Source organism: Rissa tridactyla, chromosome 2 (assembly GCF_028500815.1).
Source record: "Rissa tridactyla isolate bRisTri1 chromosome 2, bRisTri1.patW.cur.20221130, whole genome shotgun sequence".
In the NCBI taxonomy this organism is placed as follows: Eukaryota; Metazoa; Chordata; class Aves; order Charadriiformes; family Laridae; genus Rissa; species Rissa tridactyla.
Window position 1 is genome coordinate 163008113 of NC_071467.1, and position 288358 is coordinate 163296470.

The window sequence follows — 288358 nt, forward strand, 5'->3', positions numbered from 1 at the left end:
TTAATGTACAGAAATATACATTATTAAATGTAACAGATGCATTTGAAACTAACATCAGGAAACCACAGTATGATTTCCATATAAATACCTGAAAACTTCCACCCTACTGTCCTCTGGAAAAAGCAGTTGAAGCATCATGGCCTTGACATCAGACAAGATGTGTGTCCTGTGATAACAAGTACACCCTTTGCTAGATTTTTACCACTATCGAAGTTAAAAAAAAAAATCTCTGGAGGAGGCGTTGAGTTCCCAAAGCATGAAGAAGTTATGCCACATAATACAGGAGGGGAGAAGGATGGAAGGCAAACCTTGGCTTTCACAAAAACCTTGTGGGATCTTGGCATTATGATAAGGCAGAAAACGGTTCGCTTTGGCAGGTTTTGTCTGCAAGTTCCCCAGACACCGAACGCAACAGGAGCCAATTGACAGCTTCAGCTGGTTGCCAGGCTGCGTCTATCCTGGCAGTGACGTTTGCAGAGAGGGTCAATCATTCAGCATGAATGAGCCAGGGCACACTGAGCCAGCAGTGTGCCCAGGTGGCCAAGAAGGCCAACAGCATTCTGGCTTGTATCAGGAATAGCGTGGCCAGCAGGAGCAGGAAAGTGATCGTGCCTCTGTACTCGGCACTGGTGAGGCCTCAGCTCGAGTACTGTGTTCAGTTCTGGGCCCCTCTGTACAAAAGGGACATTGAGGTGCTGGACCGTGTCCAGAGGAGAGCTACCAGGCTGGTGAGGGGTCTGGAGACCAGGTCATATGAGGAGAGGCTGAGGGAGCTGGGCCTGTTTAGCTTGGAGAAGAGGAGGCTGAGGGGAGACCTCATTGCCCTCCACAACTCCCTGAAAGGAGGTTGGAGAGAGGTGGGTGTTGGCCTCTTCTCCCAGGTGAATAATGACAGGACCAGAGGAAATGGTCTGAAGTTGCAGCAGGGGAGGTTTAGGTTAGACATTAGGAAGAATTACTTTACTGAAAGAGTGGTCAGGCCCTGGAACAGCCTGCCCAGGGAGGGGGTTGAGTCACCATCCCTAGAGGTGTTTAAGAAACGTCTAGATGTGGCACTTCAGGGCATGCCCTAGTGGCAGAGATTGTAGGTTGTTTGGTTGGACTAGATGATCTCAAAGGTCCTTTCCAACCATGAAGATTCTGTGATTCCAGCTCACAACATACGGAAAGAGTTGAAAGAGTGAATGCATCTGAAATATGGAGATATTTGCTATTGTACGCAGGTTGTAAGAGTCTCCAGTTAAAAGTGTACGTGCTGTTTGCCGCAGCAAGCAGCCCAATTTATAATTAATATTAGAAGAAACTATTTAATGTGGTGATTTCTTAGGGATCTATTTCATTTGGGAAACAATTTTCTCTGAGTCAGAAAAAAAAAAAGGTAGTGAGTATAATTTTAGAACTAGTTGCCTAAAGGGAAAGTTAAGATAACACTCATGTAGGAGAACAGCAAAACATTAACCAGCTGCTTTCAGAGAAGATTCTCATATTTTGCCTTAAAAGTTCATTCACATTTCAAGGGATGGATCATTGAAGAAATTCTGGCAGGACTTAGGAGCTGAATTTAGAGGAAAGGGGCAGGGTTCCAGACACACTTTTCCTGTGATTCCTGGTGAGCGGTGACTCCCAAACCAGCGCCCTGGGTCTTGAGGAGTGCTTTTCCATCTCATGTTTGTCCCTGGTGTTTCCCTGTTTGTGGCCTCCTACCTCTGCACTAGGGAGCACTCAAACGCTCGAGCTTTCTGCACAGACAATGGAGACCTTGTTTATGTCTCTGAAACGCTCTCTGTTGGCAGTGACCTCTCCAGAATGGAGGAGGACTCAGTGCTTCATGGTATGTGTCCAGCTCACCTGTCTGGGCCAACATCAGTTATGTGAGGATGGAGACGCTTAAGGCAGGTGCCTAAAATGAGATGTCAGGGTGGGAATGAAATATTTCCAGAACACACATGTGAATATTCTTACAGTGGCTCCCCTCAAACTTTTCTAGGGTGCAATTCATCTCACCTGAGGGTAGTCTTCAAAAAAAAAAAAAAAGGACACGTGCTCTACAAATGCCCAGATATCTCCATGGCACAGCAAAGGGGAGTCTGGACAAGTCACTCAGTGCTCGAACACACACCACAGTTGTCCATAATTCGATGAAACAAATTCTTTTTGGTGCCTGACTCTGAAAAAGTCTGTTCTTTTGCTGGCCAGTGGTGATCCCACGCCATGGGGAATCAGCAATAGTGTTCCACCAGACCCTTTACAGTAGTGGCTTGGCAGTATGTGAGAAACTATTGGGTTTCCAACGGTTCCGGAGGAAGGGAGAATTTCAAATTTTTGGTTTTGGCAGCGTGCTGTTTCACAGGTTTTCTTCCATTTATGAGTACTTCTTATTCTTACATTAAACAACTGTCACAATAATAGCTGCCTGATAGTAGGAGGGAAAAATTGTTAGGATGAAAACAGACTAAGCTTCTTTAAAAACAGTGGTACATCACTTGATATATTTTTACATACGAATGAGATCCACTGCTATAGAATTAACCCAGATGTGACAGCTGTGGTTTTAGGTAAATGGAAGGTTTTGATGAAAAATGGAGATATTTAGAAGTGATAAAGATGAGGACGGGGGGTGGAATTAATTGGGGAAGGTTTCTGCATTATCCTTTGAGGGGTCTGTGTGCTCACATGATGCGTTAGACTTCTGTGCCTTTCTAGCATGTTTTTATTATTTGTAGTGTTAGAACATTTATAACTTCCAACTGAGAGGTGGGAGCACCACGGTAAGGGACACAGACTTCAGCGAGGCACAGTCGTTCTCCTCTGAGGAAGCCCAGCTCACCTGGGAAGGGAGGGAAGCAAATTACCGGAGAAGAGAAGGACCCACCAACATAATGCTGAAGGCCAGGAAGAGCCAGGAGGGGAGCTCCAGTCCCTTGCTGATATGTTCTCCTTCCCTTATACCTCCACTTTATGGTGGGGAGCTCAGAGTGTGTTCTAAAGCATCCTATTGAATCCCCTTTTCCATTACCTTGACTTGGTGCTAGCGTTCAGCTTACTTCTGGGGCACCTGCTCCATGTAGATGCAGCATGGGTTGGATGAAACCCAGGTCTTCTTAGCCAAGAAATACTCAGTCTTTGATCCAAGGCATTTATTAACCCTTCTCTTGGGAAGCTCAGAAGGGTTTGTCTAAATCATTCACAATAGCTGGCAAAGGAAAATGCAATTTTCATGTAGCTAGAGACAATCCCTCATAAGTTGCTATTGCCTGGACTAGACTTTTGGAAGAAGATCTCTCTCATCATCAGAAAATTCATCAGATCAATCAGAAAATTCATGCTCTAGAAGAGCCCATTTCTCTCTGATGACTACAAATGGGGCCCGGAGGTGTCTGACTCGGCTGAAGCTGTCTGTACAGCACATGTCACAGCTTGTGGGAGTAATGAAGAAATTTCAAAGGCAAAATGCAATTTATTCATGAATTAGCTGCCTGAATGCCTGTGATAGTTCCTGGGGTCCAAGGGCTTGATTCAGTCACCTTAATGAAGGAATCTGGTGTTGCTGGAGATTACTAAGGGTTTCAGAAACATTCATATGAGCTGGCAGAGATGACATCTGCCCCTGGGAGCCCTGTGACCTCTGAATCATCAGCCAAACAGGATGCTCTAGGTCACCTCAAATGTTTAGGGAGGTGGATGGTAGGACTCCATATGCTAGGAAGGTGAGCCATGGACATTTAGTCCTCTGCACTCGGGTGAGGTGAATCCACCTCTAAGGCAATGTTGGTTATGAGCCGCTCTGTTACCTTACTCTTTAGACAATCACAGTCTTGAACTTAAATCTTCCAGAGAAGGTACCATGAACGCTCCAGTTGTATACATCCATATGCTGGAGGTCTCCAGTTCAGTCATCGCTGTGCTGATTGAAATTGTGGTCACTAAACATAAACAATGAAAGTAAAATTCACCAGCTTTCATACGCACTTCTGCAGTGAGCTGAACGTCCCCCAGCACGCCATTTCATTTGAAGAAATGGCACCTGAGTGTTTCTTCTTTGCTCTCTCCCCAGCATCCCACCTTTGAAATCACACTCTGTCTTGTCAGCTTGCTCCTCTCCTGGGCTTCCAAGCAGCTGGTCATGCCAGAAGAGTAAAGTTTAATTGCTTTGACCTTGACAAAAGTATAAATGCACAGGAAGAAAGGCAAGGAAAAAGGAGCCGTGCTCTTCAGTTGTTAATATCTTTGAATAGAATAGACTATTCATAATAGTTAAAATGAACCAAGTAATATGATTACTTCTAAAAAGAGATGATTTTTTTTTAATAATCTCTCTCAGTGGAAGTCTAAATGGATATATCTTTTTTGTTTGTTTATTTTTTTTTTTAAGGTTGGCATAGCAGAGTATCATTATTTTCCTTCCCAAACAAAAAGCCTTATTGTGCAAAAAACCCTGACTCGTAGAATACACCTATTGTTACATGTCATGGCAGGTATTATTTTATGATTAAAATTCTCTGTGTTTAAAAGATATGGTTTGATTGGAAAAAAAAAAAAAAAAACAAAAAAAAAAAAAACCCAAAACCCTCAACTCCTAACTTAACTCTTTCCTGAGCCAAAGATCTTCCACATCTCTGATGAAAGGCATGAACATCATCTTGATGCAGCCAGTACACGTGCATGGTGTGGACAGATTTTTTTTTTTTTTTTTTTTTGGTTTCTGCTGGCGCCCAGCCAAAGGTTTACTTCCTCAAACACTAATTCTGACTGCTGCAATAGCAGGGAATTTTATAAAAAAATATAGCGTTTGAATTACTTCTCACGATTCACCATTACTGGATATACTCAGGGAACGCTTTTGATTTGCTGCCGTCCTCTGTGCACTCACATATTTTTAAGGTAAACCTTTACTCTTGGTTAGGGTTCCTGTTTGGAAGACAATGTCCACAGGAGTCAGACTATCAAAGAATAAAACCCACTTCTCTAACTGCTGAGAAAGTCGTCCCGTTAGTCATGTCACTTTCTAGTTACTTAACTAACCAGCAATTCAGGGTGTAATATCACCTTCTATCAACTCCCCAAACCTTCTCACCAGCTTCTTAACATCATACTTTGTGGGAAGAACAAGCGGGAATGGCTTCAAGCTGCAGCAGGGTAGGTTTAGGCTGCACATTGGGAAAAAATTCTTTACAGAAAGAGTGGTCAGACACTGGAATAGGCTGCCCAGGGAGGTGGTGGAGTCACCATCCCTGGATGTGTTTAAGACTCGTTTGGATGTGGTGTAGGGGAGAACTTCGTAGAGTGGGGTTGATGGTTTGTACTCGATGATCCCAAGGGTCTCTTCCAACCTAAATGATTCTATGATTCTAAGACATTAATTCAGTCTAATCTGGGAAATGTAGAGTGCATTGTGCCCTTGGGGGAGGTGAACTACCTCCTTCTCACGCAGCTGGACAATGACATTCCACGGTTAGTGTCCCTGACACTGGACTAGCAAATTAAAGAGGCTAGAGGCTACTCTCCAGCTTTGAAACTCTTCATTTTTCCTCTCCTGAAGAGGATGACTGTGTGCAGACTACCTACTGGGGTTGTGTCCCACCTTGTGCTGACCTCCAAATGGTGTCCAGGAGTGTGGGAAAGAGCAAGCTGCCCTGACCCACGCTTACTGCATAGTTTGGGGAGGTTGAGCTTGAAGTTTTCCAGTGTGTTTTACCCAGACTTCACTCCTCCGACACTTTCCCAGCCAGTGCAGCTTCTCAGCAAAGGCTCACAGGAGTTGTGTGTGGTTTGCTAGAGCTGACAGAGATTTACCCAAACGTGGTTGGCTATTTTTACAGAGAATATTTCTATTGAAATATTTCTGTCTCTACTAACACGCTCTCAGCAATTTACTCCAGTCTGTTATTTTCTTAAAAGTGTCTTTCCACGTAGATTTAATTGTGACAGCAGGAGGGGAATCCCAGAGCTGGCTTGTCTTCTCTTCCCATCAAGTCCAGGCAATTTTATCCTAAATAGCATCATTATTAGATTCACCCTTGCTTTCGGCACGGGCAGCCTATGAAAAGCATTTCAAAGAGTAAGATGTGTGCCGTCAATATTCTGTAAGATGACTCAGAAAAGTACATGACTTGTCACAGAGCTGGAAGTGGCTACTGCCAAGCAAGATGCCTGCCACCTCTGCCAGTGCCAGTAGTGGTGCCCATAGGTCCTTGGATCAGAGTTTGTTTGGGGTGTGTTGATATGACTGGGGTGTGATGAGTGTATATAATATGAAAAAAAGCCCAAACACAAAATATATAGTGTTGTATGTTCTGAACAGGTGTAAAAGACTCTATATATGTATATGAGGTGTTCAAGAACTAGAGATCCAAACTGACACTGACCTTTCCATAAAACAACCAGTAGTGATGAACGCTTCGTCGTATCCCTCCTCTTGGATGAGATACACTACAGGTGCGTACGGTATCTGCTGCCTTCTCTGAATCAGAGGCATCAGAGTTTGGACCAGGTGGCTTCCCAGGAACCCCAGTCCCCTGATCTCTATGCTCCCGAGAGTGGAGAGTCTGTGCAAGCTGCATCCCTCACCTGCTCTCTTCTCCTTTTGAGCATGTCCTCACGATACAGAAAGGTGGATACTGGCCAAACTCCCTTCCACAAGAGCCTTAAAGATGCCCTGTGTAACGGAGTGAAATTCTCTCCAGTTCTCTAAAGCAGGTCTGGAAATGAGGAGAGATCAGTTCCGCAGGGAGTCTACCAGAAACTTTCCTAAAAGATACTGAACCCAGATCCAAAACCCTGTTGGTGTGATGACCCGAGAGACAGCGCTTACATTGCTGACCTCCTGCAATGTTTTGTTTTTTTTTTTTTTTTTCCTGGAGAAGTTTTATATCCTGAAGTGCAGTGAATTTTCCCATCCGACCTCATTTATCCACCTATTGCACCTTATCAGATGCTGCCTTGTGATCTCCCTGCCTCGGGGCTCTCCTTGTTCTCTCGTGGTTAGAGTTGCAAGGGATCTTAAAGACCATCCAGTTCCAAGTCCCCTGCCATGGGCAGGGACACCTCCCACTAGACCAGGCTGCTCAAAGCTTCTCTGGGCAACCTGTGCCAGTGTCTCACCACCCTCACAGTAAAGAACGTCTTTCTGTGACGCTTGGCACAGCACAGCTCTGACCCCACCACCGTCTCACCATCTGACTGTGCGATAGAAATAAACAAATCTGTGTCATTATTTGGAGCCCTCTCTAGTCCTGCGATGCTGTGGCCATGTGCGTTGTTCTCACATGCTTTCACATCAGAGATAAAGACGATGGAAACACCAGATAGAAGGGCTGCATGCACAGTCACAGCTCTGAAAAATCATCACGGAAACTAATGAACACATTAGGTTGTACTGGGATCACTGGAATTGAGTCACTTGAAGCAATAAGCTCGTGAGAGGAAGTACAACTGCATTTTTAATGCAGATATCTCTAATTACCATATAGAAATGAGTTCCCTCCACTGGAGACTAACCTTTATCACTCCCTGTATCTGATTAAGATGAAGCCTGGTAGATGGAAGTGGAACTGGGAGGTCTGACCCAGGTAGCTGATAAGCCTGCTTTAGCCTAATTGCAGATGAAGTGATTAATTGAAGAATTACATTAGGGATTAAATTTTACCCTTGGACTTTTGTTTGCCTGCCAAGGAGATGTCTCCAGGCCTTATACAGGCAGGAGAACATGGATTTCTTTTTCCCTGGGGCTTCGTGGGAGGGGAAATCTGTTGAAGTCTGGAAGGTGGCAGAACAGCCCTGAAAACTTTGTGTCTCCAGGGAAGAAAAGAGAGAGAGAAGCGAGGTCTGAATAAGTGAGCTTGGGTCCCAGGAGCAATATGGACTCAGTGTTTCCCAGGTTGATTTATGATTTATCCTTCTTCATGGCTCTGTCTTTCTGGGCCTGGAGATGGGGTACACTGATGCTTTGGAGCAAAGGATTGTGTCCCTTGCATGGATCTCAACGTAATGAACCAAGGTCTTCTCAGGGCTCTACAAACATGTAGGCTGGGCTAAGCTGTCCCATTGTGGGCTTTTTACCCCCATCATTGGTCTGGGTATGTCTAAGCAGTTCAGAGTTGTGCAGAGCTGTATGGACATTGCTTATAAAACTCCGTAGGGAGCTTTTTCTCTGTCTTTTCTCCTTTGGTGGCTCCAAAGCTGATGGAAGATCTCTTAAGGAAGCCTTTCAAGCTAAGAGCTTGTGGGAGACTTCACAGTGGAACAAAGTTCAGTCTAAAAATGTCTTCAATCTAGGAATGAAGTATTTAATCTAGGTTTCAATGAACTTTCCCTAAGGTCTTAAATTCAAGCCTTAGGTGCTGGAAGCTGTGAGTTTCCCAGCCCCATGCTGCTTTGCAGACAAGGGCCCAAGGGCATTGGGCCCTCACAACCTCTGAGTGACTAACGAGACCAACGAGCATGCCAGCTTTCCTCAACACGTACGGGCAATCCAGGCCACCAGAAACCCTGGGTTTCTTTTTGTTTGTTTGCCTAAGTTTGTATTGACTTCCTTCTGAGTCAACACTGACCCCAGATAAAAATAAACATGAAACATTTTGCTTTTTCCCTGTCACTCCAACACATCACACTCACAGACATATCTACTCCTTTCCCTGGCAAGCATCCTGAATTTCATATGAACTTGGGAAAACAAGGAAGCCCTGTTTTTTTTCTGCCAGATTTAGCAATTGGTTGCAATCTGTGCGATTGCTCAAAATCATGTTCAGTTTTGAAGGCTGAATAGCAGGTTGAAGGCATCTGTTTCAGGAAGAAGCAGGCTGTGTACCCAACAGCTTGTCTGCCTTCTCTACATGCGCCAGTTAGTTTAATAAAAGTTATTGTTTCTACTCACAACTCTTCCCTGGCCTGTGAACTTTATTCATGACAGTCCTTCTGTGGTTCCCAGTGCTAATATTAGACAATGTTTGCCTGTGAAGTACAAGCTGTCCTAACGGAGGTTCAGCCTAGTTCAGGGACCTCTTTGCAGCATCTTAAAGCCAATCTAGGGTTTGTGGGAAGCTTATTGCCTGTCCTAGCAGGGTGTGCAAAACCACAGCTTACAGTCCAGGCAATTTGACTTACACACACTTTGTAGCTCAGCACGTGTTTAAAAGATTTTTTTTGGCCAGGGAGATTTGTTCCTTTATATTCTCACTGGCTAAAGAGCCTATGGCTGCTGGCTTTGCACTGGGGATAAAAAAAAAAAAAAGGATGGGGTGCACAGATGCTTGGTTTCACCTCATAGGCTTTGCGCATCGATCCCAAGAACCAGCGCTGAACCGTGCTGGAGCAGGTTTGTGTAGTGTAATGTAATGGATACAGGGGAAGGAAAAGCAGAAGCAGGCGGGAATGGAAGAGGGAGGAATTTTATGTGGTTCATTACCTGATAGGATGAGCAAGATGGAAATGGCTTCAGGAATTTACCAGACACTTATTTGTGGTCTGGTAAAGGGAAAATCCTTGGGGTTTCTTATAGACTCCAGTATTTCCAGCAATACAGATAGGATGCTAAGAGGCTCCTCGGAAGCATGGATGCTGTGCATGAACAACGGAGGGGCAGAGGGGCAACAGAGCAGATGTTGGCACCGAGCCATGGAGCTCAGGTGAGGGAAGAGAGAGCTGATTGGGGTGTGGGCTGCACAGCCGATGATGGAGCCATTCTTCAGTGAAGCTGTGTCAGATGCACCAACTTCTGCCTCACCATGAGGATTCTGGGGTGGGATTATCTTATTGAAAGCTTTAAGAGCCTCTCCTGCGCAGCTGAAGGACATGAGTTTCCTCCAGAGGTCAAGCAGGGAATCCCAGGGATAGCTTTTATCATTACAGGTGAGTGGATATTTGCCTTTTCCCAGGACACTTGGTTTTTGGAAGAGACCGGGGGACCTGGGTGACAGACCAGCCATTTCTAACATCCCATCTCAAGCCTGAGTACGTTTTCCCAGGATGAAAATACAGATGGACACATGTTCTGCATTAGGCATCCAATTGTGCTGGCATTATGCTAAAATTTGAGATATATTTAGAGGATGGAGGACTGAATACAAAGACACTGCTGAGATTTCTGAGAATTATATTTGAAAGTACTACCACCAGGCTGCAGGATTTTGGTTTTTTAGTGTGTTAGTCTGTTATGAGAGCAGCTCCAAGGCACATATCTCTCTTGATCGCACTTCTCAAGAACATTATATTGCTGTCTGTGGAGTCGGCATGGATCTTGCATGCAACCGAGGACTGCCAGAGCAAGGATGTGCCCTCTAGGTCTTGCTCAGAAACGTGACAACAGAGAGCATCTTGGATAAGACCCAGGTTTGCTAACGAGTCAGAAATGTGCCGGCAGCCACGGAGGTGAGACATATGGTCCCCCTTTCTTCCTTGTCTTCCCCAGTGTCAATTGGCTTCCCTGCATATTGCGAAAGGCTCATTGCAATTACAAGGTCAGAGATGGGCTTCTTATCAGCCTCCCTTCCTCTCCTAATGTTACTTTTTTTGTCCAAGGCGCTCTGTGCTGAAAAGTCCAGGGAAGGATGGACAATAATTCTCAGTGGCATTTGTTTTGGCATGGAGTTGCTCAGTAGTACTGCTGCTGCTGGAACGGTGCAAAGGGTGAGAAAGCAATGGCCCAGCAGGAGATTATTAGCTGGGTTCAGCTCTGTAGGTGTGAGGTTTCACTTCGCTACCAACCGCCATCAGGCCCTGAAGACTGGGAAGACAATTTTAGAAATGTTGCTTCGTTGCTGCTGACTACTCAACTGATTGCTTAGTTGTATAGGGCAAGCTGAACTGTCAATATGCTTAAACAGTCTAAAATAACTTGATGAAAAGAGTTATGAGCAGCATGAGATTCTGTAAAGCAATGAGATATTTTTGTGCATCGTTTTCTGAGGTGGCTTGACATTTTTAGTGGGGAAACTGGCTTCTGATTGGACAAGACGTGGGTGAAAGCTACTGCAGGGATGAGACAATACGCTGCACAGCTCGTCAAATTCCCTGCTGATGCTTGCTTTGAGTCAGGATGGGGTGAGCACAGGGCTTAGTGCTTGGCTGGGCTTGTTTGCAAACACCTACTCGCGCACTCTGTAATGCAATGAGAAAGAGTTGAAAGAATTTTTGGGGTCTGAGAATCCACTGTGAGGCTTCGTGTCTCTCAGACAGAATGGTGGGAAATTACTCAGAGGGACACGGCGGCGCCTGTGCGCTCGTTCTTGGGAAAGCTGCAGATAACTGATTTATGAGTGTGTTTTGACATTGCAAACTCCTTGGAGAACTCCTCAGGAGGCCTTAGAGGATGTGAAGAAGGAAATAGTTCACTAGAAAGAGGAAAAGCTGGAGCCAGCTTGACCTGCAGAAGGTCTTAGGTTAAGAGGAGGGCTTGCAAATGCAGTGGGAGATGTCAGGGTTCAGGGGTCCTGGAGCCGGGGCAGTCGGCAGAGACATTGCAAACGTGCTGGAAGTAGATCAGGGGATAACCCACTGAGCTAAGGGAGAGACAGGCCCTCCTTCCCCATAACCAGCAGTAGCAGTTCCTAAACTGCACAGCAAGTTTTCCAACACTGGTGCGTGGGTAACTCAAGAGGGCAGCAGATGTTTCATGAGGTTATTTGGTCTGCAGAGAGGAAGACTGTCCTGGGAGCTGTGGCATTTTCTCTTTGGTGGTTTCTCAGGAATCTGAACCTTTGGGTCCCTTCAAGAGCTTTTCAAGGTGTTTTGGGGAGTTACCACCTAAGATTACCTGTAAAAAGGCCTTGCAGCTGTCTATTTGGACAGGCTGCATAGGGAGATGTGGAATGGGTCAGCAACAGGAAAGCCAATGCTCACTTGAACTACATTGCAGAACTTTGGTTTCCATGTCTGCAAGGAAACAGGGATAGAACAGAAGAACAGAAGACTCCAATCCCCACCAGTCCCATGCAGCTGATGGCCCCTTGAGCACAGACCCTGCAGTACGTTAAATCCCACAAGGATTTCAAACTCAATGATATGGAGAGTGGAACGGCCTTCTCAAAGTTTTCATGGTGTGAACCTACCCGAGGTAGGATGGACCTTCTCTCAGCTTTGCATTTCCCAGCTTCTTATAGCAAGCTACTGTCTCCCAGACCATGTAAGTGGAGGATCAGAAGGAGACAAAGCTGTAGCACTTTGGGATGAAACCAGGCTGACCCTGGAATCCGTGATTGTCCTGCTTTCCTCTGGGGATGTCACAGGGACAATACACAGCTTCTGAATGGTAAGGAGCCAAGACCGTGACAAGTGAAGCTTGGGAAAGGGGTGTTTACAGACAATGTTCTACTGACACTGAGGCTTTTCTGATGGGATGGAGGAGGGCAGAGGAATGGCTGGTTTCTGTACGCATTTGTAATTTGTGTTTAGCATTTTGGAGATTTCACTTAGTGTTTAGCAGTTTAATGCATTAATTTTTGTCCTTTAACCTTAATTCCTTTTAGAGACTCACCAGACTAATTTATGTTCCATTCTGATGTTTTAGTACTTGCTCCAGACAGCTAAATGGATGACTTGTCAATTTATCGGCTGCATAAACCAGCCAGTTTCCCTCTGAAACTCCTGTTGTCTCTTAGTAACTAAACATCAAGAAAAGTTCAGTCCTTAACCTTAATAGGTGACTTCGTCATTTCCCTGGTTGCTACCTGCTTTTCTTGGGATTGGCTTCCTGTGAGGAAGCTGAGTGTAAATATGTGTGAATATACCTGCAAGAGGAATCTTGACTCACCCTTCCTTTGCAGTTTCCAGGAATCACAGAATGGTTCGGGTTGGAAGGGACACTAAAGTTCATCTAGTTCCAACCCCCCTGCCATGGGCAGGGACACCTCCCACTAGACCAGGTTGCTCAAAGCCCCATCCAGCCTGGCCTTGAACACCTCCAGGGAAGGGGCAGCCACAGCTTCCCTGGGCAACCTGTGCCAGTGCCTCACCACCCTCCTAGTGAAAAATTTCTTCCTAATATCTAATCTAAATCTTCCCTCTTCCAGTTGAAAATCATTACCCGTTGTCCTATCACTACGCTCCCTGATAAAGGGATGGAAACATCCACGTTCTTGCTGTGGCTTCACAGTCAGGCTAGCTGGTGTCCCAACGGGGCTGTTTGAAGGGCTAAAGGAGAGCACAACCCCTCCGTAATTTCCTTGCCCAGTCTCTGTTTCCTATACTGTTCCCACTCATACAGAAAGACAATGGATAGTTACACGATGTATTTTTATACATCAGAAGAAGGTGTTAGAGGTAGCTGCAAGCTACGCAAAAGTTACTTTACTCCAAAACCTTATTATGGCATACAAGTATCTAAAGGGTGGGTTGAAGGAGGATGGTGCCAGACTCTTTTCAATGGTTCCCAGCGACAGGACGAGGGGCAACAGGCACAAGTTGGAACATAGGAATTTCCGTTCAAATACACAGAAAAACTTCTTTACGGTGAGGGTGACAGGGCACTGGAACAGGCTGCCCAGGGAGGCTGTGGAGTCCCCTCCTCTGGAGACTTTCAAGACCTGCCTGGATGCGGTCCTGAGTAATGTGCTCTGGGCAATGCTGCTTTAGCAGGGGAGTTGGACTAGATGATCTCTAGAGGTCCCTTCCAGCTCTGAAGATTCTGTGATTCAGTGAAAACCACACTCACAGCTTGGGCACCACTGTGAATGGGGAGTGAGTTTGCTGATTTTGTCAAGCTCCAGTTAGAGTTGCTTGTGGAAACCAAAATGTTTCTGCTGGGATTGACAGGGGCTTGCCCTGCAAACCGTAGGGCTGTTTGATCTCAGGACTGGTGTACATGGGAGTGCCTTGAGTTACATTTAGGCATTTCCACAAAGCCAATTCTCCTGATTCCTCCTCCACACAGAAAATGTCATGGAAAACGCAAACCTCAGACGTTGCTAGTGTGAGAAGCTGCCATTGCTCTGTAGATCTCCCTGGACTGGATGTTGGGGGCAAATAGCTCATTTCAGACATGTTGGCTCTGGCTTCATCAGCTACCAGGGAAACATCTCATTCACTTGCATTGAACAGGATTATATTGTCAAAGCTGTTTATCTCTTATTTTTGAGAAGTGAGTCAGGGAACAGTCTCGGAGGATATGTGTGTGTGTGTGTTTATATTGTGCGTTTACTTTTCTCTCTGAAACACAAAGATTAGGCCAGTGCCTATCCCAGAGCACAAGAACATAGATCCAAAATAGACTCCGGCATGACCGTTCCCCTGTTCTTCCGTCCCCAGATGGCTAGCAGACAGAAAGGTTGTTGAACGCTGGAGTTAGGGAAATTTCTCTCAGTTTGATTCAGATAACAATCTCATATTAAATTCAGACTGGCAATTTGAACATAGATCAAAGCATTATGACAGCTGCCAGCCTTTGATACAAACTTTTAGTTGGAAAAAGTGGTAGAAACAGCACAGCTTATATACTGGCGGATAATGGATTTTAAATTGCACATACTGTCACACCTAAAGAGGTTGGGATTTTTGCTGAGAACTCTCGCTCTCTTTCTTTAGACCACATTATGTTGATGCTTCAGGGAAAATGGGTTTTCAGAACCAGTTTCCTGGCTGCATTGAAGCCCCGCTGGACTGAAAATATTTAACAAGACCATGAACTGACAAAAAGAAGCTTTCAAGACTACTTTTCCCCCTTTACTGTAGCGTGAAGTCAGCAAAGCATTTCAATACAAGCAAATTGCTGCTACTTACAGTTTTCTGGCATGGGCTACTTGTGTGTTACAGCTATGCGGTTTTAGGTTAGGCCGTGTGGTGGTGGTGGTCGCTGCTGTTCTCACAGATTTGTTGTCCATAAGTGTCTTGGCTCCCCAGCTGTGTGTGGAGCAGGTCTTGCGCGGGCTGTTCACAACCACATCAAAAAGGCAGACGAGGCGTGATTTATCTAAGCTCAGCTAGACGGCTGAAGCTGGGCCAGCCCCCCTCCGCTCCCTTTATTGCCAACAGAGAGAAACAGACACTTACAGAGGCCTAAAAATCTTGTTTGGATGCCTCTTTTAAGACAAGTCATGCTCTGGACTCCTGATGATGTTAGCTAGCTCTCTGTTGACCACAGGAGGAGCACAGGGCAATTAGCTAACTGACTTTGCTACCCAAGATAGGTGCCGTGAGCTGCATGCTGTGGATGGTCGCTCGGTATTCCATTGCCAAAAGTACCTTGTGTCCAGAGTGGTAGAAATGACTGACTTTTGACAGAAGCAGGTTTTCCAGTTAAACCATTCAAGCGACACCTGATCACAAAAAAAATCCCCGTTGCTAGCGAATGAGTCAGCTGTGGCCGTTACACACGCCGCCGCAGAGCAGAGCTGTCTGTCGGCTGCGATTACGGGGGTGAACGTGGGGATCCAGCAGCAAGGTTCAGCTGATGGATGGGTAACCTTGTGCTCTTACTCTTGACCCGCCTGACCTGCAGGTGAAAACCTGTGTTTGACCAGGCTCGCGCCTCGTGGGAAAGGGTGGGAGAGAGGTGAGGCCAGCAGTGACAGCTCTGCTGATTTGTGTGACCAGAACGTACAAAAGCTGTGATCCCATCCTCTGCTCGCCATGGTTTGGTCTGTCTTGTCTTCAGGAATGTATTATTATCTCAATGGTTTTTAGTTTTTTTTTGGTGTGGGTTTTTTTCCTCCTTTTTTTTTTTTTTTTTTTCTGGTTTGCTCTCAATTAGCACTACTCCAGATAACGAGCACTTCAGTGTCACCTCACCTCTCCTATGTCCTTCTCAAATAGGCAAATAATTTCTCTCTGGGAGAGCAGGGAATGGTATGTGCAGTAGCTGCAGTGTAGCAGGCGCTCCTAAGTTGCTAAACCACAGTTTTAAATTGCATGGGCAAAAATACAGTGGTGAAAGCGGAGAAAAGTGACTCTGCAGAAGATCACCATTGTTTGAATTTGTATGTCAGTATTTCCAAATCAAATGCCCTCCGTCCTCAGGGAATGCAGTTCTTTTCTAACTCGGGTGGTCATGGTCTTCGTGATGTATGCAGGATCTCTGGTGCTGGAGGAGGATCCTTCCAGCTAGGATGGAGCGGATTCAGTCATAGCCAGAGTAGTTCTATCAGCCTGGGCTGGATCGCTGGCATCTCCCAGGGCCAAAGGTTCTCAAAGGGGTATTGCAGCAGCTCCGTACAACTTCTCGTCTCTGTTGCACACGTTTCTGCAGGGCCAGCTCAGTGTGACATCTCCTAGGACCGGCCTCTCATGCAGGGTGCCCTCACGGTACGTGCACATCGACCATCCTCTCTGCCATGGTGCCGCAATGGTGAGGGCAGTCTCACAACCGTGTGTGAGGAGGGGGCTTCCCTTGCCTTGGCACAGGGAGGTCATCTGAAGCGGGCTTGGGCCATTCGCACTGCTGAAGGACCCCCCGAGGTTATAAGAGGGAAAATCCCAACTGTCCTGAGGCAATGTGGCTTGTGGTGCTGCTCAGCTGTGCCTCTGCAGGTGAAAAGGGAACATCCTAATGAAAACGCTCCCATTCTACTTAGTCAAACCACACAGCCATAATGCTGTTCTCCATTGCCTGGTTAGCAAAGGAAGGGGTAGCTCTGATTAGGATTTGGGAGATGTGGCTTCAGTTTGTTTCCTTGTCACAGACTTCCCACATGATTTAGAGTAAGCAACTATGATATTCAAAGGCACTGAGGTGCCTAATCCAGTCAGAAATAGGTTCCTGAAGTGCTCTGAGCTCTTCTGTGTCTCCATGTCATCTACAACACTTAGAAAACAGCACAACTTTTGTTTCCTGGGTGAAACATGTTGAAGGCGGTGAGGTGCTTGGGAACAATGACAGTTCCTGATCCTAACAGATCCTGGCTCTATGGGGCTAACATAAAAAGAAAAATACCACATGGAGGAGACTGAGAAGGCAGTATGCTACACAGACACAGGAGTCTTGATTCAGTTGCCCAAACGTAGCATCTCCTGCTGCTGGAGATGCCCTAGGGTATCCCACCTGGGTCATTGCAGAATCATAGAATCATTGAATCATTTTGATTGGAAGCGACCTTTAAGATCATCGAGTCCAACAGTTAACCTAGCTCTGCCAAGTTATCACTGAACCACGCCCCTCAGCAACACATCTGCTTGTCTTTCAAATACATCTGGGGATGGTGACTCAATCACTTCCCTGGGAAGCCTGTTCCAGTCCTAGCTGGCTGTTATCTGTCATACTTCCCAGCTCCATGTGGAGGTCTCCAATACCCTGGGGTATTTCAAATGATGGTGGCTCCCCAGTTCCAGGTACATGAATTAAGCTGAGGATAAGACACAGTCATCTACAATAAGATGTCTCCATGCCTCTTTTACAGTCAGTGGAGATGGAGCCAATGCGTAGGGTAGGATCTAGGCTTCAACTCATCCTGAAGCAGTCATCTAAACCAAGGCAGATCACATGTGTCTACAAGCAGCTACTTCTGTTCAGGGCACTCCCAGGTAACCCTTTCTGCTGTGTGCAGGACAATGTCTGCTGTGAGACCTTGTTGCAGAAGAGATTCACGAAGAGGTTATTCCTACAAGCACCTTCGTCCTGCTGGGATCCAAGTTCCAAGCCTACACGCCGATTTCTTGGATCTGGGTATTTTACCAAGTAGCTGAGATACTGTGAGACCTCAAGCCGATAACAACATCTGGACTACTCATTAAAAAGGATGTCATCTCAGATCTCTCCACAGAGGTTGCTTCCCTCCAGCCAAACAGCAGTGATCTCAGTGTCCTGGGATGAGGTAGGACACAGCTCTAAAATCTCAATGTACTTTCTCTTCCATGACCTCTGTTCCTGTAGAAGTTGCTCTGAGGTTAACCTGTCCAAGACATAAACTATTGGGAAATTTTATTTCTGCATTTTTTAATAGTTTTTTTAAAACAGCCTTGAACACAGAGTACCTTAAACACAAAATACAGTCTTTAGTGGTGTTATTAAACAATAAATAACCTACATTAATCAGAAGTGAAATACAAGGTCCCCTCTTTGTTCTGATTAACTTTTCTTCTTTAATTCGGCTTCACTCCAAACGCTGTTCCTTCTTTCTTGAAAAAAACAAAAAACCTGCTGGAGTTTCTATGGTGCTCAGTCGTGTTATGCTTTGTCTCCCCAAATGCAGAAGAAGGCACTGTGCAGAGAGGACTTTCTGCAGCAGGACCGTTTTGTGTTTAGTCTCAACATATTGCTGTGATGTTCAGAGCAGGATTACACGGGGGTAGTGTTGTGCAACTTGTATACTTTGATCAGGCTTTACGCTGGCAAAGACAGTACCACCATCTCCACATCTTCCCTCTATCCACACACCACAAGTGTATGCTTGCATGAGTTGCCAATTAGTCAGGCCACCAGGAAAATTTACATTTTCTTATGGCAGACTCTCACCCTGCCCATCCCCTGTAGAGGATGCCTACGCGCACTGTGCTTCTTTGGTGCCTCAGGTAGATGGATACTTAGACATGTAGATAAGGAGGAGGCACCTCATCAAAAGAATACAATATTGCTTTGTATTACTGAAGCATGGGGTTGAAGTACAGAAAAAGGGCAGGGTGAGCATTATTTGCGCTAGATCTTATTCTAGTCCCATATATTCTTTAAAATAGAGCTAATTCCACAACCAAATTCACCTGCGATTCACAGCAGTATAATTTGGAAATAATCCTATGGGTGTTCAGGTAGTGTTTTGAGTGTAGACTGATATAAATCAGAGCAGGACGATTCGTTGAGGTTATAATGAAGTAAAACTGTATGAGAAGAGTAGAAGGTCAGAGTGACATTTGCCTCTAGTGGGGACTTCCAGCTCCCGTTATAGTCTGTGCAGCGCTATTTCACACTGTGAGTGGTACCAAGAACTGTTCAAATCTAAAAGCTTCATTCACTTGCTAGCATGTAGGCATCCCCTGCCATGAAGTACCTCCTAAGATATTCCTCGTGGCCTCTGGCTGCTTCCCCAGAAAGACCACGTAGAAGTTACGTGTCGTATCAGCGAGCCAGGAGTATGTCTCTGATACTCTGGGGTATCTCATATGGCAGGAAACACCTGTATTTTGGCAAGAAGAGACAGAGGCAACTGTGTATTTACAGGAAAGAACAACACTCCTGCTGTCAGCTTTTGTAGAAATGGCATGAAAAAGAGACAGTAAATAATGAGGTGTTTGAGTATCTGGGATTTATCTTTTTAGTTAGAAGTTGTTTTACTCCTACTCTTTCCTTTGAGGATAGCTTTTTTTTTTTTCTGTGAACTTTTGTCCATGTAGAATTTCAGTAATACAGTTGGTAACGTTCAACTTTGCAAAATAAATTTGTAGTGACAGCCTGATTCAGGAGATGTTTTCCTCTGGAAGGATAATGATATCATCAGTAGTTTTCTCCTCCCACTTATGCCACTCTGGAGCAAAAGGAGCTCCATAGAGAACAATAGATGTGATTCATCATTACATTATACTAATAGAAAAGCGAAGTGATGCACCAACAAAATAATACCAGTGGATTTAAGCAGGTTCAGAATATGGGTCATTTCTGTGCTGAGGCATAAAGGGCGAATTCATCTCACTAGCCACTGAGGCTTCCTTTACAGTAAACAGAGAAGTCAATGGTACAGTTAATGGAGTCCACCCGTGCCTAAGGAAGGACTCTGTAAGAGGACAGGTGAGTCATGGCCTCAGAGTGCCCATTCCTCTCCACTGCGTTGAATGAGCAGCCCAAAGGCAGATTTCTACATCAGGGACATCCCACATGAGCTGAGATGAAGCCTTCTGTCCGACACCTTTGCTTCCAATATCTGCAGGATACTTGACCTCATTATACCTGCAGTAACTATTGGAGTCTGTGGTTCACAGGGCACGATCACATCCTAAAACACAACAAAATTGGGTTAAAGTTACTGATAGAGGGTGCCGGATGTCTGGAACAGGCTGCCCAGAGTCTCCTTCTCTGGAGACATTCAAAACCCACCTGGACGCGTTCCTATCCAGCCTGCTCTGGGTGAACCTGCTTTGGCAGAGGGGTTGGACTAGATGATCTCCGAAGGTCCTTTCCAACCCCTGCCATTCTGTGATTCTGTGATTTTAGTTAACCCTACCCCTAAGGGCCAAAAATAAAGGAGAACTCAAGGTACTAGGCCCTTGAGGGGCACTAAGACTTTTTGCATGAAGACTGTAAGATCTGCAGCATAAGTTCAAGGTTTCTCCCTGTCTTCCTGGGCTCTGGGAAGATGTCACCATGTTTTGTTTTAATTGTTGTGCATTTACCTTGAAACATGCTACTCGTCCTCAGAAAGCACAAAATATTTTCCGCCTGCCAAATCTTTAGGAAAGCATTTTGTGAGACGGCAGCAATTGCTGGAGGAATATTTGAGGGAGGTTTAATAAAGGTGAACTTACTGTGCAGCCTTTGCTTTAGCTGAGATACAAGTAAGGATGAACTCCTCTCCACTTGGATACCCACATAAAGGCACTTACCCCAAAACAGGTCTTCCCACTGAAAACCAACCAACAAACTAGAAAAAAATAAAAATCCACACCAAGAAAATCCAAGCTATGGTGGGATTGTTGACTGATTAAATCTTAACAAGCCCAGCAACTTGGTGGCAGCAGAACATAGAGACGGAACTGAGTTTGAGCTTAGAGAGGGTCTGCTTTTTACATTATTTCAGCCCCAATATTAGTGCGCATTAATTCCCGATTCTTATCCCAGAACAGTAGTAAGAGCTGAATATTTAAAGCATCTGATATGCAATGGGGAAGATGTTCCCACAAGACCAAGAGTGTATGGTACAGTCTCAGGAAAGCACTTGTTGCCATCTTCCACTCCTTCCTCACTTCCTATTTTTATCTGTGGAAGAAGAAAGAAGGTGACAAGAAGAATGGGCTCAGGAAAGGTGAATTGAGGGGAGTGCTATGGGTGCACATATTGCCCATGTTAGGGTTAGGACCCCAGATGAGAGCATTTGTAGGAGCTGCATGCTCACGTCTATATGGCTCTGAGAGACTTCAGAGACAGTGCTGTGCCTCTGCGTAGAGTTTTCTCAAGCATCCACTGGTGTGTATAGAATCACAGAAAGGTTCGGGTTGGAAGGGACCTTAAAGATCATCTTGTCCCACTCCCTGCCCTGGGCAGGGACAACTCCCACTAGACCAGGCTGCTCAAAGCTCCATCCAACCTGGCCTTGAACACCTCCAGGGATGGGGCATCCACAGCTTCCCTGGGCAACCTGGGCCGGTGTCTCACCACCCTCCTAGTGAAAAATTTCTTCCTAATATCTGATCTCAATCTATAGCCGGAAATAGACCATCCTGGTTCAGACGGACCTTCGTTCGACCCAGTATGGCACTCACGTTTTTTTGTCCGCTCTTTACTTACAGCCGTGGGGTCCTGCAACACCGGAAAATTATTTTGGCATGTGCATGTACAAATATACTGTGGTCACATCCCTCCCCCCGGCTTCCCAGACTCCCCCTGCTCCCTGAAGCCTCTCACACAAAAACGTTTTAGAGCACTGAAGATGGGCTTGCGCTGTGGATTGTCCCCTGAAATAGCCACCTTTGCTATCCAACTAGTTAAGGATCATAACAAATAGCATTGTGTCTTGGGTTGAGTGAGTAATACAGATTTATTTAGGGTTTTATTTCAATGTGAACCATAGTCTTCTGGCAAAACCTTAAGTTAAGAAAGGGCTAAATCACGCAGTAACCATGGATTAAAAAGGAGACCACGAATTTTCTGATCAACGTATTGGTCTCTAGAAAGTAACAAGTGATCGAAAGAAGAGCTGATTGTTGGAAGTCATTAGTTTTGAAGATTCTCAGGGGATAAACCCTATTAATAGCAAAAGATAATTTAGCATGACATTACTGACATTGCACATTTTTGCGTGATTTTTTTTCCTCTTGAAAATCATTCTTAGTTCAGAAGTCTGAATTAATATTCATTAAAAACAATAGTTTTAGAAGGCTAAAATCAATACGAAATTTCTTTTTCCAATAAGTTCATCAACATTTGGCAAAATCAATGTTTTGTTCCACTTTTTTTCTCTAGTCAAGTTCATTTGCATTGTGAAGTAATGACAGATTTCCTGTGAAATCTTCACAGGCAGATCTGCTGTAGCCACGGAGAGTGAAAGGATTTTAGTTTTTCCTTTCTCCCTAAAGAAAAGCCACCCTGTGTACTAGCACAAACGATTCTGCCATCAACCTGCTGAAGGCTTACAGCTTCCCTAGAGCCGTAACAGAAAATAGCCACTTTTGTCTTAGTATTTCTCTTAGGCTGGGTTTTCATGGGTTTTATTGGAGAGCTCAGAGAATTATGAAATGAAATTACATCCCTGTGGCTCTTCAGTCTCAGAGAGGGTCGGATTATATGTCTACGGAGGGCATGATCCTTGCCAGCCTTTAGCTTAAAACCAAATGTAAAATTCGCCCTGGCTTGGTTTGCCTTCCTGCTACTAAAGACTATGGTTAGAAAAATAGTGGAATGAGCTCACGATCTGGCAACTGAAAACAGTAAATACTTTCCTAAGGGTTATCTCCTAGTTACACGTTCAAGATATAGCTTATACCAAATCTTCTGTTGGGTATTCAATACTGAAACTTGACAGCTCAGTTGTTTTTCATGTACTAAGAGCAAAAGGCAGCAAAAAGAAGCTCTCTCTATATATATATAAAATACCACCCATATGTATATATATATACATATAAAACACCGTCCAGATAACCTCCTCAGGTTCTATGCACCTTTCCAATGTTTCTCAGTTAAGGCCTTTTCATTCTCTTTTTCACACCAGCCTCATCCTCTTCTCCAACGGCGGGCAGGGGGTTTGGGCAAAGGGAGGAGGAGATGCTTATTCAAGGTGTGGGTCAGGAGGTTTCTTACTCTGAAAGGGCTTAGAGCAGTGTCTGCTCCACCTCTGAACATTATGGTCCACCTGTACATCTGCCGATAGTGCCTTAAACAATTATTTTCTTATCCTAGCCTCCAGACAATTTTACCCTGATCCTCATGGAGAAACCTGGGCTGGACTCCACAGAGCCACAGACCCTTTGGACCTAGAGGAAGTTTATGTCAGCTATTCAGGCCAGGGAGGAAAATCTTCAGAAAAAATACAGGTAAATACTTACGGAGAGTAAGCCAATATAACAAACTCAAAGAACTGTCATCATAGAACACACAACTACAGCTGCTCAGTGGAATGCCAGCCTGGATGTTGAGTCTGCTCATTGTAGTTGGAGGAAGACAGTAAAGGAAGAGTTGATCATGACTTAGAGAAAAATTTGCTAGCAAAAGATTTCTGATACATATAGTACATAGGGCTCTCCAGGAAAGTAGACAGAGCAAAGGCAGATCTGTGGCCTGGGAGCTGAAGCGAAATCAGCTCAAACTAGAAAATCAGTATAACAGCAAGGTCATTATTATTAGTGACAATGCCATTATTTTCAGTAACTGGAAACAATGTGGCAAATGCTACTTCATTTTAACTCTAAATTGCTGGCGTTTTGTCTAGTTCAATCACAGAGACAGGGTAAAGATCTGCAAAAACCTGTCTTAGAAGGTTAGTAGTATTTATCTGGGCTTCAAAGAGTCTATTTTTCTTATGTCTCCCATGTGATATGAAGAAGGACCAGAGGAAAACACCCAAGACCTTATCCAATGGTTAACTTTTGACAAAAGAGAACCTTCCATAATAAGAGTACAGTTTTCTCGAATAGCAAACATTGCTGGAAGCTAGTTTAAAGCTCTGGGATGAACTTCCTGCAGGAAATAATGGCCTCCACAAGCCTCACCACCTTCTGCCCTTCTGATTTATAGGTTACTTAAAAACAATCCCCTGTTACCTGCATACATACACACACCCTCTGCCAGGAACAGCAAAAAGAAAAAAAAAAAGTGAAAGACGTTATTCCAATTAATGCCTGTTTCATTACTAGTTATTATAGTCATGGTCAAGAAAAAAGTTGAAATACTGAATTCAAAGCAAATATCACTGTGCCCTTGGAAGCTGGTGGTCATTTCCCGTAACGATAAGCCAGAACTTGTACTTTACTAGGTCCAATCTCACGTGTCTTTTCCTCATTTCAATTTGGAGATTCAAATCTGTCTATGTCATGGTGAGATGGCAGATTACGGACAGCTGAGGAATGGAGTCTCTATCGATCCCTTGCTCTGATCAACTCCACCAAAGCAGGTGAAGATGTTTTAGCTCTCACAGAGTTACTGGAGCAACGAATAGACAAAAAAAAATTGAAGAGGCGGAAAAGTGCACCTGCTGCCATCTGTCATCACCTGCAAAACCTGGCGATGGATCAATTGTATACAGATATATAATAATACATTCCTGATCAGGAGAGAAGGGACAAAAAATATCTGGAAAAAGCTGTAGTACTGAGACGTGAGGATCCTGGATCTTTTCCATCTGATAGCTGGGCACTCGCTGGAGGGTCCTGACTGCATTGTTATGAAATTAGACAAGTAGTTTCCAGCAAGATGGTATGGCCAAGAGCCAGTTAAACTGACTGATTTCTCCACAGAGCGACAGATATCTGGCAGCAATAGGGAGGGGAAAATATGCATATGTGAAAAAGACAGAAGAGGGTTTTTTTTAACGTTCCCGTGTCTGACTCTAAACCGCCACTCTCTGTGCTTTTACTAATTTGTATCAAACCTTGAATAATCCCCTTTCAACTTTCAGCTGAACGCTAATTTGACCAGCTAATTTTTCTTTACTTAAAGTGAATTTGTGCTGGAATAACGTCAGCCCGTAATGACTCCTGATCCAGGCTGTGCTTGCATCAGCTAATAAACGCACAAGAGAAGACTGTAGATAAATCCTATCTTAGGCATGAAGTGAAACTCTGCTTTGTTTACCTTCTCGTACATGAAACAAGCAGAGAAATTCCCTGAAAACTGAATTGTATGGAGAATGTCTTGAGACAGCTGTGGGCTTCTTGCTGTAACGAGACGAGCTGGCTTGAGCATCACTTAACAGGCGGGCAGCGTACGGAGAGGCGGTGGCGGCAAAGCAGAATAATTGTGAAGTAATGAAAGGGTGGGCAAAGGGCAGCTCGCTGTCCGCGGATGAGACCTGACTTTTAAGCTTTCCACACAAGCAGAGCCTGTTAGTCGCTTGTTGCTGCAGCCTGGACTCCACGGGCTCCACGGACCAGCGTTGGGTTTGCCTAGCTCAAATACTATCCAGGCTGTAAGCATCTGCATTCAGGTGAATCCCCCCGTTTATTTAGGGAGCGAGCTCGCTAGACTAGAGGTTTCTGTAACTTAGCTGAGTCATAAGCAGTTTTATTTTTCCGCTAATGGGGCTAAGCATTGAAATATTTTACCCGAGCACAAGGAAGATTCCAGCAGTATCCAAGCCCATAGTTAGGTGGAGAGGTGGCAAATCTGCAAAACCTGTTTTCTGCAACACGGGGAAAAAATGGTAAGTATTCACTGGTAACCCAGGGGATCTCGTATGTAAAAGGTATTATGTGTGTGCAGCCTCTATGCAAGTAAATAAAGCATTATATCATCGTATTCAAAGTGCTTGCAGCATGGTCTGGAACTATAATTTAGGGACTGGGAGATAATGAACACGACAAGAGGTCTGATGGGAAGGGTGTTGCTTCCCAGTGGCAGTGTCCTGCTCCTGACGTTGTTCTTCCCTCCGAACTGTGAATGAGGGACAGTAATGATGCCACCGATAAAATATTCCTTACTGGCTCCTGAGCGATAAGGGCAGCAGGGCAGAGTCCTGCACCCTGGAGAGGGGCCGTCAGGATAGTAACAGGTGAAGTGCAGGGAATGAGGACCCCAAGGAACACGCAGGTGTAGGGGAAATGGGAACATCACGGGGGATATATCTGGGATGATAAATTGCATGGTGATACACGTCAAACTCCTTTTCCCACATAAGAATGGTGGGATCGAGTACAAAGGGTCACCCAAGAAGAAATGTCCGTGATGCCCCTGTTGCTATCCCCAAAGGAGGCTTTATGCAAGCTCTGCCAGTTTCCCAGGCTGGGCAGATGGGAGCCACGTCCCACCTGCACGATGCTTGAACCCACCAGGGTGACGTGCCCTAGGGCTGCTGGAGATGACGCCATCGGCTTCTCTCATCTCCATCTTCACAGAAGACACTACTTTCTAACTTGCCTACCAGGCGTGTGTCTGCTCCAGAGCTAATGACACATCTCAGCCCAAAAGCTGAGTCAGAACAGGCTCAGCGTTGCTTTTGACGGAGTTTTCTTACTTCAGTTCTCCAGCCAAAGCCAGCAGTTTTACAATGGAAATCTGCACTGTAACTTCGGAATGTTTTCCTTGGCATTGTGTATAAGTTATAACCATTTTATAGCTTTCATTCTATTTTTTTTTCTCTCTCTCTCTTTTTTTTTTTTTTTCCCCCTCTCAGCATAATCATGTTAGAAAAGCAGGGGGCACAGAAAGCAAACATGAAAAAAAAAACCCACTCAAGTCTTCACCACCCTCTGGCTCTCTCTAAAGAAACACACATATTATTTTCCATTCCTGAGAAGCAATTTGGTGATGGCAGATGCCAGGCAGTGCCATTCTGTTATCCTTGCAATCGCTCCTTAGGGCTGAGATCCCAGTGTGTGGCACCTGCTTGTACTACAGAAGACACAACAGCGAGCCCCTCTTTGCCCGTCCCCTCATCACCTCGCAATCGTTGCTCTTTGCTGCCGTCTCTTCTCCTTACACCGCCAGCCGGTGAGACGACGCTCAAGCCAGCTCATTTTGTTATAGCACCGGGACTACACCCGTCTCGGTTTGCGAGCGTTCTGGTCTCCGCTGCAGAGAGAGACACAACCTGGTGGTCTTTCTCGCTCTTTTCCCTAGTGCTGGCCAATGCTGTGATAAAAGAACAAAATAAATAAAAGTCTTCATTTGAAAAAATGACAAAGAGAAGAAGAGCGGGTGACTAACGCAGGATAATCAGAGCACTTCAACTGCAAACGAGGAGCAGGAGGTGCAGGAGAGGTTAAGTAAATACGAAGCGGTTTTCTTTGGCTTGGTATGAGATGATAATGTGATGCGGTATTTGTGATACAGAAGAGCCCCACAGAAGTGATTCATCTGCTGGTGTCTGGCACCTTTGGAGCCCTCCCTGGTTTGGTGTCTCACCCTGCCACCCCATGTGAATGTCTGAGACACCCTGGGCCATCTCAGGTGGCACTTATCAGGGATGTTTAGACAGGTCAGTTGACCAGGTTCTGAGGTTTAGCTCAGGAGATACCTCTTTTTAACCCACAGGCACCTGAGCCAGCCACCAAGCTCCTCTCATAGCCAGTGGGAATAGTGTCCATACAGCCTGTGGGAGCTGTTGGGGTCACCCAAAGGTAAACCTCTGCGTGTGGAGAGGATGAACAACTCTCTGGGCTGTGCTCACTGCACGGGTGAGACCTGCACTGCCTACCACGAGGATGGAGACTCCAGATCCTCGGGCTCAGGTGTCCTTCTCAGCGAGGTGGATCCCGATGGAGAGGCGTGAGCTTGACCTGCCCTTGGAGAGGGGCAGGAACCGGTGCTGGGTATGCTGCTCCTGCAGTGGATTTGAGATGTCTCCTTAGGTTGGGACACAGGTGAGCCAGGAAGCCTGCTGCATTGTCTTGCAGCAAAAAGGTACTCGGGAAATCACTACCTTTTGGAAAGCCCATTTTGAATCCCATGCGACGAATGCCCTCGGTGTGACAACAGCCACACACATTTGGCATGATCTCTGCGGGGTTTAAGGTGAGTCTTTCACATGATTCTGGAGACAAATGTTAATCTGGCCCTGGCAAACCAAAGATTCTCATTTCACCGTGGGCAGAGATGGGAGATATATATATATATATAGCATACTCGAGGGGCACACAGACACCGTCACGTCAAAAAAATGGTCTGTAAACAGTAAAATGACTGAGCTGAGACAGTGTGATTGTTTGGGTTGTTGATTCAGATAGGAACAACCAATAAGTAACACCACTCAAAATGATGCTGATGAGTAACTGATAGGGAAAAACATGTGATCCTTCCTCGCTGAAACAGGGACCAGGAGGTCTGATGTATTTGTTTTTTAATTGACTTTGACTGCACAGTCTTTCGGTTTCATGCTGCAGATGGGACTGCTTGTTATAATTTCGCAAGGAGCCTGTCCCGTATGAATCATAAATGTCTTGTGGCTAGAAGCTAATATCATTTCAGAACGTGTGGGAAGGGCTGATTTATTGAGGGAGTCACACGATGAGTTTTAGGTCTGCAGAAGCTTGAGGCTTTCCTTTCAATCCTCAGGCACACGGCGAGATGGAGGGGGTGGCAGATTGGATGTGTTTCATTTTACGTCTCTCCCTCCATGAGTTCAGCAGGAGGGGTAACGACACGCATCCTAGGAGATTTATGATGTTGGCGACTTGGATGAAACATTTTTATACAACTTTTTCTTTTTATTGCTTTGCAAGCAACTTCCCGCTACTTGTCAATGCTGACCAAACTAAAAATGCTTTGAAAGCCTGTGTGCACCAAGCGGGGGAAAAGAATGAAGATGAGCAAGCCAGCTGTTGTTGACAAGGTGAAGGTTGGCCTGGAGAACAGCACAAATGTGGACACATACTGCTAATCACAGATGCTTATCAGTGCAAAGTGAGCAACTCTAGTAAAACCAGCAACGCTGAAACAACGCCTTCAAGCAGCCTCATTGATTACAGCGTTGGATGCTTGTGTCTTTGGTGTGTGCTATTTCCCCCAGGCCATGAACTTTGCATGCACAGGATGGAGCTCAGGACCAGTGTAAGAACATCACTTTCCTGATCCAACCCCTTGACTATTTTCCGTGCAGACTCCTATGCCTTCAAACCATTTAGTCTTTGCAGCAGGTACCGATGGCAGCAGGCCGTCTACGCTGTTTCTACATCCAGCCTTTGTCCTGGTCTCAACAAGCCTTTCCTCAGCAACCATCCCTCCCCTCCTCTGGGCAGGTTGTTCACTAAATCATCTTGCCCAGTAGGTTGGTCCTTGTTGCTCCAGCTGGTGAATTCACCGCTCCCTGGAAACCGCTGCAAGTTCAGTCACGATTTCTCCACATACCCCTCTCTCTGGCACTCAGTTTCTTCACATCCCTGAAGAACATCCTTCTGGCAGCATCGTATCCAGTTGGGTTCATATTCTTTACACTCCCAAAATAATCCTCACACCCTTGTGATGGGCACATTCCTGTGACCAGCTGGAGGAGGCATCTCAGAGCTGCTGTAGGGTTGGCAAAGGAAGTCTTAGCTGTCTCTGTTCTGGAGCTAGGCACGTGAGAAATGAAGACTACAATGCTACACAAGGATCAACAAATAAGCGTAAAGTTTCTGGAAAAACAGAAATTGAGGATAGTGAGTTGATGATGAATTGGCTGGAATTCAGAGGCTCCTAGCAGAACTCACGGCAGTATTATCACCACACGCAGGGGGGAAAAGGCATCCGAGTTTCTCCCAAGAGGTTCAGCCATAACCTCAAGTCAAACTGAGGCCAAAAGCAGCCACCAAAATGCATGGAAATAACTTGACCAAAGTGAATTATGGTTGTGAGGCCTGTAAGGGATGCTTTTGGAAGAAAGAGGGTTTTAGAGAAATTCAATGGAATGGTCAGCTGCTAAATGGCCGCCATCCATTCAGCCAATCCTTCCGGTTCTCTGGGCATTCCCTCGCCTCTGATGGTGTTTTTTGCTTTCAAAGTTTCAGTGAACACCAGTGCAATGCGGCTTGGGGAGGACGTGCTCTTAGCATCCTCCTCATTTTCTGATGGGGGAAGAAGCTACTGTCAGTTCTTCAGATGACAACTGACTGCAAAACCCAGGAGAAAATACCTTGAATGTTTTAAAGGGAAAGCGTGGTACATAGCAGGTAGGTATGTAGCACACACAGGTATGTATATGGCACACAGAGGTATGTATGTAGCTACACATATGTAGCTACATACCAGGCAGGAGATGGGAGCAGAGAGATTTTTTTAAAAAGTTAAATGCCATTTTTTCTAAAGAAACTTAGTTGTCAGACAAATAAAACTTTGCTTTATTGCGTGGGAAGAAGAGGGACTTATGTGCCCAAAGCTCATTTACATTTTCCAGTAGCATGAATGGGTCTAATAAAAGATACTGTCCTTAGTAGGAAGCTGTACAAGCCAGGCAAGCATCTTCATGCCAATATGTCCAAAGTTGATGCAGATTTTGAAGCCTGAAATAAGCCTGTGTTTTGCTATATGCTGTCTGAGCAAGTTGGAGGGGAAACATAAGAAGTGTGGTCACGGAAGTGATAGACAGACATTTGCTTCATGGGCTGCCAGTCTTGTGTAAAGAAAGCCACCGAGAAGAGTCCTGGTGGGAGCTGGCAGTGCGTGGCAGTCAGATGGACTGGCAGATGCGTTAAGCAACTTTCATCTGTGATGTCTAAGGGAGAAAAGGACAACCAGTAGGAATCTCCCATTTTTACAAGCCCATCTTCACAAGGCATTCGTGGTTGGACTAGAGTTTGTAGACATCTGCAGAAACCATCTCAGCCTCCTCCGCTGACCCACAAATGCTGGAGAAATCGGGAAAAACAGAAGCAAGCACCAGGGAAAAACTTCCTCTAATTTGACGTAGGAGTTATTTTTAAAATAATTTAAAAAAAAAAAAAAAAAGAATGTGGTCAATTTAAAAAAAAAGGATCACTTTTTAAAATTTGAAATGCCATTCTTAGTCATCAGCAACAGCATTTTGAACAACCTGTTTTCCTTCAGTCAAAATTATTGCCTCATTTAACCTAGTTTTGCAAATAGCTTCAGTTCCTGTGAAACTCCCTTTTGGGAAAGAGACATGAATTTGCTATCTATTGGAAAAATGTCATGCTGTTCTGGTTCAGTGACCTAAACTGATTTGGCGATGGAGCTGGATATATATAAATGGTACCACTTGAACATACTTACTCCCAAAAAATGGAAACACTGCCTACAAAAAACATCTGAAGGAAGAAAAAAATACACATTCACCTAAATTAAATAGAGCAAGTGCCAAATAACAGAGATTTTTCCTCTTTGTATTTTCACGTACAACACCATCAAAGAAACCCAAAATGGCTTCAGGACAAAGAGCAATGCTGTTCCTCTCACTTGGTCTTTGCCCAGGGTGTATGATATTGGGTTCAAAAGCTTGATCTGTGTCTTCAGAGCTCCCGGCAGCTCAGATTTAATATTATTAAAACAGAAAAGAAACCAGTTGGTGGCTGTGATTAATCCTTTTGCATCAATGAAGCCATGGAGCTTTCTGCAGCGCGTGGGTGACTCAGCACCAGTGGCTGCACTCAGCAGCTGGTCACTTCTGGCCATTGTGGCTTCTTTTGTTCGCTGGGACACAGACGTGTCCAGCCAAAGCCTGCTGAGGTCCAGGAGAACCTTCCCAACCAGTTCAAGGGATATTTGCAGAAGACCTGTCAGACATGTTTCAAAAAAGCAAGTGTACACTGAAAAATACACCGAAAAATACACCAGCACCTATAAAGGTATTTACAAAGTCAATTAACTCTGACTGCACTCAACTCCCCCGGAATTAAGTACTCAGGCTATACAGGAATGTTTGAAAATCCTAAGTGCCTATCTGCAAGCTTAGAACCCAATACACGTTTGGCCAATAGCATGGAAAAATGTACATTATTTTTGGATGACGGTGTGTTTGTCAGCCAGCTGCCTCTAACAGGGGCTTATTGTTAGTACAACATACACAACTCCCACCTCTGATGTCTGTGCTAAATCACAGATGGACAATATTGATGCAGTATTGTACTCTAAGTTTCAGATGCGGACTGAACTGCACACCTCTCAGATTATTAGGGTTTTTTTTTTTGTATTTTGATATTGTCCATTGAAAAAAGAGTCCACACTGTGTTAGGTGCTAGATGCTGTGTGAATGCCCACTGAGAGAAGCCTGTACCCCAAAGAGCTTCCAGTGCACGCGCTCAAGCTAGGCAAATGCAAGGAGAAACTAATACAAGCGGATGAGAAAAGAAACGTCCTTGGAGGGACACCAGCAGTTCCACAGGAGAGGTGGAAAGAGAACGTAGGGGTCCTATTCCCAATCCAGCACTTGATTTAGTTGCCGAGTGTTTCTTGGTCTGTAAGTCACTCTTTATCCAGAAGACATCTTCTCAAGTAAACAGAGGGATCAAAAAACTATATGTGTTCCTATACATACCTGGAAACGAGTTGAAGCCTACTAAAAGCCATCACTAGTTATTCAAAGGGAACTCCAGCTTTCACTTCAGTGTTGTTATTGTGGCAAAACAGCGTATGATGCCTAGATTTGTGTTTCATTTTTGTTTTCTTTTTCTTTCCCCCAAAAGGTGATGCAGTCCTTTTGCTAAAGAAAGGCTGCTCTAGCCTTGATGACTTACCTGAAATACCTGCAGACATTTACATAATTGAGGCTAATCCCCGCCTGGTTGCTGGGCGAGGAGACTGGCAGGGAGATATAAAACCATGGCAATCGCCAGAGCTCACAAACAAGAAGCTGGGCTGACCTTGTGGCCTGCGTTACTTTGGTCGCATACTGCTCCCGAGTCGGCTTAGATGTTGCCTCACCCTTGCACCAGGAAGAAGCAATCTCTGTTTCAGCCATCGGACGTGATCTGTTAATGTGTCAGGATCCACCGGTTGGCACGGCAGCTGATCAGTTAACTTCTGACTGAACTGCTGAGCTGTAAGTCAGCAATCAGTGAGCGTCCCCAAGGTCAAAATGAGTCAACTACTAAGTCACAGGGCAGCCAGCTGAAGGACGTTCAGAATTTCTGCCGTATAAATGTGCTTTCAGGCTGGATGTGGCTGGCCAGGATTGGGATGAGCCAGGTTAACCACCATTCCCTGCTCAGCCTGGATGGGGCAGCTCATTAGCCACCGTGCCAATAATCAACACAATACTGCTAGACCCCGAGGAAAGCGTCCCTGTAGGGTGCCGGTGCTGTTTCTTATGACCTTGCCAGCAGCTTCATAATTTGTCATTTTTCCACCTCAGAAGACTGAATCACTCGTTTGACATACGCCAGTATCCAGGGTGCAATTAATTGGTTCAGCCTTTGACATGATCCCTTGCAGCCTGGGAGCGCAGAGGAAGGACGTGTCAAAAGGGTCAGAGGGTTCATTTCACAGCCTTTGGAGACTGCTGAGCACAGATACTCTTCATGGAGCCTGGCTTGCTCGTTAGCATCTGCGAAACTCATCAAAGTTTTATGAGTTCTTTTTTAAAGCTTTGGCTTTTCATAGCTTAAGGTCACTATAGTATAGCTCTATCGTAAGTATACTAATCAGAAATATTTCCTTTCTACTACACTAATCAGCAAGTGGAGAAACTTAAGAAGCCAATGTAGAATCCAACAAGACTACCCAGATGATGCATGCTTTTATTTTAAATACACATTTTTCCATCAGTCCACAATTCATAGGTATGCTCTATTTCTTTTCCAAAAGTTTCTCCTGAGATGCTTGTTATCTTCCAGCTCTGTGGCATTAAATGAGAAAGGGAATAAAATGAACTATTCTATGAAAATTTGAAGGGTTTACATGAAACCTTCACTCTCGTGAACTTACAATATCCTTTCCACATAGGGAAATACCATTTTCTGGGTGGGGAACTCAGAGGACTGTAATCCCTGAAGCACTTTCTTTCTCTCCATGGACCAAAGGGAAGCCTGTGGTGGCTGTCTGCAGAAGCAGGTAGCTACACTGCAGTTGGAGTGATGCTGACCAAAGACCAGGGCGGTCAGAAGCTGGCAACATCCCTGGGCGACTCCTCTCTGCCCAGCCTCCTGCTCCACACTGTCCTGAGCAACTCAGCCCCAGCATCAAAACACGTTTTCGTCCCAAGACCCATTCACTTGCGCATGTCATCTCGCATTGCAGAGCATGCTACCAACAGTGTGACATATAGCCAAGGTCTTGAGCACCGCTGTAAGTCGTAGCTATGTGCTACATACCATGGGTTCAGGGCTGTGCTGTTCTTGCCCTCCAGCTCAGACCTCATGCAGTGCAAACCCTTCTTTCCTTCAAGGTGCCACGCACATCTTCCTCTCGGTGCACACTGCAGCCAAACGCTCAGTGCTGGGGACAGCAAAGTTGTCTAAGGAAAGCTTTCTGCAAGCCAAGGGGCAGCCAGGAGAACGGCACCATTTGCCTCAGCCCAAATCAACTGATGATCTGTCCCCAAAACACCCTGCTGCAAGACTTATCTATTAGGCGGGCGACACTTAGAAAATCTTCCAAGGCATTGCCCTGTTAGTCAGTGCTAAGATGTTCATAGTGGAAAAGAGTTTAAGAGGGATTTGCTTCCGGCCCCTTCAGGCTTGGCAGGAATGGGGAAGATCTGGAGAGATGTGGGACCTTCAATGAGCTCAGTTTCTGTTCATGTGTGAGGCTTTAAAAGGACATCCAAAATCTTCTTTCCCCTACTTGCTCATCTCATGGTGTTATTGAAGAAGTTAGTAAGAAGTGACCCCAGTCTGAGAAGCCTTGGCATAGCCTTTCCTTGGTGTCCCTTGAGCTTTTCCCCAGACTGGGAAGAGTTCTCCAGTGGACACTGCCTATTTGCTGTGTTCAGCCTTGTGAGCCTCACCTGAAACTGGACCTCCGCCTGACCGTGGAGTCAGGTTCCCTTTGTCTCCCTCTGGTCCTTAAGCCATACTGACCTCTATGCCCTGGAGGCACATCCTCCCTCTTCCAGCGTACGGCTGCTCTAGGGCTTGTGTCTCACTCATTTTCTCATCCTCCGAGACTGCTGCCAGGTTTGCAAGGTGACTGTTAAGAGTGGAAAAATCTTCATTGTGTTCTTTCCTTGTGCCATTTTAGCCTTGAAAACAGTGCTGCTGTGGTCCGGTGGCCAGCACTGTCCACGTGTGCTCCACTGGAATGGCTGATACTTTATGTCAGATGCAGGAGATTTTTACTGGTATCTCCTGGGGGTTGGACCTCTGCTTGTAAGCAAAAGATGACAGAGGAGGTTATGAAACCATGCATTTAAAATGGAATTTTCCATCTGATACAAGTCTCCATAGCGATTCCTCAGTATCAAACCCAATCCCCGAGCTGATATCCCTGCCTCCAAGGAGCTGCAGTGCAGCATCGCTGAATCCCACAGGGAATAGGCGGGATGAGGCAATGTGTTGTCTTCACTGCAAGCTGGGACTGAGGATTTATTGCAAAGGAGGAGGGTGGAAAGACTTAAATAGTGTCAGAAGGAAGCAATTAGTCCAGATCCAAAGTAAGCTTACACTTGCTCTCACATGCCAGTTGGCACATGCATTATCTGCAACACTCAGCACTGCAAGCATTTTCCTGGAAGAGCTCTTGTGATTTTTGTTTCAAGTACTTAAGTTTTCATGGATGTTCATTTCCATAATGATTCACTGAAAACGAGAATCCTTGTTTTCTTCGTACATAATCCGCTAAAACCCAAAAGGAACTTGACCAGTTTTCTTCACGCGCGCAGACGCACGCTCACACATACACACCTGCAATGGGACATGCACGTACATGGGCATACACTGGTACATAAACACGCACACGCAGAGGTTGTCAGTCCATCGCATCCACAGCCCTTTTCCTGGCACAGCTGAGACTTTTCCTGCTGACCCAAAACCTACATCTGAATCATCCCAGATCTGTGCTGCGAATGATTATTTGGTTAAAAGGGACACAGGGCTTTAAAAGGCACCACAATGCAAAGGAGATAGTTTTCCCTGAAGAGATGTGACTTTACTCATCTTTGCACCCCTGCCAGGAGAAAACGAAGGAAGAAGCTTCTTTTGAAGATGGGGGGGGCATAAGCGTTATTTCCAAGACCCCTGAGGTGCACCTGAAAAAAATACAGCAGCCAAAACTTGCTCAAGTTCATTCCTTCCTAATGTTTGTGGAATGACTGACAACATTACTACTGGCATGACAGGATAATTCAGGTCGTAAGGGACCTCCAGAGGTCTCTGGTTCAAACCTCCTACTCACAGCAGGCTCAGCTGTGATGGCAGAGCAGGTCGCTCAGGGCTTTATCCAGGTGGGTATTGAAAAATCTCTGGAGATGGAGATTGCATGCCCTCACTGGGCGACCTGTCCCATTGCGTGACTGTCTTCCTGAGGAAAAACTTTCTCCTTTTATCTGGCCCTTTCTTGTTCCAGCTTATGGCGGTGGTCTCTTGTTCTCCTGCCACGCGCTATTGCGAAAGGCCTGGGTCTGTCATCTCAGTAACCTCTTGGTGGGTACTGTCAGGCTGTTACTAAGTCCACCTACTGTCTCCTCTCCCCCACGCTGAACCAGCTCCTCTAGCCTCTCTGCACACGTAAAGTGCTCCAGACCTGAGCATCTTGGTGTCCTGCAGCTGACCTTGCTCTAGTTTATCAATGTCTTCTAGTACTGGAGGGGCCCGAACTGAGCACAGCATCTAGATGTGGTCTAATGAGTGCAAAGTGGCGGGGAATAATCACTTCCCTCAAAACAGCCCAGACTGCTGTCAGCCACCTTTGCTGCCAAGCCACATGGCTGGCTTGGGTTCATTTCAGCAGCCACCAAGGTCCCTGTGTGCTTTTCCACAGGGTTGCTCCTCAGCCAGTTGGTCTCACCTTCCTGAGAGGGCACATGTGGCCAAGGGACTCCCCTTTGCCGTCCAGGACATCAGTGGATCATCTCAGTAGCTCCGCTCACAGGTATTTTGAATAATCATCAAATCATTAAGTCACTCTTAAAAGACAGCATGAAAATCACTCACAGCCACCCTGGACCCTGGAAACGGACCTTTGGCCATTGGAGGCCAAACACCACTGGGGGACATGGCTGGTGTGGAAGGCAGGGAGGAGACAACTCTCTCTGAGATGACTCCAATATGTGAAGGTGTAGCTGAAAATGAGATAAAAAAATGGTTTGACTGGCAAATTTACTATCAGAGGTGGGAGCTCCTCCCTGCAGAAACCCAGGGACCTTGGCTCAGAAGCACACCTAGGCCAGTGCTTCCCCATACGCTCCTGTTCCTGCCTTCCTGTCCTGGCAGAGTTTTGGTGTCTGAGCTGGGATGGTCCCTGCAGGGTGCCCTCGGTGCCCAGGCAGCCATAGGCTTACTTGCGTGTGCCAATGCAAGTTTGGAAATGCTTGTCTTCTTGAGATGAGGCTGTGTGGCTAAACTCCAGCTCAGCTGGCATTTTTACCAAAGGCTACCCAGGGCAAACGGAAGCTCTTGTTTGCTCCCAGGTATTTTTCTCCTGGGATGATTTCCAAACAGTTTAATTCATATTAATTCAGTTCTGAGCAGCCCCATGACTTGATCCCATGCCATGTCTTGGGATGGCATCGGCAGCTACTTTGGCAGGTGTTTTGAGTAATGGGGAGCATTTTGTCATCCCAGCTTGGATGTGCCAAATGTTGTTGATGACAGAAGTCATCTCTCCACCAGTGGGACTATACAGTGCAGCAGAGACCAGAGTATCGCCGTTGCTATCAGTCAAGTGAACTGGGAATTTCTTCCAAACTCCTCTGGGTGAGAACTTGCAGAGTTGAAAAGGTTATTGTTATCTTCTTCAAATTGTTTGCACTAATAAAGAGCATCATATTTTTACCCTCGAACCATGCCTAATAGCAGAGAAAGCAGAGCCCCTTGTAGCCTCATTTCTTTAGGCAGTGCAAATCTTCCCGGCTTCAGTGCACTTCGCATTGAACTCATTGCTGGAAGAAAAAAACCCACCACGGTCCCTCCTGGCTTCCTTGGCTAACTAGGTCTCCCTACACTCTGTCTACAGAGAATAGAGGCTCATTTGCTGGATCCCGGATTAGCTGACTTGACCCTGTCCAATTCGATTTCTCCCTAGAGGAAGATCAGAGAAGTAGCTGAGTAAGTGCACAAGACATTCATAAATGTATATTTCCATCCAAAAGAACATAGAGGAGGTGGGACATCTACGCAGGCCATACAGCTGCTTTTCTGGACGGACAACTAGAAGGCAACTGGGATTCCTGGGGCATCTGAAATGATACTAGAAGACTGTATTTAGGCAACTGAATCAAGCCCTCAGCAAGGCCAAGAGCTCCTCCTGAAGCAGAGGCCTCCTGAAGGCCAGCTAAGAATCTCTGAAGACTTCACTGCACAATTTGCTTAGGTATTCACCAAGCGTAAGGAGAGATCAGACACCTGACTCACTGAGACAGGACCAAACTTAGATGTCTTCATCCATTTATTGATCTTAAATGTTTAGTGAATATTCATGGTGAGTGAAAACAGGGCATCCCAGAAATAGCCCTGAAAACACTGGTACAAGGTCGGTGCCCTGGCATTGATATATTCCAGCGGCATACTGTGAGGTCAATGACCCCAAGCTCCAAAGGACCTTGCGAAAGCCAACCCTGCGGTCGAACGTCTATTGCCAGAGACATTAGTTCACTTCTTCAGCTGCCAAATTTCTTTTCTATTCAGACCTGCAGGATGTCTGGATTTGATCTGAATGATATAGATTTGAGGTCAGGTATATGGATTACACCGCAGTCCTTCAAAGTTTGGTTCAGATAAAACTAGCTTATTTCTGCAGCTGCACCATGGAACTAGAAAGATGCATGGCTAACAGCATCTAGATCAGGGCTGGACAAATCTGGCAATTCTTCAATTCCCATTCTGGCACCTGGACTCCTTAGTTCTTTTGAAGAGCACAAAAAGGACTTTTTACCACCCTGTTATTGCTTACGAGCTACGGTATCCCAGTCCATGTCATTGGTGTGGAATGCAGGCACTGTGTCTGTCTCTACATAAGCCAGTAACTCAGTTGACATTTATGGTCAAGGGACAAATGGGTTGTTGGGTGCAATTTCCCTGCCCTGTCATCTACTTTAGGATCAGATGATTCGTGCCTTGGACTCCATTGACTGTGCAGAGCAGTTCTCCAAAGATCACAGAAGGAGCTAGCTCCACCTGAGACTTGTGAAGAGCTACATGAAGCCAAGTGAGTCCCACTAGAATGGTCTTTGGAAGAATAGTATCCTGTGCCTAGACTGTACTTTTGCTCCATTAACAGCACAAGTCTCCCCTTCCAGTGACAGCCACCCTGGTTATTTATTTATGTTGCCCCTGAGACTCTTGTTGTGTCTGAGAACACGACTAAGATGATTCCTTCCCTATGATAGTAACGAAGCCTTGTCCGAAAAAGGGCGAACTTCACAGCACAAGGATGACAGTGAGTCACTCTGGCTAAGCACGCCAAGGGCAGATGCAGCTGTGCCCACAAAGTTGGGTTTTGTGTCTATTAAGAAAAAGTAAATACCCCACTATAGGGGAAAGAAACCAGTCCAGTGAAATTATTGCTGCATTGCACTTGCACTTCAGAGCTGGGTGCATGTCCACAGCAGTGAGGAAAACTCAGGATGAAGCCTAGCTCTTCAACACCAAGATGGGAAGGGCAGGTTGGTTTCACAGCTAACATGGGCTGTACTGACTCATAGTTATGGTACTGGGTAGGATCTTACTGCACCTAATAAAACCAAACGAAGGATACGGGCAGACAGGTGAACTTAAGGAAGCAATAAGATGATATTGATCAACCAACAGATTGGGGGAAAGAGAAACAGCCTTCAAAGCACTATTTCCATGGAGACTACTTTCCACACCCTGTTTCTATGGCAGCTTTCACCAGGAGATCTCCATAGCCCTGTGGTCTGCCTGGTCCTTGATGTGGGGGAGAGAAAGGGAAAGACAGGAATTGCCTCTTTATTGGGAACCAGAAAGGGATACTGAGAGGGCAAATGCGAGCCTGACATCAAGCATACTGACACCAGTAAGAGTCCTTCCAGAGACTTGAAATGTATACCTAGAAAACAGACTGACGGTGACCACCTTGCAGAGGCAGAGAGCCCGCAGATTGTGTGCCTTAGCTTGTGGTTCCAGAGGAACCAGAACACGAGCTCCAGGGCAGATATTCCATTTCATTGCCGACCTGGAGGGTTTGGTGCCCACTGAAAGGTTAGGCAGCCCACAAACTAGTCATAGGTTGTCCACAGGGCAGCCACGTGCAGAAAAGCTAGAGCTCACTGTATATAATGTGAAGAGCTTTGGATTGAGCCCCATGTATCCAATCTCAGATAAGCAACCCTCATCTGGTGTAAATGATGTGCCTTCCGCTAGAAGAAAGGACAAAGCAGTCACCCCCTAGAACTTTGTCTGATATAACCTAGACTCTGCCTTTTTTTCTCAAATAAACCCCCCCAAACATGCTATGTTCAGAGTTACACACCTGTCTATTGCCATTGTTCTCCCTTGCTCTGCAGTCTCTGAGAAGACCAAAAAAAAAAAAAAGAAAAGCCACCCTCAAAGTAATTTTTTATTGCTCTTCCAGGGTAGGCTGATGGTAGAAATTCAAGTTTGATTTTCATCACAGTGCTCTAGAGAAAATGGGCTGTACCTGTCAGTTCCTCAGGCATGACAGACTTCAGAAAGTCTCCATGGCAAAACAAGTAGAGGTAGTGTACGTGTTAGCATGGTAATCACTTCAAAATTAACATGAGCAGTATCCCATTAATGGTTTATGTCCACCATGTTGGCTGGAAACAGGGTCCAGTGCTGGAAGGACCAAAAATCTCTGCTTTGGACATACACTAATTAGAAAAAGGATTATTATTTCTTTTTTTTTTTTGTGAAAATACACTCCTGGTAGCAACAATAACCTGCAATTTCTGACAGTATCTGCTGCATCGCAAATCCCTTTTTCATCTCATCCCAGGCTGGCCTAGAGACAGGGCAAACCCAGAGGTACTCAGTGCACGCATTTCTAACCTCTAGGTATATCTGTCCCTTCAAACACAAAATGCCAGGAGGCCGTGCATCGCTATTGTGATGCAGGCACCGAATAAAAGCACAGTTCTCTTTCATCAGACACTTCTGTTTCCCAGCTACCACAAAGAGGGTTTGGGTCCCTTTGCAGAACTCAGGGCACTGGCAGCTGGGAGTGGCACGGGGAGGCACGTTTCCAGTCTTATTTGTATCTCTGCCGCGCTGGGATCTATCATGCTAGTTGTCACGCCACAGGGAAGGCTACGCGAAGACTCTTCCCTGCTCTTCTTCTTTGGCAGAGATGACCAAGACCAGGCTGGATGGGGCTTTGAGCAGCCTGGTCTAGTGGGAGGTGTCCCTGCCCATGGCAGGGGGGTGGAACTAGGTGATCTTTAAGGTCCCTTCCAACCCGAACCATTCTATGATTCTATGATAGGTCTAACTAGACAGAATCTCAAATCTCCCTTCTACCTCCTCCCTCTGTTGTCTCATTGAGGTACACGAATCCAAATAAGAGTTAGGAGGGGGAAAAGTTAAAAAATTTTAATTTGTTAATTTAAATTTGCTCTGCATTGCCAATCAGCTCAAAGCTGAATGTGATCGAGCTGTTAGGACAGGATGCCTCCAAAAGCAGGGGATTAACATCAGTGTCCTCCAAGATACTTTCCAGCTCTGCTTAGTCCTGAAAACTAGAGAGACCACTTTAAATCTGGAGATATAAATCCAGCTTGTGCTGGAAAGTCCTCTAAAACATAGGAAGAAAATTCAGAATAAGCACGCTGAAGTGGAAAGAGCAAATTACTCCAGCACTGGTGAGATACAGGTGATGGAGAATATATTACACAACTTCCTTTTTACTTTCTGCTGTTGCAAAGCCCAACAGAGGCAAAAAGAGCTCAGAGGGAAAGGGATCCAGTGTAACACCATGAGCTGAGAAGGGAGACGGTTCAACTTTGCATTTAAATTCTCTTTTGCTCAGATTTTATCATGAGATTGTTCTTCTTATTGGCTCGTTATCAAACAGGATTTCTTGCTCTGATCTTAAATACAAAAACACGCTCAAGATAGGCGTCCTCTTCCTTTCCAGAGTAAAGAAAATGATGCCTGGTTTTATTGAAACCAACCCAGAGTAGTGTTTATTATTGAAAATATACAGTATTTTTGAACATCACATAAAAAGCCTAGTAGATACAACTGCTCTAGTTCAAAATGCTCAATAGATAATCTTTGTGCAGCACATAGCACTATCCTCATGATGCAAACATCCTCTTCTCATTATTATTTTTACAGTGCTTCCCTTTTATATTTTTTAAACCCAGAAAACATGTTCTGTTGTACTTCCCCACCCCAATCCTCTTAGCTGAAAAAAAACCACAGACTTTCCAAAGACTACTTACATTGTGTCGAAAGCGTGGGGCTAAGAGGAATAGGGATATTTTATAGAGCTATCTAGAGATACTGCTGTCCTTTTCCGAATTTTGTGTACGACCAGGACATGGCTCTTGCAAGGTGCCCTCTGTTAAACAGTCCAGTGATGTCCTGGCAAACTCCCAGTCTATCAAAGGGAGAAATGGGGAAGGCAGATACATTCGGATTTTTCACACCACCTTTCAGATGCTCTTTTTCTTGCTGCCACATGTTCTCAAATGACAGTTCTGCAGAGAGGAAATTTTTACAAAGAAACAAGAAAGAGACGGGCTATCTATACATCAAACTCTTGAAATCATCGGGAATCAATGTACAGGGTGAGATGGGCAGTATGTTAAAAAAAGTCTTTGCTCACCACAATACAGAATGGAAAAACAAAAAAAAAGACAGGAGAAAAAAAATCGATTGTTCCTGCCAGTGTGCTGTTTTTGACTTTGTATCGTGAACTTCCACAAGGTGCAGTCAGTGTTGAATCTCTTTCTTCTTTGAATCTGTTTCACCAGTGCCTACTTGAAGAGCTTTTGCCTTAAAGCAGCATCACAAATATGGGAGATGAGAGTCCACAAAAATATGATGGGCACCTCATTGCGATAGAGAGCAGTGCAGAATAAAGGAAGGAAGTCTGAAGAAAGGGTCTCGGGAGAATGAAGAAAGAACCCTGAAGGCCACCATGTGGTGCGTGTTATGTGTGGGTCATATCACACAGCTGCGGTCTGTTTGATGCTGTGGAAGCTGATTCGTGTCGGAGACGTAGGAATAGACATGGCACGTGCCACACGCACTCGGAGAGAGTGATGGTCTTGCCAGCGGTGCCATCTTTTCCTGGCAGCAGAACGGACCTGGTAAAAAAAAAAAAGGAAAGAACATGAACACTTAGAATACCCAGGTGTCCTCTGTAAAGGGACACTAGACAGCTCTGAGACAAACGATGATACGTGTCAAGCCAGTGAAACAGCCAGGGCTTGATTCAGCTGCCTAAACATGGGCATCTAGTTTGCTTGGTATTGTCCTGGGTACTGGACTCTGGGAAAAGCATGGATTTCACATATCTCATGTCTTATATCTGATGTCTTAAAATACCCCAGAGCATTTCAAATGGCAATAAATGCCTAAGCTTATGCGATTGAATCAAGCTTTCAAGATGGATGCACCTGACAGAGGTCTTAGAGGGACCTATCACAGGGCCTGTAGTTGCTCCTGCTTCCATTGTATATGAAGGGGAATCATAGATCATCTGACTAAACATTGGTGTCTACAATGCAAACACACCTCACCTAATCCCTGTGAGCATCTGGTATGGGCAGTGGGGAGCTACTCTACGATCAACAGAAGGTCATTCTCAAGCAGATTCTTCCAAATAGGCCAGATGAATCTTGAACTTTAAGTGTATATTTTCTTGCCTGAACCAAAGAGAGAGTCCAGGAGCTCTAGCTCAAATATAACGTATATAAGCAAGAGAAAGACAGGTGGTAGGAACTCTGTCCTCAAACACACTTGGAAGGAAAGCTTGAGATACTCCTAACATAGACTATAATCAATTCTTGCCAAATCATTGGCACAGAATACTCAAAGTCAGAAGCTGAAATGAAATATTTAGACCAATTGCTGGATATTCTTGTTGATCTCCCCTTACTGTAGAGATGAGCGCAATTCAGACCTCTAGCCTAGGCAGCTAGATAGGCCTACAAAATCAGGTGAGATGAATCTGGGCCCAGCTTCTTGGACAATCAATGGGTAATCGTGCTCATGACACTTGGAAAAGATGTTGACATGAAATCCAGCCAACTTTGAAATAAGACCATTTTTACATACAAGCTCTATATCAAGCCATGGCTTCCTTTGCCAAAACCACATTTGTTTAGAAGATGGGGTTATAAATAATAGAATGTAGGCATTACACCTCAGCTACTGACCCACAGTTCTCTTCCTGACCAAGAGAGAAGCAGTCAGTATGGTCAAAGGGTATGATTCATCCCCATCCTAAAGCAGATATCCAAACTAGGACAGATACTGTGGTCAGATGAAAAATACCTATTTCCTTTCATTATTTATAAAGTGAGCCCAGACAATCAGCTCTGCTTTAGATGATTTGATTATAAATTTAGCTAAATTTAGAAAATATTGATATCTTACCCTGAATGTTTTTCAGTCTTTAATGTACTTATTTTCACTGCATCCCTCAAAAGTAAAGGAGTGCTCTTCTCCCCATTTTACCACCGGCAGGCTAAAGCTTGGGTATTAATAGCAGTGATGTTGTTGTAGAGTAGACCTCAACATGGATCAGCTACCATGGCAACCGTACAAGACCTGGGATGAGCTTGCACAATCTGTGTGAAACCCATGCTGACACAGCTTCTCAGCTATCAGCACTTGAGGTAGGTGAAAACCATCCCGGGTCTATCTGTAATCACCACTGGGATTGAAAGGAAGATGGTGTTGAAACAAATTGTCCAAAGGTGCACAGCCACTGCTTTTCTCCATTTCTTTTAAAACTTGGGGCCTGTCTTCAGGTGCCGTTTGAAGTCTACTTAAAACATGAGGAACACACACTCCCCAACCACACTTCAGACCAGCTCCAACATGCTAACAGGTGCTTAAATGAGCTGATGAGCTCTAGCAGCAGAGATATTTCCCACCCAAACCATACACTGTCAGTATAAGGTGTCCTAGATGAACAGGAGTGATGGACTGATAGTTAAAATATACAACAGTTCATAAGGAGGACACGGAAAGGGCGGATCTGCACTCCTTCTCTCAGATGGTTTCAATCTTCCCATTTCTTGACGGGCCTTCGGGGACTTAGACAGACCCATAGTCTGTAGCACTACTACTTAGAAACTCTGCACTGTTGTGGTGTGGCACTTGCAATCCCTTCTCGCCGCCAGCTTTGTCACTGGCGAGAGGTTTGTGAGTATCAACTTGGAGAACAGTTTCTCAATTGCCCTCTTTGGTGCCTTGTCAGGGGAATCCTGAAGCTGGAAATCTGTCCTCCCCTTCCAGAAGGCGCAGATTGGGCAAAACAGACCTGAGGATCTCTTTCTCTGGATGTTTTCTTGACTGTGTGTGATCGGTGCTGTTTGATATGACACTTAAGCAGATGCAGATGTTTATAGTAAGGTGAGAAGAGTGCCACACTGGATTTCTTTCTTTTGATTTTGAATCAATGATTTGTTTCAACCTAAAATAATGTCGTTTACACTTAATAGGTGGGACAGACCCTAGAAAAATAAAAACTATGAGGGGACAGGATTGCTTGCATGGAGAAGAGTGACCATCGAAGTGAAAGAAGTATTGAAGACAGCACTGCCAGGAGGAGCATGACCATTGACCATCATGAATGAATTTGTGATGAGAATGAGAATAATATGGTAATTAATCCCAACAGTGCAGAGTGTTTCTGGAAGAGCCTCTCATTATGCAGCAGTAGGTACAACATGCCTTTGCTAGTTTCGAGATGGGGTTTGGTCAGTTTACAAAGTGAGTTAAATGAGATACTTATATGAGATAGCCAGAGTCATGATGGGCTGACTCAGCCATATGCTACTAGAGTAGAAGCCAGCCTGGACTGCTGACTTTGACTGCATCATCAAACTGACCTCACTGGCTCACTGAATCCTCCTGTTAAAGCACGAGAAACAGTGGAAAGAAGATCTGTCCTAGTGTTGCACTTTCCTAGATGCCCAATGCTTGCAAACCTATCACGATTCTACTTGGAGTGGCCAAGGGATAGTAATTTCTGATTCTGGATTTAAGGGTGCATATAATACACACCCGAAGGCAAATATACATGTGACAGAGTACATACAAGGAGGGGGATGCATCTCATCTGACAGCTTGATACCTACTCCTGGCCAATTATTTATGCTTTCAATATAGACAATGGAGAAAAGCAGATGATCTCCCTAAGGAGGTGACTTAGATATGTGGAATGAATAAGTCCTTGCTCCATCTTGCTCCTCTGAGTACAAAATCAGCTTAGCCAAGTGTTGGGCACCTAAGGCAAATGGTATAAGTAACATGTAACTTGTCAGAGGGGTAACCAGTGTCGTGAAATTGTCCCATGAAGAACATGGGACTTGCTCTGCGGAGGGATGTTGCTTCTCGAATGCTTATTTCTCCCCAGATGTCACCAGATGCTGAGATATTGTTAGAAAAAGTTCTTTCCTCCTTTCTGCTGCAGTGAAATTCACCCTTGTACAGGGAGGCTGTGATTCACTTAAGTCTTTCAAAGAGGTGAATTTCTTCATCTCAGGTGCAAAAGCAGAGAATAAATCTCTGTGTACGGCACAGTCTTGCTAAAGATGTTAACAGCAGACTGGCAGTGGTGTGATTTCAAATGTCCCAGGTGCCTCTACAGCAGCATTTCATTGGGTCATGAAAAGGGGTTGTCACCTGGTGGGCTTTTTGTGTTTCTGAGCAACTTGTGCGAACAGATACTTACTCAGCCAGTGAAGCCAGATTAGATTTATCATTTGTGCTTCAAACCAATCAAGTCAAAAAGAGTCACCTGGAGATAAAGACGTGAGTCTAAACAAGCAGTTGTCCGAATGGCTTTTATGATATGGTTTGCTTACAAGCTTTGAGAGAGGATAAAAAAGTAGTAACAAAAGTGCTGGCTTCTTGTACATCTGGAGCCATTCCTAATGGACTGGGCACATGGAAATAGACTCTGCACTTACAGGGGTGAGCGTAAAGCATTTCTTAATGACAGAATAATTTACTGCAATTAGGATGTGACCAGAGCACAAGCAGAAAAGGTTAAGCTCAAATTTCTCTCTTACAATTGAACTCAGAAACAAATGCTAGCTTAACTTTAGGTCAGGAAATAAAAAAGAGCACCAGCTGACTGCTATAATAACATGATAAAAAAGACACCATAAAAGCTATTATACAGCAAAAATGTAATAGAAAAAGCCAAAGCAAAATCGCAACTTCAAACCTGGTTGTTAATCTCCATGAGAGCAACTACACTTATCCCTTAAGCATTTGTAGCGTCAGTACCACGGCCTAGAGTCAGCATTAGCACATCTATGACCTGAAATTAACACCACTTGCCTGTAATAGCCCAAAGATGGGTACAGGCTATCATCAGTGGTTAAAGCTTAACAAGGAGTCTGGGGAATACAAACTATCAGCTTCACGTCTATGTAATGTTAGTTGCTTGAGATGACAAAGTTTATCCATGCTGCTGAGCAGAGAGCTCAGTTCTCTGTGTTGAGCCTTAGTCTGTCTTTTTCTTGCAAACAGTTACTTTCCCAAAATTACCCTTTTCAGCTCTTTGCACTTTGCGTACTGTGAATAATCACAGTTTCTGAACATGGGGTCAGATCAGATTTACCAACATATTTGTGCCTACAGAGTGTGGGCAGTGCCCTCAGCAGGACTGCGTTAGAGCAGTCAAGAGAAAGAATTCAGGTGATGGGATGGAGAAAAGTCAGTGGGTAGAAGTTTTTCTTTCCTGATTGCATCACCTAACCGAGGAGCTCTCAGTCTTTTGGATCACATCTGACAATCACTAGAAACCACTTCTGATCATAAAAATTGTTAAAAAGCTCTCCTCAGAAGAAAAAGAACAACTAAAAGAATGGAAGAGATGGAGAGAAGGATGGAAACATGCAGAGAAGGTTTGCTTTGGATAAAATAGACATGAACTTCGTATTGCTATTACTTATGCTAGGCCAACTTCTTGCAGCCATCAATTAGAAATGACCTGAAGAAAGAGCCTTTAGCAACAATAAAAATCAGGTTTTGGAAGCAATGTCATGTCCTATTAACAGAGAGGAAGAATGCTTGATCCGTTCACACAGTGCTTAGAACAAAAGGGCTCATTCACTTGGGGTTTCTTGATGTAATACTAAAATATAATAGTAGTAATGTAGGTAAAAAGGAAGGGTCTGATAAGAAGAGTAGGATTAAATGAGCTGTCATGGTAATGGAAGCTGGAAGTAGACTATCAGGACACTGCTGTACTCTGTCCCCAGAGAACGGCTCTCACATGAAAGTGGTAAAAGTGAGGGGCAGAGGGACAACAGGTACTCTCTGTCTATAGAATAATCATGGTGTTCAGCAGTATGTGCCTACATAACCCTAATTAAGTTCTTGCATTGCTCATGTGCAACTTTTTAGTCCCAGAAAACCTTAACCAAAGGCAAATGAAATAAATAAAAAAGGTCTATATAGATCTCAATGGCCTTTGAGACAGACCGATTTTTGCTCCATGAAAACAGGTTTCAGTGACGAATTCATCAAGCTCCACCTACACTTAAGCACCTTTGTGGCATGTTTCAGATCCTTGTACTGCAGTTGGAGGTAACTGGAGAACAAGTCTGGACTTTAAACATCTTTGGTTAGGAACGGCAGTGCAAATTGTGGAAAAGTTGATGAAGATAAATTCAATCTTATTGTAAGCTACAGATGAACAAGAGGGACTTTCAAGCAAAGCCCAGATCAGCAAAAGGGAACTGGCTATGCAGACTTTAAATTTCAAGACACTGGTCTCACTGTGTCTGCCTGCAGTGTAAGCCACTTCCATGAAGCTTCTGAAGCCCTGGCCTCTCTCCGTACCAAGCAGGACGTAGGAAAGGCCATAAGGTATTGGCAACAGTTCATCAAAAAGAGACAACTAAAATAGGTCAGTTGAAATCTATCCTCAATTGCGTGAATCGTTGCCTATAAATGAAGTTGACGGCGATCAGCTCAACTGCATATGTGTATGTATTAGATGTCTAATGTTAGGGGGATAAGTCCCATCCATTACATAGCAGAACTTAAACTAACATAAGGCGATGCCTTACATGATTCCTTGAAAGTTTTCCAAAGAGTTAGAATGTCCCTCAATGGAGGAGGGGCAGGAATTGCTGGATTTAATAGTAAATGCTGTGAAGAAGCCTATGGGTCAAGGATCCACATCCGTGCAGTGCATCCTGAGTGGAAGCAAAGAAATAGAACAGCCTAGGCACAGAGGCCGTTAGACTGACAGACCTGGGGATCTGCAGATGAGGAATGCCAACACTCTCAGAGAGATAGGACTGAGCCTTTATCTACTTTTTGTAAATAAAGTACATCTCTGAGCAGCTACACGTATGTCCTACAGCCACCTCTCACCCTATCGGTATGGCTTTACATGGCTCCCAGTACAGACAAACTCTCAGGCCAAAGATGCTCAAATTACCGTTAGACAAAAAATTGAACCAAACATCTCTATAAATATGCTATTATCAGTGGTTAATCCTCCAAAGGTACGGAAGGGATTTAGCCAAAACGATCCACAAGGCTCAAAGGAAACAAAAACGAAGCTCAGGTGGAACTTCTTTCTTTTTTTTTTTTCCCAAATAGCCTACATCACACCACTATTTTATGTAACATTGTTAAGTTTCTTTTTCTCCCTAAAAAAATTAGCCTGCTTACCTCGTCTGCGATTCATTTTTTTTTTGCCAGAGTCTTTGGCAGCAATTCCGTACAACCTGGTAGCAAGTGGATAGTTTTGCAGCACCTGCCAGACTGGGATGTTGCAGTTTTATTTCTAAGATCACAACAGCACAATTTTGCTATCATTATATAACTGTTCTAGAAGCTGGAGTTCTGACTAGTTATAAAGATTTGCCACACATTTTAAGGAGGAAGCAAATGACACTCCTTTCTTCTGGGCCACAAAGGACCAGAACTAACCACTAGACAGGGAGTCCATGAATACAATTAGCCCACCTCAAGCCTCTGTGATTTTGTTGTGGAGTGCTCTGGAGTCACGCTCACAACAGCAGTGGTGTAGTGAACAGGAAGATGGAGTGGGGAAGGACCCTCAAACCAGCTCCTACCTTTTACCATGCCTGGACTTCTCATTTTTCTCTCTCTGGCAGGACACCAGTCTGAAGAAACCTACTGGAGTCACAGCAATGAAGGTGACTTTCTACCAGAACACATCTTGGTGTGGAAGATGGGTACTGAGAGAAGACTGCAGTCCTTTAATGAACTGCTGCCTGGTGGTCCCAAAGGGAAGGTTTGATCCCTTTGGTTGGCTCTATATTGACCAGGCATCCTCCATCCATTGACCAGGGGCATTTAGGAATAGAACTCATACTCACACCGTTGGGCACCTTTGCTCAGAAAGCAATCATTGTGAGAGATAGAATTAAACTTCAGCCCTCTAGTCCAACCCCATATTCGTATTTATTCAGTGATTTGAAGGAATGCTTAATGCACGCCCTTTGGGCTCAGAATGATTAATGTGAAGTCTGCTTAGATTGATGGGCAGGTGGATGACTAACCATTTAGAAGGTGATTCATAGCTGGCAATTATAATGAATAGCCTCCTAAGATGATCAGATCAAAGTAAGCCACTTTGAGCTTAATAGATTTTGAGAGACAGACAGAGCCCGGGTACAGGGTCAACACACAAAAAAGTAAACATATTTATCCTTGCCTTGCACCTAGTTGTGAGAGTAATTTACAGTGCCATCTAACCAAGTAACTTGCTCTATTCCTCTCTGGTTATGGTTTCTCTCTAGGTCAGCTAATTGCTTTCCATTTTAAATGCTCATTCATAGCTGATTATCCATATTGACCAGACAATAATAGAATATGAGGCCTGCTTGAGCTGAGAATTCATGCTTTGCAGGATGAATTCAGGCATAGGCCTTGCTATCTATGTACGCCTCCAGGACACGGTTAGAAATGAAGGATGGCCACCTTACTATGGACGTAGGATTCATGAATTATAGAATAATTAAGGTTGGAAGGGACCTCAGAAGGCCTCTAGCCCAATGCCATATTCAAAGCAAGTCCAGCATAGAAATTTTATCCAGCTTTGAAATTTTGTCAAGGTCTTATCCAGTCATTTTGATTACATCCAAGGACAGAGATCTTTCTAGCACTTAAACATCCTCACTATGATTTTTTTCACCATGTTCAATCAGCATTTCCCTTGTTTCCTTCACTCAGTTTGATAGTGGAGACTGCTCTTCTCTGTCTAGCCCTTCAAGCACTATCACTTCATAAATCTGGGTAATTCTCACACACAGTCAACCTTCATTCACAAGCACCCCGTTAAGGTACAGCTGTGTTATTTTCTCCCATTATGGTTGGTAAGGTTTCCAAGGTCCACAGAACTCTGAGGGGTCAGCACTGGTGGTTATTGGAAATGACATGAAGCACCTAATAACAAGGATAAGTGTTCTCTGGAGGCAGGCATCCTTCCTCCATTATCCTTGTTTCCGTCGTGTCTTTGTTGAGGTAGCAGGAGTCAAGCCAGCCACTTCCACCAGTGAAGTTCTCATTCCTCTGGAGGTTTACCAGCAGTTGGCTGGAAATAGTTTATTTCCTTTTCTGGGAGATGCTGCAGCATCTTAGATCTGATGTCCTCCCCTCCAGACTCCAACAAACAGCAGCCATAAGACCAAAGGTAACACAACCATACAGGACGATATATTTGCAGTATGAAACACTATAAACACATTCTTTCCCTCTCTCTCTGAAATACTTTGTTTCCTTTGAGAAGAAAACCATCACTAGCAAGACGGTCCAGCTGAGGAGGGTGGTACCACACTAGAAAGGGACCTCGAGGGAAGATCCATCTTTGGAAGATGCTTTATCTGGAATCATTCAAAGAGAGGACAGAAATGCTGGGAGTGCTGTACCCATCTGCCTGTGAGCAGAAGGTGCGTACTAAAGAACTGAAAGAAGTCCCTAGAGATAAAAGTATGAAGAACCCTTAAGAGAGCTGTGAGCTTAGAGATCGACAAAGAGTGATTATCATGGTAGTGAGTGTCACTGCTGCCTTCTGTTGTCTTCCCTTGATGCTCTCCTATGAAAACCCAAAGGTGATAATTGTCTTCAGTGAGCCTCTTTTGGTACTGAAACTGTAATGAATATTTTTCCTGGGTTTCATATCACGTAAACAATTATAAGGCTACTCTACATATGCCTAAAGACTACAACCTTCACTGAGCCTTTTTTCAGTTTCGGGTCTGGCTGTGACCTGGATAGGATAGCGATATTTTTATCCAGCATTCAGTTCTCAAGATCGTTATCAGAAAAATCAGAGGTACCACGTGAGATGAACCCCACACCAGACACCCTTTTGAAAGACAGGCTTTAGTTAAACACATGCTATCAAGTTCAGTTCCTGGATGGAATCCGTCACCTTGTACTACAGAGGCTGAAGAGACAATTTAGTGGTTTCTGTGGATCTATACTCTCATCCAAGCTTACATAAGGATGAGATACCATGAAAGCATATCCCTGATTATACATTATTATCTTGTTATAAGCAAACTGATCTAGGTAGAATAAATTTCATCCACCAAAAAAACCTAAAGATTTTTTAGTGAGCTGCAATAAAAATTGTCCAACAGGAGTTTTGGGGAAATGCGTTCTCTTCGTCACAGTTTCAAGCCATTGTATATATCCTTGTTCCAAAAAACTCCATCTTAAAGTTTGGGTTTTTTTTAATCGAGTTTTATATGAAACTAAATTCAGTCTTGTGATCTGAGCTGACAGAAAATATTTTGAAGAGCATCTTGATTTTTGCAGTCATTGAAAACGAAGTTCACAATCTGCATTCGTTCTTTTTAAGTGGTATTTAATGTAAATGCATACATATTTTTCATTATGCCATTTTTATTAACATTTAAAATTCTCAGAACCCTCTCATCCTCAATTTACGTGGAAGTCCAGAGATGCTCTTTACCACTCAGATTAAATGAAATTTGCATATTTCTGCCCTCTAGTGCAAGCAGATTTTCTCTTTGTCCAAAAAATACAACTTTTTCTCCATAAAGTCTCTAGACAAATCAATATGAGTCAAGTGTCAATGGCCTCTCATGCCTATCCATGGCACACACAGTTTGTTCAAAACAGCTTCAGAACTTTTCAGAAGCAATAAAACATAAAAACCCGACATCTTTGTTTTTATTAAACCTCCTTAGGTTCACTGGAATAACTTGTGTATCATATTTTGGCTTGGAAAGACATCCATATTCAAAATCTGAAGGATTGTATCTCTAGTAAAAGGGCTCGAATGATACACACTCTCTCAAAACCTAGCCCATTGGATTAATTCTCACTGCAGCCAACAAAGCTAGTCCAACATCTGGGTGAAAAACTGTTTGTTGTGGAAATGAGGGAAAGGGAGATGTTTATATTCCCAGGTCAAATGCCTGCTCCAAAGCATAAGGAAATAAATTTGTCCCATCAGCTCATTTTATGAGTATTTATGAGTATTATGAGCTTTATGAGTAGGTGGAGATCTAGGGATAAGCACTATCACAAAAAAGAGCTTTTATATACTATAAGATGGATTTTTTTTTCTGGACAATGTGATTACAAATGCAGAAAGCTCTGAAAATTCCCTGAATTGGCTACTTGTTTCTAAGCTGTGAAGAGCTGAAGCTAGAGCAGAGTAGGAAATTCCATGCTTTAAACCTTTATGATACTTTAAAAACATTCCCACAGTACTTTAAGATGAGTCCAAAGCCCTTTCACAGTTTTGAAGTAGACAATGCTGCAATATCTGGGCGGTTTAGACATATGTAACATCTCAAAGACGTAGTTAGGGAGTTCCATGGTTTAGCCAGTCAAGTGGAAGTCGCACATCAGATGTAAACATATAGCTACAGGGAAGATTTCATTCACAAATTCAGCTATTTGTAGGTATCTACATGTCAACGGAGTGCCTAGGCATGCATTATAGTCAGTGGAGAGATAGTCCATACTGTCAGGGAAGACTAGAGTTGTTCAGGTGAGCAAATGGAGGTGCCTATCGTAGGCTAAGCTGATAAAAAAATGATTGCATTGACTGGCTTGAATTAGTGACATAGAGAGCTTGTGCCATTTGAGAAGCCCCACTGTATCCTTCTTGGCTTCCCACTTCCCAGTCGGAAGGTGTGAATCTTCTGTAGATCCCGTATCATATCTGGTAGACCCATGTGGATACCTCAGATACTCTGTAGCCTCTCAAGTGGCACTAGATATCTATGTTTAGGGAAATGAGTAAAGATCACCTAGATCACCCAAGTTGGTGTTTTAACCTTGAAATGCCCATTCAAACTGTAACAGCAGTGTGATATAGCTGGGAAAATCAGTTATGGAAATCATTCCAGATCTGCTAGTAGATTGTTATCAAGACACGGAAGAAGCACATGAGGTGAAGTGTCCTGCCTTTCAAGAAGCCTAATTATGTCTTAACTCATTTAAGTTACAGGAGATGGGAATTTGGCTCATGGCCTTGGACAGAGAACTTCAGACCGCTGTAGTGAAGGAGATATTTCTTGTGCTACAAGACAGCTGAAAGAATGCCAGAACCGCCAAAAAAGTGAAAGCCTGGTATGAAAAGCCAACAGGCCCTAGCCCAAGTGCACAAAATGGAAGTGCACTAGGGGGATACAAAGTCCTGACCAACCATGAAATCATGTGGCCCAGGTTCAAGCCCCTGATGTTCACTGTGGCACCAGTGAAAAGAAAAAAAAAAAAAAAAAAAAAAAGAGGGAAAAAAAGGCAGGAAAAAAGCCTGCTGTCTACAGGAAGATTTTCCTTCTGCATTAACAGCGTTAAACTGATGAACATGATGAGTACTACTGAAGGGACATGCCAGACTTCTGGTGCCTTTAACCTCATCAGATTGTGCAGCACAGTGGCCCACAAAAACAAAGTATGGTCACAAGCAACTCAGATACATGGCAAGGTTTTGAGGTAACTGTAGTCCCACAGTTAAGGTGCCTGTACTTTTTGGGGAAGGCTTGACCTCCCTACTTATTGAGAGGCAAACGGAGTGGCCAGAATTTATTGAAGGAAAGTTGGAAAGAGAACTGAGAACACTCTGCTGCCAGTATGTAGAAGTGGCACGTTCCTACCCTGAGAAAGCAGTGTTGCTTCTTGTTAACAACACCTCAGATTAATGAGGAAGAGAGGAAATGAAGAAAAGCAATAAAATAAAATAAAATAAAATAAAATAAAATAAAATAAAATAAAATAGGGGTGCTTCATTGGCTGAAGCATAGAAAATGTTGCAGAGCAGCTGAGTGAGAAGACACGTCCATTCTTTCTCATGGTGCCACACAGGGAGCCCCACAATGAAATTAAGAAGCAGCGCATACAAAATATAAATCAATACAGCAGGAATAATTAAGACATGGAATTAATTTCTGCAGTAACCCAAATTTTAACTGGACAAAGATGACATGCTGCAATGCTGGTAAATGAGACACTGGCAGTACAAGCAGTAGAAATGATATAAATCTTTATGCACTTTGGGGTGTAAGCCGAACACCAAGGGATATTAGTGAAACATTTCTTGCTTGAGTAACAGTACCTAAAATTTATTCTGAGGAGCAAAACCAACCCTGTCCCCAGCCCTCTTTTCTGAATGCCATAGGTATTGATCACTCAGAGATAAATATCCACACAGAAACGCTAACTCACCCAACTCAGCAGGGCAATCCCGTTATAAAAATGGGTCACCTGCAGCACACCCTTAATGAGAGCCCAGCTCAGAAGTAATGTTCGTGTATGCCCAGAAATCATATTTTAAATTAATGAGACACTTCAAAGAAGTCTTAAACTAAAGAACAAAAAAAATTATAATCTGATAAGACTTCTTTTCCTCTGCCCTGACCTCCCAGGGAATAACCTGAATTTGATAAAGCTTTGTGAACAAAGGACACCCAAAAATGAGGTCTGGGAAACTCAGAGGCACATTAACAGAGGCACATTCTGCAAGAGCAACAGACTGATGGGACTGTGACCTCTTGTAAAAACACCTCATGTCTCTGTAATCAGGCATTCAAGTAGGTTCAACCTCCCAAGAATTAATTACACTGACAGCAGGGGACACTACTTACCTCACCATTCAAGAAGCAGTAAAATACTGACACAAAGAAACCCTGGAAAGAATAGAAAGCAGTCAATTATTAGGTAAGTATTTTACCACGCAAAATCGGGGATGGAGCTTTATCCTGGGCTCATCCTGAGCAAAGCCACAATCTTGTTGAGATCATCCACTTCTAGACAGATGAAATCTTTACCCTACAACTTTATGAGTGTCTTGCAGCTCACAGGTGAGATATGAGAGCTAGAATCTAGACAGCCCTTCCACTGATAGAGGGGATTGCCACTTCAGTTGTCCTAAACCATGTCTAGAGCTTCCAGCTGCCTCCCCAGAATGGCACAGACCCCTCACAGGTGCTATGTCATGCCTGCCGGCTCTTTGAGGATGTCGCAGACACTTCCAGGGCGCTGTGAAATGGCTTGAGATGGTCTTGTGTGGGCAAGTATGTCATCAGGTTGCTTACATTCATCTGAGCTGAATTGCCCTGTGGCATCTATTGACAGCAGTGACTAGACCCCTGTAATGACTGCAAAGATTGTAATGACCATAATGGAAGCTCAGACGACAACATGATGACACTTTCATCTCTAGCCCTGTGAGTGGAAGCCTACCCATTCTGCTTCCAGCAATGGACTGTAATTACTGTCACCATACAGGAGAGATTCCCTGTGCTTGCTTTCTTACATATGCCTTCATAACACTAACAATAAAATAAGCAGTGTAGCAGTTTTTGAGACACTGAGCATCAGCAGATAAAAAATACAATTAATTTTAGGGAATTAATAATGTGGATTGTTTCACTGGTAAAGGCTAAAGGTTCTTTGTTCACAGATTAAAAGGGATATTTTTCATTTTGGATATTCAGTTGTGATTTCTGGTGGGATGCTCGGTGTTTCAAATCTAAATATGCAATCAGTAAAAACAGTAATCCAAAGATCAAAACTTTTGTAAACCATAACCCCAGATTTGGCTTGACAGAATGCGTGCTGTATATTTGTATTGATATCCTGCCTATCAGAGTGCTTGTTCCTGCAGATATCAGAGGTAAAACATTAATGCCAAACATAGTTCCACCCTAGTTCAAGAAGGCTTTTAAGCAGAGGTAAAGCTGTTGGACACACCTAAGCAGAAATGTGTGGCTAAACACCATTCAAGGTCTTCAGTCACTTTTGGTTTTGTGTGAAATCCAGAAAGATGGGGCAATTAATCATGTCCCACTACCTTCTACATCCTGGCAGAACTCCTATTAAATTCAGGAGAGAGAGGAGATAGGTAGGAGTTCTCAGTTGGTACGGTCCAGTGGCTGAGTGCAGGCACCATTGCACGAGAGCTGGAGCGGGAGGCCGGGGAATATAGCTAACGTCTTAATCAAGCGAGCCCAACAGGTAGAAGTCACTTCCCTTTGTTTGGGCAACATCTTGTCTAAGTCTCAGCTCACTGTCTGCTCTGTGAAGACAGAGGTGCCTTGGGAGAGTGATTCATCATCCTCTCTCAGGCAGTTTAGGATAGAATGAAACATCATTTCTGTCTCCTTTGACTTTAGACGGAGCCCCAGTGAGGAGCTGTAGCTATAGACTGAATGTAGTGCTGATGTTAAGGGAGATGAATCCCCCCAGTACACACCTGAGAGGAGATCTCCACTCCATAAGACATGCTTATATATCTATTACATAAGCACGACCAAAGCTGAGCTATTTTCAACTAATATTTCTATCATGGACTTCATTGCCGTAAGTTTCATAGCTGCAAAGCACTAAGAATCCTTTCAACAGTACCTGACACCAGCTGTAAACTTGCTCGCTTACCTGAAAAGACTGCAGGAAGGAATTGAAATAGATGAAGACGATCTGGGAAATGTCATCTTCACCAGGGTTGACAAAGAAAAGCATATAGGTGATGCCTAGCAGAGGCAGAAGAACTAACGTGGCCTTGACTGCCTTCCTGTGGGCAGGAAACAGAAAACACGCGTGAACACAAGAAAGAACAACTGCGTTATCTGTACCGCTGTAGGCTGCCGCTCTCGAGGCATGCTGCTAGAGCACGTGCTGGGGACAGCAGGGGAAGCCTATACTCGCACAATGACCAAATAATTTAAGCTTTTTCTCAGGAGGACATCCAGATTTTAGACACTTCTAGCCTGCCTGCACAGGAACAGTCCCAGGGTTCGTGACCAGCTTATTCTGTAACCCCAGGCGGAAGCTCCTGGTGTCCTCAGGCAATGAAGAACTCAGTTTTCTCGGGGCTCAGGAAAGGATATTTAAGGGAGCCTGACCACAAGTCCGAAAGGCTGGTTAGAGTTTAGCACGGGAGCAAGGAAAGAATGACAGCCTCCACTTTGGGTTGAGAAGGCACAGGTGAGTTTGCTAGTTAAGACTTTCTCACCAGTGTCTGACCACTTGGAGAAACATGTTCTGGGAAAGCCTTTGCCTTTGATTCCTGTTATTTGTCCCCACACCCCGAACTCCAGGGTACAAATGGGAACCTTTTTTATATCCTTCCCTTTCTCTCACTTCTTCCTCCAGACACTTTTCTGTCCTATTAGTGAGACTTGCATTAATCTGAAGGCTTGAGACTCTCTGCAGGTTTGGTGAGTGATTTCTTATACCTCAGGGTGATGTGGTAAGCACACAACTTAGCTGCTGACCAGGGCAGGAATGCTGTGCCCATGAGACCTGCTCTATGCCCATCTTTTGATTATGTCCGGAGTGTAAATGCTTTCTCTCTCTCTGCAACACCTACACACCCAACTCAATTGCTCAGGGCTGTCTTATAAATAATAAACAAGCAGGTGGTGCACAAGGAACCACAAGTGATTATTAACAGAATTATTAGGGGCTAATCTTTATTGTTGGTGCCATAATAGTGTCTTGGGATGTCAACTGCAGAACAGCACCTTAGATACTGTGCAAACACAGAAGGCTGCAATTTTGCTAAGTCTGTATAAATCTCTGTATAATGCCGTAAAAGGCAGATAAAGACAGGTAGGTAGGCAGGCAGGGGAGCACAAAAACATTGCCGGTGTCAGGATAGAGTGACATTCTTAACAAAGTGGCTGCCACTTCATTTAATACTTGCTTAAGAAACGTTTGGAGTACTCAGCTTTAGACCAGTAAGGCTTGCCACAGGCTCTCCTGCAATTATATGGCTTTCTATTTAGGCTGTGAAAAAGAAGATTCCCACCCAGAGCTTGTAGCGAGGATAAGATCACCGTCATCTGTTCAAGGATGAGGCAGTTACTTTAGATTGCTTCAGAATCTAATATTTCTAATGCTCCCTGCAAACTGCAGAAGGGATAAAAATGTACCGAGATTTGAATCAGGGCTTTTTCATTCTAGTTTTAGTTTAATGGCATGAGGTTTGAGCATGAAAAAAGGGGTGTTTTTCTCCTTCATTTCTCAGGAAATGTGCAAAGAGTCTGAAGAAGAAAACACTGCATTAACTTTACATTTGTCCCCAAACCTCAGACAGGAGTAAAAGGAAGGAATCAGGCAAAACAACAAAACGCCATGACTGCGGCAAAACTGCCTCCAAACGTAAGAGCAGGCTGATTTGAGGACATCAAGATTCAAGCCTGAGCTTGATACGCTGAGATTTTATCTAGAAATGATTTAGAGGATCGTGACCCATCTTACTCCACAAAAACTGTGCTGTTTCCCAGTGTGAGGTCCTGTCTGTCCATAAATGCTCCAAACACTTTGCAAGATACTGCAAATGGTGAGAGAATAAGGGCAGTCAGCATCTCCTGATCCCTAAGAATTTGCTTTTGGAGTGTTTAGGCTGATGCATACCAGAACGGACCAGGCCACCTTCCTTCTACTGTCCTGGGATAAACATTCCTGTTTTCTCCTTTCTGCTATACTAGTGCTGGTGAGGTTGCACAGTCAGGCAGCTCAGGAAGCTGATCCACTTGAGAAGCTGGCCCCTATAAAGGTAATTATTAGTTAAGGATCAGTTCTGTGATGCAACCCACTGAGTGGTTGCAGGAATGCTGGTACCAGCTGAAGGGAGAGGGCACAAGTGCTCCTCATTCCCACCCCCTACACTTTAGAAAGAACATTGAACCCTACTGGAAATACCTGTATGCGCACAGTAATCATTAGTAAAGATACACCTATTGATTACAGACACTATATGAATGTTTTGGCCCAGGCTCTGTTCTTCTTTTACTTCTGATTCTGCTAGGATATTAGCATGAACAAGGACCTTCATATGCATATGATTAATAGGGAAGTCTTGATATTGTATTGTTCTGCATCTACAAAGCTGGAGACTGGGACAGAGAAGCAATCTAGTGTGGGGACTGAACAGTTCATAGAATCATAGAATCATAGAAACTTCATGGTTGGAAAGGACCTTTGAGATCATCGAGTCCAACCATACACACACCAAAAAAAAACCCCCCAAAAACCCCAAAACCACACAAACCACAAACAAACAACCTACAATTTCAGCCACTAGAGCATGCCCTGAAGTGCCAAATCTAGATGTTTCTTAAATACCTCTAGGGATGGTGACTCAACCCCCTCCCTGGGCAGGCTGTTCCAGTGCCTGACCACTCTTTCAGTAAAGTAATTCTTCCTAATATCTAATCTAAACCTCCCCTGCTGCAACTTCAGACCATTTCCTCTGGTCCTGTCATTATTCACCTGGGAGAAGAGGTCAACACCCACCTCTCTCCAACCTCCTTTCAGGGAGTTGTGGAGGGCAATGAGGTCTCCCCTCAGCCTCCTCTTCTCCAAGCTAAACATGCCCAGCTCCCTCAGCCTCTCCTCATATGACCTGGTCTCCAGACCCCTCACCAGCCTGGTAGCTCTCCTCTGGACATGCTGCAGCACTTCAATGTCCCTCTTGTACAGAGGGGCCCAGAACTGAACACAGCACTCGAGGTGAGGCCTCACCAGTGCCGAGTACAGAGGCACCATCACTTCCCTACTCCTGCTGGCCACGCCATTCCTGATACAAGCCTTGTATCCAGCTGCTGAAGCCAGTTCTGCACTGGTTCTCCAGATTAGTTGAATGAATGGTCTAGTCATCGGTGAAAGGAGTTATGATATGTTTATAGATTATAATACATATGCTTGAGTACATATGAAAATTGACAGAATTCCTGTCCTCGCTTGAAATCGAAGCCTTCAGATTTCAGTGGAAGGGGGAAATTTCAGGTGTGTGTTGGGGCGTGTGGAAGCCTGAAGGAGGTACAGAGGCTGGTGTAAACGTCTCTGTGCCTGTACGCCTGGGCTGTTGGCATTGTTGGACACTGAAACGGAGTGGACAGAAAAAATGCTGGCACGCTTTAAGAGGTAGCCTACAAAAATAAATACTGTGTTCCTAACTGTGTGATCTCAAGGGGCAGGAAAGACACTCTCTGAGATAACAGCAGCATCTGGAAAGACGAAGATGGGACCAGAACAGGGCAGGAAAAGCAGCTCTTTAACACCACAAACAGCAAGAAGCACCAGCTGACTTACCTGTACTGTATTGTTTCTGAAGTGGTTGAAGCTCTCAGCTTCGTCATTAAAATCCTAACTATGTTAAATAGAAATACAAAATTTATCTGGAAAAGAAGGAAGAGAGAGGGAAAAAAAATAACACCAGTCAGTCAAACAGTGCTTGAAGGATGTGATTACACCTCAAAAGGCACATTTTGCAATTACAACCTGATTGAGAACAGCCTCTTGGCTTTACTATTGATTGCAACAGACTCAAAAGTTTACTAGAAATATCAGATTATGCAGCAAATACCCAACAGCTATTAATGTTTTCAAAGCAGCAATGAAAATGGAGTGAAAAATTAATGGCCCCAGCAAGGAACTTATTTTTACTCCCTTTTACTCCTTTCATGGGTGCCACAAGGAACAACTAAGGGTGGGATTTATTTGATTTTTTGGCTCTGTCTCTGGCTCAGCTCATCGAGGCTCCCTGCGTGGAGTATTTGGCAGCACTGCGCTGCGTTGATCTGGCAGGCGTTTGAAACCATCCTCCCATTCCACAGCGGGCGGTAATGGTTAGGTAGGGCCCCCTGGCCCCACAGTACAAAACTGCATTGCAGAGATCTGAATGTGAGCTAGTCACACTGGTCCCCCTTTGTATTCAGTGGAGGCAATAGATTACACTCTGCAAGAGACATTTAAAATACAGCAGATGAATCATACCTGAAAAATGCCTATTTTTTGCACTTTCTTTAAAGGTGAGATGGTGGATTTGCCACTTCCCTCTTTAATCTGCTGTGCTAGATAATTATTTCTGTTACTATCTCACCGCTGAGAATTGAGGTTTGCTCTAATTACTGTTGTTGTAGCATCTGCTAGCGAGCTTTTTACATAAGTTTTCTCTCAGTGTAAACAGGAAAGGAAAAAAAAAAAAACCACCTGAAAAGAAGATTCTGATTTGTGAGCAGCAGAAGGATTTGGCACCTAGGAGCAAGTTTTGGGTTGCTTTCAACACATAAAGTAGGGTAGCTTACAACATACTGATCTGTCTCAAAATCCTTCGCGATGTATACGGTCAGAAATACAGAATTGTTATCTCGGGATTGCTGAGGTCACAACCTAAGCTTGTGAGAAGATATTTATCTCACACCCATCTCCAGAGTCCCAGGGCTCTTGGCATTTTGCAGTCTATTAATGGAATAATTCTGTGATTGACTTCCAACTATTTATGAACCCTGTAGCAGAGCTGCCAATTAAAAAGCGTTCTCAAAATATGCTCTTTTTTTTTTTTTTCCCCATGCAATGTGCTATATTTCAATGATTACAGTATCTTGGCATCCATCATACCATTCTCTACGGTTACTGTAACATGGCTCATAACAAATGGTGCAATAAGCACCTGAATAGGCACTGGCAGCGTTGGGAATTATGTACATTAAACACTTATTATGTGAGATACAAAAATGCTGCTCTAGGAGTCAACGTGACATTTTTTGAAATGATTTTCTTAGCAGAGCAGGGCTTTAGGGAGTGTAAGAAATAAATAAAACAGTGCAGTTTGTATACTTGCTCTTGCTAGAATTTTCTTTGTCATATTTAAGATCTTGAGGTCAAACAGGTCTCACTTTATTTATCAGAGACAAAAACTGCTTCATATCACTGGTTTGACTTGAATCTTAAACTCCTCACTTTGGTGGTTGCACCGTTCCTCAATACCAGAAAGAGAAATGTTCAGGCAGTGTCTACTGAGGGGGGTGGGGGTGATCTTCACCCATAGAAAGAAAACATCTGCCTCAAATTCTGCTACCAAATCTTGAGGTTCCTCATCAGCTCAGGATCAGGTTTGGGTTACTTCTATTAAGGATGCAAAAAAGGCACCAATCCAAAACTAGCCACTTTTGCAATCATAATGGAAGGTGCCCGATGGAATTATAGACTCTTAGGCAAGGGCAAGTTCCAAAAAACTAATCACATGGGATTAACATGATGAACGGGATAGGAGAAAGCATTTCAAGTTTCTGAGTCCTACTTTGATGTGACAGCAGGGAACTTGAAATTCACATTGCCACAGGCTGCATCAGAAAAATTAGGGATCTTCTCTGAAATTAAATTGCAGAAGTGTGATTCATCAATCCAGAAGGAGAATTGGTAGCTGAAAAGTTTGGGAGTTACTTCATTAGAAATACTCTTATTCTATATAAATCAGTTTTTCATTCTCCCACTCTTTTGCCTGGGCTCCCCCCTCCAAGGGTTGCAGCAAGAAAACAATGATGATACACACAAAGGATGTACTAATACTTCTCACCTAGGTTTTCATGTATATTTGCACTGATCCCCGGTGACAGCTGGCTTGCTCATCTGGTTGGCAGCATTAATACTGATTGTCTCAGTTGAAGCTCAGTATGTGCTGCGTACCACCCCAGAATCACAGAATGGCAGGGGTTGGAAGGGACCTTTCGAGATCATCTAGTCCAATCCCCCGGCCAACGCAGGGTCACCCAGAGCAGGTGGCACAGGAACACGTCCAGGTGGGTTTTGAATATCTCCAGAGAAGGAGACTCTACCACCTCTCTGGGCAGCCTGTTCCAGTGCTCTGGAACAAAGTAAAGAAGTTTTTCCTTCAAGTAAAGAAGTTTTTCCTCATGTTCAGATGGGATCTCCTGTGTTCCACTTTGTGCCTTGTCCCATTGCTGGGCACCACTGAAGAGTCTGGCTCCATCTTCTTGACACCTGCCCTTTAGATATCGATAAGCATCGATGAGATCCCCTCTCAGTCTTCTCTTCTAAATGGACCCAGGTCTCAGCCTCTCCTAAGAAGAGAGATGCTCCAGTCCCCTGATCATTTTTGTAGCCCTCCACTGGACTCTCTCCAGTAGTTCCTTGTCTTCCTTGAACCCGGGAGCCCAGAACTGGACACAGCACTCCAGGTGCAGCCTCACCAAGGCGGAGTAGAGAGGGAGGATGACCTCCCTCAACCTGCTGACTACACTCTTTTTAATGCACCCCAGGACACCATTGGCCTTCTTGGCCACCAGGGCACATTGCTGGCTCATGGGCAACTTGTTGTCCACCAGGACTCCCAGGTCTCTTTCCACCGAGCTGCTTTCCAGCAGGTCACCCCCAACCTGTACTGGTGCATGGGGTTATTCCTTCCTAGGTGCAGCACCCTACACTTGCCCTTGTTGAACTTCATTAGGTTCCTCTCTGCCCAACTTTCCAGCCTGTCTAGGTCTCGGCAGCACAGCCTTCTGGTGTATGAGCCACCAAAAGCTGAGCATCCCAACAGAGACCACATTCAGGAAGACAATTCAGCTACTGAAGCACAGACCACAGTACCATTTGGGACATTTTTGCATAGCTAAGGCCTGTGAGTGGCACTGGTACACGTGACACAGGGCTGGTCAGAGACCACATCTGTCTACAGCAGCTCAGCAAGGCAGATACATTGGTGGTCACTTTTAACAAGCTACCCAGGTGTCAGAGGAAAGCCTGCCAGGGACATTATTTCTATAATATTTTCTAGGAGAGAGGAACACTGAAGCCAGAACAGGTGTATTGGCCACTCAGCCTGAGTCCTCTTCCTAGCTCTTGCATTGAATATGCTGCATATCCTCAGTCACGTGGGCAGTGTTCAAGCCTGTGGGTCTGAAGAAAGACACTAAAATCCACCTGAAGACATACTCAGTAATCTCGTGTCTGCATTTCAGAGTGACTGTCACCCTGCCTCTTCCATTAGTGTTTGTTGTGATGTACTTGTCAAAAAGGTGGATGGTCTCACAAACATCTTATTGCTATACTGTTTTCCTTCTATCTTTCTCCCAAAGTTCTCCTTTGCTGGGCAATCTTTCAAACGCTGGAGAGGATGCTTTAGGTATCATGCCTGCAATAAAACTGAGTAGTCTGGTAGACAGCCCTAAGGCTAACCCCGAACCCCTGAGTTATTTTCCACCAGCTCGTTTAATAACCGATGGAGAAAAATAGCTACTTTTACATTATAGGTCCTCCTGTCTATTTGAGATGTTTGCTTCAGCATGAGATGACTCTTCCCACTTTGAAGTGCCCCTTTATGTGACTTGCACAGACAGACCTGTCGGGAGGGCATATATTATAGGGCTGTATTACAGGGTTGCATTTAGTTGCCTAAACACAGTGACTGAGAGCCATTTTGGGTGCCGTGGTGTATCCTGCCTGACCTCAAACTACTACTTCGGACAGCATGGGCTTCCTAGAGGAGCTGTATCCTCTCTGCCAGACCCACGTGGGGCTTATAGAGCACCTGAAAAGATACTGTGCACCTATGTTTAGAAAAGATCTCTCATCTGAGTTAGATTGAATAAAGCCTATCTTGATATTCTTAACGTTTCCCAATGGAATGGCTGTGAATACAAAGTCATGCTGATTTTTGGAAAAGCATGAAGGAAAAGAAGAAGACTTCTTTGGCTAATGGTTGGCTGCCTGAACCCATTTGGCACTTTGGTGCTACAGTAATAACTTTCGTTTACAGAAAATCTGTCCCACTGCTCACCCAGGGCTCCAGAATCAGCGATCCCAAATTCCACCTTACCTAACTGCAGAAACAACCTCAGACCTGGGAATTTTATTGCCTGTCCTGACCCTCATAAATGGCTGCTCTGTAAAGAGCAAACCTGGATTCAAACTCCTCTGGATTCTTAGGGAGGGTCCCAAATTTAAACTGCTCTGAACTCCAGACCTAACGTTTACTCACACAATTACACTTTGCTAACATTTAATATACGAATTTAAAACGCCCGTCAAAGCCCTGGTAGTCACCTCAGGACAGATGTCACACCCAGTTGTCTGATCACCATGCATACCCTGATGTGTAAAGAAAGAGTGTGAGGACAAATATTCAATGACACTGCCCAAGTACAGAGTCCAGCTTTCAGCAACAGGCAACTCTGAGGACTTTTTGAGACAGGCATTAGAGACTCATCTCCGTCCCTCGATGAGCTTTTCCTCCCTGAATGGGTCTAATCCATTAACTCAATTTCCTCTTGGTTTCATCTTTACAACACGGAATGTCAGTGAGTACTACACTTGAACAGATCATGAGGAGGAGGAACGAAAGTTAGAAAAGAAAATAAATTTGCCTGAAAAGCAAAGAGAAACCCGTTCCAAGAGAAGGAGGACGGAAAAAAGTAACATAAAATTTGGCCTGTCTTTCCCTGCAAACCAGAGTCTTGTTTTTTTTTGAAAGGGCTGGTAAATGGGACAAGAGGAAGTAGAGAATCCTGGGCTGGCTGGAAGGTACTGGAAAAACAAGCCATACGTATCAGCCCAAGAGATAATGGCTGTGACACAAAGAGGAACATCAAGTCTGGAGAATCCTATGGCCCTTTTTATGCATAAAGTAAGGTTAGAAAGATCATTTACATCTCCTTCTGGCTTTAGAATCTATGAATAATGTATGCAGCTCTTTCAAGGTTATGTTTTCCACTTTCTCACAGGGCTACTTTCCGCAGCTGTCACTGCACCGGGACAGGACACGAGTGCAGCCTTTGGCTTGTTACACACAAAGCTCCTGTTACTGGCTTCATCCCACAGGCTTCTTCAGGAAACAGAATAACTAATTCTTCCCCATTCTAGATTAGTTATCTAAGAGAGAAAATTGAAGTGACTTGGCCTTGCCTATAAAGCCATTCCATCACACGAGGATACGAAGAGTAAAAGCATAAGGAGCTGAGTTGGATTGGCATAATTTCATTTTAGATTACTTCTAGGCAGCTGGTTATCCCAGGTTCTATTTATATTCAGTGGAGAGAAACAGGCACTTCTCAACAGTGGTTCACTTGTCATATTTAAAATGAGTGTTTTTGGAAAAATTGTGCTTGGACTTGAACCGGTTGCCCACACAAACCCTCCAGTGATCTTCAGATTGTTGAGGGGTATCCCACCTGAGCTTCAACTGAATGAATGTGGCTGTCTCTACTGAGGATCTGTGATATTATACTACATGAAAGATTAAAAAATGTTTTGAGGTACCACATCAAAAGTTCCCTTTTGTCTCTATTAAGGCTTCTCTGGGAGATCTTTATGACTCTCAAAGGCAGAGCTTAGCAAGCAAAGAATTCCAAGGCAAAAGATGCAAAGGTGGTAACATCAAAATACTTGTTTCTGGTTTTGCCTACTAGAAACTCATTTCAGTGTGTTCAACATTAATGATTTTTTTAAAAAGAACACTCAATTTCAGAAAGACATTTGGCTCAGTAGGACCTTTTAGTAGCACTCAAAGAGGTCTAACCTGAAGATCGTTTTTCACCGCATAATCAGATGGATTTTTATTGTCCGTTTGTCCACATTGGGCTGATACCGCAGCTCATAGGGATGATACCTTGAGTTCATTCAGGACAGAAGACACAATCTGGGAATCAAACAGGGAACAGGCTGCTGCACACAGCCTGCAAAAGCTGAAGTCTGAAATGAAAATGGAGCTCTTCTCTCAGCTGGAGAGAACCCATACAGTTCTAGTGACTACCAGATGGATTCTGATATACAAAGAAAGCAGATGAAGCCTCTAGAGTTTATTCCTTATATATATATATATATATATATACACACACATATATATAGTAGCATTTCAAAGGAAGAAAGATCTTACTACTGCAAAGTGAGTTTTCCTAGAAAAGAGCCTCTGTACTGTATCTAGCAAAGTACACAATGATTTGCCAAGGACTTTCTTGTTATTATTGGAGCTGTGTGTCAACAAATTAATTTCTCTAAGAACCGGACAGCTCTAACAAAACCCACACATCAGTTCCATAAATGGAGACTGATGAATGGACATTTAAGAGAAGTAATGATGACAGGCAGTGCATCCTTTTTATTTGTTTTTAATCTCACTTGATATTTTTATTCATTTCTGTTTATACATGTTTTCTGCATCATAATGGAAAATAGAACTAAGGACTTTTCCCTTCATATTTATTGATAGATAAAATGAGTCCAAAGATGAGGACTTGAAGACAGAATAAAACAGCTTATTTCCAACTACAGATGGGAAAGAAGTAGTTTTTATATCTTGCCAGGGCTTTGGAAGTTTAGCGTTTCCATTTCTAAATTGAGAAGAAAATTTAAAGCCCAAAATGGAGTTATAAATCAGTGATCCAAAAAAGCATTTGGACCACCTGTTTTGGCAGTGATGAATTATAATCTGAACATCCAAACCCAGAAGCTCTTTTGAACCAAAAGAAACTTTCCAATAAAGGATTTCAGCCATAAAAATTTTCTGTCATTAAACCCAAGTTCCATTTGAAAGGAAATTTATCTCCCGTAGTGAGATGAAATAGCCAAAATATTCCAAGATGCCCAAAAGAGGGAATGCTGACTGTGAAAGCTTCTTTGCAGTTTTCCTTAAGGGAAACTCAAGCGTTTAAATGGGAAGTCATTAAGCTCTTCTCTTTGGAGAGTTTAATGGGCAACTAGCATTTATTTTGCTCATTTCTGCTGGGCTTCCTATTTAATGCTTCACAGAAAGCTTGTACTTCTGTGCTTCCCAGAATGCTTGCTCCTCTTCGCTCCCAGGAAATGTAAATATTATTTTATTTAGATTTTGTATTTTTATGCAGTGTGGTAAAATCCACCCCAGGATTAAGCAACACAAATTGGCAACAGAGCAGTCATTTTAGCTGGAGTATTATATACTGTCATCCTGACCTCAAATGAATAGTCTGCCAGTTTATTAATGCCTTGTTTTAATTGTTCTGTCATACTGTCCATGATTTTCAGACGGGGCCTTTTATCATGAAAGTTTCCCTTTCAGAGGTCAGAGGCATCACAGTGACTCCTTTTGGCATACAGCAAAGTGCTGGAAAATGCTATCTGATTGGGAGTAGTGAAATGCAATTAAGAAGAGTGAGGCATAATGTGGCGGATGGTCGTGATCAGGGAGACTGTGCAAGAGAGTCCCTAGAGCAGCGGTGAGCGACCAACTCTTCAGGCAAGCAGAGCAGGACTACCCACAACCTGAAGATTTATGGGATGGAGTCGCGTTTTGGTGGAGAAGGGAGAGAATGGTAAATGAACGGACACCTTCTTTACCTGGTGTCTGTGTTACACATCAGCACACCAACCCTTGCCTTTCCCCACACTGTCACCTAAACCCAGTCCTCATTGGGATCACACTATTTCCTCACTAGAGCCCTGCATCGTGCATGAGCACGTCCACAGCCTCTTTCCCCACCTGTGATCCTCTTACTACTGTGCTGGTGCTTCCGTCTCTCCTGAAACATCCTGTATTCAAAAAGCTGTGTTAAAGAAACACACCACAGCTCACTGAAATGACCGCTCAAGTCAACTGGCATGGCATGTCTAGTCACATGTGACTCAACAGGGCTTCACGGAATCACGGAATTTTTCAGAGCTGGAAGGGACCTCTAGAGATCATCTAGTCCCACTCCCCTGCTAAAGCAGCATTGCCCAGTGCACATTACTCAGGACTGCATCCAAGTGAGTCTTGAAAATCTCCAGAGGAGGGGACTCCACAGCCTCCCTGGGCAGCGTGTTCCAGTGCCCTGTCACCCTCACCGTAAAGAAGTTTTTTCTCTCCAACTGTTTCTCCTGACAAGCAAGGAATACACTGAATGTTGCAACACCAGTAAACACATACCCTTGCAAAAATAACAATGGCATACAGAGAGTTCTTGCCTGGACAAGAACTGGTTCTAGCCCCCGACAACCAACTCATCACATCATCACACTGAAAATGACCAAGATGACATGACAGCCTAAAACATGGGCGTACTGCTGTGAGTACTTCACCGGGCAGTTCCCCAGGACGGGCAGGTTCAAGTTGCTATGTGCTGACAGTAAGAACCACAAGAGAAGACTCAAGAGAGAGTCTTCCTCCAAAGAGGAACCATCCAGCAACTCACTGATGAATTGTGATTTCCTATCTGGAAAGTAGTCTGCGTAAGACTTGACAGAATGAATTTTGCAGAAAGTTTGCTGGGCAACTGCTGCTGGTCATATGAGTTTCTTATTGGCTGTGGAACTCCTCACAAACGGAATTAGAACTTATCGAAAGAAAGAGGCATTGCAGGAGTGTACATGGGATTGGACACCTTGTTTGACAGTATTGACTGCACAGCTACAAAATGTAAACAACAACAAGACAGTAACAGCAACGATGGCAAAATTGGAGATAAATTCTGGATGGATTGTAATCAAATTAACATATTAACTTTATCCTGTGTGTAACTATGACAGCATGCTTGCAAATCAGTGAAAATTATGATAATTATCTTCTAAGAAAAATTCAGGGATGTCAACAGTTTGCAGGTCATGAACTACAACCGTGGTAGCAGTGGAAGAACTGGGAAAGAAATTTAAAAAAATCAATAGGAAAACTAAATTAATCAGCAATCCAGTGGTTGAGAAAAAACATAAGCCAGTCAGACAGGAAGGAGAAGGGAAAATGAAAAAGATATATAAATAATAATTTAAAAAATAATCTCAGTCTCTGAACAGAACAATGCAGAAATGGAAGCATACGTGTGAAAAGAGTCAGCAGAAACTAAGAAATTATTCAGAGAAGCAATTATATCAACAAGGAAGATGCTTGCACAGAAGTAGGGAATGCCTTTCAGAAAATAACAAAAATGAAATACATACAGAGATATATATAGGTGCAATGCTTCTATATATAAAATGGGAAGTGAACAAACCTGTATGACTTTTTTAGAAGATTAAAAGAAAGGAACTGTAGCAATGTGGGCTGCAACTTTTGAGTGGAGTGTTACAGTCACTCAAAAGGAAGTGAAGATCAAGATTAAGATCTTACCAGATTTTATTTATTGGATGATATCAGAAAGGAATGGATTCCATAAATATTGGTTAAGTTGCTTAATAAACCTATTTCCCCTACCTGTCATACTTTTAAAGACATATTGGAAAAAGGTGTATGTAACAGGATGGCAGAAAGACAGCTCTGCTCTTCAGAAGTGTAAGGAAAAAAAAGGAAAAAAAAAGGAAAAAAAAAGTGTGAACACTGTACAGTATCATTACAGTGATGAATTAGGACCCAGAATGGGAAGAATTATTGAGTCAAGTCTTATAGCTGTTGTAATCAGTTGTATTGAAACATCCTTTGCACATGTGGGCAATATTAAATAATTTGTTACTATTCCTTTATTCTACAGGAAGACAGCTAATGAAGCCTACTTCTATGAAGTCCTGTTAATTTAGCTTAAACATATTAATGGTCACTTATGACAGTTTCATTTTTGTCAATATTACTGATAAGCTTAAGCACCTCCACTCTCCTCTGGGACATACCTGTAAAAAACACCGTACCTTTCCACAGCCTTGGTTCTGAAAAACTAAACAAACTCAGATATTTACTGAAACTTTCTCCATGACATGGTCTTCCAGAACATCAGCCAGTGATGGGTATATATAAGATATTGCTATATCCCACAACCTGAAGCCGAGCTGGAGCTGGACAAATTCTTTGCAAGCACTGTGAAAAAGAGCGTTTGTAGAAATAAGGTGTAAAGGGGAAGAACTGCATGGTTTGTGAAGTGCTCCGAAAGAGTCAGCAGGGGGACAAGGGACATCCAGCGAATAGTCTACTCAGGTTTCTGAAAGGAATCAGAATTTGTTTCTCCAAAGGCCCTTGTAGAAATTTGGCTGTTAGAGGTTTGGAGGGAAGAGCATTGTATAGAAATACAAGACAGAAATGATAGGAATACATTTTTATATATATATATGTGGTCTGCTTTCTCAATGGAGAGAGGCTACTGGTAGATCTGTGTTGTTTTACGTAGACCTTAGTGGTCTATAAAAGGGAATGAAGAGCAGGATGACGGATTTTTAGTGACACTAAGCTACCCAGGATAGCAAAAATAAAAGCTGATTGCCAAGAGGTGTATAGGGACTCACAACACTAAGTGACCAGGCAAAAACACTGCACATGAGATCACATAATATAAAGGTAACACAACGGGGAAGTAAAGCAATCTTAACTTTACATGAAGAGTTATGAGCTCTGGGTATTTTCATTCACAAAAGAAATGTTGGAATTACACTGACTAGCTCCCTGAAAACTTCATCTCGGTTCCCAGTGGTACTCAAGAAAGGAAACAAAAATGTGTGGAATTACTGAGAAACAAAAAGAAAATAAAACGGAGAATAGGATGCTGCTATAAAATTACATTTGTGCGGTCACACCTTGAGTAGTGGGGCAAGCTTTGATCTTGCCACCACAAAAATCCTGCATCGTTACTGATTAGCACGTCATAAAGACCACGTCGGTACACGTGTCAGCTGTGTCCTGAGCAAAATTCCACACTGCAGTAAGGATGAGCCTATCTTCAGAAGGACACTTAACTCTTCTACAGCACTTGTCATCCAGGAATCTCAAAGCTTTTTACAAAGGAAGATAAGTATCATTAAGCTTGCTTTATAGCTGGGGAAACTGAGAACTAGAGCAGCAATCTAAATTGTTCAAAAGTAAATAACTGATGAAGGCAGAGGCAGAAGTGAACTCCAAGTCTCCCTATCAGCTCATATACCCACTTATGCCAGCAGTTAATTGATTGTGGTGAATTATTTTCAACGAGACCCAAAAAGCAGAGGTTAGAAAACTGTTCAGTTCTCAAGCCCAAGGGAAAAAAAAAATCTATTAAAGCTGAACGTAAGGTTTGAAAAAACCTGAATATTTAATCTGCCTGTTTGAAAAACTGAAAATTTAATAAAATTTTAGCTCTTAAAAATATCGCAGAGCAGTTCATATCTGGGGTCAGTTCGTAACAGTAGTCACTGAGAAAAAAAGCAGCTCAGTTGACTGCCTCCAGTGCCTATTTTCTGAGGTTCGTCCTCTGATCTTGCTGTGTTTTCACGGTTCACCAGTTCTTTGACAGGGATTACATTTAAAATTGCACATAAGAAATGTAGATCTCTTAATAAAATCAGCCTGAAATTCAGTTCCCTGGCATGTATTTCTAACCCTTTGCCCCTTCTTTACCTTCAGAGAGGGATGTATGATTTAAACTTGGTTATGCCACTCTGAGGGAAGATACCAGAAATTAAAAAAAAAAAAACAAAAACAAACTAATTTGAAGAGAAAACATCAAACAGAATTTATTTTTCTAGTGCTATCAGAAATTGAATTTTGAAGCATCTGACATATTGGATGGTTAGGTCTCTCCTGGGATATGTTCAAGCCAAAATCCATTCAGGAATGAAACAAAGAAGGATGATTACCTAAATTTTCTCCCTCACATTTTTTGTCAATAATCATAGAGGCTTCTCACCCAATACTCAGGATCGACATTTATACCCAATTTCCTTTACCTCTGAAATTGTGTCTAAAATTGTTTTCCTGTTTTCAGCCCAAGACAATGTTCAAGTTTTTTCTAAAGACAAGTGGGAAAGCAATCAAACAAATCTCTCTACCGCATTGTTTGAAGTTTTTGTACCCTCAGATATAACATGAGAATAATATGGTTTAAGGAAGGACTTGAGGACTGCTACCACGATCAAAGACCTTTATTTTTGGCCAATCTGCTTTTCCCAGTGAAGCTCAGAACTTCTGCATGACCTGTTTCTTGGTGTTATGCTACCTTGTGCTGCAGCAGTTCAATGCATAGAGGCAAGGAAATGAAAAATCAAAACCAGTGGAAATAATTTTTGACAGACAAAATCCTCATTTCTTTTAAAGAGACTTGGCATCTTTAGAAGCAGGTTTTAGCCCTCTGGAACTAAGAATATTTACCAACTTGAATCGCGTTGCCCCTGGCTGGCATAATGATGCCTCTTGGACGCGTATTGATGCTACTTTTGTCTAACAGGTAAACAGAACTCATCTGAGCTGTACGCCAGGCACTTGGCTCTTAACTAACTGAAGTGGGTGGAACCAATTTTAACTGCCACAGGCTGAGTGCTGGCATGTGAACAGGAACTGTAATTTGATGGAGTTTTTAGACTTTTAGCTTTCAGTGTAAGCCCTCTTTTGGAAGTAACTAAATTCTTCTAGTATCATTCATATCTCTTTATGTTTGCAGCAGTACACAGGGATAGTTCTCTCACAGAATTGTCCTATAAAGCATTCCTAAAAAAATTGTCATTTCATAAAACATGAACTTCAGCTGAACATTTCAATTCTTCATTAGTTCAAATCTAACTCATTAGCTGTGACCGAAAGAGGTCACAGAGTTGTACTATTTTTGAAATCTCTGTGTCTTCCTTTTCTGGTGACCATTGTTCACTGGAGGGATGGAGAAAGCAGCAGTTTGTCTTCATTTTTACACGTTTCTATAAATACATTAGCAACAAAAGGAGGGCTAAGAAGAATCTCCATCCTTTTTGGATGCAGGGGGAAACATAGTGACTAAGGCTGAGGAAAAGGCTGAGGTACCTAATGCTTTCTTTGCCTCGGTCTTTAACAGTAAGACCAGTTGTTCTCTGGGTACTCAGCCCCCTGAGCTGGACAACAGGGACAGGGAGCAGAATGAAACCCCCACAATCCAAGGAGAAATGGCTATCAACCTGCTACACCACTTAGACACACACAAGTCTATGGCGCCGGATGGGATCCACCCAAGGGTACCAAGAGAGCTGGCAGAAGTGCTCACCAAGCCACTTTCCATCTTTTATCAGCAGACCTGGCTAACTGGGGAGGTCCCAGTTGACTGGAAGATAACAAATGTGACGCCCATCTACAGGTTATAGAGCAGATCATCCTGAGTGCCATTACACAGCACATGCAGGACAACCAGGTGATTAGGTCCAGTCAACATGGGTTCATGAAAGGCAGGTCCTGCTTGACAAACCTGATCTCCTTCTATGATAATGTGTCTCGCTTAGTGGATGAGGGAAAGGCTGTGGATGTTGTCTACCTAGACTTTAGCAAAGCCTTTGACACCGTTTCTCACAGCATTCTCCTGGAGAAACTGTCTACTCAAGGCTTGGATGGGCATACTCTTTGCTGGGTTAAAAACTGGCAAAGAGCGGTGGTGAACAGAGTTCAATTCAGTTGGCATCTGGTCCCAAGTGGTGTTCTCCAGGGCTCAGTATCAGGGCCAGTTCTATTTAATTTCTTTATTAATGATCTAGAAAAAGGGATCGAGTGCACACTCAGTAAGTTTGCAGACAACACCAAGTTGGGCAGGAATGTGGTTCTGCTTGAGGGTAGGAAGGCTCTACAGAGGGATCTGGACAGGCTGGATTGATGGAACAAGGCCAATTGTATGAGGTCTAATAAGGCCAAATGCCGGGTCCTGCACTTGGGTCATAACAACCCCATGCAGTGTTATGGGCTTGGGGAAGAGTGTCTAGAGAGCTGCCTGGCAGAAAAGGACCTGGGTGTGTTTGTCAACAGCCAGCTGAATATGAGCCAGCAGTGTGCTCAGGTGGCCAAGAAGGCCAACAGCATCCTGGACTGTATCAGGAATAGTGTGGCCAGCAGGACTAGGGAAGTGATTGTCCCCTTGTACTCGGCACTGGTGAGGCCACACCTCGTGTACTGGCTCCAGTTTTGGGGCCCTCACCACAAAGAAGACACTGAGGTGCTGGAGCGGGTCCAGAGAAGGGCAACGGAGCGGGTGAGGGGTCTGGAGAATAAGTCTTATGAGAAGCAGCTGAGGAAGCTGGGGTTTTTCAGCCTGGAGAAAAGGAGGCTGAGGGGAGACCTTATCGCTCTGTACAACTGCCTGAAAGGAGGTAGAGGTCGGTCTCTTCTCCCAAGTGACAGGTGATAGGACAAGAGGAAACGGCCTCAAGCTGTGCCAGGGGAGGTTTAGACTGGATATGAGGAAAAATTTCCCGGAAAGTGTTGTCCAAGCATTGGAACAGGCTGCCCAGGGAAGTGGTTGAGTCACCATCCCTGAAGTATTTAAAAGACGTGTAGATGTGATGCTGAGGGACATGGTTTAATGGTAACTTGTCAGTGCTAGGTTGATGGTTGGACTTGATGACCTTAAAGGTCTTTTCCAACCTAAACAATTCTATGATTCTATTCTATGATCTATGTTAAGGCAGAGGCACACTGACATACGGGGTGGGGGAGGGCGACGTTTGCCTGTGTTGCCCTGAGTACATGGCGGACGTCAAACTTCAGTGCTCTGAATCCAGCATTTCTCATGGCACCCTTGAAAGGGTCAGGGACCCCAATAATAATAAGAGATGCTTGAGTCATTATATATGACTTGATTTTATTTGCGTAAGGATCAAAAAATGAGCCTGTCAAGTTGCTTTAACACATTGTGAAGTTGTGTGTTTTAATTATAAACACAGGACTCAACTGTCTGTTTAAAAAAACCAAAAAGATGGGGGCACAATTTATCAATCAATCAGGAGTGTTTTGTAACAGGAGTTTTCAGATTTGCCTTTTAAACTGTATTTCCAGAGAGCTGTTTTCCTCACCCAGCAGTGCTTTCTGATGGGAGCAACCTTAAGGAGAGGGAAGGAAGGGCTTGCCCTTATGTTACTTCTCTAAAATATATCAGCTGCTTTCCAGCCCACAGTGCAATTACTGTTGTTATCTCATTAATGCTTTAATTAGAGCTCAAGTGCAGGCCAACGTAGAAAGGTTCAATACACAATGTCAGTTCAGGGCAGCATAGTTACTGGCCCAGTTTAGAGGGGTCTCAAGGCTGCTCTAAATCAGAGGCAGGTATAATGCCCTCAGCCTTCAACTGTACCTCCATTTTCTGTGCCTCTTTGGGGTCTTTAAATAGAAATTACCATTCTGGAGAAAACAAAGCTGTTTTTATGACTCTAAGGTACCTATGGTATCTGCCAGAGATGCTGCCAAGGACTTTACAGATCTTGTTGACTAAAGGGGTTATGGTAGATTCACAGATTCACAGACTTCTAGGCAATGATGTGAAGACTAAATGCTCCAAGTATTGCAAACTTGCTACCTTATTTTGTCTAAATAGGATTTGCTTGTGAGTTAGTCTCTCACAATTTACTGTGAGGCTTTATGTGTTTTTGGGGTGGCTCCCTTGATGACACACAAGTATATTGTGTGTATCACACTGATTTTATTTCCCTTCTTACAATATAAAGAAAAGACTTTTTACATAAAACCAGACACCTACTACCCTTTTTTCTCTTTTCAACTACACACGATACGATCTGTTTGCTGCATCTTAACAATTAACACAGAAATTAACTCTCATGATTTCAGGTTAGGAAACGTTCAGTTTAGTAGCTGGCTTCCTAGGCAACAGAGAAGCTTTTTTCAGGCTAAATCACGTGAAAGGCACAGCACTGACAAGGTGAGAGCGCAAAGCTTCTTAGCCTTGAAAAAGCTGTCAGCGGCTGCCTATTGTGGAGCATTTGCACCTTCTCCATAGGTGTGGGAGTGGCTTAAGGGACGGCTCTTGGTTCCGTGAGACAGGGGACCCCACTGTGCCCTGTGAATTCTCTTTTAGGGCATCTGCCTTCTTCCTAGGTGGCTTTTAGTGCAAAGGAGTGGAAGAGTAGAATGGGGTTTTTCAGCATTGTCCTTTCTAATAGCATTGATCGTTTCCAACCACACCCAATATTTTTTGGGAAGGCATCACTGTGCTTTAGTTGAAGGTTCAAAATGGTTTATGAATGAGCTTCCTTCTACTGTTGGTTGGCACAGGAGACAGAGTCTTGGGTAAACAGATAAACAGCCCGTTAACTGTAGGCGGCACTGAAAAGGAAACTTAACAACAGAAAAGCTAACAAACAAACACGCAGTAATGATGGGGATGAAGAAGACGTAGATGACTACAAGGACATGCAATTCCTTACCACGATCGCTACACTTTTCTAATCAATATGCATGACGAAATTGCCCTAGTTCTCAAGAGCCTCAAGTGGATGAGCAGATATTGTAACGTACCTCCTGGTTTTGAACATTTTTCCTTCCCACACCTCAAAACATTGTACAAAGGAAGGCAAACAGCATTACAGAGGGAGAAAGAAAGAATGGCCTAAGGTCAAGGAAACAGCCAAAACCAGATCACTGCATTTCTGACTTGCACTGTTAGCTACTGTGGCAACTTCAGAGAACAGCTGAAGAAGTTTAACCTTGTTTGTTTTATTTTACATAAAAGTAGATATGGATGATCACAGATGCCTATCAAATTATGCCTCAATGGGAGATGGCAGTGTCCTTCCACCCACGTATGTGCTTACCAGAAGAACAAGAATCACTGGCCCTTGATATATGTAGTCGATATATTTCCCTGGCTCTTTTCCAAACCAGCATCTGTAAGAAACAAAACAAACAGGAAAATAATTTATAAAGGAGAATGCACTTCTTTTAGATTTTAATTTCAAAGACACCATAGAGAGATATTCCCTTATTCCATGAGTTGTTTAATCATGAAAATAATTGGCAAGTGATTGAGTTTTCTGCTACTAAGCCACTTTTTGTTTGGACACAGATCTGAGCCCCATTTTCCCCTCCCATTAGACCATTCATTTTCCCACGGTTTTTGTTTTGTTTTTGTTGTTGTTTTGTTTTGTTTTTATATTGCCTATGTAAATATTTCCAGGAAATGTGAGAACCTGCTGTAAGGAGGATGCAAAAGTGTCTTGCTGGCTCTCAAAAATGCTTGAAAGAAATATTCTTTGTAAGGAAAAAAACCCTGTTATCTATTGCAGTGTCCAGCAACACTTCAATTTCCTAAAGTATGGACCATTATGAGCAAATATGTCTCAAGCTGCATGGAAATGCTGTCTAAATAGATACTGGATGAATAAGGAGTTCAGCCCATTGGCTTTGAACCAAGCTGGTGACCATCAAATCCAGCATACAGTACAGGGACAACATTTGAAGCTAGTAAATACCTGCTCCAACATCACCAAAAGGAAATCAGCTCAGGTTAAGTGAAAGCACAGGTAAACTGAAGGGCCTCAAACCAGCAGAGAGCCTGGATGTGTCAGGTGTCACTGACTGATGGCTTGACTTTCACTTACACTAATCACAAGTGTTTTTCTCCCTGCCATATTATACAACAGACTAAGCCTCTGATTTCACAGTGACCCACCACTGATGTTCACTTCATTCTCTCTGCTGTGAGTAATAAATCCGTTGTATTTATGTCAGTAAACGAATAAGAAACTGGGATTAGGCCTGGACTCAATCATTTACGCTATTACATTTTCCTTGTTGCACTTTTGGCCTGGGCCAAACAATAGCCAACTCCCAAACTATTCCTGGGGAACAAATCTGGAGCTAGCATGAGCCAGGGGACATTCCCAATAGTCTGCAAACTGCACCTACCCTGATTTGGAAGCCAAGAGAGTTTAATAATATGGATGTGAACTTTTCCGTGATATTTGGACTCCAGCCCCAGAAGCGATTCCAGGTGCAGCTAATTTAACAGTACAGATACAGCCACACGGTCTGGATCCTGGTTCCACCAAGTAGAGGCAACTTTGCTATCATAATGCCTTAAAGTTTAGGTCATTGGCACTCCAGATACCTTATGAAGTAGATTTTGGAGTTCAAAGGTCTGAGAGGTTTTTTTCCCCTTTGTGGATACCACATAAACAGTCCACAGAGCAAAAAATAGGTCTTCCCTGTCCCTTGTGACAAAAGACAAGCTTAGTGCCACTGCAGACTTGAAAACAACGGTAATTCCTGAGCCAAGGAGGCCACGGAGACAGGTGCAGATTTGCACCTTTACAAGCATTCAAGAAATAGTAGCTGTTGCCTCAAAGAGGTTGCGGTCTGTAAGACACAACCGCACAAATTCAAGGCAAATAAATTGAGATAAGGAAAGCTATGGTTCAGACGGAATTATTTTGAATAACATAATGGCCCCCAAATATTTCTCCAAAATGTGTTGCTTGCTAAACCAGAAGGAGCTGTTTGCCCATTGCAAAATCCTCTTACTGAACTGAATGTTCGGAAATATTGAGATACGCAGCAGATATCTAGGAACACAGTTCAGCATCACACAATTGTTTGCCTTTTCTTGATTCAATTTCTACATCTTTTAAGTTCCAAATAAATGAGAGCTTTGAATATTTTATAAATATAAAACATGTCTGTTATTCCCTGGTGCAGTGACTGCAAATTAATGTAAATTGATAATTTTGCAACTAATCTTCCAAAATTTGTTGATGAGAGCAAGACTTGGAATAAGGTACTTCCTGCAACTGAGTTATCATCCAAGAAGAATCCCCAAGGCAGCCTTAAATGAAGGAAACGGCTTTTTGGGTGGGTTTTTTTTGTTATGGAGATGGAAAGATATGAAGAAAAATGAATCACAAGATATGCCAAAGCAGAAGACACAACTCTCCAGAACTTGCAAGACCTACATTTGACAGAGGTTTTTGAAGGGCATTTTGGGAGACCTATTACATATTGCCTGAAACTCAGAGAACGAAGAGCTATTAGACGAGTTGTTTCTGGGAAGCTGGCTGTTCTAGCAGAGGAATCTAGCAAAGGGACTAATAAGGAACAGACTGAGGCACGTGGCAGAACTTAGTGGGCTAGAAAAAGTCAGCAAAGAATTTGGAACAGAGCTGGTAGAGCACAAATGAGGTTCCAGGGCAAAGGCTGCTCACTGCTCTTTGGAATTGGAATACTGCTCAACTGTAAGACCATATTCATAGAATCACAGAACCATAGGGTTGGAAGTGACCTCTGGAGATCATCTAGTCCAACCCCCCTGCCAGAGCAGGGTCACCTAGAGCAGGTTGCACAGGAACGTATCCAGGTGGGTTTGGAATGTCTCCAGAGGTGGAGACTCCACCACCTCTCTGGGCAGCCTGTGCCAGGGCTCTGCCGCCCTCAAAGTAAAGAAGTTCCTCCTCATGTTTAGGTGGAACTTCCTATGCTCAAGTTTGTGCCCATTACCTCTTGTCCTGTTGCTGGGCACCACTGAAAAGAGCCTGGCCCCATCCTCCTGACACCCACCCTTTAAGTATTTATAAGTGTTGATAAGGTCCCCCCTCAGTCGTCTTTTTTCCAGACTGGAGAGACCCAAATCCTTCAGCCTTTCTTCATAAGAGAGATGTTCCTGTCCCCTGATCATCTTGGTAGCCCTTTGCTGTCCCCTCTCCTGCAGTTCCCTGTCCTCCTTGAACCGGGGAGCCCAGAACTGGACACAGCACTCCAGGTGCGGCCTCACCGAGGCAGAGTAGAGGGGGAGGATGACCTCCCTCGACCTGCTGGCCACACTCTTCTTGATGCACCCCAGGATGCCATTGGCCTTCTTGGCCACGAGGGCACATTGCTGGCTCATGGCCATCCTGTTGTCCACCAGGACTCCCAGGTCTCCCAGGTCTCTTTCCACTGAGCTGCTCTCCAGCAGGTCACCCCCAACCTGTACTGTTGAAGAGTAAAACACTGACATTTATTATCTGAAGTCCAGTGTTAGACCAAATTTGCATTGACTGATGCATCATGTGTGTATACACACTTTCACACAATTTGAGGGAACAAGGTTGTGGCCAAAGGTAGACTTCTACAACGCAGGCATCTCCATGGGAGCTCAATTCTTCAGGAGTTAATGGAGGAAAAAAAAAGCAGCTTTTTTAGGAAGGTGTTAATCTCATTAGGCTATAAAACAGAACTGTTACATTGTAATCTAAATATTTCTAATATGCCCATTAAATCAGGTGAGTGAGGGTGAAAGGACAGATATGCCAGTGACATTACATATATTTGCATTTGATTAGCTGTATTTCACATTTACAGTCTAACTGTTCAAACTAGGACCTTAGCTGAGATATTGCAAACTTTTCTGCCTGTCATCTTAACTCTTACTTTAAATCCAACACAAGCCATTATTTCTGCAATAAAATCAGCGCTGCACATTTCTTTCAAACCAGAAAAAGAAACCTAAACCACTGAAAATTAATTGGTGCATCAGAAGATTAATTCCATCTGTGTGAAATAAAAGCCATTTTCCATTCTTCCTTTTCTTTTTTATTTTTACCTCCAAAAGAATAAACATGCACTCCCTGAATATTGAAGAGGACAATTGAGAAAGACAGTTCTGATTAGACTCATATATGTAAACACACTTCTACTGAATAGCACTAATTAATAATCTTCATGGTTCTCTGATAGTTCTTTACATAACAAAACCCAACATTGGTTTTATCGTTACTGTTAATTAGATCTTACAAATGTTCTTCCCCTTACCAACTGTCCATCAATGAAATTACAGTAACTCTTAATCATTTGTGTGCTTTTTTTATTGAGACTTAACAGCACTTTTTTCAGAGTTGTCAGATTTTGCTGAAGAATTACTAAACACCAGACAGGATATTTGCCACAGTACCAATTATATTTGTCTCAATTTGCAGAACCTGGTCCCTAGTAAGAACAAAAATGACAAAAATTAGGAAGCTGGTTGAAGCATTTTCTCAACGTTCTTCCTGTGTGCTATTTTGAGCTCTTAAACTATTATGAGCTACATAATTTGAACTACAGTTCGACCTCCAAACAAATTAAGTTACAGTTCAAACGTGTACTCAGATGAAGAAGAGAAGTTTACCATTTTGTTCTGAATTTTGGGCTGTCCACTGGAATATCCAAACAGTCTTGGAAGCTGCAGGAAAGTACGTGTCGTCTGCCTGTGTCCAGTTTGCTAGGTCTAGCCTCGTGGGGGGATAACACACGATTTCTCCAGTGGTCAAGATAAATGGAGCATAACCGCTAGGCTGACTGGGGAGATCAGCCTGCTTTCACAGAACAGCTGAGGTTGGCGGGGACCTCTGGAGATCATCTACTCCACCCCCCTGCTCAAAGCAGAGTCAGCTGAAGGAAGTTGCTCAGAGCTATGCCCAGCTGGCGTTTGGGTAGCTCCAAGCATAAAGACTCCATAACTTCCTGGGGCAACTGCTTCTAGCATCCACCCTCACAGTAAAAAGGTGTTTCCTGATTTTCAGATGGAATTTCACGTGTTTCAGTTTGTGCCACTGCCTCTTGACCTGTCACTGGGCACCACTGAGAAGCGTCTGGCTCCACCTTCTTCATACCCTCGTGTAAGATATTTATAAGCATTGATAAGATCCCCCTGAGCCTTCTGTCCAGGCTACAGACTCCCAGGCAGACTTGCCTTGAATGAGAGATGCTCCAGCATCCTGACAGCAATTATTTGTCAAAGCCAGGGATTAGTTTTATCTCATCTGTGTATATTTGCACATGCTTATGGAAATCGAATTAAAGGCATGATTTCTACACTATCCCAGGACAGAGAAAGGATTTCGTAAATGCCACAAAGTTTAGTCTAAACTATCCCAATGGGTGATGGACTGGAGAAGGGAATAAACGATAAGTTAAATGCACGCATGTGCACATCTCACACACATGTACTAGAGGTGCGTTCCTACACGTGCTTCAGTTTGACTATTCGGCAGGACCTGCTCCTTTCCTCAGGCCGGGAGGCAGTGAGCAGGGGCTATCTGAAGTATCGCCTGCTTTAATGCTTGAAAAGATGACTGAATATTTATGACAATTGACAGGCCCTCAGCAGGTTATTTATGTCTTGTTTTGCTTCGGTTCATTTACTTTACTGAGTCTCCTCTGCATCACTACAAATACAAAAAGCAGATTTCATGTAATAGCCTTTGCCTTACAGCTTAATGCCTTTATCAGCTCTTCATTTAGAAGAGCTCTGCCTGTCTGCCTGGGTGCGTGTGCTAGATGAAAGGAATTGCTCTATTGAAGCATCCACTCTCGATTTCTCAAGCAGAGTAAAGTACATGAATCTTGGTCCCACTGCTGACAATAAGCGAGCACAACACTGAGGCTCCGGGCCATTACACCTCACACTATGGTGGGCAGAAGCCAAATTCTGCACTTTCTCAACACATAACACGTTTGGAGTAGCTATGGTGCGCAGTGAGGATGTATGTGAATGTTTCACTCCAAGGCAAACACCAGCATTAAAGACAAAAAGGTGAAAATGCCACAAGACATTAGGTTTAATAGTCTGGGTCGACCAAGAGTAACCTGGTGCCTCTCTTATCAGTGAGCATGTGAGGCAAATGATGTATATGAGTACAGGTTTGTCGATGACATGGATTTAAAAGCACAAGCTCCATTTGATAATCCACCCAAGGCAGAGAGCCTGAGCCTTCTAGGCTCAGGCTCTACAGCAACAGCCTGGATATTCTGCATACCAAATAGGATCACTTTGCCTTTCTTGCCCTGCTGACTGTATTGTGTATCTCCCTTTCTTTTGTTGTGCAGGATCTGGGTCAGTCACACCTTCGCTGGTGAAAGGTGGCACTCATACCTATGTAAGCATATGTCTTTCTTCATGTCCATGACACATCATGGGGATATTCTTTCACACTTTGTGGGTATGTAATGATGGTAAAAGGAGGTAGTGGTACAGATGATGCAGTGGTTTCTTCACCTGTGCACCTTGTGTGCAGTGCAATCCCAGTTGTTGTGGTATGTTTCTATCAGAGGTCCTACTTCCCACTATTTCTTCTGGGAGTGATGAGCAGTCTTTCAAAATGAGGTGTTCAAACCTTGGTGTTGAACTCACTCACAACAGGAATGTTTAATGTGCATCGCCATTATTAAAACATGTGGTATTTTGCCTCTCCAGGTTTCAAGACACAAAATTTGGTTGCGTTGTTTTGTGTTGTTTAAGCTGACTAGTTCCTCCAGCCCTAGTTCTAGCCCTACTTCAGCACAATGAGGCAGCTGCCATGCAAGGTAACAACTACAAGGAACATGACCATGAAGCAGACCCAGAATGTTGTGATCCTTGACCCACTCAGAAATAAGGTCTGTGAACACAGAAATTACAGAAATCTGCTGATCCGAGGTTACCGCCCAGGGCTGATTGACTTGGGCACCCAAGGAATAGGTTCCAACAGAAGTTTCTCTTGCCATTTTGAGACTACAGTATGAATTCTCCTGTATGATTATTATAGGCAGCGATAGAATCACACAAAACTCCCCCAGTGAAAGGGTGTCTGTCTGCTTGCCAGTAAGTGTAACTCCTGGGAATTAGATTATCACCTTCAAAGTCATCATTAAAGCTACAGAAGAGAGATTGGTCACGGGTTCAAAAGTTTGTGTGGAGCAGAGAAGAGGACCTTAGTAGCGCATAACAGAATTCCTCCCATGCCTACAGCATGGATGCCCAAAGCTCAGCCAGTCATCCTGTCCATCTCCCTTATAGTCTGGAGAAATAGTGCATGTAAGTCTCATTCATCCAACCTACTTTGGACATCTCCTTCCAGATGTGATGAAATGCACATTTACTGTTTTGACTGATCACCGCTGATCATAAGAGACCACAGATTAGTGCACAGGCAGACACCTACAAGGTAGACACTCACATTTAATCAGACGTGCTACAGACAGACAAACAGTATGGTCATATGAAAAAGAGATTTCATGGAGAAAAGCATTTTTTTAAGGTTAGGGAACGGAGTTGTAACAGACAATAGACATTGATCCAAACACTAGTTGAAAAGTACGAGCTGAGCTATATCTGAGCAGTATCGATGTTCGAGGGAAAAATTCCCCAAACACAGACGCCTCTTTATCTCCCATATTTTTCAATTTCATGCACTAACTGCTTCCAATTGGAAAAGCCAGAAACAGAAATGCAAAAATTCCACCCATAAAACTATTCTTGGCAGACTGTCAACTGAATTCTGCACACCCAGATGGCTAAATCCTTTAGCACTCAACTGTTGTTTTTACCAAGGTCTTACTCAAGCAAAACTCCCATTGAAGGAGATTACCCTGACTGTAAATCATATATAAAGCTATCAAATGAGAGCTTCAGGGCTTGGCCAAGGATATTTGGGAAGAGTATTTTTGGAAGCTGATTCAAGTAGCGCTCTGAAATTTGAGATGGTCTGGATTTGGATGGAGGTGGTGTGACCTTTCCTCTTTCCTATCAATCAGGATTATTTCTAAATTACCAGTTCAGCCTGCAGGAATTTCAAAATTTATTGAGAGAGCTACATAAACACAAATGTTAACATCACTTACTGTTCATTTTCATAATATAGTTTGCCAATGGCCCAGGCAATGATGATTGGGCAAGGAATACCTGCAACAGCAAAAAAATCAGAAGTTAATCACATGGTGGATGATACCGATGTAGATTCAGATTTGTGTGAGGAAAGTCTTGGTTAATGAACTGGAAGACTCTAAATACAAGTGGTCCTATCTTGGTATACTTGGGACATCACAATTGATAAGACCTCTTCATTTATGAACATAAAAAATATAATCTCAAAAAGAGAAAACTCTACTGCCAGTAAGAAAAGTTAACAAAATTTTTAACAAACACACATAAATACCTCTATTTCTATATAAACGATCAGAACAATTTTGCCTGGCTTAAAGGCAATTTTGGTCCCTTTTAATTTTCCTGCAGTTGATATGGCAAAACCTTAGAGACATCACTTGGAGGTGGCTGTCTAGATTTTTATTTCCCAGACTGCAAGAAGATTGTAAACTCTATCCAAACTCTTTGGATTAAGTCCATTTTCAAAACTTTCAACGATTTTTTTAGTTGAGTCTTCCCTGTGAAATGGGATTATGAGAAAGAGTCCCTTGATATCTTCCAAAGTCAGAATTCATTCATTGTTTGCCCTTTCTAAAGGATCCAGCTACTCTTAACTTTATATATTTATCATTCTACCTGTGATGTGCAGTGTGCTCTGTGTCTGCATGTGAGTTCTTATCAAGGCCATGCACTTTGCTTTACGGGACTTGCTTTCTCAGTTATATCCAGAAGGTGCTACAGAAGTGCTCCTTGAGCGTGTGACCTCATTGCAGTAGATGAGGTGTATTTCTACACTTAATGTCCCAGCAGTGCCATACCCTCTGCTTTCCAATTCTGTTGTTATACTAGTCTCATGTCCAGAGCCTTGCCCTCGTTCTTGTTTTCTGTTAGGCCTTCAGAGTCCAGCTGGTTTGAAGGGGATTTGATGGAGGAGGAAACTGGAAGTGAGGAGCCGGCCTTTTGACACAGACCTCCTGGGGGAAACAGGAACTTTTTCACCCAGGCATTCCCCAGGCAAAGACTGGATTGATGTCAAAATTGGCGGAGAAGAGTTTCCCCTCTCCATTTCCCCTTTACCTTTAACCTGCCACCTCAGGCAAAACCAAACAACAAGGCAAACTTCTATCTCCATCTCCCATTCCAATCTCCAGGTTCACATCCCCCTGAAATCACTGCTACTCTAAGGTGAATTCATGAGTCGACAGAACTTAAACCCTCAGGTTGGAGTCAGCACGGCCTTTTAACCTCCCATTTGTTGCCTTTTCTGTGGAAAATGGAGGCTTTAAAGAGATGAAGCAGAGTGGAACGAACCACAACACAGTAGGGAAGGGACTGAATTGCTAAGGGGGCCACAAAGATGATCAGATGGCTGGAGCACCTCTCCTATGAAGACAGGCTGAGAGAGTTGGGGTTGTTCAGCCTGGAGAAGGCTCCAGGGAGACCTTCTAGCGGCCTTCCAGTGACCGAAGGGGGCTACAGGAAAGATGTGGAGGGACTCTTTATCAGGGACTGTAGCAATAGGACGAGGGGTAACAGTTTAAAACTGAAAGAGGGCAGATTTAGATTGGATATCAGAGAGAAATTCTTTACTGTGAGGGTGGCGAGACACTGGAACAGGTTGCCCAGAGAAGCTGTGGCTGCCCCATCCCTGGAGGTGTTCAAGGCCAGGCTGGACGGGGCTTTGAGCAACCTGGTCTAGTGGGAGGTGTCCCTGCCCAGGGCAGGGGAGTGGAACTAGGTGATCTTCAAGGTCCCTTCCAACCTGAACTATTCTATGATTCCATGATTCTATGATCTTCAACCTCAGCAAGTGCAGCTCTGATCCCCTGCACCACCACCCCTGGTGGCTCTTGTACCCTGCAAGTGATAGTGTTGTCTTACATCTTGTTCACCATTAACTCACAGGGTCTGCTGCACTTGTTTCCCCCATGTTCTTGCTAGGCACGAACAGACAAAATGTGGCCATGACCTTTTTCCTAGAGGAAGACATTTTACTTTTCCTTGTGAAGCAAAGAACAGGTATTTGAGAATGAGGATGGTAAATGATTGTGTGTGGGAAGGCAAAGTAGAGCCAGAAAGCACCCAAAAAGGTGAGAGGAAAGATATATTCAGCTCACACCACTCCTATGTTAGTAATCAGAGACCCAGAGGGCTCTGAGATAGGTAGAGAGGGAAAATACTAGGGACCAAACCAGTCAGGGGGTCTGTGAGAGCTGTGTGAGCAGCTGATTTTCCAGTTTGGTGACAGAACTGAAAAATATTGAAAAAAAATTGAATCAATTCCCCACATAAACATTTTCTTTCTTCTACAACTCCTCTTTCCTCCCATTTGATTTTGGATTGAATGACATATTTTGTTTTAAAGGCTGTTTCTGCCTTCAGAACTGCAATTCAATTACTTCTGTTCAATTCTGAGAGGAAGAGGCATTTCTGAACAAAATGTCATTCTACTTCCAGAAAATAAAATATCTGAACCTTTCTTCCACCTTTCTTCTTTCAACAGAGAACTGTCAAATCCACAAGTTCTGCTTCACCTGAGATTTTGCATTCAAGCAAACGAGCTGTCCACATGGGGTTTGTCTTGCCAAACCTCTCCTGGCCAAGTTCAAATCATGGATATATTGGTTGGAAAGGACCTCTGAAGGTCTTCAGTCCAATCTCCTGCTCAAAGCAGAACTATCAACACTAGTTCACCTCAGCCAAGGCTTAGCCTTGCTGAATTTTCAACACCCCCAGGTTCAGTGATTCCACGGCTTCTACATCATCTATTCAGTATTGCACTATGTTTTGGGTAAATTTTCTGTTTTCTTAACGTCCAACTGGAACTTCACAGTTTGCAATTTACGGTCAATGTCCCTTCTTATAACATCTGCTGTTACCAAGAAGAATTTGGCTCCATCATCTTTGTAATCATCCTTCAAATCATTCTTGGTACCTAACAGATCCCTCCTTAGCTTCCTCTTTGCCAGATTAAACCAGCTCAGCTCCTTCAGCCTCACTTCACAGGTCACATCCTCTAAATCCCTGGGTAATCTCATTTTTTTTCACGTCCCCTTTGACCTAAGAGACCCCAAACTGATCACAGTATTCCAAACACAGCCTTACCAAAGCTGAGTAGAAAGTATTAGTGACTTCCCTCAATCTTCCGGCCACAGAGCATGTGTTTTAGCTTATTCATGATGTGAAGGCACTGATGGCTCATACTCAGCCTGCATCCATGGCAAGCCCTGCATCCTTTTCAGCAGGACTGCTGCTCTGACAGTCGGTTCCCAGCCTGTACTGAGGGACCAGCTTATGTTGATGCAGCTAGGGAAAAGGAGCAGCCTTTGCTCTGGCCCAGGCTGACACAGTAGAAGGGAGGTAATGGCATTCAGTGAGCTATTTTTCCATCTTTGAGTAGCCACAATACAGAGGTGATGTGTGACTCTATCAAGGGCTCTTTTCTAGGAACAAACCCCTCAGCAGTCCAAAAGACATCTGTAAGGTTGGACTGGCAGATAATTAAGCTTCTCTTCTAGTTAGCTCCTCACTTAGAAGTGTCTTATCTGTCTCTGGAGACTGAGTGGTCCACAGGGCATGAACAGTGCCTTTTCTGTTCCATGCCACGTGGAGCAGCGGTGTATAAGGGGCTGTGATCACTGCTTTGCTGATCAAAGTGAAAGGGGCATGGTATGAGCTGCTGCATTCCCAAAATGCTGAGCCTGGGAGTTCTCTTTCTTTCCTTAACACCAGCTGCCTGAGGATCTAAATGAAGAAGATAAATCCAGCAATAACCTATTAACTTTATGTCATCACCGCAGCGAAGAACTAAACCCGATCTCATGCTGTTCTGGCAAAGCTAACTTTGAATGTCAGATTTCACCACAGTGGGATTTTTAAAGTTTATTCTTGCTGCTCTTGTCTTTATCATTTTAATGCCAGGTACCACGTAACACCATTTTAAACACACAAGGCACTTACACCATCCTATGAAGAGAAAGACCCATTTCCGCAGCTTATCTGTGGAATAAGTCATCACTATAGCGGTGTGTAAGTAGCAGCCTTCCACAAACATCCAGAAGAAGTTGGTCACCACAAAATAATTGTAGACAGTGGTAATACATCGACACCAGGGCTGAGAAGGAAAGAGAAAAGAATATTTTAAAATCGTGGTGAGAACATTTAAAAAATTCTATATGTTGTTTTTCCCTTAAAAATCAAGAGTAGGCTTCAGTTATGGGATGCAGATTTATACCCGTGACTTGGAATCTGAATATCTTATGTGCTGTCGGCAACTCACAGCTATGTCTGTGACTTTCTGCTAAGGCTTGGCTTCGACCACAACGTGCAGGATCTCCTGTACCTGAGCACGTCTGGAAAGTCAACGTGCCACAAGGCACGTCCACACCAGCAGACCACAAGCAGCTTAAGAAGCAGCCATGTGGAAAGAAGACAAGAGGAGGCAGGCCGCCTGACTACAGATGATCTTTCAGAGAGGTACAGCCATAGCCTAGGGTCGTATCCAAAGACGACACAAGAGTCTACGCATATCTTAGGCAGTGTAACCCACCTGCTGAGCAATTCAAAGAAAATACAAGCTAGATGTTAATGTCACAGTCTTGCTTCATTTCCACTGAAGGAAAGAAGCACCACCGACATGTAGAAAAAAGACATTTTACTTTAAAGATAAGTTTTTATCAGCCACTTCATCCCCTCTATTCTTTCCATTAGTGCTTCCGTGTGTAAGTCACATCACTGCACACATCACCTCTGAATTTTGCCATAATTTCAACGGGAATTTTGTACCAGTAAAGGCACCTTCTCCTAATGGCTGTGCAGTGAGAGCACAGCTGTGGAATACACAATGAGCTGCAGAGAGGCAGATGGTATCTCATCAATAAATCACAAGTAACTGCTGATGGTAATTTCCACACAGAAGTCTGGGAAAATTTCTTTCTGACCAAGCAGACATTCAGGTTATTCCCTGAAGCATGACATTAATTACCTATGTTAGCTGGTATCATTGATGTCATTTTGGTCTCACCATTCTCCAGCCTTTTAATTAACTCTACTAAAGTATTTGAAACTTTTGACCCTCAGTTAATTTTATTTCAGACTTCATATGCACGAGGTACTGATGATCTCTAGGCAGTCAACAGAGCAGCAGATGAACTATCAAACCCAGCAAAATTCTGTGGACTAAGAATTTATTGGACAAGAAACACAGTTACAAAATGATAGCCCATTCACAAGTTGTGATCACTTCTCTTTATCGAGCTGAAATAAACAGAAGAAATCTTTCGGATGTGTTAAAGCTTTCATTTCTGTATTATTTCATTAGATTTGAAATTTAGTTTGGCTCCATCTGTAAAATGAGATTAAAAAACAGAGCAAATGAGAAGAAGATGAAACATTTTGTTTTCAAAGTTTTGTTTAAACCATATGAAATTTTCTTTTTTTTTCTCCTCTTGGCCTGAGCAAAGGAAAACAAAACCGCAAACAAAAAAAACCCCTATTTTTGGCTAACAAATATTTTGACTCCATTCCTGACTGAGCCCCAAACTAGTAAGACCAAGTTTCCAAAGACTCCAAGTCTCACATTTGATTTTTCAAAGGTATGAGCATGAATTAAATCTTTTCCTGTGGCCTCAATCTCATGTAAATTCTCTGATATAATGCCTAGACTTTTGTTCCACTCCTTTCCTCAGCTGCAACACCTACACAGTTTTTGTCCTCTCCACAGCTGCCCATTTTCACAAGAATTGTAAAAAATAATTGTATCTGAGCCTGTTGTTCCTGTGTCACAACTAAGTGGAATTGGCCAGTGGGTTGGGAAGGTACTGGGGCAGATACAGACAAATACACATGATGGTGGTGAGCTCTCCCTCTGCGTCGTTTCCATAGGAAAGCAGAATAAAATGAATTTTGAACAATTCCTTTTGGAACTGTGGATTTATTTTTATTAAATAATAAGCCCAATTAGTAGAACTCATTAATTTATACCTTTTCATTTATTTGACTGAGGATTCTTGATCCCCCCACATATCCACCATTAGGCTCCAGATATCTTCAGCAATTCCCCTTCTTGATTTATTAACATAAGCACTATAACTCCATGCAAAATGTTCCCACACTGAATCCGTGATGCTTCTGTAACTGCATTATTTAATCTCTACTGATCAGCACAGAAGAGATCGCATCATTAGCTGGCATAAATGATGTTGCTCCCATTGATTTCAGTGGTGTTATTTTGACTCTGATTTACACCACAATAAGAACATAAGTTACCACTAAGCTTGTATAAAGCCCATTCCCAAAGAGACTGCGTGTTCTGCAGAGAAAAGATGAGCTAATGAAAACTGATGCATGTGAGGATTTGTCCTTATATTTACAGGTTTATATTCTCCTTGGTGCATCGTGGTCACAAAGGCATTTGAGTGCCTGACTCTAACTGGTTTTTCCTAAATAACTGCAAAAATTTGTATTATGATTTACAGTATTTTCATGAAAGTAAATAATTCAGCATAAAATTGTCAACACTAAAGCTCATATACCCCCATCTTCTGTAGCCTGAAAATGTCAGAAACACAAAGCAAACAGTGAGTTAACAGAAGCTACAGCTTCTCAAAGGAGCATCTGATTGAATAATAATACAGAGTTATGAATAGATGACCCAAAAACCTTAGAATCTTAGACTTCTTTGTCTACGTACTAATGACACTTCTATTTGTTTTCCCAAAGCATGGGATTAAAGTTCAGATGTCAAATCTTACATTTGAAAAGATAACCAAGGATGATGAGTGTCCAACTGACATTAAAACGAATGGATATCCAGGCTCCTGAGGTGGTTTTCAACTTCTACAGGACCAGTTCCTACGTGAGTGGAGCCACATTGACTGATATCACCTATGGATCCAGCTCATAATCTAGAGGCACTTTAGTCCACCTGCTTTCCAAACAGAAAATGCATGAAGGGGGTGTGTGTATGTGTATGTGTGCGTATGTGTGCTTGTAGCACACTGCTTTTTCTTGATTAAGGAGGTAAATATTAGAGGACGACCCTAAAAAAAAATATTCCACTGTAAGAATATTACAATGGGAATGATAACGGTAAAAACTTCTGCCGAGGGACTATCAAAAAGAACCATTCCCCAAGAAAATCAAGAAAAATGCTTTTTCTTTTGGAGTGGATGCTTTTAATCCACTCCAAAATCCTCGTATTATTTGGGCTGCTGTGTGACTAAACAGGGGGAGGCACTACAGTACTTACAGAGGGACTGATTCAATGCCCTCACTCAGACAAGCATCTGCAGTTGGGGGTTACTTGAGTGAACAAGAAATAACATGGAGAGTCAGTGAAATGGGAGGATTGTGACATAGTGTATTCCTCAAGAGCGCTCAGTGCCGCGCAAAGATGATGCCTCACTTCTCGCTCCCTTCAGCCTTCCCATTTTCTATTGTGTGCGTCTGCCCGGTCCCTTGAACTGGCTCTGACTCTCAATCACCCATCAGAAAGTTGACTTTGATCACCACACCAAGAGAAAATTCTTCCTTGATTTTTTGTTGGCTAGGTCAGTTTTCCACCAATTTAGTGAGTTCAGTCTCCAAGGGTTCAGACCTCCCCAAAGGATCAAGCAAAGGAAGAGAGCTAGTGCAAAATAAGCAGCAGGAGTTGGAGAGAAGCGTTTGGGTCCCTGAGGGAAGGAGCCATCCCTTTCAGTGTCAGGGAGCTGCTGCTGGATGCAGCCCATATCACAGAGCTTCATCCTCAAGGCCAGCATGGTGAAGAAGAAATTGCCAGAAAAAAACGATTTTTTCCACAAAGATATGAAGAAGCAAAAATTGCACTGTTTCAGGCCCTATTTCTTATTTTCTTGGGAGTCCCACCGGCTCTGGACAGCAACGTGCCCACTTTGTGCCCACACAAAGTAGCTGACTCAGAGCCCCAACGGCCGAATCAATTACTTCTGTATCCTCTTGATGGAGGTGTTGCCCTCTGGAATGAATGCTTTTCCTACGCAAGTGCACATCACTGCAAGGTGCTCTGACATAAATGTTCAAGAAACACCAAATTTAGTGTCTTGCACAATACCGTGTCTCACAGTATATAAATTTGGAAAGTATCTATGGTCAATGAAGATAAGAGAGAAGCTTTTGGGTGGGATTTTTACTTTAAACACCCCTTTGATGTTCAGTAATGAGGAAATAAATGAAAATTCAGCAAATCTAAACTCATTTTCTTCATCTTATTGAAATTACATGAAAGTCACTCTGAGCATGTGGATAGGTGCCCTTTGTAACATTTCTAACAAATTCAGCATCCCTGCCTGTCCCCAAACTACGTGACAGAGACATGCCACCTCCAAGCACTTACTTCATTGCTTTCATGTATGTTGTGATCTATCATTTGAAGCAGAAACCACATCACATTCCTCAGGATGAACGTGGTGATCAGGTTCCAGTGGATAATATTCCGCAGGCATCTGATACTCCTAAACAGGGAAATACATCTTAATCGTCATATATAGTGAATATATACACATACACATTGACGACTATATAAAATAAACAAGCTAATTCTGTTCACTTGCAGAATTCCTCATGGTTTATCCCCCTCCATTACCTCTCTTGCACTATGAAACAGGAGCTTCGTCTGTCCAATGGGTCAGCAATAACAGTCTCTGAGGCTCTCCGTAGCTTATATCTTTACCTGCAAACATATCTGGGTCTGGTCCCGTTCTCTGGCTCCCAGGGTAAACTGCACAGCCAGTGCCAAAGCCAAAGCTTGGATTTGTGTGTAGTCACAACACAAATAAATGACATAAATATAAAACAGCAATGGGAGGATGGGAAAATCTGTGCTTCTTTCCCTTGCTATACACCTTTCTTCCAGAAATGACCACGTAACTTTTGCAAAGCCACATACAACAATTTGTTTTGATAACATGAGGAGCTCCCTTCGACAAGAATCAACTCAAGCAAGTGAAACAGGATTTGCTGGAAGGACTCCAATATTCAAATGGTCATTTCACTCTTGTTTATAATTTTTGCTCCCCTCCACTCCATCCCATCAGCTCCATTATAACGTCAACTAGAATTGATAAGCCCCTAAACAACCAGGCTGCACTGGAGTCTGCTGCGTTGTTCATAGAAGGAGATTTGGTGACAAATAGCTGTGCTGCAGTGGCAAAAATTGAATAGTTTACGTTCAGTTAGCCTCTTGAACAGGCTCACTTGGGTAAGGCTTAAAGGTTTCAGACCCATTGATGCAATAGGAAAGCATGGACTGCCTGGTTTTCAGTCCTAGGCTTAGCTGGCTGTACCAAGCTTTCCTAAACAAGGCAGAGCTGCATATTCTCCTTCACCAGAAAATATTTGTGTCTGGTTTTAGACCTCCCCCAGCCCCCATTCAGATGCAATGTAAAATATGAGCTCCAATAAGTTGGGACGCAGCACCACAAAACAAAAGAGGGGACATCTTAAATAGCGCTCGCTGCTGAAAACGGCTCCAGGAGGCAGCCGGTGCAGGGTGCTGATGCCAGCAACCGACGTAACACGGAAGGTAGGCAGAATGTTACTCATTGCAGATTCAGTCATCTACGACAAGATCATTTCTCTTTTCATTCTTTGTGAAACAGTAAAGGAAGACGAGTGCCAAATTGCAGTTTTGCAGTTACAGAGTCTTCAATCAAATGATCTTTTCTCTACTAAATGCAAAACGCTCCAGTTATTAAAATCACTTCCACAGGGGTTCAATCAGCCGGTGCATTTCCCGGGATAACAGGATTAGGATTCTACATTTGCTGTATCAGTCTCCCTGATTGCAAAGAAAGGTACCAAATAACATGGGACAAACACAGAAAGTGGTGTTCTCAAACCTGCCCAACTGTCCCTGACTGTACCTTATCCCAGTGACAGCAAGAAGAGGAGGCACAATCCAGTAACCAACTTTGCTGTAGCCTCAGGTCTTTTGCATGACAAAAAAGGCAGCCTTCTTAATAACAAACTCTATTTTGCTATCATAAAACACTTATTGCACTTTTCCTAGGACTCGATTAGTGAGTCTTGGGGCCAGAAGCAATTCTGTTATGTCCTTCAGCCTCACAAATCCTTCAAAGATTTCACAGAAATCCAGCAAAAAAACAAAGAGAAGACCTCCCACGTATGAGATACTGCAACTTACAGAAGGACGCTCAGAGGTATAACCCTACTAAGTCAATGCTAAAACAGCTTCTGAGTTTAACAACTCAGGCTCCAGGTATGAAATTGGTATTTGGTTTTGAGAGCCTCGGTGACTCATGACTGGAGTCAATTTGGAAAACAAATCTCCATCTGCTCAGACCCATTCACTTTTATGTAGGCTACAAAACCCCAAAGCGTTGCTCTCGGTGTAACCTCTGCTCTCAGGGAACATGTCAGAGACAAGTCTCACTTTTTGAAAATTTCATTTCTTAACAAAAGGCAGAGGTTCACAGTTAGACTTTCAAAGAAATTAGGCAACCAACACCTACGGACTTTCATGCTGAACCCCAGAAACGCACCTGGCTCGGGACAGACTTTGAAACATGCTATTAAGGTCTGTTCTCTCTTTATCCTTCTGCACATAAATGTCCTGCGGCTGCTGTTCATCTAGATGTTTTATTCACTCCCTTCAGGTTAAGGCTTAGCAGATTAAGGAAGGAGTTTGAAATACTGCTTCTAGGGGGAGAGGGAGGCAGGGGACTAGAAACTGAGGAAATTCAGGTCAAACTGTAGAGTTACTGGCATGAAATTAATTGCTTTTGAGAGCTCTAACAACAAAACAGATCCAGCACGCTTGCCACCTGAATGTATTTCTTGACAGAGAGAAGATAAAGGAGTGTGGGAAAAAAAAATAAAATTCTTGCTGCATGCCTCCATTTAGATGTAGTTTAATCATCCCATATGCTGAAACATCACTAAACCTGGCTGGAAGAAACCTTAATCCCACAAGATTTACAGCGGGACTTGGACTGGCTGCAGAGGCAAACAAATAGTTGTAGACTTTTTTGGTTCAGTTCCTAAAAAGAGCTTTCCCCCTCAGTAGGATCCTCGTCATCAAAATCACATTCTCTTCTGTGGCTCAGAATATAAAGACAACCTCAGCATCTACTGGCTGCATGATCTCTGCCCTCCATACTACTTCTTGGTCATGCTGCTTTGTCTTCTTTGCCCATGAGTCTGCATCTACCCATTGACTTTTGTTTGGATTGTAAAACGCTTGGGACAGAGGCAGATTTTTAGGGGCACGCGTTCAGGATCCAGAGCAAGAGAGCCTGGTCCGCCTTGGGAACTCCCAGGCTCTACAGACAATTATGATCACAACTCTCCTTGTTTTCAAAAAGCCACATGTGCTGAGGGAAGATGTGTTCCTGGCGTAAAATTAAGTAAAGTATAAATGTAGCCAGCTGCTGGAATTTATCAAAATGGTGCCTGAAGCCTTGTCAAATAATGCTTTGGACATGAAACAGGGACGGTTGGCTCCCACGTCCCCCTGCCTTTAGCAAAAGCCATACTTTGGGTATCAGCAACCTTGTAGCATGGCCTCATTCCCTTTCCGAGACACTCTGTGCAGCACGGATGGTAAGCACGTGCTTTCACCTGCTAAAAAGCTTCACATCTTTGGGGCTAACAGAGGAATGAAGAAGCTGTAAAGCAAACATTCTGGTTTTCTGGATGCACCCCCTCCCCAGTCACATTCCCCACCACATTGCTACCTTGGGAAAGCAGCACAAACAGGTGAGGGGCAGGGTTTGCTTTTGTGATGTCTGGGCCACCACTCTACTGGTGTTAGTGGTAATTAGGGTTTTAATGGAAACACCAGTATAGTAAGGCTGAGAAACACGCAGCCGCAGAGTTTCTCAATGGCTCGGGCAGTGATGTGACTCCAGGCACTTTTTCCCTTTTTTTTTTTTTTTTTTTTTTTTTTTTGTTTTTCCCTTTCTTTTTCAGGAGTCCTGACTGGAGACTCAAAGTTTGGTTTTGTTTGTAAAGAGCCCAGAGCACATGGTTTCTGTTTGTTTCTGTCTCCTAACTACTACTAGCGGAGAAATCACTGTGGCAGTAATGCGATTCATAGCCAAGGGCAGGAAAAGCTTGAGAAATGACTGTGTCAGGTTCATACTGGAGAGGGAGAAACAGCAGGGTTAATACAGTGTGCGGAGGCTGCAGGGCACCGAAGTGGAGGACTGCAGCGAGGTCAATGGATGTCACAAAGGAAAGATCTCTTGCCAGCCACCTGAGAAAGCTGCTCTCATTTACAGGCACAGCTGGTGAATGTTATTATTGCAATTTAGTATGGGTAAAGCATTTAGAGGGATACTGACCGAGATGAGGGTTCCCTCATTTCAGGCACTATTCACAGGAGACTGCTCTGCTGGGCTCAGGAGCTTACCCTGTGCATAAGGTGTATCTGCGTAGCCAGACTGGAGTCTGAGGTGGACACTGAATGAAAGACAGGTCCCAAATCGGGCAAGAAAGCTAGTGAGTAACAGGAGGCCTGCAGCACAGTTAATGTTTGGTGAAAGGGCAAAGCTGACCTTGTCATACTCACGCATCTCAAAGCCTGAGGAAGAAACTCATAATACTCATAGGGGTAATTTACCCTCCACAGCTCTTTTCCTGGCTCTTGGTAGATGGAAGCTAGCTTAAATTTGTAAGCCTTAATTTAAATTTCAATATTCCTGCTATTTATGAAAATGACCTGTCCCTTTTTGAAAACTTGTTAAACAGTCATAACAGTCTTCTAGGACAATGAGCCCCACAGTTCCTTTCTCCTTGATTAATTGTTGCCTTCATTGTGTGTAGGAAAAAAAGAAGCAAGTCTGTGCTCCAGAAACAGCAATAACTGCCCTCACAGGCAGCACTAAAAACAAATTCATATCCCATTGTAAGTGGCAGGAGGTGGAATTTGAAACACGTTGAGCTGTATTATAAGTTAGTGAACTGAGCTTTCCTAGAGTCAGAGTGATTGGCATGAATGCATTCCCTCCCAACTCAGAAGCTAAGAAATACGGAGTTATTCTTACCACAGCAGGGAGTCACAATTTGGAGAGTGTGGCAGTGACAACATCAGGGAACCAAGAGCGTAGACAGCAGAGAGCTACCTTCTCAAGAGGGCAAAGAGTCACGGAGGAGAGGGGAGCAGTGGGAGATGAGAGGACTGGGTGCTGAACTGCTGCTTCAGACACAATTACAGCATCACTAGGAAGAAACTGCAAGTTTCAGGGGCATTTAAAGTCCCCTAGCCTAAAAGATCAGATGATAGAAGGTTTCATATTCATCTTCATGTTGGGTAATATTGTTTATGCCATTTCCACTTGTTTTACAGCCCTTGATGTGGATTGAATGGTGCAAGTGTAGCCCAACTTCCAAGAAGAGCAGCACAAGCCACCATCCCAGAGAGCCTGAAGGCTAGTACATCACAAGACACCATGGACGGAGGCTATGGGCTTCCATTAAAGAGCCTTTTCCTGTATTTGTTTCCTGCCCTGATCCTTTTCAGACAAAAGTGTTGGTCAAGGCCTTGGCTGGACTCTTCTGCTAACTCTTCCTTGGTGCTTGGGTCCGAGGACGGAAGGGATAAGAAAAGAGGTTGTAGCAGTTCAGTTAGAACAGACTTAAAGATTCAGACCATAACATAAAGACGTAAGAACTTCCATATTCAGTCAGACCAATAAGCCATGGAGGCTGTGACTCAGTTCCCAGTGGTGATCAGTAAAAGAGAGTTTGGGAAACAGGATGGGAAATGGGAGGTAGACTGTTCCTTGTTCCTTGTGCTTACCTCCTTGCTTCTGGCAGTCAGAGGTTTTAAGATATTCCTGATTCAAATACCACATTTAATCACATTAAATCAACCTGTTGGGGCTCCAGCTCCTCACAGGAGTCACTGAACTCTTTCTGTCGTTTATGTTCACTGGCGTCAGGCCATGGCTTATTCTACTAACACGATGGAATGAAGAGCTCATAAGCTGTTATTCACTGTGGAATATGTTTGTCTGTGTTGGTTCCTCTTCTCTGCTGGCCTGTCCCCTCCCAGGGTCTGCATGATTAGGCATTTCCTCACAACTACATTCCCTCCTGTCCTTTGGGAAGTGGAGGGAGGAGGGATCGAAAGAGCCTGGAACCGAACAACAGGGAACTCCCTAGTCCTGTGGGCTGAGGGAGCCAGCTGGGAGGAGTCGTTGGTAGTATCTCCAACATGTGCTCCTGAAGTAGCACAGTTCATGCATCCATTTAACTTTGGGCTGTGCCTGACAGCAGATTTTGGTCCTGAAATATCCCCCTGAAATACGGACAGGGACATGCCTGTGTGTTACACTGAGTGAAGGAGCAAGCAGAAGGAAAAGAATTTCCTTGAAAATGAGATAAAAGAAGGACTTAGAGTTTCTGACTTGGAGGGAGAAAAGATACTGCCACTGGAAGCATCTTGGTTCTGTACGTGAAAGGGTTTATTGGTTCCTCCTGATTTCTTAAGAACCAGTGTTTTGCCTGCTATTGAGTGATCTCCAGACGAGTGTTTCTGACAAGGCAAGAGTTTCCACTGAGGCCCTGCTGCACAAGAGTCCTGCTGCTGCGCCATCCCTCCTGCCGGCACAGGCAGAGGTGTCCCCATGCCACGCAGGAGGGACTTTTTACCAGAAGTCACTGTTCAGAATACAGCCACTTGCCTCCGGGCTAATGATGTGGATAGAAGAGTGTAGTAAGCGACAGCGTATTTTCAGGAGAGTCTGAGTTGTGAAGTACCCTGTTTTATATTTACAGGCATTTTGGGGACAATGGTACAGGAAAATGTGTGTGTTCCATTGAGTCGAGAGTCCCAGAGCATGTCTCTGGCTGAAACCAGATAAGATGATGCGGGAGCACACGCCTCCCAGTGACTGCACACACAGAGAGCCCCCTAAAAGCATTAGCTTCAGCTCTGCAGCAGGTTAGACACAGAGAAGCAATTAAGGTGAAAGCAAACATACTTCTCTTTGGCCTGCCTAATTAGCAAATAAAAAGCCAGGTATATGGTGGGAAATTACATATAATGACCTCTCTATTTGATTTGAGAACAGACCACGTTTCAAGCCCCAATGTCATTCCCTGACTCGATATCATACCACCGGCATCCTGAACTGCTTGATGCGCAGGGCGTCGTAACCGGTCTTCCACATTAGGAACAATAGCAGTAAACGAAAATAAAAGCAAAATTCTCCATCAGTTCACTGCAGTCTGTGTCAAAAGTAGGCAGAAAGAGTTTCGGATTGTTGGTAGAGAAACTACACACTGCTAATTATTTCTGGGAAATGACCTTAATCGTGTGGTTGGATATAGAAAGCAGAGAATTAGAAAATCCATTCTTTTGACTTGGGAAATGCTGAGATCTGAAAAGGCAGAAAATCTGATCAACTCTCTCTGTACAGGTGCCCTCACTGATGCAGAAATGCAGAACTATAAAAGCGTTTCTAAAGTAGCACTGGTAAAACTCAAAGTAGCCTTCCTGTTGATTCATGTTTTGTTTTTTTTCCTCACTCTATCCATACAGTGGTATTTTTCCTCTGGGATGTGCAGAGCTACTCTTTCCTGATTCAAAGCATGGCACAAACCATTAACGTTAACAATCATAATAATGTGCCAGCATGGTTGAAAGCTAGCTTAATTAGTAGAATCATCTGCATGGAAATAATTGCAAATGATAACTTTATTAAAGAAGCTTCGATATCATCTATTAATTCATGTAGTACTCCATTAATAATGATGTTTAATTAAGACAGCTGTACCAAAGTCTGTCTGAAAACAGTTGGCAGGAGAAATCTGAGACTACTTTGCTGGAGTGTCCTTCCCATTCCATGACTGCTGAACAAGCAGGAAGGAGAATCATGGACAATACTTAAAAAAATATTTTTCCCCTTTTCTAGGGCAGGCAAAGCTCATGGACAAGCCATAAATGGCATGGAGTGGGAAGAATACCTAACAGCGAGTTATTTCCCAGGCTCTGTGCCTGTCACGGCCTATTTGCTTTCATCCACATGGAGGCCTCCCCTGAGGTCCTCATGGTTTCCCCTGCGTGCTCATGTTCAATCACTGCATATATTCTGGTACTAACGCTTACAGATGGGAAAAGCAGCTGGAGAGGTTGGCAGGGAAAATGAGCTTCTTGGTGGCAGTTGCCTGGGGGAATATAAATAATCCCACAGGAAATGCAAGGGTCAGTTGCAAGGGAAGAACGAAAGCCTGGAAGAAAATAACAGCTTTATTATGAGGACGGGGATGAAATGCTCAGGTGAAGAGCAGAAGCAGCAGCTTCCACTAGTGTTTAGGATGTGCATAGACCCTAAAAATAAACCCATTGTGGAACCATCTGGGCCCCGCTAAGCCTTTTCCAAAGTTGCTTTCTCCTGCCTTCAAGCCAATTTTTAATCACGGGACATGGGGCATTCTGCCTGCTTTGGACACAAAGGCTTAAAGCACTGATGTTCCTAGGGTTGGGAGGATGCAGCCAACACAAGACAGAACAGGACCAGAGGCAGGACAGGACCAGAACCACTGTGCGCACTGTCAGCCTTTGTGCCCAGCGCTGTCTGGCTGCGTAGCACGGTGGACAGGGGTCAAAACCATCCGTGAGCATGCTGACAATGAAGAGTGTGGATAACTATAGGACACTACATCGGCCTCTGCTTTGCTCCCAGTCAGTGCACGAAGAGAAATGTCGCCCCTGAGAACTACGTGGTTAAATATGGGCTAATTGAAACCCAGCCACTGGATACTCCAGTCTAAGAGTATGGCTCCAATCTTGACTGTGCAATCAGCTCTTCCACCGGAGAAAATTCCTCTGTTATTTTCACAGGGATGACACTGTCAGATACAGATGACTTCACTTACTACAGCATGTGCTGGTGGTTTAGCTGCTTGAAAAAAAGATTTAGGAATCTGCTCTAATTTGCTTTGCTAAATGGAGGTCAGATATCAGTCATTTTTGAATCAAACGGGAAACAGGGCTGTAAAGTATCTTTTTAGCAGGAGCTACCTCACAGCTCAGGTTTTAGTACCCCATAACAAACTAGTTTTAGAGTAGCAGGGGTACAGTACGTGGCTGCAGCCCTCTGGGGTTTGTCTAAGCCATTGCCCTGTTGACACGGGCTGTAGTCATCAGTTCGGACGGTGGAAAGGTGAATGTTTTCTACGAAGAGTGACCACTGCAGCTGGATTGCACAAATGAAGGGTTAGGACTTCAGAAGCCAGACACTGAGAGCTGATAGGGGTTGATCTGGCTTACAGCTACTGCTTGGGAAACTGGAAGAGTGCACAGCGTGTCCTCATTCATAATCCCCTTGTGGGAACATGCAAAAAAAAAAAAATATCTGAAAGAAAATTAATTTAAATGACCAGCTAGGGAATTCAGGGGTTATGATATTTTTACTTTTAATACAATTACACAATTAGCAATGCTTTTTATACCATCTACCTTTGCAGACACTGTGTGGATAAGCCAAGGAGGAAAGTCTGAAGCACTGATGCTGCTGTTCACACTCTCCTTAGCCTCTCCACCAAAACATGGTGTGAAATATTTCATTATTTTTGAGTATTTGGCCAGGAATTCAGGAAAAACCATATAAGATCATTTGTAGCTTTCCTTCCAAATATTCATTCCTGTGCTTGGTCTAAATTTGTTAGCCTCATGGTGCTCACTGCACGTGTGGAAATGCTTCTGGTGGTTCAACGTGGGCACCTCCCCCAGGAAGCTGCTGTTTCCATGACATGCAGAGACAGTCCACGTGCTAGGTAGAAAGGCTTTGCAGAAGGATGTGGACAGGCTGGATCAATGGGCCGAGGCCAGTGGTATGAGGTTCAACAAGGCCAAGTGCTGGGTCCTGCACTTGGGTCACAGCAACCCGATGCAACACTACAGGCTTGGGGAAGAGTGGCTGGATTGTTCAGCCTGGAGAAAAGGAGGCTGAGGGGTGACCTTATTGCTCTCTACAACTACCTGAAAGGAGAGTGTAGCCACGTGGGGGTAGGTCTCTTCTCCCAAGTAACAGGCAATAGGACAAGAGGAAACGTCCTCAAGTTGCACCAGGGGAGGTTTAGACTGGATATTAGGAAAAATTTTTACACTGAAAGGGTTATCAAGCATTGGAACAGGCTGCCCAAGGAAGCAGCTGAGGCACCATCCCTGGAGGTATTTAAAAGATGGGTAGACATAGTGCTTAGAGATATAGTTTAGTGATGGTTTTTGTCAGTTAGGCTAATGTTTGGACTAGATGGTCTGAAAGGTCCCTTCCCACCTAGGCGATTCTATGATTCTACGAAAAAGGAGAACAGAGCACAGACAAATTTCAGCTAGTCATTCAATATAGATCTAATCTTGCACAGGCAGTTCTATTACCAGAATTGAAACAAGTTAGTGTCTGTCTCCAAAAACACTGCCTCATGGCTGAAATCTTGCAATGACAGAAATACACCACTAGGAACATACGTCAAGCACAGGACAGGAAGTGGCCTCCTGATCTTCCAAAGCCCAGGTCAAGAAAGTCATTGAGTAAAAGTCCTTCATAAATTCCTGAAGCTCTAGTTTAACTACTAGTTAAATTCTTCCTCCCTTACCTTGCTCCTGGACCCCTCTGCTCTGCGGGCTGGAAATCATCCTCTAATATCCGCTCACAAGACTCTCTGTAGAGCACCTATACCCATTTCTTCTTGCACTGACATTGTCCTTGACTGTAAGTAGCTCTTCAGTTTCTGATTTTATCCAACAGTGATGTATTTATAGGCAGCAATAATACACCTTTCCCGCCTTCATATTGCTAGGCTACAATACCACCATTTCAGATGCAGCTTATGAGACCTTCCACATTTTAAGAATATAGCTCTCTGGGCACACTTTTAATTATGGGTATTATTCCAGGTCTTCAGGAGGGCTTTGTTGTCCTCTGTGGTTTTTGCTCTAGGTAGGGTCTATACAAAGAGCCTAAAGAAGAAGTCATACAGATAAGAGATGAGCGGGGGTGGGTAAAGGCATTGGGAAGCAAAGACGTCAGCCTAAGGTTTATCATCTGTCCTTCATCTGAGTTGGTGAGATGAGACACTTCAAGTAATTCACTGTAGGAGAAGACCAGGTTCTGGATCATCTAAGGAACCTGAAAGTGCATAAGTCCATGTGACTCGATGACACGCATCCAGGGGTCCTGAGAGAAATGGTGGATGAAGTTCCTAAGCCGCTATCCATCATATTTGAGAAGTTGTGGCAGTCTGGTGAAGTTCCCACTGACTGGAAAAGGGGAAACATAATGCACATTTTTAAAAAGGGAAAAAAGGAAGACCTGGGAAAGTACAGGCCAGTCAGTCTCACCTCTGTGCCTGGCAAGATCACAGAGCAGATCCTCCTGGAAACTCTGCTGAGGCACATGGAAAATAAGGAGGTGACTGGTGACAGTCAATATGGCTTCACTAAGGGCAAGTCATGCCTGACAAATTTGGTGACCTTCTACGACGGCGTTACAGCATTGGTGGATAAGGGAAGAGCAACTGACGTCATCTACCTGCACTTGTGCAAAGCATTTGACATTGTCCCACACGGGATCCTGTCTCTAAATTGGAGAGACATCATAGATTTGACTGATGGACCACTCGGTGGATAAGGAATTGGCTGGACCAAGAGTTGCCGTCAACAGCTCAATATCTAACTGGCAAGCAGTGACGAGTGGTGTTCCTCAGGGACTCAGTACTGGGACTGGTGCTGTTTAACAACTTTGTTGGTGACATGGACAGTGGGATTGAGTGCACCCTCAGCAAGCTTGCTGACGACACCAAGCTGAGTGGTGCGGTCAACAAGCTGGAGGGAAGGGATGCCATCCAGAGGGACCTGGACAGCCTTGAGAGGTGAGCCTGTGCGAACCTCATGAAGTTCAACAAGGCCAAGTGCAAGGTCCTGTATGTGGGTTGGGGCAATCCCAAGCACAAATACAGGCTGGGCAGAGAATGGATTGAGAGCAGCCCTGAGGAGAAGGACTTGGGGATGTTGGTTGATGAGAAGCTGGATGTAAGCCGACAATGTGCACTCGCAGCCCAGAAAGCCAAGAGCATCCTGGGCTGCATCAAAAGAAGTATGGCCAGCAGGATGAGGGAGGTGATTCTGCCCCTCTACTCTGCTCTGGTGAGACCCCACCTGGAGTACTGCATCCAGTACCGAAAGGGGCTACAGGAAAGATACGGAGGGACTCTTTATCAGGAAGTACAGCGATAGGACAAGGGGCAATGGTTTTAAACTGAAAGAGAGTAGATTTAGATTAGATATCAGGAAGACATTCTTTGCTGTGAGGGTGGTGAGACACTGGCACAGGTTGCCCAGGGAAGCTGTGGGTGCTCCATCCCTGGAAGCGTTCAAGGCCAGGCTGGATGGGGCTTTGAGCAGCCTGGTCTAGTGGGAGGTGTCCCTGCCCAGGGCAGGGGGGTTGGAACTAGATATCTATAAGGTCCCTTCCAAATCTAACTATTCTATGATTCTATGACTTTTATAATGCAAACCAGTACTAACTGTGCAGATAACCTATCCACTTGATATAACCTCAGTATTTAGGCTCTGACAGGTGTCAGATCACATTGCTCTATGAAACTTGCTCTACATTTCCTCTGACAGGTTTCTACAAATCATTTAATCAAACTCTTGCATTCTTACTAACAGAGGCCTGCAGCAGCAGTCTCACCAGCTGCACACCAGACTCTTCAGAGGCAGTTCAAAGGAGTTTGGAACAGGGGGGAGATAAAGGAAAGTAGCTCTTCCTCTCCTAAATGCTAGGAAATGGTTAAGGGGAAAAAAGAAAAAAAAAAAAAGTGGCTATGTTATTTCAAGAAAGATATGTTTCAGTCTTTTGAGAGAAAAAAATATCTGAGATTTAGGAAATCTGTTTGTAATCCTGAGAAAGCAAGGGGACGCTGCCTCAGGCCTATAAGAAAAAAAAATATCTGATGTTTTAAAGGGGAACTAGAAAGAGGTAAATTTAGGGCAAAGTCTCTCTCAAATCCTCAATTTGCTTTTGTTACCACCATATTAATGACAGAAGTTGTTATACCAATGTTTGTGCGTTTGTTTTTTTTTTACAGCTGCCTTTATCCAGCAACCTGTGCAGAAGGACATGGCATTTTTAATCTCCAGCCTGTCGTCCTTTCAGCACCACCCTTCTTTATTGGATTCATAATTCAGGAGGGACTTAGATGTTTCCCAGAACAAATACCTGTCTTCCCATACTACTTCTTTGGTCACTACTGCACAAATAAAACATCTTCTGATTGAATCTAGTCAGGTCACTGCTGGCCATTGCCAGCAGACCTCAGGGGCTGGTGTAACAGCGCACTAACAAGGAAAAAGCCAAGACAAAGAAATTTGGGCTTCTGCATTATCAGCAACAGTAAAGAAAAAATATGATTCAAAAGAACAACAGAAGTGTTCTAATACTTTTTTTTTCTTTTTTTTTTTTTCTTCAACTTGATTGGTATTACTGATAGCAGGATTCCTCCTATTGAAAATTTCTGCTTTACTATTGTGAGAATGTGATTACTTGGGACGATGAGAGCCGTGTCAGCGGGAACTGCCTGTGGGCACCTGAGGGATGGATCAAACCTTTACTATTAATGAGAACACACAGACAATGAGATTCACAGCAGCGCGGATACATTTAACAATGCCCTGTGAAGTGCCCTGAGCAAATCTCTCCAGATCCTGCGCTGGAGATCAATGCAGCTCTACAGCACATTTGGTTTATGCACAAATTTCTCATTTTTCCTTCTCAGCATATTTCTTTTTGTTTGAGTGCTTGTTTTGTTTTGTGTTGTAAAGACAGCACGGCTTTTAAGACCACCTACATTTAGACCTTGAGGAATCAGCCTTGACTTGGATCTTTAGGAGCTGTCTCAATGACTCATTGCTATTCAGTCAGCAGGCCAACAAAAATCAGGTCCAACAAAAAGTGAAGTTGGGCTTCACTTTTTATTATTTAGGTGCTAAATGAAATGTTTACTGGCTTATTTTTCATTGCACAGCCAAGAAAATAAGATTGGTTCCGATGAGACAGAAGTGGAGAAAACAAGGCTGGAATAGGTCTTCACAGCAAAAGGGAGCTCCTGGCTGAGTTCTCCCTTCTCAGTTGTGCTGGGGTCTCCTCGCAACACAAACACAGATGGCAGATGCTTTCATTACTTGCTGCTACATCTGAGCTTTCTGACCCTCAAAATATCTTTTGGTGTAGGGTTCCTCAGCTTTTAGGACAGTAGAACATTTCTACTGGCATAGAGGGTGGGTTTTGAATGGAGGGCAGAGAGTTTCATAAGGAACTGAGGAAGACGGGAGCTGCGGACAGGATCACATTGGACACGTTTGGAAGAATAGGGACTAGACCCAGTTCTTTCCCCTTCCCACCTGAGCACAACTGAGGACTAAGCTTCCCGTCACTGCAGCAGCTACCTGGCCTGGGGCAGCAACAGCAATGGTGAGGCTCATGTCCAAAAGCAGAACACCCACCTCACGAGTTCCTCACCAAAGCAATACTCTTTAACATGCCTACCAGATATTTCACCTGCTCCTAAAACCTCCAGTGTAAGAGATCCCATAGCCTTCCTAGCAGTTATGTTCCAATACAGCAGGTGTGCTCCAGTCTTTTCCTTCATACAGAACTGCCTTTGACACTCCATTGGCACCGACGGACCAAAGGAAAATGAACCAGGTGATGGGTGAGAAGCATAAAAATACAGAGCAGTAATAGAACTTGAGCATTCCCAGAGGTCTCCTCTATCTTCACCCTCAGCAGGCACTCATGGAGTGAGGTAGATGGGAGGAATGGGGCAGGAATAAGGAATTGATAGATTTCTGCTTTGAGTGTGGGATGTGGGACTATCAAACCAAGCCTTCAGAGTCTTCTACTGTTTCTTTACTCAGGAATTATCTAAATTCTCCCATTTCGCCCAATTAGTAGGTGCCTTCTTCCATTGAAACTAAAACAGGAAAAAAGCCCCAAATAATAGGACTGAATTATCAAAACTGGGACACTTGTCTCTTGGGACACTATGAAGAGGTAAGCGTGATGAAGATGTGCATGATCTAGAATTTGTGTAGGGGAAATCTGTAATGCAACATGAATCTAGACTGCCTTCACCGGACCATTTTTAGAACTTCTGAAAACAGGTGTAACTCTACAGACACTGAGGGAGCTCACGTTGGTTAATGCTGGCTGGATGCTAGACTTTTTTTGCATGATACAGTGGGAATTTGAAGAGATGGACTATCTTAACTCACAGCATGTACAGGGAAGTACTGAACTGCTGCAGTCCTTTTTAACGCTGAAGCTGATTGCAAAATTTAAATCTTTAAGTCAAAGTTTAAATACCAGAAGAACAATTTAAAAGAGATCAGCTAGGCAACTCCTGTGTTAGAAGCTGGATACATTTATACCATATTGTCTAATTGGTTTTGCGTTGTTTACTTGAGCACTTATAAAAGATTTAGCATCGAAGCAGAGAATATAGTTACAATGAATAATTTTCATTCTTTATTCAGTGTAAATGAATTCAGGTCTCCAAGCACTGTGGGAATTAGCATTATGCACACAGTAAAAAGGTTGAAATGCAAGTTTAAACTGATGCACCATAAAAGTTTTAAACTTTATTTTCTTCCCATTAGCATAGATTATTCTGTTTATAGATGCTGGGGTGAAAGAAGATTCCTGTTGTTAAGAAGAAAGACCTTTTCATTAGGAATGCTCAGGAGGAATAATTAGCATAAGACTTCATAGGGATGCTCCACTCTAGGAAAGCAGTAACTCGTTTCACTTAGGTGACTGTCAATCATCATGTTGTAATCCTGGGGGGGGCGTCCTCCACCTGTTTCTCCTGTGCTACTGATATAAGATTTTTCTCAAGGATTGTCATTGCACAGCACTTAGTGCAGTTGGTTCTAAGTTCAGGTTGAACCCCTCTAGACAAGATAGCACAAATAGTACAGAAACACCCGTCAGGTAATCCAACAAATAACGCAGAAATATCCAACCAGTACACTCCTATCAAAATACATTCCTGTGACTCAGGCTATTTACATACAATACATATGATGACTGATGCACTTCTACCTACTACTTTCCACTAAGTTTCCTTCCCTCCTGCCCTTTCTCTTCTCCCTGTAGCCCTAATTCTTCTTCACAGACTTTCTTTCACCGACTTATCCATTTGACCTGACAAACTCCCTAACGTAGCACTGAACCAGGGAACTTTCTATGCAGTTTCATTGATTTGCATTCATCATTTCATGAGCACTGGTGGGGATAAAGCTCCTCTAAAGGTGTTTCTCTTGTTATTTCTTAAAACTTCGAAGTTCTTTAATGCAAGAAAAATGGAAATTAACCCAAAGCAGAATGGAAAGATTTTATTCTACCTCCTTTGGTCTAAATCTAGGCATTATTTGTCAGGGAATGCAAAATGGTTTATGTTATTGTGCACTGCCTTATAAAAAAGAAAACTTGCCCCCAAAACTTGCAACTCAACACTCAAATCCCAGCTTCCCTTAATGAAGCACTCTGTGCTCACTGAATTTTTTGCTGCATCAATAAATCATGTACAGTTCTCTTCCTGAATACAAATAGGCTGTAGGTCCTACACACTGAAGCCACCATTACAGCTCACCAAACGCATCAGTCAATAAAACCACGCACATGCTTGGGAGTGGAAAAGCCATGACCATTTTTCAAGAGCATACATGACCTGGACAGAGTTATTAGAGGGCTTGATTAACCCGGTAAGTGTCACACACCCAACCAAGTTAGAAGCATGCAAACAGATTACTCACCTCAAGCACAAGAAAAGCATAAAGGCAACTATAAGGGCCCCTACTGATATACAGTGCCCCAGGTAGTTTATGATGAGAGCAATCTTGTAATGGAGCGCATACTTCCTCTGGAGGTAAAGAGATAACATGATTAAATCAGTATGACTCTCTAAGCACTGACATTAAGGAACAGTTAATCAGTTTAGGAAACAGTAACTACTTTTCTTGACTTTAAAATGATATAATAGCCCCAGGGCTGATGCCTATGTATAAGCCAAACATGCTGCCCGGGCTCAAAAGTACAAGTTTGGTTTCATTTCAGTTTGGGATTTGTCCACAGTTTCTCACAAATCTCATCAAAAAGTTATTTTTTCACCCTTTTTTTTCTTCAATTTCCTCAGGATTTCTTATTTTCGTTATTACGATATTTTAAAACTTTGTTGGTTTAGGGTGGCAAAGCTACCAAAGACACGTCTTCTCACAGTTTCAGAAGTTACAAAACATTATTTTGTTAGGAAACTGCATGGTCTTAATGAGCCAGGGTATGCTACTTTCCTACTCAAATGGTTTGGTTTTCATACAAAAATGAATCAGTTGTCAGTAAGAAAAAATAATAATCCCTTTGTGTACAGGCAGGTTTTTCTCTGAGGTATATTCTTTGCAAGCTACGATCCTTATCTTTCAAATTGAGGGCAGAACCAATGCAGACTGAAAGAGACGGAATCTGGTGATGTCCTTTCAGTTTTGAGAGAGCCTCATGAACCAGAGCCTGTTGTTTTTAGGAGCAACCCAAGTATGTAGCGAAACTTAATGTATTAGTGTGTATTCCCTAGGATGCTGGGGAGATTATTGGTAGGTTCTTGATCCTGTAAACGAAAACTTAAGCACAAAAGTGCTCCCACCTAAATCAGTGAAGTTAGTGATGTGACCAAAATTTGACCTTGAAGTGACTGGAACATTCTTTATTGGTGGGGTGCTCCTGGCTTCAGAGAAAAGAGAAGCAACTCCTTTCTTTGCCTGATGGATAGGAAGAAGTAGAAAAACACTATTCAGAGAAATACCGAAGCTGGTTCAAAATTGACAGAGGCTTGCAACTTAAGTATAAACGCCTCTGAAAAAAAATATTTATTTATTTATTAGTTTTGGCATTTGTTTCTTTTCAGCTTAAGCAGATCTTTCCCCAGTTTGGGACTTGTCCTCCTTCAGAAGACTGAGACCTTTGAAAAGTAACCACCTAAATTTCCTCATTTGTGATAAAAATATAACAGTAGAATCCTACCAATGGCATCAGTTTTCTAATTTTGGTTGAACTTCCTTTGTTTCATTTTTTCTAACAATTTCCCTTAACATTTTATTCCAGTCAAAGGAATTTGTCAGTGAATGAATGTTTGGATGAAACCACAACCAGCAGCTGTAGTTAATCTGTTCCATTGTTCTGTGAAGATAGCATCTTCCAGCACTTCGCCAGAGAGCAAGCAAGCGCTCTTGGAATCATTTTTTGTGATGAAACCTGCTTATATCTTCAGCACATGGAGTAATGTGCTGTTTCTGGACAGAACTCAACCATGTAAGGTATTTATAAGTCTGTTATAAAATCCCCTAAAATAAACTTCCCCATACACAGGCCCATTTTCTGAATAGCCTTGAGGAGAAAAAAAACACCCAAACCTGAAAGATATGAATTCCACACTGACTTTTATTTATCCTTTAGTCACAGGGACACCTAAAGGGGAAGAAAACACACTTGACCTGATGTGCCTACCTGAAATGCAAAGTTGTACTGTGCAGCTACTAACTGCCTTGCTTATTTACTTTCCCGCTTAATTCATAAAATCATAGAATATCTCAAGTTGGAAAGACCCATAAGGATTATCGAGTCCAACTCCCTGCTTCTCAGAGGACTACCTAAAACTAAACCATATGACTAAGAGTGTCATCCAGAATTGCTTGTGTAGTGCTAGAAATCTTCTCTAAGATGACAAGGTTTCTCCCAGGCCAAGGATCCCGCTCTTTGAATCTGACCCTTCAGCTCCCTCCTTTGGCTCCTAACGACTGTTTCAACTTCACTCAAGTTTTAAGAAGGTATGGTTCAAAACACGAGAAAATTAATCAGGGAAAAAAAAATATAATTAAGCCCCTCTTTGATGCACTGATGCTGAAGGAAAAACAGGCATGACTTATTTTTTCTGTTGCTGACACTAACAAGGTTTCCTGAAGGCGAATTCAGATATCATGGAAACAAGAACTGCCTCAGTGCCTATGAAAAACTAAGCTGACAGGGTGGCAAGATCACTTACCACCAGCCTACATGCAATCTGCATCTCTGGTAGAATTGGAGACAGCACCTTCAGGGCTTAAAAACACGTGCCCAGAATGAGCCATGTGTTGGCCAAAGCTCAGTTCATGTAAAATACTTGCATAAGTCTTTCCTGTCTCACCCTCTTGAAGACTGATACCTTTAAAATGGTAATAACCTCCTACTGTTACCCAATATTTTTCTGCTTCCAGAAAGATATTTCACTTCTCTAAAATGCAGATATAAATCTTGTTCAGGCTTAGGAGGAAGGTCGTTATGTTAGAAAGGAGATAGAAAAGGAGAGGGTCTGGACACTGTTAGCTTTGCTCTCCGGACAACAGCAGGTCACATCACTGGAGCTCTCTTCCATGCCGTACCTTATACATGACAAGCATGTTACATCAGACAGTGCGGTTATCTTGCAGCCAGCTTCTACCAGGAAAACTGAGTAAGCACAACTTTGTGTCTTTACTTGCACCAGCTTTGCAAATTTAAGGCATGCTGGGCTCCCTGCAGCCAGGTTTCAGGCTAATGATGGAGTTATTCTGTCTAGAAAACTTTTTCCTTTCCTTTAGCTAGGATGTGACTGCTAACCTGTCCAAATTGGCTAATGATTTGAACTAATAAACACCTAATGATAGCAGACTCAGCTCTCCAGATGACAAGGATCTTTCTCCCTCTAACAGAACTTCCTGACAGGTCCTACCAGTGTTTACAGCACGTGTCTTCCTGCAAGGCTCTGCAGGACCCTCTGCAAGGCTCCATTCCCAGTCAGTTTAGATTTCTTCCTGTTGCCAGGATGATCTCATCACCAGTACAGTTTAAAGATACCATATCTCCTCTCCAAAGACTTTCAGAAGCAACCGGGAAGTATTTTTGTCATCCAAGATGCCTCTGAGTTCATTGCTTTCCTGTTCTGAGCCAGCTGGAAGCTGGGCAGCTGTGGCTAATATGTGCTCCTAAGCAGGATTCATTAACCTTAGCCCAGCACAGTGCTAACTCAGCTACATAGCTTAAAGCCACCCCAAAACATTCGCAGAACCAAATTCATGTCCAGCTGCCATAGGCCACATAGAAAAGACCAAAGTCCCTAATTTATAGTTCTTTTTGGAGGCTAAGATGTATTTTTTGCTGCCCGAGACTCTTGTTTGTCCTCTAACAAGAGCATAGATTTGTACCAGATACAGCAAAGGTCCCTTTGACCCAGGAGCTTGTAGGTGGAATGCAGGGGGTTGGACTAGATGATCTCCAGAGGTCCCTTCCAACCCCTGTCGCTCTGCGATTCTGTGAAGCTTTCCATTTGTCACACATTATGCCAGCAAACAGACAGTTGGATCAAAATGATTTCTGTACCTGATTCCTGTGCCTGGAGAAGGAGCTAACTGATTGTTCAGAGGAAGGATTCAGTCTGACGTCAGGACACCTACATTTGGGTGTCTACCCAACATCTGAACCAATACCTGAAGGAAGGGCTAGGAAAAGTTAGGCACACCCAGGCATCTAGTTTGAGGTGCACTCAGGAGACTCTGGGCTTCCTAGTTGGTCCTGGTGACAGACCTTCTGCTGGTGCTACTGAAGGACACAGGTATTTCAGAAGGCCTGTGTCACACCTGCCAGGTGCATAGAAACACACTGGGGCATTTTAAACTACACCGTGTGACTACACACAGGCAACTAGAGCCCAGCCAAAGTGGGAATCTAGGAGCAAAGTCCCAGAGCACACTTTTGCCAGCTACTGTCACAGGTCTCGACCACAAGTAAAGCAATGATGTATTAATGTAATCCGGTGAATGTGTGTTACAGGAACATATACCCCTAAGACTGACCCACAGTTGAAAAAACTAAAATTTCCCTTACTACCTTACCAACGTTCTGTCATAAAGCACGTAGCACTGGACACGGGGTTTATCTTGAAAAGTTCTGTTCCTGTCCCATATATCAATCACTGCATTTGAAGTCAAACCATGCAATTCTTTAGCACTCTGGCTGTGAGTGGCCAAGCTTGAAAGTAGTGTTGTTTTCGGTATTAAAAATAAACATGAAACACAGGCCGTACCTCCTGGCTGATGCTTAGCATCTGCTAGGATCAGTCAATAAATAACAGTAGACCAACATGTGTGCTTGCATCTCACCTTTAATCAAAATGGAGGATTATGGAAATCTGTGGTGATTTTTTATTTTTTTTTAGATGGCAAAGCAACCCAAGTATTCATCTGTAACACTGAGCATTATGTAGAGATTTCAAAAATATTCACAAATATTAATATTTGCAAAGCTTGTCGCAAATCTTTAAAGATCTAATAAATGAGTTTTTAAGCTTTTGCAAACAAGGGTGGGGGAACATCTGCACTTTCATCTGTTTAAGGAACATGCTATTTAAGACGTTTTAAGCTATCACCATAGCTGCAAAGTTTTTAAAAGCAAAAACAGAGTAAAGGAAATAATCCTGTCCTCTAGTCACAACACTTCTCCAGCCTCTTCAAATAAAACTCCTCTGTATTTGCTTGTGTAGAGATAGGAACCGTCATGCAGAAAAACACATAAAGAGTGTCATTAAAATACAGCAGCATTTTCCCGAGCTGGTGGAGCAGACTGCTACTATCAGCTCAGGTTTCCCATACCAGCTAAAGCACATCAAAGATTTTGAGTCTTTGCCCAGCTCTGTTCCCCATTCTCTAAATGAGAACTGGCTGCTACACACACCCTCCTCTTGCTCATTTTTAAGAGGGTGGTTTCATAAAAGTGCAAATCCATTTCATTCAGAGATGGTCTGCTACCATGGTCCGCTGTCCCCACCAACCCCAGCCACGCTTTCACTCCCCTTGCTTGTGCCGGCCCCAGCACTCCTGCAGTAATGCAATAAGATGGTTTAGGGAACTGATTCATCCAAAAAATGAGCCAGCAAAAAGTTAGTTTTTCATTTTAAGTGGGCAAGAAATGTAAGGAGGGGCTGCACTGGGGTGGTCCCAACTTAGATCAGCTTAAGGGATAAGCCATGGGAGCCTCTCCACTATTCTAGACCACCTTGAATGTGTATCAGTCTTTCTGGGTGGCAGTCATGCACTGGTACATTTTTTCTTACTTTCTAGAAGCCTCTAGCAAATGGAGGTGGTGGGGGTGGGTGGGCTACCACCAAATTACCTAGCCAGTGGGTAAGAGTAGGCACTCCTGAGCAGCTGCTGTGTAGTTAGCTGTTTTCTGATTCACTTGTCAAAGCCCACATTCAGCAACAACATGGATCTTACTGGATGGATGCTGGGCCACAGCCAAAGCACATCACGACTGTTTTGGGTAGATCACCAGCCCAGATAGTTCCCGAGTACTAAATCTGGACTAGCTCTGCAAGCAGCCCTCAGCAGGTGAGATCTTGTCTTCCTCCTCTCTGTTCCCAACTGGCATGGCACGACTCCAATGACAGAATGAGTGGAATGAACCCCAAAACATAAACAGGCCTGAGCTGCTGGGCTCCACCCTGGTTCTTAGAGGGGAAAGTCAACCCTGGCAGAGAGAAAGCACAAAGCCTATGTGTGCTACGTACCACAGCACTCAAAATACGAGGAAGAGAAAGAGAACATGGCGTGAAAGGCTTGAAGGTTTAAGCTGTGTGAGGATGAATGTCCATGATGCCTCCAAGAAAAGCTGAGGCATTTGACATGAAAAGGACTTTGCATAATTGCTTGCAGACTTTCTGAAGGAGCTTAACCCTATATGCTAATTTCATTCTGTAAACTCCTATATAATGCAAGACTGGCTTAATCTTTTAAAGACAGCTGGGACCCAAGTCTGCTTTTTACGTATTTTTCTGTTGCTGCCCCTTTACATATTTGCTGAAGGGAAAAAGACACTGAGATCTGGAAAGGCCAATTGTTGAGGAGACCTCAGAACTGATAGGTACAAGGTGGAATCAGCTGGTGAAAGCTTATTTTTCAGTGTCAAAGAAGCTTTTGGTCTTATTGTTATTATTCCTAACATTTACCGGAGCAGCTGTATGCTCTGAACAAAGCTAGGAAGGATCTGCATAAACATACATCATCAGGGACAGAGTGCAATAAAGCATCCTTTTTTAAAAACCATGTGAGTAGGGGATATGGAGAGCGGATAAGTGATTTGCCTGAATTCACAGGGAGGATTTGTTGCAGAGACAGAAATGGAATCTGTCTCAGAAGTCCCAAATTAGTATGTTAACCTTAAGCTTCGCTTTGCATTCATGTATGCTGAGAAATGTCATTGAGAAGAACGAAGGGAAAAATACAGACCTTGTCGTCCAGAATAGGCTCGCACTGAGAGTAGTTTATCTTGGAAGCCCATGTCCCATTGCCCAGGCATTCTCTGTAGGCATTTCCTGGTACGGATCAAAATAAAAAAGAGATGAACACTCCGTGTTGGACTTCAAACAGCCTAGCAATTTCACAAATTAAAAAAAAGGTTAACAGAACAGATTATTCACAAAGCAAATCAATCTATCCCACCTCTGTGAGTACTAGAACAGCCTGCTGAGGAGAAAAGAGGAGAAAAAAAGGACAAACACATCTAGAGACAACAAGTATTTAAAGATACTTATTGATAATATTTTCTTACAGCATATGGGTTCAGAAGGCAGCAAAGGTATGAGAAGAATGTTGCAAGAGAAAGCTTAATGTTAGTTTGGTCTTTTAAAAAAAAAGTTAAATAATGTATTCAAAAATGAGCAGAAAGGTTTAGGTCTTTAGTGCTCCACCTAAGAGCATGGTATGTGTATGGGAAACCTATTGTTCCCGTTTATCCCACTGTAAACTAGAAGAAACATTCCTGGAGACAGTGATTCTCTAGAGTCTTCCTATGCAACACCATTATTAGTAAAACTTCTGCAAAGAACCTGAAAAAGGTGCAAGATGATACCCCCACCTCCCAAGCCTGGGGCAGGGGGGCTGGGGAGGCCACACGAGGATGTCTCTGACCAGACTTCAGAAATGTATACCCCTAGGTGAGGGGGTGTTCACCAATCCTCTGTGAAAAAGAAACCCCTTCTGAGCTTTTCCCAAGGTGCCAATTCTGCCAGAATGTAAGTGAAAACCAGGAATTACTTTACTGAAGCAGAGAGATTTCATGTCCAATTGCAATATCACCCCGAGGAGCCCTGGGAACTGTGTGTAGTAATACTGGGGGCGAGGAGGTGAGTTCAGTTTCTGGCAAGGACTCTTCACCTCAAGGAACTCAGAGAGAAAACCATGCAGTTTTGCTGTACAAAATACCTTCCTCTGTCCATCAAATGCACATCCAATCCCAAGCAATAGGTTTTTTCCATGCTTATTTTGAACTGCGTCTTAGAAACCAGAAAATTAAAATAAAACAGGAAATTCAGAAGGATTCCCGAAGGACACGTAGAGACAACTTCGTAATGAACTCGTCATGATGTTATTGCTGCTCTTTATCCAATTTCTTCTTGGGCCTTTGCCATGGTCATTCAGTGCTAGTTCAGCATCCAGCCATCAAGAAAATAAGATATCAAATAAAGGCATCAGATTGAACATTTCTAAAAGTGCTGTTGACAACAGCCATTGAAAAAGGTAGAAAGACTTTTGCAAAGGTGCTTTTTCCTAAAGAGATGGAAAGTCCACATGGAAAGCAACAAGGAACAGTTCATCTAGATGTTCCAGATTACACCATATCCATATGGAACACTGAATTTCATATTGCTATTGTCTATTTGCACTTTTTCTTCCTTCTTGAAGTGACAAGGACAAAATAAAGTAAAATAACTGGTAACATTTGCGTCAACTACAGAAACTTGTGCTAAAAGTTAAGAACCTCAGTTTCCATTTCTGCCACTAGTTTACAGACAAATTCACACACTTCCCTCTCTCTTTTACTGGAGAATCAGGTACAGGCTGCCATTGTCTGCACAATTTTTTTGTGCAATTTTTTCCTGAAGGCTAAACAGGTGATTAGCCTTCTTTCCTCACTGCTCTGTTTACTATTATTCAACATCTCAAGCTAAATGTGTCTCAGGGCATCTTTCACCTCCTTCCTCTGTGACCAGGTGGGATTCAGGTGGATGGATCCCAATTACATCCCTGAAAGCCCTTGTATTTGCCCCCTCCTTTTGGCCAGTCCTGAAGCTCTCCGTGCAGAATGGTTGCTGATTTTGAGCCTCTGTAGCAAACATCTGACTCTCCAGACACTGTGTGGGGAGCTTTGGTGCATAGTTGGATATTGAATCCCACTTCCAGGATAGCTCTCATAAGAAATCCTTGTTTTATTCATTTTGATTCTTCCTTTCCCTCACCATATCTTTCCAGCTAGGGTGTGGAGACTGCAAACACAATCAACACTATGAGACACTTAGAATGGCCAACTGCGTCTACATAAGCACCTGAGAGGAAAAGAGGCAATTGAATCAAGGGGTTATTTATCCACGTAGAAGGAAAACCGCTCTTCTTTTTCTGACTTCCCTCTAGATGAGAAACTGACAGAAAGCAAAAATAGCTTGAAGTTGAGTGAAAGAGAGGGGGAGTGCCAAAACTAGGGAAGGAAGGGTCCCTTCGAATATTTCTCTTAGTTGAAAAAGAAAGCAAATATTAGGACTGCTTTCCCCATCCACACTAACTTCTTCCTCTGCTCTTCTCATTTCCATTTTACAGATACAGAAACAGAAGCAAAACGTGAGTTCTTGACTTCCTGAAAATGACCTGGCAGGACCGTGGCAGAGTTGTGAACCATCACAAACCATTTTTTCTACCTTAGCAGGCTATCGTGTCTCTGTCTCCTGCACTACACCTTCCCTGCTCATTAAAACCTTCTTTTCAGAAAGATAAATGTGTGTCTCATGTTTCTTGTCCAGAAGAATTATTAGAGAACAGGTCGTGATCAGCAAAGCAAGACTAAGTGTAATGAATGCTATCCATTTCCACCTCCATTTTGATGTGTAACCCCTCCACTTAGAATATCAGGAGTCATAAAATGTGCCTCTGAGCTCTCTTTCAGTGTAATGCAGGAATCCTGTACAACACGTACATCAAAGCAGTTATTTGAGAAACAGCGGTCTGGGTTTATGAGCTGTCACACCAGGCTCTTAAATGGCGAGTATGTGAACAAGACCAGGATAAAAATGAAACTCTGAATTTCTCTAGTCCAAAATCTCCTCCAGTATCAGCTGCTTCTCGGAAACAAAAGCAGCAAGGAGATCTGACTTCTGGGAATGCCTCATTCCATACTCTAGTAGTCATAAGTAATTTATACCCCAAAGCAAAGGTCTACTTGCTTTCTTCCAAATGCCTTACAGCATTAGTTCCAACAGCCACATGGAAACAAATTTCCGATCATCCTGAATGTATTTTCATATATCTATTTTAATAACATAATACAGATCTTTTACCCAGTGCTTTAAAGGAGAAATGTCCGATTCAGTGAGTGAGGTAATACCAGAGAGTAAGAGCCTCACTGCAGGCATCTGGAAGAAGCAGCTCTTTGTGCGCAGATGAATCCCATGGCATACAGTAAGTGAGTCTAGAGTTTCTTCGGGACATTGGACCAGTCACATACGCACTGGACAGGGGCTCACTGCGTTCACAGGCACATCTGGCGTGTGCTGAACACCCTGTGTGTGCTTGGATATCTCTGCACAGAAGACCCAGGATAAAGTAATAACAATTTCAAATAATCATCTTAAGCTTTTTCACAACAGCACACAGTTGCTTCATAGCATCCCTGCTCACTGTCAAAAACAGCACAGAGAAGAAGAAGAAATAATTGACACTGGACTCAATGACAGGCTGAGTCACTGGGACATGCAGGGTTGTAGCAGTGATCACGGCAGCAAAGAGATGCCGAAAAGATGACAGATACATTGGTTCTACAAAAGACAGCAATGGAAGATATGTGTCCCCCAGCTTCAGAGTATGTGAAGGAAGAGAATAAGGAAACCAACAGTCAGTGATCCTACCAAGAGACTTCTGTGATCTCTTTGGTGATTGAACTTCCCGAAGAATATTCCTTCTCACCTGGTTTTCCAATGAGAACTAGGATTAATGTGCTTTGTGCTAGAAGCATTCTTGCTCTTTGCTTTAAAGCACTGTGTACAGAAAGAGACTGGATTAAGTTGTTTTTCTTAACGATTGTCATGAAAAATAAGGAGAAAATGGAAGAGTCATGACGGAGAACTCCATTGTAGAAACAAATAATGAACACCCAGGAAGAAAAGAACAGTTACATGATCTTTCTAGGGCAACAATAGTTAATGAGAGCTATCAGCACTATTTCTTTTATTCTTAGTTTAAAAACAAATTGTGCCAATTTTCATTTCCTTAGACAAATGACATACAGTATCCTTTCTCTTCATATAATTTCTCCTTCCTTACTGACTTTTTTCTAAAGAACAGATACACAAAATAAAGAGATTTTTGGTGCTTATAACTTGTGGTTATTTGTGCTCTGTGTGCACTTGCGTTCATATAATACAACTGGACAAGCAGATTTAATCTTCATGCAGACGAATAATGAGCAGTAGGTGACTCATGATGACACAGGCAACACACAGCCATTATACACATAGCTTTTGACATATCATCCAATATTCATTTCTACACTTCAGCCTACAGCCTCTTCTTCGACTTTGAAAAATGTTGATTTCCTTTTGTTGTAGATTATTAGCAACATTTGTGGCACTTGATTGCTTCTGCTTAACCATCAGGCCAGGGGACCAGCAAGGAGGTGAAAGGGAACTCCCTGAATAGACAGAAATACCCAGCAGCGCTCAGACTGTCACTCCGGTTGCTAACTTCCAGCAAATGTATTTCATCCCTTGCAGGCAAGCCAGTAACATATGCATTTTAGTATTTCCTCTAACGGCTGATTCAGTCATGCTGATCATAGTCATATTTTATCATTAAAGCCAATGACAGCAATGGCAGTATTCCCAGAGTCAAACGCAGCAATCAGAGCCCCTCAGACCATGCTGCGATACCTTCCACTGCTCCTCCTGCTCTGTAGAGGTGGCTGCTGTTTTGACGGCCCAATGCCAGCCCTTGATTCCACACACCAGCCAACATTTCGGCTCCATACACAATATAGATGCACGTACACAAAGGCAGTAGAAGTACCAATATCTGCAGTTCTCATGGGCTCTAAGGTGATGTAAAAGGGATCTCCATGTAAAAGGCACCTCCATGTAAACAGGACCTTGACAGGCTGGAGAAATGGGCTGACAGGAACCTCATGAAGTTCAGCAGAAAGGGAAGTGCAAAGTCCCGCACCTGGGAAAGAACAACCCCATGCACCAGTACACGTTGGGGGCCACCCAGCTGGAAAGCAGCTTGGCAGAAAAGGACCTGGGGGTCCTGGTGGACACCAGGTTGAACATGAGCCAGACGTGTGGCCTTCACAAAGCAGGTGAAAGTTATCCTGGGCTGCATTAGGCAAAGCATGGCCAGCAGGATGAGGGATGTGATCCTTCCCCTCCACTTAGCACTGGTGAGGCCATGTCTGGAGTACTGGGTCCAGCTCTGAGCTCCCCAGCACAAGAGACACACAGATGTACTGGAGAGAACTCAATGGAGGGCCACAAGGATGACGAAGGGACTGAAGCACCTCACATATGAGGAAAGGCTGAGACAGCTGAGACGGTTTGGCCTGGAAAAGAGAAGGCTTAGAGGGGATCTTATCAACGCATATAAATACCCAAAGGAAGGGTTCAAAGAGGACGGAGCCAGGGTGTTTTCAGTGGTGCCCAGTGACAGGACCAGAAGCCATGGGCACAAACTAAAACACAGGAGGTTCCTTCAGGAAACACTTTTCTACTGTGAGGGTGACCAAGCACAGGAATAGGTCGTCCAGGGAGGTTGTGGAGTTGTGGAGTCTCCCTCTTTGGAGATATTTAAAATCTGAGTGGACGTGGTCCTGGGCAAATGGCTCTAGGTGGTTGGACTAGGTAACACCCAGCGGTCCCTTCCAACCTCCACCATCCTGTGATTCTGTGATTAACAGGACACTATTATGCTCTGGAACAACTTTAAAACACAGTTTAGGTTCAGTATTTTACATCAGTTTGAGAGGTAAAACATTGACCTTAATTTCATTTCTAACAGCAGCTGATATTGCATTTCCGAACAGAATATGCAAAGAAGAGTAATAATTTTTATTTTTTTTTGACCCTGTTGAAGAACATAAAGCCTTTTAAGTAGTGGTAACTCAATCTGTATAGATTGGCCTGGTGGCAGGCTTGTATTTAGTCAGGAAAAGTCCATTAAAAGCATGAAATAAACAAGAGACAGGAGCACAGGGTAAAGGTAAGTGGATGTAATTCTCAGCAGGAAGTTAACCACATCCTTCCAGTCATTAGCAGGTGAAAGACAATTCCAGACCCTGCACGCATGCAAGCACTACTGTATTGGATCTTGTCCTTCACAACTGGAACTAAGCTGGTTTTGAAAAAGATTTTAGTCGTCTTGCTGTGTCTCACGTAGATGACTTTCTGACAAGGTTTATATTTCCAGTCATCATTAAAATGGAAATCTGGCTTCTCCAACTACTTACGCCTTTCATCCTGGATCCCACGAATACAGAGTGGCCCTCTAATCATGAGATAAGGTCATCTGCTACTGGAGTTAAGGGAATAAATCGGCAAATGAATAAATAAATAAAACACAGTCTGTTAAGTTCTGAGCTGTGCACAGCTAAGGGTATCTGACTGCTCTGACAGATTGCTGATCCACGTTAGCTGTCAGCCAAGCTGAAATGAAGGGTCTATCAACCAGAAAACCAGAACGCCCACTGAACAAAATCCCTAGAAAGTACAAAGTTTTGGAAAGTGGAGTTAGCAGTGACTATGGCGATCACAGATACAGCAAACAACGGAAAGAGCACAGTGGGTCATGTCATCCATCTCCCTGCCAACCGGATTTGTTCAGTCCAGATTAAAAAGCATAAGCCCCAAGAATTTCTAGTAATTGCTTTGTAAAACTATTTCAGACAGTCTGTTAAATCTCTCCACTGGGAATGTTTTTGCTGATATCCTAAATAACTCCCTTGACCCTTCCTTTTTAAGACAATTATTAAACTCTTTTTGCCTCTGTATTGCCCTCTGACCAAGTTGATAACTTGCCTTCTTTTTCGGGGTAGGTTAGGCCTACATATTTACCACAGGCAGAGTTCAACCTTATAATTTTGGAATATCATCTTGCAACTAGCCTTCTTCAGCGCATCTGAGCAGTCCCTTCCTACACTGGCTTCAAGGCATGGCAAAGCAGGCTGTATAGAACCCAGACAATGGTGCCCCCAACATGGAGGTATTTATGCTAAGTTTGCCAATGGAAAGCAAGCACAAATAAGTGAGTGTTTTTTCCTTTAATGCAACATTAAAATACATCCTGTAAAATAGAGGGCTCTAAAATCAGAAGAGATAGTGGAGAAAATCTGTCTTGTCTCAGTGCCAGGCCTAAAGCTGGGTACCGTTTTCTGAGCTGAATAAATGATTTTTGAAATACACAGTTTTGGGGCAATGAGAATCACTTGCTAAGTCTGGACCCAGGTTTTACCACCAAAAAGAAAAAAAATTAGAAAAATTCAAAGAACACAGGAGTAAACCAAACTAAACCAAAAAATCCCAGCGTTGAACATGGAGTCCATAAGTTACAACATGGAGGACTTTGACTCTGGTCCTTCCACTGCTGGACTTCGAGACGACCTTGAATCCTTCAAGAATCCAATGGATTCCTCCCTTTCAGAGTGTCCTAATCCCTGGGATATCGCATGATTCTCCCAGTGTTTCCTCCAAATAATTTTTATTCATGTTCAAAACAAGACATTTTCCTAGGTATTAAGCAAAAATTCTTCTCTTGGGTACTTATCCATCATGATCCCAAGGAAATCCAACAGGAACTGCATGATATAAATTCCTTGGATTGGCTGCTCAGATTTCATAGGATTCAGATCAAATGAGACAGAAGAAACCTGTGTTGCATAAAGGATATATCACTTCATGTGTACACTATTTTTATCCCTTTTTCAAAGCCTCAGAAAAACAGCAAGTGTCTAAAAATAGGGACTGAATCATGGGGCTATAAATTATTTATTCATGTGCCATCTTTCCTCTTTGGTGGGTTTCTTCTGATTGTTGCAGTGACAAGCTAGAGCCAGGTAGGATTCACAACACACCAGTACACTGAGTGCTATTTCTAGAAATCGTAAGTGACAGTGGTATAATTGTAACAGCAGTCAGACGGCCATGAGATTGAAAAGAAAAATATCTCTCCACATACTTTATTTGTGAATGAGGGATACTCAGACAAAAATAAGAAGAGGAAAGAACAGTTATCCAACCAATGCTTATTACTTTGTACATCAGCCAACATCAACCTGAAAGCCAAGCTTTGTGCAAAGAGAGGTCTTCGTAGCTGTCACGATTGGGTTTTTTTTGACATTCGTGTAGAATTATAATGCACTTATAGGAGAGTCTTGGAAGGCAGATAAATAATACTTCAGGCAAGAAACGTTCCCCTAGAAAAACATTTCTGACCTCAGCTCTGTCTAGCTCACCAACCTGATGTTTCTTCAGGCTTTCAAGCACATAAGAAACTTTGCTCAGCTTTCTGTTGTTTTCCTTTGCCAAGAAGTCCTAAAATGCTTTATGAGAAGCTCAAGCAGTCTAATTATGCTCACTTTCTGCATCGATTTCCTATCTGCTAAAAAGCTCAAGTGATTCATCCAGGTCATATAACACATCAAATGCAAAGGCAAGAACAGAACCTTTTAGAAGTTTAGACGTCCTCCAGACTTCTTCAGTTTAGAAAAAAACATTTCTGTGGATTTCTAGCCCAAGCCCTACTCCATTAGGCATATTGATAGATTATAGTCTTGCCAGCATCTTTGTGCCCACTCTTACACAGATCCTCTCACTCCTGTATACAGCACTTCTGAACACAACTTTCCTTAGACAAACTGAGCAGGTTTCATGCTGCTGGTCTAAAGAAGCATAAAAGGCTGTCCAAGGTATACAGTTCTGGTTGTCTGGACCTCTTTCTCCACCTCCTATTTTTCACCTAAGTGCTGAGGTCCAAGAATCAACCTTTATTAAATCTTCTCCAGGCAACATTTGGCTGCTTGCTAGGCAGGCTGGCTGGGAACCTACTTGGTGTGCTGCCCTGTTCACTACAAACCCTACCGAGACCTGGATCCCATGTGCATCTCCTTCCTGGGCCAGCCAGCTGTTCCCTTGCTTCTCATTTCTGAGAGGCACCACGCTGCTGGGCTGTAGTTAGATCTAAGGGCTACGCTTTCACCTTCTTGACAACAGTTGATCCCAGGACCCACAGCCTGGCCTCTTTGTCCACACTCCCATTACTGACCTAAGTAGGTCCCAACCCAGAGTTTCTGATTCTGATGTATCATCTCCACTGTGCTCAGCAGGTCACTCTTGCCCTGTCCTAGGCTGGGGCTGCCTGGCAGCAAGCATTGCCGTTTTAGCACCTTAAGAAAGATCCCATAGACTGAACTTTGCAACACTGTCAGAAAAGTGTCTTTTTTTAACTTTCTTTAATGAAATAGCTGTTAAAACTCTACACAAAAGAAAGTACACGTTCTTTTTGACTTTCCAATCCGTTGCAAGTCAAGCCCACACAGATCTCTTCAGGAAATAAAATGACAATTTCTTGCAATATTTTTCATTCTTCTAGGGTTAACAAAAACTGTTCCATAAAATACAGCTCTTTGACACTGCATATTCTGTTTCTTTACAACTTCATTTTGATCTGTTTCAGGATTGAGGTGTGGACAGTGGCAGGGAATCCCCAATTGGTTGCCTTTTTCCAGAATGATCATGGCATGATCAAGGATGATTGCAGAATTATCCTGGAAGCTGCTTTCTTTGTCACATCTCCTTACAGCTCCTGTTGTAACCCTTCTATTAATCATTCAACAGAACAGAATTATTATTCATGTCTAGAATTATTATTCCTATAAACTATTAATTTACTTAGGAAATTATTTCATGGTTTGTGGTTAAGAAAACTCTTGTTTTGAAAAGCCAGGACCACGCTGTTACAGAAACAACTGAGGGAACACCAAGAAGACAGGGAGGCAGAGACAAGCGAACAAGCTCACTAGTATTTGGTAAATGCTCAGTTAATCCGGCTTTCACAAACATGCAAATGCACGGTTTTTTTCCTCATACTGATTGACATGACAGAGTTTGGGCCACGTGTCCAAAGCACTAAGGAAGGGCAAACAGGAAAATAATTCCTCCTGAGTCAAAAAGTGCTGCAGTGCCTGAAATTAGAAGCATAGTCTGTGACAGCTTGCAAAGTTAATTATTTTGGAACAAATGGAGGTTACTTTCTTCTGTATTGTGTTAGTGTGCTGAGCTTGACATGAAGACGCAGGGCGAGTCTGCAACCTGCAAAGGCTGTTTGCACTTTACAGCTAATTCCCTGAGACAGCACATGCAGAAACATGAAGACACATAGACCCAGTGGTCTTCAACTCAGACCTGCACGTATCTTTAAGCAGAAAAGATAAAAGAAGGAGATTATGAAGGAATCTGTATTGAACTACTCCTTAGGTTATCACCTTTTCCCTTCACCTGGTTGTCTGCACAAGGGGGAAAAAAAAAAAGCAAAAAGAAAAAGCAAAAAAATCACAAACCTCTTCCTTCTAGCTGAACAGAAACCAGAATTTACTTGACTATCAAAAAACCTGTTGCGAAATAAAACTTTGAAATTCATGCTGGGTTCAACATTTCCACACACACCTATTCAAATTAATCTTTGCTGAAAGGCCAGGTATCACACAAAAGACCAGACATTTGTCACTCATTTAACATGCACAGGCATCACTTCCAGTTCAGCAAGTCACAGAAACTTGGATTGCTGGAAACTAAAACAGCACCCAAGAGCAGTCTCTCTTCATGCTTGCCCTATTTTTATACTCCTCCCTACAGATGAAACCGAGCTCAAGATTAAGACATATTAGATGTAGATGCTTATATGTAAGTGAAGGTTATAATGTACATGCTGCTAGATAGACATCTAGTACTATTTGAGATGGCCCACGGTGTCCATGCCATCCATTCAATCTAGGACATCCAGATAGCGCTAGATTCTTAAGTTTAAGCAACTGAATTGACCCCTAGTGATTGCAGCCAGCACAGTCTAGACTAAGATTCAGCTGATCAGTGGCCGTTTACTTTAAGGAGCTGAATTCTTCCATTGACTACATCTCTATTGACAATAGGGGAAACTCGACCGCATAGAGCACATATAAGCACCTTCACACAGACAGCTAAATTTAGGTGTCTGGGCAAAACAAAATATTGGCCTGTAATTTGATGTGGAACAACCACTCCTATCTCTGTTTAAGCACTTCCCTCACTTGAGTCTGGACAATGTAATTGTTTTAAGAAACATAGGCTACCATCCAACTCGTGTTCATAGGAATCATGCACAAATTGCCAGGAAAACTTCTGTGGCCCAGAACACGTGGGAACAGTCACCTACACAGATACCTGAAAAACATGAGTGAGAAAGGTGTAGTCTAAGAAGAGTTTCTCACTGCTGGTTAGTCCAACGGGTCATTAATTCTGCCATTGTTGTGTGGTGGCAGGGAGTTTCTGGGAAGCACTAAGGCTGGAGGAGGAAAGTCGTTACCCAGGGCTGCAGCACAGTTTGTTTCTCAGCCTGACAGACAAGGAGAGCACGGAGCTATGAAGCTCCCTGCCTAACCCCCTTCTGGAAGGCTGTCAGGGCACCAGCTGATAATGATGTTTGATCTTTATAGTAATTGCCTCTTAGTTGAAATTCAGAATTCAATTAGTCACTTGCCATAATTACTGAACGCATAGAGATGGCAATGACAATGAGAGGTGTAACTGTACTTTATTACCCGTAGTAAAGCACAGTGGAATTGAGAAGCACTATGATCTGATTAACACAATAGTGGGAATGAGGGGAAAGGAGCCTGAGGCTGGAGTTCTCCTGGGAGAGCTGACTCGAGAAGACAATTTGTACAGTCTGTTGAGGTAAATGAGTCCCAGTGTGCAGCCTCCCTCTAGTTTAATTTCTGCTGAGGTAGGTGGGAATGTGGGGACCAATGTTCTTCTCACGGAGCCTTCACTGCCTGGAATTTATTCAGGAATTTGGTGGCATTATGAGATCTGAGTTGCAATCACGTAAGCAAAGCACAGCAGCTGTATGAATGGTTCATGATGAAGCATAGAGTCAACGTTCACCAGGAACTCTGACCTGGTCCCAGTTAAGAGTTCTGCAAAATCAATGAGACACATGGTTGAGAAAAGGAGGAGATGGTGGCTGGGGACAGGACTGGATTCCCAAATGCACCCATTCATGTGATATTTGCTTGGAAGATTCAAGTACCTTTTGACATGGAATTCAGATGAAACCTCCAGTCCAACAGCAGAGGCTGCAAGAGGAAAGCAGCCCACAGGAGAGACAAGGGCCCTGAAAAAATAAGCGCAACCCAGGAACACAAGGAAAGATATCGCACATGACACAGGGAATGAGTCTTACTAAAAGGTCAAGAGGATCTACAAAACCTGATTGTCAAGGGTCAGCACTGGCATTTTTTGTCTATACCACAGTAATGTCCATCAGGAACCAGAACAGTTGTTTGGATTTACAGGAAATTTTTTTGTTTGTTGGTTTTTTTCCACGTCAAACTCTTGCCCAGATCACAGATCCAGCATTTTATAAGAATCATTGTCTTTTAGAAAATTGCAGTCTTCCAGGATGATTCAGACAGATCTTGTCACACTTGCACGTCTTAGGATGTCTGGACAAAACCACAACATACGATTCTGTCAGCTTATGCTGTGTTCGGTTGCCAGGAAGCACCGTGTCTTCCTTAAACCTAAATATCCAGCAGGGGATGCAAGGAAGAAACAGACTATCTACAAGATAAAAAGGAAGACTGCAAGCACGAGACAGATGACCATTTGCCAAAGTCATGCCTGCCAGCTTTCATAATTAAGCCTGACATAAGAGCATAAAAATTCCAGATTCTTCTTGGCAGACATGAGCCCATTTTGCTGAGCCACAATTCTCCTTCTAAAAATGTAACTTCAAAAAGGGGATAAGAATGGGCAAGTTCTCCCAGTTTCTGTGAAGTCAATTTGATTCTTCTTAATACAAAATCCCCCATAATCATACTATTTTACAGGATGAGCAGGATATTCATCAACACCAAGAGCCTGAATTTTGATTGTAGAGATGACTGCTGATGTGGCAGGTTATAAATAGCTGCTTTAAGTCATCACAGATCAGGTTTGTTTGAGATGAGAAAGTAAAGTCCCTGCAGATAGAGGGAAATACAACAGCAATTCTAAGTCTTAAAGTCCTATTACAGCTAATAATAGCGCTACACTTTCTGTTGATTGTTTCTCCCTATAAATACCCTTCTTCTCCCGCTGGGGAGCAGAATAAGGTTTAAAAACAACTGCATGAAAACACTTGCCAGGAGAAAAGCAACGCTGAGCTCAGATATTCTTTCTTACACAGCCACAAAGAGGAATGGGAAACATTCATTAAAGAAATTACCTTAAAGAGCACTGGGCTTGAGCTTCAGGTTTGCCTCCCTGTCTGTCGGAGTTTTTTTATTTCCATCCTTGAAAGTAGTGCTGAATGGTTTATTGAATAAACAACGTAAACCAGGCACAGCACTGCTAAGGGAACACTGTGTCCAAAGATGTTCTATCTGGTAAGAAGGGTGGTAGGCATTAGTTGACTTTATAGATATGCTGTGTGTTATATTGATAATGTACCTACTTGTTACAGCATGAATTTGAAAGTCCACCAACTGCTAAACCACCCAGGGCTCCCCTTCCTACGCTTTATATTACTGCTTCCATTGCTGTAAACACTGCTGCATTTGCATGCTCTCCCAAGATGTAGCATGAATCATGAATCATGTGCCAATCCTCTCCTCTAGGATGGCATGTGTCAAAACTTTGAGATCAGACACCTGAGAAAAACAATGTTTCATCTAATATATGCTAGTACTGGACAGATACCAGGAAATTTGGTTTGCAAGTGATATCAAAAAGGAAGTGAAAAAGTACGAGATTAATTTTGAGAGGGAACTGTGAAAGACCATATTGTTCTGCAAGGGTTGTTTTCATGCACACACCACCTTATGAATCAGAAAAGGCAGATCAAAGATATGCATTTGGCACGCTGAGTGCAAGATGGGACTGTCCGAGGGGCTCCTTGGTCTCTGTTTCAGCCCAGCTTTCCAAGACATCTCCCAACTTGCACACAAATGATCTTTCTCCTGCCAAGAAAGCCTCCTGTGCACAAGGAATTGAGGAAGGCCATGAATAATCTGCAAAAGGTCAGGCAGGCGGAAAAGAGGAAAAGAGGCTGTTCCCCTGACATAACCTTATTAATACGATGCATCACTCATTTGGAAAACCTGCTGTTACGTGGGAAGGTGCTTTCTTATCACCTGATAATTATTGTCTCTCTGGGGGTTTGAAATGGCATGGGAGGGAGAAAAGGGATTTTAAAATCTCTTCTAATTTTATAGCGTATAATGGGTGCTGTCAGCACATGCTGTGACAGTCTAAGAAAAGCATTTCACCAGCTTCATTTCTTGGCTAAGCTCTCTGATGAATCTTAAGAGCCAGAGCTCATTTCAACCAGGAATGACTAGTAGACCATCTCCGAACCTCCCACATGGTTTCAGGTTCACCACAGCCCGGCAAACGTGGTGTGGCAGCTTCAACATCATTGTACACATCTTTTTAAGACTCAGATACATGCAATCTCATTGCTGTCTGTAATACTGTTTGTAGCAGCCCTACCATGAAAAATATCAGGATTTTAAATCAGTCCTGAAGCCATCCTCATGGTATAGTGCGCGCAGTCCCCTGAATGCAAACTACTTTCTGGTGGAAGCCCGCCCAAGGGAAAGATCATGGCTACCCTATAGAGAAGATGTCCTTGTATTTCTCTCCCAGGACCAGTGTCAAGGTAATACAGGAGCACCTGGGCAGTCTTTTAGTGCCAAAAGGCAACAGAGACTCCATGGCACTGGAAGTTTTGGGAACTGCTGCCGTAAACAGGGGCATGGATTTGTGTACAGCGAGAACAGAAATTGTGATCCCAAACCTGGGGTGGAAGAGAAGATGCTCCCTAAACAGGTGCTGCTGTGGGTCCTTGATCACCGTTGGAATTAGCTCATTCACTCAGCAGAAGAGAACTATATAATAGGTACTACTTCTCAGAGTCAGTTATGTGTCACCTGCAGGTACAGAAGTGTCTAAAAAGTGAAGGCTGGAGATTCTCTGTGTCCAAACTTGGTGCTACCGAAGTTGGCAGAGAACACTATTCCCTTCGATTAATACGCCACACAGTTCCATGACTACAAGGAAGTAGACGGAAAGACTAAGTCGTTTCATGCTCACACAAAACATTGCACACCTTGCAAATGCTGCACACCCAGTTCTCAACAGCTACATTCACCCCTTTGCATATGGGACATTAATCTTATGCTGGTGATATAACTCTCTTCCCAGTACAAAAAAAGGACTGAACAGCCCCCATAATATTCTAGACACTTCTCAAAGCACTAAAAATGACACTTCTTATTGTTTCAGCTTAGCTCAGTTTTTTCCTCACCATTCATTCATTTCCAAGCAAGTTCCTCTCACTCTGTACCAATCTGGAATGACGTTATTTAGTTTGCTCTAGTGTCATACTGTTGATACCTTTAATTCTTCACTTTCAGGCCATCTTTTAAATTTTATTTCTGGTTAAAATTATTATTCTTTAATTTCTCCAGTCCTGCAAGAGACCGGACGGTGTATACTATAAATGAGTACTACAGCCCAGGCTCGTCTGTGCTTGTTTCCAAGCCATCAGACCCTTGTCCCAGAAAGCTAGAACTCCTCTTCCCCTTCTGTGATTGCTGAGAAGGAGCGTATTCTAACCAAGAAGGAAAGATGCTTATGTTAATGATAAAGAAAACCTTTCCCTACATTTAACTTTTTTTTTTTCCCTTTTTCTGAGGCTGACTATGAAGGTCTTCTCTTTAGTTCTAGAATTGAAGCTTTCAGAACCCAGATCTGTTGGTTTCATCAGCCACAGGGAAAACTGGGGAAAACACTGGCTCCAGAGATTCTGAAGAAACACTATCAACTGGATCCAGACTGAAAATAACGAATAAAAATGGGGCATGTGTATGCTTAGGGTTTTTTCCTTTTTTGCTGTTGTTGTTTTTATTTATTTTTATTTTTTTAAAAATCCAGATCCATCTGCAGAGCCTAGTGTGGTTCCCAAAGGACAATATAAGCATGAATGAGGCACTGGGGAAACAAAAGATGGGAAGAGGGAGGTAAGAGGAAAGCAAGTCAGTCTTCTTACCCTAGCACCATCCCTAAACAAATGATGCATCCAGCAAGGACATCATCCAAGAACTTCAGGCGGAGGAAAATTCTCTAGGTGTTTCAAAGAGGATAAAAGAGTCGGTGATGCTTCAGCACACGTGAGATTTACAGTTTAATACAGATAACTGCAGAAAAGACCGTAAGGCAGGACGCTGTAGAAAGCTCCTGTCATTTAGTAGCTGAATTAGCTTGCTCTTCAAATAGTTGCAGATTTCCTGTCATGCTGACATGGAAGATAGGCACTAAGACTGGTTGTTTACAGTAAGAATGCAAGAAGAGGAGAAGAGAAACAGAAGGAAAAAAAAGGTGTCGTTAAAGAGATTACCATTTCCTTTCAACAAAGAGAGCAATAACATCAAGTAAAATATGCCTGAAAGTGCTCATTCACCTAGGAGAACTGTTTAGTGCTCGTCTTCACTTCCATTTAGGTGAGACTCTCCCATTTAGATACTTACTAACTTCTTTGGTAACAGTTTTTCTCTTATGAAAAGAAAAACATTACTGGGAACTCATACATTACATTTCTTACACTGAGGCAGATTTATCCACAGTGCCATTTCTGTTTCAACCACAGAATTAACCCCCTGAGAGCAAGTTGAGCGTGCACTATTTAACCATTGGGTATGCAAGTGAGGATGGCTTAATTCGTGTTCTACTTGGTACCAAACCATAGCATCTTAAATCCCAAGTTTGCCAGGAACAACTGTGTTGTAGAAGGAAAAAAAAAACAAAAAAAAACAGAGATGTGTGAATGAGCAGACAAACTACATTGGACTTCAAAGAATCGAAAGTGCATGAAAAGGTGTCTCAAATTTATAACACTTTTCAAGCAACACAGCTTTGACTTCATCTGCCAAATAACAGTGAGCTACCCGCTTATATATCAAGTGTGGAAAAGGTGATATTAGGCTTGTTTTCCTTGATAGATGAATTAAAAGGTAACTTCTATGCATTTTTCTTTTAAGTTAGGGTGGAACTTTGATTGCCTTCACAAAACAGTGAATTACATTTTATGGCAATACAACCTTCATCTGCACGTTATGATTGAGGTACAGAAAAGCTACATAATATTGTTGAAAAGTATGTTAGCTTGACAGCTTGGACCTACTTTTAATTAAATGTCAACACAAAAAAAACTGCAGTGCAACATAAAACCTCTGCACAAATGAGCATCTAAGTCCTGAAGCCTTTTCTGTAAGAAAAATAAGCAGCCACTTACAGTTTCCACTGGAAATGTTCATTTTGGCCCAGTGCCTCAAGAGACTAAGTAAGTGCTGTTCTATTCAGTTCTAACACTGTTTGTTTCCATTTTCACTCTACAAATTTTATTTTAAAATACTGCAATAGGGAGACCCAGTCTATCTCCAACTGCTCTATCATCTCCCTTTCACCGAGTAATGCAAAATGGCAAAGGCCTTCTGGAAGTCCTGCAGTTTTTCCTTCAGGAATGCATTTGCCACCCCTGAAGGCATATAATTCCATATGCAGGTCACCCTTTATCTCTAGACAAGATAGGAGAGGAATAAAGAAAAGAAACAAAGTTTTTTAAAAAGTAACAAAATGACGTACAAAGATCCACACTGCTGAGTTCTAATTAGCTGTTGTAGCATCTCAGCCAGTCTGGCAAGGCTAATTAGCTGTCACAAACTACACCTAAAGACTTCTTTGAGCTCCCTCTTTTGCTTGCATTGCAATGATGACTCTAAATGCCCGCTCGAGTAGTCTTTCCATCTTCAAGACAAGGTAAAACAAGCTTTCCTCGTGTACTTCCTTTTAATCACAGAAGCAGTGCAGATGTGGAATCTTCTCGGGTTATTACAAAAGACGGGCATGCCCAGAGGGTGATTTTGTCTATGCGTCTTTCTCTGTTGACCAGAAACGGAATTGAGAATACAGGCTTAGATTAGTCACCATTCAGAGATGGCTAAAATTCAGTGAGATAAATCCCACCTTATGTATACGGGCCAAACAAGAATTTATTTTGAGGTTCAGCAACTTCAATGCTACAATTTTCCAGCATGGAGCCGAGAATAGTTCTACAGTAAAAAAAACTAAGTGAAACTGTACATTCTTTCATGAAGGGCGTGACGTGGCAGGGTCACCTAAGGTGCAAACGGAACACGACGCAAGCCATAGCTACCGAAGAGAAGTTAATACTCCTTGAATCTGGACTTTGATCCCTCTATGGTTTTAGCAGGAGTGGTGATGGATTAATACTCACAAAAGAACATTTTGAGTCTTCTGAATTAGATTCTTTCTTCTGAAGTGACATCGGGAGGTTTTGTACAGCACTGCCTTGAGTTACAGTAGCAAAAACCTCAGAGACCCAGGCCCTCATTCGTGCTCTAAATATACTCACATGAAATAGAGAACATCACCTTTCCTAATTTTCTATGGGGTAAGGATATGAAGAAACAGCATAATAAGAAGAAACTGGAGGTAGGACGCAGGATCCAAGCCAGACAGTGAGAAGACTGCAAATAGCATAACGAAAAAAACAGTCACAGATCACAGTTAATAACGAACACAGTTGTTCCAGGACAGAGTTGCCATCAGCCTCCATCGAACCCACACAGCACGGAACCAACCTGCATTCCCAAAGAAGCGATGATCACAGCGAGCGCACCAAGGGAAGGACGGCTTTACGTAAGTGCTCCCGACACTTGTATAAAAGACAGGCTCAACCCAGCCATCATAAAAAAAGCAGATTATGAAGTTCACAGCTGAACCTTCATTTCACCTGCTGTAACTGACAAGGAAAGATTTGCTGCATAACACTTCCTAAATGAAACGGTAGTGAGTAAAAGACAACTTTACTGTCACTTACACAGTTACAACATCCTGGAGTAGTTCCCGTTAAAGATTTTTTAAAGGAAATCATTACCAAGAATTATTTTCTTTTCAGCTATCTGATCTTAATTATATCATGTAAAATGAGATCATTCGATGCACTACCCTTTAACTCTTCTCCTCTTAAAATAGAATCTAAATCTTTACGTAGATAGAAGATTCTTTTTGTAATTACACATGAAGTGTTTAGGATAAAATGCCTTTTCCTTTCCTGTGCACAAGAATTTATCTTTGGATCAATCAACAGAAGAAGGTTAGCAGACTTTCTAACGAGAGCATGATGTTAACTCAAATTCATTCTCATTATTTTTGAAACATGAAGGAGATGCAACATACATCATGTAACAGCTTCTTCTGGTCATCATCTGTGAAATTCAGTTAATCACTATAATTAGCTGTTACATGATTGTGCATCCAGAATATGATAGGAAGAAACATTCAGTTTCAGAGAATTACTGGGGAATTAATTTAGTCTAAGAGAAGAATATAGCTCATTATCTCTGTTTAAATAATTTACAGTGCAGTACAGATATACCAGTTATTTCAAGTGTCTCTGTTACCTTCGCATTGAAAATAATTTATGAAAACTATTCACAGGATGCTTCAGACTGCAGAGAATGCTACTTGATTACATGCAACCAGTTTACAAATCCTCCTTTAAATCTTCCTCCCCTCTCCCTTTCTGCCACTTACCTCCTACTTATGCATTTTTCCATCCTGAAATACTGTTGTTCATGATCAGTCAAAATAACCGATCCCAGAACTTAAACACTGAGTTACACACACATTTGTAGAAGGATTCTGTGAGTCATAAGAGTAGCACTAATACATCCTTAGCTGTTGCAACTTTCTAAACACATCTTCATTCTGTAACCAGACAAAACGTCTGTACCGACAGAAGTAAGCAGTTTGCGCAGTTAAACATTAGTGCCAGTTCCTTCAGTGACATTCCAAGTGCCTTTGGGAGAGTCCTACTTAGTTAAATGGAAAAAAAATATGCTGAAAAGCAAGAGCTTCACCATCTGCCCTTTCTAAAATCCTGTGAAACAGCAGGAAAAAGACAACTTCCCTTGTGATAGCTGTGAGGAAAATGGATTCACAAACCCTACTGAAACTGTGGAAACTGAATTCCCCCAAGATCTGTTGAACGGAGAGCAGTTAGTGAAGGAAAGCCTGGAGGTGTCACGGTATAGTTCCTTGACATTCGGCTGATGGCACCAGATTGTCTGAAAATTGAGCTCTTCATCTTTGGAGCTAAGGTAGAAACATGCATTCAGCTTTCACAGCTCTGTGCAATTTTAAGGACCATATTAAATAGGACACGATATCAGAAATTCCAGGAAAGTGTAAAGATATTTGTAAGGCATGAAGACAATTACTACGGAACAGTGAGTGTTTCAACGAAAGAAGATCGATTTTGAAATCCTTTGAAGACAGACAACCAACCTAGAACTTCAGGTAAAAATAACAAGTCAGTTTAGTCTGGTGTCTATTTTGGGAAAGGATATGTGCTGCAGGCAGAGAGAACTTCTCCATATGACTTCACTAAGCTGTTAAGAGATAAAAATGTTTTTCAGTCTGCACACTGAATCCTCATTGTTTTCTGCGATCAAAAACCAGTTAGCGCATTTAGCTATAGACCATGTGTTGAATTTAAAACATTTACACTTGTCTTAAAATACAGCCAGAGATCAACAAAACAGCTATATGAGAATCATGACTGTAGGGAGTATTTACAGAGAAGTCATGGGAACACAAGCAATCCGAACTGGGCAGCGAGACTGCAGTAGCACACCCAAGCATTGACATCTCCACCTTTGGCTAGAGCATCAGAAACCAGTGGTTGTGCCGTTACAGGTTTGATGTTATTAGTACTAAGTCAAGCTACACCAGGTGCCTCCGTTACAGTCAACAGTTTAAATCACACCTCTGCAGAGCAGACCTATCCCTTGGCACAGCTCTTCGGGGAAATCACTCATCTCCTTCCATATTCCAGGCAGGATATGCCACTAGAAATTAAGTCAACTTGGGTAGACTTCATAGAAATTTCCATCTGCAAATTCCATTCAAATGCCCCAGTTTATCTTTCTGGAAGCACTTCCCTAGGACCACAGCATCTGCTCTGTAGCATTCAGTCCCCATAGCCATATTTCCAAGCTTTAAGAATTTTGAAAAAAAAAAAAAAAAAAAAAGTCAGAATTTATTTCATATCCTTCTGTGGTGAGTTGACCTTGGCTGGCTGCTGGGTGCCCACCAGACCGCTCACGCTCTGCCTTTCCTCATCAGGAGAGGGGGATAAAATAACATTAAAAATGCGTGGGTTGAAATAAAGACAGTTTAATTAAAAAGAGCTGAAACTGGCTCTGCGCAACATGGGGGTAGCCCCTGAACTCTTCTCACAGAAGCCACTCCTGCAGCCCCTTTGCTATCAAAACCTTGCCATGTAAACCCAATACATCTCCTCTCTTTCCTCTCTCACACTTTGTGGCCTTCTAGAGACTCCTAGTAGTTGCCTGGGGCAGCACGTATTTTCCAAAGTTTGTTTAGAGCCTACCAAAACAAAATAACCTGGTCCCAATGCACCACAACAACACAAGCCAAATGAAGGTAACCGTTACTATCAAAAATCATCATCCGTAATCTGGCCCATACAGGAAGAAGCAAACAGGAAAATACTGCAACAAAGAAACAACATCACAACAACAAACAGCAATATCACAAACAAACAAAAAAATGTTTTGCTTGATCTTGCAAAAACCCCAAATCTTCTAAAGCTGCAAAGAATCATCTACATTTGCATGCATTCACGGGATTCATCTAAGCATTCAGGACATTGCTTAATACTGGAGCTGAAACCAACTTATTAAAAAAACATTTTTGTGGCTATATTAGCACTTACTTCCAAAAGAACATAGAAGTGTCTCAAAATCTTTTTTCCCTATCAATGATTTGACTCTTATTTAACTCTTTCACGCAAAGTTTCTCTTGCAAAGCTTCCTGCCAGACCCTTGTAGTCAAAGGCAGGTTTATGTGAAATGTTACTACATAGCACTACTCCTTCATTACAAAATTATATGTATTATGTACAGCAAAATTGCATAATCTGTGTAATTAACTCATCTCAGTCATTGCTGGCAATGGAAATAGCTGCGAAGGTTGAACAGAGGGGAAAGTTAATGACATCCATTCGCGGATAAGGACTGTAACTGTAAACCTGGCTGGCTCCAGCTGGCTGTCTTGTCCCAGAGCACAGAAAGCTGAGATGACCATTAAGCAGAGGCACTCAAAAGACACTGATTTATAGCAAATGCCTGTTGTAAACTGCAGCAAACCAGAAGCTGACTCGTAAACAGATTAATGTCTGTGAGCATGGGGTGAACATTTAGCCCAATACAGAAGGTGAGGATAGTCTCTGTGTCAGCCCCACTGATGCGTCAAAGCCCCACAATGCACAGTAAAACCTCTAATCCTCTCCCATTCCTAGTTTTCCTTAATTTTCTCTTCTTGTACCCCTTGTCCTGACAATAGCTTTGTATCTCCTTCTACTACTTACCTCAGTATAGGTCCTGATTCTGCACTTTCTTTAACTGAGAGTTAAGCTACTGTGTTCAATACCACATCATTTCTTACGCCCGTGGGCTGCCCAGACCCTAGTGACACTGCATCACACACCTGCACTGCTCACAGTTGCACCGCATTCATGGGGCGGATATTAAACAGAATTATTTCTGTTCGCCTTCAGAGAATCAATATACCGTTTCTTTGGTTTTAGCACGAAAAGGCAATGCAGAGCCTGATCAAAGGCTGTTTTCTTCTAACATATTGTCTTTCTCACGTCGTTGCCTGAGAGTTTGAATTCCTCTTCTTCCTTTGTGCTACAATGTTGTATGTTGTATTTGAAGTGTATTTGCAGAAAAAAAAATTTGAAAAACTAAACTCAGCTTATGGAAAATGAAGACAATCTCCACTGACAAAGCAGGACAGTTCAATAATTTATCTTCACTGGATCAAGAAATAAGGCAAAATCCACCGGATGGAATATCTGACAACAGAATATGTATTATACTAGCAAATGTAGCCTAGGAAACAACTCTGCATTGCAGAGAAGAGCACCGAATAGCTGAATAAATGTAATTTTGATAACTAAGCATTTCCTTTGGCACATAGAAAAATTGCAGGTGCTACAGACCAGCAGATCTGCACCAAGACAATAAGGCATGAAAATAAAGAGATAAAGATGAGCTGTGAAAATATATGGTTAAACACAGAAATATATTGGTAACTGTAGCTATCACTTACACAGATTAAATGTCCAAGCTCATGGATATTTTTGAGACTCTGAAGATGTTAATTACTTCAGTTTTCCCAGACCACTCAAAGGGATGCTTTCCATTCAGTTCATGTTTTCATTTTGAGAACAAAAGATTATTATTGCTGAAAGAGAGTCCTGGAGACCACGGTATTAAGATATTGAAATCCAACCACCTGCTTAGCACTTTGTACTTCTGAAAGTCTTTGTATGAAATCTCTTATAAAGGACTGCAAAACACAGATTCTGTCCTCAAAACTGTCCTGCTCAGCCCCAAAGAAATGAATGATACTGAGAAATAGAGGTGATATATTAGCAGGGAACTTCTTGCGCTCTAAACCAAAAAAGCAGGAGAGAAGTCTTTATGGAGTTGGAAGGCTTCAGAGTTCCTGATTTATTGGAGTTACATTACAAAGGCCATGACTGAAGGACAGGAGACTGAAGCAGCTTGTCTGAGGTCAGTTGCAGGGTATGAAATAGGTCTCATTTACTGTCTGTTCTGACAGTTAAAAGCTGCATTCAGCATGAAAATACCCTATTCCTATCCCTTTCAAACTGGCACAACCACAAACGCTGTCTCTTGACTGTAGCAGGGTACCAGAACAACCCCACACGTGATGGATTAGGGCATGCCATGGTCAGGCAAATCTTTGCAGTAACGCTGAAAGCTGCCCTGTCAAGGCAACGCAGTCAGAAACAAAGTGGTTCTAATGTGAGGTTGCGATCCTGTCACCCACCTGCACACCAACTCCGGGGACAAGAAAGCCAGAGGACAGACAGAAAGAAAAGATCATGAATGAAACTAGTCTATGAACATCTCGTCCCACAGGAGCATGGAAAGAGAGCAAGTACTTAGGCCAAACATGCTGGAAATCAAGCTGCACATTGCCTTTTCATTTACAAGACAGAAACGTTGGCTTTGACATTTTCTTCTGTTGAGTTTTAATTTGCTCAGAGACTCTGGTGGCACTGCTGTCAGTAATTGCGCCTGTTATTCTATCCTGCCTGCCTTGGATGCAGTACAGCACGTATCACGCTTATTCTTTATATCTGGCATTTAACCAACAATTCCCTTCTCCCACCTGCTGTTCTTTGGGATATTTTTGCTTGTTGTCTTACAGCTGGCAGCCGGCTGGCATGGCAATACAGTTCTTCCCCAGAAACACCTTCTGTGTGTCACCTAACGCTTGCCCCCTCCCTCCATCAGGGTTCGTGGACTGCGTTCTTTGGCAGCACTAATATTTGAGCCATTCCTCACTTGTGTTCTGTTATGCCACCTTTTCATCTCCTCACCTGTGTTCAGTTACACCACCTTTCCGTCTAACCTCACAACACTTTGTCCTTAATTGTCTAGGAGCTGGTTTCTGCTTCTCACCTCTGCGCTACCTTCCACGCGACACTGCCAACTCTTACTCCTGCACAATGGCATTTCTGCATTTTAAATCACTTAACCCATTCACTAAAGCCTTCTGCAGGAGCTCCACCCTCACACATTCCCATAGCGACTCTCCAGGCTTCTCCATTCTTCTCCAGGCACAAGGTCTCTGTCTCCCTGCTCACTTTCACCTCACTAACCTCCCCTTCCATTCCCAGTCTGCTTGGTTGATGCTCTGCTCTGCTCTGCTCTGCCTCTATCCTTTTTTCCCTCATACTTAACTCTTCCTGCAACCTTCTGTAATTCCTTCCCTTTTGTAGAAGTGAAATAAATCAACAGTGGAAGTGAGTCAGTCCTAGGGAGATGAAAAATCTTTTAATTCTGAGAACTGTTGTACGTATTTCCCAGCTGGCCTCAGAAAGTGTCACCTCCCAGGTGTGGCAGAGCTCCTGCATCAGACATTTAACTCGCTGCTTGGATGCAAGCCCCAGGTTTGTCTGAAGGATGTCTGAACCAAGTCACTGGTGCTCTCTTCTGAGAGTTGAACAGGTTTATTCCTCTTACCCCAAGGTAGAAGAGGATATGGACACCAAAGTCAGAGCTCAAGTTTCCAGCAAACAGCATGCAACACCTAGGCATTTGAAACTTCCAGCACTTAAACTGCTTAACTTCACTTCAAGAAAGCTATTTTTATCTGGTCCTTCTACCTTGAGTATCTGCTTTTCTGAATGAGCCATCAATGAGTCATCAACGTTTCAGGATTAAATTGAAGCAATTAGCCCTGCCTTTTCCAGCTGATTTTCATTAAGGTAACATGGCAACTAGACAAAGGTCAGTGCCCTGTGAGACTCACTTGATTGCTCTAAAAGCAAGCAAAGGATGAACTAAAACAAGTAAAATGGTGCAGAAAAATTACATGTTATACATCAATAGGTACATGGAATCCAAACAAGAGAATGAGACTACTCTTGCTCTGTTACACATCATGTAATACAAATTCTTCATATTCTGCTTATGGCTCAAGTGTCCTAGAAACTAGAAAACACCACCACTAAGTGCCATGTCACAGGTGTCCATGCAGAACAAAACACTGATGATAGAGACCACTGAAGGATCCATTTGAAATCTGCAGGGATATCACAAAACCATAGAAACTCTGGTTAGAAGGAGCAGCGCAGTTCATGTAGTCCAACTTGCAATATGGCATGTTGCCACACTATGTTTATTTTCACCAAGCAAAGCCAGGATATCCTCAGCTCAGTGCCAAAAATCACTAGAAACTCTTCATTTCCAGGAGTAACTGGTAAAATCAGAGTAAAGTTTTCAAAGCTACTCATGAAACTAAGGACTTGGACGCATAACAAACTTACCACGGGGAAATCAATTTTATTTCCCTGAGATTTCAGAAGGTGAATTTTAGCTCAGGTGTACCAGAAGCTGAATGCACGCACAGTCGATTTCCATATGGTCACAGAGCATCACTGACTCATTCATGTGTCTACCCCATTCACGGTTCTTTCTGTGCCAGTCAGGTTACTGCAGGGAATGGGGAACCGAGTCTGGGGTGTCGACAGAAAGCCTGGAAGAGGTAATGCATTAAAGGCAGACAGGAGGAGTGCAGTTACCCAACCAGGTGAAGAAGTGATGAAAAAAATAACAACACAAATTCTCTCCAGGCCCTGTCCCTGTAACTGGAACGAGCGTGGTCAGGTGTTCCACCTCTGCTTGTCCGTGTGCGGACGTAATCACAGCAACTCAGTCATGGATCCGCATCTGAGATCTAACAGAGAATCAGTAAACCAGGAATTTCTACTTTACACCCATTCACTGAAAAATCAAACTATTATTAATCATATTTCTAGTTACAGGAGAGCATTTTACATATGCCCATGACATTATAAACTGAAACACACTACTATGACGCCTGTGCTCTTCTGACACACTCACCTCTGATTCAGCTCACAGACCCTTTTATTCCCCTCAGCATTCACTGAAGGAATAAAACAAAGTGCTTGTGTGAGAATAAAACCGCTATTATTATTGCTGCCGGAATTTATTTTACAGGAGAAACATGCAATGAATACAGGAGAGATGAAGGGATTAAGAACAGATTAGGATGAGAAAGACAAGACCAGGCTGAGAATGGGTTTGTAGGTGGATGGGGATGACTTAACTACAAGATAAGACCTCGGCAGTGATCTTTTAGTTCTCCCCCAAGGAAGAATAAGAACAGCAGCAAAACTCAGCATTTACTCTGCTACAGCTTCTCTCCCTTGGGCTGGGCAATGCAATGCACCACCATAGCTGCATTTGGATCCATCCCTGTCCTTTTTGAGACCTGGGCTTTGAAACAGAAGGCAGATCCAAACAGTACTTTGTTCCCTCACTTCTCAAACAAAACAAGCCAAAAGCCTTCTTATTTTAGTGCTGCAAAGAAGGCTTCCTTAGTCACAGTCAGCTTTGTCACAATGCTTCCAGCTGACAGGTAGAAATGTTCATTTTTAGAGAGGCCTAACGAGAGGGAGACATTTGTCAAATACTGGCGCAGTAACGGGGCAACTGGTTTATATGTGCGGTTTATGTGAAGTGGGAAATTACGAAGATCAGATTTGATGGCCAAAATGAACCAAATGTGGATCTGTGGGAACCTGGCTTTCTTCAGTACAAAGTGTTGACACGGAAGAAATAAAGGAGTTTACTCTACAGAAGTCTTGTGATGTGGCGGCGGTGTTACCTGCCTCCCACGCAGTCCCACACCACTCACAGGGCAGGTGCACCTCTGCGCAAATCCCTGCAGCTTCCCACCATCCACATCCTGAAGCAGGGAGCGCTCAGAACAGGCCCAGTTTTGGGCCCCTCACCACAAAAAAGACATTGAGGTGCTGGAGCGAGTCCAGAGAAGGGCAACAAAGCTGGTGAGGGGTCTGGAGAATAAGTCTTATGAGGAGCGGCTGAGGGAGCTGGGGTTCTTTAGCCTGGAGAAGAGGAGGCTGAGGGGAGACCTTCTCGCTCTGTACAACTACCTGAAAGGAGGGTGTAGCCACGTGGGGGTCGGTCTCTTCTCCCAAGTAACAGGCGATAGGACAAGAGGAAATGGCCTCAAGTTGTGCCAGGGGAGGTTTAGACTGGATATTGGGAAAAATTTTTACACTGAAAGGGTTATCAAGCATTGGAACAGGCTGCCCAGGGAAGTGGTTGAGGCACCATCCCTGGAGGTTTTAAAAAGATGGGTAGACGTAGTGCTCAGAGAGATGGTTTAGTGATGTTTGTTGTCAGAGTTAGGTTGATGGTTGGACTAGATGGTCTGAAAGGTCCCTTCCAACCTAGGCGATTCTATGATTCTATAAGCCCTTGAAGAAAAGGGCTTTCCAAGGCAAGGGTCTCGCCACCTCCCTCCAGAGCACCTGGGACAGAAGAAAGTCCTTCCAGACAGGAACCTGTTAGGCACTTTCTCTATGGAAGCCTAACACTAGGAGGACTCTATGAAGTGCCCCTGCTTTTCATCACCCCCATCATCCACTGCCTTTTATTCCGTTGTCTTGGAAAGGAATAGGGTGTCCCTAGTTTACGATACCTAGAAATCCACTTCCAGCAACTGAACACCTGCTGTCCCCATTGGTTTCCAAGTACAGCTAAGAGCATTTGGTTGGTCAAGTGTACTAAGATCAGCACAGAAACTAGGATCCTTGAAAATATCCTCTGCTTCCAAACTCTGCCTTAGCTGCTCTAGTTGAAAAGCAGCAATCAATGCGGCAAGCCTGGAGATTCTGCAAAAAGTAATGAGCAGTCATTACTGCTCATTATGTACTTTGAAATACACAAATGCTGATGTTTCAGGTATTACTGGCATAATTCAGCAATAATTAAGTTAAATTAAAATTCTTAGCAGTGAGAAAAAGAATCACTAGGAGTTCACATCTAAGTTTAGTTAAAATGGTGATGATGCACCAGCAAAGTAATTTCCTATTTTCTTTGTTTGTCTCATTTCCATAAAACATTTTCTGTTTTCCAAATCTCTACTTGCTCCCTGGCTGACTCAGGAGGATAAGGAACTTCATTAAGTCTTGTGTCACTGTGTGGTCAGTGCTTTCCAACCACCAGGGGTTTTAGACAATGCAACTGCATTGAGAATGGTTCATTCTTCTTCCATTTTCCCAGGAAAACTCTTCATGAGATCTGGAGAGGTTTTTTCTGGCTTTTTTAAAAAAAACGAACACAAAACATTGAGTTTCTGTTCTTATCATTTGCTTCAGTGGATTGCTTCTCACTGCACAAGTCTCATATGGAGCAGCATCTGGCCCTCAGTTATTCCCAGCACAGCAGAGAAAGAATTCAGCATAAACCAATCTGAGTTTTATTGATTTTGGTAATTTGTCCCAAAAGCTACCAATTACTAACTCCGTAAGTAACATCTGAGGGGAATGAGAGTGCACTGAAAAAGGAAAATACCGACTAAAAATCCATTCCCCTCCAATTTCCATGGAAAATCATACTTCTCATCGCCTTCTCAAGCTACTAAAAATGGCTATCCTAATCTGGATGTGAAGTCGCAAGCAATGTTGGGGTCCAAAACTGAGTAAGAGTTTTCCTTTCACAGGACAACAGACCATGAGTAAAGTCTTACATGACTTTTGGAGTCTGAGAACTTTACTGGGACCAGGACACAGCTTAAAGTACTGTTCTTCCAAGCCACAGAAGTCACAAAGATTCACCATTACATGAACAGCAAAGATACTTCCATGCCGCTGAAGAACACAGAGGAAAATACGAAGAACCTAAATCCAGTCAATGGACTTACTGATCTGCAGAACACCCTCCCCATGAGCAACAGGCAAGTTAAAGAGTCACAGCTGAGGAAGTTATTGTCCCACTTGTAATATACCTATTTGTTACTTGTGTTATGTGTGAGCACTTAGAGCATCTGTCAAATACCTGAGGGTCCACAGGGAGAATCTAACAGTCCCTGCCAGGGGACAGCAATCAGGCAGGAGAGATCAGGTTGATGAATTAGGAAGCACTACAGCAATGAACATGGTGTGTCCAGCAAGGAAGAATCCCTGTGTCATCCAAATGCAGGTTCTTGTTGACTGCTTAAACTTCTTTGGTGGAGTTGCTTCACCCCTGAACGGCTACATTATGCTTTGCAGAGCTCCACATCTAACATAGCACACACCTGCTTGGGAACAGAGCTTCACATTTCCCTTCCCCTAGCCTTTCAGAGCAGCCCTGGTGAAACCACCACAACGCACTTACCTTCAGCCAGTGACCTGCTCTCAAGCAAGCGCTCCACAATGACAGGGACAGCAGGATTCCTTCCAGAACCTCCTCCACCTCCTCCTCCTCTGTGTCCTTGTCCCCAGTTCACTTCCGTGAGTCTCTCTTAACACCCAGCAGGATGGGGAAGCTGCAGAGGCAGCACTGTCGGTAATTAGAGCAGGACAAAGTCCAGGACCACTATTCACACCAGTTTTCTGTCACCCCATCCATCATTTCCACCCCCAAGTGACTCAGTGCAGATGCCAGTGGACACTTACTTTACCTGCACTTTAAGTGACACCCTGTGGCTGAGAGGGGGAACTACGGGTGACCATTCCTTCAGTGACACTCTCCCTAAGGTTTTGTGACAATAAACACAGCGGCTGAAACCCAGTGAGCCGCAGTCAGTCTCAAGTGTTCAGCGACTGGAGAGAACAGGCTGATTTCACCTTCCCCAGCAGGGTTTCAGACCTCATCCTCCCACAGCTTGTCTGGATGGAAAATGGGTCATAAAGCAGAATAAAACAAGAAATCCCACATCCACAAGAGAGTCCCCACACTAGGTGTAGCTGAGGGGATTTCTCCTCTCATTTTGACATTGTGAGATGAGGATTTCCTGCTTTGTGTCCCTTTGTAACGTATTCAATTATTTCCCTTCCCCATACGTTCCTGAGCCATTCCCTCTCCCACTCCTCCCATGGCCACAGAAGCACACGATTTTGCAAGTATCGTCTAATTCCTAACTTGTGGGAAGAAACTGAACCTCAGTCCATCTGTTTGCCAGCTGGTAGTTGCTGTCAGCTTAGACAACAGCTCGCTATCTCCTGCAAGTGACGGATGGCTGGATGGGGCAGCTTCCTTAGAGAGAGGGTCAGGGAAGCCTCCAAAACTAATGCGGGCAACCCTGTGTTTGCTGGCTCTCCTGGAGGCCACAAGGCTCAAAGCCCTCTCAGAGACCTGTCATCGCTTTCTTGCTGCAACAAGTCACTTTCCCCAGACATCCCGGGTGATGAGGTGACCCCTCTGCCACAAGTTCAGGGTCTGCACCCTGAGGGGCAAAGCAAAGGACCAGGCCTCCTGCTACCGCTGTCAGCTCTGACTGACTTTGGCAGAGGATCAGATGGGCTTGATGCAGAATGGCAGCAGCAGGTCCTGGCTCTGGGAAATGTGTGAAGTCTACTTCAAAAGTCAAGCCTAAATTTAAGAGAATCCCAATATCAGACACAATAGGCTCATAGCAAAGCCACCTCATAACTTACTAGTGAAGAACAAAAATACTAATCATTGTCTAATTAGCTGGAGGAAAGGTCCCTGAACAGGACTGAAGTAACAGTAACGACCTTCTTATTTTACTATATGCAATTATTCTGTGCTCAATGAAGAAATCACATTTCACAGGATGATAGTAGCGGGAGAAAGAAAGATGGGTTATTTTCATTTCTCCTTTTAAGTATTGTTTTCAGTACTCTTCTTCCAAACTGCAAAATCAGACTGATCTCTTACCACAAATTATGCTTTACAATGGAAAGAAAAAAAAAACACCAAAAAACTTGAGGGAAAAAAAAAAAGTAAAGCCTCTCCCATCTGTGCATGCACTGAAATCAAGAGCCTCCCACTGATGTATTTGTGGAAGAATTCAACCTAAGCTAGCAAAAGAAGTGAACAAAGATGGTTGAAATCTTGATCTGGATACAAAGCTATTGGATTCAAGCTGACCTAATCAACTGCAGATTTGGTCTCCTCAGAGAGAAGCTTTACAAGCCTAAAAATCATGTTTTATTCCCTCCCCCGGAATTCCTATTCCAGCCTTCTTTTCCCTCTGTCATGTTTGTTTGGTTTCTCATCTGTGTCCTTCCTTTAACTTTCACGTACTCTTGACTCCCTAGCCGAAAATATTGTGTTCATCACCCCAGGATGGCTAAAACATGGTTTCTGCAAGACTGCGGACTCTTTTTTTTTTTAACAGCCTTTTTCTAGTGAGTCCATAATTAAAATTGGCACAAAACATCTCTCCTTACCCCAAATCTCCTTCTGTCATTGAGCATTCCACTGGAATAAAACCCTTCTGGACATCTAACAAGGTTACAGAAGAGGCATGAGGTGCGAGTAGTTTTAAGGCTTCGTAGTACTTTTCTGAGCCTGAAAACACACACGCATTGCATAGCAAAAAGAGAAAGTTGTGCAATTGACCTTTGAAACTCTTATTTCAGACATGTGTTTTAAATAGAGAGCCCTTCAATCCAAATGGCAGTGCATCAGAACTGCTTAGCACCTGTCGCCTCAGGCTGGGATGCTTCCTCTCACCTTGTCCTTTTCCCCAGTCCACGCCTCAGCTGCATCTCCTCGCTGCATCCAGCTGTACCTCTAGAAATCGTGCTTACAAGGCCGTGTTGATGGAGTTTTTATTTCTCTCTCTCCAATAAAGATGAAAGGCCACCAGAGCATAGAGGGCCCCTGGCTTTTACAAAGGGACTTAGCTTCCAAAAATGCACCCTTTGGAAATCAAACCACAATAACCTTTGAGGAAAAAGTCGTGCTAACGTGATCAATAGCAGCGCTCAAGACACTAAAATACACAAGATAAAACACAAGTGAAAATGTTAATTGAACCTCTAGGCCAGCCACTCGTAAAAGTGCACATTTCTCTAATTATCGGGACAGGTCTTACCCAGATAGTATGAACAAGACTCTGTGACAACAATTTCCAAGCAAGGCTCATGTTTTCTTTGCAAGCTGAAGCCACCACTCCCGAAGAACTTTGAACAATAATTAATCAGAAAGAAAAGTGGCAGAGGTTAAATCTCGATGAAAGAATGGCTGTTTAACCTATGAAAATTAGCTCTTTTACTCTTTAAAAAATTAAATAATCTCTTTAACCCCTTTCAAAAGAGAGAGGATGCAAAACAGAAGAGCTATTAATTCATTTGATGAGACAACAAAGAACTCCAGAAATTTTTCTTTCAATGTGGAATAAGCCATGTCAATAGGGACAACCGTGATACCTGTGCCAATGGCTCTTTCTCCCATGTCCATCCACGTGAACAACAGTCCAGTTGCTAAGTCACCAACGCTATTCAAATAATGTTCAACAAGGCAGCCGGTTAGAGGGCCACCAAGGAATCGCAGAATCATAGAATATCTCAAGTTGGAAGGGATCCATAAGGATCATTGAGTCCAAGTCCCTGCTCATCACAGAACTACCTAAAACTAAACCATGTGACTAAGAGCGTCGTCCAGATGCTCCTTGAACTCTAATAGGCTTGGTGCGGTGACCACTTTTCTGGGGAGCCTATTCCAGTGACTGACCACCCTCTCAGTGAAGAACTTTTCCTGATGTCCAGTCTGAACTTCCCCTGATGCAGCTTCATTCTGTTTCTTTGTGTCCTGTCGCTGGTCACTGGAAAGAGGAGATCAGCACCGTCCCCTCCGCGGCCCCCCTTGAGGATGTTATAGACTGCGATGAGGTCACCCCTCAGCCTTGTCTTCTCCGAGCTGAACAAGCCAAGTAACTTCAGCTGCTTTGTTTAAGTCTTGTCCTCAATGCCTTTCACTATCTGGGTCTCCCTCCTCTGGACACACTCTAATAGTTTGATGTTCTTCTTATATTGAGGTGCCCAAAACTGCACACAGGACTCAAGGTGGGGCCACAGCAGTGCATTGTAGAGTTGAACACTCGTCTTCCTTGACCAGCTAGCTATGCCGTGCTTGATGCACCCCAAGACACAGTGTGTGTACACTGTGATGTGCGTACCCTTAGAACAAGGAGTAGGCAAGGAGGGACCAAAACCCCATCTGTTAGGGGTAGCTTAGCAATACTTATGTGCCTGTTTTCAGCAGCATAGCCCCTGAAGAAGATGAGGATGCTTTTTGTAGTACCCAAAACACTCATTTGAAGTGGCTATCTCAATGAAACAGCTTTCCTATACTGACAGACAGAGGGAGGATTTGCAGAGAGAGAGTTAGAGCTATAGAGACCTTTTGTTCCTGTTGATCACAAAAGCAGTCTGGACTCCTAATGTCAATCCCCAGCTCTGGATTCAGTTCAGCTCGACAGACACCCAGGTGCCCAAACACAGGCATCGTGTCATTTGTCTTAGAGTATCTGCAGCACCTATGCGGCCTAGAAGATAACCACAAGATATTTACCTGGAAGATAAACCTACACAAGGCCTGGGCCCTCTGAAACAGGAACTAGGTACCAGGCAAGATACCCCTGGCCACATCAAATGACACTAACACTTCTGCAAGGGCTCCTGAACTGATCTGTACATTTAGGTTGAGCTGAGTAACTCTCTAGGCTTCATCTTCTGTATCAGAGTTCCACTAACTTGTATTACAGCTTAGATACTTAAATTAGCTGTTGATACCTACGTGGAAACACCTAGATTTGTGTGTCTTAATCTGCAAGCCAGAGGTCTTCCAATGCCTCCACCTGCCTGCAGCCAGCACAAACGAAGCTGACCAGCCCCGGCCGGACAGGTCTCCCATGGAATCCCCCTCCGCTGCGCTGGCTGGTGTCGACAAACTCGAATCAGACAGCGAAGGCTACAAGAGTCAACACTTACTGTCCAGCAGATGAACATCTAATCCTGGATTTCCCCACTGCACAGGGCAATTTGTAGGGAAAGGAAAGAGCTAAAGTAGATATACTTTAGCCTGTAACATGCTGTAAGTACTTGCATGTACGACCACATTTTTGCAAGCAGCAAAAAGCGTCTCATTACTGCCCATTTGCTGAATTAATCAAGCTCCAGAATGTCCTAGTAAGTGAATTAATCTGTTTCCTAAAACAAGAATAAAAGCTTCACGCTGTCAAAGCATAAACAAATCTAGAGGGCAGCAATGATATTGTCATCTTTAGCTAAATATAGATCCTGAGCAGAGACAAGTGCACAGCCACACACTGCACCAACACATACATTCCCCCCCCCGCCTTTTTTTTTTCCTTTGAGAATAATACATAAGCTTTACTGCACAATTGCAAAGTTGTAAGTGGATGGCATCATTTTCAGACCATTGGTCAAAAAACGTTTTGCCTATATTTACAAATCACACCACAGGGTAGCCAGATCTTGGTTTGTCAGCATGACTTTATTTCCCAAATAGAGAGAAAAAAAATCACCAAAATAACAAAGTGTTGGAGATGAAAAATACTCTCAGGCTGACAGACTTTGTTTTACGATTCCAGCTGAAACTTATCTGAGTCACTCAGCAGTTCCCAAGAGAGACACAGAAACACAGACACACACAGAAAATCACCAGGGGACTTTTTTTGCTGTTAGGATGGAAATATTTTATGCAAACAGTTTATCCTATAGTGGCAAACAGGAGGGGATTTTTTTTTTTTTTATGCACCAGTTCTTGTTCTTAATTTTTTTGACTGAAATACTCTTTCATTAAATTTTGCTGGCACGTTGCAGGGTCTGATAGCATTCCCCACCCAAGCACTCAGGGGTTCTCAGTTAGAGCAACAATCAAAGTGTGACAGTTGACGAGATGGATACCAAGCCAGGGCAGCTCCATCCAAAGCCTTTGATGCGCTGATCTGTGGTGATGGGAACTACTGGTTGCATTTTGTGTTTAATTCCGTACACTACCTGCGCAGAGACTACAATAACGCACAGAAATAGCCCCAGGAGTACCAGAACTTGGGCAGCCTGGATTGCCAGTCTTGTGCTTGACTGAGTCTGGTACAAGTTTTTCATAGAGTTCGGGCACTTCCAAGTCTGGATTTTCTAGTGTCTACAATGCAAATGCTTTCATTTATGGGAAATGCTACTGGGTTCATTCCCTCCAGCCGATGAGCTACTTTTATGAAACTGGTAGGAACTTGGCATCTTTGAAAGCTTAATTTCTAAAAACGACAAAAAAAATCTCTTAATCCAAAAGTTTTACACACATTACAATGGGAAATATACTCACAGACATACAAAACCAAACTAAAGGTACACTATAGTTCCGTAAAGGTGGCAGCTCGCAAACACGGGATGCATGACTATAATAAATAGCTGAGTTACAACCTAGAACTGGATAAGTCCTTAGTAGAAGAAAGACATTGCACAGTGGTTTTTCTAGACTTGGCTGATTTTGCTCTTAAAAACAATTCAGTACAATATTACACACCACCATTACTCCCTTTGCCTCACCAAAATGCAAAACAAAACAGGACAAACCTACACCACATGTCCTAGGCAGAAATCTCACGTTGATCCAAGCCATCTCCTGTTCAAACCTTCACTTTGCAGATGGTTTATTCACTTCTGAAATCTGTAAGATCCATTTCCCGTTTTTTATCAGTTGTCTGTGCTTATTTTATTATCTGCACGAGGTGCACAGTCTAGGTTTTAAGAACCTTGGGGTTCATTTCAAATGGCCCTCTAGTCAGCTCACGAACTGAGGTGGTGAAATAATGCAAGTCAAAGTAGTCACACCATGTCAGTATTTGGTGTTCCCAAACTGTGGACATATTCTGCACGTACTAATTGCTGCGTCTTTCAAATTACAAAAGAGATTGCACCTCCGTATTCGAATCTTAACCTGCCTTCCCAAGCCTTAATCACCAACTATTATCACCCAGGAAGCTACCAACTTTACAAGTTGACTCAAATAGCACAGTCCTTCCCTTTTCTGCGCCACGGCTTGGAGGAGCTACACAGATGGAAGAGTTTAAGATCAAGTGAAAGCCACTTACGGTGGCTTCGGTGTGCTTTGGTTTTCTATTCCAAGCTACACACACAGCAGTAGGCGTTACCAATCAGTCCTGCAGGCATGCACATTCTCAATGTGACTACTCACATTTTATGTCGAAAGGAGAAAAATGTCCATTTCCCCAGACTATGACAAAATAATGCTTCAGTGTTTCAATAATATATTTTCATCAGTCTTTAATTAGCATGCCATTGTTTTAAGAGCAGCGAATTTAAGAAAATTTATTAGCTCTATAATACAAGCATTAGCCACCATTGAGAAGGAGTGGAGAGGGGAAGAACTTTAAATCAGGTCATTGATGAACTACTGAAAGCACTAACAGAGCTTATAAAAATAAAATGGAGTATTTGAGATTTTTTCCTTCCATGCACAGGAAAAATATTTAAATTGTCTCCATTGTGTTTATGATATAAATAAGGAATCATCCATAATGCATTTTTTTTTTCCTCCTCCTTTCTTTCCTTCTAGAGAAACAAAAATAAGGCAGTGGAAATACTGACCCACCAAAAAAAGGAAATGGAAAAAAAAAGTCATACTCCTTTGAGGTACGCTTTCCTATGGCTGCTCTTTTAGGATCTGACCAACTTGCTGAGCTGTCCTTAATTCTCAGAAATTTTCTTCTGATCTTGACTGAAATTGTAAGGTCCTGGAGACTACCTGCTATAATCAAAGAGAGCATAACCCAGCCCTTTGCATGTTCCCACCTGTTTTATTGCAAAGAGCACGGGTCAGAGAACCCATTTGAGGGTTTGGGGATGATCTTGCAGTTCTCTGAGGTAACCTCTTTACTCTGCTCAAAGTCAAGGAGTCAAAAGCTGGACCTTAAGAACAAATCTGGAAAAGGGTTTTGTTTCGCGTAGCAAATACACAGAACTTTTGTCTAGTTATCTGACCCTTGACACCTAGAGCTGGGGAAAGAATATATTCATTGTCACAAGTTAAAAAATACAGTCTAAGATGACAGGGTCATTTTTTTACAGGACTTATTGAGAACGCTAGCCCCATAAAATTAACGCTACCTGAAAATTAGACTGCTAACACCCGAGCAACAGTTCAGAGTGAAACATGGAATGAAATGCTCCCCACAGTCAAAAGCAGACCGAGTAGTCTTAAAAAATGAGTGATAAACAAGTGAGTACACATATTTGGAACTAATATGTTAAAAACTCTTAATGAAAGGTTTGAACAGTATTGACAGATAAGGAAAAGGAAATGAGTGCCTGGGTCCGACAGCCTGAATAACAAATTTTTAGTGAGTCATCGTGATTGTTTACCTCTAAGACTAAAGCATCAGTTCCAAGAGATTTCTAAGGAGCCCCCATACTCTCTTGCTTTGAATATTATTCGCCTCTTGATATCCTCTACTGTTTCCCTTGCAGTAAGGATGCAGCCACGCCAGCCTCATAAGCCAACCGCTGATGAAGTTACTAAACAGATTCCAGACCTCAGCCTTATGTTTGTTGGGTACGACTTCCAGCCCAGTTTGTCCCCCTGTTCACACAGACAGATCTCAAAGGGAGATCTTTTCAAAATACAGCTCTTAGGCGTTAAGACTAAGTACTTCACAACTCAAAGGTTCTTTAATTATCCAACTGGCTGAAGCACTGCTACAAATACTTTCAGCTACACATACCTACACATGAACAAACACACAAAGCACAGTATACCGTCCTTAGATTGCAGAGGGTATCTTTCCCCAGATCTACCTAAATACACTGCAGTAAAGAGGAATCAATGTCCAAAAGTCTCTGCTTTTGAGAAATCTGCATCATTCCAGGCAGGAATTTTAAATATACAGGCTGGAATGTAGAGGAAATGTTGATTCCCAGGCTAACACTTTTTTTCTTTTTTTTTTTTTTTTTTAATGGAAAATATATTTGGGTCTCCCCAGGCGCTTTCTCAACACCAGACCTGAGGGAGAAGGAAAGGAGTTTGTACTTACTTGTGGTGTTGTATTTGATCCCATTGAAGAACTCCGGGCAGGGTCTCTCTACTAGTTCCCCCGCAGAGGTTCTGGGCCAGCAGGTCCCGATCTGATCAGTGGTGGCATTGCAGTACGGACCTTTTGCGTTAAAAAAGGAGACAGAAAGGGAAAAAGAAGCAGTTGAGAAAGCACAAAAGCGACACACTTTGCATCACAAAGCAAACGGAATCTTAGCTTTTCCGAGCCCCTCGCTAGGTAATGTTTCCTACCATCAAAGCCCAGGAAAGGGATAGAGGAACTCTCTAAAAAAGTCTCTTGTAAACGATCCAGGAGGCTGCAGTTGACATCAAATTCTTCTAAGATGAACTGAGATATGGTCACATCCATTATTCCCCTCGGGACTGCTGGACTGGATCAGACTCCTTCCCCCTTTTCTGTTGTGGTTTGGGTTTTTTTGTTTGGTTTTTTTTTTTTTTTTTTTTTTGTTCACTCTCCGTTCTTCCTTCCTGGAAACAAACGAACATCAAGCTGCGGACACCCTGCAATCTCGTGCGTGTGTGAGCTTCTCTTCCTCCCAGCGTGCTGACAACTTGGCTGAGTGTCTGCGTCTGGCTGTGCAGTTCAATCCTCCAGGCTCTTCTTTGCTTTAAAACAGCGGCTCGGGAACCAATGGGATCACGCTGAGCCCAGAGTAAGGGGTTTGCGTCTCTTCGCCAGCTTCCCTGGTCTAGCAGCTCTCCAATGCCGCCTCACATTGCCAGACTGTTGTATTGCTTTCTCTCCCTCCCTCTTCTCTCTCTCTCTCTCACACACACACACACGCACAGTTTTATTGTTAGCTTCGGGGATGAGCACTTTTGCAAAAATACTCACCGCAAATTAGAGCCAGGGAGGAAAAGAAAAACCATCAGACGAACATAACTCCTCTGGCTTTTTTGTGAAGCAAAGCAATTCCTGCCGTTACTGTGTGGAACTGAGGATTAGCAGAGATGCTTGGAGAGGGAGGGGGAAGAAGGGACCCAGTCCTGTAGATGCAGTGCTGCATCAGGCCTCAAGAAAGAAGAGAGATAATAAAAGCTGGGATGAGGGAAATGATCTGAGAGAAAGGAGGCATCAGAACAAAGGAATCTAGAATAATGAGCCAGAGGAGAGGCAAAGTGGGGAGACTGAGATCAGGGTTGAGAAAAGAGAGATCGGCCTGGGAAAAGTAAGGCACAGAGAAAACATGTCTTTCAGCCCCTCTTGCAGGTGGGATGGGATGGACAGTTTAGTAGGACAAGGCACCGAGAGCGGAGTAGAGCTTTGGAGAGAAGGACGGATCATTCTGGGGACGAGGAAGAAAAGAGACGCCATGGTCTTATTTTCCAGTGGTAGGAGGAAGCAAGCATTTCAGAAAGGATGAGCACCCAGACTGATCCAGGAAGCAGGAGGAGAAGCCTCTAAGCAAGGAAACCATGACATGGGGAGAGAGGGAAAAGCAAAGGGTTTGACAAACTGAGATTCTTGTGGAACAGGATGAGAAGGCTCTGGACAAGGGTGAAGATGAGAAGATTGGAGCGAGCTGCCCCAGATGTTAGGTCACCTTTTGGGAAATCAAAGTTCAGTAAAATGGGAACTAGGTGAAATTCTGCACTTTGGGACAAGCTGGAGAGCAGCTTAGACCAAAACAGCCTTGCTGACTTGCTACATCAGGATATGAGTAAATCTTTATGAAAAAGTGGCAAAAACTTGGTAAGGAGGATCATGGATCCAGAAGGATCTTAGGAAGCAAATAGAAAACTGACTTGTAAGGGAGAAAAGCAAGACAAGTACGCATGCTAGTAGCAGAGATGAATGCAGAAACAGAAGGTAAGGACAACACAGAAGCTTTGAAAGAAAAAAAGGGATCCATAAATTAACTCCTGTTTACAGTCTGTGTTCACAGCTTTAGATCAGACATGGTGCTTACACCGAGTTCAATGCCATGTTACAGGACTTCTGATAACATCTGTCTCCCACCCTGCAATGGCCTGGACTTTCCCTTTACTCGTATTTAAGATTGAAGGGCTTCATTCTTTACTCTTCAAGGACCAAAAGCGGTGTGTTATCCAAAGAAAGGAAAAAGAAAAAAAAATCACTGGGTTAGAAAGGCAAATAAATTAACAACATGCAGTGATGAGAGAATTAGCCAGAAAGCTATTTTGCCATCTGGGAATCTGGAGATTTTTTAAGATTTTCAGATTGCAATGGGGGGGGAGAGGGGAGGAAGTGTCATCGTGGTTTTGGGATGAGCATTTTTGTTTTAAATATGTAAAAACTCACAAAAATAACAAGTGTCCTAACTCTCTAGGCAGCATGATATCCTGAGGCAAATGAATGCAACTCTCTGTTTCTCTTTCTGGGGCGATGATCTCCTTCCCAAGTTAATGTTCCCAAAATTGCAACCCTTCTTGAGAAATCCGCATTTCAACAAATCGACCCTTGTCAACACCACCAGATCTCTTTGTCCCACACATGTCTAATCCCAAAAAGCAGGAGACAAAATTTCTTTAGCATCATTCACACAATATGACCACGACCAACATACTGGTTGCCTTTAAACAGGGCTCTCAAGTGGTAATGTGAACTTTTCATTTCAAAACTGTTCTTTGTAGTGGTTAACATTAAGTCGTTAAGATTCCCTCTGTCTGGATCTAGTCAATTCCTGACCATAACAATTTGACTCATTTGATATGAAAATGTTGCGTTTTATAAAAGAAGAAAATCCAATTAAACAACAGATTGACAGAAATATTGTAGCTGCTGACACTGCAGATTGTCTGCTGATGCAGTACCCCTCCATGATGCATTTGGTACAGGTAACTACTAGATCTTGCCAGGCAGCAGGGAGCAGAGATGGGCCTCAGGAATCACCAAGCACCCAAAGAAAGCTAGTAATTGCACTTGCCATGAAAAAAAGCTTTGCCACCTTGAAAGTGGGCTTGTTCCTATGTGGTGGTATTCCTTGTTTTTTTCGGGTGCATATGCAAGACGTGCACAACCAATCTATGTAAGAACATCTGAATATGCAAGGTTATGGAAGTGAAGAAGACAGACAAATAAACAAAGAAAAAAATGAGAGGTCACAGTCTCATCTTCCACTGGTAGGAGGGAGCAAGCATTTCAGAAAGGATGAGCACCCAGACTGATCCAGGAAGCAGGAGGAGAAGCCTCTAAGCAAGGAAACCATGACACGGCTTAGTAAGCTTCTTATGCAGAAGAGATACTGGAAAGTGACCTGCAGCTCTTCTAGTAAGGGAATGAGCTCTGCTCATAAATGGGGTACGATATTCCCGGTAATGGAAATCTTTGTATGCCAGCCCTTGCACCACTGTTACACAGTTTGTTTTCTCAATCTCCAACCCAACCCACTCCACAGTTGGTAGAATTAGCCAGAGGGTATCTGGCCAATTAGTTTGCCCTACTAATAGTGACTAACAAGGATGACATTGTGCTGTTCAACCAGCAACACCAAAACTCAGCTCTATTCAGACTCAGGCAGCCAACATACGTGTTTGTGTGGGGTGGCAATACCTCCAGGACCAGCTGACTGCTCCTTGGTCATGTCTGCCAGAGCCACCTCTTCTTCTCAGACACTTGACCTCTACAAAATCAAGAGACCGCTCAAGATGGGTATTGGGAAAAAAACAAAAAAAAAGGAAAAAGGAAAAAAAAAAGAAAGAAAACACACCAGTTCTCTCCTCATTTCCCTTCCTCAGAGAAAGAAAAGACCACTATACCTCATCCAGCCTTCTTTTCCCACTACAGTGACTGTTTTATCGCCCAGGTTCCCTACCCATTGCTGTGAAGAGCTCATGCCCTCCAGGCACAATAGCCACCCATCTCTTCTGGTACGCAACACAAAGCTTAGGACAAGAAATGCACATCATTCATCAAACAACCTGGTTACATGGATACCCTTCTTACTTCAGTGCCATTGGCTTTCAGGAATTTACATCACCAATATGGAAGTATCACACAGAGTCATGGTCCCAGTATTGGCTCTTTAGGTCTCTTTCTTTTAACCAAAGTAAAACCACATCGATGCTCATCATCTAAAATTACAAATTGGTCTGTTAACACAGCCATGGGTCTGTGTTTGGAGCGTGAGACAAGCAAGAGAGCTACATACCCAAACAACAGATTCGATAGGGCACTGTGGTCTGCAGAGCAAGTAGAGTGCCTTCTGGTTGAACCTCACTTCTGTCTGGCACTTATGGAGTTAACGTAGGTTCATGTGAACTGCCATAAACACTTTGTGGTGTTTACTACATCCTCACTGAGGCAGAGACTCAGGTAAATTCCAAAGAAAGGATTCCCTACCCTGCTTTCAATGGAAAAATGGCAGAGAGAAAGATGAAGGAGAAGGAAGAGGAGGAGAAAGAAACACCTCTCTCATTTGTAGAAATAAAGTCTTTAAATCCCTAACGGACAATCAATGGGCAGAATTAAGCTTGATGGCAGAAATACAGGGTTATCAACTAATTGCTCATACAGGCAGCTGCTCTAGTTTGGAGTTTAGCATCAACCTCTGCATTTGTCTACCTCTACCTTTTTGTTACCTTTCAATATGAGGCAGGAGGGTTTCAAATAGCACAATAAGCTTTTTCTCATCTCTCCTTTTTGTTGTTTGAAAAATGTCCCCCAGTAATCGTTAATTATTGCAATGACCTTTCAGCATCTGACTTTAAAGTTAGTGGGACTATTCAGCTAGGTAAGGAATGCAAGACCATACGCTTTAAGGAAGGTACTAATCTACCAGAGTGGCTGCTGGACCATAAACCTGAAGTCCCTCCTTCTCAACATGCACTGCAAAACTGATTTGACTCCATTTTCAATGCAGTGACAACATGACCATTACCTGGTAAAACATTTACCTTTCCTTCTCGTTCCAGGTATGGCAGCAATTTTCAGAGTGGAACAGGACAGATTCATACCATATGGAGCAAGACAGTTCAAGCGGCAAAAGAGATTGATGACAGCTTCACAGACAGTACACCTCTAGAACTACCACAGGGATGTCATATATGGCTGTCTTCTGTGCCACACCATGCCACGGCTTCTCACAATGAATTATACTCTGCTACATGAACGGACTGTTAAAGAAAACCACTTCTCAAATTTCGTACTACACTTCTAATCAAAATCTGGTCCTTACTGCATGGACTTGAGATCTACACAGAATGCGCCGAGTTGCAAATCGTTGTATGTGGAGAGGAATATCAGACACAGACAAATACAGATCTTTGTTTCAGTTGATAGACTCATTTGTTAGAAACAAGAGACATCCTTTATTGCCACAAATGAAGTATGACTGTAGTGAGCAAAGATAAAATTCAAAAATTCAGGTCTGTGGTGATGAATCTTTGCAGCTTCATTGATGTTAGAAAATATTTACTGTGGGTGTAAAAAGATTCAGCAGCATAAATAATAAATGGCTCGTAGTTACACATTAATATATTTCTTTCAGCACATTAATACACTTGTCATTCTTTACAGCTATAAAACCTGTACAAGTGAATCACGTTACATGAAATAAATGATGAGACACTGCAGGGACATTATAAGACCACACAAAAGAACCAACCTTGACACATTCATAAAGTGCCAATGTTATTTTTTTAAAGTGAGGTGTTTTGGATGAATGTGCAGAACACCATCTACCATATGAGAGCACAGAAACATTCACTCCAGAATAACAGTGATTTTATACACAGCCAAACTCAGAGTCAGTGCTTCACAGACATACAAGAACAGAAAGGACCAATTTTATACATTTATTTATGCCTGGCAAAGGCCTGGTCCTCTGTTTACAGCATAAGCAAATAAAATAAATTTTAAAAAAGGGTATTAGGTCACATCTGAACAAATGATGACCATGACAATGTGTCTCATTAGTCCCACTTTCTTCCTCTTATGTACAATGGGACCGTTGCCAAATATGATGTATAGAATCAGAGGTCTTGCCCTGCTCTCCTCCTTACAACACAAGATTTCTTGTGGCTTAATTCAGGCCATGCCAGTCGAGCTTTTGCTCTCCCTGCCTCCCACTCTGCTTCATTGTGCTGACTGTCAGTGCACACTGGGAAGATCCGAGTAGTCATCTCATATTGTCTTAAGCTGGGAGGATGCACAGAAAGCAAAGGTAGAGGGTAATAAAATGTTCAGAAGTAAATCCCCCATTTCCTCTGAAAACACACAGACACTCTTCATGATAACTGACTTTGAAACATCCTACAGCCCAGAAAACAGAGAACAAGATAGAAATAACATATGATCATAGAATCATAGAATGGTTAGAGTTGGAAGGGACCTTAAAGATCATCTAGTTCCAAAACCTCTGCCATGAGCAGGGACACCTTCAGCTAGACCAGGTTGCTCAGATCATGTTGCCCAGTATCCCATCTCTGACAATGACCAAAATCAGATGCTTCAAAAAACGATTTAGCCCACCAACAAAACCAGCCTGCTCCAAATTGCCATGTTCTAATTACTAGGGCATCCTAAACAACCTTAACGCATGCAGTAAGAGAATTAATTCTTTGGATTATGGGTCTTGCCTTCATTGTGCAGCATACAGCACTGTAGCTACAGTATTGTAACTCATAGTTTTAAACCATCCAGCTCATATCTGCTTGTGTTTTTCAGAAGCATCAGTGGCCTGGCTTTGAGATTGTGGGCTAGTGGCTTATGTACTCCTTTGGGCATCTCTGCCCAACCCAGGTGCAAAATCTGGGACTCATAACACTGCAGAGCTGCCAGCTCTCAGGCTGAGATTCCTTTGACTCTCTGCTTTTCATGAGGTATCTAAGCTGCCATTATAGCCAAGGAGGATCTAGATTTTAGTTCAGCTGCCCAAAAATACACGTCCAGCACGATCTGAGACACTCTAGCATATCTGAGGCTTGCACATGAGGCTGGCAGATAACCACTAGTCCTAGGGAAGAACTACCCCTTCTAAAGCAGCAGATGGAGGCCGAGTATTTTGTCTTCAAGCATCTCAAATGTTCTGGGACACCTGTATCTAAGCAACCAAATAGAGACTTAGATATCTATTGATTCTAAGGGCTGACCAGATCTCTCTTGAAGATATGTGCGCATGGGCCCATAATCTTGAAGACTTAATCTGCCTTCCAGCTAGCAGGACAATATCAGTTCACACGGCTGTTCTAAATCCCCAGAAGTGCCTCACCATTGCCAAGCTCAACAAAGCAACAATAGCAAATTTTCTAATAAACACTTGGTCTTCTAGTATGTACGTCCACTCAGGCTACTGGATATTAGACTGAGGAAAAACTGGACCTTCCACAGAGCAGAAGAAGCCCACCATCAGCATGTCACTAGGGAGAGTCTTTCTGTATTATTACTTAGCTTTATCCTAGGTAATAGATTTTTATTCCTTGGGTTACCAAACTTGACTCCTTCATAAATGTGGGAAACCTCCTAAAACACAAACAAACAAAGCGTAGCACAAGTAGTAGGCTTGTAGAGCAAATGAAGCTTTCCTGACAATTCTCTTCTCTTGGTTGAACTGTTATGCTTATTCTCTCAGAGAGGAAACAAATTCTGGATGTGTCATGTCTCTTATGGTAACTCCAGTGCAGATGTCTCCAGATGTGCCAATCAACCTAGGTTTCTTTTGCAGCCAATGGAAAGAAATAGGAACTTTTGTAATGCAATTCACCTGATCTATTGTAATCATCTATGTTAGGATGAGATTGATTTCACCCTCAGCTTCATCCAGTACCCTGAGTAGATCTCTGTTGTCTGTCAGAGGAACACATAACAACTTGGACTGGTGTAAATGTCTGCATTTAGTCAAGGGAATCCCATTCCAGATGCCTGGAACAAAGATCATTGCTTGCTGAGCTCTTCCCCACTGGCCTGCAGCACCTCTGTCCCCTAGAATATTTGGCAACTGTGATCCCATGAATTTGGCCCTATCATTTCATGAGAGATCAAACAAAAGTATTTTAAATTAAACACATCATGAATAAAGATGAGACTAAAAATTTCCTGTTATGATACGACTATCACAATTGTAGCAACATATCATTATGTTTAGAGATACCATGTCTTAAATTTACTGTAATTATTTACAAGAGGAAGCCAATACAATACAAACTGTATAATAGATTTGCATCTGTCTGCTAGCCAGCTGATTATTATAAGGACTCCAGGACAGTCAGCAACCACAAGAGAAAATGTCTGGAAATTCAGTGGAAGAAATCACGAGCATCCAAACTTCGGGAAGTGAGACCAGTAGTTCTCAAGAGCATCATTCTGTAACAGATAGTGAGGTAGGGTCCAGTCATACTAGACAGAAGCTGGAATAATTAGGCATAAAAATGGATTATCACAATATTGTTAGGGTCATGATAACTGAGTAAAAAGACCCTAATGACCCCCTGATTTGTGATTTGCAAAGCACTTTCAAAGTGCTACCATATGAGACTGCAGACCCAGAAAAACAGAATGGATGGAAGGACATGATCTCTGTAGCATTAGTTTTTGCCTGCATCTGGAATCAGTGACCCTTGCTATCTACATAGTTTTGGATACCTCCTGGGATAACAAATCCATCTACCTCCATTTTAGATCTCTTCCCTAGCTTGGCCCACTACCTTTTGACCTGTGTGTTACAGGGTACCGCAGGTCTTGCATAAGCATAGGCCGGATATTTGAGAGGTCCATAGTAGCAATGGGATTCATCTCATCTAATTTCAGCCATCTAAAATTTGGGTGTCTAGACTAAGCCAGGTATCTAGGCTCTCCAACAGCCTCCAGGGAAATGGCCACTTTCAGAGAATGATGATTCATTTAATTTGGAGACAAATAACATCAATAACAATTTGGAGACAAATGACTTCAAGTTCGTAACTCTTAGATATTCTACTTAGTAGGACGTAATTCAGCCCAAGAGATGGTTAGATACACTTGTATTTTAGATAGAGCTCTCTCCTGACAACACATCGCATATCTGAGATGGATATTGGAGCTCTAGATACATGTTAGGCATAAATTGAAGAGCACAAATAATGCAGTGCAGCACAGTTTCAAAGCAGAAACAAAAATGCCTACATTAAGCTATCTTCAAAAGATAAATTATGTTAACTACTGTTCATAGATATGGTTTGAGAGGGAAGAATTCCACTGAAGCCAGAGAGATGTCTCCATTTCATTGAGCCTTGTGTACTATGAATTGTGTCGGGGAACTCTACTGTACACAAACGCACTCATGCTCACATACTCACTCGTTGCATGCTACGTAACAGAAAAATGCTGTTAGATAATTTAGGTGACACAGCTTAAAATATTGTGTAAAAAGAAGTCCTGCTCACATTACAGTGACACACTCTAAAATACTAAAAAATACGCATTAGGCTTATCATTAGTTTTTTGGTTTTTTTCCTAAGCGTGTCCATCGTGGGCAGATATGTTCTTTGGTAAAGGCTGTTTCCTTGTTCAAAGTCAGGCTCTTTGGTGCTTAAACATTGCCGAACTTTAAACCCACACTTAACTTTCACTGACTTCAGGAATTAAGGAGGAGTTTGAGTGACTTGGTAAATAGAGGTAATTTGTTGAACTAGGACTTAAATGCTGCTTTGGTTAAAATGCACACATATTTGTTCAAATATTATGTTTTGCCTTGAATTTTATTCATCTTGTATAAAGGTTATACAATGTTGTTATTCTGAAACATACATTTTGAGCCACCTGTAAACTGACTGTGTCCATTTTATGTGTGAGAACTTTCACAGTAAGAATAAACGTTGGAAAACAGTTTAAAGCCTCAAAACCAAGGTTTTTCTGTTCTTATCAAGTGTTTAGATAGGGAGAGCTCAATCTATAACTGGTTACATCAGCACTGGTTACAGTGGACTTTTACAAAAGCCAAGGATCAGTCCCCAAGAATTCAATGTAAAACAGTTGAAGACTGAAATAAGCATCAACATTAAAATAGATTTATTTCAGCATAGATGTAAAATACATGTAACTGTCATCAAGTAAAATAAAATAGCTGATATTGTGATAGATATTTTAATAACAGGTGCAGCAAAAAATTAATCCTGAGAAGTGTGGCACTTCCAATCTACTTGACAGCACAGCTGGGTTTCTTTTCCCATGATGTGTTAATCTGTTTTGTATTTGGTAAACTGCACATCTCACCCCAATGAATATTAAAGAAAGAGTTTTGGGAAAACATGTAACATTCTGATTAACTATTTTGTCATTCATACGCTCTCACACTCAATTGCAAAGAGAAGATAACTTTTCAACTTATTGCTAAGCAAGTGCTGCTTCTGTTATGGAATCATCAAATTTCCTCATTAACCTTTCAAAATCTCCTACCTCCAACCAGAGTAGCCATTCATGATGTTGCTAACTGGCAGTTATCATAAGTAGGTGTCAAACTCTGCAGACTGATGCCTGGAAAAGATACTCTTTTTCAGCACTTCTTCCCTGCCTCCGCTTAAAAAACCATCAGAATCATTATTTACAGCAATATTGCATGCAACAAGCACCTGGTCATCTCAACTTTGCCTTTGGAGGCTATTTAATGAAGAAATAATTATTTTTTGTGACGAAATTTTTCTGCAGTTATTGCAGTTTGAATACTAATTATTACTACAGTGATTTCATTTTGATTTCCTGTGAAGTTCTTGAATATAAAACCTATTAGTTTAGCCCAAAAGTTTTTTTTCCCCTTCATGCAAATAGCCCCTCCTAGACAGAAACGACGAAAGAATAAATATATGCTATATCATTCAGGGATATATAGAGCGCTTGTCCAGTGCTGTGGAATTCTTCTGGATCAAAGGACCAATGTAAGCAGGATATAAGTCATCCCTAACAGGACTGGAAGCTACTACCTTTGAAATACATAGCACATATTTCTTCCCCTAATTTCTAGACTTGTTTGGCTCACTGCCAGACCAACGCTGATTGTTTTTTTTTTCTTTCTTGGCCACTGGAGGGCTCTCCTAATTCTCCATTACTGCAAAAGAAACACTTGATTGAGTTTAAAAACATTATAAAAGAAAATCTGTTTATAGCTACCTGAATGCAAAAAAAACAACAACCAGAACAGGAGAGGTCACTGGTTCACACAAAGATCTGCACGTGGACAAAATGCATTTTAATGCCCCTTCTTCTTTAACAGCAATAATGTCAGTACAGTTAAGAGATGAATTTCACTGAAACGAATATTCCCTTTTACACACAAGATTATCAACTGCACAAGAGATTACGGGTTTGAGATGGACAGCAAAGTCTGCCCTCATCGCCCATTCCTGCCCATACCACACCGTTGCACTCTGAAATCACTGCACGACTCAATTCATTTTTGCAGTAAGTGTGCTTCCAGACCTCTGTCATCTGATTTCCAACTTATTTCCCCACCTCGAGAGCAATTCCCCTGGTTCAATTTGCTCCTGATGGAAACACTGATGGATCAATCATTTTATCCTTTGCACATTAATGCTGCTCCCGTGGAAAGAGGAGATCATGTAAGGCTTTCCATTCCCTTCTAGGGAGAGGCACGCTACGTCCACGCTGCCAGGAGTACTTACAGACTATTGCCAATTGAGAATTTCTGACAAAGTGGTTTTATTTCATGGTGTTTTGTTTTTTTTTTTTTAATATTATTATTTTTTTGGTCAAAAGGACTGAGTTAGTTAAAACTAAATTGTCTTGTGGAAACAGAGCAGTTTTTTAAATCTTTTCTTAGGGCAGTATTTCCAGTGCCAAAATAAGAGACAGCTTTGACCACCCCAGAATAATAATTTGGGATGGACTTTCCCTTGTGATGAGGGAAAACCAGCTGTAGGGTCCTGTTTCACTCAGTTTTGCTCCACACCTTTGTCACTCACTGCTCAGACAAACTCTAATCAAAATCTCTTCTCTCTTTTTCCTGAGCCCACTAAAGTGGACTTCATTTACATGCAGAGAGTACAGCGGCTTTCACAGGCCTCATGGGAAGATGTCCGCCCACCTCCAGAATGACACCATCTCACATAAACAGTCCTGAATGTGACCATTTTATCCCAGATTCTTTGAGACACTCTACCACAAATAGAAAAACTACCTAGGATAATGGGCAAATGGATTTTCTTGGCCTCTGTGACTCTGCTTCTGTCTTTGAATACAAGATTAGCTAGTTGGGCTGGAACACCTTAGGGGTCATTTAAATTACACTTTAATAATTTGGTCTGAATTCCATGGGATTTTTATTTTGACAGGTGACAGAAAATGTAGACAGGAGAAGAAAAAAGGTGTAAAATCTGGAGCAGGAGTTTACATCAGCTTCGTGGACTTTTTTGAAATCTGCAGTTTCCTGAATGAAGTAAATGGTTGGGATCCTTAAATTTTAGATGTTGATTAGCTTATCCTAAAGGCCTTTATGATATCATTGATGTATTACAGTTAATAATCGTATTTCTGTGCTTGGACCTGCATTAGGTCATCTGCAAACACAGCTTGGAGGCTCCAGATGAGAACACCCTGACCACGCGGATGTGCAGTGGTCTCTGCCTGCGAGCTGACCACCTGGCCAGGCACAGCTCATTATAAAGCTCAGATTTAAATCAGATGAATGTATAAATGCTACAACACTAGCAATTGCTTATAGGAGGAGCCTGAGGTGTCTGACTTAATTGCAGCTGTCTACACTATGCATATCTAAAGTTAGGAGAGCCGAATTTTTCCACCTCTGATTATGAGCAAAGGTAATTCCTCCAATACAGTCCTGTGAGTTTAACATTAAAATTCTAGTCCTCACTGAAATCAATAGCTGAGTGTTCCTCCACACCAAGAAAGCCATGGTTTCATTTGAAATAACTGATTGTTTTGTGGAGATGCAAGAACAGCCCATTTTACCCTCTTCAGATAAAAAAGAATAACCTTCTTATAAGAATCTTATGAGAATAAGGAGTAATTTTTACTTTTTAGAAGAAAACACCACTCTTCTTCAGAAGAATTATAGTAGTTTTTATGGATTATGTTCCCAAAAAGTCTTTTCTGGATGCAAAATGTGTAGAAAATATAAACCAAGTAGTCCATAAAAGAATTGATAGACAGGCATTACTCAGACCAGTTCTCTGAGCAGATGATGCAGATGGGATCATTTGTCTTGGTTTAATAGTCTATAGAGTAGCTGTTGGTGGCAGAGAAATCTCTACCTTCCCTTAAAAGTCAAGAGGGATCTAGTCAGTGCAGTCAGTGGACTCTACAGGATGATTCCTGTCACCATAAAGAAGATACTTAAATTGGGTCAGATAAATTGGCTTCTAAAAGTCTCTCTTTCTTAACATTAACTATAAAGGCAACCTGGGCTGACCCGCTCACTGGGACTTGTCTGTACTATAAATGTCTGAACTTAGGGACAGGAACCCCATCTGTAGGGAAAATAAAAGAAAAATCAGGCCTAGAAAATCTTTCCTGTAAAAATAGCCTCAATTTGTGGAGAGCTGAACACTTCCACTGGGGCTTTGCTTTTGTTTTCATTTTTTTGTACAATTTTCCATGATGATCTTTATTATGGCTACATACGAATCCTGTTCCTAGTGTGTCTTTATTTAATGAATAATTGGTTTTCACCAACCAATAGCACCAAGAAAGAGAGAAGTGAACAATGAATTGCAAATAACTTCCACAGTTTTACTCACATATGATTCAAACAGCATGACTTTGGCTTTTTAACCTCTAAAACTAGCCATCATTAAATTTGGGGCCTCCTGACGGATAGGCCTTGACAAACCAGACAACAGAACTAGCGCCAAGAGATCAAGTGCAGTTTTTCATTCTATTGGTATGTGTAGCTGTGTGCTGCTCCCCAAAATAACTATGAGGGTCTTTGAAATAGGAAGTCCTCGTGCAGATAATTACCTATATTGCAGAAGAATTAGTGTTCTTCATAGGAATTTGCAGAGACCAGACTAAAATGATTTAATCCAGCTGACAACTGTTCATGCCTGACTCTGGACACGGGCAGAATGAAAAGGTGTCTTGAATTCGCCTTTATTGTGTTCAGTGCTTGTAGCACTGGGTTAGAGCAGGCTGCACACCTCTCATGTGAGACCGAACTTTGTGTGATTTGCTTTAAACCTAAGGTTAATTGAATTTGGAAACGACGTTGTCTCATGCTACAACCCAGCCCAGTAAAACACAGGGTGTGAAAGCCGAACCGGGAGCTGCCGTCTTGATACACAGGGTTAAACCCGAGGCAGCTGGACCCACTGTCTGCTTCTACGCCATGAGCTAAATGGCTGTAACTGCACATCACAAATTCATGGCCTGTGATCAAGCACGCGGGAGGCTGTAACAAACTAACCACCTGAATAACGCCACCAAAACAGCCTATTTTACCTCCATTTTCTGGACCCAGTAGGAGTCGAACTGCTCAGCACTAAGAGCTCAGCATTGCTGGAGAAATGCCAGATTCATACAAAGCACTCAAAAAACATATAGCTACTGCAAACTGATGAGTTTGGGGATTTTCTGCTGAATAGATTCCATTGCATAGAAAACAGATTTTTATTTTTCAGAGTTTACACTTCTACTGTTAATACAGCCCATCAGTTCGGGACTGATGTAATTTTAAGAGCAGTAGTTAAGAGCAGAAAATCTCGTTGAAGCCCATGCTTTCCAGAATAAATACGAAGAGAAGGAAGGAGGCAAACATGCAACTATAAACACTTACTGTTTAAAGGATAAAAAACTCTTCCTTTCTGAGCACATTGAGATCTGCAGAGTGTTTATCCCAAGAGACATGCTGATCTGATTAAGCTGCTAGATGCTATCATAATAAGAAAATGAATAGTAACAATAACAATATGATTTATAACCACAAGGCAGATTTTGAGTTTTCATTTCTGAGATTAGAAGTGTGCCAGAAAATGAGAACTTATTGGTCTCCTAAAAGCTTTCATTAATGGGCTGAAACAGGAAAAATAAAGGAAAAACTATTATTCTAAAAAGCAGCTGGGAATCTATGTACACAGAGTGTACATGGATTTGCAGAGTGAGGCATAGAAAATTAAGGTTTCTAAAACAGAGCTGGTAACTTTCTATTTATGTCCAGCAGAGGACTACAGATGCCTCCATGGATCCATTCATTTTATCCTGTGATTTGCTCCTAATGGCAACTCTCCCTCTGGAGGTACCTGTTTCTGTACCACCGTACCGCTGACTGTACCACTGACTGTACCACTGGTCTGTGAAGACTAGTGCCTAGTTCAGAGGTAGACAGACACTTGGGTGAACTCTACCTCTCCGGGGGTAGGACCAGGGGTTTGGAGAATAAGCCTTATGAGGGTAGGACCTGGGGGTGTTGGTCGACTGCCAGCTGAATATGAGCCAGCAGTGTGCCCAAGTGGCCAAGAAGGCCAACAGCATCCTAGCCTCTATCAGGAACGGTGTGGTGAGTAGCACTAGGGAAGTGATCGTCCCCCTGTACTTGGCATTGGTGAGGCCACACCTCTAGTACTGTGTCCAGTTTTGGGCCCCGCACCACAAAGAAGACACTGAGGTGCTGGAGTGGGTCCAGAAAAGGGCAACGAAGCTGGTGAGGGGTCTGGAGAATAAGTCTTATGAGGAGCGGCTGAGGGAGCTGGGGGTGTTCAGTCTGGAGAACAGGAGGCTGAGGGGAGACCTTATCGTTCTGTACAGCTACCTGAAAGGGGGGTGTAAAGAGGTTGGGGTCAATCTCTTCTCCCAAGTGACAGGTGATAGGATAAGAGGAAATGGCCTCAAGTTGTGCCAGGGGAGGTTTCAGTTGGATATTAGGAAACATTTCTTCACCAAAAGGGTTATCAAGCATTGGAACGGGCTGCCCAGGGAAGCGGTTGAGGCACCATCCCTGGAGGTATTTAAAAGGCAGGTAGACATAGTGCTTAGAGATATGATCTAGTGATGTTTTTTGTCAGAGTTAGGTTGATGGTTGGACTAGATGGTCTGAAAGGTCCCTTCCAACCTAGGCGATTCTATGATTCTCCAGGAAAGCAAAGTGTTTTGAGCAAGGCCCCAACAGGCCAGAAACAGACCTGATCTTTCAGAAGAAATAGACCCAGATCTTTCCTGTCCTTGTTCAATTACCTACAGGTCATTCTCTTGCCTTCAGATACCATGTGTCCTCCTCTCCCAGCTGCACCGACATTGTGTTTATACTGTGACTCAAATTGTCCTTTTCTCTACTGATAAAAGAAGGATTTTGTAAAGTTTTCAAAGAAGCCTATCTGCGCTTTAACAACAATTTAAATTCTCATAAGCCAAAAGCATGAATAGCCCCTACCTTCGTGACCCCAAGCGGAAGTAAACGTTTCTGAAGTACATAATCTACACTAGAGTGTGCTGATGATAAAAAATAGGATCTTTTCACCATTAAAGTAGATTCCTTCATTATGAATCATTGAAAATGATCTTCAGGGGTACACAAATTGTCGAGGCAGGACAGAAGCCTATAGCAATGGAAAAGAAATGTTACATATCAAGTAGCAAGTGATAGGATGAGAGGAAATGGCCTCAAGTTGTGCCAGGGGAGGCTTAGATTGGATATTAGGAAAAATTTCTTCACCGAAAGGGTTATCAAGCATTGGAACAGGCTCCTCACCATCCCTGGAGGTATTTAAAAGACATGTAGATGTAGCATTTAGGGACATGGTTTAGTGGTGGACTTGGCAGTGCCAGGTTAATGGTTGGACTTGATGATCTTAAAGGTCTTTTCCGACCCAAATGATTCTGCGATTCTGTGTTTCTATGATTCTATGATCATTGTTAGAAATGCATTTGCCACTCTCCCTAATTGAACCCCGTAGTTCTTCAGAACAGCATTTTCCTTGGATAATTACTATTCAGTTTATGAGAGAAACACAAAAAAATGCAGACCAAAGGCTACTAAAAGAAAATGTTTATGATACCTTAATAGCACTGCAATCAATGTAAGCAGAGAAAAGGCCTGATTGTACAAACAAGCGGGGTAGAATTAATCTCACCTAATTTCAGGCATCCACAGTGGAGGCTTAGTTTTATCCTACTTATTTTAAAGTGTGGAAATGTCTGAACTTACTCAGACAAGCCTCTCCCTTCATTTTCTACTTTGGTATAACTTAAATTGATTTGAATGAGGTCCGTTTCATTTGTGGATTTAATGTAATTTTTTTAATAGACAGATTTTCCAAATGTGTCAAAGTTTTTAACTTGTCAAAAGAAAACATTTTCATTTATGTAAATCCAGATTATTTTTTTTCCTTCATGAAAATTAAGCACATTCCTAACGTCAAAATATGTATGATTCGGAGTTCAAAGGAATATTGAAGGAAAACATTCACCCTGTTACAAATGGTACTGGGAGTCAGCAGGTTTCTCCTCTGGGATGTGTCTAGAGCAGAACTGGTGAGCTCCAGAGGAAATTCCACCACCCACTAATGCCCGATGGATGCGTGGAAATGAAAAGCCCATCAGATTATTAGTGATCCCCCCGAGGGTTATTTGGGTTTTGCTCCATATATTTTATACTCTTACTGCACTCAGCTGTCAACAGACCAGTCAACTACTGAAAAATATATGTGGTCAATCATGATAAGATTAGCACCGACTGAGAAGTTTCCATCTCTCCTGAGACCTAACAAAGGACCATCAGCTAGAATGGGAAGCAAACTGGCTTTGCCTAAATCAGTTTCAGCACATAAAATAGGAGGAGAGGGAGGAAATACCTTCTTAAAAATGGGCTGTGATAACAAGCACTTATCTGACTGTACCCTAAGTAAAACATCTTACTGCTTTTCTTCCAGGCTAATGTTTGGGTTCTTTTAATAGAAAAATTAGCCAGTTAAATGAGGTCTTTTTTATCTTTTCAGAAGGTTTTAATGCACTTGAAAGTAGTTTCCACAATATTTTCAAAACCTTATAAAGTAAAAATCCTCCTAAAAGTAAATTTTGGTTTATTCTTACCTAGACATCTACTAGAAATCAGAAGTACTAAGATTTTAAGTTTGGGGTTTTTTTATTTATTTTTTATTAAGTTTGCTTTTGCCTATGGGAAACTTTAAATTTTCATTGCCTTAAGAATTTGTGTTGGGAATTGCTAAAGAGACAGGAATAGCAAATGCTCTGACGGTAGTTATATTTAGTGTTTGGGAACACCTTAGTACATTAGGGGAACTGAAAGAAAAGGCATTGAATCTAGGTGCATACTCACACTACTGGCTTTATATTGCTTTTCTGCTACTATGTGTTGTTATTTTTAATCTAGGTCATATTTAGAAATTAATTTACTAACAAGATCATGTTTAAGTGCTTCTTGACATCTTTAAAGAGTGTCTCTTATTAAATACTTCGCCATGCTAACATTTACTGAAAATACTGCTTTTCTAGATGTACGAAAAGATTTCGGATTTAAACTGTGACTTTGACCCAGCATCCAATAAACACAAATATAAGTTTTGAAAGCACTTTTTTTTTTTAAATGTTGTTTGTAATATCCCATGACAATTGCTTCTCCATTAAGTATTAAACTAATGATCTTGTGCAGAAATGGCAGCAGGAGAAGAAAATCTGAACATCTTCCAGATATCCACCCCAGCCCTGATTTTAAGAACAAAGCCCAGCTCTAGACCGTGCTCTAACTCATCTCCATTGCCCCTATGTTTCGAACAGCTCGGCAGGCTCAGGAAGATGGATAAGGACTGGTGGGGACTTCCAGACAACTGCAACAAGGAAGATGGAGAGGAGGATCTGCGGGTCCAAAGAGAAGGATGGAGTGAGAGATGTCCTATATCTCAGGAGTTTGTGAAGGAGCAGGAAGAAAGAGGAGCGAGTAGAGGAAGAGCCTGGAGAAGAGGGGAAAGATATCTAGTCTGTCTCTCCCCCAACTTCTCAGCCCCTTCCTATGCAGTGAAATTTCCAAATTAGCAGTGACTCTCTACCCTCTCTGGTCTCTATCAGAAACCAGCTCAGCCAAATCTTTTCATGTGCAAGGAGCAGCAAATTTATTTCACTACAGGAAATCACAATCACACAATCTAAAATAATAAAGTACAGCTATGCAACACACGCAGAAGCTACAGAGTTGTGAGGGACGAGGAGTCTTATCTGCAACCAGACACTGTCTTATGACTACTCCTGATTTCAAAAAATAAATAAAGAGGAAAGCACTGGGAAGGAGGAAGTGAAACAATGCTGACTTGAAATTAGTCAACATGATAATTCAACTGGGAAAGAAAAACATTGCTTCCCCACACAATGTCTTTGTCAGCACTTAGCTAATGTCAGCACGTCTCCTCCACCCCCTGGTAACTCAGCTGGAGAGGGCAAAGGGTACTAATGACAAAGCAGAACTGCTATTGTGACCAGCAGAAGGAGGGAGGTGATTGTCCCCCTGTACTCAGCACTGGTGAGGCCACACCTTGAGCATTGTGTCCAGTTCTGGGCACCTCAATACGAGAGAGATATCGAGGTGCTGGAGCGAGGGCAGAGGAGGGCAACGAAGCTGGTGAAGGGCCTGGAGAGTAAATCTGATGAGGAGCGATTGAAGGAGCTGGGACTGTTTAGTTTGAGGAAGAGGAGGCTGAGGGGTGACCTCCTCACTCTCTACAACTACTTGAAAGGACATTGTAGAGAGGCTGGTGCTGGTCTCTTCTCACAGGTAATTAGCGATAGAACAAGAGGGAATGGGTTCAAGCTGCAGCAGGGTACATTTAGGCTGGACATTAGGAAAAAATTCTTCATAGAAAGAGTGGTCAGACACTGGAATAGGCTACCCAGGGAGGTGGTGGAGTCACCATCTCTGAATGTGTTTAAGACTCATTTAGATGTGGTGTTAGGGCACATGGTGTAAGGGAGAACTTTCTAGAGTGGAGTTGATGGTTGGACTCGATGATGCCAAGGGTCTTTTCCAACGTAAATGATTCTATGATTCTATGATTCTATTTGCAAGGTGTAATGCAATCATGTGCCAAAGGTCAAATAAAAAAAATAACAATTGAAAACAATAAATGTTTTAAATTTAGCCATGAAAATAATAAAGAAAGCAAAGGAGAATAAAATCACGTGGAGAAATATTCCAATACCTGAAGCCAGAGGTGATGGCACTCCAAGATGGAGTCTGCTGGCAGCCACCGAAGCATGAGAAGCACTCATGAGAAAAGAATGAATGAATGCTTTGAACTAAATGATGGTGAAAACGAGACTGAATGTTTATGGGTAAGAACCAGGGGCAGGGCTAACAAGGCGGATATCGTAGTAGGAGTATGTTATAGACCGCCCAATCAGGATGAGGAGGCAGGTGAAATATTCTATAAACGTCTGGGAGAAGTCTCAAGATTGCGAGCTCTCGTCCTCGTGGGGGACTTCAATTTGCTGGACATCTACTGGGAATACAATACAGCAGGGAGGGAACAGTCTAGAAGGTTCCTGGAACGTACTGGGGATAACTTCCTGACACAGCTAGTGAGAGAGCCAACTAGGGAAGGTGCCCTGCTGGATCTGTTGTTTGTAAACAGGGAAGGTCTTGTGAGGGATGTGAAGGTTGGAGGCTGTCTCGGGAACAGTGACCATGAAATGATAGAGTTTTCGATTCTGCGAGAAGCAAGGAGAGGGGTCAGCAGAACTGCTACCTTGGACTTCCGGAGGGCGGACTTTGGGCTTTTCAGGAGCCTGGTTGACAAAGTCCCCTGGGAGGCAGTCTTCCAGGGCAAAGGAGCCCAGGAAGCCTGGATGATTTTCAAGAAGGAAGTCTTAAAGGCGCAGGAGCAGGCTGTCCCCATGTGCCAGAAGACAAGCCGTCGGGGAAAAAGACCGGCCTGGCTAAACAGGGACCTAGTGTTGCAACTTAGGGAAAAAAAGAGGATCTATGGCCTCTGGAAGGAAGGGCAGGCCACTCAAGACGACTACAAAGAGGTAGTGAAGCTATGTAGGGAAAAAATCAGGAGGACCAAAGCCCAGCTGGAACTAAACCTGGCTTCTGTTGTCAAGGACAACAAAAAAAGTTTCTATAAATATACTAGCAATAAGAAGAGGACTAAGGATTATCTCTGTCCTCTAGTAGATGGGGCTGGCAACATAGTGACCAAGGATGAGGAAAAGGCTGAGGTACTTAATGAAGTCTTTGCCTCAGTCTTCAGCAGTAGGACCAGTTGTTCCCTGAGTACCCAGACCCCTGAGCTAGAAGACAGGGATGGGGAGCAGAATGAAGCCCCTGTAATCCAAAAGGAAACGGTGAGGGACCTGCTTCAGCACCTGGAGGTGCACAAATCCATGGGGCCAGATGGGATCCACCCAAGGGTATTGAAAGAGCTGGCGGAAGTGCTCGCCAGGCCACTTTGCATGATTTATGAGCAGTCCTGGACAACCGGGGAGGTCCCAGCTGACTGGAGGTTAGCAAACGTGACACCCATCCACAAGAAGGGCCGGAAGGAGGATCCGGGGAACTACAGGCCAGTCAGTCTGACCTCGGTGCCTGGGAAGGTCATGGAACTGATCCTCCTCAGTGCCATTACACGGCACATGCAGGAGAACAGGGTGATCAGGCCCAGTCAGCATGGGTTTGTGAAGGGCAGGTCATGCCTATCAAACCTAATATCCTTCAATGATAAGGTGACCCACTTAGTGGATGAGGGAAAAGCTGTGGATGTTATCTACTTGGATTTTTGCAAAGCTTTTGACACTGTTTCCCACAGCATTCTCCTGGAGAAACTGGCTGCTTATGGCCTGGACAGGTGTACTCTTCGCTGGGTAAAAAACTGGCTGGATGGCCGTGCCCAGAGAGTGGTGGTAAATGGAGTTAAATCTAGTTGGTGTCCGGTCACAAGTGGTGTCCCCCAGGCCTCGGTGCTGGGGCCGATTCTCTTTAATATCTTTATCAATGATCTGGATGAAGGGATCGAATGCACCCTCAGTAAGTTCGCAGATGACACTAAATTGGGCGGGCATGTTGATCTGCTTGAGGGTAGGTTGGCTCTGCAGAGGGATCTGGACAGGCTGGACCGATGGGCTGAGACCAATGGTATGAGGTTCAACAAGGCCAAGTGCCGGGTCCTGCACTTGGGTCACAACAACCCCATGCAGTGCTACAGGATTGGGGCAGAGTGGCTCAAAAGCAGCCCGACAGAAAAGGACTTGGGAGTGTTGGTTGATAGCCGGCTGAATATGAGCCAGCAGTGTGCCCAGGTGGCCAAGAAGGCCAACAGCCTAGCTTGTATCAGGAATAGTGTGGTGAGCCAGACTAGGGAAGTGATCATCCCCCTGTACTCGGCACTGGTGAGGCCCCACCTCGAGTACTGCGTTCAGTTTTGGGCCCCTCGCTACAAGAGGGACATTGAGGTGTTGGAGTGTGTCCAGAGAAGGGCTACAAAGCTGGCGAGGGGTCTGGAGGACAAACCTTATGAAGAACGACTGAGGAAGCTGGGGTTGTTTAGCCTGGAGAAGAGGAGGCTGAGGGGAGACCTTATCACCCTCTACAACTACCTGAAAGGAGGTTGTAGAGAGATGGGGGCTGACCTCTTCTCCCTGGTGACAAGTGATAGGACGAGAGGAAACGGGTTCAAGTTACGTCAGGGAAGGTTTAGATTGGATATTAGGAAACATTTTTTCACTGAAAGGGTTATTAAACATTGGAATAGGCTGCCCAGGGAGGTGGTGGATTCACCGTCCCTGGAGGTGTTTAAAAAAAGGGTAGATGGGGCACTTAGGGACATGGTTTAGAAGTGGCTTTTGTCAGGGTAGGTTAAAGGTTGGACTTGATGATCTTAAAGGTCCCTTCCAACCTCAGCAATTCTATGATTCTAAGAAAGTTTGGCCCACACTGTTGCTTATGAGGGAGCAGAATTGAGCTCCCACGTTTGCACAAAGCACTTGGCCCAACAGCAAATGACCTGCCAAGAATGGAGTGTAGAAGGTGAAGGAAACCCATGATTCAGATGGCATTGACATGAAGAGAAATAAAAAAGGAGCTTAAGAATGCAGCACTTCTGGTGCTTATTAACAGACACTCTGAGATATTCCAGGAACAAAAGTGCTGTATATACCAAAGGCTGTCATGGTAACAAGGCTAGCAGCATTTTTGTCTCATTAAATTCTATAATTGCATGTGTTGAGGTGTTTGGCCACATATCTCTCCAACATAAATCCCACAGCTGACCCCCTCTTAGGCTTTGTGCCAGAATTACCTGCAATAGTTCACTGGGGTCCTTCAGGACCAGAGTGACTCAACAGCTTTCTTTAACTCAGGCCACTTGGCCTGTGTTTCAGTTTTCTCCTGTCAGTGGTTTTTCATGTGTTTGAGAATTTCCAGCTACTGTTCAAAGCCACCTTTGTACATCAGATGAAGGCTGGACACGATCAGGTAAGATTTCTGTAGTTGATGGCTTGCCCATATCATTATTCTCTTCCGTGACAGTCTTCTCTAGATTGATCATTATTTAATTAAACTAATATATTTATCCAATAAACACACCAACAAACATGACAATTCAGAGCATCCATCAGTAGCATTTACATATCAGTCAAGAGCTGTATACATGGAATAGAGAAAGAGGACAGGAATTTTTATCATGCTGACCACCTTACCCTTGCTACTTACAAATGCAAACCTTTTAAACACCATCAGGTCTTTTGGGGACTCGCATGGCATCAAGGTGTTTCTACAGCACATAACATGCCAGCCGCTGTCAGTGTCAAGCTGACATGTATATACCTTGTTTTCTCTACATCAAAATATGCAAGTACCACATTTCACAAGGGAAGAGAGTAGTTATCAGAGCATGGGGCAGAAAGACAGGAATTTCAAATCTACTTCTAGCCAATGCTGTGATCTTGGGCAAGTTATCTCCCTTGCCCTTACCTGTGTTTCCAATAGGCACTGAATAATTATTCATTGTGAACACCTGTGCACTCCCCTCCCCAAAAACATTACTTTTATGCCCTGGAACTTCACACCAGCCACTGAATTCCCAATTTAATCCCCTACTTTTCTATGGAGTTATAACTGTGAGTTTCACCTTTGGGCCTCCAAGATTTCTGAAGAAGATCAAATGAAAATACCAACACATAACAGCTCCAGCTAAAAGCAAGAGCAGTTACATCATTCAATTAGAAAGTTCTTATGTTGCGTGTGAGCTTGCAAGGTTACTATGGAATATTTAAAACTCTTGTGATGCAAAAATGTCAGCTGCTTGCTCTTAATTGCTATGTTTTTAGTACCAATCCTGTACCACAGGCAGGCTGCAGAGCGAGAACATCTCACGTTCTAATATTCCTCCAGTGACTGGCTTTGAATTCTTGGCAAATCATTTAACTTTCCACCATATATAAAACAGAGATTAAAATATCCACTCCTCAATTTCCATTGAATCTGTAAGAACATTTTTGCTATTAATTTTTTAAATTTTAAACTATGGAAAGCTAACCAGAACAAAATATTCCTGTTTGTTGTAACACTGGGAACAAGAAGTAACTGAAAATGGTGGACTTAAAGTAAAATAATCCATAACATTCAGGCCTCCTGATATGAGATGAAGAGTTAAGAAGTGCTCCGAAATCTGCAATGCAGATCAAAAATCAAGTATTCTTTGCTTGTTTCATCCGTGGACTATGGGACTGCAGAAAAACAATGTAATAGATACTGTTTAATGCTGCATACATTTTTCCTCAACTGTGTGTCTTCTCAAATAAAATGGACACATTTATTTCATTTTCTTGTGGATGTTGATGAAATTCTAATGGTTATAATACAAAAATAGAAAGCATAATCATTTCTACTGTGCGTGTTTCCATTGATGCCCCTGAGCTCTTTGTCTCCCTGTTGAAAATGGTCATATAATCGCATCCTCCAGGTTAGGGAAATAGTAGCCAAAAGTTTGATAACGTATATAACTATATTTATTTTTATTTTCATTGTATAAAAAAATCATTGCATTTTTTAAAAAGTACATATACTGGGTGAATTTCTGTATCACTTATCTCAGAGATTTGTATCCTAACCAGCATAAAAAGCTATTTTATAGCAACTTGGAGAACTATATCTTTTCTGCTAATAAGAGTTTTACATTTGGATCTGAGAAGGCTTCATAAGAAATTAAGGAAAAGAAGAACAGTAATCAATCTAAACAACATGAAAGAACACCAGCCTGGTCTGACTGAATTGGGCAGTCTCTCACAAGCAGAAATAACAAGTACTTTAGGTGGCAACTGTGGCATTTAAAATAGCATGTCCCCCCTCTGAAACTCAAGACTTTTAAAACCCCTAGGAGAAACAGGGGAAAAAAAGTGGTGAGCATATATAGATGTATATATTTTTATACATATACATATATGTATATTAAAACACCCACAACAAATTGCTCAGATAAGAAGCCACCCATCTTAGCCAGAAATCTTGGTTTTTGCTTGCTAGTACAAATTTCAAAGACCTGGTGCCCACTGAAGTGTGGCTACACATTGAGAAATCATTGAAAGATTTCATTTCCAAGTTTACAGAGATGAACTCACAAGCAGTCTCCTTGAGAAAATTAATACTAAAATTGCAACTGTATCTCCCTTCTGATATTAACTCTTTCCCCTTTATTTACACAGAAGGCAGAAAGTAATAGTCTTCCACATTGCTGCTAAATCACCTCAGGGATACTTTCAAAGAAAGAGAAGGTTCTTAGGAGTATGATTAATTTCCTGTAAGTCTAGATATTGCAAAGTAGAAATCTGCAGCTGAGTGGGCCTTAGGCTGCCTCTACACCCAATGATAAAATAGGCTTGTTAAAAATACCAGAACAGCACTATTGGTTCTGACTAAAGGTCCGCCTACTACATCTTCTTGTCTTGAGTGGATGCTTAGGGACGAACACAGGAACAGGAGACACATAAGCACTCTCCCAGTCTCCATTCATCCCAGAGGACTTCCTGAACAGGACGAGGTTTCTCTGGTATGGTAAACCTCCGTGCATTTAACAGTGTGAGCAGTCAAGAGGTTAGCTTCTAAATGCTTGGGCCTTACGTAGCAGGGAAATCTGAACAAGATGGAGTTTCAAGAGGATGAAGACAGAGCCTTGCAATGGTACAGTTCCTGATGGTGTTCTTTAGAGGGTTTTGGGGAGGACAAGCAAATCCACAGATAGGCTAGGGTTTTTTTACAGCACTGCTATTTAGAGTAATGAAATCCAATTCCTGTAGGACGTTAATGGAATTGAGATCACAGAATCACAGAATTGCCTAGGTTGGAAGGGACCTTTCAGATCACCTAGTCCGACCATCAACCTAACTCTGATAAAAAACCTCACTAAACCATATCTTTAAGCACCATGTCTACCTGTCTTTTAAATAATTCCAGGGATGGTGCCTGAACCACTTCCCTGGGCAGCCTGTTCCAATGCTTGATAACCCTTTCAGTGTAAAAATTTCTCCCAATATCCAGTCTAAACCTCCCCCGGCGCAACTTGAGGCCACTTCCTCTTGTCCTATCGCCTGTTACTTGGGAGAAGAGACCGACCCCCACCTCATCACGTTTACACCTTTAGGAATCTGTTTCTCATTTGTCTCTTTCTCTTAGCTATGGCTATGTGCACTCGACATATTTGCATCCAGAAACAAACTTTCTGCCTAACAAGTTTATGTACATGAGAAACATTAGTCAGTGGAGTGTACCACTGCAGTAAATGAGTCTTCTCATACAAGTAAAGATATACAAAGGGTGAAGTGGTTGAACAGTTCAGGTCCTAGTGGCTTACATAAACTGTGTTAACATTTTCCATTATCTTTTTCCTATACAGCCGGCTTCCACACTTTGATGGTTTAACGAGTAAGATGAATGCCTGGAGAAAAAAAAATAATCACACAGTTCTTATTTTGTAATGGAATAAGAAAGCTGAACAATATAGAGCTGGAGCTTTACAGGTCAGCTTTGCATTTTGACTAGCTTTAGCACTTAACTATTTTTTCATACATGGGACTATACAATAAGATGTCCTCACCTAAGAGTTGGAGGCCAAGGCAAATCAATTCCATGCATAACAGAGTTTATTTAGAAAAGGTCAACCAAGTGATGCAATTGAGAGCTAAACAAGGACAGATGAGCTGCCAGCTGCAACTTTACAATAGGTGATTTGTGCAAGCTGAACGTCTGATCCATTGTCTATGTTCACATTCTAGTCCATAGTAGGCCATGACAGCATCTATAAGTATCCAGCACCCTACCACTTTTTCTTCCTCAGACCATCCGCTGGATTTTCAACAAGCTTTGAGCACATCTTGCAACCTACTAATAGATAGCAGAAGGTCACCCTCTTTTTTTGCTTTCAGTAGATGCTAGTGAAGTAAGGGAGTGCTGGCAGGCATGAGTTTATATACAGGGGCCTAAGACACACAGAGTTTATGATTACACCTTTAGAGGAATGGATGGAGCCTGGTATCACCTTGGTCTGTCCACGTGGTGAATCTGGCTCTGAGTGTGGCTTAGGGACACTCCTCCAAAACAAGCATGAAAACATCCATTTTGTCAAAAGCAGGGAGACAAAGGCAAGACAACTACAGCATGTCATCAAGAGCACATCTAGAGGCTAAACTGGAGAGCCAACTTAGTCAAGGGGACATGAGGTCTTGAGCATTTTACTGAAATCAGAAAAAGCAATAACAACAAAATTCCCATTCTAGCCCATCTCTCCCATTTCCTAATAATAGTTATCCTCCAGCACTATGTATTTTAGACTTTCTCTCGAACCACTCATCCTTCCAAATAGTGTGTTTTGTAGTATCACTATTGTTATGTGGGTTTACTCTCTAGATTGGCCACAGCGTTATTTCACTGCTTGAAAGGCTCATCAACCCACAAACCTAGAGAAAACTGTTGATTTTAAAGGACAGGAGGTGTTTTCATTTAAGACCAGATTCACTGACGTGATTTCATGTGAACAGAAAAGGCACTCCATCTGTTTAGTAGAACTTGGCAAAATGAGAGGTTCCACAGAGTATATTTTTATCTGCTAAGTGTACAAAAAATCATATCTAATTTAGAAACCACATTCAGCAAATGGTATTTATTGTACCAACTGTATAAATTCAAAGATTTAAGTATACTGATGAAGTGTGGCATTGTAACAGTTATTACTGAGAGTCTGCTGAGAACATATCATGCAAAGTGACAAATCAAGGATTGAGGTGTGCCACTCTTCTGAAATATGAAACAAAACTCAATGGCATCTTCTCACTGTAACATGTTTTTGTTTATGAGCTGTGCCTGTCTTATTTGCATTCCTCTAAAATTTTACACTGTTCACTTTTTCCTTTCTTTATTCTTCACAGCATCCCAGGCTGGCAGCATGGAACCACCACGGCAATGCCATCAGGTTGATCACTGTAAATACTTCTAATATCTAACAGGACCGTGGGGTCTGCCCTGACTTCATACTATCAGCAACCCTGTTCTCCAGTCCTCCCGCAGACCCATATACCCAGCATCTTAGTGAACTCCAGATTTTCGGTCAGTTCAGAGCTGATGCCGTTGAGAGACTGTTTTGATGAAGATGTTCAGAAGGCTGTTACCTTCCTGTATAATGTAAAGTCCAAGGAAAGTGATTACTGATACTAGGGGAGTTGATATTTCATCCTAAACCACCAGCACCGCTTCTGGTGTAGTTGGTCCCTCTTCTAAGCCAAGATCACTTCATTTGCTAGTTTCCTGAGGTTCTGCAAAGGCACCCATTCATGGGATTAAGGCACTGGAGCAACTTCTTACTGAAACATGTTTCACATGCAGAATCATGACACATGGTCAGACCGGAAACAATAGCTACTCATGTGGAAAAAAAAAAAAACACTACCCCTCAAAAAACCCCAAACTCTCTGTGTGGCTCTCATCACTATAATAGCTGAGCACTTTACAGCCTCATTTACACAGCCCAGAGATCTTTTTGCTGCAAATTTTGGAAGAACTTGTCAGCTTCTGGATACCTAGGGTAAATGTGGGAACTTTAGATATGTTTATATATCTCATCCATAAACCATTTACCAAAAAAAAACCCAAAACAACCAAAAGCCCCTCAAGCCCCTGAAAGCATCATATTTTCTTTGTACAGCAAACATACAAAGTAGACATGGTGCTTAGGGACATGATTTAGTGGTGGACTTTGTAGTGTTAGGTTAATGGTTGGACTCAATGATCTTAAGGGTCTTTTCCAAATGAAATGATTCTATGGTTCTAAATAATCCCCTCTAGTAGGCCACAGAAATTCTTGGACTGTCTACATAGTTTCCTAATACGTGAGACTTTTTCCATATCCTCAGCTTGGAACGACACATCTTGAGAAATGCAACCTTTTAAATTGTAAGGACCAGTGGCAGTAATACAAATTGTGCAGCAACATACAACACAGTCAGCTTTATTTTGGGAAGTATAAGCAAGCAGTGCTAGACTGCCTGGTATGTCATTTGAGGCAGTGGGAAAATAAACCAACATCATCACCTCTATTTAAATAGTGTTATTGCAATATCTGAAAATAGGAAGCGCTAGGAAGACTGCTTGTATGTAGCTCGAGCTTTGATCATGCAAACGCTGATGCTCAAGGTTAACTTTGTGCCTGTGAGCAGTAACTGGGTTGTGTGGATGTGACGAAAGCACATTCCTAAGTGCCCCACAGGCAGCTGCAGGAGCTGCGTACGTAGCTTCAGCCAGCAGGCTGACACCAAGAGAGTGCAAAGCATATGTTAAAATGAATACCTCATCCAAGTATCATTATAAATGGAAGTGCTCATTGATGTGACCTGCTGGGAAAATCAGGAGGGAAACGGTGAGAATTGCTGCCATGCCATTACTGTGGAGGGATATTTAGAGATGTAATGAGGCCAAATCTTCTGTTTCCGAGAAACAGAATAGTGCAATGTACAGAAATAAATAACCCCTGGAGCAGCGCGTGCCTCACCTTTGCAGTTCTGGATAGAAAGCAAGTTGTCAAATATGCTTGCCTGTCATGAAACTTTCATCTACTAAAAGAGATTGATGGAAATTGACTACTGAAAATTAACAACAGTCAGCCAAGCAAAATCTATAGCCTGTGTGTACTCAGCAGCAGGGGCAGCAAGGCAAAACACTCATGACTTTTTTTTTTTGGTGGGCAAAGCACCTGTGATTAAATCACCTTGTCAGAGAAGATTTCATATATGATTTAAGCTATAAATGTGGATTTAACTCCCGTCTTGCAGACTACATGCTATATGTCATTCAATTTGCATATTTCTATGGAAGTCTTGTGTGGACGTGCCTATATAGGGACGTCTAGATTGAGCTGAACATCTAGTTCATCTAGTGCAGTCATTGGGGATCTAAGGAAGGATTCAGATGGCCACACATAGGCACCTAGTGCCACCAGTGCCCTGAGATATCCCTCTAGGCAGCATCAGCTATTCTAGAGGGCACATGTTTCTTGCAGATTCTGTGTCATATCTGTCAGCCCTGCAGGTCTTGGTTACCCTAAAGCATCTTAAAGGGCACTGGACAGTGATAGGAGGGCAACTAAATCCCATTCCAGTGGCAACAATGTGAGCTCAGATTTACATGTAAACACAAATATTGAGATGTGTAATCTGTGAGATGAGTCCCACCCTATGAATCCATAAGACCTCCAGTAACAGTGCAGTGGCTCCTAAGCACTTCTAATTTCAGCTATTAGCTTTTGCTCTGAAACTCCAGGTTCAGTCCCACCTGCCTGGTTCACAGAGGTGACCTCCGTGCATGCATTAAGCAGAAATGACCCAATCAAGCCTGTATTAACAGCAAATCAGGACGATGGTATTATGACCTGCACAGAAAGCCATTCTGAAACAACTGCAAGCTCAAGATGGTCACACCTGTCTGATCTGCAGAGATTCATGATCAGTAGAAGTCCCAATCAGAAATAAAGAGTGAATGAAGGAAAAAATCTAACCAGGCAGTCAATTTAACTCCTGTTTTTCCAAGTTTTGAACGGAACAACTTAACACTGAATGTCTTTCCCACAGACAAACATGCCACACAAAGGATCGCTACCCTTGCAATAGGCAGGGAGATTGCCTTGAGAAAAGGCCTGTGTTGCTTCTGGATTAGAAATGAACCCAGTACAAATAAACTGGATGAAAAATAAAGTCTTCTAGCCACAGATGAGAGAACTCTTTCCAATAAAGTCACACAGATAAGTCCTCCATAAACAAACCTAGAAAGCTCACATTTTGTTTGAATAAAGCTGCAAGAAGACAGCAATAATTTATAAATGAAATTGTTCACAGAGTCTGCAAGGTCCATTATCTCGCAGTAGTTACAAAACCTTGTTTAGAGACACTTGCACTTGTGCCAAGTTCACAGAGGTGGATCCGTATGGGGACAACATCAAAACAAAAAATGATGGAAATAAAAGCATTATAATGAACGGTCAGCTTCAAGGTGGCAGAAACACTGCACAAACATACCATCAAGCCTTCAAACATTTTCTTATCAAAATGATGGGGAATAATTTTCTGAAAAATGAACATGACAGTTTTCAACATTTGAAAGGAAGCTTTACAATCTTTTACTTTTTTTTTTTGTGCATGAGTATTTCAAATTAAAATTAAGATAAATGTAATCTATAAAATAATGATAAAATGAAGTTATGTATTTAATTGGTTGTCCTACATTTTAGGATGCTAGTTTTCCCCGATTTATGTGTTTTCACCATATACAAGAATGCAAACACATCCATATACTCTCCTCAAGACACACACACACACATGTATTTACTTTGTACTTTTCGTAGCTGGAAACAGAACCAGATCCATAATACTGAAGCAGTGTTTAAAGGTCTGAAATAACCCTTATATATGTGTATTTTGTTTTTGTCATGGAGGGAGCACTTTTGCATCTTAATCTCATTAATTTAGGCTTGAATGACAAAGATCATGCAGCAGACACATGGCTATCAGCTACTATCTTTCAATATACACTTAAAAACTAACCTGCAAAGATATGTGAGTACACATGTGCACTCGCTCCCCTAAGTTGCTTTTACTGTTGTCTAGCATATTTGTGAACAGTTTCCTCTGAAAAGTGATAATAACTTGTTCTACAGCAGTTGAGCACAAGGCCGTCTGTAGTTGGTTTACATGAGACCTCTAGGCAAGTAGATGTCTTTGGTAGCTCAACACTGATAGCCATATTAGAAAGTTATCTGAAGTGTGACAGTGACCAGAGAGGAACTCTGATTCATGCTTCAGAAATGCATAAGATTTCATAAATCCTTCTCTCACATGAACCTTGCTTTGGCCAGTTGTGACTAACCAATAAACCCCTACAATGGAAGAAAGCTCAGAGGAGACAGGCAGGGCTGATGTGCCTGTGAAGCTCAGGGAATAATGCAGAGTGTGCCTGACCACAGCTGTTGCAAAGAAGCAGACTTTATCTCAACACCAAGGGACAGGAGGGTGGCTTTTGTTTTAGATAAACACATATCAACAGTAGAGCGGATCAAAAAGAATTTTGAAGACTGCAATGGGCTTGAGCTGGCTTCAACCTGCATATTCCTCTGTAGTGACTGGGGATGCCCAGTGTCATGATGGTGAGCATATTATAGACACCAGTAATGAATATCACATCGTATCAGGATTGAACTGTGTATTGCAATTGCTGTATTTTCCTAAGTGTAACTTAGATTTGGATTGTCTTTTCAGTATACTTTGTATCCCACTTCTAAATTGGAACATCAAATATCTTCAAATAAGTAAATTTGTCATTAAACGTCATACCCCCCACATGTGGAATGTCTAAAAGAACCCGCTCAGAAGGTAATGGACTCTGACACCAATCAATGCCTGTCCAGGAGAAATAGTGCAAATTTATGTCAGATGCGTTGGATAGGATTTGGTGTGGTGTAGAAGAGTGTACTGCTTTTGTCTGGGATAAAGTTCTTCATAGTAGCTTGTATCGGGCTATGTTTTCGACTTGTGATGAAAATAGTGTTGATAACAGAGGGATGTTTTAGTTATTGCAGAGCAGCGCTTACACAAAATCAAGAGCTTTTCTGCTTCTCACACCGCATCAGAAAGGGTGCACAAGAAGTTGGGAGGGGACACAGCCAGGACAGCTGACCTCAACTGACCAAAGGGATACCCCACACCATATGATGTCATGCTCAGCCATAAAAGCTGGGGAAGAAGGAGGAAGTGGGGGCATGTTTGGAGTGATGGCATTTGTCTTCCCAAGTAATGATTAGGCATGATGGAGCCCTGCTTTCCTGGAGATGGCTGAGCATCTGCCTGTCGATGGGAATTAGTGGACGAATTCTTTATTTTGCTTTGCTTGCATGCGCAGCTTTTGCTTTACCTATTGAAATGTCTTTATCTCAACCCACAAGTTTTCTTACTTTTACCCCTCTGATTCTCTTCCCCATCCTACTAGCGGGGAGTGAGCGAGTGGCTGTGTGGTGCCTACCAGGGTTATACCACAACAAAGAGGTTCAACAAGGAATAAGAAAAGAAGACCACTTTTCATAACTTCCCAGTTTTGTGCTATTGTAAGTGCTGGAGAAGCCCCAACAACAGCAGAAATTATGTCAATCTCCAAGTGATGTCACATTAGTTGGAGACTTGACTAGCATCTTTGAGGCGTCGTGTGTTGGAATCCACCCCTGGATACATACCTCACACACCCGCCAACATGTTCCTTAAACCAGAGCTTCCCTAGAGACTTGAGGAAATAACATCAGAGTAGTATAAGCCAGAATTTGTACAGGTGGAATCCAGCACCGCTCAGCATCAGGAAGGTTTACACCATTTCTGTGAGACAACAGTTTTTCACTGTACTACAAAGTGACCAGAATGAGGGCAAGGAACCAACACCCCCACACACACACACACCCCCCGCCCCGGCCAGGAGGGTACAGTTACCAGTGGGAACAAATAGTTTTTCCATTCAATGTATCCCAGGCCTTCATGAAATGAAATGCGTGACATCTAATCTCCTGTCTCTCCTTTATTGGGCTGTCTGAATAGCCTTAAACACCATAAATGCAAATTATAACCTTGAAAGTGAGAGAAGGGTAAGAAAGTGAAGGAAAAGAGAGAATGTAATTCTTACACTGATGCAATCAGCACAGTTAGCACTGGCCATCCACCCTCTGGTTTATTTTTTGGGCAAAATTCCTGTTTTCAGATAAATCATCTTTTGACAAGGTGGCCAAACAGGTCAATGGACCAGAAAGTGGTATCAAAAGATTTCCATGGAGACCAAAGGTGAGTAGGATCAGATATACGTCAAGACTTGTAGTCTCGAGTGGAAACATACAAGATGGGAAAGCCAAAGGATGTGAAGGGAAGCATGACAAAACCCATGGAACATCAGTGTGTACTGAGGACCTTCCTCTGAGTTCCCATAAAAATTGAAGCCATAACTCAGTGCACACATTATACAAATATATAGAATCACAGTCATCCGGTCATCCGGGATATTAATATAATTTTAGCCAAACCGTATCAGGAGATTACAAGATCAGGAACATATTCAGCTCAGTCACTGTAGAAAAAACCCTCCATTTCAACCAATTAATCTTATAAAGCATAGGAATAAATAAAATTCTTCCTCAAGTCCACAAATAAAAACACACATTCCCATCAAGCTCAAAACTTGCACCCAAGCAATTATGAAGGTGTTACCCACAGAATTTTCAAGGAAACAACGCCCAAAAGAGAGAGTGAGTTATATTGCCTTCCACCCCTGAAAAAGTATCGCTTGGTTTAAATCACTTCAGACTGAATTTACAATGTCATTCACTCAGCAATTCAGTGAAATTACACACACATGAAATTCTGAAAAGCATTTTATGCCATCTGTTTGGGATACTTAGTGTGAACATATTTGGGGGGTGAAGTTAGTAATTATAGGGGACGGAAATTAACATATTGTGCTAATTAACAGCATCTTCTGGAAAAGAGACAAGGAAGATAACCAATTACAAAACTTTAATGTTTACTATTCTCCCAGCTATAAATAAAGATTGTTCAATATGGCTCTCCTCGGAGGCTTTTTTATGATTTTTTTTTCCCTTCTGAAAGATGTTATCTGCACTATGTGAAAGAATGGGAGCCAGAGAAGAGACTCAGACATTGCAGACTCTATGTTCTGGTTCTGTACATCCATGCTGCTGAATGGAGCACACCACTGTTTCAATGTGATAGATCCTTATTGTTATGAGGGTTCAAAAGGAAGGATGCACACAGCTCACCTAATTTTGGACATCAAAAAATGAGATTAGATTTAGTCACAGGATCTTGTTTTCCTTGGATCCCTTTAAAAAAAATAGTTTCATTTCTGCTCCATTTTAGATCCCAGTTTAGGATGAAATCACGCTTTGGACTTCAATTGTACCAACTATAACTTTACTGACTATGAATAAGAGATCACTATATTGCAGACCTCCATTTTTAACGAGAAGACTCATAGCTGAATAGTCCAGACCGTTTTGAAGACCCTGCAATTGTCATGGAAGACAAAAGGAATATGTAGTGGTCAGAAGCACCATGTTGATGATCCACCACACTGAGAAAAGTACATCAGCCCATGCTAAGCAAAAAAGGGAACTTTTGTCCATAGTATGTCCCAAAGTTAACCTCATGCTTGTGCCTGAGTCTGGACTTATTTCCAACTGATCTGAACATGAAGCAGTTTAGGGTTTTACTGTATGTATAAGCCCATGCTCAAAGCAGGGTACCAGTTCACAGGATTTTGAAGCATGCTGCAGAAAGGGCTACAAGGGTCACAAGCACCATGGGAAGGTATGTTCTAGAAAAGCTGCATGTTGGATCATCTCTATGTAACAATCAAGTTTCATTAATTTCAGAGCTTTACCTTTTTGATCAGTGATACTTTACAGCAGCAGAAGAGAGGCTTCTGTGACTTCTCTCTTCCCTTTTCATATTAAAATGCTATTATAGTTGTTCCACTCAGCCTGAGAAGATACCCTGTCTTCATGCATCATACACATAGCCAGAATTTTTTTTTTGTCAACAACTGAGGAGTAAATTGTTTGCCAACTTCTAAGACAGCCTGGTGTGAAATTTGTTTTTTTCCAATAGAAGCTCTGGATGAGGAAAAATACCTTATGAATTAATGGCAAGTTTTACAATAATATTTACAAAAAATATTCAAAAGGAAAAGAACACCCGAAAGAAGTGTCCAAAATTTCACAGAACCCCATCTATCCTTCCTTTGTTTCCAGCTACAGAATGGAATAGATGGTCATTAAAATTTATACCAGGAAATATGCCACATGAGGCAGAGCTGCTCCCTGGAACACAATGGCACAAGTTGCAGAGCTCAGGCTAGATTCATAATACAGGTCAACACACCCATTTATATGCAAATTAAGAGGCAGTTAAGGCAACACAACTTTCAGACTTCAGTCTGATCAGCTTATCTAGATCAGCTTATTGTCCTTAAGGAATTGATACAGTCAGAGTAAAACACAATTGATCTAATATATTATACAGAAAGATTTTTTCTTCCTTGAGTCTCATTTCCTTTGCCATTTCTCAGGGCTGGAGAACTGTCTGAGCTGAATGATAACATATACATTATTACAAGATATTTCAAACTCCTCCCCCTATGAAGATTTACCGGGGGGAAAGAGAATTGATGGGGAAAGAAGCGATTTTGCTTTTTCCCCCAGTAGCATCGCTCATTGCAGCACACCCCCCCAGTCACGCCACAGAGGAGCGTCTCCCAGTGTGCTTCTCCCACTTCTGAAGCAAAGCTGGATCCAGTTTCTCATCGCTTACAGTATCATTTTTGTGCTGGTGCATTTTAGCCAAGAATCAAGCACAAGAATCAGTGCTTTGCTCTGCTTTCAAAAACTGGTATAAAGAAAAGGCACCATATCCCCCGACTCCTTCCTGTTATTTGCCCTTCTACAGGGTATGTGATACTCCCTTTACTCCACTGCCAGTGCCCCTAAGTGCCCCTGCCTCACCTCTTTGTCAGAAAAGCCTTCTGTCCTAGCCGAAAAAGTTAGAGTCAGGTTTTGGAGACGTGAAGGTGGGATCAGGAAACAGAAATGGTAAAGTCTTGTGGTTAAACATATATACCGTGTCCGTGTTTTGACTTGAAGGACTGTTGTTTTTCATGGTAAATACTCCATTGATCCAGCTGAAATGATCCACGGTTCATCCCTAGCTTATATGAGCTGCCAGTCTGGTCAGAGCACCCCAGTTTCTACAGCAAATGCCACACAAGGGCTGGATTTTCCTAGCACATGCACCGGTCTTCACCTGCCCAGCCTGGATGTCCCATGCTGCACCTGGAGAAATGCAGCCAGCCTTTGGCAACAAGTCTCAAAAGTCTTGATACAGACACTTTAACTGTATTAACCTTCAACTGTCTTATCAGTCGGGGAGTATAGTCACTTTAGCAGATTAAATAATGAAAAAGGGCTGTCATTATTAGTTCACCTGCAGCTCTTTCCAGGTGTGCAAAATTCAAACTTTTCTTTCCATTTCATACCACTGTACATTGTTGCCAATGAAAACCCAAGGCTGGAGGCACTATGCTTATCTCAGCAGGAAAAGATGTTCCTGGAGCAAGGACACTTTGAAAACAGATCCTACAGTAACAAGAAGCCAACAAGAAATCGAGAAATAAATACCTGTGACATTGGTGCGGGCTGACAAAGCTTCACAGTACTTTTCCAGCAGAACAGACAAGGGCAGGTTCACAGAAGATTCACAGTGAAGAACTATCTGGATGAAACAAACCAAACCAAACTGTAAAGCAGCAGCACAGAATAGATTTTCTTATTCATAATTACAATAATCCACAGCACTTCGATAGTAGTTCCCATCCATAATTGGTTCAGGTATAGACAACCCCTCATGACAGAGATCTACGGTTATACTTGCTTAGCACCATGACATCAGGTGAGATTCATCTGACTAAACGTAGGCATCTACAAATGAACCACCTATTCTGGACCTCTTCTTGTGGGGCCTAGTCAATAGCACTAACAAAGCTCAGAACACAATTTATCTCACCTAACAGTAGAGGCCTAAAATAGAGAAGATGAATCACATCCCATTAAAGATCATGTCTGGAATTTTTTCTGGAATTTTTTCAACTAACTTTTAATGGTTACATGGGTGCTAAAGATCCTTACATAGAATCATAGAACACATTCAAGAGAAACAGCAATTGGCAAAGGAAAATTGAGAAGGCTTGAGGAAAGTGCTTCCATCAACTGTATAGGAAAAGTAGGCATCCCTGTAAGGTGACCCTTGGCTCTATTTAGCTAGTAAAAAAGACACGAGTTTCTGATCCTCAGAATTCAGCATGCTGAGCCCTCCACTGACGGTAAATATTAGTGAGAAAGAGAACAGTAATATAACAGGGCACTTCAAGAAAGCTGCGGGTTCACTACAGGATAATAATACATCCCCAAGTAAGTTTTAGGAAATGTATATTTAGAGTTGAATCCAATTCACACTCAAAAATAAAATTACTGAAGTGCCCACAGCAGACAGAGGAGAGAATCCCACAGAACTGTACATCAATGTACAGCTGAGTTGGGATGCTGCTTGGGGCAAGAGAAGCTCTTGAAAAGTCCTTTAAGAAAGACAGAACTAAATATGGTGAGAAAATTCAGGGGTGACACATCAGTGACAGAAACTTCCATTTTCAAACTATGAAACAAAATCTTCCTGACTATTTCTGAGGGGACATAAAGCTGTGGTAACACACAAAATGCCTTTGCTTTTCTATTTATTCAGAATGACTCTAACATAATACAGGAAGCTTTTACCCAGGGAAACGACCATACTCATTGAATGTTGATGTTACATTTCAGTGCTTTAAGATGTGTTAAGTGATTGCAGAACCCTTTTTATGTCACTGAATTCCTTGTCACTTAATAAGAAGTGGAGTAAATGATCATGGCAATAGAATTCATCAGCAATGTTGGTCTCTAAAGAACAACTGTTCTTTGTACAATACCATTTCTATCTGTTTCTCACTTTGCTGTTATTTTACAAAATAGAAAGTCTTGAACAAAAAGCCTTTCTCAGACTTCATTCTTTTCAAATAAACACCATGAAGCTGCTGATTCTCCTCCAGGGAGACTCAAACTCTTGCCTCCCGTAACAAAGCGTCCCAGGGTACTGACCATGCACGGTCAGGTCAAGGAGACAGAGGAAGGCAATGGCTCTGCTCCGCAGCCAGGGCAGATGCCATCTTACATGGCACAGAACTCCAGCCGAGCCTGGCAGAAAGCAGACTCTGTAGTGGTCGTGTCTCATGTCAGACCCAGTCACATGAGTTGACATAGCAGAGGCATTTCTTCCCTTCTGCCCCTCCACCCTTCTGCTACCTCACAGGCCGAAGCACTGTCTCACTTCAAAGAAGAAACTTGAGACATCTCCATGTACTGTAAATACACTGGATGTTCAGCTGTCCACTTCATAAGATGATGGGAAAGAACAGACAGAGGTCAAGCTTAGCACAGCGTGTGTAGGAACAAGAAAGGTTAAATGTCACTTTTGCTTCAGGGTCAACTTAGGTTCATTTGGTGGGAGGGAAAAGCGCCTTCCACATATTATGTTACTTTTGCTTTCATTTTCTCTGCACTGACCACAGTGAACAGCTATCTTGTATGTGATACTTTTTAAAAATTGGATTTAAAGCCTAAAAAACGCTCTTAAAAATAATAAAGAACAGCAAAAAAAAGCAATATTTAAGTAATGCAGAATTTTAAAGATAAATAATTGGGTTTGTGATTGCATATGGATTTTGAAATATTAGTTGCTTTGAGTAACTAAAGCACTACTATACTCAAACTGCATTTCTCTTGACAGCTACTATTCCATGACCTCTTCCCACTAAATCAGTTCTACATTGTCTCACACATTTATCTGAAATAGGTACAGAAATGTCTATCTTAATTTCTTTGTGCCACTGTGGACATTTATGAACAAATAAAAAAATGCATTGACACAGAGATTAAGGTGAAAAGAAGTCCTTTACTTTCTAAGCAGAGGCACCAACTAATAGTCTGCAGGCTAGTTCTGACTCTTCAGAACAATATATGGAGCCTTTGGTCAAGTCCCTCTTCAGATCTGAGAGGACTTTCAGAAAAGGAGTGGATGAATTGTTCTAGTGCGTCACTGTGTCTCTCATGGCCATTTCTTTAGACCTTTCCCCTTCGCCATGGTCACTGCTCTTCATTAATGCATGAAAGGTCTTCATCTCTGTCAGAGGGCATGCAACTACGAGACACAATCAGAGGAACTCACCAGATCACCTCTAGATATCGGGAGGGCAGATGAAAAGGGCAACAACCTAAGAGAGAGTAACGTATCACTACCTTACGTTGTTAGAAGTTGCAAGGCACTTCTAACACTATTAGTAGTGTGTGCTCCTCTGAAAATAGAAGGCCTCCAATCTCTCAAACATACATTTATGCAGAATTTTTTCTTTGTCACACAAGTGGTCTCATAAATTACTAACATGAAGTCATAAAAACACATAAGCTACATTATATGATGTATGTAATATGCCTCAATGGATCTATATGGAGAGCTCTGGGTACAGACAAATATCTGATCCATGACAGTGTTGACTCCTCTCAGTTCCTACCAGAATTTGTGGTTATTTCATGCAGATTAGACAGGACTTGTAATTTACTTTTAAAACCAATTAACATAGAGTCCTGGTTTGAAAGATTATTGTGTTCCACTAAGTAGTGATATATAGATAGATATATATATATTAAAAAGATGAACACTGGTACTGTAATTCATCTGCACTGGAGAGATTGTTTTCTTCTCTCAAACATGTAAGAAATGACTACAGTAATACAAACAAGCCCCCAGAGCTATAAATAGGATCCGAAACTGTCAATGCAGGCATGGGGCTACTACAAAGATACAACTGACAGCATCTTGTAAGTTTAAATATCTAGCAATAAGAAGCAGCAGAGCGGATGAAGTCAGCGTGACTGAAAACTGAAGGAAAGATTCGAAGTGGAAAAGGATGAGACATGACAGTGCAACACTCATTGCCAAGATGAGGGAGGTAAGCTTGGAGGCAGCGAATGCTGCCAAACATGGACAGATGCATGCGCTCCGCTTTCCCGTTCTCACATACGAATTCCCAGATACAATATTCTAGTTGTCTAATAAAAGTCAGCTTTCTAGGAAAAGCTGCCACACCTCCCTGTAAAACATCTGCTGGTGGCAGGCTGAACAAAAGCAGAGGTGCTGACATCTGAGACATAGTCTCAAAGCAACAGAGCAAAAACTCTCCCTTTTAAAAAAATGTAGTATCTAGCACTTACAAGGTCCTACAGAAATCCACCCCATGGAACTACAACAGCATCTCATCAGAAAGCCAATCGCAGAAAAGAAGTGGGATCTAACTCAAATAGCTCAGACTTCAAAATAAAGAGAGGAACAGCTTAGCTTATCACCCAGGGATTCCTTTGCAAGTCAGGAAGAGAAGTAGGAATTTTTCAGATGCAGTTTATCTGCCACATTTTAAATCCCTACGTTGAAATGAATCAGTCCCTGACCTCCACTGACTGCATTAGCTGGGTCTCACTCACTGTAAGGACAGAGCAACTTAGATGAATCCTTCCTAAATTTTCTTTAGACAAAAAGAGAGGTAAAAACATTATCAGAGGTGATGTCTACAGAAGACAGGAACACATCACTATCTTATACAATTATCTGGAGTACTACCGTTTTCTTTCTTTCACTGAGCAAGATGAAGCGACCTTCCAATCCCAAACACTTTTGCAGTTATCAACCACAAAACATGTGCTCAGTCCACAGTTGACAAGAGAATGATCCATCTCATGTCTCCCTTACCACACAGAAATGAAGTCTCAGTCTAAACTAGCCATCTGTGCTCCTTATAAAGTCAAAGCACTTTCCCCTCCTGACTAGACATCTATGGTAATGGCATGGATCATGTCAGGAGGATGCTTATTCCTACCCTTCATTTCTGTGAAGTGGCACTACTGCTAAGACTCCACCTACACCTCCTCCCTGTGGTTTCTGTAAAACAGCGGGGAGTGCTGAGGCCTTAAATTCTACCTCATTTCAACATCAAGAGTTCAGTGAAACTGCCTTCAGCACACAGAAAGCTGGTATTGGTAGTTTTGCAGTGGAACTCAAAAAAAAAAAAGAGAAAAGGAAAACCTGGATTTAATTTTTAGTTCTTCAATTAGACAATAAATTAATTTGAGAAATACTTGTGGCTCAAAGGTAACCTTATTAGGTTAAGATCTCCAAATGTATCATTTCTACAATGAAATCCAGTGTTCACCTGAACATTTGGGAAGGACTGCCTCAGAGCAGGCATCCAATTAAATGCAAAAACTGTTAGTTTGTGTCCACAGAAGCTCAGTTTAAGGAAACACATGTGTCTAACTTCACTGTGAAAATATAATTAGTGAAAGACCTCAATGCAGCAAAATCAAAGCAAATCCCAGACTTCCTTGACAAAATCCATACTCTGTAGGATAGAGTAGGGAGTTTCCAGGGCAGGTGGGCGTCTGGAAAGTTCCTGCCAACACCAGTAGTTACATGTGAAAAGAGATGCTTTGGGAAAAACACCAGGTATTCAGTGGAATGCACTTGTAACAAATGCCAACATTCATCTGAGCTGCTCTTTCTCTCTAACAAGAGATGGCAATTGGGAGAGAGCGAGGAGAGCCAGAATATTTGCTGACTACTAATCACCTGAAGGAATATGCACAACCAGGAGAGTGAAGAATGCTACTTAAAGAACAGCCTAGGAGAGGAGGGGAAGGCAATCTTTTCTGTGTCCAGGATGGATTTATATCCACTGTCGTGTGATTGCTTCATACACAAGATGTATGCGAAAGAGATGCTTATTAAAGGACTGTGCTAAGAGAGCCAGCATGGTGGAAATACTTTGCTTGTTGAAGAACCAAAAAAGGTCAGTCCTCTGCTTTAAGGTATCTTTGCCCTTTCTCAACTCAGTAACTTAACTTTGCTAGTGCAGCAGCATTTGGCAGTGTACAATCGTTTGGCTCTGCTTCACCAGAAAAATAATTTCCATTTGTGATAGAAGGTCTAAATACAAGTTTTCACAGCAACCTGCAACCTGAAACCTGAGCCAGCTAAGGTTACAGTAAAAGGCAAGACCGCTAGCACAGTTCAAGAAAAACAGTTTCCTTTTTGAGTCATCCTTCAGCTCTTTCAACTCCCTATCCTCACTTGTCTAAATTAATCCAAGCGGCTAGATGAAATAGTACTACAAGCTAGTGATCCCCAAATGATCCAGGAGACTTTGCTCTATGATCTTGGAGGCCAGCTTGTATTCTGCAGCTCTTCCAGGAAGTCTGGAGAAAGAGAATGTAAGTCTGTATGGAACGGGAAGTAGGACCTCAGTTCAATAAAGCAACTAAACACATGCTCAGTTCTAAGTATGAAATTAAATTCACCTTTATTCAGAAATAAATTAAAAAAACTCAGGCATCTGCTACACTGAGCCCACCACTGAACTTCACTGTTGTCTTTGGAACTTGGAGATCTGCCTTCATTAAGCATCTGCCTGCTTGCTCTGCTGAGTAAGGGTGGGGAGGGGAGGTTCTTCACCCACTGAAAGCCATGCACGTGCTAAGGGGACTTTCTGAGTCATAGTATATAAAGCAAAACCGTTTAAGGCCACCCATGAGCTGGACTTGTCCCACCAAGTCTCCATGCCCTCCGAAAGCAACAAGAGATAGTAAAAAGGAGCAAAACAGCATTTGAATCACAGGCTACAGCTGTCTTCTAATAAAATTATTTAACGGAAAGATTTTTCAGTTTCACACCCTTATAGATTTTTGTTCTTCATTACCCATATCTGTGGATATCATATTCAGAATTTGGACAGGGAGCAAGCCCTTCACGGTAGTCTTGCCTTCATATCTGCCCTTTTCCTAGCTCTTCACACCAAACCTCTGACTAATTCTTCCCTACTCTTTCCACCCAATTCACATTAGTATGAATCTCCTCAGCAGCTCAAATGTGATTCACCTCACTCACCTGTTTCAGAAGACATTGCTTTAGGCTCCCTAACACTCAGTGGAAGAAGGAAGCACTATCAAGGAACAATCCATCACTTCTGCTTTAAACATACACTTTAGGACAAGGTGACTTATGCACTGGAGACAAAACGCACAGGGAATCCAGAGTAGCTCAAGTTTAAAAGTCACATTTACCCAAATGAATGCCAGTATCTCAGCTACCTCTACCAGGCAAACTCTTATCTACCTGAATAGCCTCCGCAAAGATCATTCACCCATCCATTGTCACCACACTGCCACTCCACTTCAAAGCCACCCTTCACAGGCTCTCCCAATTCTAGCTCATCAAATGTGAGCTCCTAAGCTTTGTTTTGCAGGTCTCTGCCAGTATGCTCCCACCTGAAAAAGGCAAAAACCCGTCTCCCGTTCTGGATCAAGACTTCAATCAGCTGGTGATATCTGCTCTCCCTGTCCATGGAATGTCAGCAATGGTACCTCTACATCCTCCACAAAATGCTCCTTTGACACAAGACTTCATAACAGTTCACTGCTGATGACCTGTGTCACCTCACTGGCTCATTCTTAATTCTTTCTCTCCATTCATTGCTGACCTGGGCTGACCTGCTGGAGAGCATCTTGGTGGAAAGAGACCTGGGAGTCCTGGTGGACAACAGGATGACCATGAGCCAGCAATGTGCCCTCGTGGCCAAGAAGGCCAATGGCGTCCTGGGGTGCATCAAGAAGAGTGTGGCCAGCAGGTTGAGGGAGGTCATCCTCCCCCTCTACTCTGCCTTGGTGAGGCTGCACCTGGAGTGCTGTGTCCAGTTCTGGGCTCCCCGGTTCAAGGAGGACAGGGAACTGCAGGAGAGGGGACAGCAAAGGGCTACCAAGACGATCAGGGGACAGGAACATCTCTCTTATGAAGAAAGGCTGAAGGATTTGGGTCTCTCCAGTCTGGAAAAAAGACGACTGAGGGGGGACCTTATCAACACTTATAAATACTTAAAGGGTGGGTGTCAGGAGGATGGGGCCAGGCTCTTTTCAGTGATGCCCAGCAACAGGACAAGAGGTAACGGGCATAAACTTGATCATAGGAAGTTCCACCTAAACATGGGGAGGAACTTCTTTACTTTGAGGGTGGCAGAACACTGGCACAGGCTGCCCAGAGAGGTGGTGGAGTCTCCATCTCTGGAGACGTTCAAAACCCGCCTGGACGCATTCTTGTACAACCTGCTGTAGGTGACCCTGCTCTGGCAGGGGGGTTCAACTAGATGATCTCCAGAGGTCCCTTCCATGATTCTATGATTCTATGTTTCTTCCTTAAGCTGCTAACTCTTGGGCTGGAGCCCACTTCTGTTATTTGAAAAGCACATATCACAGTGAAGTTTAACTCCAAGACTGGAACAAAAGAAGGTTCAACTAGTCAACAGATAGTCTTCCACTATCTGAAGGGGAATTACGGAGGAGTCAGACTCTTCTCAGAAGTTGACAACAAAAGGACAAGAGGCAGGCATCATTCCCAAGTTGCAGCATGGGAAAATCTCACAGGACATAAAGAAAATATTGTGCACCATGACAACAACTTAACATTGGAAAAGAGCTTCAGAGATGTTGTGAAAAGAGGTTAAGAGATGTTGTGAAATCTCCACCTTTGCAGATTTTCACAGCTGAACTGAATGAGGCCCTGAGCAACATGATCTGGTTTTGGAATTAGCCCTGTTTGAGAAGGAGGCTGGACGAGAGAGTTCTAGCAGTCCCTCTCAGCATAAATTATTTTTTCATTCCTTGATTTTAGGACATATAGCCCTTATGGTAAAAAGAATAACAGACAACCATTATTCCCAAACCCTTTCTATTGGCAATGCTGTAATTAACAGTTTACAAACTGTATCTTGAACAATAATCAGCGGTCTAGAGGCTTTGTGAATTTTTTCACTCATATTTTCAATATTTTGGACTCTGTTTGCATAATCATAATTAAAATATTATGCCAAATACTATGAAAAGGTATTTTAAAATTATTTTTATATTTAATGATAGAATTTTCTTTTAAACCTCTTTTATGTCCGAAAGAAATACTGAAAGTCTGACAAGACTTGCAAATATTCATGAAACTAACTTGTTTTGAGAAAGCAGGGATTTGTTACACCTAGGAAGGTCTCTCAAGTTCAAGATGGACTAAATAGCTGATCCCCCAGCAGTTAGGACATGAGGCAGGATGAGGAAAGATCCTCACTCCATCTGATTTGGAGTTCACCTAGTCAAAATCCTGCCATGTGCTCTGAGACACCATTCTTGTCAGCCAGAGGGATAACCTTGGCCTTCCTCTCTGCTTTGAAAGTGTCAATTGGCAACAGAATGAGCAGACTGGTCCCTGGACATCCTCACCCACAAAACAGGGAAAGAGCAGGAGCACAATGCTCCTCTAAGTAGCCCTGGGACCTGGAACTGAGAAAGCAGAAAGGTTACGCCTGTGATGGCCACACTACAAAGTACAGCCACTGGTGCTGGCTCACGGGCCACGTCTTTGCTTCTGTTGGCATGAGCCTCCTGAAACTCAAGCTATGTCTGGGCTGCAGGAGTCTGCTAGTGCCACTCAAAGGGAATCAATACTTTAGTCCATGCACTGAGACACCCGCTAGCAGAGCCTGGCTGGCAGCCCCGCAGGCAACCTGTTCAGACTCATCAGCACACTTCCTTTTATTCATTTTGACCTCCTTTCCTCTCTCCTTTCCACTGGAAAAGCCACCCCTGCTAGAGGACAGCACTCCTGAAACTAAGGCAGTGCAGAGATAACAACAATCTGAAAGCCTCCCACATCCCAGGAAAGTGGTTAACAGCAAGAGGGATTATCCCACAGCCCTCAGAGGTAGGTGGCTCCCTTCCAGTTCTCTGGCACTTCAGCTACTATTACCAGGGCAAGGGTTTAGCATTGCAGTGAGGACAGCTAATGTATTTTAATCTCCATCTGCATTGCTCACTATTTACTTTCCCGGCATACGCAACCCAGAGTGGATAGTTATTCAGCCAGGATTACGCAAAAGTTTATAGAGCTTTAATTAGTTTCACTTTCTTACAGCTCTGTTGAAGAAGTACTTTTCAGTTCTAGAAATACCAAATGGATTTTCTTTCTTATTTAGTAAAAACAAGCCACGTTTATGTACAAACACATGCCGTTAAATTGATCATTCCCAGAGAAGGACAGCTTCCAAGTTCTCCACCCATTTAGCTCCACAATAGAGCTGTCAGTTGGGGAACAAGACTTGCACAGACAGGAGCAGCACGTTCCCAGCACCTGACTCCCAACGTGGGCTCACTCTCACAGCAATGAGGTACTCGTGAGCTGGAGGTCAGGACAGGGTGTCAAAACCAACCTCTGTGAACTGCCTTTCTCAGAACACTGCCATCCCTGCCACAGCACTTCCCAAACGGCACAGCCTTTGTCAAGATCATGCAGAGCCGGCAGAACTTCTGCTTGCGAGAGCCAATCCAAATGATCCCAGACCCAGTGAACTGATCAGTACTGAGGAAAGCATGACATGCTATACATCAAAGAGCACTGCAGGAGGCATCTAACAATTATCCCCACACTCACACCAGAAACTGGAAATGAAATTTTCATACATTTGGACATGATTGATGGAATTGAAGCAACAATTCATGTGAAGAATGGGACTTGTTAGCTGACCGATCGCAATGACTAGTTTCTATTTGTCTTCTTTTGTAATACAGGCCACGGCAAAATTTATCCAACTCTTCAGAGAAGAAAAATAAAACACATAAAGCTCTTTATCCAACACTCACGACCTCAAATCAAATATAGCTATTTTCAAAGCTATTAAGATTAAAACAAAAAAAAGGATTAACAGTAAAATAAGGTAATTCTGCATAAAGAAATAGTTTGGTAAAGCAAATCGGCAGGAAGATAAGGAGGGAAAGACAATGTTTATGCAGCGCTTTGTACATGTCATTGCACATCTACAGGAGGCAAGGAGCTGACATGTGGCTCGCTGGACAGCTCCAGCTTCACACCTAAGAATGTTTGCGTTTTAAGGGAGAACAGACTACATTTGGGGTGAAATCTAGTGCAGGTTAAAAGAAAGAAGGCCATGTGCGTGATCAAGATTTGATCTATCTACTTCAATTTATAGACACAGAGCAGAAAAGGAAATCCCTGCAAAAACGTCATTTACTGGATAAAATTTTAATCTAAAGTAAATCAGCTTTTCCCCAAAGCCTCCTTCGTGGGTTTCCCCAGAGCCTCCTTTGCAGTGCTGCAAACCTGAAAGTGACATAAACCAAAAAGGATCAAATTCAGCAGGGTGTGTAGCCTGTTTTTACCACCCACATTTCCTCACCTCCCCCCCTCCCCGAAAAATAAAATCTGCAGAACTATTAAAAAAATATAGAAATTTGAAAATGTTTGTTCTAATGTAATATTTTCAAAATACTTGGTTTGCTAATATGTAGGTCAAAATGAAAATAAAAAGAAAACAGAAACACACTTCCTTAAAAATTTTATATTATCCACCACCCTGTTTTTCTCACTGTGGATCTCTCAGATCATCACATCACCAGCAGGATCCCACAGGAATCTCTAACACAAAGAAAGCTGATTGCTGACTTCAAAGCAATGAAGAGTTTGCCTTAGAGGAAAATGCCTCCCTCAGGCACTCATTGAGAGGATCAAGCAATGGGAGTACAGCATACTCCATCTAAGCTAATAAATCAAACAGTGCAAAGGTCTGTTTTAAGTACTTAATCATTTATACTGTTAAATTTTTAGAATGGTTCCTGGCCACATTTTTGCCCCAGGCAATCTAGCGGTATCTCAAACAGTTCCCCGGGAATGACCTGGGAGTTAGGCTGCACCATGGACCATTCTCAATGGGCAGTTTGCACACTGTCTCCCCCTTTTAGAAGCTAGAAGCTTAATAGTATGGGCAGAAGCCACTCTCTGGCATTTGGCCTGAAGGCTGAAAAGCTGTCCCGGCAATTTTAATGTACTAGTAGGGATATAACCTATGAGACTTAAACTAAACTACGCACCTGCAATGAGACCCCTGCACTGTCTTCCTCCACCAGCTTCAGCAGAGACATGCGAGAAGCAGAGCTGGCACAACCACGCTCTGGTTTTCAATATGAAGGCCACAGAGTTTAGAGGACTTAATCATTATTTCTTCTCTGCTCTTGACAGAAGAATAATATGTAAGCAGATGCCTTATATGAACAAAAGCTAAAGGCTGCTTTCTTTCTAGCTAAGGGCAGCTATGAATATCACTGAAATGTTTCATGGCAAAACTACCAGTTGGCCAACATCAGCTGTTCTTCCCTGCGTACAACTGCCTCCTTCAAACACCCAGTAATTGCCACAAGATGGCTACAGATTTAAACCCTGCCAAAGTATGACACCAGGAAAGGCTTCTCACGATGAGATGTTTATGCTGCATTAATTCACAGTAGGACTGAATTTTGGCAGTCTCAGACCAGGAATATTATTTAACTTGTCACCACTGGCTGATATACTCAAACTGCTCTGGCTGTTTTAACAGCTTTGGGAGAGCACAAGAATTATAGCAAGCTCTGCTTTTTTTTTTGGATGAATAATCCCCCCTCCTCCAAATTACGTGAACTCAGCAAGGACTCTATATCAAAATGTCAAAAGATTCATTCGCCTTTGTTTTATGGTTTGTTTGTTTGTTTTTCGCATTCAAGTAAACACATTTTCCAGTGTATCATATGTACAGGAACCCTTCAAGAGAACATAAATCTCAGAGCCTGCTGTGCAAGTCTTCACCCTTTTCGCTGACCAGCCCTGTGCAATCTGACAGGTCATTTGCACCAGCATTTTCACGCAGCAGATCTAATTCTGTACTAGAAAGTTGCCTCATTTCGTAAGTGTTGCAAACCTGCAGTTCCCATAAAACACAATTGCTCAGCTGCTGTGAAAACTTAAGCTTCCTTAATCGCGTAAGGGCCTGCTCCCACAAGCAGCTATGCCTTTTCTCAAATCCACAAATGTGAATAGAGCCATTGACTTCAAGTCAACTTTCAAGTGTTTTCAAGTTAAACAGGAACTTAAGAGCCTTGGATTTGAGCCAAAGTTTTAAAACATTGCTGTTAAGCTTCTTGGTGCAAGGTTTCGTCCAGCTGTAAAGCAGAGATACAGATTTACCACCAATGTTCACGGATGAAAACACACCCCCAAAGGACAGTAAAAGCTCTGCTTCAGCTACAACCGGAGCCACAAGAGCTGTTCTATACATGAGGCTGAAGATCCTCTTCCAACACATTATTTCCACAAACCGCACAGGCGTACGCACCAGTCTCTATCAGACACAAGTACGCTACATCCAAACAAGCTCCTCTATATAAGCCCACTTGGAATACACTCCAAGAATGCATTTCTCTCAGACTAAACGCATTTTATGGAAACTTGAGGTTTTGGTTCCTAAGCTGCGCTACGTTTTTTTTCTTTATCTTTCTTTCAAGGGAGCTGTTTTGTTTTTAAAGCAGCAACGTAACTACCAAAATTTACAGAAATAATTTAAATGCGAAGTTACAGGGGAACTGAAAAATCATCCGTAGATTACATCTAGAGAGGAAACACACGACATTTTTTGATTCATTGGAAAAGAATTAGTCTGGCAGCTCTCGGTACCTGGGTACTTTTGATAAAGTAGTTAAAACTGGCAAGAAGTTCCCCTCTCTAAACATAAACTGAAATGGTTTTATGGACCCAAATAAATCAACATGGGAAAACACAGCCTGGAAGAGAAGAGGGACTAAGAAACAAAGATTAGGAAGGACTGGTTTGGGATTGAAGATGGCAAGTGTGTAGACCCGTGCCACTTTGATCGCATGTGCGCTGGGATCAGACTGGGGAAAAAAGACATTGGTGGACCTGAGAAAATATTCTTTGTCTTCTAAAAAAGTTTCTGCAAAGCTTTTAAGATTAAATTGTTGTTTGTCTTTAGAGCCTGTTGCTTTTCCTGACCTGGCTTCCCTCTATCTTTCTTTGTCAATTAGATAGAGAGGAAAAAAACAAGCAAACAAAAAAAGACAGAACACAAGGCAATAGAACAGACTTTCTTTCTATATCTAAAGAAATGTTAAAGATGGGCAAATTACACCACAGTCCAGAAGGATCACTGACACTTTTTTAATGCTGTGGGAACAGCCTTTATGAATTCTGTGCAAGATCAGCGTACCTCTGGCTTAATCTCTCACATTTGTTTTGCAAGTATCAATTACCACACTTAAAACTATCACTTAAAACAAACAAGACACCAGAGAAGTCAGTCTGACTTAGGAGTGCTGCCTGGGAAAGCTGTTTTAAGTCCAGTCTAACACAGGCCACTCTTATCTCCACCTCATCCCAACATCACCCAGTGGGAAGCTTGTGATGAAGCAGGACCATGAGGAAAAGCCTCTCTTACATTTCTCTCAAGAGAAACTCGGAACAAACACTCGGATGGACGTGTGGGCTGAGCCCTGCCCTTGTTTGCTGATCAATCCCTCAGGTGAAAGAGCAACCGATGCTGGGCACATGCTGAGAGGAGAGGCACCAGGGCAAAAGGCTGAGGATGACGGGCACCAGCCATGGCCACCCACTGCCCCACTGAAGCAGGCGGCGGCAGGAAAACCCCCTTCCTCTGGGCAGAGCACTGCCACCCTAGTGGGGTCCCTGAGCTGGACTTTTTCTGTCAAGGAAAGGGGATGGGGAGGCGGCTGCTTCACAGAGACGTAGATACCAAGAAGGGCCATGGTTCAGCGCCAGGGCTCTGAGGGGACCCAGAGGTGAGCGGCCATGGTGTGTTTCAGCGCCTGGAGTCGGGTGGGACCTGTGAGGGAGCAGGTAATGGTGCCCAGACGGCGTCTGTCAGCACCTGGAGACGGGCTGGTCCTGTGAGGGAGCAGAAAAGGGTCCCCAGATGGGGCCTGTCAGTGCCCGGGGACTGGCAGGTCCTGTGAGGGAGCAGGTAATGGCCCTCGGACGGGGTCTGTCAGCACCCGGGGACAGCTGGGCCCTGTGAGGGAGCGGGTAACGGCCATCGAGACCGGGTCTGTCAGCGCCCGGGGACAGACGGGTCGTGTGAGGGAGCAGGTAACCGTCCTTGGGACGGATCCCTCAGCACCCGGGATCAGGCGGGACCTGTGAGGGAGCGGGTAACAGTCCCCGGAGGGGGTCTGTCAGCGCCCGGGATCGGGCGGGACCCGTGAGGGAGCGAGTAACCGTCGCCGGACAGGGTCTCCCAGAGCCCGGGGGCGGGCGGGACCTGAGGGCCAGGGCACAGCCGCCAGCTCCCTCGCAGACCGAGCAGGTTCCCCACGGTGCCGGGGCGCCCCCCACCCTCCCTCCCTGTCCCCGCGCCACCCCTTCCCCGGCCTCGGCACTTACGGGCAGGAGCAGGAGCGCGGCGGCCGCCGCCGCCGGGAGGCTGCGCTGCGGCGCCCGCCCCGCCATGGGGCCGGCGGGGCTGCGGGGGGCGGGGGGGGTCTCCCCGGGGCTGGCGCTGCCCGCTCAGCCGGAGCCTCCGCGCTGCCCCGCCGCTGGCATCTCCCCCCTGCCGGCTGCTGCCCTTGACCCCCTGCCCACCGCCGAGGAGCCGGCCCCAGCGCTGCCGGCGCGTCCCAGGGCAAACCCCCGGGGAGGGAGGGAAGGAGGGAGGGAGGGAGCCGAGCCCGCCCTCCGCACAGGACGCCTCGGGGATGGAGGCGGCCGGGGGCGTCCCGGGAGAGGGCGACCCTCAAAGCCGCCAGAAGCAAAGTGGGGACCTTCCTCTCTCCCTGCACTGACTGGAAGAGGGATTCCCCCCTCCACCGGGCACTGGGTGCAATAGGGACTTCACTGCCCACGATCCTCCAGAAGGAATGGGGTCACCCCCTCCCCAAGCACTAGGTGCAACAGAGATCCCTTTCCTCAAGCGCTGGGTGCAATGGGGACGCCTTCCACACAAGCCTCCAGAAATAACGGGGATCCTCCCCCACCCCTCCATATATATTGGGGATTCCACTGTCTTAAAGTTTCAAGGAACAAGAGGAATTCCCCTGCCCAGACGATGGGCAGCCCTTTCCAAAATTAGGCGCAATGCAGACACCCCCTGCCCCCCCGCCCCCTTCAGGAGCAATAAGAATCCCTTCACCACCAGTTGCATTAGGTGCAATGTTAACACCGTGGCCCATAAACTTTCAGGAGCAACAGGTTTCCCTCACTGCCCAGGCTCAAAGTGCATTGTGGACCCCCCTGCGAGCCTCGAGAAGGAAGTAGGAATCCTCCCTGACACTACGTGCAGTGTGATCCACCCGCCAGTCCTTCAGGGGTAAGAGGACAGCCCCCCAGCCCTAGATGCAATGTTACTAGGTGCAATGAGGATCTCCATCCTCCAAGATAATGAGGAGCAAGTCTTCAGGCTGTACCCCAGGGGTGAAAGGGTTCCGGCCTCTTTGTCACCAAATTCATCAGCACACCTTCCCCCAGATCTCCAAGCCTGTGCGGCATCCCCTTTGCTATTCCTGAGGTGCAATGGAAAGCCTTTTCTTCCACAGCACCAAGCCTTGTAAGACTCCCCAACAGCACGTCTCAGCTGGGTATGTACACACTCCTAGCCAGGCAACCCAAAAGCATCCCATGTGGCTGTTTCTGGTGCACTTGGTCTATGAAACAAGACACATTTGTCCTGCACTTCTCATCTATGGATACTTGCCAGACTGGACCCCTATGCAAGCAAAGGCAAAAGAAGGTCACCCCATATCTTCATACCATAAGCACACTGACACGCTTGCCCAAGGGGCTTCTGGCTCTCTGCTCTGTTGCCCTAGGGTGGCTGTTGGTGCTAAGGGAATTGGGGTCTTATAGATTTGGATGCCCAACACTGTTGGGGCCCATAAGTTCCTGGGCCTAACAGAGACTAATTACTCCCCGCCTTCTGTGTCCCACTAGGCCTCTCCATACAATGGATGCGTTTGTGGTATTGTTAGACTGTGGGCATCAGGCCAAGTCCTGGTCTTCCCAGTGCCAGCAATGAGCCTAATAAGATTTTTTTTTTTCCCCTCTGCTCCATCCCATCTGCCCAGAGGACAGCCAGCTGTGTTGTGAATCACAGTCAGTACCTGCTCCCAGCTGCAGCTGGGACTGTCCCCAAAAGCCCAGCTGTGTCCTGAGGCACATAAGCCTCAGTCACAGCTCTGGAGCAGGAGCAGACATGACCTGCTCCTTCCCAGCCCGGCTGCTGGATTTCCACAGGGAGCAGTGTCACACACTGCCTGTCACCTCTGATGGGCAAAGCCTGCCCTACTCACCTGTTGTCAACAGTGTCCTTTCAGGGAGGTGCCTTTTCCTCCCTGAGACACTGCCTTACTACCATCATCTTTGTTTTGTTTTGTTTTTTTAAGTCAAAATCGGTTGGCATAAAGGTCATTGTGTCACATAGGAACAAGTCCCAACAAATTCTCAGTGTTTGCAGAAGCTTAGCAAGCATAACTTAAAAGCAGAAGTACCTGGACATCTTTCTTTGGAGCCTTGCTGAATTATTTTCCTTTGGCTTCTCACCCTCTCTAAGTACCTACAAGGAGGCTTACATCCCAAATCCCATGCAGGAATCCCATTTAATACAGCGTGAATATCATAGCAAGGAGATGGGCACTTATATACACAAGAGGACCTGGAATCCTCCTAACACACCAGCAAATCTTATCACAAAACAACATTATTTTCCTTTTTCCTCTGGTTATTCAACAGTTTGAATGCATTTAAATATTAAGGCTTGCCTAGTTTTTCCTCCCCTGCCAGTTGCACACCAACATTTGTTTCCTTTCATTATTAAAAGAAAACAAAGCCATAACCCACAGTTGCATGCTTCCAATTAATATGAATGCTTTCATGAAAATGCAAAAGAAGGAATAAATCCAGCACAATTTTTTATTGCATTTAAACATCCACCTCCAGGACTGGAAACTCACACGCAACAGGATTACGTGAACTCATGAGAATTGGTACAGGACGCCTGAAGCTGCCTGTGCACAGACATGGGTCGACTGCCTCGAAACCAGAAAGGTTTTCCAGCATGCTGCTCCATGGCTTTCTCTTATGATTTATCTGTGTTTATTGCACTGTCCAGAACCGGAGCCTCATAATGTTAAAAGCTGTATTGAAACAGAACAAAACAACTCCAAATTGTGACTATCTAAGGATTAAACAAATCATTCCCTCAGCCTTGTTTCCAGGGCTTTTCCCCTCATGGCTGATTGCAGAGTCTGACCATAGCTTTTTGTTGACTGGGTTGCTTTATAAGGTCACTACCCTTCAAGATCCCCTTTAAGGGGGATCTGTGTTCTTTAAGTCCTTTTATAAAACTGGTAGGATCATTCATCATACTGTCTGGCTTTATGGCTGAAATTGGTCAAAGAGTTAAAAAGGAGACAGAGAGAGACGTATACAGACACAAATATACACACACGCTCATGCATGTGGGTATGGCATATGAAACATAGGCCTTGCTCTTTTAGGAAACAGACTAAGGCCCATGAGATCAATACGCAGAGGTGCAGGAATGCAGGAGAAGAACGTGACAATTCTGGTCAGTTGGATGGAGTGAGTCTCCATATGGGATCATGGCATGGATCCAATTGTTCAGTTCTTGCCCAAATGACGTTCAGATATTGCTCGTAACCATGCCCATAGAAGGATGACTCCCCCTTACTTGTTTGGTGGTGATTTTTTTTCCTTTTTCAAGCTCCTGAAAAGACTTAGACATATCTTCAACTCTAAGCCTGCAAGTATCCCCACTGCTCTCAGTGGTGAAACTGTACAGAAAGCATCCTTGCTGGAGGAAGGGCATCTCCAGGTTTTGGTGTAACATCTAACACAGTAAGGTTCTTGCCGTGTCTGGAACCATGAGGAGTTTCTACAGTAAAACTAAGTAACTCGAGAAACTATTTTAATAATAACCACAAACATCACACAAGGCATAAGTACACAACAGGTGGAATCAGACCAAATCAGGTAGCAACTTTGTCTCTCTGAAATATTGGATGACCTCTCAGAGGGATGAGATGCCTTTTAGTTGGAGTAAAGGGAACTAACAGAAAGTATCAAATACATCCCTCCAGGTGAGATCCAGAGCCCTCTTCTATGGATGCAGAGTGATGGCAGGGATGACATGATCGGACTGCTCATCATGTCAGGAAGACATGAGTATGTGTTGATCACAGACATATGGCTGGATGCAGAGTTGTACTTGCACTTTTTGCTAGACCTTCAGCAGATCAAAACATCCAAAGAGACTCTATTCAGTTTCTGACCCTAGTGTCAACCTCTACCTAGGTTCTCTCTATACTCTGCGCAAAATGCAGGTTTAACTCTTATTGTCAGCCATCAAATAATGCAGGCTTTTGGGGAAGGTGGACAGACTGGGTCCCCATTTGGAACCTCAGGTAGGTTTTAGGACTCTTGTGCAGGATCTGAATGAATCCAATTTTAAGTATGTATTGGATGTTTTATTCATCTCCTAAGCTAATGGAGTTAAACTCCTTCCAGAGCTGCTGTGACACCTCAAAAGAGCTACAAATCTCTTGAAGTGTTGTACTGCCCTGTCCCCTTTCAACTGCATCAGTTTCAGCTCTGTTTCAAAGAGGCAGGTGAATTGATCTAGGTATGCCAGATCTGAAAAAGGTCAGGCTGGGAAAGGGAATGGGAGGAGTCCCCCCGGCTTCCTGAGGAGTGAGTGAATGCCATGATGACATTTGAAAGCAGAATAATGTCTGTAAGGGAAGAAAGTTAGCTGGAGGGTTCTTATTAATAATGAATGTAATGGTTTCCTGAAATAATGGTGGGTCAGAGTTGGTAATGAGCGCAGCTCAGGATAACAGAAATCACTCTGACAAAGTAAAGGCACAGAGATTCTTTCTCTTCAGTAGCTAGTACTTGCAATTGCACTTGAATGAGGAATGTAAGTACGATAGAGGAGAAAATGGTGATATTTAAAGAAAGTTCCATTGTGTGAAATGGTTCCTAATAGTGAAGTCTCTGGGGTGTAGTATAAACCTTGGGACTGGGGGGAGAGGAGGAAAATGAGGTGAAAGCATCACTCCTTAGGCATAAAATAGATTTTCTGGCTTTGTTTACCGTGGAACTCATGTGGACACTGTATTCTCATGGAATAACACAGGGCTTTTCCTTGTGACAGTACCCCCAGTGTAGTGTTTTGCACATTCTATTGCCAAGGCAATGCAATCAGCTCACCGCTTCCCAAGAGCCCCACAAACCTAAGCTAGCACCAAGCCCATATGGGCTGGACGAATCGTTAAGGTGGCTGCAGGCACTGCCAGATGCTCCTCTTTCCCCAGCCAGCTGGGGGACAGCAAAGCTGCCACATTAGGGGGGGATGCTGATCTGGGTGCCTTGCAGTCAGACTTTCAGGTGCCTTGCTACAGCTGACAGGCAGGCTGTGAAGGACAACTGTCAGCCTGGGAACCATTGTTCCGAGGGGATCCTGAACTTCCCTGGCAAAGGAATTTCAGAGACAAATTTCCTGTCCAAGCCAGCAGACATGGAGCCTCCTCTCAGGCCAGGACTATCCTGGAGGGAAAACAAAGGCAATCTCAGCAAGATTTTAAGATCAGGTATCCCACTGTGCGGCAGCAGAATTTAACATTAAATCATCACTGTTACTAGTGCTGTTCTGTCCTTGTCCTGTGGAAGGACATCTCATGCAAAATCTGGGGGTGTTAACTGCAGGGCAACACTTATTCCTTCACCATTCTGTAGGTGAAAAGCTACCTTGGTCAATGCACTCCCAGCTGGTCTGTATCATGTGTGGTGGGAGGGTAACTGGACTCATCAGGAAGAGTCTAAAAAAGATAGTTAGACCAGTATCCACTGCAGAGAGATGATTACAAGGTCAGGACAAATGTGGAGCCATACTGCCGTCATCTAGAGATCTGTGGCACATACTTATTGATACAGCTCTCTTTGTATTTCACGTCTCAAGGTGTCTTCCTCCCATGGTTTCCTCCATTATCCAAGAAATAACTCCTGTGCCTCACTAGAAGGAAAAGCTACTCCTTTATGCATGGGTCATATGAAGGAGAAAGAGGAACTACTGGTTACACAAACGACGACACTGATCCCAATTCAGAGAACCCGTAGTTGAGCTTATGTTGGCCCATCCATCCTTATCTAAGCATTGAAACCTTGATAAACCTGTGCCATGGTTGCAATTACTTCAGTGGGATTTTAAAATATTGTTAAATATATTATCAGGAAATGTTTCCCATTACAAATGGGGGAGGAAGAAAATGTGTCATGAGAGCAACTGCCTAATTTGGCTTCAGAAGTTCAAGCCTCTTAGTAGATACCAATACCCTCTAAGTAGATCTGGCGTTTTGATGGAGTCTCGGTGTGACTTGATTACTTCCAAATAACTTTCAAGTTACTTCTGTGAAGTAAAGCTTGGATTTTCACATAGCAGAAAGGACTATCTGATTTAGCCTCTCTCTTTCACTTTTTTATCAGAAAAATATTCTGCATTTTGCATTTAGATTGCAGCGTAGACCTATATTTTACCACACTGATGCTGAAAGGGATGTGACACTAGACAATCAAAGGAAGACTGAGACCCACAATTTCTGCATCCAACTTTAATCCACTGATTACACTTAAAACTGACTCATCTTTCTTCTGTTGTTGTGCTTTCTGCAGAATGTAGTTTTCAGGGCTGTTTCCTAAATGTTATGGGTTTTCTTCCCACTTCACAGGCAATGTTTTCAAACAATGCTCACTCTCCAAGGGGTGGGGTTTTTTTTATCTCAGCAATCTCAAAGAAAAATAAAACCCAAAGCTTTAGCAAACCCCCAATCCTTTTAACTTGAAATAATTTTACAGGCCACTGCTAAGGCCTGAATAGGAAGAACTCTTATTACAGTACTTTTGGGAACATAGAGCATACAAATGAGAGGCTTACTGGTTTGGAGAGAGATTCATATAACTCTTATTCCTCTCCTCTCCCATTTCTCCTTTCTCTTTGGATCTTTCTGATTCAATTAATCCATCTGGATTTTTGTTTTCTGCCAAGATATGCGGCTCAAATAACTTGCTCATCTCTAGCTTTCAATGTCACCTTTCATGCTGTAGTAGTTTCCATTCTGAACGGAGGCTCAGACACCAAATCGAGTCCTGCAATTAAAATGGGTTACTAGGGACAGGACTTCTCTCACGGACTGAGAAAAAGAGATGTAGGTGTCTCTGTACTTTAATGCTGAGCTCATATCATAGTCAGTGGAGATCTAGTGAACCCAATGAAACCTAAGAAGTACTTTTCTGTCTAACAGAGATTTCTCTTTGGGGCTCACTCTCTATGTTCCACTGGCTATATGGAGTAGATCTCCTTTAACTAGAGTGAGGCACCTAGCTCCCAAGGAGACCTCGAAATGCAGCGTGTCTTACTATCTGTACTGAATCCCACACTGCATGTCATCTGAACTATGTTTTCACAGTTTGCATGTTCCCAGCCCATCACCAGTCTCAGGGAACCAGGCAAGTTAAGGTGCTTACCCTCTGTTTGCTGTGGATTGAGTGTATACACATGGCAGGCGACTGCAGCCAGAACGCGGTAATTCAATTAGGTCTTCACTGATTTCCCTACATTTCAATTTTTCATTTCTGACAAGCGTCATTATTGCCTTTGAGAGCTTCCTTGCTGAAGTGCAGTTTCACCAGATGAAGTCTGGAGAGGATCCTTCCCTTGAGCAGGCTGCTCTGAACTCTTTGAGGTCTCACTTATTTTAGTATCTGAGTCGTTAGCAATTTCTGGTCTCAGAACTCCCAAGTCGCTTTAGGATTTCCTTGTGGGGGGTTATCACAGCACCACACTCAGCATGTCAGGAATTTCTTTAGAAAAACTTTTTACCGATGCAATGTTTGTTTTATTTTTTGCCATCATCTGACAACACGGCTCATTTTACTTTTTTAGTGAAATATTTGAAAATAATTTCTTTTTTTTTCTGTTTCCCCGAGAACTGTTTGCGACCTCTCTGGGAGCTCACTGCACAGCAAACAAACAAACAGGCAAAAAATGATCATGATATTTCTTCACATAGTTGCCTGACACTGTCAGCTTTAGTGGGGAGAAGCCTCTAAAATTTGACTCAGCAGCTGGCGGGTAAATGAACCAGAAGCAGTTTTACAAATATTTTTTTGTCAGTCACAGCAATAATACTCTAATTTTACACTTCGTAGCCATGTGGATTTCAGTGAAGTAATACTGGAGAACCAGGCTTAGAGAGTGGAAGAATGCATAAAATGGGGATTTTCTACATACGTTTGCCTAGAATTCAGCTGTCAACATAATTAATCTCTTTTCATCTCTGTAGCCTAATAGTATCGTGTCATCCCTGAAGAAAAGCATCACTCTTTTCCCCAAGAATAACTGCCTTCTATTTTGGATTGTGCTTGCTGAATTTTTTCCATTCTGCCTAACGTTAGCCACTTGAATCCATATTGGGTATGTAACCATATGCATTTGTGTATAAGGACTAGCCTTACTTCAGTGAGCTAAGTATCCATGCAAAAGAGATTCAAATTAGGTATCTCTGTGAGTCAGGACTCTCAGGCTGGATGCATAGTTATAAAACTTATCCTGAAGCTACTGAATGTGACTGTAGAGTTTGCTTTTGCAATATATTTTGCAAATATATGCAATACTATTGCATTAGTATATAAATTGCTTGCAAAAATTTTACTGCCAAGAAACTGATAGTCAAACAAATGATTTCTCTTCAAAAGCAAAACAAGGAACTTGTACATAATGGGTTTTTTTCGTTTTACTTCTTGCCTTTCGGTCATCTCAGTCTTGCTAGTTACTAGAGTGAGCAGCAGCACAGTGCTCCATTTGGTAAACAACAGGTCTAGAAATTATGCTGATAAGTAGAAGCAAAGGCAAGCAGACAGACTGCATCCTAAGCAGAGGTTCCTATTAACATTTCAGTCTCTGCATAAGACATTCATAACATGTCTGGTATAGGACACGGAACTTTTAAAAAAGGACATAGGAAATGAGACATCAGTTCCTAGGAAATTTCCTGGCTTGGCAAACTGCCATCATAGGTAGGACTGGGCTGAATAAAAGTCATTATTCATAACGTACCTACAGATGATCCGGTTTCTCCACTCTCCCTTCGTAGTCAGTGCACACCTAATCAATACAGAGAAGTCTGGATTCACTTCTCAACACCCTAAACTCAATGTCTACAGTCATCCCAGCACATCCCAGTTCTGTCTGTTTCTTCCCTAGTCTATGAAAGGAGCTGAGAGCAGAGAGGTCAGATGGGAACAGCTGCATTGTAGATAACTGAAGTTAGATGAGATGAATCCCATACAACCTTTCATTAAGAGAAGGAATTGCACTGCAAGTTTTACTACTTGCCATATACTTAGCTCTTCTTCATTGCCATGCTATTATGACAGTTTACAGTGACTGAAGATGTGGTTCAACACACTTAAATCCTTACCGAGAGGCATCATCTTTAAGTGTGAGAGTATTTGATTTCTGGCACCCATCTTGTTCACAGCAATTAATTAGTGCCACCTTTGGCAATACTTTGTTATGATGAACAGCTGTCTCCCAGAATCTGAATCAAAGTCGCATGTGTTTCCTTATTTTATATGAGAGATCTTACAAGCAGGAGAGCTCCAGGACCTTTTACTCATTCATGTTAATTCGCTCCTAAATATTTCAGCAATCAGCTACAGCAGTTTCAAGCTGGATAGCTTCGGGTATGAAATTTTACAGAGAGATGCTTCATGCACTCTAATTAAAATACATGCTGGTGGGCTTACTGTGGCTCAGCCAAGATTGCTTGTGTTCATTTCCTTTAGCCCTTCTGACAATCATCAGTCGTAATCCCTTTCCACAGGAGCTCTTTGCATCAGATGTCTTTAGCTCCAACAGTCTCTATTTTCACTAAATGTAATTTTGGGGGGTGCACAACTTATTTTACAAAAAAATAATGGCCTTACTTATACTACCTTAGATTAGGATGGTTCAACCTTTTCCAGGCCGGGTATCATATGTCAGTATTGAAACCTCCCACTTGAAGGGTCAGATGAAGATAGCAGTGGATCCTCCAAAGTCCTCCAAAGGATAAGGCTATGCACATTGTTTGGCTTTTAGGGCCCACATACTTCATTCCTAGCTCTAGCCTGATGTTTCCATGGACACTGCAGAAAAGGTGGCCAAGTGGGTGGACTCAGCCTGTAGATTACCAAGGGAAACATCTCATCAAAATGTAAAGGCATTCCTGTAAAATTCCAACACTTTATTCATTTTAGCAGAGATGAAGCTATCCAAGCACTTACAGAAATTTCCTTCCAGCTCTTTAAGGCAGAGAAAAGATTTTTATGCTGGTTGCTCACCATGCTCTTTTCATCCATCTAGTCTCCTAATTCTCTAATCCCGCCAGTACTGAGTTGCTGTCTCAGCTGAAAACTACCCTTTGCACAGCAGTATTTCTATTCTAGATAATTTTTAGGAAGAAACGGAGCCATCCAAGCCGTGTCTTCCTCTAGCATGTCTGGGCTCTGCAGATCTCAAGCTGAAAAACTGTGGAATGTAATCAAATGGTGATCACTTCCTCCACAACCACTTTTTACCTTCCCTGATCCTCTTACCTGTCCTCTGTAAAGTTACCAATGGGGTCCGATTCGGATCCTTGGGCTTTCAGCTTCTTGTCCCAGACCTTCATCACAGGAACTAAAGGAGCAGACTGTTGGTGTTGGTAAGTAATAACAAAAAGCAGTTGTCTCAGCAGGTGTGTGGAGCTAGGGTTACAAACACAACTGGAAAATGTGTTGTCTATAGGAAAAAGGGCATAGCATTCAATGCTCACAAGCAAATGATACATCAGAGAAGATATCACACTAGTTGGTACTGGAAATCATTCAGCAGGGCTCGTTGCTTGCTCAGAGACCCGTCCATTTCCCTTTGCACTGCCTCTACTTTCACTTTTTCCAGAACTGTCATTCTCTGCCACAGAGACCACACTGTAAGAAAGACAGTGATCTTCTCAAAGTGGAGTACTGAGTTGTAACCTGTTCCTATCAATGACTTTTTCCATCCCTTTTTTGAAGAAAAACTTGAAGAACATAATGTACCACACTATCTGGCAATGGAAGGGGAACCCTGACTTTGTTTATTCTAAGTGGAGAATTAATATGTATTCAGGTTTTCATCTTCCCACATAAAGCACAAAGGTGAAGAACCAGCAAATGGCAAAACCTTCATGGAAGGAAAGTTCTCATTTAAAGACATGTTGAAGTATCAATGAAAGGAGCTAATTCTACTATGAAGATATGAAAGAATGAGTTATGATAGCAGAAAAGAGATGCATCATTTCATGCTTATTTACCAGAGAATTGGCAATAAAGAGTTTCTTTTAGCTCAGAAATTGAATTCCCTGGGTATTGGCTGTTTGACAATAAATGGTGCATTACACACTCAGACATGAAAAGGAAAGGAAGAGATTATTGTTAGGGCTAATGCAAATCACACTCTAATGAAAACAGAAGTAGAGAGATTGAGCTAAAGCCACCTGCAATTTGCTTAAGGGTGTGCAATTTCTGTCTTGTTTGTTTTCTTTTTTAGGTGGAAAGCAAGCAAGGCACTCTTTTTCTGGATAAGCTGATGAGAGCAATTCACTGAATCTTGAGCTTCTTCCCAGAAAAAACAAGTTCTAGTTTTTGAAAGACTGAAATTTTATGTATAAAATGGCTCAACTCCTCTTTGACTCCAAGAACAGATACAGAAGGTGTTTGGCAGACTTAACAAAGGCTTTATTCATTCTCATTTGAAATCTTTGAAACAACTGGGTGAAGCATGTAAGGATAGACAGAATAATATTCCCCAAGTACCTGCAGCTGTCAATAAAACTGGATGACTGGAAGACACACCCCACAGGCCTTTCTTTCAATCCATATGAAAAAAATTCAGGATGCTGGTGAAACATACAGATACAAATGTGTCCTGAAAACAATGGATCCTGCACAACAGCCCGTGAGGCAGTGATAGGTATGATGATAAAATGCAGCTGGACTGCAAAATCACATCATACTTATAAGGCTTGAATTAAAATTTAGATATGAGTGCAGGTGCTGCACAAGAATTCTAAGTTTTGCAGCGACCTACTGAATGCCAAATTATTCCACAAAAATTAAAAATCTGGAAATTTCCCTATAAGGAGGCAGAGAGCAAGCAGCAGTAATAAATGAAACCAACATTGCCTTGTACCATGGTAGCACATCTTTTCTGATCCAAATTGGAAAGAACTCCAATGTATTCTACATTACTTAAGGAAAAGAGATTCAAAGAGTTCCTATCAGTGCCGCAGGGAACTAATCTATTTAAAAAATAAGCTTGGGGTTTTTCCGTACCTCAGTGAACAAGTTCCTGAGCCTGACTTTGAAGTCAGCCCTGCTTTGAGCAGCAGTTAGATGAGACATCTCCAGAGGTTTCTTCCAATCCAAGTATTTCTGTGATTCTGTATTTCATTGGTATTTAATTTACATATAGAGGCAGCATTTTTCCTTTGGGAATAATCTTTGTAGAACTCATGAGGGGAAGAAAGGTGAAGTTTAGTTACCATCAGCAGATTGTGGTTATTGTCAGGTTATGCTCTACCTGTGTGATTTACACCAGGAGCCAGATGTTGCATAGTCGTGCTTCACTTCTCGCTACATCAAATACCTGGAATTGCTTTCCACATACCTTCCTGTCAAGGGTGTTATCAACCAAATGGAATCAGGAGAAAGCTGAGTGAGTCGATTGTCTCACAAGTATGATTGTGGAGAAGACAAGCAGAATTCACAGGGCCACAGAGTGCAACGCAAGCAAAAATACTTTTACTGAAAGAAAGGAAAAGGCATTTATGGCACAGGGAGTTTCCCACAGCTGAGTGACTCTCCACAGAGCACTGCCTGCTTTAGAGGATTTATCCCCTTTTCTGGCATGGGACCATACCTGCCATCTAAATAACTTCTGCAGCAGAGGGAAACAAAATACAAAAAAACAACTCATCCCTTGACACCTCTACCAGAGGAATCACGTTCGTCTACTTTAAGCAGCAATCAGGATTAAAACAAAGACAGCAGGCTTTAGTCTGCTGAGCCCAGTGGGGAAGTCCTTCACAGAAGAAGCCTCTAGGTTACAGAAGTAAAGCTTAAAACAGGAAAAGGCAACCTTAAATACACCTGACATCTGCCTTTTGTTAATCTGCCACTGAGGTGGTGAGTGCAGCAGATGAGCCATCTCAGCAGTGCCTCTCCCCTGTGGTGCTGTCTTCCAGAAGGGCTCAATTTTGACAGCAGGTCTCCTCAGCGATATCCAAGGGGACTCAGAGCAATATTTAGGAATGCCCATTTCTCCTTCCTCTGTTCAGTAAAGGAGACCCACCATGCTAAGCCTATGATGGGTGACTGTTATAATGCAAGTGGTAGATTATCTCAATTTTGCCAAGTATTAGGATATAATACTCTGCATTCTCACACTATGCCAGTCTTTCTGTGTGGGAAGCCCATTGATTTTCAACCTCCTCTAGCCTCTCACTTTCCATCCAGCAAGAGGTACGCTACGAGGCTTTCCAAGACATGTAGTTCCCACAATAATCAGAAACTAACCAAGTACCACATATCTTGATTCTTGGATCCAGAAAAAAAAACACAAACAAAACTTAAAATAAAGGAAAGACTGTCTTGCTCTACTGGCTTGTGCACGGGCATGAGAGCCAGGAATTCAAATCTCACGTTCCACTGCTGACAAGTGTTTTAAGTCAAATCATCTCTTCTTTGATTTCCCTACCTGTAAAGTTGGAAAGACCCAAAATATTTTTGTGGTTACCATAAAATGCAGCATCAGAATGCAAAGGATGGAGCATGTGGTGTTTATATCAACAAGAAATATTTTTGTGCCTGGATGGCGGGCAGAAAGCTCGCCTCCACTGCATGGTGAGTGCACTGACTACCGAGTTTATTGAAAGTGAACTAAAGGCAACTTTTTATGTGTTTCCACTACGTAATAATTTAACGCTGAATACACAGGATGCTGGCTCCTAACTTCATCTGACCTGTGGACAGTACTATGAAACAAGAAGTGCCATGGGAGCAGCTTCTTGCTTTTCTCTTTCTTTCAGCCTCAGTTTTGAATTTGCCATTTCCTGTATTCTTATGGCCAGTATGTTACAATAACCAGTACGAGTCAGGACCACTGGCATAAGGCCACCAGGATTAATATAACCAAGTAATCCAATCTTAATGAGATTTAAAAAGGAGTTTGACAGTAGTTCAAAAGCACTTATTAGATGTATGGCTTGTCTGTGATTACTGAAGCATGCAAAGAATGTTATTAATAGGTCTGCAGTCAGGTGAATAGGTCTGTAGTCTTTGGATTAATTTCATGTAGCAACAGGCAGTGGTGTTTTAACTAAGTGGAAACTTCAATGACAAACATGTTGATAAACTTTCCAAGAGCTTGAGAAAACACAGCAATGGAAAATGGATAAGGATAAATGTGTTGAGTAAACATTTGTATCTCAGATTCATCCTTCAGGCACATCTGTTCTACTCACCTCAATTTCACAAACCCCCACAAGTAAACACACACTCACTTTCCAGAATTGAAGTCTGAAATTATGTACCTGCTCCTCAACTGAAAGAAGACATAAATGATTATGAAAAAAATTGACTGCAATGAACAGAAAGTGCAGGTGCTGCTGACTCCTGGGCAGGTCTGTGTGAGCACAGCAGTGACCCCCAGGTTAAAGGAGGACTTGCCTCCTTGAAATTCTAATGTTGTCAAAGCCCCGTAGGCTATATAACTGTACAACAATGGCTGTGCTATATAGGCTATATAACTGTATAACAATGCCAAAACAAAGGACTGTCCAGCACCATTTCATGGGCTGGTACCGTGAAAGTGGGACAGGCAGACAGTACTTTCCTGGAGTATTTACCCAGCTGCTGGCAATTTCTGTCCCAGCAATTTCCTATGTCAGGAGGTATGTCTTTGCATGTAAAAACTATTAATAGCTTTTTTAAAAAATAACTTTTCTACAAACTTGTCTATTCCACATGCATTCCATATTCCATATTTCTTTCTATATAGGCCCATTATCTTGCGTCCCTGTAAGCTCTTACCTTTCACAACGTGCTGTGTCAAGGAGTTTCACAGTTCATGTAGGGTGAAGACTCATTTTCTACCATTGGCTTTGAAACTGACCCTTGGTAGTTTTGTTTTACAACTCAGTTCTTGAATGGAAAGAAACAGTAAACGAGCATTCTCTGACCACCTCTGCAGGCTCCAGATCTTTCAGACAACATGGTATTTGCAATATATTCATTGTATATTCACAGAATTTACATTCATTTTGAAATGAAAATAGGATAACAGCAAATTGCCTCTTTTTTTTTGTATTTGCCATGCACATTTGTAGTCCACTGGAAAACATTCTGTCCTGTCCTTCTCTGATAGTTCAAGGTCTAAGACCAATAATTCTACTAGTCTCAGAATTGAGGACATAATGATTCCCAGGTTCATGCATTTAAGTAAAAAGTTCAATGTCTAAAGACAGGTTGTCACTACAAGCAATAGGGCAAACAAGCAGTCATATTGGTAGAGGACAAAAAAGTGCACATGAGTTTTGGGCTTGTCTTTTAATAATGAAAAAATACAGACCTTTGTGAGACCATCATCTGAAGCAGAAAAGAGATAATGTGCTATTGCTGGAGCGAGTCAGCTTTGCTGAAATTATTCTGGTTTCATACTAGTGCCAGTGAGAATATGGCTTCATAGTTTTAAAATGGTCTAACTACTGAGCCAGATCTTACCATCATTACGTGGAAAAGGCAGTAATACTCTTCAGCCTCAGTGGGGATCTCTTCTTAAGAGCCGAGTCTCAATCCTGCTCATTTGTTTTCAAGAAATTAATGCCTTTCAGTAAATGTAATTTTCACTAATAGTAAATTCAGTCTGGTGAGCTTCTGAGCAGCTATTTAAGTCTGGAGACTTAAGAGATTAGTAGGGGAATTCTTATCAATAGTCAAGACAGTCTCACATTAAGGATTTTCTACAGCAGCTGTGTTCTCATGATAAAGAGGCATCAGGTCACCTGCTTCATTAAGACCTAGTATTTGTTTATGCAATTCATTAAGGCAGAACACAAAATGCAGTGATCTGTCTGTCTGCTTCCAAAACCCCCCATGGAATTATTATAACTCTTTTCAGCATCCCACAAGTTGTGTCTTTACTTTAAGAACTGCAGATCATCTGAAACAACCCATCAGAAATATTCTTAGGGAATGTTTTCCCACTGGGAAATGTGAGTCTGTCAAAAGAAAAATGTATCATGGAAATATGTCAAGTTTGATAAAATGCTGTATTGAAAAATCAGAATAGAACGCATCCATAGAAATATTCTCTTCTCAGTCTTTATGGAGCAGTAGGGTTTGTTTTCCATTTTAAAACAGCTTTTGTTTTACTTTATTTCCCATTAAATCCCAGAAATCATAATGAAACATTTTTAATGCCCCCAAACAAATGGCATTCAGTGTTAGTGTTGATTTCATTTTTTCATTTCATGGGGAAATTTGTTTTTCTATTATCCATTTAAAATTGAATTTTGTTTTCACTTGTCAGAATTTCAAGTGAAAAAGAAAATCTATTTCCTTCTCCAGTTTCAATTGAGACGTGTGTTTCACAAAGATTTAATGAGAAGTGGAATGGTTAAAGTCCTACAAGCATTATTAAATTGGATAGAAATGGGTACCATAAAGTTGTGGTAGGAATATAGAGCCAGTAAGAAGGAGAAAAAAAAAAGAAGAAAAATAGTTTATATGAGGATGACAACGTTCCCTCCACGAACTGTGCCTGTAGGTCCATATCCTTCCAAATCATTTTACCACGTGGATTTTATCCATGAGTGCACCGCTGTGTAATCGTCATGGATTTTCACATTTACCATGCATCTCTATGGCTGGCTGTGTACTCTGCTGAAGGCGGATCTGCTTACACTGTGCCAAATCCCTTGGAAGACACAACTCCTTATGGGCAACTCAATAGGTACAGTTGAGGTCAAAAATAAGACTAATTTAGAAGGAGCGTGTTTGTGCTTGGGAACCACATGACATTATCATGGCCTAAAATGCCACAACTTTTTCTGCTCGCACTCAGGGAGGCAAGAGATTCTTATCTAAGAAAACAGACAGACAAATCATATTATCCTTTCCTCTTAAACTGAGGACGACAGGTAGAAGTATATTTTACCCATAATTAATACACTCCCAGAAAGAGAAAGGAAAATGTAGAAAACACAGAAATATATAGAATTAATAAGGAATATTGGAATACATATTAAAATAGAAGGGGCAAATTCATAGGGTTTTAAAATACAAAGTCATCCTGCCTGACCTTGGGAATCTGGCTGACAGCACAAAAATCTTCATGGACACGAACACTTTAATCTTAGCAGGTATGGACTGCTACCAGGGCTCACTCCAGAGCAATAATCAGCATAAATTTAGGCTGATTCTAGCAACGTATCAAGAAGCCACTACTAATCTCTGTGTAATTTGGCATATTTTACATCTTCTGAGACTATTTTGTTTTACCCATGGGTCTGCCATTGTTTTCTCCTAAAGTAATGTGTGCTGTTGTTTCTGTGGGAAGCTCTGGATGACGGTCATGGAAACTCATTGTGTCACAGGCCATATCGCTCTCAAAATGGATCTATGATGGGTCAACTAGAAAGGCTAATTTATCTGAGTGGAACATCCTACTAATACAACTATATTGTTTCCATGTCCAGAATTAGCTTGGTTGAGACTAGACTGAATATCTCAGCCTTGGCAGCACATTTCAGAACGTAGATATTTCCCAGGAGACATATACATAATCTATCTGCTTTGGAGACAGATGCTGTCATCTATCACAATAATATGTAATATGTTATTGCTTTCCATATATGATCAAGAGCAACAGCAGTACTGTACAGATTTTCTGGCATTTCTCCTTATATTCAGAATGTATTTAAGGCTACAATGTTTTTTGGCTCAGTTATTTTGTTTTGTGGTGGTGAGAGAAAGTGTGGAAGAATTTCAAAATTGGAAGAGATCTTCTCCAGGACTGAGGTGTTGAAATCTTTCCTGAAGAAAACCAGGAAACGGAGCTTCTTGAGCAGATTGTCCCATAGACAGATATCAGCAGCACACATGAATTTATCCTAGGCTTTTACATACCTTGGTTCGAGAACCACTGAATTGACATGGGGATACAAACAGTCATGTTCTGTACTAGCTGGTGCCCAGGTAGTAATGAGTGAGTCACCGTAGCATAGCCTGAAGGTGATAAATGCATGGATTAGAGAGGCTTCTCAAGAAAAAAAGATGGCAATCCTCAGTGAGAATGAAGTATCACAATAAGGAAATCTGGATCATCTCAGACTGAGGAGACAAACTATGCTGGAAGGCTTCATACCACCTTCATAAATCAGGCATTTTATGCTTTTCAGGGAGACAGTTTCTTGTTTGACTCTTTAGTTCTAGCTTCTCAGCAGCATCAAGTTGGATTTCTTGGGCCCCAACTTCCTTCCTGCCCTTCAGGCAAGAGCAAGCTGACCTTAAAAAATCTTAAGGAGGCATTGCCTAACTCAGTCACTCTCTTCTGCATAGAGAAGTTTTAATTTCCTCCTATGGAAACTAAATAGTACTCAATAACTTAAGTTCCAGTTTTCAAAAGTGTCCTGCTTCTAACTGAGATTAAAAGTTTCCTCTGAAGAAAGGGCTTCATTTTAGGCTTCACCAGAAATAAGACAGACTCAGGAAAACACCGATCTTAGATCTGATATGGTATTAATCTGATCAGCTGCAGGTATCTGAGCTTGTTGTCTCTGTTCCCTTTAAAATCAGTGGACAGATACAGGTTGCCAGGGTCCTGAGAGCACTGATGGGCCTTATCAACCCTGACTGACCTCTCCCGAGGCCTCTATGCACACTCCCTGCTCACGGGCTACAGTTAAGTTCAGCCCTGGTCCTTCAGCCTTGGCCTGAGTTATATTGTAGGAATATTTGTCTTGCGCTCGATCATAGCTGTGTCTGGACATGGACACCATTGATCTGGATTCTGACCTACAGGCTGACTTCCCACCTTGACCTACCTTGTCACTATGGACCCATGTGGCAATCACAGGACTATGTCTGACTCTGGTTATTGTTGCTAGACCTGATCCTGACCTGCCAATGACTTCCTGGCCTGACCTTGGACTTGCCTCATCACCATGAATTTTCCTGATGATTTGGACTCTTGGCTGAACCTGGGTGTCATCTCTGCATCTGCCTTGTGTTTGGGGCACTGTGGGGCAGGATCTCAGCCAGTGAGGTCCCATCTCTGCTGGCTGGTTTGTCACTCTTAGTCCCTAGCTCCCTGCACCTCAGGGAGCAGCTGGCCATTGCTGCTCCTCGACAAAGGCATTTTATAGCTCATGCTGTTGCATGACAGCTGTCTACTACAACCTGGAACAGCACCAGCTCTTTACAAAGACTGCCAAACGCCCACAAGGTGGTGAGCAATTTTTCGATACTTGAGATGTAATGTTGAAGAGCTCATAGCACCGAAGCCCTAAGGCAACCGATCCCACCACAGACAAAACCTCATCTGAGGAGAGAGAGAGAGAGAACTTTATAAATAAAGGAAAAAAAAAAAATCCTGTGCCACTGGACAGCAGTGAGAACAAAATTGTGTAAAAGGTTGAAAAGGAGCATATATTTAAATGAGTAATTAGAACATCCCCTGTGAAGTACTTATGCCTATACACTTATAAGCGACATTGGATACTTAGGTTTCGATGTTTAAACCAAGCATTACTCTACCAGTGGGTTAAAATGAAATTTTAATGTATAGCTTATTCATTAGCCGGTGTTTGTTCCCCTCTCCTGCTTCAGCGGGGAGACATTAAGGGGATGAACCCAGGCTGATCAGATTTGGATATTCTTATATATCCAGCAAATGCAAGAAGTAAGCTTGACAGGGGACTGTAATTTCTTTATTCCAACAAGCAGTTGTTTATTTCTGTAACAAGATGAATGAAGCTTGGATTGCTTAACATTCCCTGGAAGAAGAGCTTATAGTCTCTAACTAGTTAGCTTCATGTTCTTTTCCTTCAAAGGCTGAGCTGATGATGGAGTTGGAGAATATTTGCCAAATCAGCCTGAACCATGGCAATAGTGTTTTCCAGATTAAATCCTAAAGCATTTAGAGTTTATGGTCAAAAAAGACATTTATATGATCCTCTTGAAAGACAGTGCTGAGGAGCTTTTAGGTGGTACTTTTGTAGTGCAAAGTGGTAGAAATAGTCAGTAAAAGGCTTTACCTGTGTTTGGTGCTCTTTGCTCACCCCAATTGATTTAGTGATCTGGTTTGCAGCTTGCTCACAAAGAGTTACAACAGCTCAATGAGGGTGCGAGTCAACTGACATAAAGATGGAAGTGAACAGTGAGGGAGCAGGAACCATCTTTGCTGCTGCAGAAATACCATATGGGACCATGATTTCTGCTTAGATATAACTATCACACTTCTGAAATACTGATCACAGTGAAGCTTACTGGATACCCAGGAGGTAATGAATCAGCACAAAAAAAAGAAAAGACAGGTTGGGTTTTTTCCTCCTTCCATTGTACATCCCAAATCAGGGTTTGCATTCATTGCTGAAGAACCTTGGAAAGACTTTTTTTTAAAAAAACCAAAACCAACCAACCAACCAAAAAAACCAAACAACAACCAAACAAAAAATCCTCACTGTCAAGTCTTATTTATTAGGGTTAGCTAAACTTGACTGTAATTACTAAGATCTGATGAAAGGTTGTCCAAGAACTATTATTGTTAGAAAGAGCAGGCTAAGCCAGTGCTGCTTTAGCACGCTCTCATCTGAGCTGCTTCTCAGGCGGTTTCAAAGATCAGAAGTGATTCTTAAAATTGGTGTTGCCAATGCTAAATTTTTAGAAATCATAAGAAGTGCTCCAAAAGCGGGGTTTTGAAGATTCTTGTTTACAAGCCTTTCCCTATATTTATAGGGATTCTCTGGTTTCTTTGCATCATGTGTTCAGGAATCTCTCCACAACCAGTCAGAGCAGAAAAAATTTGCAGGGCTCTATCGTCTTCTTCACTGAGCTCCTTTCCAATGGCTTCACTGCAGAAGCTGGGGAAATAAGTGAAGTGTGAACTAGTAGGATACTCAGAGCGAAGGGTGTGAGCTGGCAGCACTGAATTGTGGAGTGGCATGAAATTAATGTGCTCTCCCATATAGGTGGGTAGCGCAGAGTTATCAAAGAATTTATATAACAAATTCTGAGTCACTGATGGCTTTCTACAGTGTGCCAGCCGGGGAGAGTCAGAAAGCTTATTTCATCAGGTTTTCAGAATTTGTGAAGGAAATATAACAGCCATGAAAATGTGAGGAGACAAAGGGATATTTTTTCATCCAGGATATTCGTGCCTTGACTTGATGCTGCTCTTCTGTTCCAACAACCCTTTCTAGCCTGGTGTACTGTGTCACCACTCCACTGTCTCTCCATTTCAAACATTCACAAATATGGTAATTAATGCAACCTTTCTTCTTACCCAGTTAAGAGAACAGATATGCATGCTTCCTGTTTAAAACTGCAGCACAAACCCATGTTTTGTAAGACAACCCTCCTTTAAAAATAGCAGTGTGTGTTTGGGAACACTGCCTGCCTGTCCCTGCCATAGGATACTCGCTCACCACTGCATTTCCCCATTGTGTCAGCGTGAAGCTTTTGACCCTGGAGGTGGAGCCAGACTTTCAAATTCTTCACTGAAATCCCAGCAGCTGCAGGACCCTCATGGTGAGTGCTTTAGTCGATTTATTTTTAGAAAGACTGCTTTAAAGAGTCTGTCCTCCTTTGCCCAGGAGTAATTCAAGGTAAATTCTGCTAAGTAAAGGAGGCTGAAAAGACTAAACTAGTCTGTGCAACAGCAGATCCAAGCATCGCAATTCCGTTCCAGCCAAAGCCGAAGTCAGATTTTACCGTTGCTGTTGATTTTATACAGAGGATGTTTCACCGCTGTGGTGACAGACAGTAGCACAAAATAAACCTAACCAGCCAAATTACACCCCATTGAAAATGGATGTCACTTGGACAGAAGATTTGGGGAAAATAGAAGGATATACATGGATATACAGGATTCCTGTAATCATGCAGGTGCTCAAAAGCAATTTGTCTAACACGTTAGCATAGTCTAAGACAATGGTTGTGCGTTAACGACCTCCAAGAAGTGCTAAACAAGGCTGTTGGCTAGTTGAGTGTGGTATGACGGGTAGGCAAGCAGCTCTCTGCCACTCATCCGGTGCCTTTTGTTTTGAGATACCTGTGGTCATGGTTTCAAAACTGCATTGCATCAGTACAATGGAGTCTGAGCAGATATCCATAAGTTAAACGCATTCCCTGGCCCTGGGGACCAACCAGCACAGAACACCCCACATCTATTGTATTAAACAAGGGGTCCACAACAAAAGAGCCCGTTGGGAACACATGCTGGCCTGTTAATTTCTGACCTATCCAGGAGATGCTTGTTGTCTCAGACCTCAGCTGTGTCCAGCAGCACACTCTCCACTGACAGGAGAGACAATTATATTTCAGAAACTGTTCCTGCCATGCTTTGATTTCTCAGTATAGGAGAAAGTAAAGGGGATAAGGATGCAGCACTGAAGGTCGGACCCTTTGCATTGGCTTCACCAGGAGTAAAGTTGGGTAGTTTTCATCTGAACATCAGGAAAGAGCCCAAAGACAAGGGATGAGTTCTCTGAGAAACCGAGGCAAAGCAGGGAACAGTCAGAATGGTTCACGCATGCAGCTCTGCTCCAGATGTTTCTTAAAATGCCTTATAGGACAACCACTGTGCAGTGCTTGGTGTGGAAACCTTGACATGCCTTGAAGTCAGTGGGGTTTTTTTCCCTTAATGTTTAAGAGAAATCCTAGAAACAATCCAAGGAAATATCCCTCTGCCTTCCCTTGCCATGTGAGATTCAGACATCTATCCCCAGGGATCCTCTGGGTTTTGAACCCTATTTTTGTGGCAGTACTTTGCTACCGCCAGAATTGCTTGAATCAAGAGAAGAAAGTTTTTCCGCTGTGTTCTTCTCTTCAGCATTTCCTACTGGTCAGCGGCTGGTGCCCAAGTCACCGTGGGAAATTTGAACAATCTCAATGTCCCAACACTTGTCCCAACCTTGGATCTGTCCCTTTGTCACTTAATTATGCTGTGTACGAGTAGACTGATCCTTTTAAATAAATAATCTTCCCAATCCCATGGATTAAAAACCATGTGATATCTTTCTAGTTTCTTTCATACTCTCGTAACAATCCTTCAACTCTAAATTAAGGCAGATTAAATCTGCGTATTTGTTTATACTTGCTAAACTACACATCCTACTATCAGTTCTGAATGCTCAGTTTAAAAATCTAATCAAGCTTGATATTTTCACAAGGCACGTCACACAGGATTCTTGGAAAAGTGCTCTTCAATCCAGTGGATTATTGAATTAATTGTCAGTAGTAATGCCATTGCTGTGTATAGATGGGAAAAGGAAAGCAAACCAGCTCACTGACTTGGACTTGAACAGTCCCCCGAGGATATTAATGTCACCAAGTCCAGAAAGGGATTATATAGTTCAATAAAAATAGAAACAAAGTCAATGCCTTGTTTAAAAAGACAAAGAAGGTCAACCATAACTCGATCAGGGCAATTCAGGGAAAGAGAGCACAAAGGGAATTGTAACACATTCATCAAGAATGAACAAGTAACCTTAAATGAGTGATTTATTTTCCTGTTTCTGTTTGTAAATTGCCCTTGCCCAACAGTTATTACTCCTTTCCCTTTCCTTCCTCCCCCCCCACCCCTCCCCTGTTGAAATTCCTATCAAAACACTTCAAGATGTAACACACACTCTCTAGCCTGCTCACAAGCAGCTTATTGCCAGTATTCGATATAAGACATTGAAGAATCAGCTTGTTTAGACAGGTTGCCGTAGGTTTGTGTCTCCTCCTTTGGAAGAGGATAACTCTTCAGATGAGTTATCCTTGTATTGCAAAAAGCTATGTTTACAAATCTGAAAGGAGCAATTAGCAGTAAATAGTATCTTCTGGGTAAGCTTTTATGCTTCTAAGAACTAGGTTTAATTGAAGAACAAGGAGTTGTTTTGTCCTCCAAGCCGCTGGAGCCTGCTGAAGAGGGAGGAGTTTTTTTGTGTGTTCTTTTATGTCAGTTCTTGTGTAAGGTCTCCTGTCAGCTGTGTTTACTTGGCTAATACTGGTCATGATTTTTTTTTTATTTTATTGGTTGGGGTTGTTTTGCAATATTAATTAACAAATGAGCTGTTCCAGCCCTTCCAGTGTTAGTAACACTGCTATAGACATCAGCAGAAAAAAAAATAGGCCTCTTCAGGCACCTATACATAACTCTTTTCTTCACTACAGCACTGGGTTACGAGGCCCCCAGAGATGGAGTGATGTGACTAAGGTGGTCTCCACACTTGCTGTAGCATCTGGAGGGTAACCAGCAACTACTGGGGGGACCCCATGAGTGCTGAGCTGCGCTGGGTGAAGGATTCATAACACCAGTGACCGTAAGCTGTCAACGGTAAGCTGACACGGGATTTTGCTCTTTATTAGCCAATCCTTCTCCTGCCCCAGAAGGTTTTGTGGGGGGTAAATGCTTGCTCACACACTCCCCTGGAGCAGGTCCAGCTCCCCTCCTGCTGTGGTTTTCCTTACATTCAGAAAGGCAGGAACACTACGCAATTTACAGAGGTGGCAATTTTTGGCCTTGTTGGACAGGCCAGAGTGACTGGTAATCAAACCTGACCGTTACTCAAGAAGTATTATTGCAGTGTATCTCCTGATACAGTTCCCTCCAGGGTTCTTCATGTTTTTCAGGTAACAACAGGGTCCTACAGTGACAATGCAACAGCAGCAGCTAGTTCATATGTAACTGCCTGTGGCAGTCTGATTCTGCTTCCTCCCAGACAGCTTTCTTACACTGTGCGTATGCATTTATGAAACCAGGATGTTGTTTTCTGTGTATTGAATCTTACTATTTCTAAGAACTGTGACTGACTGGGAGAAGAGCTGTCATTTCTCTATTACTGCAAGCCTGTTCAGACACACACATACCCTCACAATGCTCTCTCCTGGGCAATGGTGCAGATGTTCCTTTATTTCTTATAATTGTTTTATTATTGTTATTCGGCTAACGTGAAAACTGGGTGGTTGAAAATAAGCAGAAAGCTAAAGCAAGTAGTGTCTAGAGATCAGTGAATGGATTGGAGAAAAAAGAATTATTATACTAAATTGGTCTTAGATGGTACTGACTGATTAAAGACTACATCTTACACTCAGCACCAGCTCCCCTCACTGATACAGGAGTCTGAGTGCAAGTCCCTGGTCTAAATCTAGCAGGAGAGAGATTTGAATTGCAGTCCCAAAGCTCCCGTAAAACCTAGTGAACTATTGCTGCTTTAGTCAGACCCTCCCTTGATCAGACATTACAGCCCTGTTGAAACGCTATGCTTATTTCCATAAAAAGATGATACTTTTGCAAGGGGAAAAAAAAAAATGTCAGGAATTTCTTGATCGGACCTTCTTAGGATCCCATTAGCCTCTATCAGAGCAATCTCTTCTGCATGCCTTTACTCGATCTAATTTATTTGTTGGTCTTAGTTAACAAATGAGAAGGGTTCTGATATGATTTTGTCCCATATGTAAGCATTCGAGAAGCTGCAGCACAAGCCAGAGTTCTGCAAATAGATATGTAAATGTACCAGAAATTGCTTGTTTCCTGCAGTCAAGAGGTAATTTACATATGCAATCCATCACTCTCTCCACAATGAACTTTCTACTGACAGGTTAACGAAACTTCTGGGACACCATGAAATCCAGGATGAAGACAGCAATATGTATTCATGAGGCTGACGGTGCCTGGGATGGCCCTGGTGCAGAGAGGTATGTAGTGTGATGCCAGGGCACTACCAAAGAACCCAAAGGCATTTACTCACCCATAAAAAAAATACGCAAGAGGCCATGTGGAAAAATCTAATCGAAGAGGAGTCACAGTTCCTGGTCATCTAACTATTGTGTGTGCAGCCAATGGCCTGTAGCATGAAAGGATATAATCTTATACTTAAATCTGGGGGCTCTTATGTTTGTCGAATTACAGGGTTTCTGGCAATGCGCAAAGCTAAGGATGCTAATAATTCTCCTCCATAATCCAGTGCTGACATCTGACAACGGGCCAACAAGACTTGCCACAACCCCCCTGTATCAATACAGCCTAACGTCCTGCGCACTCATCCACCAGGTGCAGAGCTGCAGAACGGGTCCACCTCACACACTCCAACTTGTGCTGAGCGGGAGTGATTGTAAAGATCTGCAGGTTCTCCAGACCCCGTCGGGGTTGTTTTCCTCCCTGTTCATCATTTTGAAAAGTGAATGTGGGAGACAGCTGGCTCAGATTCCACACCCACCCACAACACTAGCATTTTGCTGCCTCAGTGTCAACGGTTGACAAGCCTAAATGGTGAAGTGCTTCAGGAATAGTGAAAAAGTTGAGCCTGTTATGCTGAGAAAACCTCCATTCCCCTGCAGGAATGATGCATAAGCCAAAGCTTAGAACTATTTTCTTTTAGAGTGCATACAGCTATGAATGTGACTGACTGTAATGTGAATCAAGTTTTTAAGCAATACCAAAAATACAGTCGATTTCTTAATATGAAGAATCTTTAAACAACAGACAAAGCTGAGTATGTATACTTTTTATTTTCGGTCATTTAAACTACGAATATTCAAGAGATGTTCAGCAAATATTTGCTCCTGGTTTTAAATAAACCTTGGTTTATCCTGATATTCCTACCATGTTTGCTTTGCGCAACAGTCCAGAGAAAGAATTTATTTGTCAGATCACATCTGTGAGTGATTCTTGGTCTGTACTTCCTTTACAAGCATTCATTACGTAGGTTTGAACACAGGGATTCAAAGTTCAGGATGTGTCGGGTAGCTGCCGTGCGTTTCGGTTCCTTGCATAGGGAACAGAGCTATTAGGATTGCATTTCCTCAGGGAACAATTATGTTTACAAATTTCAAATATGCTCTCTGCAAATATACTTGACTACTAGCCTAAATTGTTTTGCTCCCACCAGCAGAGCAGATGATTTTATCTTCCTCTTCAACATTGGACTGCCCAATTAGCCCCTCCTTTTTCACAGCTACGCTACATTACTTCACCACCTTCTTGTTGGAGCTTCTACAGAAGCAAGAAATAGTTTATTACCTGGCACCTTCCTGAAGAGACAGACTATAGAAAATGTTTCATGTCAGCAGTTCAGATTGTTCAGCTTAAGGTCAATCAAATTCCAATGTATCCTACAAGGAAAACTTGCCACAAACCTCAGTGCAAGCCAGGTCTCCGGCTCCCCAGGCACTCCAGGCTTCAAACATGGCCTTGGCACATTTTCTTTTTCCCTCTGTACACCACTGCCGCTATGGCAAATTTGATATTCAAATCAGCTTCACTTGGCAAAAAATAACTAGAACTCGACTGAAAAAAATGTTGCCTGATAGAAAGCATTGGGAGATTTCTCTGCTCACTGGCAGAATGATCAATGGGATCCTTTTGAAGATGTCAATTTGGGTACTAGGGTACTAGGAACAAGTCTTGATGAACTGACATAAACTCAGCTTTTTCAAAGGTTTGTGGACATCAGGCAGTGGGATGGACTAGGTTAGAAGGTCCCTCAGCTAGATGCCAGAGAGGAAACAATATATTTTGGGTGTCATTTATTACCAAAGAAACAGTTTAATGGAAAACTGAAAAAATTGACCATGATCTTTCCTTGACTGCAAGAGTGGAGGAAAAAGCCCTAAATATATTTCCTGTCCATGATGCAAAATTGTCTCTTGTCACAACCCTGACAAGAAACCAGCACTGCTAGAGCAGATATTGGCTGTTCCCATCAGGGAAGCCAGCCTGCACTCCATGCCACTCTAGAAAGGGCCCTGCTTTGCTTGGACTGCATTCATGGGATCCTCTTTTGTGTAAGGCTAAAGGAAATGAGCCAAATATCTTCTCCGTGTCCCCACCTTAGATGGATAGAGCAGTGGTACATGGCCAATGCACCTGAGACTTGGTGGTACAGCACAGGCCTGGGGGTGGAAAGGAAGATGACCTTCTGTAGCAAGCATCAAGAGGACAAGTTTGGGCACGTTGTCCTGTCTTCATCTTTCCTTATTGTCAGGTGTCATTTTATCTATACCCAGAAAATGGCAGGGAATCTTCAACAGCATCAGGGCCAAGACAAATTCCTGAAAAACCCTATAAATATCCTGTAAATAATAGTGATTCTTTACTGACAGACATTTCCAAGTTCTGACATTTAACTTGCTCTTCGTTTGTGAGATGTGTCCTATGGGTACTCTACAGTGCCGTTTTGTTCAACCAGAATGTCATATAATATCAACCAAGCACCTTGAAATATATGTCAATTATACCATATAAATTTATTTATAGACCAAACTTGGAATGGTAACTTGATAATGAAATCATTCAGATTGTCTACACAGTCCTTGCTGGGGCATTAACTCTTAGCACAGGCAATGTACTGCAGATGTCTTACCTCTTTTTCTCCTCTTTCTTCCCAAGCTTAGATGTCAGACAAAGAATTTAGATGAATTAAAAAGTGACAGTGAGTGGGATTCACGAAGCCAGACACAGATGACCACAGTGCCACATTTGAGCTTTTGCCAAGATTTGTCTGTGTAGATAATGGGAAGGAATAGGTGTTTGCTGGGGATTATTCCTCTTACCCTAAACAGACTTTTAAAACATGACACATGGCTTGTACCCTAAATTTTCCAATTTCTCTGCATTGACAAGTGAAGTACCAAGTAACGTGTCAGCTGTAGATACCTACAACCTTGCCCATTTTAGCTGTGTGGTAATGGTGCGTGCGTACAGCCCATGGGAAATGGGAAGTAATTTATTTTGGTGCACAGCTGTCAATGAAGGGAGTCTGGAATAATTTGTATTACCTGTCATTTGCCCTGGCATAAGAAAATAACCTAGTAGGCCTTAGTAACTTGATTACATTTGGAAGCTCTCAGAATAGTCATAGGAAAAGAATACGAACAAAGATGAAGTGTTCTGTATTCTCGTCAACAACGTCCACACCTCTATACAAGCTGTGTGAAAGGAAAGACAACAGAAGTTCAGCATCAGCCAGCAAGACAAAAGAAAATGTTTGCAGCTGATTTTTCTTGTCCAAAATGATGCCAACTCTTCCTCTCTTTTCTCTCTTTTTCCAGAGAAAAATAACATCCCTCCCCAATAATTCATGACTAAGGAGATATGTTAATATACACTGCAGATGTAAAATAGCCATAGCAACAGCTCTGTGGGCTGTAATGGTGCCATGTGAGATTTCACGAGCTGAGAGCTGGGCTCCATTGCTGAAGTTGTTGGTTCTACAGGAGGCATGTGGCAGGCAGTAAGGAATCTGTTAATGTCTCTGCCCTGTTCTCCAGGTTGTCAGGAAATGATGTTTGCAAGGTTTTCCAGGAGTTTCTTCCAACAAATCTCGATATGTTGAACACTGCTTCTCCAAGAATATCTTACCATGTATAGACTACAAACAAAAAAATAGGCAATAAACAAGAGGAGAAGAGATCTGGAGAACTTCATAATGGTTGTGGAGTGTGGAGATAGAGCTACGGTCAAAGAAATTTATCAAATTTCATTAACATCTGTTGCCTTAAGTCTCTCCTCCTTGGTTGGAAGAGGCCTCTGTGTGCCTCCAGTTTGACCTTCTGCTTGAAGCAGGACTATCACAAACTCAGATGTGGTTTTGTCTAGGCGAGTCTTGGATGGTGAGTCAAGGATGGAGATCTGACAACTTCTCTTGGCAACCTTTTCTGCTGCTACCCTTCCCTGCTAATGGAAATGTGATACTCAGTGTCCAGCCTGAACTGCCCATGCTGCGCTTCGTGGTTGCTGCCCTTTGTTATCCCCACTGCCAGTGCTGAGAAGAGTTTGATTCCTGTATCTCTGCATCTCACTTTCAGTGTCAGGTCCCTCCTCTTTGCTGCCAGCAACATTATCTCAAGTTCCTTCCCTACACTCCATCAAAGATACCTGGTGGACTGTGATGTTACTGAAAAGAGTGATCTTGTGACAGCAAATCTGCATATGGGAACGAAGCTAATGAATCTCATCACACCCCGTACTCCATCTCTACTACTGGTGTTTAGCAAACTGCTGCACGTGAAGCGAAGAGAAGAGACATTCCTTGACCCTCTGAATGCTGGCATCCTCACTGCAAGGATAGGCTTCCTTTGTGCCTGACTTTTCTGCTAAATGTGAGGCTTGGCACAGAGAACACATTAAAGGGAAAGAACTTCTACGTAAGTTTTAATGTACATTAACATGATCTTCTGTTTCTGGTCAACCAAGTCTTTCATGCTTCAGATACATCTGGCCTTGATATTTTGATACAAGGACCCATTTTTACTGCCAGACCATCTCACCTGGAGTGACCACAGACCTTCAAGGGCATAATTCCCAGGCCTCACTGTCATTGACTGAGCATGACTGGTAGACAGGTTTGACCTGAAACCCATAGCACTATTTAATTTGCCTCTTCTGGTCAGTAAGTTTACAGAATGACTCCATGATCCAGATGTTCCTACTCCTTCCTTCCCAGGAGTCACTGAGGAGGACCAGACTTTCTGCAAATGCCATTGCAGTGGTTTGTTTTACTCTGCTGGTCGCAGCTGCCGTCCAACTCCAGCATGAAGATTAGAGGCTTGTTTGTCAGGTTAAACAGCAACAATGACATTTGGTTTCCTTGACTGACCTTGACCTTGCTGTTAATCAGTTCTGCGTACTCCTGCCACAGTTCCGTATGAATGCTGACATTTCTGTACAGGTCTTTAGTGTGATCAGTTTTGGATTTGTTGAGGCCTTTCTCGCTGAGGACCGAAGTGTCACTTCAGCTGGAAGCCAAGCTGCAGGATCTGCAGGTTTTCTGATCAGCTGGGGACTATGACAACTCTGTCCTGTGTTGGTCAGGAACACCTTTGTCAGCTTGGCTGGAACTATTCCCAAAGTCACAGCACACTCGACCTGACAGTCACTGGGATCCAACCATTGATGCCCTCCAGCTGCTCTGGGTCCACGTGCCTTGGCTTTAGATGGAACAAAACTCCTTTCTGTTGCTTCCCGTCAATCACAGCTTGAACAGCAGTGCCAACAACGTGCCACCACAGAGACATGGTCAGAATGAAGCAGATCTTTCAAGCTGACTCTGTCTGGACCCATTTGGAGTTTTTAATTTCTATTATGTCTTTATACACCCCCTTTGCCGAGATCAATATTTCAAAGGTCTACCCTGGTCTACCCCAGTAAATGGCTTCATGTTTCTCTCCTTCCCCATGCGTGCTTTAAAAGCCTCCACTGACAGGAGCTTGTACTGGAATGACTTGTTGCCAAGAGAGAGGGTTACAAGTTCTTCTACTTCTGCTTTGAAGAGGAGCTGATAATGGACAAACACATCTTTCCCTGCCTGTCTGCTAAGCCAGGACTGACTTTTTCTCAGTGAATTCTGGTGCCATGCCAATGATATTTCTGCTCCTTTTGAGAGGTGACCTCTTGATGGAAGTTAGAGAGGATGTTAATTACTGCCTTATCCTGCACACAGAATTTCTGAGCAAGCTTTAAAGCAACTTTTAATACTGTTTATATTTCTGAAGTGAGCATAGATTTTTAAATGCTGGTGTCTCCATGTGGCTGAGTTTATGGAGCATGTAACATTGCACTCAAAATTGAATAGACTTAATTGAATTATCCACACTCTTATGAAGCCATTTACCACCACAAGCTGCATGACACCCAAACACAGGTGCATGAACTCTCACAATTCCTCCCGCAACATGGAAAATTATTATCATCTGTAGTCGCAGATGAAGGGATAGAAGATAACATTTTCTGAAGTCTCTAAGTGATTTTTAGGATCCACTTAGAAAACTTCCTGTGATTTATTCAGGGTATTAAAGGAAAAGATCTTGGGCCCCCTGGCTAATACAACAGTTTAAGTGAGATCTTCTGTGTCCAATAGCAGGCGCAGAGGTAACCCTTATCTAAAGGGAAGGCTGCTGGGCAGCATGAGACAGTGTCGGGGTATGAATTGCTACAGGTAGGGCTCAAGATCACCATTAAATACATCCCCAAATCCCTTGAAACTTCTGGTTTTTTCCATGTAAATTGTGGAAAAGATCACCAGCTATTTAGAAAAAAAAAAATCCTGTTCTTTTTAAAAATCCTTTTCCTTTTAAAAAGGCTTTGTGAAAGCCTTGAGAAAAATACCAAAAAGCTATTATTCTAGAATCACAGAATAATTTATTTTGGAACAGACGTCTGGATGCCTCTGAACTGGCTGCAGGAATAATTTTGAAGTTCCGGCAAGTTGCTCGTGACTTTGTCCTTTCAGGCTCTGAAAACTCACAAGAAACCTGTTCCGACGACTGGCAACCTCACTGTGAAAAAATGTTTTCTGTTCCTATAATGATTTGGCTTGAGGTATTCAGCCCCTTTTCATGGGTAATTCTTGAAGCCATTCTAGGTGGAACAGGAGGTTTTAAACCCATGCATCATTCCAATTCATACGGACAAGGATTCTTTCTGAAGCCTCAAAAAGTTGGTAAATATGACTGTTTATTCACCCACCCTCCATTACGATACCTCCCTCCCCCCTCCACATCCCCCCTTCTGAACATGAAGGACTGCGATACACAAGTTGTGCTTAGACAGTAATTTTAACCCAACTTAAGTCCACTTTGAATTTCCAGTTTATTTCTGTTAATATTCTGCCTATCGGCTTATGGATCATTTTCCATGTTCCCACTGTGCCCCATTCAAAGCAGAAAACCAGCCCCAGCTCTCCTGTCCTGGGCTGCTGGGTATGGCAGAGTCTCTGAACAACAATCCTCCATCCCTGCCCTGAAAATTAACTTCACCCTGATGTATGACGTAACTGCCACTCAAATGTCAACCATTCTTGCAAAGCACAACATCTTCAGAAATATATATTTAGACAGACATGTCTTGCAACAGCCTTTGGTTATCACTTAGTTCTCCTTCAGACTTTTGTTGGCCATTCTGCACTTTGCCTCTTCTGTGGATACTATGCCTACTGTAACCACTGATCTCCAAGAGTCAAGATCCCGGCACGTGCAACCATAGGGGTGCCCTGGTACACTCCACAAAGGGTTTGTTCTTGATCAAGAACCACTTCTGCTCCAGACACCAGATATAATCTGGTGCCCTTATGGCATCTGCGTATACGTACGTCCTTGCTTCAATTTGTCTGGAGGATTTTGTAGCCTATTTGTTCCTTCCCTTACCAAATAAAAAGGCTAAAGGAACCCTAGGGAATTCACATATACTTCACCTCCAGCCACTGAAATCCATATTAGCAGGTCCATCAAAAGTTCAGCCTCTCATTAGAAGTGACCAGACAAGACAATCTCCATATATCTTACATATAGCAGAAATAAAAATGGAAGATAAATGAATATTGAAGAAAATTGGTCTGCAACAAAGAAAAGAGACAGACCCAAACCACCCTCTACTGTTATAGATATTTACACAGACGTCAGTAAAGAGCCAACCGCTAAAGGTAAAATAAAAATTAAATTAATAAACCAAGATTCTCTAACCTTGGACTAGAGGAATTATTGTTTGCTTCCGTGCCGCTCTCTGGACTGAATGTCAGGAGAGGAGACTGCTCCATCCCAGAGAACAACCAAATTCCCAGCTAATTCTTGGAGGGTTAATTGCAGTGGACAGAAGCAGCGAGAGCCCAGGAAGCCTGTCGCCTGCAGCTGGAGTGGGACTGGGAAGAACTGGGAGCAGACACACAGCCAGGTCTTGGAAATGCCAAGACTTTTTGTTGCAATCCAGAAGCGCTGACGGAGGAACAGCATGAATGACAGATACCACCCCAAAGCATACAATGGAGTAAGAAAGTCTTCATTTTCATTTCTTTATTTAAATGTCTCATCCCAGATCTCTATTTTCTCTTTTTTAAAAGTTTTTTTTTTCCAGTTTCTCTTTTATTATGTAAATATAAAAAGGAGAATTCAAAATACTTTTGGTGTTTGTATTATGCTCTCTTTAGAGGAAAAGTACAGGCAGGATTACCTAAAAATGCAATGAAAATGCATCAAAGAAAAAATAACCTGTTTTTAAAAAATGCTCTTAGCTTGGTCAAATGGGATGAAAAAGCCAAACCCAGTGTTTTCTTATACCATTTTTCTGCTAATGATGTCTTAGTAAAATAAAAAGGTGTAGAAATAGTTTTAAATAATTAATTATTTTTTTCTCTGTCTCATATTCAACTGAGCTTATACTTGCAATGGTGTCAGAGGTGCCTGAGTTAGCTTAGAACATGCTGATTTGTGTCCCAGAAAGAGTCTTTCTGCAGTGATTTGAGGTCCTGGATTGCATGTTTTATCTTCTTCTCAACAGGTACGAATGCAAGCAGATATTCCTCAAGTTTGAGCAACGCATGCCCATTCGGTGCTTCAGTTTTGTTTCAGTTTCAAGTTCTGGAGAATAAAGAATTTACAAACAACTAAAAAAAAATTAAATTTCCATTCAGCTTGACAAAACCTTGTTGTCTGAGAAACTTTGCATTATGAAGATGAGGTGAACATGCTGTACAGGAGCTGGAATCATCCTTCGCCAAGAGACCACGATCAAGTTCTAAATTGATGTTTATGAAATTAAACCCATTACCACAGGATTAATTTAAATATCAGATCTTTTAAAAAGCTATGCTGGTGCTGTTCTCTCTGTACTCTTGCAATTGCATATTGCAATATAGAATCATAGAATCATAGAACGTGTTGGATTGGAAGGGACCTTTAAAGGTCATCTAGTCCAACCCCCCTGCGGTAAACAGGGACATCTTCAACTAGATCAGGTTGCTCAGAGCCTCATCAAGCCTGGCCTTGAATGTCTCCAGGGATGGGCCTCCACCATGTCTCTGGGCAACATGTTCCATATCACAGAATCTTCAGAGCTGGAAGGGACCTCTAGAGATCATCTAGTCCAACTCCCCCGCTAAAGCAGCATTGCCCAGAGCACATTACTCAGGACCGCATCCAAGCGAGTCTTGAAAATCTCCAGAGGAGGGGACTCCACAGCCTCCCTGGGCAGCCTGTTCCAGTGCCCCGTCACCCTCACTGTAAAGAAGTTTTTCCGTGTATTTGAACGGAACTTCCTATGTTCCAACTTGTACCCACTGCCCCTCGTCCTGTCGCTGGGAACCATTGAAAAGAGTCTGGCACCATCCTCCTTCAACCCACCCTTTAGATACTTGTATGCCATAATAAGGTCTCCCCCAGCCTTCTCTTCTCCAGGCTAAAGAGTCCCAGCTCTTTCAGCCTTTCCTCATAAGGGAGATGGTCCAGTCCCTCAGTCATCTTAGTTGCCCTTCGCTGGACTTGCTCCAGCAGTTCCCTGTCCCCCTTGAACTGGGGAGCCCAAAACTGGATGCAGTACTCCAGTTGTGGCCTCACCAGTGCAGAGTAGAGGGGGAGAATGACCTCCTTCGACCTACTGGACACACTCTTCCCTATGCAGCCCAGGATTCCATTGGCCTTTTTGGCAACAAGGGCACATTGTTGGCTCATGGATAATTTACTCTCTACCAGGACCCCCAGATCCTTCTCCTCAGAACCACTTCCCAGCAGGTCCACCCCTAACCTATACTGGTGCTTAGCATTCTTCCTCCCCAGGTGCAGGACCTTGCACTTGCTTTTGTTGAACCTCATTAGGTTCTTCTCTGCCCAGCTCTCCAGCCTGTCCAGGTCACGCTGGATGGCAGCATGGCCCTCCGGAGTGTCAGCCACCCCTTCCAGTTTGGTATCGTCAGCGAACTTGCTGAGGATACACTCTGTCCCATCATCCAGGTCATTAATGAATATACTGAACAAAACTGGACTGAGTATTGACCCCTGGGGGACACCACTGGTTACAGGCCTCCAACTAGACTCTATGCTGCTGATCACAACCCTCTGGGTTCTGTCACTCAGCCAGCTCTCGATCCACCTCACTGTCACCTCATGTAGCCCATACTTCCTCAGCTTCCTAATGAGGATGTTATGGGAGACAGTGTCAAAAGCCTTGCTAAGGTCTAGGTAGATGACATCTACGGCTCTCCCCTCATCCAGCCAACCCGTTATAACATCATAGAAAGCTATCAGATTGGTCAGGCATGATTTACCCTTGGTAAATCCATGTTGACCACTTCCAATGACTTCCTGTTCCTCAACGTGTTTGGAGACGACATCCAGAATGAGTCGCTCCATTACCTTCCCAGGGACAGAGGTGAGACTAACTGGCCTGTAGTTCCCTGGGTCCTCCTTCATGCCTTCTTTGAAGATTGGAGTGATATCAGCCTTCCTCCAGTCCTCAGGCACCTCTCCTGTTCCCGATGACCTTTCAAAGACGATGGAGAGTGGTCTAGCAATAACATCTGCCAGCTCTCTCAGCACTCGCGGGTGCATCCCATCAGGGCCCATGGACTTATGAATGTCCAGATTGGCCAAGTGGTCTCTGACCCAGTCCTCCTCAACTGAGGGAAAATCTTCCTCTCTCCAGACCTTCCCCCTTGCCTCCAGGGTATGGGATTCGTGAGAGACAGCTTTAGCAGTGAAGACTGAAGAAAAGAAGGCATTCAGTAACTGCCTTCTCTGTGTCTTCCACCACTAGGGCACCCGTCTCATTCATCAGTGGGCCTACATTTTCCCTAGTCTTCCTTTTTCTATTGATATACGGAAAGAATCTCTTCTTATTGTCTTTAACTGCAGTGGCAATTGTTGCAATTGTTGTTTGTTGCAACAACCTTTACTGAAAGTTGTGTCGGGTGTGAGAGCTAATATAACTCAGTCTCCAGATTCTACCCTGTTCTTGCAGGAATATCCCAACTAAGACTTAATTTCCTTGTACTTGCACCATGTGTACTGTACATTCCATCAACAAAAAATCATCTCTGTCTGCGTGCCTTGAGCTCAGTTTCTATCTCAGATGAGAGGACACCTACTATATTTTTCAGTCTCCTGATGGAATTTATGCTCTTGTACATCCTCCTCTCCTGATTTACTCTATTAAAATGAAACCTAATGGGTCCAAAGATAATCGGATTCCATGTACTGATCACATCCACCTACCTGAACTCCCTGCTGTTCTGCTTTGCAGGACTTACGTCCCTCTCTGCTTGTTATCATAAAATCATAGAATCATAGAATGGGTTAATTTCTTTTTAAGACAAGGACACCTGCCAGGAAGAAGGAAATGAAATGCCATTAGATTCCCAAAACGCCCTCTGCTGATAAAATAGGTTACTCAGTAATTACGCCAGCTGAAATTTTCACAAAGCAAGCCACATGGACACTTGATAGTGTTTTTGTGTGTAGGATTCCCCCCACCCCTCGCCCCACTATACCAATATGAAATCATGAAAACTTTCCTGAAAAAACAGATTTTTCAACGCAGCAAGTATTAAGTTTTCAACACCGCGCTCAGGAGTGGGAAACAGAACCCACTCGCACATACTACTTTCAGTCTGCAGACTGCCACAATGACGTTTCTGTGCAAAACGTGCTCTGTCTGTCGCAGCAAAAGCTAGGAAGGGAGACATCCCTGATCTTGGATAACGTGTTTTTTCTAAGACCCATAGGTGTGAAAAGCTGATCAGAGGCAGCTGTTGGCTCATCACGGTTTCCTTGGAGCCATTCACATCATGCTCGCCTGAGCCCTGCAGCCAACAACAGCCCACGTGGCTCCAGCTTCTGTATCCAGCTCAGGGCCTGGAGCTGGTGCGGACAGAACAGCATGCTGAGACCTGGTCCTGATTAACCAGCTTCAGGGACAGGAATGCTCTTTGGGGACTGGGGGAGAAAATGAAACTTTCTGTTTATTTTTCCTCAAGGTTGCTGTACTCTATTTGCTAAATTTTTCATTCTCTGGTAGACTGTCCCCTCTGCTGCAGGAGCGAAAGCCATCAGTCTTTCCTAGACCACACAGCTCTGCTCTCCATGAGCACCAGACAGTCTCTCAATGAAGACCTTTGCCATGTCCTACTTCCTGACACTGCACTGCTCTTCTCCAGATTTCCACACCTTGTAAAAACCAACTGCCCAGTCACCTTTGATGTACAACAGAGCGTTTCGGAGAACATCTCCATTTAGTCCCCGAAGTCATGGCAACATGATAACAGAACACACGGAACACACTGGTTTGATGCAGGGCTAGAGAGGAATCACTTGCCCTCAATGGATGCTCCAGGAATGACCAAGAGGCACGAAGTGTTCTCTGGAGCTGAGCAATAAACAGAGGCTGGTGAAGAAACGACAGTCAGGTGGAAGATTATGGTGCCTGTGTAACATAAACACTGCTGGGTGGAATACTTTCTCCCTAAGCAAAGACAGGTCTATGGGCATAAGTCTCTTCTGTCTCTCCCCATATGAGAACAGGAGGTTACTGAACGCTAAACACTTGCAAACCCACCTGTGATTTAATGCTGATAAGCAGAGTGATGCTGCTCACTTGAAAACCCAGGTCTTTTCATTGCATGAACATGCAAGGTGAGATCATTGCTTGCTGCATGGTAATTACTAGGGACATAAAGCACTTTTCTCATTAAAGCTCGATTAGCAGGTATATTTATCTGCTGCCTTCTGACTCCAGAGTTTTGTTTCTCCTTTGAAGCACTGATACTGTCACCTGGACAAACTAGGAAGCCAGAATCTTTTTGGTCTTGGTTTTACTGCCTAATGAGGTCATCTGCAAAATGCACTTAACAGTGAACTTCAGTGGATGAAGAATAGCTCTTTAAAATCTCAGAAACATACCAGTACCAATTAAAGAAGTAGTAGGAAACAAGGGAAAAAAACAACCCTGTTGTTCCTTTTTTGCATCTTCATCTTGACTGGGCTTCACAGATGTTTTCTTCTAGCAAGTAATAAGAGAAGCAGGAAACATGGTCCTTTTTTAACTCTCCTCTGTATTCAAAAAAGCATCACCGACATTCACAACTTTCATCTCCACCACTGCCATGAGGCGAGATTCCAGCCCAGAACTCACCAATTACAACAGTTTGCTTGAATATTACCTGGCCCGAGCCCTTAAGTACCTATCTGTAGTCTTTAAACAAAATCCTCTCAAACCTTTAAACCCACGGCAGATTCTTCCGCAGCATTAAAAACAAAACCCGAGGATAAAAAGTGCATTACAGTGAAGACTTGCTTCCTGCAGCCTGGCATTCCTTACCTCATTGCTATCCGTACTCCAGGAGGGCTGAAGGGCCGTGAGCAGGCACCGGAGCCTTTCTCAAGAGCACTGCAGGAATTGTAGAAGGAGGCAGCACATACTTACCGTTCTGATACATGACAGGCAGAGCATTTATCCTGTCTTGCTCTTGCAATGGGTAAGGAAACATCCCTAGCGAATACCAGATTGTCTTCAGCTCCTGCACTTAGGGCTGGAGTGTCTGAGTCTCTCAAGTTTCTAAAGGAGTTTTCCTCCAGCACTGCTACTTCACACGGACCTATGGCCCTCTCCTCATTCCTGGTGTTTTCATGTGTATTTTTAAGCAGAAGCAGCTATTTGTAAAGGGAAGAGGAAAGAAAAGAAATCATTCCTGGAGAGGTGTATACTTTGTCATAGACTTTTGCAGCCCAGTGTGAAAGCGTTTTAGCAGCAGGCACTGTGCTTGTAGTTGGGGATCTGGAGCAGCAGTGACGCTCTCACCTCTAGGACTGGGCTCAAACTTCTCCTCAAGTGCAGGGCCAACTTGAATTTCTCCTATTCATAACACTGACACGGAAAAAACTGCATGAAACAGCAGGCATTTTTCAGGAAGGCTCCTATCTGTGCAGAGCTCTTAAAGATCACAGGATTTGCAGACAGTTGATCTTTGTTTCAAATATATGTGGAGGAAAAACACACTTTGCCTTTGAATCTGAATCTTCACCTCTACCAGAGAACTGGGGTGAAGATCACAAAAATTTGTGGCATGGGAATGGCTTATTCTGCTCAATTTGGGCTGTTGGAAGGCAGCAGGGCCCATCACACTCAATGCACCACCAGTAGCAGCTCTTTTCTAAATATTTTCTTTTTCCATGAAAATACGCTGTTAGAACAAAACTGAAACGTCCTGAAAAGCCAGGTAGATTTACCAAAAATCTTGCTTTTTCAGAATAAAACAGAGCTGATTTAACATTGTGGAAACATCTTGTTCTAGCAATGAATGAAATCTTTTGCCAATTTTGGTTTGTATTTATTTACGTTCACATCTATGTAGCATTTTTGCCAAATCCAACTTCGAGGGATCATTTTAAAGCACCAACCCACATTCCCATTGAGAAAACTGGGAAAAATTGTGTAAACTGCCAGAATGTCGCTCAGTGACTGACACCTCCTTGTTTATTAAAGCAATTAATCAGACAGCTTCAGAAAATAGTACTTTATGAAGGAAGAAAAGAAAACAAGAAGGGGAAGATAAGATAAATTAAATTAAACGTGAACCATTTCCCAATGCATTGGGTTTGGCTGGGATGGAGTTAACTTTCCCCATGTGCTCTGAATTTTTATCTAGAAGGTGTTGGTGACACACCAGTGTTTTGGCTATTGCTAAGCAGCGCTCACACAGCACCAAGGCTGTCTCTCCACACACACACCCAAAGGCCAGTAGGCCGGGGGTGGGCTACAGGTTGGAAGGGGACGTAGGTGACCCAAACTGACCAAAAGGATATTCCATTCCATATGACATCATGCTCAGCAAAAAAAAAGCTAAGAGAAAGGAGCTGGGAAGGAAGGGAACGTTTGTTGATTAAGGCTTTTGCCTTCTGAAGCAACTGCAACGCAAACTGAGGCCCTACTTCCCAGGGAGTGGCTGGACTTCACCAGCTAATGGGAAGTAGAGAATAAATATTTTCTTTCACTTTGTTTCTGTGTGCAACCTTTGCTTTCTCTTTTCTTTATTTTTTCATGAAACCGTCTTTACCTTGACCCATGAGTTTCTCATTTTCTCCCCCCATCCTGCTGAGGAGAGGGAGTGAGAGAGCAGCTTGGTGGGCACCTGGCAGCCAGCCAAGGTCAGCGCAACCACACCAAAGTACTTCTATCACAGTTTGCAAGCCTGCTTCTTCATTTGTGGAGGGAAACAGGTATCTGCTTCATCTCTTCTGTTGTACCATAATACTCATAATATTTAATATCAAGTTTTAGGCCTTCATTACCTCTTACAGCTAGCAGGTAAGCTTCATCCAAACTTCAGTTGACCCAACAATATCAGTGTCTTCACTCTTCAGACCTAGCAGGCACTCCTGTTCCTCAGAGATTTGTTCTCCCCTGAGCAGGCACCATGATTTTTCAAGACCACGTGCACGCTTTGCAGCCCAAGAGAGACATCTTAGAGAGAAGCTCTTCTTTTTCATCTAGATCTTTCTGTAGCCAGGGCTATAAGCTATGACAATAGATTGCAGAGATCACCCATCAAAAACACAGATCAATATTGTGGGTGTACTCCGGTTTAATGGATTATTAAAGTTATACAATTTCCTAAATTTCATTATAAGACTTAAGAAAAATACCAGAAATGTCACGAAATGTAGTAAAATACAAAAGATGAATTGACAAGAGACTCATAATAATTTAGAGCAGCTTAGGTGGGAAAGGAGCTCTGGAGGTCTCTAGTGCAACCTCCTGCTGAAAGCAGGTTTAGGTTCAAAGTTAGATCACGTTGCCTAGAACTTGAGTTTTGAATATCTCTATCTAGCTGAGTTTTGAATTTCTTCAAGGACAGTGATTTTCATGTTTTGGGCCAGATTAGCGAGCATTTCCAGTTGGCTTCCTTTCTCCCCAGAAGATGCCTGATACTCCTGACTTCCAAGCTAGGAATTTATCAATATCTTGTTTGAACTATGCAGTAGAAACATAGGGCACTAAGGTGTAGACAAACGTTTGTCTCAGAACTGAAACAGTTCACACACCAAAAATATATTATTGAACTTCTGTTACACGCTCATCACCAAAGGTCTCCAAACACTCAAATAATACATAGACTATAAATACAGGTAGCTGTCTAACCAGCTGTGGCTTTCCTTGGAAAGAACTTCCATTATCTTCCCTGTTTCCATAGCAGGAATCAGAAGAAAGGAAGACAGAAGTCATCTACAATAATTTACCAGAAGTTGCCTTGAACCTTAGATGACCCATTGAGCAGTTTTGACTCTCGGGTTTCTGTCTCAAACTCCAGAAAGCATTTTGCAAATAAAAGATGCATAACCACCATAAATCCAATATACTTAAGCGCTTAAAGAAGCGTGCAAAACCTTTGTTGAATCAGAAATAATAACCTGAAACTATATATACAATAGTCTGCCTACGCTGGTGTAACACAGAAATGGATCCTGCCTCATTGTATGGAATTTGGACTTACCCACCAGTCAGTTAAGCTTAGTTTATGATAAGAAACTGAAAAATATGACAGAAAAGCTCAGTAATGCACTGTGAAATAATAACGGGTTTGACTTCATTAAAAAAAAAAAGAAATAAAAGACCAAACCATAACTATATTAAATTCTTCATTTAAAAGACCCATACCCAGACAACAAAGAGCATTAGCTTTAAGGAATGAAATTGAACAGAGACAGCAAGACAAATATCTGCCTAATTCCTTCTTAAACTATGCCTGCCTCCAAATCTCAAAAACGATCCTTAGAAATTGCAAATGGATATTCAGAGTTCAGAAACAGTAATTTTACTTTTAGATGAATGGCTGTGGGGAGTTATTTCAAGTTCATCATTTATCCCATCGTCATTAAAGATCCCAACTTTCTTGGGATCAAACAAGCTGTGGCAAACAGTTTTTGGAGGATCAGGATGAGTCAACAACTAGGAAACAATACAGTGATACCTGGCAGCAGCACTGTGATATTTCCGAATGGACTCCCAGTACTGGCCAGCAGCAGAAGACAAGGCATTAGTTGTTAAGGCAGTTGTAGGAAACTGAAATGTGGTGGATTTCAGTCTGAAAGGAGACCATCCGGTGATGGCAGCTGGAGAATGTGAGACTGGAGAAGAAAATCAGCAGTCCCTCTGGTACACAAAACATATTTTCAAGAGCAAGATGACTCCTATAGTGATACATATGTACAATACAGATCCCTCCAGTAGCTGGCCTTAGACACTGCCCACCCAATAGCTGGCCTTTCGATCCTCTCACCTCCAGCTGCTTCATGCAGACACATACACATGCAAAGAGTTCTCTCAGCAGACCCCCTAGACCTCATGGTCTCTCCAGTATCTGGCCGAGACTTATGGCCACCCCAGTACCTATCTCCCAAACCCCATGTCCCTCTCACCAACTACTCTGGCTTGTGTTCGCTAGCGATTGCACACCCACACACTCACACAAGGCGCATGCACTCTGGTCTTGCTAGTTGCTGGCCCACAGACACACGGGTCCTCCAACTGTGCTGAGACTTGACTCCATGGACTCATAGGCATGAAGATTAAGGAGCCTCTCACCCCGGGCAGTGATTAGAAATGGAGTTTAATGAGGAGACAGGACAGGCTGCACTGACCTGGAGTAGGGCATGGCCAGACAAGCATGGCCAGGCCAGCAAACTGTTCACATGCGACCTGCCCCTTTATCCCACTATTTTCCCATGCTTGTTCCTCCCCAAACCAGGCAGATCCCTCCCTTTCCCCTCTGTTAATTCATCTCCTATACATCCCATAAGAAGGCTCTGGTCCTCAACAGCTCATGGGGTGGGTGCTGTCCTGGGGCAGCCCTGGGACCTGCGGAGTCCAGGGATTCTTTCTCTGCGTTAGGTTATTGGGGTCTGTCACCCCCGCAATGTGTCTCTGTGCTCCTTTGTGTGCAGGGAAAAAGCCATTAATCACGTAACCCAATGAGGCTCCTTAAAAGTGACGGTCTCCTCGTTTGCCCTCAGTTATTAAAATTACAGCCCTGGCTCTTCAGCTTTGTGAGGTTTTTCAACATCACAATTTCCCCATGTCTCTCCCTCCCATTTTATTGACTGCCAGAGAAACACATTAAACCCCATTCAATTTCACATCAAGACTTACATTCTTAAGGTGTCTCTGCTGCAGACTTTGAATGAATTGCCTGAAAGCTGCTTCAAAAAACCAAACCAAAACATAAAAACCTCACAGCTACCAAACACCTCAGACCTCCTGCTCTCAGAAATATTATTATTTTCCACATATTCTCCTTGGCCTGCAGACAATCACCACACAGCTATAAAATTCCTTCATGTTGTGCTCCATGTTTACAGAAAGCTTTGTTTCTGATCAGGCTTTAAATTACTTTATTCTTCAGCACATGCCTATTTGTTGATTCGTCTTTTACACGCATCAGAAATTCCCCCAATCAATCCCTGGAGAAACAGTCACCTCCTGATTGTCATCGTAGCGATTCCTTCTTAGGTTGCAACAGCCCCAGACTTGCATCCCCCCTTGGCCTGAAATAACCACTTGTTCTTGCACATGCTGTTGACAGTGGGAAGAGGCTGGAAAATTGTATAATTAATGCATCTGTCTCACTTCCCACATAGAAGGCCAAGATGGTGTTGTCGCTTCCTAAAATCCTTTCTAGAGGCTGGGAATATGGGAACAAGCGAATAAAGTGGATGGCTGAGGCCACGTGCAGAAGGGGCTGGGGGTGACCATGACACAGGACCTGAGCCATGAGGGTCAGACACCATCAAAGCCAAATTTCCAAGGAAATCCTTGGCCCTTTTTTCCTGAAAGAAGGCAGGTCTTGAAATGACCTTTGGGGAAAAAAAAAAAAAAAAAGCCAGAACATCTACAGCTTGCAGAATTTGGGACTGAGTATAAATTTGGGTAAAATAACTTCTGAGCAAGCTTTAAGCACTGTTATACGTTCTGGCTTTTTTTTTTTTTTAAACCCTTTACCTACTGACTAGCAACCTGGTGACATATTTTTAAAAGTTCAGCCAATGTAGGACAGCTTATGGCATTTCAAGAGCAGAAGAGACGCAGCAATATAAACATCCATTTAGCTAAATTCTCATTAGACGCTTTCTGTCCCCAAGCCTCAAAGCGATTCTAAAATAACCCAAGCAGGAATTAGGGGATCAGGGAATGAAAACCAATTCTATTTTTAAATTGATAATTGAAAGAAGGCACCTCAGGTGGTTTGAAGTGGTTTGAGAAGGTTTGATATGAAAACCTTCCTCATGCTGCTTCCCCACAGCTCCTCAGTCCCACCAGCCACCAAAGAGACGAGCTTGGGGCAACACAGCGTAATCCCCAGGTCACCTTTCTATCAAACAGCTGTACGGTTAAGGAGAGTTATAAATAAAAGTAAACTGACTGCTAGGACTTATGGTAATTCTGCTTCAGCTTTTGAACCATATCTCACCTGGTTCCTGCCAAATTCTTTGTTAAAAATTGGGACTCAGCATGGCCAAGTCCTTATCGTAGCTGAAGTAAAGTAGAGTGAGGCGAGCGGAGGGAAGGAGGAGGGGAGGAGTATCCCCTCTCCATTGGGCTACTTGCTGGTGGACAAGAACCATGTTTGTTTTAAACTGGAATGTCCCAGTAGGGATCCAACAGCACTGCCGAGGCTGATGGAGGGTCGGAACTGCCTCCCCCTACACAGAGTCATCCACCCCACCAGAATTTGCAGCAGGACAAAATGCTGACAAAATGTTCTGTTTTTGCTCTTTTCAAGACTGGAGTAAAAATAGCTACTTACTGCCCCATCAAAAGTAACCAAAACCCAAATGTCTCAGATTGAGAGGATGCAAATAGCCAGGATTTACTGTGTTTGCATTATGTAGCCTGCAGGTCCCTATTGCCTTTGGTTTGCTCTCCTTTCGCTCCTTCTTCACTCTGCCGTCGACTCTGTACGAGTGTTGTGAATGTGACTTTAGGATCCCGCCGTCTATACCAATCTGTCATGAAATGAGTGATTTTGGATCCCACGCAACTTTGAGGTAGCAACAATTTAAGATTTATTAACACGATTACAGTAAATCACTGTATTATTAAAATTAGGTTGTATGATTTTTTAACAATATTTAATCATCAGCCAATTATCAGAGTGATTTAACTAAATATAATCAACACACTGACTTAGATTCAAAAATGGCAAGATTCACACCAGGCTTATAACAGTTCCCTAAATCAACTCACACATGCACAAACACACAGAGACACAGAGATAGAGGTTAACCTATGATCAAGATTTTTCTCTTTTTGCAAATTGTAGTGCATTATTGGTACCAAGTGATCTTTGAACCTCGTGAAATCTAATTGTAATGAATTACTTCATCCTCTTCATCAGCGTTTGTCAGTAGACGATCTTTGAAACCTCGTGAAATCTACTTGGAGAGGGGTCCCAGCTCAGAGGGAGATCATAGAATCATAGAATTGTCAGGGTTGAAAGGGACCTTAAAGATCATCTAGTTCCAACCCCCCTGCCATGCGCAGGGACACCTCCCACTAGACCAGGTTGCTCAGAGCCCCGTCCAGCCTGGCCTTGAACACCTCCAGGGATGGGGCTTCCACCACCTCTCTGGGCAACCTGTTCCAGTGTCTCACCACCCTCATGGTGAAGAACTTCTTCCTAACGTCCAGTTAGAATCATCCCAACTCTAGTTTTAATCCATTCCCTCTAGTCCTACCATTTTCCGACATCCTAAAAAGTCCCTCACCAGCTTTCTTGCAGGCCCCCTGAAGATACTGGTAGGCCACTATAAGGTCTCCTCAGAGCCTTCTCTTCTCCAGACTGAACAACCCCAACTCTCTCAGTCTGTCTTCACAGGAGAGGTGCTCCAGCCCTCTGATCATCCTCGTGGACCTTGTCTGGAAGAGATGTTGCAATCCCGGAGAGCTCAACAGGTCTCACTTAGGATCGCTATTTATAGGATCACGAGATGGTTGACTTTGGTCAGTTTTTTTCCATTTTGGCCACAATTCTTGTCAGGTAATTCTGGTGCCTTCCAGATGGGGCTATGATCCAAGCCGAAGGAGTTTCAAGTACAGTCAGGGAGTACCTGATGGTCCCAACTCACTGCACTTGTAACCAGGACTAGAAAGTACCAGATTGTCCCAGCTCATGGCACTCGTAACCAAGACAAGAACAGTGTTGACTTGCCCTGACATGGCAACGTGGCCTAGAAGGGCTGCACCACCATAACTAGGCTAAGGCAAATTTGTTTTGAATTTAGTGCTTCTAAAAAGTACCAGACCAGCCTGACCTAGCTCTGAAACCCATCTGGGCACAGCTCATGGCTCTGCTCCTGACTTGCTGTGCAAGCATGGCAGATCTCTCAGCTTTCCTGTGACACTTTCCCTTTATCAGCTCTGTTGGCTACAATTACAAGCTCTGTGAGACAGGAGCCATGTCTCACGGCATTTCAGCACATGTGGGTCCATGACCCCTGATAAGAAACTTGACCAACTCCTATAGTGCGCAAAATAAATTTTCTACAGCAGTGAGAGCAGGTGGCTAGCAGCCTAAGGGTACAGATGGTCTCCGCAGGTTGAACAACTCCAGCCATTTTCTTTGGGTCATGTATCTCTTTCAGAGGTACCGTTACACAGGTCAGGAAGTGAGAAGTCATTTTGGATTTCCTCTGACATGGAGGAGGGTTTGGAAGGAATATTGGACCTTTTTCCTAACACTTTCTCAGAGGGAAATATGAGGGCCATCCATTTTCCACAGGACCACTGATGCCCTGAGATTAGGATTGTCAAAAGAATCTGTAAGAGCTATGCACTCATTGAATTTCCAGTATTATTAGCTCTTTTGATGCTAGGGAAGTGACTTAACTGGATTTGAAAGACCTTGGTTTGAAAGTGACAGCTGACATTACTCACTTGGGAGGACATTAGTCTCCCTCCCACAAGAATGAACTCTAGAGTTTTTTGGCTAGACCACTGAGTTTAATTAAAACCTGATTTTAGGTTCCATAATTTATAAAGTTTGTCTCCTTCAATTAGTGAGACGTGAAACCTGAGGATGAAGACTGGAAGTCATGAAGCAGGGAAGAGTGCAATCTAGGAAATACAACGGCTTCTTTTACTATAGATGCAACAAAGCCAAAGGTAAATCATAATGTTCAACTAATGAGGCAATACCAAATTACAGATCTTATCAAGTATGCATGTTTCATAGCTTCACTGAGCTGCAGATGGACACTAGCCTAAGGTGAGTTGCTCTTCTCTATTAAAATACCAAATCTGTACTTTATATCCTTTAACGAAGCCCTATATTTTATATTCCTCCATTTTGCCTTCCTCTCTTTTTTCAAAGTCAAATTAGCATTTCCTTTACCATTCTGTGTTACATTCACCACCGCGCATTCAAGATATATGGGATCACTCTGCGTTGAGTCTGTGTCTATGCATACAGATATATATTATCATGGTAGATTTGTATTTTTCAGCTTTATTATTTTGCAAGCATTAAAATCAGATGTACATTCCTCCTTCCTTAATTTGCATGATTACTTGCAGCCTTACATTTTTTATTAAAATTTACTTCCAGATCATAGAACATTGGCTAATCACCAATCTGCTTGTACGTTATAAATCACCTCAACCTATAACTGGAGACGTGGCTTTTAAAGGAGGCTTTAGCCTCAATACTGCAGTTTGCCTAACTAGCTAAGCTCCCGTGTTTGTTAAGAGGAACAGAAGAGTGAGGCTTTGAGTTTGTACCCATCCCAGCCAAAGGAAATTTTCCCAAACTCAAGATGTCCCATCTGCCTGGACACAGGAGGAGAGATGTCCCCCCTCAGGACCACCCAGACACGCTCCGTACGGGATGCTCTGCAAGGCAACGCCTGAATTGAATCAAGTCAGGGTGAGGCAGACCCAACCATGCTTATTCCAGAGACTGCTTTGTAGGGGTGGCACTCAGATCACCAAAGAAATGCTCTTCCCCCTTTACATGGGTGCGTATGAGGCCTGATCTTACTTGCAGGTAAGGCGTTTGCTGTGACTCTGCCAGGCTGAGTAAGCATTTTTTCGAGGATCTGTGAATTCTCTTCTATAGAGAGCTGCTGGGGATTAATAGGTTTATTGTAAATCTTCCCTGCCTTCACCTCCAACAGCTAATAATCCTCTTTCTCTATGGATGGAAGCTTGACATCAGGGGGCTATAAAAAATGAATTTTAATTTTTAAAACCACCTCTCATCTGATGTGAGGCTGGGTTGTGCCTTACACTCTTGGTGCAGAAGTTACCGCTGAGGTCACTACCCTGAATTTCCCTCATATTCAGACTTGATTTTGCCCCTGTATTTTTTTAACATACCTGCTCTCCTGTCTTTTAGTGTCAGGACACGCGTCGACCTAAGAAGATAATGCAAGGAAGAAACCAGTGGTTTAAGAGAAAACCATGTTGCAGAGCTTGCATGAAAGGACACCCTACTGCAGAAATAATTTTGTGCTAAGCAGATGGAGTTTAGGAATATGGCCTTATTATAAGGGATCACAGCTATTAGTTGCACAGTTTAACAGCCGCATTTGTCTTGACCCTATATTTTGCATTTAATCCACACAGTGCTGAGAATTCACAAAAAGAGTGAGAGAGAGGGAGAAATCCCTGAACATGTTCACAGTTCATTATGTATTCAAACTTCCTTTGAAAGTCTCTTTCACTGAATAATAAGTTGAGAACTTTTCCCAGTGCTCCCTGTCTCTGAGACCAGAGTACAACTAGTTTCCTAGTAATTATGGAAAAAAAAGAAAAAAGCAAGAAATTATAACAACTTGAAAACTCCAGAATGACCTTGAAAAAAACCTCAAAGGTCATCCAGGATGCTCTACTTGTTGTCCTAGACTACATCCCACCTTTCTCATTCCTGATGGGAATAGCCCAGTCTCTTCCTGCTTATTTTTTCTGTAGCTGGAGCTGAAGCACACTGGTTGCTTGGATTCAGCACATACTAACCAGAATTTACAGGCTGTGATGTGAGCATCAGGTCTCTGATTAGATCCTTTACTGTTCATCATATCCGAGTGTCAAACAGAAATGCAGGCACCTCTGTTCTTTGGGGACACAGTCACGGAGCTGGAAAAAAAAAAAAAAAAAAAGGTTAGTTAGAGTGGAGATATTCATTGCACATCATTTGCCATTTTTTATTTCCTGGTCTTAGGGATTTTGTCATTTGGCCAAAAAGCAGGTACAATGTGGTAAAATGAAGGCACAAGTTACTATTTTTGTTGGTGTTTACTGAATCTTATCAGACCACATGCACCTCCTGTTACAGAGAACTGGCCTACAGAAACGAGATGTCAACATAACCCTGGCATCCCCAGTTTGGTTAGATGGGGTGGCCCTGGGTCTAGGATGGCTCTGACCTTGGAGGGGCTGCTTGGGGGGGTTCTTAAGCAGCATCTCCCACATGGATGGGGCCCTTCTCTCCTCCTGATCTCCAAACATCCATCACCTATTGCTGTCTTCACAGCAATGTTGGCAGAATAAAAAAGCCTAAGCTGGTTTCCAGAAAAATCTCCAACGTTAGATATTGTGAAGAAAGTCTTTACCGGGAGGGTAATGAAACACTGGCACAGGCTGCCCAGAGAAGCTGTGGGTGCCCCATCCTTGTAGGTGTTCGGGGCCAGGCTGGATGGGACTTTGAGCAGCCTGGTCTGGTGGGAGGTGTCCCTGCCCATGGGACAGGGACAATTCTAGTTGGAACTAGATGATCTTTAAGGTCCCTTCCAACGCTAACCATTCTGTGATTCTATGATTCTACCCTGAGAGAGCATGTGGGGCAAGGTGGGGAGTCTACTGTGGCAGGAGGTGCTGAGTCTGAGAGCACCAGAACAGAAATTCTTACACCAGCCTTGAATTCATCTATAAGGTTTTGTGCTCCTTCTGCCCATGGTGCCCGTTGTCTCATGGTGGTAGACCATGAAACTCAAGGCAGAGGTTGTGTCAAACCAGGAGCTAACAGAGAGCAAAGAGAACATCCAACACGCAGCAAGGTGCAGCAGCGTGACTCAGTGCCCTCCTGTTTTTCCAGGCAACTCACACATCTAATATTCCACCTTCTCTGTTTTCCCCAGCATCTCATTTTCAGCTTTTATGTATGACATCCTCTCTGATGATTGATTTGAGCTATTCTTATCTTAGCAAATTAAAGAAGGCAGAAAATACAACGAAAATTAACCATCACTCCTTGCGAAAGGCTAAAACAAACTTCCTCTAGAAATCTATGAAAAAATAAGTGTATTAAGTCACTAAAATGAGGCACCCAGGCATAAAACGTGCTGATTGACAAAGGACTTTGGTTCTCATTAGTACAACAAAGCATTTCATTTTTTGAGCATGGAATAGTCAAATATCTCACAAAAGTCAGCATGCTAAATTCATCTTTTTTTGTTGTTGTTTCCTTTCTTTTTGTAGCTTATGCTTTTTCAGGTACTGTCCCGAAACATTTATTTCACCGACCCAGAGGCACCGTTATGTCAGGAACCAAGGAACAAACAGAGACGGTCCAATGCTGCTGAAGTCAATCAGAGATTGCATGGATGACTATAAAGCCCTCCTCCACCAAAAAATTCTGGGAGACCCACAATCCCTGAAGTCAGGCAGGCTACAGGGTGTTATGCAAAGAGGGATTTGTCCTTCCGTTAAAGAGATCACTGTAGAGCGACACATGCAAAAAAGAAGACTAAATAATCTGGCAAACGGAAACACAATTGTCATCTCTTGAGGCTAACACCACAAGGAGCAGAGTCAAAAAGCCCGAGCACAGGTGGCCCTTCCTTTACCAAGCTTTGAGAGAGAGCAGGTTAAGAATCAATATGGATGAGGCCACCACATTTTGGGGAGAAGGGGCAAGGGAGAGTTTAGTTTAAGGATGAAAGCCATGACACACCATTTGTCTTCAAGAAGAAAGAAGAGTCCCTTACAATGCTTAACTTACTAACAAGACACAGTCTTGCAAGACACAAGAGACAATTTGACTGGGCGCCCTGGTTTCAGTTAGATGGGAAATGGTCCTTAGAGCTTCCCATGACCAAACTCATGGCAGCCTCTTGGAAAATTTTCCCTAACTGCTGCAAGGGAACTCATATTTCTCATTTTGATGATCAATTTTCAAGCCTTGTGACACTTTTCAAGCACCTAGAGGAGAAAGTTTTGAACTTTTCAGTATTTTTTTTAGGTTGGGGCTGGGACATGGAGGCAGAATAGATGTTGCTATGTGGCAGGAGAACAACTTATGACCTTCATACTCATTCAATAGCACCAATTACTTTTTTTTTTTCCCCTTTGGAATGGTGCTATATTGCTTCAGAATACCTGGCTAATACATATTTTCTGGAAATCTTGTAAGTCAGTCTCATTTTTTAAAAGTCAGGCAGGCATTTAAGAATCTGAGTTCCACTGAACATCAAAAAGATATGAGACTCCCAAACCACTTCAGCGTACTTTAAAGCTTAAGTTTAAAGCCATGCTTTATAGCTTTAACTCTACCACTCACATTCTTGGAGTTATATCTTACTTTGGGAGCATTCACAGCAAGATTCAGTTGTTACAGAGGCAGTGAGGAATTATTCTGTACGGATAAATGCTACGGAGTTGGGCTGCATGTGTTCAGATTCATGTGCTTTTTAAAAGATACTGGTTGATTACTGACATCTAAGGATTACAATACTGATCAAGCTTAGCAGGAAATACAAAAATCACAGCTTGAATACAAAGAACCCATAAACAGTAAATTATGTACAAATAATATTATGATATTATTTAAACAATGTAATACTAGAGTGAAAAACTATAGCAACTGGATTTTGACCTTCATCATATATTGCTGAATGCAAAAGGAAATGTTTCAGTAAGCGTTTATGTGTTAAATTTCACCTCCCTCTGGTGAGGGAAATCAAAATGCCAGCCATTAAGTCAATAAAGTGCACTTCCAGAGAGATGTTTTAATAGAATAAATCATTTCTTTTTCAAAGTAAAAGGAACGTCAGCTGTAAGAAAACCCTCTGTATTAGTCCTTATTTACTGATGAACAAGCTGTTTGCTTTGCTGTCACATCGCATCCCCCAGGCGCTGAATGCCAATAAAGAGCACTTAATGCTTAAGTTATCTGAATTTTGGTCTGCGTTTGGCTCAGTAAGAATAAATCAGATATCCAGCAAGGACAGGCTGATAGGTGAGACCTGAGCCGAGCTAACAATAACTCTTTCAAGACCTGTACTTTCTATGTTTAAGATTCAGGGAGTTCAATGTAGTTGTGAAGAAGCACCAAGCAACAACAACCAAGCAACCACACAGGATGGGCTCCCCCCACAGCTACCATTAGCCATCTAAATGTTATGCATCTACTCATCCACCTACTCATTCCCTCTGCAGTCCTCTTACCCCCATGTGAGGGCTAAGCCATGTGAGATGCCTTCAAGAGGTGCATCTGTCTTTCTCCAGTTGGCCACAGAGAACCTAGACAGGTAAATCAGGCCACGGTCCTGGAATTGTAGGACATTAGGACAGTTTATATCCACAATATCGTACTATAAATTCATAATTGTTTCTGCTGTTGCAATTTGTCAGCCTTTTCCACTGGCGCTATGGGCTAGATCCTGTAGTGCTCTTCATATCACCCCAGGGCAACTTGACTGATTACGCGTGGAATCCAGTTCACTGGGGTTTATGCAGAGCTGGCAGGATCGTGGATGTTTCAGCTCAGGGGCTGAGCACAGAGAGACAGCTGAAATGAAGAGGAAACGGACAGGAAGAAAGAATCATTTGAGCTCATTTTGAATCATTTTATTTGAACTGAAATTAAACGTTCCATGAATTTAAGGGGATTAAAACAATTATTTTTATGGTCAATTTTCAATTCAAAACACCATTCTCAAAATGAAGTGGTAAAATATTTTGTCTAGCAAATCTGAGTGAATCATTTTGCTATTCATGTTTTTTTTTTGAACACTTTCAAGCCAAAGATATTTGACCAAGAGCCAGATGTAGCTTTAGTCTCTCTAAACTTTATTTTACAATAAATTTACTGCGTAGTTTACTGAAACATTTGCAAGACCTAAAGCCACGGGTCTCTTTCCTTATGCTTGCAATAATTATAATTTGTACAAAGGGTTACAAAAGCACTAAAAAATTGTTTATGAAGACATAAATCAGCTCTATATTCACTGAAACCAATGGCTTGGGATAAGTGAAAGAAAAAAACCAGACCGGCTCTATGTTACTGCTCAGCATTCGCTGATGAATGTTAACTTACAAGCGATATGCTGTACCTCGGTGTTTCTTCAGGCGGAAAGCGTGAGCAGACCTTTTTGCTCCTACACTTCATTTTCTTGAGAGCTATAAAATTGCAATTTATCTCTGGAATAAACCTAACCTCTGAAAAAATGATTTCTTATTTGCTTCTTTACACAAGGTATTAATATCTCTTACTAGCTGTTGTCTTCAGCCTGCTGAGCAATCAATAATTGCGGCTCTCTTTACGCATTCAACAATAAGCATCTGTAATGAATGGCAGTAGCAAAGGTTACTATCATTTGAGAACTCCCCACAGAACTGGTTTTAAAGATCATAATTCCATCTGCTCCCTCTCCTCCTCATGCACCACAGAGGAGCATTTCTGTGGCTTATGTTGAGGTGCTGGAATTGAAGCAATGTCTTTCGTGTTATTGATGAGAACAATCACAGAGAGGCAAAATATATTTCAATTGCTTTCTGAAATACTTTAGTGAACAGCAGTGCAGGCAATAGAAAGAGGCTGTCCCAGTGTTTTCATAAAAGCATGAAAGGAAATAGAAATAGTGTCTAAATTAGACAATTGCCCATGGAGGTTTTCCTAATTAATGCCAGTGATTTGTTCTGAATCAGCTAACGCAGTAATTGCTGCCAAGTCTGTAAAGCCTAAAGGATTACTGACGGCTGAACAATACACAGGTGATTTTAAAACCTCAGTGAGATTTGAGACATTCCTGCTCTCACTGAAATAAAATCTTTCCACAGAAAGATGAGCAGCCATTTGAAGTTCAGGGGCTGAAGAAGACACTGGGATGCCTGGATGAATGAGGTCCGTCCATTCAGCTTATCAGAGAGGACCGACTGCGTGGGATTGCTCTGAAGAAAATATCGACAGTGGATGGCATTTTATGCCATCACAGATCTCCCCATGACAGCAAGTGAAAACAGACATGTTCAATCATTAAATATATAATTAGCTCATAACTATAGGACAATTCATAGTGCTCCCTGAAGTCACATTGTAACGTTTTTTTCCGAAGTGGAAAGTGTGTTTTGCAAAAGCACATTGTTCTCAGTAACATTTGCACTGATTATTTTTCAGGAAAAAAGATGCATCTCACTTTATTTTCTACTTTGTTCCAAGAAAGACCTTCAGACACCTGTCTGACACTGCCTCCTGTGGGGTTTGACCAACCAAAAGCATACAGAGCTTCCTCCAAACCATATGGGAAAGATTTGCCTTAAAAGCACCACGTATCCCTATTTTTCATGTCAGATGGAGCTGATTCTAAATTAAACTTCTGAAGTTTTCTGTTCTGAGGCAGGGGAGGAAGAAAGCTTGTCTGTGTCATGAGAGAGCAGCGCAGGACAAATATAACTATTTATTTTGGCCTTAGAGATGGTGAAGCTGCATTGAAATCCAGAGCCATGGACACATGACACAGCCCTAGGAAAAGTGTCAAAAAACTAATTTAGAACATTCAGCAAATGACATAATGGAGGAAATGGCCATTTTGTCTCTGAACCACCCAACTTTTCTATGGAAATATGGAAAATGACTTTCTTATGCATTTTAAGCATGTGTGTAGAGCGATGCATCTGGCATGTAAAGGCCCTAGTATGCTCTACTAACGTAATACATCAGGATGATAAAATGAAGCCAAAGAGCAACACGAGGAGGATCAGAATTAGAGCTCTCCCAAAGAGCTCTTTCACCTGAGTCACTGGCGTGTTCCTCAGCATTTCAAACAGCAACACTGCCATGGAGTCAATGGTAGTGCCTGTAGAGTAACTCCAGCACGGGAACTGGGTGATGGGGACAGAACCTTCCACTGGCACAGGGATGACTACATGGGGTCCTGTGGGTCAGCCAAGCCTCAACCGACATGATTTAGTAAGAGCTGAAACCTTCAGTGTTGTCTTCTTGTAACAATTAAAAGCCCTATATTCAGAAGTACCTACCACTGTGGCTGCAATAAAATGAGGCAGGGTAAAAAAAATTAAAAGACATATTTTGCTTACAGAGTTAAAGTTGAATACATTTACACTTTCAGAATTAAACACTTCTCATTTCTCGCCTCAGTTTTAGCATGTTTTCTGTAGTGAATTTATGGCTGTGAGATTGCCTTAGCTAAGAATTACTAGGAGTGAAAAGTAAAGCTCTCTATCCAGCTAGTGCCATGAATAATGTGTGCATGTACTCTCACATATACCCATGTGTGCTGTTGTCATTTTTGGACATTTCAAGATACGTGAAATGTAAAATGCAATCCCCAAATGCTGGCAATTCTCACTAAGAATAAAATTCAAGAGTGAAAAATGTATGTGAATGTCAAAGAACAGACAGATCTTTACCAAGGAACACGTTCAGGAAACATAAGTCATTTACCTCTTAGTTTGTTTTATGAACCCAGCGTCTTTACTCATCTAGCATCCTTGTAAGTTACCTCTTTTTCTTTCCTGAAAAGAATGGAGAACACACACAATCACAAGAGTTCTGTAAGGGAGGATTTCTAAAAAACCAGCATAAAATAAGATTTTCTCAACACCTGTGGTACCCAGTAACTACCCGTTATTTCATAATCTTTTTGGGGAGCTGAAGTGGTGCCACATGCCTAATCATGCATGCTGCAAACGGCTTGCGTGCCACAACTCTTGTTCTTAATATAAATGTTGTATAACTACAAATAACAGGTATATCAGAATGAAAGATAGCTTTAGTGGGTGGTAACATGTGGTATTCACTGAAAGCTGGTGAAAAGAAGCAGCTCACAAAGCTTACTTCGGAGAAGGAAGCACAGAAGAGACAGCGATATTCGGTTAAACTGTTGGCATCCAAGTCAGTTCAAACCACGGCTCTTCCACAGACTTCATCTGTAACCTTGGACAAATAATTTAATTTCTGAATGTGTTACATCTACATAATTTTTTAACTCAACTGCTGTCTGTCTGGATGTCTGGGGACGCAGTAATTTTCAAACTGTGAAACAGAGATAGGGACCATTCCTATCTTCCACTCCAGCCTGTCTTGGACAAAAAAAACCCCAAACAAACTCAAACAACAAAGAATTCAGGGTCTCAGTTCCTAGTTAGCACTTCCGTCCAAGCATCTGCAAGGCTGAGCTTTAAGACTTCAGTCGTCTAAGGCTTAATGTGGCTGTTATTTTATCAATATACACTTAGACGCAGGTCTTGGCCAAGGACAGTCCCAGAATATGAAGAAAGCACAACAGGAAGGGATTTGCTTCATTTCTAGGTTTTGTCTATGTTTGCTAGTATGTAAGACCATTGCATAAAGAGAACATGACTCAGTCTGTAGAGGCTGGATGCCATGGGAAAATCAGATGGGAAATACCAAGGATGATATCCAAGGAGAAGGCATGCTGGGCTGTGTTAAAGTTACGCATCTCAGCTATTCTTGGTCAAATCACAGTGGATGACGGAAGAGACGTAATACAACCATTTTTGTCTCTTTAAACCAACAACTTCCAAACTTTTTATAAGAGCTTTCAAATTTCCTTGAAATTTGAAACTTCCTACAACCAAGATCTGTAAACTCAATGTTTTCAGCAATTTTTGGTGAGGACATCAATTAAGACAAGACAATATTATTATAATATTTAACTATAAAGCCTAACACAAACATAAGCCAGTCAATCACGGTTTACTTTCAAATACATATACTTGCTAGTAAATAGATATCTGTTTTCTTCAAAACCTATCTCATATATGTCCTATGCTTAGCATCAAGTTGAACTTCGGGCCAAGTGTTCAATCTTTGGGTTCCTAAAGTTAAAGGGATGAAAAAATAAATATCTGAGTAGCCACTTAAGCTCACGGGTGCTTGAGGCACCCAGTCTTTCATACTTAGCAGAAGCTGGAGCATGGCAGTTTTTGCAAGTGGGAGAAAGTTAAATATCAAAATGGAAACAAATGCCTTAAGTGATGGTCCTCCTCCCATCTCCTATCTCCCAGCCTTTCATTTGAAGCACAATCTCCAGTCTTCCAGCACCGGCCCCTCCTCAGCTCCTCCTCAAATCCCTAATCCTGCAATATCATGGGTTTCCCATCTGGCCAATGTCTTTAATCAGCCCTCTGAAATTACCATAAAGTCTTCTTCTAAAATAGGAAGATGTTAAATGCTAATATCTAATACCAGATATCTTATTCCCAATGGGTCAAGGCTTCCTGAAATAGCTGCATCCTCCAAGGAAAGCAAGTGATTGGCCAGATAGCCATAAACAGAATTTTACACAGCATCTCCAACGCCTGACCTGTGAGCTCTCGAAATCAATGATGTTTGCTAATCTGCCCATATCAATGTTTCATGTTCCTAGTAAAACCTATCACTCTTTAAACCTCAAAATAGCTTAACCCAGTTAAGTGGAAGAATTCTAAAGAGGATTTCAATGTTTCTTAAAATTTTCCGCATTTTTTTCCCCTTTAACTGGTTCAGTATTTTAGATGAGAGGAGCAGAATACTTGTTTATTAGCAAGTAGATTCCTATTCTTTTTATGAATAAAGGATCTCTCTTTGAAGCTATTAATATCTTGTATTTGCCCAGACATACTTTCCACCTTGCTGAACAAAACCTTTGAGAAGAATGTGGGGTTTTTTTAAGTGATTTCAAAAATATATTAAGGGAAGCTGTACTCTGCAGGTTCCTTTGTGAGCTGCCAATCTGTATTTAAGTGCTACTTTTTGTAAAGGACTGGACCCTCTAGCAGCAGATAAATCATGAACTGCTTCATGTATGGGATATCCTTTATATTTATCCATTTGAAGCACTACTGCTTTAATTTCTTCAAGAGAATGAAAACAGTCAGAAACACTCCAAACTAAAAATATAGTTTCACTACCAGACCCTCAAGGGCAGTATAAGGGACTCTAGGAAAACCAGATAGGTGACTGGAGGATATCCTCCACAGGTCTGAGCTCTGGCATTTGAGATGGCTTCTTCCCCTGTCAAGAAAATAAAATAAAAAAAAATTAATTCCTAGCTCACGCTCAGGGGATGAGAAGATGGCAGGTCTGGTCCTGCGCTGAGACCTCGTGAGCAAACAGGACAGAGTCCCAGAGGAGCCGATAACACAAGCTCCGAGGTCAGGTGTTGGCCAAGTATTAGGCTTGCACTGAAAGAAGAAGAGTTTACTAGAAATTGAGGTAAGTTTGCAGTCAGGGACTGTGTGGGGTCTCAGTCGTGTAACACTTGGCAGAAGGAGAGTGACACACCGCAGAGCTGAGCTTAGCCCATCACCATCCTTTGCCCCAGTATAGTCAGGAGAAGGAGAATTAACCCATGCTTTTTTAAGTATTGTCCAAAAGTCACGTTGTTTTGCCAGCAAACTTTCCAACCAGCCTTAAACAGATTATGGAGGAGATTTAGAGCCTTGTAAATTTATCAGAGAGGTAATCTTTAATCATACAAATGGTGGCGGAAAGGAACACTGGTGAGAAAGGGAGCAGGATGGTGTCTAGGCTTGTGCTTGCTCTGGAAGGCAGCAGCTTCACGCTGCTCTGTGTGAACAAATCTACATGTCCAATTAATTTAGCGCCAGCCCTGCCTGCATACACAGTTCAGAGTTTTTACCTGAGCTGGAAACAAATGATTCCACACTCCCATTTTAACTCTAATGCTCAATTTCTTGTGCTGGCAGTGGTCTCGATTTGTAAGAACACAAGGTCAAAACGAAGGGTGTGGGCGTATTGCTCCGAGCGAGCGTCAAACACACTAACCTCCAGAGCATGAAAATGAGAAGCCTTGACAAAAGAGATTGAAATAGAAGGAGCAGATTGCAGATAAATTCCACTTCTATAAATGCAAAGAAATTTGACTACTGCTCATACAGAACAAAGAAAATAAAACCCAAGTCAGGATCTACATACTTCTTACCTAACAGACAATTTTTTATTCTTAATAGCTCCCCCCCCAATAAGCTTGACCTTAATGAATATAAAATACTATGCAGGCAGTTGTAGGTGGACAGCAAAAAGAGCCTGGGTTCACTTCTCAGGTCTCCAACAAATAGAATCATAGAATCATAGAATGGTGTAGGTTGGAAGGGACCTTAAAGAAAAGGCCAACAAGAAGACAAGTAGGCAAATACATGACAACCACCAAGCATTTTCCAGAGTATACTGGTACTCCTTTAAAGCCCTGCTCTCATTTTCAGGTGAGGTGACTGCCAGCCTGATGGCCACTGCCCTCCTCTTGTATTAATTCAGCATTCTCAGTTGGCAAGTCCCTGGCTCTGACCCAATAAACCCTGCTGGATAGGAGACCTTCAGCTGACATAATAGCATGAGGTGCCCATCGTTGACACCATTTAGACCCTCCACTAACTCATCCCACTGTTTCCTGGCTTCTGTGCTAAAAAAGCCACATAGAGAGAAGACACAGCCAATGCTACAAAGTGAGGACCATGAGTTTCAAGCCCTGTTTATCCTAAGGGAGCAAACAACAGCCTTAGCTAAGTTGCCACACGGCCTGGTATCACTTCTGAATAGTCAGTTCTCCAAACTTTTACATGTTGCTTTACTACATCTGTCTTTTGTGATTTAGCTTGTCTCTTCTTTTTAAGAAGGAACGCTTCCCAAATATGATAAAAGATAACCCACAAATTGAGTATATCTTGGGGTCTTCCCCTCAGGTCCTTCTCTCTAACTGACACTGACAGTTCAAAATTCTTCTGCCCAGGATTCCCATCCACCTGTAGCTCTTTTCTTACGTCTGGTCTTACCACTCAGGACTACACTGGACCACTGAGCTCTGGTTCAGGGCTGCTGCACAGTGCGTGCTTTCAAAGCTCCCCTTCCCCTCTCTTCCAGCTGTAGTTTCTCATCTCTATTTTATTGGCACTGCAGGCTGCCTTTTCCTTGCTGATTTAAATTCTCTTCATAATTTGATGACATTTTCCAGCTCCTCCCTTAAAAAATGCCTGGAAATCTTCATTCTTTTCTGTCCCCTGGAGCTGCTTTCATTGTGCTTAACATGAAACCATCTTCCAGCCAGACCACACAGACTCTTTGCTTCTTGTCAGACCCTATGAAGAGACTCTGAGCCTGAAATCTTGTCCATTTTTCCCCCCAAAAGTCCAGTGAAAGATGAATTCTTTCCCTAAAAGCCTTGCTTACCTCAGACCACTCTGGGCAAACAGTGACTTGGCCATCACGTCAGTCACAGTGGCTCTGAGGTCACTCGGAGAGGTGGTTGTCTGGGCAGAGAAACATTTGTAGGGTCCTTTTCGGTGTCCAACACAAGCCAGGATGGCTGCAGTAGAAAGACAGCTTCGTTACCCTGCTCCACCCACAAGGCTCTCCCGCAGACCGGTAGAAAATACTCCAAATGCCTTTTGTCTTGGGATATTCAGTCGTATTAAGGCATATTAGTCAATGAGTCAAATGCACCGATTTCTTTTTCGAGACAACCCCCAAAATGACCTTTACTTTTAATGTTTCAGTTCGTCATGTGCATTAGCAGCAAATTATTTCCTTTCACTGCACAACAGTCCTTCGCTCTCTTCACTATCCTTTATGCCTTCTTTTACATCACTCTGGCAATGCAGAGGGAAGTGCTGAAACAAGACAGCCTGACAAGCTGTCAGATTTTTAATTCATGCTTAAAAGTGGTAAGTGGAGGCTGGAAGCACTATTTCCACAGGCTAAAAGAACGGAACTGAAATAAAACCATGCTGATAAAGCCTCCAACAGAAACAATCCGAGAAGGGATTATTTGCAACCAAATATCAGGCTTCACCTTCAGCTTGGCAAACTGCATAAGCCTTTTCCCTCCAGCATCGGTATCGCTTGCCCAAGGGTGCGCATTTCGCAGTGTTCAAAGTACCCTCACATCACTGTTGGGGGAGCCTGCCAAACCCCTGCCCACTGTCTTCTCAAAAGCATGAGTAGTCCTAGGGTGCGAAGGAGCTGTTTCTGCCTCCTGAAATCAGCAGAATTATTTCCAAACATTGCCACGCTGTTCTTCTGCTTTTCAAAGCAGATTTCTTCCTCTAGCCGCCGCATGCCTCTCTGATGGGCAGATGTCCCGAGAATGAAAATCAAGAAGTGGTATCTGTGAAGCCCAAGTTCCTCCAGACTTGCAGCTTGTTTCTCTTGCAGTGCCCCACCACAACCCACCACAACCAAGCCAGCTGCCCCAGTCTTCCCCACCAGCCTTAAGACTGCAAGTACTCTGGTTAATCTGGAGTTACACACGTGTCAACTGGAAAGCCACAGTCACTGAAAATAAATATAAAGCTGAGCAGTTTCTGCTTTTTTCTTGGTGACCATTAATTTGGGTTTCTCACACTCAGCCAGGTGCTGATTTTCACAATGCTTGAAACAAATTAATGCTAATCTTCAAGGCATTCTCTCAAGCTTGGTTTCTTTATATTCAAAGATTACTGGAAGGAAGAGTGACAGACATATGGACAGATGGACACACTACTTTAAGAGGCTGAGTTTGTTTAGAGATTCCTTTGAAATATCACTTTCACTCTGGACCCCAAAAATACATTGAATTTACCTAGCTTCAGATGATGACAAAGTTTGCAATTTCAACATATCTGAACAAACCTGAGTTGAACCCAACCATTTCTAATACATTTTGGATTGTGTGTTTGGCATTTTTCTGACCCATATGTCAATATGAAACCCTTTGCTACGATGGAGAGGGCGAAGGCAAATTCACTGAACTGAAAATGGATGGAAATTGCCCTGTGAACATTTAGATTGGACTCAGAGGAAAACTTTCAAGTGATAAATGGCACCGAGGAGGCCAGGAGTTCCGTCAGGGTTGGACAAACGCATCAGGAATGTTCTTGACGTATTTGGTCCCCTGCCTCTGTTTGCAGGACAGAGAGCGGTCACTGCCATCCCTACGTTTCACTGATTCCAGATTTCAAATGCTGCTGCTAATCTTCTCTTTCCCTGGTCCCATGTTTCTGTCAGCTCTTCTCTGTTAGGCTTTTCTCTGTTGCTGTACCTGTGTCATCCTTGGATATCAAAAACTTGCCCTTTCCTCATCTTCATGCTTCTCTGTTGCATATCTTTAATCTGTGAATACTGTTTTCCGCTGTGCCATGGTACTGGAAACATCCAGTCTTCTTCCCCCTAAGACACAGCTTCACTTTTGGTGCATTTTCCTCCATGCTTATTGTCAGAAGGTGACTCACCTGGTGGGATAACCTGGGCCTGTCATGTAATCTGTCCTCTTCGGACCTGGCTGTACTGAAGTATTTGCTTTTTTTCATATACTACACAAATAATGTCTATCTCCTGGGGACTGAAATGTTCCTGTTTTACCCTTGGTGCTGGGCTTAGAGAACCCACGTGACATTCAGCAGATCAGTCTGTGTGACCTAGCGCACCTTTTCTCAGCAATATAGGAAATCAGAAGCATTAACATTTTCATGCAGATGCCCAAAGCATTTTTTGCCCTAAGTACTGTGGAAAGCCAGTTTTAAGTTTTTGCCCCAAGCAAGAGGCTGTTTCTTGAAATACAACGCCTCTGATATAATTAAAGTGATCATAGTGCAAACAAAACCACAGAAAGACTGATCTCTCTGGGAAAGTGTCTTCAGCTTCAGTAGAAGCAAGACCAAACTCTACCTGTACAGCATTCAGCTCAGGAGAAAACGTTAGCTTATGTCCTGCAAAAAAATCTCACTAGGAAGTCTTATATCACTGTCATTTGTGGACCAGTGGAGTAACAATATGTGGAGAATACATTAAATCCAAGAGAAAAGAAGCCATGCTGTAAAATGATCTCTAAACTAACTAAGCACCAGAAATATGGGTCCAGAAATGAAAGGCAAATCAGAGATTGTCATGTTACAGCGAGACTGGTCACTTCATTCTTGCACTGGAGAAGTTAAATCTGCACCGACCATCTTTGCTTTTAAACACCAATTCAGAAAAAAACCCTTCCAAAGCCAGACACATCTATAAGGTGTGTGCTATTCCGCCTCAACCACCAGTTTCTACTGCTTGGACCGAATGAAAAGGATTGGTGCTTCTTCTTATTCCTATTTTGGTTTGGTTTTTTGTTCTTCCCAATTTTAGCGCTGCTAAGCACAGCCAGCTGGGAGGAACTTATGTTGCTACAGAAGTGCCTAACACCTAGGAGTGCCTGAACTGCAATGGTAATTACTTCTTCTGGCATCACTGCCTTGAATAAGGCTTTTCTGATTTTTTCTGTTTCACCTGGTGGTTTATTGTATTCTGTGTACTGCCACAATTACTGAGCTGTTCAGCCTTGAATGGTAGACTATTAGATCCAAATCCTACTTACAGATGATTTAAATCACAGGGTTTGAAAGCTGCAGTTTGTTCTCACGATTAAGTTGTCATCATAACTTGTAAGTCAGTTTGGTTTTGAGTTTATGCAAGTTGGTATAAGTAGCATGTACAAGCGAGGGCAGGCTGCCTGCCTTTATATCAAAAGTAGTAGTTATCAGTGCTAATGTAGATCTCTGTAACTCTGGTAGGCAGAAAACACTATGGGAAAAGACCCTGTGAATTGCGTTTCCCTGCATAACAGCATCATCAGGATCCGCCTGCAAGGATGAGAAGGGAACTGGGTCTGACCATCCCTCACGCGCAGGGTGACACTGCAAGAAAAAGACCTACCTAAGGACGGGAGGAAAAAGGCAAGAAAGAAAAGAGTTATCAGAATAAAAAGATAATAAGCAAGCAAAAAGCCATTCTGCAGAGACCAGCCTGTATGTGAGGTTTTCGGGAAGATATGAGTTGCTGTGCTGACTGCTGGGAGCTGCCAAAGCCAGAAGCCTGGCAGAGGAGAGGCTGCCGCAGCTCCATGTCCCCAGTAGTGAAGCTCTGTATGTGTTCCCCATAGGTATGCACGCCAACACATGCATACGTACATATATATATACACACACACGGCTGGCCACGCAGGTCAGCGCAGACAGAAAACACAGCGCCCACACAAACACCATAAGCAGCACCGCTGGTCTCACCTTGTTCCTCCTCTTGCTAATCGGGATGGAAGTCTGTTAGTGCAATATCTATACACAAATACAGACATAAAAAAAAATGGAATATATATGTATATATTCATATATATAGGTTTAGTTAGTGGAATACAAACACATAATGCGAATTCCTCCAGTAACTGGGCTTAGATGCTCAGTCTATCCAGCAGCTGGTCCCTGGATTCCAGTCTCACCATTTGCTGGCACCTGGACCTAGGGGCTCCTGAGGTTTGCAGCCCCAGCCCAGCTGCTGGAACTCAGACCTGTACGTACCCACACACAAACGGTCTCTCCAGCAGCTGGCTCACACCTACAGTCCCTCCAGTAGCCAACTTGCAGACCTTCTGATTCCTCCAGTATTTGGCCCCTGGGCCACGGTCTCTCCCACACCCAACTCTGGGACCTCTTATCTGGGACCTCTTATCCCACTCGCCAGCCAGTCTGGCTCCTTATCGGGCCTTTGCGATTATGGTGATTAACCCTTGATCACACAACCTAACACTAAAACTCCGCTGTGGCCCAACACAAAGTGATCTGGCCACGTGGTTTCCAGCCCACAGCCAGGAGGAGTCGGTAGCAATAAGAAACAAAGGACATTAACTCAAGTTCAACACCAAGGTCCAGACTACGTATGTGTAGTTCACTCCTGCCTGCAAAATGCCCCAGAACATACGTAGCTGTCCCTCGAGGAGATGGATGTCCATTATCCTACACTCTTTGAAGGAAGGCTCCTTTGCTTCATCTTTAGACAGTACTGGACAGTCTTGATCTGAATACAGGTAACAAAGCGTTATGACTAGACCATCTTATTTTGTTCAATAAGATCATGCTGGTACCAGATATTGCCAAAATAGAAGGCTGCTTCTTTCTTTTCTCCTAGGACCCGCCCCTCCACTGACACACACTGATGAAAAAGTGTCCTGAGGCAGCAACCTACACCACAGGGAAGCAGGGCTTTTATCCCCAATCCTCCCAAAGCTGGCTGTCAGCATGCGTGACTTTTTCTTTGCAATCAGCGCTTGCCTCAGCTTCAGGTGTGTCATGACGGAATGCGAGGATCGAAGAGGTTTATAATTTGTTCATGTCACCCAAACTTTAGTATGGGTACAGGACCTGCTTAGACATCTGCGGATGGTTATCTGTACATGTTGCCACATCCTGAGGTGTTTAAAAATAGGTGTTTTTTTGGCTAGTCTGTGGGTGTGCTGAGCTCTGTTAGGTGGTAGGCTCAGCTGGGACCTAAGCCAGTGAAGTATGGTGTTCCTTCTGCTCGAGGTGGCAGGCTTAGCCTGGAAGAGGTGCTTCCACCTGCCCAACAGCTGGATGCACAGCTGGTGATGTCGGTGAGGACTGGCTTTGGAGACGGTGTGGGACAGAGCTGCCTCCCTGGTTGGTCTGAAGGGCCAAGTCTTTTTGTGCAACCTTGTGCGAGTCCCATCAGTAATTTACGGATTTTGCTGCTATCTTGCAAATTAGACAGTTATGAATCCCTAGAGATGTCCTGGGGAAAGGCTGTTATTGCCCTGAAAAGGTGAAAGTGAATGTTTGGCATTTATCTGGATGACACAGTGTCACTGGCACGGCGGATTCCCAAGGGACACTGCAAATGTTTTCTTGACAAGAGTACAAAAAGCTATTAAAATCTGTGCAGGCACCAGCGATGTCACCAATCTGCTGTCTGTCCTAGACATACAACAAGACCGAACTCCTTCCACTTCTCATGCCGGCAGGGCTCTGAGCAGCTTGCAGGACGGAGACCTTAAATCCGTAGTCCTGCACATATTGCTGCAGAAAGGCTCTGCAGATCAGCGCTCTGGCAACAAGACAGACTGTCATTTGCCCACCATTTGCTTCCATGAAGGGGGAAGAAGAATTACCATAAAGGCCAGCAGCAAGGTACTGTATATATTCTCCAGGCATTTGTCAGTTGTAAGGTTGCCAGAAACACCTCCACCGCTCCATCTGTCACTAACAGCGTTTTAAGAATGTGACTGTATCCCTTATCTCGAGAAGGATATCAGAGGGGAAAACGGCCTCTGAGGTAGAAAGGTTTTAAAAGCCGCGTTTTACACGAACATAGGAAATACAGCCAGCTCAGCATTTCAGGCTTGGCTTTGTGCTTGACAGCAGCCCACCCTGGTAGTGACTCTATTTCATATTGCCTATTCCCGATCTTTGATGTTTAGCAGGATTCTTCAAACCAGCCTGTGCACCGGTTTGCTTGCTGTGCCAAATGCTGACGGTTCATTAAAAATAACTGGCCCGTGGAGAGGACGGGGCATTTCAAGGTACCTTTTATAATAAACCTGCAGCACGGGAGATGCAAATTTCTTGCCCAGACAGCACATGCTTGCAGAGCCCCCACCACTGGGCTGTATCAGGGTTCCTCAACATCTTCTGCATGTCTCGTCTTGCAGCATAACCTGGGAACAGTGAAAAAGTGCTTAAATTATGTGTCAGCAGTCACACAGATGGTCTCTGTCAGACCACTAGCTGCCCGCACTGTGTTTCCCTCTCACCTGCTACGTGGCAGTGAGACAGCGATAATATAGTTATAAGGAGGCTCCTGCTTTTAATTCAGTGTAACACATGAGCTCAGCCTCCTCACTGAACACAGCACAGATGGAAAAGGCTGCACCGCCTTCCTGTTTAAAAGGGTGTTTCCAACCTAAGGACAGCATTCTAAACGCAAATAACCTGATACAAATTCCCTGCGAGAAATGAACGGGCTTTATAAATTCAGCAAAGAAAAATAAATGGCATGCCAAGAAGAGTGGCCCGGCTCATATAAAGCATCTCCACCAAAGACACTGGGATCCTCCCATCACTGTTCAGTGCGTGTGGATGTAGTATAGGTGCACGCGGCAACAGGTTACACGGGTCTGGGCCAGAGACTGAGAGACGATAGCTAAATTTCCAGCACAAAGACAGGACACTGACCTGCTTGCTGGGGTTCCCAGGCAGAAACCATCTGTCATGTTTTTGTCCATCCAGGTCACAGCACCAGGCAGATTTTTTTTTTTTTTTTTTCAGTGTTTCCTCTCACCACATGTTTTGCTGCTGGTCACAGAAAATATTTTTCACCGCTTGCCCACTTTAACACTTCCAGCCAGTCTGCAGAGACAGAGCAAACCAAGGGTAGACAACCCCAAGACACGCTGTGCACAGGTCAGGATCCTGGCGCAGCACATTTGACTACATCCCTGCTGCCGTCACAGCTTGATCCTTTTCCCCTCTACAAATATAATTCTGAATAGATGAATAATTAGTGTAATTGCAAATCTTTTTCTGTGAGTCATTCGATTTTAGAGGACTTGAGCACGGTTCTCAACACCTTTCTCACTGTGTCTGTCCTCCATGACTATCTGTTAGCTCTGGAGCCTCCCAGTCTCCCCTCGTGACAATTCATATGTGATGAACAATAAACACATTATATACAATACACACATGTGCAGATACGTGTAACAAAGCCATCTCACAAAGATGCCACGATTTCTCATGAGAGGGGAACTGAGCCAACACAACCTCAGAGCTAGAAGTCTGAACACTTCCCAGGATGAGGTTGGGATCCTTTAATCACTAGACTTTTTTATATCAAGGATAAGGTAGTCAAGAAGAGCAAACAAAAACCACTGTGGGTGGATGGAAGCGTGCAGAAGACACATGAGCTACAGGCCCATAAGCTGAAAGGCAAAGTGTGAGCCACGGCACACCTGTAGGGAAGCGCAAGGCAGTGGTGAGAACTCTAAACTCCACTGTTTGAGATCTGAGAGATCTCTTAGTCAATAAATGCCAGGAGGGAAAGGAGCACAGAGCTCCATAAAGAGTGGGCAAAGCAGACGGGATTGCGAGGACACAGGGTCTGTCTGGGTTGTGTTGTTCTGCAATGTGTGCGAAATTAGGGGTTGGGTAAGGGATGACACACCAACTGCAAACTTCAGGGAAGCACACAAATAGATCAAGATCTGAGTCTGGCATTAGCATCAGCCCTACAAAACCGTGCAGCAGTCTATGGTATTTTATTCCCTGCCCCTGCCAACAGCCAGCCTTGCCTCTGGCTATAAATGTGTAAGACTCCAGGGACCAGGTAACACACGCAAAATAAACAGCTACAGAACTGGAACAGAGATATCGGTCGTTGCTATTTTCACCACTCGTTGGTGTTAAGTGGTCCCCAAGGACTTCATGCTCTTTGCATGAATCTCTCCAGTCCCATTGAAACAGCTGCCTCTTGGGAGAAACAGCACCGGGGATCTCACAGACCTCAGCACGCAGGAAGCAGGGAATGTCACGTTCGTTGTGAACATTATGTCATGAGAACAAGGGTGTGATGTCAGCCTTGAGAGTCACTTCTCCTCCCACACCACTGGTGTGTGCCATTCCAGGCCCCACCGCGGCCGTAACGATGCACTGGGGAGATTCATTCCTCCCCCTTGGTGTTGGTACAGGGAGAAGGAAAACGCCGGGAGGGAGGCGAGCACGCTGCTGATGTAAGTGAGCTGGGACAGTGATTAGCTCTATTTTGACATCAGCACCCTGCTGCTCAGTGACAACACATTTTGCTGAGGTAATTTTCCATTGCCGTGCAGATGCACGCAGCATCCAAAGGCAGATCCTCACTCTGGTCTCCTGAGCTGCTTGACTCTGCAATTATGGTGAGCCTGAAATGACACCAAGAAAACACCAGTGTCCTCAAGAATATAATCCAGTCTAACCCATTCAAGGTGATGCACCATGCTGTCTTCCTTCCTTACCTCTTAGACACGCGTGCAGTCTCATAATTTCACATTTATTATCTCTTCAAGAAAAGAGGTGCCTGCTGAGAAGGCTGTACCTAAAACCATCAGGCTATGGGAAAAACACATTGCCCATGCTGTCAGCACCTAAAATAGTCTGGATTGGATTTTATGTAATGGCATCAACAGCTTAAAAATTTGCATGTCTAGTCACACAGAGCATATGCACATTCACCACACACAACATGGTAACTGGAGGATACATGTATATTTACAAAGTATTTGGAAGGCTTGTTCAGTTTTGGTTTTCTTACGGTTCTTACACACAATTGGAGCCACAGGAGGCGGTGTCCTAAAAGTTGAGAAGATGTGTGTCGGCTCCAGATGTTGTAAATCTGTTATATGACCTGGACTTACAGGATACCCAGCAACACTGAAGTCAGTAGTAGGGAGCAGAGTTACAAGCTAGACTCTATATCACTTTCATTTGGTGTCATGGGTTTAATAAGGAAGGTACATCTCAGTGGATAACACGCCAGGCAAGGACTCAGGCTCAGAGTCCACACCGACGTCAGCTGGATGCTCTGCCCCAGATGCCTCTCTACAACCCCAGTGAAACGCATTGAAACCTACAAATGAGGAATGTCATAGAATCATGGAATCATAGAATGTGTTGGGTTGGAAGGGACCTTTAAAGGTCATCTAGTCCAACCCCCCTGCAGTAAGCAGGGACATCTTCAACTAGATCAGGTTGCTCAGAGCCTCACCAAGCCCGGCCTTGAATGTCTCCAGGGATGGGGCCTCCACCACCTCTCTGGGCAACCTGTTCCAGTGTCTCACCACCCTTATTGCAAAGAGCTTCTTCCTAATGTCTAATCTAAACCTACCCTGCTCCAGTAGAATGTCCTCTCAGTGGGATTTTCTTGGAGTGGCTTGGTAACTATTATGCCTGCTCTGCAGTTTATTTTTTTCTTTATTCAGATTTGGGAAGTAAAATTGCAAAAACAGAGATTCTAAAAAGATTGATACCGCTGAAACAATTGCCATCGAAATGCACTTCGTCGCATCTCTTCCATCATGCTAAACCCCTACTCCAGTCTGTGTTTGGTATTTGATGTTCAAGACCCAAGGCTCCTCTCCCTCAAGTGCCAGTGAAGGAAGAGGAGTTCCCCCACCAGGTTGTTCAGAGCTGGTGCCCCACAGAAGCTGCCTTCTGCTCCACTGACTGCGCAGGCAGGTTAAGGAGACCGACTTTCATGACTACGTGATAAGCTACCACCTACCCATCACATGTTGCTATCTCACGCTGTGATATTCACATCAGAATATCACAAGTGGAGTTAAACAGCTCAGCTCTATTGCTGCAGCACATCTGAATTTAAAGTCAGATGCATTTTTGCCAGAAAACTCTTTATTTGGAACACACATGTTCTAATTATTTTTTATTTCATCGTATCTCACTGAGCTTCAGTTTAATTGCCTTTTGGGATTCATACTTCACAAAAACATTTTAAAAGTAGATAAATCTCTTGCAGTTGGTTCTGAGATGGAAACAAACAAGCAATAACTTCAAGTCAACTTTAGATTTGGCCAACTTTAAAAATGAGTGATCACTACAGATAAGACTTTTATTGTGAAGGACGGGATTTGTGAACTCAGAAGATGCTTACTGTTTCTTCCTTGAATATATATAACCTTCAATGACATCTTTATGACTTGATATTTGCTGAAAGACAATCAGCTGACACAGTTACATGTATTCCAAAGGGTCTCGTTGGAACCCATCCATTCTCTACGCAGTTTTAATGAGGCTATAACAACGATACCTATCTGCTATATCCATGCAATCCAGATTAGTAACAGGATTTTCTGACATCAGGAGGTCCACTGGGAAATTTGTGTTGAAATCACTCCTGCTTAATGGGATGGGCAGCTATAGAAAACTGACAGAGAGATAGACTGGAAGCAGCCGAATTTTTGAAAAAAGCTATCAATGTTGAATCCAGGGCAGGATATTGGCTGTCTCCATCCCCTCCTAACAAGACTATTGTCTGTTGCTGACCCCACAGCTATTCTCAGTGCTGGGAAATGGGAGTTCAACATGAAAAGAAATTTCCTTGCAAAAACCGTGCTCACGTTATCCTAAATGGGCACATGCTGATGGAACAGGGGTACAAAAAACCTGAGTACACGCCACACACTTGGCTTTTATCATCTCAGTGAAGCATACCGAACCCTACAGGTCCCCTGTGTAGAGCACAGCGAAGAGGTAATGACAAGCTGTCTTCAAGCGACCATTAGCAACTTTTGTCGGCACAGAGATATGACAGAGCCACAGCTCTGGGGATGACCGACTTTTCAGCAAATAGGAAGTACATGTCTCTTCCACTAATAATTCATGCACGAGTTTTTCTGAAGAGACTAGGGTCTGTATAGGAAAACCGCCTCTTCCTTGCATGAAGACACATCATATACCAACAGACAGGATCTGAGATATCTTCTCTCAGTTCTGCAAGTGAAGAAATTTGTACCGGCTCTTATTTGTAATTGTTTATGTAAGGGCACTTGTTGGCATAAGGGAGATGTGGTCACTACAGTTCAAGTTAATGGCAAACGGTTTCAGAGACAACACCACAACTGAAATACCACTCCATCCAAATTAAAATTCACCTTTGGGTAAACAAAATACTCCTCTCCTCCTGTCATACAGCTACACATTAAAATAGAAGCAGTCGATGTGGAAATACCCTGCACAGAGCCTACTCCTCACTGTTTTGAGAATAGAAAAGGTGCGTGGGCACTCTGCCAGCTATCCACGTGGGCAAATGTCCCCCGTAGAGATCTGCCCAGACAGCACACAAGCACTCTGCCTTTTTCTTCCACAAGATAGGGGGATCTGTGCCAGATACCCAGGAGCAAGACTTAACACTTCACTCCTAGAAGGTGGGATGCGGAAAACTGTCTGGGACCGGTGTGATTACTGCCGCAGCCCGACGCTTCACTGAAGTGCCAAAAGCAGGCACATTGCCCAAAGCATTATTAATTTTACAGCCAATCAGTTTTCAATATAATTCTTTCCTGCTGAACTGTAATTTATTTGTGATAACAACAATTTAATTTCACTGAATGGCTTTTTAATACCTCTAACTATAAAAAGAAATTATTTTTACCACATGTCACCCCTCGTTGTCAGCTCAGCAGTGGATTATCCTAACTTGGGTTTAAGCCTCCAGGGCCTAAGTATGGATATGTGATAATGACCAGCCAGTTCACCTGAACAATAGAGATTTACTGGAATAAAGGAATAGAAGGGAGAGAATTACGTTTCTGTATGCTTTCAGTTATCTGCAGGATTGAGGACTTTTTTGCCACAGAATCCATCACTGACAAGCACTAGAGGGCTGGAAATTAAGCATACGGTAATAATAATCACAGTGTAATGGCCTCCTGGCGGGGCTGAGCATCTGGTTTGCTTTCAGCTCAGCTAGGAACAACCCTCTGCTCTTAAACAGAAATTCATCTGACTAAATATAGGCATCTCTAAGGGAGCAGTGCCTCTGAGCTAGTCCTCCTGGGCTCCCCAAACAGCAGAGTCTAGGGGCTGGTCACGAATCTGCATGTCCAGGGACCCTTGCTGCCTCTCATTTGGCATTTTCCCAGAGCCCTGGTGAGGCAGTTCCTGGCCCGACCCCAGGCAGGGTAAGCAGGGGATCCCCTCGACTCCCATCCTGATCCAGACGTTGCAGTGACATGACTGTGCTCTCTGGTGTCACTCGTGTGCCCATGGGAAAAGTCTTGCTCTATACCACAGCCCATGGTGTGGTCGGATAAATCCAGAACAGGCAGGGTATTTCTGGAAATTGCAGGTAAGAGACTAACCCCAAAGCCATAGCAAGCCCTGCTCAGCCATGCTTCATATAGTCTGCTCTTTCCCTGACCAACCCATCCGTGCCTTTTTATCCCAGTTTCTCCTTCAAAATTTCTCTTTATTCACTGTATTCCTCACCTTAGGAAGACGGCGTCCCAGGAGCAGTCTTTCCATGGTTTCCAGTCCCAGCAATGGAGAAAAGGCATTGTCCACTGATTCTTCTCACTCATTCCCAGTTGGTAGTGGAGTACCCATGTTTGAGGGACCTCAAAGCTTGGTTGGACCAGCCTCCTTGATGTCCTCCTCTGTGATAAGATGGCTCACTCGATGGCCGATAAGAAATTGCAATGAGCATAAACACACAATTACGTGCGCTCCCCTTTGCCACAAGCATCGTTCAGCTTATATTAAAATAGATGTCTAAAGCAGATGAGCTAAATGGTCTTGGCTTCACCAAGGGCAAGTCTTGCCTGACCAGCCTAGTGGCCTTCTATGATGGAGTGACTACATCAGTGGACAAGGGAAGAGCTACAGGTATCATCTATCTGGACTTCTGTAAGGCCTTTGACATGGTCCCACACAACATCCTTCTCTCTAAATTGGAGAGATATGGATTTGATGGGTGTACGGTTGGGTGGATGAGGAATTGGTTGGATGGTCGCATCCAGAGGGTATTGTTCAACGGCTCAATGTCCAGAAGGAGACTGGTGACAAGTGGTGTCCCTCAGGGGTCAGTATTGGGACCAGTACTGTTTAATATCTTCACCATTGACATAGACAGTGGGATCAAGTGCACCCTCAGCAAGTTTGCGGATGACGTCAAGCTGAGTGGTGCAGTTGACATGCCTGAGGGATGGGATGTCATCCAGGGGGACCTGAACAGGCTAAAGAAGTGGGCACGTGTGAACCTCATGAGATTCAACAAGACCAAGTGCAGCATCCTGCACCTGGGTAGGGTCAACGCCTGGTATCAATACAGGCTGGGGGATAAAGGGATTGAGAACAGCCCTGCCAAGAAGATCTTGGGGGTAATGATGGATGAAAAGCTGGATGTGAGACAGCAATTTGTGCTTGCAGCCCAGAAAGCCATCTGCATCCTGGGCTGCATCAAAAGAAGTGTGGCCAGCAGGGCGAGGGAGGTGATTCTGCCCCTCTACTCTGCTCTCATGAGACCCCACCCGGAGTACTGCGTCCATCTTTGGAGTCCTCAGCACAGGAAAGACGTGGGCCTGCTGGAATGGCTCCAGAGGAGGGCCAAAGTGATCACAAAAATGATCAGAGGGATGGACCACTTCTCCTATGAAGACAGGCTGAGAGAGTTGAGGTTGTTCAGCCTGGAGAAAAGAAGACTCCAGGGAGCCCTTATTGTGGCTTTTCAGTACTTAAATGGGGCTTATAAGAAAGATGAGGACAGACTTTTTAGCAGGGCCTGTTGCAATAGGAGAAGGGGTAATGGTTTTAAACTAAAGGAGGGTAGATTCAGACTAGATAGAAGGAAGAAATTTTTTATAATGAGGGTGATGAAACACTGGCCCAGGTTGCCCAGAGAGGTGGTAGATGCCCCATCCCCGCCAACATTCAAGGTCAGGTTGAATGGGGCTCTCAGCCACCTGGTCTAGTGCGAGATGTCCCTAATCACTGCAGGGGGGTTGGACTAGATGATGTTTAAAGGTCCCTTCCAACCCAAACCTTTCTATGATTCTATGAAATATTGTTTTAAATATTTCTTCTGTCCACTCGCTCTGAAAGGAGCACAAGGAAATTGGTTTAGGTGTCTAAGGCTACTTGGATGTTTTCTGCCCAAAGGGACCGTGGCTTTCCTGCAAACCTCAACACCAGAGAGAGCTCTTGGCTCGTGCCCGTGGTTGGTAAGCACGAAGACTGCAAGTTGTTCACAAGAATGGCATGAATCCTCCTTGTGAGGATCACAGCTCCTCTCTCCGGGGAAGGCTGGCTGTGGCTGTTTGGTTTCACTAAACCCAAACATCCAAGCAGCTGTTTTGCATGCATCCCCGTGATTAAATGTGACCGCAATACACCAGAGCAAGACTGGGCTGAGTTTTGAATATTGTTGGTTAAATTGTTCAGCACACCAGGCCATTTCTTCTGGGAGCTTTTTGACTTAAATATATGCCACTAATAAACACTGAAAAAAGTAAAAGCATGTTTAAAATCCATTTTTAAGTAGCAAGTTGTTTAAGTTAGTTATTGTCACCATGAAAAATAAGATGTTTCATTATTTTCAGGAAGGTTTTTATACATTTTACCTTTTTGATTACACTGAAGTGCCATGGATACAGGATACACTGACCCATAATGAAGGAGAATAAAGGCTCTCAGGCAGGTTTCTCAAATGCAGACCTATTTAAAAATGTGATTACCTTTCAATATAGCATAATAAGATGAATACTTGAAGAAAGTGAAGTAGGTCTAATGTACAAGCACTTCAGTAGGGTACTTGTGATCTGCATAATGGAGTCCTGCACACAGCTGTGTTCAAACTGGCCTAATCTCAATTTTATATTGTGGTCTGAAAAACCCAGCTGAAGGGCTGTATCGAAAGCACTGGCAACAGCTGAGGATTTAGGTGGTGTCATGGGAATATATAATCACTACAGAGTAACTAGATGTCTCTGCCGGGTGCAAGGTGATGGGAAGAATTGCAAAAAACATCAGGAGTGGAAAAATTAACTGGGATTTACCACCACATGGGCACATTAAATCCCAAATGCACAAGGTTCTCCTAAAGAACTGTTTACCAAAATGGCTTCAGCGTGCCACGAAGCTGGTGGCTGTTCCACCATGGTGGAAGCAGAAGTGAAGGACAGCATTGTGTTCCCTCTGATGGGTTCATGTCTTGGTGTGCCTGACTGCTGCTCCTGTGAGACTCCACTGGTACATTAATGGAGGTCACAGCCTGGGAGGATGAAAGTTTTGGGGCATCAGGATGAGTCAGCAAGTTGAAACTCAATAATTTAGGAAGGCCAAGGACATCTGAAAAGGTCCTACAAGAAGGCAGAGGAAGACTGTACCGACAGTAGCCACTGGGTCTCTGGCACAGGGAATCGCAGAGAAGAGTCTGCAGAGAGGGAAGCAACAGACCCAGTGCAACCTACCATAACGTGCGTTGGTTTAAGGAAGAATCACGGAATCACGGAATCACGGAATCTTCAGAGTTGGAAGGGACCTCTAGAGATCATCTAGTCCAACTGCCCTGCTAGAGCAGGATTGCCTAAAGCACATCCCTCAGGGCTGCATCCAGGCGGGTCTTGAAAATCTCCAGAGAAGGGGACTCCACACCCTCCCTGGGCAGCCTGTTCCAGTGCTCTGTCACCCTCACTGTAAAGAAGTTTTTCCGTGTATTTGAACGGAACTTCCTATGTTCTAGCTTGTGCCCATTGCCCCTTGTCCTGTCGCTGGGAACCATTGAAAAGAGCCTGGCTCCGTCCTCCTTAAACCCACCCTTTAGGTACTTGTAAACATTAATCAGGTCCCCCCTCAACCTTCTCTTCTCCAGGCTAAAGAGTCCCAGCTCTTTCAGCCTTTCCTCATAAGGGAGGTGCTCCAGTCCCACAATCATCTTGGTTGCCCTTCGCTGGACTCGCTCCAGTAGTTCCCTGTCCCTCTTGAACTGGGGAGCCCAAAACTGGACACAGTACTCCAGTTGTGGCCTCACCAGTGCAGAGTAGAGGGGGAGAATGACCTCCCTCGACCTACTGGCCACAGTCTTCCCTATGCAGCCCAGGATGCCATTGGCCTTCTTGGCGACAAGGGCACACTGCTGGCTCATGGATAATTTGCTGTCTACCAGGACCCCCAGGTCCTTCTCCTCAGAGCTGCTTCCCAGCATGTCCGCCCCTAACCTATACTGGTGTTTGGCATTCTTCCTTCCCAGGTGCAGGACCCTACACTTGCTTTTGTTGAACCTCATTAGGTTCTTCTCTGCCCAGCTCTCCAGCCTGTCCAGGTCACGCTGGATGGCAGCACGGCCCTCTGGAGTGTCGGCCACCCCTCCCAGCTTGGTATCATCAGCAAACTTGCTGAGGATACACTCTGTCCCCTCATCTAGGTCATTAATGAATATATTGAACAAAATTGGTCCAAGTATTGACCCCTGAGGGACACCACTCGTTACAGGCCTCCAACTGGACTCTGTGCCGCTGATCACAACCCTCTGGGTTCTGTCACTCAGCCAGCTCTCGATCCACCTCACTGTCACCTCGTCTAGCCCATACTTCCTCAGCTTCCTAATGAGGATGTTATGGGAGACAGTGTCAAAAGCCTTGCTAAGGTCAAGGTAGATGACATCTACGGCTCTCCCCTCATCCAGCCAACCCGTTATAACATCATAGAAAGCTATCAGATTGGTCAGGCATGATTTGCCCTTGGTAAATCCATGCTGACCACTTCCAATAACTTCCTGTTCCTCTATGTGTTTGGAGACGACATCCAGAATGAGTCGCTCCATTACCTTCCCAGGGACAGAGGTGAGACTAACCGGCCTGTAGTTCCCTGGGTCCTCCTTCTTGCCTCTTTTGAAGATTGGAGTGACGTTAGCCTTCCTCCAGTCCTCAGGCACCTCTCCTGTTCCCCATGACCTTGCAAAGACAATGGAGAGTGGTCTAGCGATAACATCTGCCAGCTCTCTCAGCACTCGCGGGTGCATCCCGTCAGGGCCCATGGACTTATGAATGTCCAGCTTGGCCAAGTGGTCTCTGACCTGGTCCTCCTCAACTAAGGGAAAATCTTCCTCTCTCCGGACCTTCCCCCTTGCCTCCAGGGTATGGGATGTGTGAGGGACGGCTTTATCAGTGAAGACCGAAGAAAAGAAGGCATTCAGTAACTCTGCCTTCTCTGTGTCTTCCACCACTAGGGCACCCGTCTCATTCATCAGTGGACCTATATTTTCCCTAGTCTTCCTTTTTCTGTTGATATACTGGAAAAATCTCTTCTTGTTGTCTTTAACTGCAGTGGCCAAGCTGAGTTCTGATTGAGCTTTGGCCCTTCTAATCTTCCCCCTGCATAGCTTTGTTATATCTTGATAATCCTCATAAGTTGCTAAGCCCCTTTTCCAGAGAATGTAAGCCTTCCTTTTTTTCCTGAGGTCCAGCCAAAGCTCTCTATTTAGCCAGGCTGGCCTTCTTCCCCGTCGGCTCGTCTTTCGGGACATGGGGATGGCCTTCACCTGTGCTTCTAAGAGCACCTGCTTGAAGTATGACCAGCTTTCCTGGGCACCTTTGCTCTTCAAAACTGCCTCCCAAGGGACACTCTCAACCATGCTCCTAAACAGGCTAAAGTCTGCCCTTTGGAAATCCAAGGTGGCGGTTTTGCTGGCTCCCCGCCTCCCTTCACCAAGAATTGAAAACTCTATCATTTCATGGTCACTCTGCCCAAGATGACCTCCAACCTTTACATCCCCCACAAGACCTTCTCTGTTAACAAACAGTAGGTCCAGTAGGGCACTTCCCCTAGTAGGTTCCTTCACCAGCTGTGTTAGGAAGTTGTCTTCCACACACTCCAGGAACCTCCGGGACTGTTCCCTCTCTGCTGTGTGGTATTCCCAGCGGACATCCGGGAAGTTGAAATCCCCCAAAAGAACAAGGGCAGATGATCGCGAAACCTCTGCCAGCCGCTTATAGAATACTTCATCAGTTTCTACATCCTGATTAGGGGGTCTATAACAAACTCCCATCACGATATCTGCCTTGTTGGCCTTCCCCTTGATTTTTATCCATACACACTCAACACTGTCATTTACAGTGTTGAGTTCCAGACATTCAAAACCGCCCCTAACATAGAGGGCCACCCCACCACCTCTCTTCCCTTGCCTATCCCTTCTGAAAAGCTGGTAGCCATCAATTACAGCACTCCACTTGTGTGTGTCGTCCCACCACGTTTCCGTGATGGCAACCACATCATAGTTTCCCTGCTGCACGATGGCCTCCAGCTCGTCCTGTTTATTCCCCATGCTGCGTGCATTAGTGTAGATGCACTTCAGTTGGGTTAATTGTCCTACCACTTTCTTGGGGGGACAGGCCCTGATTTGCACCTGATCATTCTCGGACACTACTGTAGT

The 288358-nt window shown here is 43.1% G+C and overlaps 1 protein-coding gene across 5 annotated transcripts; it reads right to left on the bottom strand.

Annotated features, from left to right (window-relative positions):
• Positions 1-41872: 41872 nt before the first annotated feature.
• Positions 41873-208860, bottom strand: CRHR2 (corticotropin releasing hormone receptor 2). 5 transcript variants are annotated; one of them, XM_054192197.1, is made up of 14 exons: positions 208683-208857; positions 193901-193994; positions 156285-156404; positions 117733-117818; positions 111202-111308; positions 94747-94864; positions 90354-90507; positions 86372-86432; positions 78574-78646; positions 61480-61565; positions 57817-57952; positions 56025-56066; positions 46634-46699; positions 42894-43031 (listed from the first exon to the last, which is right to left on the bottom strand). In XM_054192197.1, exons 1-13 carry the CDS (start codon positions 208746-208748, stop codon positions 46661-46663), a joined length of 1182 nt encoding a protein of 393 aa, XP_054048172.1. In that variant the 5' UTR covers positions 208749-208857; the 3' UTR covers positions 42894-43031; positions 46634-46660. The 5 variants fall into 5 exon arrangements, with proteins under 5 accessions (XP_054048170.1, XP_054048171.1, XP_054048173.1 ...); XM_054192195.1 differs by lacking the exon at positions 46634-46699 and having other exon boundaries at positions 41873-43031; positions 208683-208854; XM_054192196.1 differs by lacking the exons at positions 46634-46699; positions 193901-193994; positions 208683-208857 and adding an exon at positions 156536-157076 and having other exon boundaries at positions 41873-43031.
• Between the last annotated feature and the right edge of the window lie 79498 nt (positions 208861-288358).

Bases quoted from the DNA above. Each gene is read 5' to 3' on its own strand.
- CRHR2 (XM_054192195.1), bottom strand. From the start codon at position 208,748: ATGGCGGGGCGGGCGCCGCAGCGCAGCCTCCCGGCGGCGGCGGCCGCC. The intron at 111,309-117,732 runs GTCTGTATTTTT...CTTTACCTCCAG, and splicing joins AGCCTATTCTGGACGACAAG to AGGAAGTATGCGCTCCATTA. The intron at 94,865-111,201 runs GTGAGTAATCTG...TTCCCTGTTTAG, and splicing joins ATGCTTTTCTTGTGCTTGAG to GAGTATCAGATGCCTGCGGA.